Source organism: Tenebrio molitor, chromosome 3, assembly GCF_963966145.1.
Source record: "Tenebrio molitor chromosome 3, icTenMoli1.1, whole genome shotgun sequence".
NCBI lineage: Eukaryota > Metazoa > Arthropoda > Insecta > Coleoptera > Tenebrionidae > Tenebrio > Tenebrio molitor.
This window is the reverse complement of record NC_091048.1, coordinates 14,752,386-15,040,743: the sequence shown is the minus strand read 5'-3', so window position 1 is coordinate 15,040,743 and position 288,358 is coordinate 14,752,386. Positions and strand designations below refer to the sequence as shown.

Below are 288,358 nucleotides of genomic sequence, written 5' to 3'. Positions count from 1 at the left end.
ATAGCATGAAACACAAAAACCACGATTGGAGCTGTCCGCTTTACTAAATTACTAAATTTGACATGCAGGACGAGGCCGTTTCAAATCCTTAACAAACGTTTTGTCATCGTAAAATAATGAAGAGAATTTATTTCTCAGTAAAAAATCTAGAGTATCTGAATTATTATTGCTCACCACTTGTCGAACATTTGCCATTATTAACACGGAACAATAAAAATTAAAGTAACACAATTTAAACGTCAAACCGTTGAGTGCTATTGTGGTTCGAAACGAAATAAACAAAAACCCTTACTCTGCGTTAATGAGGTACGGCGCTGCCGTACCCAGAAACTGAATCGCTGTCGCCACCCAATACTTCCTAACAAATTCCTATTTTTATGCCAAAGCCAAATGCCAATCAACTTACATTTTCAGTTAAATTATATTATTTCAGTTTCATTATTTTTCTATAGATTTTTTTTTTATTTCTAAATGTAACGTTTAATTTAAGAGCAATAATTTTATTAAATATTTCTTCTTCATCGAACTTAGTGAAGAAGAAGAAAACTTAAACATAATATCAAAGCTTCTTATGGTCTGTAAATATTAAATTGATATTTAAAAGTATAAGAAAAAAATAGGAGCTAGGAGGTATTAATTATGTAGTGCTTTATTGAAAATGTTCACAAAAACCCACAGCTGTTTTCTCAATAAATACAAATTTCTATTATTTTATTAACAACTAAAAATGTTACTTTTTCATTAATAAGATCAATGAGAATTAAGTGATTCGTTAAAAAAAAACAATTCGAATCTATGAATTTAAAGACTGAAAAGCGGTGCGGTACGGCAAGCAGTACCAACTAGGGAACCGCATTGCAATAATCTCGACGTTCTGCGCATCTGGCAAGCAAGCATCGGTGCATTTAACGCAACTCTCGCTGTCGCGGATCTAGATCTGGTACTACTTTTGCCGACCCAAACCCAAACAGCGTGCAATTTCATCGGACATGCTCACGCGTATATTTATTTTAATGCGCTCACTTTTACGGGATACTGGGACCATGAATTAATGGACCTTTAAATCTCCAGTAAGGGCTAATGTCATAAAATTTGAAAAATATATGCATATTAGAGAGATATGAATGATGAAACTTGTTTAAAAAAAAAAGTATAAATGAACTGTTTTAAATTGTGTTCTTTTCAAATAAATTTCTGGGTCGGCACTGCCGTATCTGCCGCCCCTGACCAGCCGCCACTGGTATATGGGCAATGTTATCACGTTATCAAAATGCAGCTGCGGCGTCCAGAGAGTACGCAGAGCGATTTCCAGAAAGATACCATCCTGGGCCACGTCAGTTATTAATCTAGTACAGCGGAGAAATAGACAGGACCGGACTCAAAATTTTAGAAAACCATAAAAATATACAATAAATTATCTCCGTTAATAAAAACATTTTAATAAGAAAATTTAGGCTAAAATTCTTAAGAATAATGTATAGTACCTAGTGTTACAAGGAACTCCTCAACTTCGAAAACACCCTGTAGATGTATTATGACAAATCACAATACTGCCAATTAAAATGTCACATTATCATAGATAGTCCGAATTTGAAACAATCGTGAATGGTATATACGCACGAACTCATTAAATAAACTACTAGTTTCTAGACGGAGGCCGAAAAAACACTTTGTGTGCAACCGTACGCGAAATGAGCACTTCGCGTGCGTACAACAGGCCACGAAATTGAATTTCGCAGCCGTTGCCTTGACGACGGCCGTAAAAGTAAAAGTCATTTTTATATTTATTTATTATCACAATTACAACATATCTATCTGCATATTTTCGGTGTAATCTTACAAAATCTGGATTGGTTACAATTAAAGTTTGATTTTGTGTCAGGAACGGCCACTATTAGTACAGAATTTTCATCCGGTTTGAAATTTCCGCCAATTTCAAATGAGACAACCGCATGCGAAGGAGTCGATAAGAAAGATTCCCATTATCGACCTAACATCTATATAAAATATGCACATGTGAATTAGGTTAATTTTGGTTAATTTTTCACCGATCAGAAAGAGAAATATCTCGTAACATTTCTTGAATGTCATCAACAGAGATTTTGGTTTATTTGTGTCTTTGCACGGCTCCTGATATTTCCACGATTAAAATAACCTAAAAAGGAGCAGATGATACAACCTAGCATAACAGAACTTAACATTTACCTTCTACAATAAATACATTCCAATAAATAGGTAAACCAGTACAACATTATCCGACACGGTTTTCACATTCTTCTTCTTACATCAGTCTCAAAGTCACTGTAACATTTTTCATATTGCCGTTTCGAATTTTCAGGTTTCAAATGCGACACTGCACAATTTATAATATTTTTTTAACTCTGGATGAGTACATGGAACTGAAACATCGTAATTTTCTTCGAACATTTTTGCAATTTTTCTCAAAGTGAATTGTTTTATTTATGTCGTTTCCATAGCGACATGGCGACATATAGGCCGACTTTATATTTATTGACAATGAAGGAAATTTTACTTGTTCATTTTATAATTACAAATTTTCGGGTTGCACACAAAATGTTGTGTGCACCTTGGCTACGAGATCCTTTGACGATCTCGAGATTGTTAGCCTCGGCCGCAAAGCGACCTTGGGGACAATTTTTCTCTCGGTTCGTCAAAGTACGATTTCGCATCCTTGATATACAAATAACTATTCTTTCTTCCGACTAGACGTACAAATACTGGACTCTTGTCGCCCGTCGTCTGGACGATGATCAATTACAAGAACATTGAAGGTATGGTTGACATATTTTGTTGTGCCATCCATGCTATCAAGTAGTGCTATTTCAACTCTCTCATTTAGAGACCTGCAAAAGGATGTTAGTTGCTTGGTATGGGTTGAGATAGTTCTGTTGGTGGTTAATAATGACTACTATTAAATTGGTGATTCTATCGTTTTCTTTCTTTTTTTGTTTTTGCTTTGTCTCTTACTTCATCTGTGCTTTGTGTTGGTTGACCTGTAATGGAGACATCCTATTGGGCAACTTGTCCAAATAATAATACACTGCGCCGCAAAATTAACGCATAATTTAGAAAATTAATCGTATTCCTTTTTAGAAAATTTTCACTGCCCTTTGAAAACCAAAAATGTTCATTCGCATTATCTTAAAGTGTAAATCCGATACTCATTAGAAAACCACTTTTCATAATGAATCACTCAAAATTTAAATTTACAGGTTTTTTTTAAGTTTTTACACAGTGTGCGCTAATTTTGCGGCGCAGTGTAATAATAATTCAGCTTTCTCACCAGAAAAGTTACTAGCCGTTGACAAATGACATTAATGACACGAGACCGAGCGACTGGCCCCCGCTACTAACCTTAAAATAATACGCTTTTGCTCAAAATTTGTTTATTGTTGATAAATTAATTGTTATACCATATTTTCAGAGTGGACAACATGGTTGGCAACCATAACAAAACAAAACACTAGATGCGGGTCTTAGCCAAGGTTGCCAAACTAAAATCATCTTTTCATAGACGCCTAAGATGCACATTTATTATGAATGAAGTACATATACAAGGCGTGTATAATGTTCGGAATAAATTCGATAAAACTGTAAGTGCATATTCTTCAGTACTTTACTTATGTTGACAGCTTTTCATCTCTTATGACGTCATCAGTATATTTTTTTTAATGAGAAGCCCCACTTTTTTCTTCTTTTTCTGATAGGCCTTCGTACTAGCTAAACGATGAATGAAAAAAATTGATACCTTACGTAACAGTTTTTTGTGAAAATGACAAATTTTACTTCAAAAATTTAATTTAATTTTTATTGTAAAAATTTTAATTGAGCTCAAATAAAAATAAACAAACATCTAAGGTTAACAATAAAATTCAACGCAAATGTTGAAATTGCCTCCCACTAACTACAGGGTGTTTGGGGTATAAGGTAACAAACTTCTCCTGTGTAAAGAAATAGACAAAATAAAACTTTTATTCTAGTAACATTTTTTAGTATGTGTTTCTAGTAAACATTTTTACAATTTGAAGAACTACTGTGTGAGATCCACCGGATTTCTAAATTATAAAGGCGGCAGCTAAGGCATTTTCCTTTACAAAACTTTATTAACTTGGTATTAATAATTACAGATACGAACAGTGGCTCTCAAACAGTGGAAACAGAGTTTAGTATAGTAAATTCAAAAAACTCCTGGACTGTCAAAATTAAATTTTAAATAAAATGCTTATTTTGACTGTACTTGGATATAACAAATTTTCGGTAGAGTGTACCGACATCAAAATCTAGTTACAAAATATATTTAGGTTATGTGTTCATTTTTAATCATTGAACTAAAAATGTTTTGAATCCAAGGAATCATTCATTGCTTCGAACACTTGAAGTGAAATGCAGCAACTTAATGAGTTAGAGCAATTTAATAAAGTTTATAAAAAACACGCGACAAACTGAAAACAGGTAACAAATTAAACAACAACCAAAATCATCCAAAATAAACTAATCTGTTTCATTTATTATTTAACACTTGATTAACACTTATCTCTCCAAAATTTTGATTTCTGAATCACAAGAACGAACACCAATTTTTAGTTAACAATACTGGAGCGACTTTCACACAAATTTGTAATTTATTCCCGTTATTGTCACTTTTTTGTTTGTTTGTTCCTCATAATAATTTCTTATGGCCGTCTTCTCTCGCGCCAATAGAACCACCCTAGTTCGTTTTGAACTTTCCATTTTGGCCTTTTTACAAAATACACTTAAATAATTTTGCAATTTATTTGACAATGTCAATTTAAATAAATGAATAGTTTGAAAAATTAAAAAATCATAGATAACAACTGGGCAATATGAAAAAACTAGTGATTTAACCAACCTAACAACTGCAATTTTGAGTTTGACAGTCCAGATGTTTATTGAATGGACTTTACAGCATAATAAAAACGGCAAATTGAAAAAATGTCACTAAGAAAAGTTGTTCATTTAACTTAGCTGTGCATCTCAGAAAAGTTTGTTACCTTAAACACCAAACACCCTGTATACGTATATTTAGCACTCACCGACAGTTCATATACTGCGCTCAATAATGTCAGGGTTTATTTGTTCCATTTCAGAGCGAATTCTCTGCCGCAAATCTTCTAAATTGTTTGGTCAATTAAAATAAGCACATAGAAAAATATGTTTACCTTAAAAATTAAAATAAATTTTTGAAATAAAAATTGTCATTTTCTCAAAAAAATTCTTAATTAAGGTACCAATTATGTCCATTCATCGTTTAGGTATAGTCTATTTCTAAAATATATGCAGTTGTATCAGTTTATAACACGAACTACGTGTATGTAGCTATCCCCTTTCAACACATGTTAAACAAGTTAGTTGCCTCTGCTACGTGGGCTATTAAGATGGTCGCTCTATGTATCTCACTCCCAACCGTACGATTTGAGTAACATAGAAATATTGACATGCGTCGTCTGACTCGACGCGGCGTAAGTAATTCGAAATAAATGCACAACTGCGCTTGCGCATCATCCATAATAGGAGAGTCGAATGATATTTTGATCATTCACAGCGATTATTTCGATTTATTCTATTATCAAAATATATCGATTATGCCCAACACTAGAAAATACTATAATTTCTTGACAATAGCGGTAACATAAACAACTCATTATGCCTTGCTGTCAAATGTCAAATACGGACGAACGGCATGTCGACTTCTTGATTCAAACGTGACGTCACTGCATATATTTCTGAAATGAACTATAGTACGAAGTTCTATCAGAAAAAGAAGAAAAATGTTGCCGGTCATTACTAAAAAATGTTGCAAGCAACATGTTGCCAATTGTTGCCTGCAACATTTTTTTTCTACTTCCTTCTCTAAAATGTCACATTTTCCACTGAAAAATAGTGTATAAAACGTCACTTTAAAAACGATTGTTCCTTAGTCACAACTTGGTGTCCATTCGGGCGTTTTCGGGATATTAAACACGCTCGAAATTTCTTTAAACACGGCTTGAATTTTTTGGACATATTTAGATCAAGTTGGTATTTTGACGTTTATCAGTTTCGCATTCGGCGTGAAAGAAAACGTCATTGCAGTGGAATAATTCGTTGTATTTTTCAAATATGGACCTGAAGCCACCAACAGTTTGTATCCTGAGAAATATATATATATTCCTATTTGGTATGTTCATTTAGTTTGTATGTTTAAATTATCGTTTAATAAAAAAGTTGCTTGTTTCGTTTGTGTGTTCCATTTGTTAATTTGGTCGTAGAAAAAGTATACTACTCAACTCGTTTATAAACTTCTCTAGACACTTGTATATTAAACACTCGCTCCGCTACGCTTCGCTCGTGCCTAACATAAAACGCGTGTCTAAAGTGCCGTTTATAAATCTTGTTGCATAATATACTATTATTAATGACCGGCAACATTACTAAAAAATGTTGCAGGCAACATGTTGTCAATTGTTGCCTTGGTGTAAGGCCGCCTTTAAACTCTTCGCGTGTCTCCGTACTATAGTCCAATTTCTACCCTTTTGAGGTGACGTCACGTTTCCTTCCTTACTTTCTCTCTATTGGAACGACAGAAACAGAAAAAAAAAACGGCACGTTTATTTATTGTTGGTTACTTTGTGGTTATTTTATAGTCCTGTCAATTTAACAATTTTTAATTTCTTTCACTTATTACATTGATTACAAATATAACCTTTCGAAGCAATTGTCAACAAATTTAAAACATAATAGTAGTTTATTTGACGAGTTTGTGTGTAATTTGGGCTTTTTTTGGCATTAGTGGGCCAGTTTAAAACTCGAGTGAAACGAGAGTTTTAAAGGTTCACTAGTGCCAAAAAAAGCCCAAATTACACAAGAACGAGTTGAATACAACGTTTTTTTTTGTTCGACGAGCCCCTTAAAGGTTCCAAATCGGTGAAAATCTTTAAAATTATCTTGACGTTTCGTTTTGACAAGTTGTCAAATTTATCAAAATCCGTTCACACAAGAGAAAATTCTCAAATTCTAACAGTGTCGAACAAAAAACAGATATTACATCCCTATGTGTTGAGGTTCTTAACTCTACAGACGTAGCTTGCAGGATATATTTTTGTCGATGGCTTAATCCTTAATCGGAAAATAAACGACGAATTAAATTTTTTGAGTCGGTTATTGACCACAGACGAAGCAGACGTGATGCTGTGTTCAACATTCATAATACTCATTCATTATCTGACGAAAATCCTCATCTACTCCATGAACACAGTTACCAAGAACAATTTTCGATCAAGGTATGGCAGAAACCATTGGAGGTCGATTGACTGGGCCTCATATTTCACCACCGAGCTTGACTACACGACGTGATATGTGACATTTAGAAGAACTAAACTCACGTGTTACGCTCGTTTCACTCGCGTTTTAAAATGGCCCACGCGTGCCAAAAAAGGCCCAATTTACACACGAACGAGTTGAATACAACGTTTTTTTGTTCGACGAACCCCTTAAAAGCTCCAAATCGCTTAAAACCTTAAAAATTAGCTTGACGTTTCGTTTTGACAAGTTGTGACATTTTTTCAAAATCCGTTCACATAGGAGAAAATTCTCAAATTCTGACAGTGGCGAACAAAAATAGTTATTAGTAAAAATTGGACGCCGGATTTTTACTAATACTATCGGCCACGTGCGTAACACGTGAGTTTAGTTCTTCTAAATGTCACATATCACGTCGTGTAGTCAAGCTCGGTGGTGAAATGTGAGGCCCAGTCAATCGACCTCCAATGGTTTCTGCCATACATTGATTGAAAATTGTTCTTGGTAACTGTGTTCATGGAGTAGATGAGGATTTTCGTCAGATCACGAATGACTATTATGAATGTTGAACACAGCATTACGTCTGCTTCGTCTGTGGTCAATAACCGACTCAAAAAATTTAATTCGTCGTTTATTTTCCGATTAAGGATTAAGCCATCGACAAAAATATATTCTGCAAGCTACGTCTGTAGAGTTAAGAACCTGAACACATAAGGATGTAATATCTGTTTTTTGTTCGACACTGTCAGAATTTGAGAATTTTCTCCTGTGTGAACGAATTTTGATAAATTTGACAACTTGTCAAAACGAAACGTCAAGGTAATTTTAAAGATTTTCACCGATTTGGAACCTTTAAGGGGCTCGTCGAACAAAAAAACGTTGTCTTCAACTCGTTCTTGTGTAATTTGGGCTTTTTTTGGCACTCGTGAACCTTTCAAACTCTCGTTTCACTCGAGTTTTAAACTGGCCCACTCATACCAAAAAAAGCCCAAATTACACACAAACTCGTTGAATAAACTACTATTATGTGCTCACTGCGTTCGCCAGCCAAACTATCAGCATCAGAACATAAATAGTATTTATATTATATCATTAATAAAGAGTAGAAGTGTCTCTTTTTGTGATAAGCCCAGAGATTGAGGACCGAAACGCAGTTGAGGTCAGCAACTGGGCGAAGCACAAAAAGACCTTCTACTCTGAATGATATATACTATTTTATCTTCAAGCGGATCACAAAAAAATCGGACATGAACTCATTAATTTTTTTTATTACAGTTACAATTTTCAAATTTTAAGGCAACAGTAATTCCTACTTCCCTTGTAATATTATTGGTACTTACTTGAAATTTTCATAATATGTTTTAGTAAAGTCTACAACACTACTTAAATTATCCGACGTACTTTCAACAAATTTCCAGGTTAAACTTTTTCAAAATGGTGAGTGATCGCTGTTTGTAATTTTTAGTATCCTGAACTTTTACTAAGATAGCAGAACCCAAATCTTCGATATCTCCCATTGTCAAATTGGTGATTTCGTCGCATCAACAAGCCCTGTCACACCTATTATTTATGCACCTAACCTACAATAATAATTTATAATTTTTCCTCTAGGGAACTCAGAAATTTTACCTAGGTACAGTCGATGGACAAATAAAACTGGGACAAAAATGTCAATCACAAGTCAAAATTTACAAATTTGCATCGTTTAGTTACGGCTTTATCACAAATAGGTTAACTTTGATATGACATATTATATAGACACTGACAATAGTTATTTACATAATTAGTGGGATAAAAGCAATATTACAGGACTCGAGTGTGAAGATTGCAGATGACGAGGGCGTTAGCCCGAGTTCATCTATAACACACGAGTTTCCTGTAATATGCTTTAGCCCACAGACGCTCATAATTCACAATTAATTCAAAGAATGAAATTCGCATCAAAAGAAAATGATTAGTTTTTAAATTATTCCAATTTTAATATTAACACCGAAAAATGATCAAGATTTACAACTGCAGTGTCATAAATAAATACTTCATTGTTGGGAAACATCTGTTGAGAACTTTTCCAGTAATTCCTTAGTCCCTTCAAGGTACCATAAATAACCCATGTCAACTTCTATTGTGGAAGTGACCGCCCAATTTAATAATAAATCATAGCTAAATTTTCTACTTTAATATCGAATTCCATTTATTTCAAAAACCGGTGATGCTTTTTTACCAAATGTTTGAAAGGACTCTCAGTGAAAAATTATGTAAATTAATCTAGCGGTTATTGAATTAAAACGAAATATTTACTCGTTTCATTAAAAAATTTGAAATTTTTACAGAATGTTCTACAGCGTTACACAATCAGTCCTGAATTTTTTGAGAATTTTAAATCAATTAGAAGTGTGTTTTCGCTCGGGCGGTAAAACTTGAATCACCCTGTACAACATTTTATCTACGACTGCGAATTATTAATAACAAAAATCAATTTTTGGCAAAAACGTCAAATTTGACATTTACAAAAATATATTTTGATAAATGTTAAATGTCAGTTTCAATCGTTTTAATTCAAAATCAAAGCAACAAGATTGAAACAATTTGCTCAATACAGTGCGCCCAGAAATGTGGTAGCAACTTTTACACAAAGTGTCACAAAATGGCACTTTCGAAAAGCCAAATTTGTTCAATCTTGCAACATTCAATTTTTGAATTTTTTTAAAAGAATATATAAAGGAGGTTTTCCGAACAATTTTTACCCCCGTTTTGTGCACTAAAATTTGTCGAGATGTTGCTCGAAGAGTTCAGTTATTCATTGAGCATAATGGTGGTCAATTTGAACATTATCAAAAAAATTTAAATTTGAATGTTTTATGTTTGACAATTCTTGACATTTATTTATCTCAATTTAGATAGCGGCGTTGCCATGCATAAAAAAGGTCTCTGTAAAAAAGTGTCATCTTGCGGGACCAATCGAAAAACTTGCTACCACATTTCTGGGCGCTCTGTACCAGGACAACTAGCTAATTCTGTTTGTAAACAACGCGTTAATTTTTCATAATTGAGAGCCCTGGGTCGTTTACGTTTTATCGCGGCTCTCGGAAGTGAAGTGACTGCATCAATTTTGGAGGCGTCGCCAGACTTTTTACTTCACAGATATTCGCTAAATATAACAAAAATGATCAAAACGTGAATAGCAAACGATTATAACTAACAAATGTTTACTTGTTAAAACCAAACAACCATCTCGCTGCTGATTTTGACATCACATCATTCGCATCTGACAGAATAGACACGCCCAAAACAAGCGTCTCCCAAAATATCACAGTGGGGGCTGTTAAATATTGGATAATAATTTCGTTATTTCGCTTTTTAGAGGCTTTATTTTAAATGGAGGATACATTTATTATTAAATATTTCGTGTATTGATAAATTAATCGTGACAAATGCTTCAAATGACCTTACATTTGACTTGGTCGAGCCGCCTCTAGGACACTTCTACTCCTAGGACTTGAAGTACTTCTACTCCGCTCAGAAAAAAAAAATGACACTTTAACCGTCTCTATGGAGATACACAAAGGCGCGATTTTCGGCCGCTTGAAGATAAATTTCATTTATTTTTTAGTAACACGATATTGTTTCTTTTCGTCATAGATACAGATTATGAAAAACAACTCATAACATAACTCCCTTGGGATTTTTCAAATTTTTTCGCCCTCCACATTGTTTACAACCAACTCATGAGTACAAAACTATAGCAACCATATATTCACGCAACCTTCCCAAAAAAATATTTAAAAAAAAAATTAACTTTTAAGTGCAGACACTAAAAAATAAAATATTGTATGCACCACAAGAGATACTCATGTTTTTCTCCTCGGTTGACTTATAAACCTCGGGCCAAAGGCCCTCGGTGTATAACCACGTCAACCTCAGGGAAAAATCATGTTCATACCTCCCTTAATGCATAAATACCTATTTTGCTCATCATAACATAATAAACTATTACATCTACCAGCCAGTTTATATTTATATATTGGATGATTCATAATGATTGTGGATAAGTATGGCAACTATGCACGAAAATGTATGTGGCAATTGTGTGGGTAGGATAGAGTTGACATTTCTTTGACAGTTCATAGTCGCCCAATTTTGAAAATTGTCAAGTCAATGTGTAACGATATAAAAAAAATCAAATGCACGCATATAAAACGTTATACAAATGTCAACTATACCCCACCCACACAGTTGCCACATATATTTTTCGTACATAGTTGCCATACTTACCCACAATCATTTTGAATCACACAATATAAAAAAAATCAAATGCACGTTTATGAAACATCATAAATGTCAACTATATATACCCCACCTACACAGTTGTCATATAAATTCTCGTACATAGTTGCTATACTTATCCACAATCATTTTGAATCACCCAATATGTATTTAATATGTCTTAAATTATTTTTTAAATGATGCATGTTTTCACGTGAACCTTTATTTTAAATCTTGCCTATTTTATGGCTTCAACTCTAAATTCCTTTTATGTGTTGCACATTTTATAGCAAAAATTTCTGTTGTTATGTTAATATTAATTATCAGAATTGAATTAAGTCTGTGTGTTTCCTATATTTTTGACTTATTCATTTCAAATTCTTGAAAATCTGAAGGTCTTTCTTTTTTAAAATAACGTAAGTAGTGGCTCCTAAAATATATAAATATTAACTATCCCACCTCCACCCGGCGGCACGGCAATTTTGCCGGAGTACATACACTATTACGGATATTACTATCAAGTAATAGTGCAGTGCTTATCAACATACCAATGTGTTATCTAAATCCAGAATTTTTAAATTTTTAAAAAGAAATTGCGGTACTATTCCCGTTGCTGAAATTACAAGTGGTAAAATCGAAATTTTTTCTAAACACCAAAGATTTCTCATAGCAACGGACAGCTCTAAATATTTATTAATTTTTGTGTTATATGTCTGTGTTATATTATGTGAATTTGGAACAGCTATATCTAAAAGATATGCTTGCTTTTGTTGTTTATTTAAAATTATAATGTCTGGTCTGTTATGCTTAATATGAATGTCAGTTAAAATTGTTCTATCAAAATATAACTTGTAACTGTCATTTTCCAAACAACTTTCTGGTGTATAACTATAATGTGGTTGTGTATTCTTTAATAAATTGAATTTAACAGCTAAATTCATGTGTATAATTTTAGCGAATATATCGTGACGTTTTTTACATTCGCTTTGAGCCAAAACGGTGCAAGAAGAAATTATGTGTTCAATTGTTTCCCCTTCAGTTCCGCAAATCCTACATTTATCAATGATCGATTGTAAACCGCATATGTGTTTTTTATAATTTCTTGTATTTATAACACGATCTTGTATTGCAAATATAAAACCCTCCGAATATTTGATTTCTTAAGCCATGCATGAGAGGTCTGAATATTAACTTCTGGTTGTTCCAGTTCTTTAAAGTATCTCCCATGTAAAGACTTCTGTTTTATATTTGCTATAGTGTCAGGTATATTTGGCTTAACAATATCTGAAATTATATTATCACTTAAATTTAAAGGTGTGTAGCCTTTATCGGCTGAAACCAAAGCATTAAAAAAGGTGTTATCACGAGCTCTATTGAGGAAATAATTTTTTAGTGAAGCAATTTGATTTTTTAGCAGTACTTCTAGATTTGAAAAACCCCTACCACCGTTTTCGCGTGGTAAATTAAATCTTTCAATAGCAGATTTAGGATGGTGTTTACTAAATTTGGTAAAAAGAACTCTAGTTTTAATGTTTATGTTCTGTAAATTAGTTTTGGACCATTTTATGACACCGAAAGAATAGGTCAGTAATGGAACAGCATATGTATTAACTGCTTTAATTAAATTATTACCGTTTAATTTTGATTTTAAAATAGATTTAATTCTTAAATAAAATTGCTTTTCTAAATTTTCTTTTATAATTGAATGTTGAATATGATTTGATTGATTAATACCTAAATATTTATAAAATTCTCCTTTATTTAAATTTTTAATGATTTCTCCTTCTTGAGTTATATATTCTAAATGTTCGTAATGACCGCGACATATTGATTGCATTTTACACTTATCAATACCAAAACTCATTCCAATATCATTTGAGAAATTTTCAGTTATTGTTAGTAAAGATAAAATGTGATTCTTTTTTGATGCATAAAGTTTTATGTCATCCATATAAAGAAGGTGATTTAATTTGGATAGTGTTGTATTATTAAGTCTAATATTGAAACCATATCCAGTGCTATTTAATAGATTTGTTTATTTGTTATTGTTTCCAATAACATCATAAGTTCATTGGAACAGTAATGTTTACAAAAATTCTAGTAACACTGATAGAAAATAAATAGAAATATATCTTTCTAAATTTCTGTTGTCGGTTAGAAGAAATTATCATACACAGTTAAGCTTTTCAGATTGATGACGAAGCTACTTGCTCTATGAAGAAATATGTTTCCCGTGATTTCAATATAGCAGGTTGTTTACATAACGAGCATGGAAACTGCCATATTCGCATGAGTGGGGATGATGATGCATGAGGGGCTAGACGAGTGAGGAAATCACAGGTGCCCGAAAGATTCTTCCTACACGGCACTAATCTGATATAATATCGCACGCCCTAATCGTTGGATGTTGGATGTTGGATGTGTGAAATTGCCAATTTTCGCGGCTAGTTATTTTTGATATAAATAACTAGCCACGAAAATTACACTTTTCATTGCGTTTGCATTCACTGGCATACCAAATTGTTTAAACGGAACCACAACGATTAGATATACAACCCTTACTTTTAATGTTTGTTTTAAAATCGTAATTTGGCAACTCTCAAAGCGAGTATACAATGGAAAGCAATAATGTAAATTTAGTTTGAGACTGAAACATTTCGTTCTGTTTGTTTTCAATGTCGAAATCTTCGTACTCATCATGGACAAAATTTATCATTGATGCAAAAGTACAATTTATTGATATTTCTGTTAATACGGAATTGTAGGTAAAATATCATATTTATTAAATACCAAAAATATATTTAATAAAGTTGTAAACAAATCATATTTTTTTATTAATTATCTATAGTACAGGGTTATTGTTATTATAAATTATTGTAGTCCAAGTAGGCGTAAAATGTATGTATGTAAAATTTATGGTTGCCGCTCCATATAAAAAACATCAAAATGATGTGAATAAGTGAGTAAAGTAAAATCGTTATAGATGTGAATTGTCAGTGTCAAAGTTTTTAAAAATTCAGTGACTGTACCGCTAAAAAATGTAAAAAGATATTTACTGTTTTTGCTGAGACTGTATACGTATGTCAATTGCTAAAAGTGTTAAATTGTTAAAATTCACTATAAAAGGGATAAATCTTGGTTTGACGTTTGAACAACGATGTGGAGGTCATCGAACGTTGGAAAATTTCTTTCAATAAATTGTTCTAATTTACATACAACTTGTCACGTTTGACAATTCATATTTATAGCGATTTTACTTTACACACCATTCACACACAGGAGTTAAATTGGGTGCAAAACAATTCAATATTTTTAGAATTGGTTGCAAAACCACTCAAACGTTAATTTAAAAAAATAAATAAATAAAATCCTCATCATCGCCTTCTCCTAAAAAAATGACAGTGACAGCGATAGAAATTGATAGTTCACATGAAAGTGGCAAATACTTCATAACATGGGCATGGCCTGCTTCGACTACACTACAATCATTTATATAATACCTGTACTATTCAAGAAACAACGGAAGTGCGTCACCGATCATATTGGTATAATTGCGGTCACGGAATTTTGGCCTTCACTTTCATGTCAATTAAAAAAAATGGATGTAGTCCATGCTTTATTGACATCAAAAAATTTGTCAATGTCATACTTCATTCATAGTTGCGAACATGCTACCAATATTCCTATTTTAATAAAGTGCAGATAGTATCCCTGTTCCAAAATTGTGCGAAATGAGGAAGCGCGTTTTCTTGCAAGTTAGTCAGCATCAAAATGACAAGTCTTGTAATAGTAGAATGTAAGGTTACGAATAAGTAAGGGCCGCTTTACATCTCATGTCGATGGAATGACAAGTGACGGCCAAAATTCCCTGGCCGTAACTGTACGAATCCAGCAAATTCGACATACGTTTCAAAAATCTTTTCTTTCAACATAACGGTTCACCGTATGTCGTACCTTAGCAATAAATTAATGATACACTTGCGTTCTTTCGTGAATCGAACAATAGAGATTAAACCAACTTGCACTTATAACTCGTTAATGTTGAGAAATGTTCTTATTTTAAAAATATGACTCAATTTGATATTCAAATATTTTATAATTGATGAACACGACTGTCCAAATTTTAATCACAACTATTATGTCAACATATCATCAATTTTAATACAAATTCACACTGACAACGAATTAAAATTTGTGAAAAATGATTTTAAGAAGCCGGGTCGTATTAAGTATTTCATAATCTTGGTGTCATTTATAATAACCAACCTAAAAAATTTACTAATACACAAATTGAAAATATCTTGCTGGATCTGAGATAAAATATTGGGTGATTCAAAGTGATTGTGGATAAGTATGGCAACTATAGGCCGTGCCAAACCCAAATAACCACCACCTGTTGAATTAAGTTGGTGCAAACAAAATTACACTAAGTGTATAATGGCAATTTTGATATTAATAAAATGCTAGACCAATCAAATTTAAAAGTACACAACGTTGCCGGTTGATTTTCTGGGTAGAATGCAGTGTTGGTGGTTATTTGGTCTTGGCAAAGACTATATGTACGAAAAATTATATGGCAACTGTGTGAGTGGGGTAGACTTGACATTTCGATGACATTTCATAAGCGTGCATTTGATTTTTTTTATACAATTGCACGTTGACTTGACAATTTTCAAAATTGCGCGACTATGAACTGTCAAAGAAATGTCAACTCTATCCTACCCACATAGTTGCCTCATAAATTTTCTTGCGTAGATGCCATACTTATCTACAATCATTTTGAATCACCATTAGGGTGGTTACTATTGAGTAACAAAAACATTTTGTAATGTATTTACACAATGGAATAGTTATTTTCATATTTGAAGCACGAGGCGTTAGCTAAGTGATGCAAAACAAGCCAAACACCTGACAGCACACGAATATTGAAATACATTTTTCGTGTTTGTTTGGGCAAAGTCTTAATAAACATTAATTAATTGTAAATTTTGAGGTTATCTTTGACAATGTCAAGTTAGGTAGGTATATAACTGAAAAAGTTTATATATGTCGTTATCCAGGATGTCCCCAAAAAAGAAAACGACTCCATATCCATAACTCCCTTATTTATAGGGGGATTTTAACTATTTACCACCAAATTAAATGGTTGTGAATAGGCTACAAAAGAGCCTAATAAACTGTCAAAATATTTTTTTCAAATGCGAACACATACTTTTTTTAGTATTTTGAAAACAACAATGCATCACAAGGATACACTTACATAACAAAAAAAAAAAAAGCTACTATCGTCTATGCGCTCCATTTTGCGCTAAACATTGGCGGCATCTTTGCGCAATCCCTAGGTTATTATTTGTCATTTGTTTTTCCAGCAGCTTAATTTGGTTATTATTACACTGTAACGCAATGCATTTTGATAGCTTCTTGCTTGGTGCTCGGCATTTGTTTCAAAAGCTAGTGTTATTTTTTTATGCCAGGTTATACTTGTGATACATTGTTGTTTTCAGAATAACTTTAACTAAGATAGCAGGGCCCAAATCTTCGATATCACTCATTCTCAAATTGGTGAATTCATCGCATCACAAGCGCCGATCAGACATAACTCAGAAATTTTACCTTTGTAGCCAGATACTTTTCATCATGAGCATTATGTAGCAATCATACACTTTTCCGGACTTTGATGGGACTAGATCCTACATAGTTTACCACGATCTGCGTCAATTATCCTGTTATTCTCGAGGCGCGGAATGCATTTCATTTTCAACGGCATCAGTTATTCGCTAAATATAACAAAAATTATCAAAACGTGAATAGCAAACGATCACAATTTACCGCTGTTTACTTTTTAACACTGAACGGTCATCTTGCGTTATTTTTTAATTTTGACATAATGACATCTGACATATATCCACGCCGTGGACACGCCCACAACGGATCCACAACGGGGGGCTCCTGATAACGTGATAGGCCATAGGGGAAGCGGTTAAATATTGGGTAATCATTTCGTTATTTCTCTGTTTAGAGGCTTTTCTTTAATAGGCGCAATTTAATTATTACATATTTCGTGTAATTGATAATTACTGTAATAATTAATAATAAATTGTGATAAATACATTTGACTCGGTCGAGCCGCCTATGGGACACTTCTATCCGTAGGACTTGAAGTATAGTCCAATTTTTACCCTTTTGAGGTGACGTCACGATTTCCTTCCTCGCTTTCTCTCCTGAAACGACAGAAACAGAAAAAAACAAAAAAACAAACGGCAAGTTTATTTATGCTCCTGTCAGTTTGGCAATTTTAAATTTCTTTCACTTATTACATAACCTTTCGAAACAATTGTTAACAAATTTGAAACATAATAGTTATTTATGATCAACTCAAATTTGTTTCTGATTCTAGCTCAAACATACGTGAAGTTACTACATAATGACGTCATCGCAAAAGGGTTAAAATTAGACTTTATTTCTACTCCGCTCAGAAAAAAAAGACACTTTAACCATCTGTATGGAGATACCTAAACAAAGGCGCGATTTTCGATCGCTTGAATATAAATGATTTTTTTTAAATTTCATTAAAAAAAGTTGACTATTTTTCATTGATTTTAGTGTTAGAAGTATCACTTTTTTTCACTTAGTGAAAAAAAGTTATGATGTCAGCAAATTTTTTTAACTGCTTGGTTTTAATCCATGAATGAACGATATACCTACGTATTCTACAGAGAAGTGATTTATCAAAATGAAAATTGAAATAACGATTAGAACAATTAGTAACATTAAACCCACCTTTCTTTAGTCCACTAGTAATTTCAGGATCTTCATCTGAATCACTCATTTTGACTTTTGTTGAGACTGACATAAAACTGACAAATTAACTTTACAACAAGAAACATATAATGTTTCCTTAGTTACCACAACCGGCCACCGCACTTGACCAAAATGGAAGCACAAATTACAGTTAAAATAAGTTTTGATTTAAGAAATTTTAAAAATGTTTATAGACAACTCGTGTTAGCGTGATTTTTTTCATGCATGTAGATTATTTAACTCGTCTACAACTCGTTTAATAAACTTCCACACTTATGAAAAAAAGTTGCACTTCTAACACTCGTTGTCTAAATAACTATTTTTCAGTGTCGTAGGAAAAAATCACTCACTTTCCATTCTCGTTATGTAATATAACGGGTGTTTTTTTTAAATTAGGCGTCGAAGTAGGCGTTGAACTGTCGATTGTGAACGCACTATACAGTTTACGGATCACGGATCAGCTGTTTAAATCTTATGCTCTACACGAGTGGTGCGATCTCAATCGACTCTCCAACGCCAACTTCGAAGCCAAATTTAAAAAAACACCCTTTACTATTACTCACAGATTTCTTATAAACAAATGTCAAAATTCACATTTGAACGAAAGACTGGTATCATGAACGAATTAATAAAAGAGCTCGAAAATAACACCTCCCCTTTGATGAAATAGAGAATTATTTTGACAAGAAGCATAAAAGCTCTGTTACAAACAGCCCTTACAATCAACGACATCCAAAATTAGCATCAAAATGAGAGAGAGATTGGGTTCGGAACGAAATAAAGTAAATAAAGTGAAAAGGGAAACGGAAGCGAGTAAATTTTTTGTTACTTCGCCACTGCGTAAAGTCTTGTATTAATAATTACCAGGGCTCTAGTTAATGATAACAAAATCTTCTGGGAAAATTTTCGCTCGGGGAAATGAGACATAATCCGCAAACCCACCACACGTTTTCTTTTCGTTGGTCCTGTAGTGCGTAACACTTATCTTCATTACAAAGTGAGGATTTCTCCGGAGAGTTTTTACCATTTCGCTCCTGGGGCCGGTAAATTACTCCACAAATTCGCTTCCTATATATTACAGAAAGCGCAATCTCGAGTAAATGATGTATAAGTTATGAGGCCTAAATGAAACGGATGACATTGGAGACGCACCGCCACGAGTTATAAAAAAATAAAGATCTGTTGTGGCCACTGGCCTGAAGCTCGCAAGTACAAAGTATTTCATTCAAAAAACTTCTTGTGATGCTTTATTTCGTTACCAAAACTGTCAAAATACTAAAAATTAAGAACAGTACCGTAAACACTTACGAATGAGTAAGTGTTCATATACAGGGTTATTCACGAGAGGGGTACTTCTGAATGTTTATTTTGCCGCAACCAACAATACTAATGGCAGTAACTACTAAATCAAATGTGTTATTTCTTTTAAATTAGAAATTAAAGTAAGTTGGAAAGATTTATCAGAAATGTCAGATTGGCAGATAACTTGTATTTAATCAAAATTCAACAAATAAATTAACGAATTAAGTTAATGTAAAAGGTGTTCGAAGTGTCTACCATCGGCTTGTAAACGTCCGCAGCGGCGACAGAATTCTTTCCACACTATCCATAAATGAGGTGCATGTCAGTCTTTTCGTTATTGTAAAGACAAATTTTTGCAATTGACAAAGATTTTTTGCCTTAACTGACTAACACCATCGTGGATTCAGTTATAATTATTTTAAAAATTTGAAATCAAGATATTGTTGCAATGTGTATGATGGGTTGCGACAAAAAGAAATTCAGAAATACCCCTCTGGTGAATAACCCTGTAGGTAGTTATTTTTTTAAACTATACTACAGGTATCAAATTGAAAGAAATTTTCTATAAACACGTTGCTTCTAAACTTTATCAAAATGCAGAAGACAATTGCTCCATTATAATTACAATGTTGAAATCATGTGCTTAAAATTATACCTTGACGAATTTATAGTAGTTTATTTAACGAGTTCATGTGTAAATTGGGTTTTTTTTGGCACTCGTGGGCCTTTAAAAAAGCCCAATTTACACATGAACGAGTTGAAACAACGTTTTTTTGTTCGATGAGCCCCTTAAAGGCTCCAAATCGCTTAAAATCTTTAAAATTAGTTCGACGTTTAATAACGTATAACGTTCATTATTCTTTGCAATTAAAGTTCCAATAAACTAACATTTGATCAATCCATTCAAATTGTGGGCTTGTTGATACTTTAATGTCAATTTGTTCTTGGTAAATCGTATCCAGCCAATGGCTCATGCCAAAAATAAATTCCACTTTCAATTTCTGACCATTTATGATATTACCATCAATATTTTTTAATTATTTATGTACAGTCCATTTTTTAATTATACGAGTAGTCCGAATCAAGAAGTTGACATGACCTGCGTTTGCTTTTGCCATTCGACAGCTGTGCATGATGCTAAAGTCCTCGTCGAGAAATAATCAATTTTGACTTGAATTGTAAATTATTGACAGAAAATCGTCAGATAACTACCATAAATAATTCGATAAATAAAGAGGGGTTGTTAGTTTACCTGCTGTTTGCCCTTCCTTGAGTCGATACTGCACAACAAAGGGACAATAAAATTAGAGGGTATAATGGAATTATTTATGGTATTTTCTCTCCTGTTGTAATAGTATTTAACAGTAGAAGTCCGTTAGAATAGCCTTTACTACCGAGCCAGAGATTTTGCGAGACGAGCTCGCAGAGCGAGTCGAATAATACTGGCGAGGCAGTAAAGGCCCTAACGGACGTGAATTGTACAATAGTTTTTGTAATATCTCTACGATTCGTTCACAATTATCTTTTTGAAATACATTTTTTTCAACCCCATCGAAAAAACCGAATGATTAATAAGTGTGCGGAGGACGTCGTCATGTCAACCGTTGTTTGTGAAAAAAAAAAAATTGTTTCAATGTTGTTTGTCAGATTTGTTCAACACTTAACTTTCCGTTGAAAATAAACGACTGAAATACTTAAATGTTAATTTGTTAAACTATATGTTGTACACTTGCCGACTGAGCTCGTACCACCGCGCCGGACACCTAATTCCACAAAATAAATTGAAGCCAGTCCTGACCGGATTAAATCGATATACCTACACCACCCCTGTCCTTACTCTACAGAATGTGCTAACGTGACTATAGTATTCATGAATACAATTGGAAAAAAGGAAAATACTTCCGATCCACCTGCCATAACTGTGAGGATTGCGCACATTTTCCTTGTGACTTCTCGTTCTTCTAATTTGTGGAAATTGTTTCGGGCGTGCACCAGTTCCATTTCGCTATCAACAATGGTGGCGCGTTTAATATGCATCCCGCACGCCCCCTTCCGTTCAACGCGAGCGATAAATCGACCCCCCCTTTATTATTATCCTATTTCATAGAGGAATCCCAGGATTTTGATGCGTGTTTATATCAGGCCATGGAACGCCATCAACCTCTTTGTTTCAGTCACTTCACCACTGGAATGGGCGTACATGCATTCAAGTAAATAACAGATTGTTGTGTTTTAATCAAACTTTGGAGTTTCTAACAAACTGAAATTCTGTTTTTGGAGAAAATATCCATGACGAGCTGTAAATGCATTAGTATTCCATGTTTTCATTATTATTAAGACATACCGAAAGTTTGGTCTGTCTTGGATTTTTTAATTAGTTCACTGATTAGATTTTCTTCGTCTTCTTCTGGAACTCTTAATTTCTACACATTTACGGAATTAATAAGCCCGCTAAACATTTTAATATGAAGCAGGAATAACATAAATAAAAAATCAACATTGTCAATTATACAGTGCGTTCGTAAAGTTCGGAATAAATTCGATAAAATTGTAAGTATTAATTTACGAGAAAAATCCTCGAAGAGGTAAACTTTGTTTTTAAAAACTGCATGTTGTACAGAACGTTATTTATGTTGACAGCTTGTCATATCCTAATAATGACGTCATCAATAATTTTTTTAAATGACAACCCTCACTTTTTTATTTTTTTCTGGTAGACCTTCCTACTACTTAAACGACTAGTGAAAAAAATTTATACCTTACATAACAATTTTTTTGAGAAAATGACTAATTTTACTTAAAAAAATTTAATGTAAAAATTGTAACCAACCTCAAACAAAAATAAACAAACATCTAAGGTTAACAATAAAATTTAACGCAAATGTTGAAATTGCCTCCCGCCAACTATTTGGCACTTTCTGACACGTTGTGCACTGCGCTCAATAATGTCAGGGCTTATTTGTTCTATTTCAGCGCGAATTCTCTGTCGCAAATTTTCTACATTGTTTGGTCTATTAAAATCGAAAAAAAAATTTACGTTAAAAATTAAATTAAATTTTTTGAAGTAAAATTTGTCATTTTCTCAAAAAAATTGTTATGTAAGGTATCAATTTTTTTCATTGATCGTGTAGCTAGTATGAAGGCGTACCAGAAAAATAAGAAAAAAATGGGGGTTGTCATTTAAAAAAATTATTGATGACGTTATTATTAGGAGATGACAAGCTGTCAACATAAGTAAAGTACTGAACAATATGCACTTTTTAAAAACAAAGTTCACCGGTTCGAGAATTTTTCTCAGAAATTAATACTTACAGTTTTATCGAATTTATTCCGAACTTTACAAACGCACTGTATGTCTAAGTATACGTTAACATTACCTTAATTTTTAATTAAAACTGAAACACAGTTTGTGTCCTCTAACTCAGTCTTAACAAACAAAAAAACTGCTATACAAAAGCTTGCAAATTTTCATATGACTTTCAGAACTTTATAAAGATCTGATTCTATTTTTCCAAACGCTTTAGCGCTAAAGAATTTAGGTAAATAATAAAATGTTTGATAGAGCTCGTTAATTTTAAACGTGAAAATGACATGAAACATTCCTTTAACTAGGGTAGATAAATCTGTGATCTTGATTATTTGTAACTAGCAAAATTAGTTGTTTCAAACCTGTCATCAGTTATTGCTCTTATTAGCATAGCATAGGTATATTTTTCAGATTAGCTTATTAGTTTTAACACTTGGCAAAACAATGTTTTATACATTTTATAAAAAATGATTTCAAGTAAACAAAATGGATATGCAGTAATTAAGATTATATTTTAGATCGTTTTGCTCATAATTTATTTTTGTAATTTACTTTGTTTGAAACTTTTACCCAAATAAATTATAAATTTTTTTAAACGAATTTAATTTTTTATTTTTTGATAGTACCCTGCTAATCAGGATGTCAAAAAGTTTATTTATATTGAAGTTTAAGTAACATACATTTATTTTTATATTATCTAGCTGTTTTTTGCTTTTGTAGGTATGTATTGTGGGTCCATGTTTGTTAATTTTTGAAGGGTATTTCTTTAATTGTTATTTCAACAAATTCAATGGTATACTATAGTGTATTATTATAAGCGAATTTTGTCATTTGTATGCCGTTAGGTATTATTTTCGTATGTATAAATTATAATTCTAGTATACTGGCTGCCCCAAAATTCGCGGAACAACACAAAGGGGCAATGTCAACTAATTTATTTCGCCAAACAAAACTATTTTTTAAACCTAAACGAGTGGTCATAGATTTTGAAATTGCGACACCCAAGGCAGTTGGTAATATTTGGCCAAATGTTATTGTTATAGGTTGCAAGTTTCACCTTGCGCAATCCCGATTTACAAAAATGTAAACCTTAGGATTATTAAGTGAATCCCGAAATAGAGAATCAAGAATTGGTAAATTATTTTTTGGTCTTCATTATTTGAAATCTTCGGTTGTTAGCCATGTATTTGTGTTTGAATTGTTTAATATGATTTAATTTAAGTCAGGTAGCGTGGTCCAACCCGGGCATGTCCTTAATCCCCTACCCTCCGGAATAGTTTGAAAACCCAGGTAAATAACGTGGTCCAACTCCCATACGCCCGTTTTCAGAACGGTTTAGCAGAACTCATTGAAATTTGGCACAAAGTTATGAGTGTTTAAACTCTATCATTTGTGATTTTTTTCAATTTTCTAACATCGTTTATTTTGAAGATACAAGGCTAACTAAATTTTTTTAAATGGCACGAGGGGTCAATTTTGATATCTTTAAAAAGTTTATTTTTTGTGAATTCAGTGATGCAACTCATGCGTATCTTATTTTAATTGAAACTTTATAAAAAATTATAGAATTAATAAAATGTTTAAAAATGTAAAATTTAGTTAACTTTTCTTTAGCTATCGTTAGTTCTTTGCGGCCTGTATTTTGACCAAACAGGACACATTTCAATAAAAAAAAATAAACAGTTTAAACGCGAAATAAATACATAAATTTTATGCTAAAAAGATTTTCAAAATGGCGGCGTTTCAAAAATATAAAATTTGACTCCCCATGCCGTTTAATAAAATCAAGTCAGCCATTTAGGGATGTGGTAGAGTGCTGGAAAAATATTTAAAAAAATATTTTATTAAAATAAATGTTCAAAGTTTTGCCCATTTGCGTCTAAACATGCGTTGACTCTTAACGATGTTGCAGTGAACGCGCTCAAGCATTTCAGGAGTCACCGTAGAAGTAGATATTGACTTTTTTATACTATTTTTCAGTACTCGGTAACACTTCTAGATGACGCACCTTCAAGGAAAGGCGGTACTTTTAGGACAGCCTGTATGATAGAATTTAATAAACACTAACTGCCAAATTTCAACGAGCTCTGCTAAACCTGAAAATATTTAGCTGTACAATATCCATACTTTTTAGCGACACAATAATTATTAAAATATTACATTTTTAAAATTATTTTTTTCCAAAGCTGGCTTGACCCGACAATTATTTATAGATACCTGTATTATTTATTTATACAAAATTATTTTTTCAATATGAATGAAAACTATTTTAGTAATTCATAAAATACTTAGCCCATTAATATTTCTGGTTGGTTTAGTTTTAAATTAATTGGTGTATTATGTAGCTAGTTAAGTTATAGTCATTTTTTATGATGAGGATTATGTGTGTACATGTGCGTCGGTGTGTAGGTGCCTAACGATCTGCGAGACTTAAACACACCTGGGATTGTTATAACACCAATTGAATTCATCGGCGGCTCTGAGGGTAAACCTCGACGGAACCTCCTTGAATAAGATAACATCGTAATTGTTAAACAAATATAGCAAACTAAACTTTTAACTAATTAAACATTTTATACGGAACAGTAACGCTTGTGTTCGAGTAAATAAATGGCGCTCTTTTACCTTTGCCAGTAATTGTTTCATTTCTTATTTATCATTTACTTTTACCAAATGGTGTAGGTATTACGTTACCTCTTTTGTGCATTACATATGAGTTTTAACCAATTTCATAACAAGTCAAAAACATTAGAGATTAGAGAAATATACTTTACTAAAGCTAAACATCTCTTATTATAAATAAACATCATCGTGGTTGACGAATTAGTCACTAACGGCCGTATTCACCAACGCCAGTTAACGTTAACTGTAGGTTAAAATGCTTCGTTACTTTAGTTACCTATTGTTGTAAGAATGTTTTCGTATATTTTAACCTACAGTTAACTTTAACTGGCGTTGGTGAATACGGGCCTAAAAGGGACAAACTCATTAAAAATATTGTAATTATATATGTACATTTATGGCACATTATTTTGTACCGCTTTGCATGTTACTTAATATTATATGTAGGTACTTATTATATCGTAGGTATTAATAAATTTGTTGCTGTATCGTAATCACCAGATCCATATGTTAACTGACACAGCAACATTTTTTATCCTAACAGCTTTAACAAAGTATTATTATCAAATTATTTTGTTATAACAGACATGACTTTAATTCATGAATAATTTAGTTAATGATTACCTACACTAAACCTATTTATATTAAAATATTCTCTTAATTCTCAATCAATCATTCAGCTACACATTTTACACTTTATTCTATTTTAGTCAATAATCGTCTTTATGGGCCCCCAAATGAGGGCATAAGTTGGTCTTTATGGCATAGATCTGTCAAAAATCTGCCAAGCAACGGTTGGTTTAATTATTCAAACAATGGTATTAAACATTATTTTATTAAAGAAACTCCTGAATTTTATTTAATTGAAGTATCCAAGATTTCTTAGCTTCATCGCCCACGGAATTACTCTTCATACAGGGTTATTCATATAGTATCAAACAAACTTTAACCGGTTGTAGATTCCAACCCCTAGACACTCGTAAAGAGTTTATAATTATTTGACGGTATGTCAATTTATAAGTAAATTTTTAGGTTAGATTTGACCGAATAATATTTTTTGTGTGCATGAACAAATAAGTAGGTAGATACTACCTTAAGTAGATATTCATAATAATGTACATACATAACCACTTAATACTTCGTTTAGGTGTCGCGCGTGTCGACAGTAAAGCTTTCATCATCATGACGACGATATAAAAACTAAACTCTATAATTTAACATTTTTCTACTTTGGTATACTCTGTTCAGCGAGAGATTGGGAGATTTTAAATTGTAGACTTGTGACCCAACACTACAAAATGCACTAGAGTACATTAATTACAGCATACTTTCAACGCAAAAAATGTTACTGCTTGAAGGTAAATAAATGAATATTTTACGTTAGGTAGTACTTCCTTTGCGTAGAATTTAGTGATTTTTATGTCATCCAATCTCTCGCTGGACAAACTATATCATAAGTGATCTTTGTGAAACTAAAAGTAGTGTCACTAAGGAACTTTTTGTGAAACTATTTTTTTTATAAGTACATATTACCTAGGTATTGCTATAATAGCACGCTGGTCGGCGTCCGGCATCTCCAGCGAGCTCCTGTTAACAATTAAAACATTTGAAATTTGACATAAATTTCACAGAAATGCCACAATAACTCATGCCACACAAAAGTCCCTAGATTATTTTATAATTAGATTTTTAAGTTTTTATCAAGTTGATGTGACGAAAGTAGAAAAAATATTATATTATCGTTTTATAAGACGCACTGACACTTGTTCTGTTGGAGCACTGCGTTCGTCGGGCCCCAACCAACTCGTGTCACAATCAAGCGTCGTATAAAACTCTTATTTGTGGCAATTTTTTGACGATAAGTTGATCAATCGAGACCTCTGTCCTGCACTTACGCCTCTTGATTATTACCTATTTCCTCATTTAAAAACACCATTTTCAAGGAACCTGTCCACACAATTGATGATTATTTGAAAAGCAGAATTAAGGAAGAATACGAGCGAGCAACCCCTTAAACATTGTTGCGTGTTTTTGAGAACATAAAGAGGCGTCTTATGGTGTGCATAGAAGCTCAAAGCAATCATTTTCAACACTTGCTATAGAGTAATTTAATTTAAATTAAAAAATTTATAGTTATTTAATAAACTAGTTTGTTAATGAAGGCGATTAATAATCGAAACTGTTTAAAGCACGAACGAGTGTAGCGAGTGAGTGGCTTTAATAGTTGAGAATATTAATCGCCCATTAACAAAAGAGTTGAATACAACATTTTTTCGTTGACCGCACACTTTTTTTTTTGGTGACAAATTTTGAAATTAAAGCCAAATCAAAACCAATTTCATCTTTTTCCATTAAGATGAGACCTTATAAATACCTTCATTCTTTTTTTGTCCTCAGCGTAGGCCATTTTTAAATTTTTCAACACTTTCTATTCACTTTTCCACAAAGAGTGTCAGAAGACGTCAACTCCATTCACATTCAATTTCACGTAAAAATCACGGTTGCTACGGAAACCTAGTTACCTTTGAAAAATATGACATGCGAATTATAACCAAAAATGTCGGTTTTTGAAAAAGTGAATTTGTAATTGTGCAGTTATGGAGCTATAAAATAGAGAAAACGCTGCTGCACTACCTCCTGCAGTGTTGGTAAGTGCAAACAATGCATGTTCGAGGTTGTTTATACATCAAAATTTAATCAAAACGTCAAAATCGCAAAAATCGTTGATTAATGAAAAATAGTGTATTAATGAGGTCCATTAATACACTATAATTTAGACAAAAGAATTCATTAATATTGAAATTAACAAGCGGTCAACGGAAAATTAAATTTATTGTTAATTGTAGTTTATTTATTTATTTATTTATTTATTTATTTATTTATTTATTTATTGTTATTACATTACTTGCTTACACATGTTGCACGGATTTATTTGTTTTTCTTGATCTGGGTACATAACCTAAATTTAACCAGTTACGTATCGTATACGACGTATAAGACATTACGGACGGTGGGATAAAAGGATAGAACACCAATTCTCGTAGAATCGTGGGAAAAGAACCGTTCTCAAGCTTTTTCTGAAATTGTCATTTTATGACAGTTCGTTCAAAGCAATTATAGTGATAATCACATTTACGCTTCAATTGTTCAACTTACCCCATACGTTTTTAATGCTTTTGTTTTTCAAAGCCTACTTGACCAGACATTTTTTGAAACATACGGTATTTGAACAATAGGTATGTTTCAAATGTATTAAAAAATTCTATCGAAGAAATCACCAAAACTATTATATCATTTCATTGCAAAAGAATAAGCTTTTTAAGGATGCCCCATTAACCCATGTAGACTTCTATTAAAAAAAAAAGCGTACACGTATTGAGAGCTACTGTAAATGGGGATAAAATGAATTAATCGTTTCCAAGAAAACGTATTACGTAATAGCATATTCACAACAAAATTGTATATTTTAATGAAGAAAATAAATTATAAACAACGATAATACTAAACAATATCGAAATGCCTAACTCATTGTTCATTTTTAAGCCTCCAAATTAAAGAGAGGACGATAAATGCCGTGAGTGTGACAAAGAGACAAAAACAGAGACACTGCTCCCACTCGACCCAATAGTGTTTACCCCCACCACTTTTCGTCACATAAAAAGGTTGCCGATCAGAATTTCAAGACCCTCCCATAAAAAGTTTCACTTCAAAAATAAAACTCTTATCACCGCACTTTTCACCTAAAAATGACAGTGACAGCGACAAAAATTGACAGTTCACATGAAAGCGGCAAAATTTCATAACATGGGCATGGCCTGCTTCGACTACAATCATTTATAATAACCCTGTACTATGTCCATATCAAAGATCAACACTACAATTTACATCGAAATAGACGTGGTAATGCAAAGGTAGGATTATATTAAGACAATTTTTTAGCTTTTGCCAAACCAATTTCTTTTTTTTATCAGTATTATACAGGTGTCCCTAAAAAAGAAGACGAGTCCATAGCGCCCTTATTTATCGGACAATTTTAATTACCTATGCACCAAATTAAATGGTTGTGAATAGGCTACAAAAAGGCCTAATCTAATAATCGAAAAATTATCGGTTGTAATTCCACGAGAGCTCTGAAATTATCGATATTTAACACGAAAGCTCTCCTAGGTAACAACGAGTGTCACTTTGACAGTATTAATTTCTCGACACCGAAGGTGGAGGGAAATTATGTCAAAGTGACACAAGTGGTTACCTTTTGAGAACTTGAGTGTTAAAACAGATCATTTCAAGAACTAGAGTGTAATTCGGTTGATTATTCCGTGAATTAAATAGTACCATTTGACAACAGTATTTATTTTATTACTTTATGAATGAAATAATCGCTTCCTAAAATTATCGACTGTAATTACACAAGAGGTCTTTTTTGTCCGGATAAACTTGAATTTTTTTACGATAATTTGGTTGCTTGGTAAATTGACGACACAAACCATCCGATAAAAAAAAAACGAGTCCGAAGGACGAGTTTTTTTATCTGGTGGTTTGTGGAGTCAATTTACCAAAAAGAAACCAAATTAGAGTTTAAAAAATGAAATTTTATCCTGGACGAAAAAAACCTCGAGCGTAATTCGATGAGATAATTTAATGAATAATAAAAAATAATAGGTAGGTGTCTAATTATGAAAAATTGAATTGGCCATTTTGCACTTCAATTTATTACAAGCTGTGTCAATGTTTAAGATTGTTGGTTCGTTATCATAACAACAAACAATAATCAGGTTCGAAAAAATTTGCAATGGAAGTTTAAGCACATTTTATCCAGATGCAAAGTTAGGGCTAACTTTATCCGATGTCAAAGTGACAAATGCATCGCGGCTTATGGGATTTTTTATACATGAATTAAATTATCATGCCAAATACACTCGTTTTTGTTTCTTAGACAATGGTAACGGGTTTTACTGGCTTCAGAAGGTGACTGGCTCGCCTTCGGCTCTCCAGTCATATCCTTCTGTCGCCAGTAAAAACCCTTTTTACCATGCTAGTAAAGTTAAATACTATTATAGCCCTGGGCTATAATATACCCTAAAAACTAGTCCATAAGTAGGCAAAAATCGCCCAATCGGATATAATAGTATATTATGATACACGTTTATAAGGAAGCCTTTAAAGCACGCGCGACGAGTTTAAGAGCACGACGCCTAGCGGAGTGCTTTTAACGTCGCAAGTGATTTAAAGGCCCTTATAAACGTGTATCATACGCTATTTTTTATTACACCTGCACTACAATCTGAAAATTATAACAAAAAAAGTGAATTGAAATATCTTTTCCGAAGTACCTAATCTGTGTCATTAATCGTTGATATAGAAATGGTCAATTGTTGTTGTTTCGTTGCTATCATAAATTCTATATAAATGTCTATTTATCATTGTTCAAAATGTAGGTGAATTTGTTGTTACCTAAGCAACCCTTAAAGCTTTGGTGTTTTAATGGCCCTTTTTCGCACGCATTTTAGTGTCACAAACAGGGATTATGATTCAGTTATAATAAAAATTATTTTAAAGGAGTTGTAATAGTTTTCGAATACTCTACATAGGTATGTGTATTGAAAATAAAAATCTGTTGTGTGTGACTGTAAATATGGACATAGCATCATCATGAATGGTAAAGATACCTCCTAATGGCAGAGTTATTTAGCACATTTTCAACATTTTTTGCAGAAATAGATTTTTATGCCTTAAGGGAGATATGAACATGATTTTTCCCTGAGGTTGACGTGGTTATAATCCGAGGGCCTTTGGCCCGAGGAATTATAAGTCAACCGAGGGGAAAAACATGAATATCTCCCGTGGTGCATACAATATTTTATTTTTTAGTCTCTCTACTTAAAAGTTAAAACTTTCTGAAAAATATTTTACAGGGAAGATTGCGTGAATATGTGGTTACTATAGTTTCGTTCTCATTAGTTTGTTGTCAACAATGTGGAGGGCGGAAAAATTTGACAAATCCCAAGGGAGTTACGAGTTGTTTTTCATAATGTGGATCTAAGACGAAAAGAAACAATATCGTATTACCTACTAAAAAATAAAGTAAACTAGAATATTTTCTCTGAGTTCTTTGAAATCCAATTTTTCGGACGAGTTGATGAGAAAAGTATTTTATCATCCGACTGTAATTGCGAAAGACTTAGGCGCAAAATATTTACAGTTATCAAATGAGTTTGAAAAGAGAAATGTGTACAACAATCAATTCGACAGAAGCTTATTTTTAAATAACAATGAGAAGAAATGGGGTGAATCACGTCCCATTTCAGCCAGAGTTGGAAGGCCATTATTGAGGAAACGTAAGTTTTTCAAGTAACGATCAGTTAGTCGAAAAGCAATGTTTATTTAATGGAGGAAGACAATACAAGGGCGTCACGATTTAACTCAATTTCCTCACCGCTAATCTGGCCGATGAAAATTCGGTCGGATTGAATAAGTCCGGGCAAAGCCTCAGCAGTGTTTTAGGGTAATTTTCCGGAGAGCTTCGACGGAATCGAGTAGCTGTTGCGCCCTTTAATCCCCTAGTTCAATATTTTATAGCGGATGCTGTGGATTCAACCATAAATTTTCGTTTAAACTAAATCCGGGGCGCACCACAAAAAGATAAATAACTAAGAGTACGGTGCAATTGCGAGTTAGATTAGAAGCCTAATAATAATAAAAAACGTTCATATGAAAGAAAGTTTGCAAGCTTTTGAAGTGTTTTAGGGACTCGTATATCACGGCTGACCGAGGAAATTCTGAATAAAAAAAATTCACAGCATATTCATCAACGACAAACAAGGGAAATTAATCCTTAATCGCATTAAATTTTAATCAACGGTGATTTAAGGGTGCAATTTTTCGACTAATCGGTAAGTTATATCTTGAACGACTTACTTCCACCTCATTGATTCATGACAGTTCAACTTTCCTTCGATTCTGTATGTGGTGGACGAAAGTTTAAAGCAAACTTTGAGATTTATGTCATCGGTGCGTCGGGAATTATAACACTTTTTTAGAACGAAATTCATTATAAATGTTTCTGTCAGATTCGTACTTTTGGTATGACATCTGTGACATCATCGGCTGCATCGAACACAAAAATCACAACGAGAAAATTGTTTTCAACGTTGGCTGCTGGTTGAATTATTTGATCCCACCCTCCGAAAACAAAACAACTCGACGAAATACCGGATGAACAAAAAATTAGTTTTGTTGTAGATGATGCCCGCATGCTTTCTCCACAATTTCCGACCAGATAATTTATCCTTTCCATTCCCGTGTTCCATCAACCGGTCATTCCCTGAATTGCTTCATATCTAGTATCTGGTATTATTAACAACTAATTCTACTGTCACCAGCAAATATCAATTTATTTTAATCAAACTTTGTTTTAAGAAACTCACTTTACTACTTTATGGCTTAACAATGAAGTAAGAATCGAATAAAAAAATAGTATATTAAAGAACGAGTTTTATAAGGGTTGATTTGGCGCACGTGTCCCAAGTGTAGAACACGAGCAGTAGGGGGGTTTTCTATGGGACGAGTGCGCCAATGCCCTTATAAAACGAGTTTTTTTATGTTATTTTTTCGATTTTGCACTCTTGTTTTAATTTATAAATAAAAAAATTAAATTGAGTGCTTTAATAGATAGCCATAAACGACTTCAAATTGAATACAATAATAGACTATTAGAGACGCAAATTCTAAAAATTGTATTATACATCTAGGGAGAGAAATGCATAATTTTTCTCGAGGAGTATACATGATTACCGGGTATTTTACGAGTGATAATGAGCCTGGGCTGAATTGAAAATGCAACCCACAACACATTTCCAAAATTAACGTAGCTATTTTAAATATTGTATTGTTTTAAAATGAAATTATGAAATATGAATCCATGATAGTTTTGCTTCCACTAATTTTATTTGTCACAACTGACATTTACGAAAAAGTTAAAATACTACGATTAAAATGTATTCGAACGATGAGAAAACAGACATGATTCTGATTTAAAACGAATGTAATCAAAATGCCTCTTATGCAGACAATAAATATTTTCCCAAAAACTCTTCGTTTTTTCATAATTTCATTTAACTAAGCGAATATGACATTTATGTAAAAATTTATGAAACTGCACGTTTTACGTTTTTAAATCAGAAAACAAATATCCACGTTAGCTTTGTAAATGTATTGTGGGTTGCATTTTCCATTCCGTCGGGTTCATTATCACTTGTGAAATACCCTATATACGACTTTATTCACGATCACGACCCAAGTAAGATTAAAAACAAAAAAGTAATTTTTTAAAACCTACTTTGTTGACAATGTAATTTGGATGTGCTAATTTTAAATAACTGTAATAGTCGGATAAATTTTAAAAAGTCCTGAAGTACCATGAAAATTTAGTTTAATACGGAACAGATTTTTTTTTCGAAAATTACCTTTAGGAAAGTTACAATTTCGTCGTATCTGGACCATTCGATCTTTTCGCCCTTTTATTTTTTTTTATATCATTGCTTCATTTTTAAAATAATTTTCTAGGCTCACAGGTCAGATTTCAAATTTGATTTTATTACTTCGTGGAAATCAAAAGTTCAACTGTTAAAGTTGTCTGTGGAAAATATAGGACACCCTTGCATAATTGTATGACTAAAAATGACTATTTAAAAGTGTAAAACAATAGAAAATGTGTTAAACTATTCAAGCACTCTTAACACTTAAGTAATCAGATCGATGCTTTCCTAAAGTATGTAGATATGTATACAAAGTCATTTAAAAATTAAATTTATGCAATGCACAATTTGGATATGAAAAGCAAAAAAATCTGTTGCATTTAATTAAATTCATTTTGAAATTAGATCCGCTATTGTTCAGTTGTCTAATTGGAACTCCAAAAAATCAACATACATAATTCGAAACTTCATGATTATTGTAAAATGTATTAATCAAAAAACGAAATAACTAAAAATTTTCCATTATATTACCGACAATCTCTATGTTGTAACAAACATTACGTCTTCTTTATGCCACATTAATCCATCTAGATGCCTATTTACTTTTCAATAAACGTGTACGTATTTAAGCAAACTTGGTTTTCAGAGAATAATATACTTTGACTGTAATTGCCAATAAAGTTTACAAACACGTTAAATCTTTTGTAAACTGTTAAGTTTTAATTAATGGCGGCTAGATCTAAAATTCTACTGAAGTGTTGATTAAAAAGAAGTAAGATAATTAGTACATATACGAGCATAACATAAAACGACTTCTAGTAAGAAAGACCACAAAAGATTTTTGTGACGTCTAGATTGCTTCAGAGAAATTTAATAAATATGATTACTTTAGGTGTTCTTGTCAATATCTCTTTTTAACCCTTTGAATTTATGCTATGCTATAATATAGGTTTACCATATTTACTAGTAAACTAATGTATTGGTGCAGATAATCGACAGCTGCTTGTGCTCAACCTTACATGAAATGTATCACTGATGTGAGCTTAGCTGGCAAATTCTGAACCCATATATCATGTAGTGTCTGATAACATGACTGTTATACATATATCAAATCTTCAATTATGAGTTAGAGGTTAAAGGTATTTACATACAGATGCTTCTGCGGATTGAGCTGTATCATATCAGTTCATGTCGTTCTCGTATTTGTAGATGGAAGCGAGTTTTCCCTAAGGGTGCTAATATTATTTACAAACTTTGCTAGCAACTTTATGAATTGCTTCAATTTATTTTGTAATATATGACGTTGGTTGAGAAAATCACTGAAAAATATACTTGGAATTACTTTAAATTGGCTTTAATTTCAAATTTCAATTACATTTAACATTGGCAAACTAAGAAACTAAATCTGAGAGCCAGTTAAGCTAAAATAACACAAATTATAAAGAAAAACACATTAATATCATGGTTCACACGCCAAATAAAATTTAGTATTTAAATAGAATAATATAATGACAATTTAAAATCAGCAAAGTTCCACACATAATAGTATATTTCAAACCAAGGTAAGAAAGTGGTTTCTTGCAGACCGCAGGCAAAGATTATAAACCGAGTCGTAGACGAGGTTTGTAAGTGCCTAAGGTCTGCAAGGACACTTTCTTAACAAGGTTTGAATACAATTTTTTTCCCTACCGGCACAACTTTGTTGAAAAAAGTCAAAAAAGATGGTTATATTCGTGATTAAAACGAAAATTTTGAGAATTGAATAGTAGGCTGTGTTATTTGTTTAATTAACTTGTCATCGCATTTGAAGATTTGAGGTTTGTTCGAAAATTTGATATAAACAGGGTAAAGTAATCTACCTACCTAGCTTATCTGTTTATTTTCCAGATTATATGATTGACCTACCAACTTACTTCATTGAATTGGCTTTCATTTATCAATAACTTATTTCACTTTTGACACTTTTGACATTTGTATTTTGGTACAGTTTTACCATAAACATTTCATGATTAACTTTCTTACCTTAGCGAGAAAGTTGAATTTTCTCACCTCAAATGAGGTATCCACAGCCTACATTTCTAACCGGTAGGGAGAAAAATCTATTTTCGATCTATTCATTCGTGAGGTAGAATGTAAATTCGTTTCCACATAATTAGGTTTAAATGAGTAAATTAAAATTAAAAGTAAAACTATGTAATAAAATAAATAAATAAATCTTTATTTACTACAATATGAAATGTAATACTACGCAAGAGTGCAGTAAAGTGCAAGATAAACTGACAATATATTCTTTTGCCTTTGTCGTGATTTTAGATTTATTTAAGTTGTAATAGCAAGAAAGAAATATAAATTATGAGACTTTTAATAATAATTTATTTGTTCAGAAAAGTGTTTAACTGTGTCAACCCCAAAGGCTATTTATTATATTAAGGCCCGGTTTATTCACCTTCAAGTAAATTTATCTGGCCAGTAGTTGCTATAATTTAGAATCTGCTATTGGTAGATCCATGGTAATTACAGTTCAATTAAAGTTACTTGAAGGTTAATAAACCGAGCCTAAATATGGAAGTGAATTATGTGCAAAAGTGAGGCTAATGACATAATAGTACAGGGTTATTATAAATGATTGTAGTCGAAGCAGGCCATGCCCATGTTATTACATTTTTGCCGCTTTCATGTGAACTGTCAATTTTTGTCGCTGTCTGTCATTTTTTAGGTGAAAAGTGCTGTCCGTTTTTTTAATTAACGATTGAATCCAAAAATTTTAAGTTGTTTTGCAACCAATCCAAAAAATATTGAGTTGTTTTGCACCCAATTTAATTCCTGTGGGTGAACACACCGTTAAATGTGTACACACCGTACTCACTTATTCACATCATTTTGATGTTTTCTATGTGGAGCGGCAACCATAAATTTTACATTCAGTTTTTACGCCTACTTCGACTACAAACATTTATAATAACCCTGTAATTTATTTAATGAGTTTGTGTGTAAATTGGGTTTTTTTGAGTGGGCCACTTTAAAACGCGAGTGAAACGTTTTAAAGGCCCACGAGTGCCAAAAAGGCCCAAATTACACAAGAACGAGTTGAATACAACGTTTTATTGTTCGACGAGCCCCTTAAAGGCTGCAAATCGCATAAAATCTTTAAAATTGACGTTTCGTTTTGACAAGTTCACACAGGAGAAAATTCTCAAATTCTCACAGTGTCGAACAAAAAAGGAATTTGTTTTAAATTGCCGCCACAAATAAAAACTTAAAGTATTCATTGCCGTGGCTAAGAACTTTATCACAAGTGCCAATCTAGCTGAACTTTGACAATCCAGGTGGATTACGTAAATTCGCATAACTGGGTCAGCCACATACCTAATTATTACACCACATCAGTGTTGAGTGTGCTGTGTCCGATTTTTATTCTGTGTTAAATGAGGTGTTTCGCTGGCATGTGCCTCCGAGGGGTAGATGTTCTGGAAGTTATCCGGTATGGTTCAACAGGAACTACTTGATTACTCTGTTGAAAAAGAAGAAATGGAGGCGTTATAAGACAACTAGATCTGTCTACGATTTTGAAACTTTTAAATCCTTAAGGCGGTGCTTTAAGGCGGATGTTGCCGCGGTGTTCAGAGAATATGTCAGGCGAGTTAACAATGACATCAAAACAGATCCAAAGAAATTTTTGTCATTCCTAAATTCCAAAAATAACTACAGCTCTATTCCTGCTTCCATGGTTTATGACAATGCTACTATAATGGATCCCCAAATCATAGTTGATAGTTTTGCTGATCATTTCTCAAAATCTTTTACTTTGCGAAGGTCTTTGAATATGTCCTGTATAATTCCTCACTCCATTATGTCTCTCACAAGCTATCTCCCAATCAGCATGGCTTCACAAAGTGTCGGTCTACCGAGACGATCAGTCAGTATTTATCTGATGCATTAGATAACCATTTCCAAGTTGATGTAGTTTACACGGATTTCTCGAAGGCCTTCGACAGGATTGATCATGGTCTTTTGTTGATCAAATTGGAGTCATTTGGTTTTTCGGATAGTCTTGTGGAGCTAATAAGGTCTTACTTAAGCGATCGATTTATGTACGTGGGAGTGAATGGGTATGCGTCTAAGTCCTTTAAGCAGGAGTCCGGTGTTCCGCAGGGTTCGGTTTTGGGTCCGCGGTTTTTTATTCATAAACGATCTGGAGGATGATCTGGACGTACCACACCTCTTGTTTGCTGATGACATGAAGATTTACCTTACGATAGACTCGATTGATGATGCTCTTCGACTTCAGGGCTGTATTGAGGAGATCTCTAGAAGGTGTAAGTTAAATAACCTTAAGCGTAGCATAGTCACATTCACAAGGAAGACCAAGCCTCTCCTATTTGACCATAAAATCAACGGCTCCATTCTTACAAGACGTGAGCAATTAGAGATCTGGGTGTCATCTTCAACTCCAAACTATACTTCGGCGAACACATTCGGACCATTGCGGGGACTGCCTTCAGGGCACTGGGTTTTGTTTTGCGTGCTGGCAAATACACTAATATTTTTCATTTTACAACTTGTAACTTGAAATTACTAGAGATGAGATTGTGCAACATAATTTTACTACTTACAAGTTACAAGAGTACAAGACTAATATTATTATTACTAATAAAATGATTTTTGCAACGCGGCCCAGGAAGTGCATTATTATAACAGAACCGAGAAAGAGTTCGAAAATTCGTACCTTCCAAATCGTTGCACATAAATTAAAACAATTGAGCTGTTTGATTCCTGAATGTTTGCTGCATCTGTTGAGTGTTTACTCAACAAGCTGCTCAGTCGCATATGCTTACTGCGATTTTTTAAACATAACAAACTACAAATGTCAAAAACACTTTTTTTTCAAAATGGCACCCCATATTTATTATTACACTGGTCGAAAGCTTTTTTTACAAACTTTCCAACGGAGTAGGGTTTATACCGGGACTTTTTTTCAACTCTGAACATAATCCATACTTATTCCTTATGTTCAAGTTTAAAAAACACAGATCAATGCATTGTGAGTTGCTATGCAACCAGCTATACCGAACACCAGAGATTTTGAAAAAAAATTTAAAAATGGTGCGATTGATGGAATTGGTCTATCATGTGTTGCATTGGAAATGTCACGCACATTTGTAATGCTCTGATTAGCATAGAATAACTGCATTATGTGTATTTCTTCTTCAAACAACTTGACCATTTTGTTAATCTGTCAGGTACTTATTTTCGTTACCGTGGTTACGTGATTACATACATGCATTGACCTGTGTTTTTTAAAACTGAACATCGGGAATAAGTATGGGCTATGTTCAATGTTAAAAAAATGTCCCGGTATAGTGGAATGTGAAAATATAGGGTACTATCCTAAAATCACTAAATTGAGAGCAATTTTTCCGCTAAAGACAAGCTTGCCAAAAAAGCAATATGTATTAGATTTCCTTGGAACTGAGTAAAACCTCCTCTGTTGTCTTCCCTAAAAAAAGATCCAATATATCTGACATCTCTGACGTGAAACAATAGAATTAATGATTTTTCTTTGTTGCAGTCCCGAAAGGTCGAACATTAAATATTAATTACCAACAGAAATGTAAGTAAGTTTTTTCACTAGTCTTTTAGCTTCTTTATTGATTCTCATTAATACAACACCAAAATTGACACGGTCGAACGATGAAGCGCAAACTTAATCTAGAGAAAAAAAAATCAGAAATCTAATTTCAAGGCCGACAATACATGCATAACAGCGAAATATCTAATTCCAAGAATATCACTTTTGTGTAACTGAAACTTCTCACAGACGGTCGAACACAGCTAATACGAGCCTCTTTAGTTATCAAATTCGTCAAATTCGTCGACTTCGCTTTTAATTAGCTATTTTCAATTTTCCAATCATTATTTATACTCATACATTAAAATTTCATTTAAAAAGTCCATTCAAAAATCAAAAAACCACCAACGTCGCATTTTCCTCGATAATTACTATCGACAACGCTCTCTAGTGTAAAATTTGGTGAGACTTGTAATTTTGAGGTTAAATGTTTATTAAGTGTGTTAATTGTTTTTCTGGGCATGTTTAAGTAAAAATAATAAGAATCAATCAATAAATGAAACGTGCTGCTAATAAAACAATATGAACGAAATTCAAAGCAATTGAATTTTATTTTGAATCAAATAAATGTCATAATTTATAGTTACCAACATAGTACGAAAAAATATCTACCTAGGGTTTTTAAAATTTTACCAACCTAAAGCAACAGGTGGTGGTTTTATGATTTTTGAATGGACTTTATAAAGGCTGTTTTTTTAAATTTGGCGTGGAAGTAGGCTTTAGAGAGTCGATTGAGATCGCACCACTTGTGCAAAAGCGTAAGATTTTAACAGCTGATCCGTGATCCGTTACCTGTATAGTGCGTTCACAACCGACAGTTCAACGCCTACTTCGACGCCAAATTTCAAAAAACACCCGTTATACAGTGAGCGGCAAAAGTATGGAATAAATTCATTAAAAATTAAACTAAATCTTTTTCAAAAAATTCTTTGAACACGTCAATTTAAGTTTATAAAAATACATATTTTAATACAAAATAAAATTCCAAGCAGTCATTTGTTTTCGAGTTATGACGTCATCGATAGTTTTTTTTTAAAAGAAACCCCCTATTTTTTTTCTTGACTCTGATAGCCCTTTTAATTGTCTAAACACCAGTATAAACATTTTGTTACCTTACATAAGGAAATTTTTGAGAAAAAAAAAATAAAATTGAAAAAAATAAATTTTATAACGAACAAAAACAAGTCAAAAACTGTGTTAGTAAGTACTTAAAATTATGGAATTAAATGTTCGAATTGCCATCCCCCAGCTTGTTGACAAAAATCAAGTTTATGAAGAAATTCCCCCTGTTTTAGTTTCATCCCAGCACCCAATCAAAATTAAAATTTCTATACGTTGTGTTTCTGTTAAATGAGTCATTTTCGAAAACGTTTTGTAAAACAAATAACACATACGAATGAAATTGACAGTAACATTTGACTGTTTGATTTACCTACTTGATTTTTTGACTTGTTTTTGTTCGTTATAAAATTTATTTTTTCCAACTTTATTTTTTTTTCTCAAAAATTTCCTTATGTAAGATAACAAAATTTTTACACTGTCATTTAGACAATTAAAAGGGCTATCAGAATCAAGAAAAAAAATAGGGGGTTTCCATTTAAAAAAACTATCGATGACGTCATAACTCGAAAACAAATGACTGCTTGGAATTTTCTTTGGTACTATAGTACAATTTTTACCCTTTTGCGATGACATCATTATCTAATAACTTTACGTATGTTTGAGCTACGATCAGAAACAAATTTGAATTGATCATAAATAACTATAAATGTGTCAAATTTGTTGACAATTGCTTCGAAAGGTTATGTTTGTAATCAATGTAATAAGTGAAAGAAATTAAAAATTGTCAAATTTACAGGAGTATAAATTAACCTCAAAGTGACCATCAATAAATAAACGTGACTTTTTTTTTGTTTTTTGTCTGTTTCTGTCGTTTGAATAAAGAGAAAGCGAGGAAGGAAATCGTGACGTCACCTCAAAAGGGTAAAAATTGGACTATAGAACATGTATTTTTATAAACTAAAATTGACCTGTCCAAAGATTTTTTTGAAAAAAAAAAATGTTTAATTTTTAAGGAATTTATTCCATACTTTTGCCGCTCACTGTATATACTTCTCAAGTTTGTTTTTATTTGTTTATCAAACGTGTCAAAAATGTCTAAATGACAATTATATCAGCAAAGAAAATAACTTGAGTTATTTAATAAAACTCAGAACCGAATGTCTAAAGCAGTTCTGATCATCGTTATGATACTAATTGATCATTCACTTGGAAAAGAGTGTCGCCGTTAAAAGTTATAGCGGAACTTGAGGGTCCCGGTGTTGTAAACACTCAAATTCTACAAAATTCGATTTCCAGTTCAATTCCCCAGCTGTGGGCTATAACCGACTTAACCCTTCTTAACACGGATCAATCATCTCTTGCATCCTGACACGTTTACATTTTCCTATCTAGAATTCAATTTTGGCCACGACAGTTTGATCACTCACAACTTTAACCACAAATATCAATTGAAGAGGCATATGTGTAGTACATCAGCAAATGTTAATTAAAACAGTATCAATTGCGATTTTTTCAAGCTAAATCCACGTTATTTTCGAATTTTCCCGCCAACGCATCAGTTCCGATTGTAGATAATGCAATAATCTAGACCACTCGAGTTTGAAAGCATTTTTGGTATGTTACTTTCATCATTATCACGTTATCGTAATTCAACGAGGAATCAATTAAACGGTACAAAACGCACGACATGCATCATTCTGATCCGGGATCACGACTAATTGCCATAATTTACAAAAATGCGATAAAGCTGCAAGATAATTATTCTTGCTGAACGAAAGCACATAACCGACAAAAATTATTTACCCAAATTATTGATTTACATAAAAAGGAAAAAATGGAAATGGAAAGTAGATTTGGTGAATGGAATCGTTGAGGCCGAATGTAATGACGATGTTATCTGCATGTGAAAATATGGAAAGAGGGTTGGAACGTCAAATTGTAAAATTCATATTTATTTTCTGCGAAAATATAAAAATTCTTTCTTGTATCTGTTTCTGTATCCAAAACTAATTGGAACAATTCGACACCTCTGAAATCCAAATTGAGCGTACTGGTACTGATGTACGAGTATTTTTCACCACAAATTCGATCATGTTGATACAACTTGGATGCAATTGTAGAGCAGACATTTCAAACAGACAAAATTCGACATTAAAAATATTATACAAATTGGTATACCACGACTAATTATATTATCAATACAAGCTCAATTCCAGCAGGCATATTAGACTGTGATATATTTAACTCTTTTCAAAATGGTCTCCTTTGATTTTGACAGAAAGTTTCAAGAATATTTTGTCTTATTTAGTCTCTAAAGATTTTTGTAGTAAATCAAGAGTTTTATAGGAATTAGTGAAATTCTTATGAAACTATAGTTCATTTGAGTTCAGGTCTGGTGAGTATAAAGGCCAATTTCCGGGGATAATAAAGTCGCGAAAATGAGTCCGAAAACATCACAGATGGCCGCATTTCTCGAACTCCGGGAATGAAGTGCTAAAGTGCAGATGCTTTCTTCCAGCTAAGTTAAAGCACTCGGATTGAATGTGATGGAATTTCGTCTTCTGCATCACATAGTTACTTTATAAGACGGATCCTCTGTTACCCTAATCACGCGACTCCTTCAGTCCAGGGACCTTTATCCAATGTTAAGGGTGCAACTTTGCAACTAGATAAGCAATTACCTGGTCGCAGCCTTATACGTATCCCCTCATGTGGTCCTGTTAGAAATCTCTCAGACCCCTTTTTTGTAAGGTGATCAACTCTGCCATTTCCTTAAATACCCTGGTATCCTGTAATTCATTGTAGGCTCATTCTATTGTGTTCAGTCAGTTTCACCAGCGCATCAAGGTATTCTTGAACAACTCTGAATTGAGTCGTTGTATTTTCCAAAACTTTTAGTGCATTTTGACTGTCGATCAAGATGTGGATTCTCCTATTCCTCTAGTTCTTCCTCGGCACGACTCATGCACAACCGACTGCTATTATTTGAACTTGAAATATTGAAGGCTTATACAGTGTGGAAACTACTTATGGAATAAATTCAGTAATTTCAAAACTAATGACATTTGGCGAAAACGCTGAAACAGGTCAATTTTTATTTCTCATAGTGCTTATTTTAAGTTGCTTCACTTGTTCATGACGTTATCCATTTTTGAGCTATTACGTCATCACCAATTTTTTTAAATGACAACCCCCACTTTTTTGTCCTCTTTTTGATAGACCTTCTTACTACCTAAACGATGAATCAAAAAAATTGGTACCTACCTTACATGACAATTTTTTTGAGAAAATGACAAATTTTACTTCAAAAATTTAATTTAATTTTTAATGTAAAAAATTTAAATGACCTCAAACAAAAACAAACAAACATCTAAGGTTAACAATAAAATGTAACGCAAATGTTGAAATTGCCCCCCGCCAACTATTTAGCACTCACACAGGAGTGAAAACATTGTACACCGCTCTCAATAATGTTAGGGCTAATTTGTTCCATTTCAGCGCGAATTCTGTGTCGTAAATCTTCTAAATTGTTTAGTCTATTGAAAAATCCTCGATTTTAAATAACCACATAAAAAAAAATTAAATACATTAAAAATTAAATTAAAGTTTTGAAGTAAAATTTGTCATTTTCTCAAAAAAATTGTTATGTAAGTTACCAAATTTTTTAATTCATAGTTTAAGTAGTACGCAGGCCTATCAGAAAGAGAAGAAAAAAGTGGGGGTTGTCATTTAAAAAAATTGGTGATGACATCATAGCTCAAAAATGGATGACGTCATGAGCAAGTGAAGCAACTTAAAATAAGTATTACGAGAAATAAAAATTGTAATTATGTTATTAATATACAGAGTGTCCCAGAACTGGCTCCCCAGAGAAAAAAGGGAGCCTTAGGGCGAATATATTAACGCGTATTTTGAAGAAAAAAAGTCCTATCTCAAATGATAACCGAGAAAAGACATTCTGAAGTTGACCAATCAGAGTTGAGCACCATTAAGGTGGAATAATCGCAATTTTGCGTTGCCTAGGTTTCCTTTTTATCCGTAAACCTCGATAATTCTGTCCATTAGATTTGGTCCACTACATTTATTGGAATGATTGTTTACGACAGTTTGACATTTGTTATACAATTTCGCTGCGATATTTAGTTCAAGTGTATCATTTAACGTGTATTCTTCCTCCGATTCTTACTTTTGCACGATGTGGGAACAATGCACGTGAAGCAGTAAGGTTGTACCGTGAACAATTTCCGCAAAGACAAAATCATCCGGATCATAAAACAATCCTGAAATTAATCGCTCGGAGTCGAGAAACGGGTCAGATGCAGCCAGTTTGAAGAGAAGTTGGGGGTGCTCCAAGAAATGTAAGGACTGTCGAACACGAGGAAACCGTATTGAATGTCTTTGAGGAAAACGGCATGGGCACCCGGAGTATTCGAACAGTTTCTCATGAAATGGGTTTATCCACGAGTTCGGTGCAGAGAGTTCTAGCTGATAACAGGAGGTATCCGTACCACTATACACGAGTACAACATCTTCTGCCAGAGGATTATCCAATTAGGCGAGAATTTTGTCTATGGTTAATAAACCAAAGCGATGCTGACCCACACTTCTTGTCACGGATACTGTTTTCTGATGAGTTGCTATTTTGCCGGGAAGGTTGTTCCAGTTATCACAACCTTCATATCTGGGCGGAGGAAAATCCAAGAGAATTATTTCCCAGAGGTTTTCAACATAGGTTTTCTGTTAATTTGTGGACTGGGCTATTTGGCGATCGTTTGGCAAGTATACGTAAGTGTGGTGGATCCTTCCATTTGTTAAAATTCCGAATCTCCCGCTCTAGATTGGACCGTTTGAATTCCCCGCAAGATTAACGGGGGCAAGATATGCTCAGTTCATTGGCACGGAGCTACCTGATTTACTTAAAATTGTACCTCTTGCTTATTTTAGCAGAAACGTTCGTTGAGAGTTCGAATTCAGGAGGCTTTTGTTTCAGTTACTGAAGAAATGATAACTAACGCTACTACAAGAAGTTTGTTACGTAGAGCACAATTGTGCATACAAATAAATGGTGGTAATTTCTGCTCTAACATTATTACCTGTTTCAATAAATGGTTCTTTTTAGAATCGCCATTTTTATTGTTTTATTTCGAAGTTATTATCTTTTACAATTGTCAAGTCTTGATGTTGATGACAGATAAACGTCAACGAATTTTTATATCGGAAAACGTCAAAATTCCAGTTGTCCAAACATTTTATTGATTTGTGCGATATCAGAGATTTTTTGTTGTTGTTTAGTAACCGATCGGATCTTTTAGTAATACCTGAGGACGAGCTTCCGGGATTGGTGAAATTAAAAACTTTATAACTCGGTAATTTGAGCTAGCAGAAAATTTATTTTAGTCAATTTAGAGTCTCTTTTGTTGTCGGCACATGCCTGTTTTCTCTGGGGAGCCAGTTCTGGGACACCCTGTAGATTTCTCTCATCAAAATTGACCTGTTTCAGCGTTTTCGACAAATGTCATTAGTTTCGAAATTATTGAATTTATTCCATAAGTAATTTCCACTCTGTATAATTTATATACATATATAAAATTATGAAACTAACCTCTTAAAGGTTAGAAAGTGAACGATTACTCGTGTACACATCAACCGGTCAGTAATGATGAAAAAAGGAGTCAGTAATGAGTCGTAAGTGGTCAGTAATGAATCCCATAACTGACCTGTGGTGGCGCTACTGTCGCACCAATCGCGAAAATCTCTGTACATTTTTCTGGTATCATAATTCGCTTTTCTCAGGTAAGAGATTGAATGTTAATTTGTGTGCCGATTCCCGCAATTCTGGGGAGGGTACACTCTATTTCACTATGGCACATTTTGTTTGTTAAAAAATGTGAGCAAATGTCAATTTGGTTTGACTTTTGTGAACTAAAATTTAATACAGTCTCAATCGTGCGCGCCTACTAAGTTTTAATAATTTGCCGAAATAAACGATAATATCGAGTGTTCAAATGAAATCCTGGGCTGGGAAGGCGTTGGAAACCGTCAATTGTTGTGCTTTTTTAAAGTGTAGATTGACAGTTATAATTCAGTAATTAGAGCATGTTGACAGCTAACCTAAAATATATAAACAAAAAAATATTTCTGTTTTTGTTCGTTCTTTGCAATGTTGTTCACAAAAAATAGAGTAACAAACGATTCCAATTCTCGAAGCAAATGTCTAAGGACATCCTTTGCTGAAAACAAACATGTTCAATTATGTTCCGATTAAACAGATCTGATGTTCCAGTTAGGGCATTTTCAAGCACAGTGTCTGGGATTTTATTAAAGTTGTTCATCTCAATGCATATGATGGTACCCATGAAACGAAACTTTGAAATGCCAAAACTGTACCTACACCTGCACAGCGTTTCCTTTCCAGTGGTTCACCATGTAAATTGTCGCGTTTTAAAATTGGATAGTAACCCACGATGTCAGAAATTATAAACATCAAATACGCGTCTGGAGATTATTTCAGCAAGATTTTACGAATTTTGGGAAGTGGAGAACTTTTTGGTAAATTAATTACCTGGAAAAATGTTTAGATCTAAATAAAGCACAACTTGACATAAATATGAGTTTTTATTGCAGACGTTCACAATAAATGCTGAAAATGTGCACCCTCTTGTTGTAAGCATAGCGTAGCCCGCCTTCTAACTCCATTTCTGATGACATGCTCAAGAACCACTGGATCTTCATTTATTTGATCAATTTTCATCCGTATTCTGTTTTGAAGTTCTGCCAGATCATTTATGGGGGTGTTATAAATGGAATTTTTCAGAAATGGCCACAAAAAAAAATCGCAGGGTGTGAGATCACATGATCTGGGAGGCCAGTTATTGAGTGTGTTTCGACTAATAAGCCTGTCAGCGTAGAAATTGGATAAGAAGTTTATTGTAGCGCCAGTTGTATGCGCTGTTGCGCCATCTTGTTGAAAATACCCATAAATTAGTTCATCATCATGAAGTTCATTTAAAAACGGTGTTAAAATTTCAGCACGATATCTTTCTCCATTGATATTGCCTGCAAATATGTTTGAGATAATAAACATGAGTAACAAATGATTACAGTAATTTACCTTGGAAAAAATATGGGCCAATAATCCTACGTTGGCTAATAGCAGCCCAAACTCCAATTTTTTGGGGGTAATGTGGAGCTTCAGTAAAAAAATGTGGATTTTGTGAACTCCACATTCTCATGTTTTGTGAGTTTACGTAGCCTGACAAATGAAAATATGCTTCATCTGTAAAGAATGTTTTTCTAAAACATCATCAGCTATTGTGTTTAAAAACCATTGACAATAGTTTAGTCTTTGGGGCAAGTCATTTACATGTAATTCTTGGACAGCGGTGAGCCGATATGGAAATAAATGCAGATCTTCTTTTAAAATTTTTTGACAAGTTCCAACAGAAAGATCAACTTGTTGTGACAAATGCCGAATTGAAGTTGTAGGTGAATCTTCCATTATTTGTTGAACATTCCCAATTACTTCCTGAGTACGTTTCTTTACTTGGCCACTTCCTTCTTTTCGTCCAATAGTACCACTTTCTCGAAAATTATTTAAACAAAGATGGAGAGTTTGTCGAAATTGCTCATACACAATTGCAACAATCGGAAATCGTTCCTGGAACTCCTCAAAACATGCACTGACAGAATATTCCCAGTTGCCATCAACTTTTGTTCCGTTTCGAAAATAGGCTTCCACCATGAAAACTTTATGTTCTCGTAACAAAACCATTGTAAACACACCTTGGCTGGGTTTTAAAAAAACCGAAAATCAAACTATTGAAATTCTCGAAAGCACTGGGAGACCACAAAAGACGAAGTTCGAAAAACCACAAACGTATGTCAATGACATAAACAAATGTCATTCATGTCAAACGGCGGGAAATTCAGACTACACTGTTACAAACGATTTGATTTTTCCAACGCCTACTCAGCCCAGGATTTCATTTGAAGACACGATACATATTACGGAGGTTGGTTTTTATTTATTTTTTATAATTATAATGCTGTTTGTTTTATTAAATGATTGATTGTGAATAGTACATTATTTAATAGTTTAATAAGACGCTTTATTATCACATGAGTGTGACGAGCGTAGCGAGAAGTGCTTTAATGGAAAGAATGTGATAATACGTCTTATTAAACGAGTGTATAATATACTATTTTATCTTACAGGTGGAGTTTTTGAGCTACCTTAGACCATTGTGTTCGGTGACAGTCAAATTTTAATCACAAGTGAGATAAAGTACTCACTAGTGACTAAGTTTGACAGCTGTCATTTTACTTGAATGAAAGAAACTTCATTTCTTGGATTTTTTGCAATAGTTGCACCTCTCAGATAAAACGTCGTATATCACACGTGATCGAAATGCCATTATGAAACTCGTGAGAAATCGGTCAAAATTCTCACTCTTGTGAGAGTCTTAGGACAGAATAGTCCCGGACAAGTCGACTAGTACAACTTTGCCTAATACCCCGCACACATATAAACACGATTCAGCTGGTTCGCTTTAAATAACAGGCGAACCAGGTGAATCGTGTTTATGTGAGAGCGAGGGATTACGTAAAGTTGTACTGGTCGACTGTCCTGTACTATTTTGTCCTAACACTGATAATGATGCATTTCTCTCACTTCTAATGTAATATACTATTATCTACTTTGCTTTACTAATTCCTGAAATTTCAGTTGCTCAAGTTTTCATATTAGACTAGGGACTTTCGCGTGGGTTTTTCACAAAAATGTAAGGTTATATTTACAAAATTTACTTCATACTCGTTACCTTGGCGTCAAATGGCTGATGTGGCCAATATAACAAAAGCTAAAAGTTACCAAAAACAGTTTAATAATATGATTCATTATTAAACTGTTTTCGATATAATAATGAGCCCATTTGTAATGTAATTAGTAGGAGTACATACCATAGTATGTAACTAATATTTAAAAAGTAACCTTCGTTTTTTTGGACAGTTACTTTAGTTAAGAAATCATTACGTTTAATTAATGCAGCGAAAAAAATTGAATTTTAACTTAAAATATTAAATTATAGAAATTATTACACCCCTGGGGATGAATAAAACAACAAGGCTGTAAAATTCAGAAAGTGAAGACGAATTTGAAAATAATGATTAATAAATTATTATTGTTATGTAATTTAAATACATAGTTAGAAGACTCCCTGAAATGCATAAATTGAGTATGGTTTTTCAATTTTAACCATTTTAAACTATGTCGAATGGGCTTGAGTTCTTTCAAATTTTATAACAAATCCAATTGTTAATTTTGAAAGTGGCTGGCTTAACTCCATTTGTGGTAAGAAAACACATATTATTCACTTAATAATTGCTATTATTCTAATAGCAATTGTAAATTTAACTCTCTTACAAACACTTAAGCAGTGTGACACATTGGTATTCTATATGTATATGTATATTTTTAATTTTATTGAAATGCAAATTCTTAAATATCTCAATTTAAATATAAATATGGACTTGGGTCAATTCAAAATAATCGGCTCAATTAATTGCGTTGTTATCGTAAACCCAAAAAAGTTCTTAATTGTGCCCGGAACGTTGTGTACGTCGAAAAGTTGTGCGCTTCAATAATATTTGTGTAAAAAAAATTGAAATTTGTCGATGTAAAAATGGATTTAGAAAAAAGCTGACGCCTCAAAACAGCTCTGACTGTAATTGTTGCTACATTTTAATTCCAAATGAGCAAGTTCAACACCAAAATTTCGATTCGGAACGTTTTTACAGTGATTTTTGAAATTTGTCGGTGTAAAAACAGATTTAGAGAAACGTTCTCTCCTCAAAACAACGATCTCTGTAATTGTTGAACCATTTTAATCAAAAATGAGCAAATTCAACGACAAAATATTGATTCGGATCGTTTTTACAGTGATTTTTTAAATTTCATTCATGTTTCATTTAAAATCGAAAGATGTTCTATATTATCCATGTGTACACAACGATTACTTGTTGTCTCACTTTACTGAAAAATGTAGAGGCACAATCTTTTTTTACTTTATTTAAAGACACAATTAAATAAACTCCATATTTTCCGTAAAGCATGTGTTGTATTCGCACACCAATAAAACGATGACGCGACGCCAGGCGGCGCCACCCGTTGACATGCACATAGCCTATAGCGTAAGTGAACATTTTTAGTAACATTTATGTCAAGCTATCTATGAGTGGGCAGAGTTTACCATTCCTGTGTCTCGAGAACTAGTTCACCTCGAGGGCAAGCCTCTCGGTAAACTATTGTTCGATCGACAATATACTAATATGCTATTAAATATTAATCTAGGTAGTAAAGATGATTATTATCAATTTCATCTCATTAATGAATGACACTTATGGACAGTCGTTACCCTCTGGTGTATAATAAAAAAAATCCAAACCACTTTTATATTTAAAAATGTAAAACTTTACTAAAACAGAAAATAGAAAGCCCAATAAAAAATTAAAAGCTCTCCAAAGGAGTATCTGCTGCAATTCCCTCGGTCCTACATTAACAAACGTGCCGACAGGTGGTGAATCATTTCCGATTTCAAAAACCTTTCTTTGCACACAGACCTGCACTTTCAACTAGATATTTACGCTATTCTCTCCGGTCTGCAACATCGCGTGTCAAAAACATGATAGAACAAATAAAGACAATAGTACAAACACCGAGTTCCATATGGCGGTGCTCATGGCGATATTTCAAATTTGCAGCAATTAATTTATATCAATATTTACAGTTATTATCGCTAACACAAACATCATAGACACGACGCGTTTGTGGTTGCTTTTTGTGCGATTTGATAACGGAATTTCGTTGCGTCACTACGAATTAATCCACTTGTTTAAACACGAACCCATATCTTGATGGAAATAATTTTACCCTAAGCCAACTGCTGATTGTCGGTCGTCAGTCTGAAACGCAATGCCATTCATAACCATAAAAGTATATATCTGTCTACTTTTTCAGACATCCTTCTCGCAAAGAAACAAATGAGGTGGGAAAAATTGTAAAATGTTTCAACAGTAAGTGTATCAAACATAAAATTACCTTACTAAGAAAAAAATAAATGCTCCATACCACATTTTAAAGTCACTCTAAAAAAGGGAAAGTTTCAAGTAGAAAAAAAAAGACACGTGAGGTAATCGATAATGGAATAACTTGCACTGAACAAGGACCACTGTTCTACAGTTTCTTTTTTCGATAAAGAAAACTAAGACAACGTTTAGGAAGACCATTGCTAACTGAAAAAAGAACTTAAAACGAACTTGAACGACTCGTTCAACACATCAGTAAACATCAATCGAAAGCTACTTATGCAAAAGTTTCTTTCTTGAAAATATAAAAAATACATAATAAGTACGAGTAAGTACGGTGGCCGGCAAAAAAAGTTAGCCATCATTTAAATGTCAGTGTCATTAATGCATTAATTAGACATTTGGATTTTGACGTGACAGAAAAGTGATGGCTAGTTTTTATTGCCGGCCATTGTACCTACATACCTACATACTGTTTATTCAAACAATACAAAACAAGTTTAAATCAAAAGTTGAGATTTTAAAAGGCATACAACTTTAATACCATGTTGTAAATATAAATTCATTTTTAAATCTTGTACAATTTCTTGCCTCAGAGAGTCAATACCAGCCAACAGTGGTAAGTGACATACCTATGTCAAAGAAAACTTCAACAGAAAAAGATACAATGAAATAAAAATAACACCGTCACCTCATATAACGTTTTATTTCTTAAATATTTAAATAAAACACATGAAACACGTGAGATTTATACTGAAATGTCAACAGCAAAAAATCAAATGTGAAATGCAGGCATATTAACATTTGGCAATTAAGAACAAAAGCTAAATTCTAATAACATTAAACAAGAAATTTGTTTATTAATTTATCAACAAATTGATCAAATACATAGTTAATTGAAAAGAAAATTTTCCTGCTGTAGGAGCTATGATGCGAGTGCGAGAGAGATAGCACACAAAAATAATAATAATGCTGATACTAATCAAATTATCAATCAATATAACACATCAGACTTGATGCAGTGTCAGGATGTCGCAATTTGGTAATTGTCAATAAATAAAATAATTGGGTGAACATTACGTTAACAATGGTGTCATGGCAGCTTGTGTCGTGGATCGAGGTGATCGTGGTCTGCACATCTATCACAGGCTTACCTCCTGTAAAATAATAAAATGGGGTGGTGAGCAACCAATTCGCTGAGAGTGTTGTGCAAGCACAACCATCACGTATTCACAATAATGAATCAACACCATCTCAAATATGGTACTATTGCGAGCAAAAAAAGTGAAACATCAAAGTCATTATCATGACGTTTGGCGTGAACTAACCAACTAACCCTTAGACCATTTATGTGGTGCGCTTCGCTCCTATGAACTGCTCATTCCCTATGCTTACTGTGTACGGAAAACGCACCAACATCTAAAAAAAAGAGGGCAATATTTTTTTTCCTTTACGTAGGCGGAAATTGTATCTGCGCATGTACCGTGAGCGGTAACGGAAGGTAGAATATAGCCTAAGGGAGTCCGTTTCGGCTCAGGGACGCGAGGGCCGCGGGTTCTATTCCGACCGAGGGCGAAATTAAAAGAAAAAAGGGTATATTATATCTCGTGATTCGGAAGTCACGTTAAGCCATTGGTCCCGGTCGACGAAAACTGCATGGACTTGCGCAATATCGACTTCCGCCAACGTAAAGGATAGCTATATCGTTTCTCCTTTAGATGTTGGTGCGTTTTCGGTTAAACTATTAGCTTAGCAGTCCATAGGAGCGAAGCGCCCCACTTAAATGGTCTAAGTCCTAACCTCACTTTGAATTTGATGTTTCACTTTTTTTGCTCCCCACTGTACCATCATAAAGTCACCATCAACTACTATTACTCTTGGCGATTGTCAAATATTATTATCGGTATCTGAAATTCCGGTATCGGCCCAGCTCTAATTATTATCTACTCTAATTCATTATCAATTAACATTAACTAATTGAGCTCTGTCCAGGGTTAGTGGAAAGAATAGGGTTTACACAGAACCCTCTAGGACTCAGTTCTCATCTCATAAACAATTGTAATCAAACGAGGCGCCCTGATCCCTGTCAGCGACCCTCAATCAATTGTGATCAGATCACCATCGCGACGGAGTTGTACTATGGCGGACAATAAATTTAGGCCGGCATATTTCTGACATTTCAAAAAAGTCAATGCAAGCGAGCATTTATTGTCATTATGACTGATGTGTCAGTTTGTCAAACTGAAGGTTTTCAAGCTGTTTGGCGTTTCCTTCGCCTTTTTCATAACTTACAGATCATGACGCATTAGCATAACTGATTTGTAGTAGCACTTCTCTCTGGTGCACGCTTCTTTTCCTAATTTAATTTTGATTATCGCTGTCACGATGACAAGAATGACAAAAATCGAAAATGGGGTTAGTTGAACATAATGCCAGCTTCACATTTTGATGGCAACTCAATGACAGGCCGGCCTAAATGTATTGTCCGCCATAGTACAGGGTTATTCTAAATGATTGTAGTCGAAGTAGGCCATGCCCATGTTATTACATTTTTGCCGCTTTCATGTGAACTGTCAGTTTGGTCGCTGTCACTGTCATTTTTTAGGTGAAAAGTGCGGTGATGAGATTTTTATTTATTTTTGTTAAATTAACGATTGAATCCAGAAATATTGAGTTGTTTTGTACCCAATTTAACTCCCGTGTGTGAACGGTGTGTACTCTTATTCACATCAATGAGTAGGTACGAGTACTCGCCCTGCCCGATAAAAAAATGAGCAGCCCTGATCCCTGTCAGCGACTCACTCGATCTGTCACATCTAATGGCAGCTCCCCGGTCTCTGCCAATCCTGCTCATCGCAATCAATTTCATACCACTAGCAGCTCCACGGTCTCTGTTAGCGTACAGTTGCCGGAAACAAAGGAAGGGTGGACACTTGGACAGTCTAATCAATTAGCTCGACATGTCGGGGCTCAATCATATCAAAATTAGCAATCTCATCATCCTCAATGAGGAAAACAACATTATCTCAATTAATTATAACTCACGAGCAGTCCTGATCTCAGTCAGCGACTCTCAATTAATTATTAATCACGAACGGTCCTGATCTCAGTCAGCAACCCTCAATTACTGATAAGTCACGGGCAGTCCTGATCCCAGTTAGCGACCCCCAATTAATTATAAAACATTTAAAGACTCACAATACCAATTGTATTTAATTACTCTCGTGTCAAAAATAAATTACTCCCTAGGATTTAGGGATATTCGTTACTAGGTTGCCATAAATGTGGTTAGGTTGGAGGCTATGTGGTTTCTGGTGACGAACAAAAGATATCCCAAAAATGTAAGACAGCAAATTAATTGTAACAGTTGCAAATGACTAATTTCTCGCTAAGTGATAGATGATTTTTCGTTTCACAATCAATTTTGGTTACTGGCGGCATATTTATTTGGATTTAATCTCCCAATTCAAAGTAACCAACCTTAGGGTACGTTTATGTTGGAGCTGCGATGAGCGATAAAAGCGGCGATAAGAGCGAATTGCCATTTGAAAACCATGGCAGTTCGCTCTTGTCGCCGCTTTTATCGCTCATCTTAGCTCCAACATAAACGTACCCTTAAGGCGGCCTTACACCAAGGCAACAATTGGCAACATGTTGCCTGAAACATTTTTTAGTAATGACCGGCAACATTACTAAAAAATGTTGCAGGCAACATGTTGCCAATTGTTGCCTTGGTGTAAGGCCGACTTTAGGCATTCAAAATAACTTTTGAAGATTCTATTTAAATACAATATGAAAAACGTTATTTCCCTAAAAGTTCGAATTCTAGGGAGTAATTTATTTTTGACAAGAGAGTATGGCCATGGTCGTTATCAAAATCAATTATTAAAATAGGTAAACTCACCACAACACCAACAGAAACAGGTCACTCAGTGATACACTCACCACCTTACTGAATACACTTTTCCACAACAACCAACTTTTGCACAAAAATGGGTTGAAAATATAAACAGCGATCCACCTTTGTTTAAGCACAACTATTTATTTAAAACTCACGAACGCTTTCCTAACAAAGAGCTCTAATAAATATGACTCACGTAACGTGTAGAGTCTTAAAAACTATTAAAGAAAAAGGAAGCAAAAACGGAAAAATCACGGTCACATATTGTTCCGTCCTACACTGCAAAAATGTATAAATCTAAAAAATTTAAATTTTAATTAAGTAACTGTTTATTATTATATGCCGATATAAAAAAAATCAGTTACGTCAAATGAAAATTAACCTACTTTGGTCCAACGTTTATTTAAAATAAAATCATCTACAAAAATTGAGAGCAAAAGGCTTTCAATTCTTCCATAAAGTAAGAAATTAACAAGGTGTAACTATTTACCTAGTAACGGAAATAAAAAGTGGATTTTGATTAATACAGGGTTTTTCACGAGAGGGGTATTTCTGAATTTCTTTTTGCCGCAACCCATTATACACATTGCAGCAATATCTTGATTTCAAATTTTGAAAATGATTATAACTGAACCCACGACGGCTCTTAGTCCTGTCTCTTTGACGTTAAAGCAAAAAATCTTTGTCAATTTATAACGACGAAAAACTGATATGTTCCTCATTTATGGAGAGCATGGAAAGAATTCTGTCGCCGCTGCGGATGTTTACAAGCCGATGGTAGACACTTCGAACACCTTTTACATTAACTTAATTTGTTAATTTATTTGTTGAATTTTGATTAAATACAGGTTATCTGCCAATCTGACATTTCTGACAAATTTATTCAACTTAGTTCCATTTCTAATTTAATAGGTATTTAATAAACTAGTTTGTTAATGAAGGCGATTAATAATCGAAACTGTTTAAAGCACGAACGAGTGTAGCGAGTGAGTGCCTTTAATAGTTGAGATTATTAATCGCCCATTAACAAACGAGTTGATTACAATATTTTTTCGTTGACCGCAAACTTTTTTTTTGTGACAAAATTTCAAATTAAAGCCAAATCAAAACCAATTTCATCTTTTTCGATAAAGATGAGACCTTATAAAATACCATAATCCTTTTTTTGTCCTCAGGGTAGGCCATTTTTAAATTTTTCAACACTTTCTATTCACTTTTCCACAAAGAGTGTCAGAAGACATCAACTCCATTCACATTCAATTTCACGTAAAAATCACGGTTGCTAAGAAAACCTAGTTACCTTTGAAAAATATGACATGCGAATTATAACCAAAAAGGTCAGCTTTTGAAAAAGTGAATTCGTAATTGTGCAGTTATGGAGCTATAAAATATAGAAAACCCTCCTGCACTACCTGTTAAAGTGTTGGTAAGTGCAAACAATGCATGTTCGAGGTTGTTTATACATCAAAATATCATCAAAACGTCAAAATCGCAAAAATCGTTGATTAATGAAAAATAGTGTATTAATGAGGTCCATTAATACACTATATTTTAGACAAGATAATTCATTAATATTGAAATTAACAAGCGGTCAACGGAAAAAGAAATAACACCTTTGATTTAGTAGTTACTGCCATTGGTATTGTTGGTTGCGGCAAAATAAAAATTCAGAAGTAGCCCTGTCCTGAATAACCCTGTATATAGGTGAGATATAGAATGGTTTCTAAATAAATTTAGATCAAATTCGAGCGTAAGATTAAAAAAAAACACTATCTGAACTTTAACATGAAATAAAATTTGAACAAGTTTATTGAAAATGAAATTAGATATTCAAAGTACAATTTCAAATAAAGATGTATAAATGGGGAAATCAAAACATTTCTTGCTTAATCTCTAATAAATCTTTCACATGCTCTATTAAGGCGGCCTTATACCAAGGCAACAATTGGCAACAATGTAGCATACTACAGTTTGTAATAATGTGCCGATCGCACAAACCAGCTTGCTGCGACTAAGTAGCATGCGATAGACCATTTATACCAACGCAGCTAATTGCCTTCATACTTGATATTTACATTTCAAATGTCGGATACTATAATTGCAGCTGCGGCATATTTCGTTTTGCCAACAAGTAAAAAACCAAAAAAGACGAAGGTGGTGGAATAGACAATTGTTTGCACAATGAAACTTATCTCAAGAAAGTTTGTGATCTCAGTTGCAGATGACGGAGCCTTTTTTAAAAATTTGACATGAATGATTTGAACTGACTTCAATTATTTGTTAAATAAACATGATGAAATTGTGTCCTAAGGTTATTCCTGTAATCCTCTATAAACATTACTAAAAATTCAAAGCATAAATTTAAAGTCGCACGAATAATGTTGCTTACTTTTCCACATGTTGTGGATCGACGTGCTGCAGGTTGTAACAGGCAATTTTTATAGCATGGTCGCACACTACAGTGGCAACATTTGTATGTTGTATGAGACAATGTCGCATGCATGTTGCCAATTGTTGCTTTGGTGTAAGGCCGCCTTTAGATTCCAGTCTGGTGAGCGAGAGTGTCAAATTATTCTCTCAATAATATGGTGTTCAATTTTTTTGGGCAAATGGGATATCCACGGGCAAAAGACACGTTCGCATGTACCTGTCGGTCATTATTGCTTCCGTCTGCAAACAAATAAGTTTCATGCGAACATTTAAAGCGACCCCACCCCAGACAGTTATACCTACCTCCACATTCAAAAGCTACACGTGAATCCATACGATGTTCGTGATAATGCTCTCTAGGCCTTTTCCACACTAAAACTTGTCCATCAGAGTGGTGTAAATGCAATTATAGCTCATGTATAAAAAATAGGGTTTCCATTTCTACATATTCTAATTTAGGTGTTCTTCCGCCCAAGATCAACACGATGGTTAACAGTATGCACAGCACGTCTTGTATACAATCAAGGAAAAATGGATCTACACAGAACGAACCGAAGATATAAGAAATCCGAACCACAGTGATTTGAAGAGAAGTGTAATTTATGTGTGGGCAATTCATTTCAATAATCGCGAGATTTATAATAGTATACATATTATGACATAAGTCTTATAAGAAGCATTTTGAGCACACACGGGTTTAGGGCACGACGACCCTGTGAGGAGTGCCATGAAGAAGCGAGTGCTACAAAATGCCTGATAAACAAGATATCATACACCATTTTTTCTATATTGCGTCTTTTTAAATGAAAAATGGGAGTTTTAAAATCTGGGGAATTTTAGGGTGGTTGGTAACATAAATGTTACAGTGGAACATTTGAAAGTTCAATTTAAAGTTATTGTTATATCGTTTGTTTAGCGTGATTTGACGTTTGGCATTTGATGTTTTACGTTGAAAATTACCAACTATGAAAATATAAATTGTACTGGTCTATTACAGCACTCAAATTAGCTATTAACGCACCTTTTTGAGTGCTGTAATAGCTTTGTTATAAACGCAAAATAGACAAAAATACTTAAGAGTTCAAACGAAAAATTTTCATTTATCCCAAGAGGAATATAATGCTTTCTAGAACAATCTCAACATACATACTATTTATATAAAAACTAAATATATAATCGCAATTAGCGATTTTTTTATATAAAGGTGTGTGGAAAATTCAAAGAACGAAAAGTGTAAAACGGGATTAATCGATGGCCGACCTAGAAATAGAGAAGTTTCCACTGAACGAAAATCGAACTTTCACCTCATTCTCGTGTGCTTTCCCCTACAGATGTGGAATAAATTTAAAAAAAGCTAAATGTCTTATCGGCAAATTGCCAAGGAGGATTACCACTAAGCAGTCCTAACTCGCTTTATTTTTTCATTTTATCACGGCGGTCGTCGGTTCTTGATCAATAAATAGTATCAGCAACGACAATCTCAAATGTACGATGTAAATAAAAAAAAACTGAAAAAGTAAAAAGCTAAAGCGACAACAATTATTATTATCAATTGAATCAAGCGGTGCAGAAGTGCGTAGACGCACGTTCCGGAAAATAAATTCTCCATGTAGCGGCAAATGGAAATTCTGGCATTACATCAAATCTAAATAAAACAGTAGGTGGTAGTTTCGTGGATCCAGAACACGTACAAATGGCAAAGGTTTAAAACACTGGGAAATGTGAGCAGCGAGTAAATGATGACGCACCCTGATTTGACTCGATTTTAGCAAAAATGATTCTTTCTCCCTGGGTTATTCGATCGGACGCCTCGAATTGCATCAGTTCATTAAGTCCAAAAGCCAACTGGTAACATCAGCATGAATCAAAATATCAAAAAGTAAATACGTAAATCCGGGAGGCTTACCATGAATATCTCCCCCACTCATCTGAAATCATATTTATACATCCGACAAAACAAGCGACCTCATTGTGTGACGGCAAATTTTCGCGAATTTATTCGCCATTTTCTGATAGACTAAATTTAACCCAAAATCCAATCACTTATCAGATTTCGGTATTTGAATCCAATTTCTTTCAGCAAACACCGAGCTAGTTCATTCTGAAGAATTACAAACACTTTGCCTTTTCACTTGGAAGAAATTAATCTCTTTAGATAAACATTTCTTTATGGAATTACGATATCTAAATTAACATGACCTTTAACAATTGTGTATTAACAAGAATCATTTGCTTAATGCTGTATTGACGCAAATAAGTTAAATAAAATCTGATTATTTAAACTACGTTATGTTGTTATCTTTTGACTTAAATTAATTTTCCTGAATAGTCTTCATATGGAAATGTATTGCTCCTGTCATGATACTCGTACCTAACTATTTTACGTCCAAAATTTAGAGGGGAAATCATGCTATAACCGCAAATATTTTTGTAACTAGCGGACAAATTTCATGTATTCATAATTATTACAAGCAATTTTTTCCCATAACAAAGAACATCCCGCTTAACGAATTTGTTAAGTGATTTAGAAACACAATTTTAATGGTCGTTAATTTCACCTCTTCCTTTTGTCAGAAGGAAAACATCATGAATGATTTTACCAAATTTAGGTAATTTTATCAATTAATCGGCAAACTCATTAATTTTGTGTCTCTTAAACAAATTTTTATTGTTCTGACATCAGAACTGTGCCGCATACATCTTGACAGGTCACATTAAGCGAATTAAAATGTTAAACATTAATCTGTTTTGCAGTTAAAATGAACATTTGTATTTAACTCAGAAAATATTTCCAGCATTAAAAAATAGGTAGGTAATCATATAAAGTTAAAAGCTTGATTTCTCACCCGAGTTTTATTTAACATTTTTCTGATATTTTCTTTAGAATCGGTACAGAGAAAATATTAAAATACAATCACCAAAGAATTATTTTTGGCCTAAAAAGGGTAAATAATGGTCAATTTCTATGCTCTTAGTATAAAATAAAATGCTACTGGGTGTCTGGTCCTGGTGATAGGAGAATCATAAAATAACTTCATCTTACACGCTTAAGTCCACTTTTGACAAAAAATTTATATTTTAGGACTTAATATATACAAAATAATCTTATTGTTTAAAATATTGCTTCAAAATACCTGCTTAAATAAAATAATAAAAATCAATAATCACATATTATATCCCAAGTGCAAAAATTTTTATCGGAAATTCTTTGCTAATGAACGAAAACATCCATAAATGAGGTGAGAAGACCAATTATTAGCAAATAAGAGCACGAGACAAAGTCGAGGGCTTTTATTTGATAATAATTGGTCTTCTGACCGAATAATTTATGGAGTTTGTGTTCATCAGCAAAAAAATTGCCGATATTAAAATTTTGCACGAGGGGTATACGGCTGATTATTTCCTGAATAGAATGAAACGAAACGCATTATTTCCAATCCTTTTTATTCAAAATAATTAAAAAAAAAAATCAGGTACGGACATTTTTTATCAGATTATTGCACATGTGCATTTTAGAGAAATTTTATCGGGTTATTTTTTGTTTTCTTGTTTTGATTGGTCAATATTTGTCACGCAGTTGGTTGCTAAACACATGAAGGAAATAATCATGTGAAATTATTTTGACTGAGTAACTATTGTTGTTATGACTCTCTATGTGAGGAAGTTCTTTTGGGATGGTAAGACATTTATCTTACGTTTTGAAAAGCTCTTTCCGACAAAAAGGATTAGAGATAAATGTCTGAATGACAAATAATTTCCGCCTTAATCTGAAAAATAGAATTTTTGTTGAAAAGAGGTCTTATTACATACTCGTATTAAATAAGAACCGTTTTTAAAATATACCCATTATTTAAAAAATTTCACTAGTATTTCATATTAAAGGAGTTAACTAAAAATATGTAGAGTATGGCCGGCCTGAGATATGACACTTGGTGGGGGTGTGCGTAGACGGAAAACAGTCGGACGAGTCCATCTTTCGTAAAATAGAGGTGCTCAACAGATTAAAAATCAGCTAATTGTTACTGTGACCGCTATTCTCTACTGTGACCGGTTTTGATTATTTTGCCACGCCACAGGAATATTTTGTCCTCGCAGATTTCCCCCACCAAATGTCATTTCTCAGGCCGGCCTTACTCTACATAACAATTTATTCTTATTTAAATTTACCATAAAACCAATTTGTCATCAAATAAATACAACGATGTTTTATCGACTGTTCCCAAGATATTGGATAATTTTATTCCTCTGATAAGTGGGAATGAAACGTAGCATTTTATTCAGTTTGAAATCGATAAAAACGTGTCTCAATCGTTGACAACGGTAAATACGAGTACATCTGTTGACCATGTACTATAGCAACACCATTTGTTTCAACGTGTGATGAAATGAATATTGTAAAATAAAACAATTTCGTATTTTTTATCCAAAGTTACAAAATTAACTCGTCGAATTAGATACGATTTTTTTTTCTCCTGTACGTACATCAAACGTGCGTGTTCAGCCAATCAGAGTGCTTGCTTTCATCCAATCAAAAACGTTTATCGCGATAAAAACGTCCTACTACTCTGTCATCTGTCAAAAGTGATTAACATTGCATGCTACTCCTGTCAGATTCTCAAATTGTTTTTAATAATTGTGTTTTTAAGAACTGCATTATAAATAAATAATTAACGTTAAAGTTTGTATTCTGGAATTAATCTTGCCAAAAAAACACGACCTAGGTAATTTTTTATATCTGATTTCCCAATTTTCACTTAAACATTTTTATTTTACACAATTTTACTCGTTGATATTTGGGGATTTTTATTCAAAGGTTAAACCCTCGAGCTAAAATGCCCAAATTCAACGCGTAAAATTTATCTGATAAAAAAATTAGGTCTTGTTATTTTACCTTCGAAGAAACTTCACTTGCGGATCAACTACAGGTTTAAATATACATATACCACACTCTGTGAGACACCCGGTACATATACAGGCTGTCTTATAAGAAACGGCCCACGCTATAACTTTGCTATTGATAATCCAAATGAAAAAAGTTATACAGGAAACGAAATGGCTCTAAAAACACTGCAAACCTGAGTGATCATATAATTTTTATACCATTTACCATTATTCGACCTGTTTTTGTACTGTTTTCAAAACTCCACAATTATGATTTATCGAATTGTTGCCTTACTTCTGCCCCTCACTGTATAGATAAGCTAACAGTTTTTTTGGAGGTTCTTGAAAGTTTAAAATGTTCGTGTTATTTTACACATTCCGTGCGGTAAAATGACAGATAATTTGGTTAGTGTGTAAAAATCGAGATACCGTAGTGTTACAAAATGTGTAAACATGTCATTTAGAGTTGAGGAGGCCAAAAATAACTATTTACTGTTTGGTAAAAACTCCATCAAATTACTACTTTCATTTCTTTATCTACTGTTTCGACTGGATTCTGTAGGGTGTTTTACTTCGACCATGTAACAAAACAAAAAACGTATGAACTTATACGCCTCATGATTTACTTATCAATTATCTGGACAGGATCAAATAACGATAACGCTCGAGGTCACGCAGGTTACTAGAAATATCTCAGCCAGAACCAATTCCTAAAAATCACGATTGAATATCACCGTTAATGACGTTATTTTTGTGTCGATTCCATGAAAACAGGACCCTTTCCCTACAAAATTATCAATTCGAAAAATATGTCAATAATGTTATCTTCCTCTTCTCGAATTTTACAGGTATCAATCAAATTGTTATCACACAGGGACAAAATGTTTGTACACTCATAAATGTAGCATTCAAAAAACAAAGTTTGTGATAAAACTGGATTGCCGCTACCGTCTGTAATTAAAAAACTTTTATTATTTATTAACAGTTTGTTTGTGGAGAGAATATTAAAAAGATATGAGTTTTTTGGGTCAGTCATAACAAATTTGAGGACGTTTGATGCGTAAATAAATTAAGTGAGTTATATTTTACTTTTACGAACGATAATAAAAAAGAATAATTCGATATGAGAACCTTTAAGCCTAATTCTTTATCTTTTCGACGCTTCCTCTTTATGAGTCCCATTAGTTAGGTACTTCCTCTTCCTCACCACAAAGTCTGCTCAATCTGTCTTCCCTCTTATTTCGCTTCCACATCGTAATCTTACAATTAGTTCGTAATATGCCACACCAGCTTCAACCATCAACTTTTTATCCGTTTTTATACGCTCCTTTGTTATATTTTGACTTTCGAGTAGTTTGTGCAGCTTCATTGGTGATTGTTATCTCGTTTATGTCTTTTTTTCCACCTGCACGTATCGTGTCATACAAAAGTGTTATTTGCCACACGAACTTGTACTTGTCTCTGCATTTTACTTTTCATTTTATTGCCGATAAGCCTATATTATAGTCGTTTTATTATCGGAAAATGTGTTTTAGACCCTCGTAACAAAACCGCTATTCCGACTTTAAAACGACATCCGAAAAGCCAATGACCCGTTTTTTTTCAACATTCACGATTCACAGGGATAAGCGTATGTTATAGGTATTTTATTGTTAAAGAAAATATTATGTTTGCCATCCTCACCCGCAAATTTAAATCAGAATGGTGCATGATATTCAGCTAGTTTAAAATACAGTTTTTATGTGGCACGATTTTCATGACCCATAAAAAAATATGAAGAAATTCTCCTGTTACCCATTGTATCCTTTTTTCCTTTTATTTTCTGAATAATTCTGCTAGGAGAAGTAAAATAAACACAATTTCTTAGTGCTGGGACTGTTCGGCATCGCGTTTTGAAGACGTAAAATGTTCTCCTTGAAAATTTATTTGTCACAGAGCTTTATTCATGAACTTTATGTTTTATGACCGTTGTTTGAGATTTTTTATTCGACACAAATTTGATGGCAATTTTACGACAAAATAGTTTAAATAAACAGCGCTAAAACAAGTTTTGAAAGATATGTTGGTGTTTTAAGTGTGCGATTGCAAACTGTTTTACAATTATTAAAACTTGTAAAAAAAAAATCTAAAACAAGAATATACAGGCTGTTTGATAAAAAACGCCTCAACCCATAACTTTTTCATTTATTACCCGATTTCAATGAACAAAAAAAACAAAGATATGGTTTTTCATGCGCTACAAAACAGCCATAAAATATATTTTTTTGGCGTTATTTTCAATAGCTAACGATAGTCAACTTTTTTTTTTTAAATGGACACATGTAGTTTTTTAGACTCAGTCTGATAGAGGTTTTTTTTCTGAATCTAATGATGTATTGTGGTCCATAGCTAAGTGAAAAAAAAATACAATACAAACAATTTTTAATTGTGGTTCAGCTTGTTATAAAATTTTCAAGTAAGCCGTGAAAAACAATTGGAATACAAATAGCAACAAATGTCAAGTGTCAGTTTGAAAATTTTCAGGTGCAATCTTGAGGTGTTTTATTATTATTTTCTTGGAAAACATGAATTATTAAAAATAAAATTTTATTTTATTATTATTATAATTTTTCTATTAAATTTTTGTTTTTGACTAATTACGATTTTTATTATAATAATAGTCAAATGACTGCTATCCTGCATGACTGGCAATGTTGTTATTTTATACTTAAATAAAAAAAGTTTAAAAAAGCAGATGAAAATTTCTAAGTTGACGTTTAGATGACATTTACCGCACTTTGTATTCCGATTGTTTTTCACGGGACTTTTAAAAATTTCATAATAAGGTAAACCGCAAAAAAAAAAAATTTTTTTTTTCAGTTAACTATGGACCAAATGATAACTTTCAATACATCATTAGATTCAGAAAAAAAACCTTACCAGACTGACCCTAAAAAAAATACATGTGCCCATTAAAAAAAAAAAAAGTTTACTATCGTTAGCTACTGAAGATAACACCAAAAAAATATATTTTATGGCTGCTTTGTTCATTAAAATCGGGCAATAAATAAAAAAGTCATGGGTTGAGGCGTTTTTTATCAAACAGCCTGTATACAGAACGTCTAAAATGCATTTTTGTACGCCTGTTTCAGAATATAAACATTCTGACAGTGGTTTTAGATATGGAATGACTCACATTCTAGAACTGTTACAGAATATTATTCCATTACTTGTTAGAGAACAGGTACTGGTGACGACATTTATCGCTATTATTGCAAGAGTACGATTTTTATCTCACTGATTAAATTGATTCAAAACCCGAATAAATGTTAACCGTTAATCCGTCATTGATTGTCAAAATAACGTAAATACAATAAAAACTTCAATCACAATCAGTGCAAATCATTTTGTGATATCAATTTGTGTTCGCTAGAAACTGCTAGGCATTTAAATTTTGACACTTCGAATAAATGTTTCCCTTTGTAATTTCTGTAATACTGTTACACTTTCCTATAACACGCGAGGTGGTGACAGCCTAGGGTGAGAGCCATGTGACAGCTACCGACATTTTGTCTCTTTTCCGGTCGCAAGGTTTTGAGCGAATCTTTAAAATTTAGAATTAATTTATCTACAGGCGTACAGTGGCGAGCACGGAATTTCGCACACATTGGACATTTCACTGACTTAATTTTATTAAAATGAGATACTGGCGGCAGTTTCGTGACAGTTTAGGTGAAACATCAGTCATGATCACATATATCATGCGTATCCCACCTCATTATTGATTATAATGACAATAAAGCTTAGACTAAATAGTTTTTTTTTAATGACGTACAAATTGGCGTGCGAAATTCCGTGCTCCCCACTGTACGTTTGGAATGGCACTCGTGTGGAATATGCCTCATTCCAAACTCGTTACAGAATATACTATTCTAATGTTAGCCAAAGTAGGAGATTGTTTCATTTTGATAATATTTTAACGAGTGGCGTTGTGTTTGTGGGCATAATTTTTAACAATTCCTCTAATTTATCAACAATTTACATTAGTTTTGTATGAACATTTAAAATAAACGTTTATCTTTTTTTCAAATAATTTACATTTACATGACGTAAACTTGCTAATTCAAGTTACTACGTACTTTTTTCATACAAAATATAGCAAAGCCAACTTGAATGAGAATTTTTTTAGATATACATATACATATACATTGCAATTCTTTGTGGTAGTAAGTATCTGACTTCTCTATTAATTATTACAGAAGAAATTAATACACTTTTTGAAGCTTTTTTATACCTGATATCTCCTGATTTGTCACTACCCAAAAAACTGTTTCAATACCATCCAGGTTTAAGAATATTGTACTATATTTCTTTATACAGGGTCTATTAGAACTGGCGGACCGAAATAATACGGTGAAATCATCATCTTCAGGGAATAATCGGAAAAATATTTTAAAAAATCCATCCTCATTGGATTTTAAAATAAGAACGTTTTTAATTGAGCAATCGCGTGTAGATATAAAATTACCTTAAAAAAATATATTAGTAACTATCGAAACAAATTTGATTGTTGCAAAGACATAATAATTGAATATTTCTGACAATTACAAAAGTCATTAAAAACGCTTCACGTTTACTTCTTTAGAATATTTTGATATGCTTGTCTTATATGGACAGTGTGATGAGAGTGCCACAGTTGCTGCTCAGGAGTACGCAATTCGTTTTCCCAATAGGGAACATCCTAGCAGAAATACTATAACCTAAAAACGTCCGCCATTGCACAAACAATGCAGATACCCAACAATGCATATGCATCATTTGAAATGCATCCATAGTTACAAATAAAGCAGGAAAACTAATTTATAGGTAACTTAACATCAACAACAGGATTGGTCAGTTTAAATTGCTTCTTTTCTAATTACTATTTAAGATAGATTTTTTTGAACATTTTTCCTATTATTCTCAGAAGATGATGAATTCACCGTATTATTTTGGTCCGCCAGTTTTGATAGACCCTGTATTTCTTCCCAAAATTTAGATTTATATTTTCAGTTAAAATTCTCGCCATTTGATAAAACTTTATATTATTTCCTGTGCCTTCACATCTACTTTTCTGTTCTATTTTATACAGGTGTCCCCAAAAAAGAAGACGAGTCCATAACTCCGTTATTTATCGGAAGATTTTAATTATCTGTACACCAAATTAAATGGTTGTTAATAGGCTATAAAATGGCCTAATAAATTCATGTATAGCCCCAAGGGCTTCAATGGTAAACTGTCAAAACTCTCAAACTCTCAAAAGGTAACCACTTGTGTCACTTTGACATAATTTCCCTCCACCTTCGGTGTCGAGAAATTAATACTGTCAAAGTGACACTCGTTGTTACCTAGGAGAGCTTTCGTGTTAAAAATCGATCATTTCAGAGCTCTCGTGGAATTACAACCGATAATTTTCCGATTATTAGATTAGGCCTTTTTGTAGCCTATTCACAACCATTTAATTTGGTGCCTAGGTAATTAAAATTGTCCGATAAATAAGGGCGCTATGGACTCGTCTTCTTTTTTAAGGACACCTGTGTAATACTGATAAAAAAAAGAAATTGGTTTGGCAAAAGCTAAAAAATTGTCTTAATATAATCCTATATAGTATAGCCCCATGGGCTTCAAGGGTAAACTGTCAAAATATTTTTTTTCAAATGGGATTACATACGTTTTTTTAGTAATTCTGATAGATATTTTTATTCTGAAAACAACAATTTATCACAAGTATACACTTAAATAAAGTGCTTGTAACTTCCTAAGGAATTCTGACTTAAACCCTAAATAAACCGAACAAAGACCCTACTTAAAGAAATGTATTGTCATATTGTGCCTGTCAATCACTAGAGGGTCTCCGACAAATATTTTGAGTACTACCCCAGGTAATTTTTTTCTCCGAGGCCGGCTAGTGATTGGCAGGTACAATATCACAATAAATTTCTTTAAGTAGGGTCTTTGTTCGGTTTATTTATGACTTAAGCCAAAATTCCTTAGGAAGATAAAAATACTATACCAAAAATTCACAAAAAAAAAAAATGTAAAAAATCGCTACTATCGTCTATCTTCCATTTTGCGCTAAACATTGGCGGCATATCTGCGCAATCCCACATGTTATTATTTGTCATTTGTTTTTCCAGCTACCTTAATTTGGTCATTACATTGTAACGCAATGCATTTTGATAGCTTTTCGCTTTGTGCTCGTCATTTGTTTCAAAAGTTAGTTTTATTTTTTTTTTATGTGAAGTTATACTTGTGATACATTGTTGTTTTCAGAATTAAAATCTCAATCAGAATTACTAAGAAAAAATACGTAATCCCATTTGAAAAAAAATATTTTGACAGTTTAGTCTTGAAGCCCTTGGAGCTATATGTGAATTTATAAAGACATTTTGTAGCCTATTAACAACCATTTAATTTGGTGTACAGATCATTAAAATCGTCCGGTAAATAAGAGAGCTATGGACTCGTCTTTTTTTTTGAGGACACCTGTATATGATTTCGCCAATTGGACACTTTTAAACTATAATCTATGTGTATTCAAACAGGTTGTGTTATTTCTTCAAATCCAGTTTTCAAGAATGATTAATAGTAATTTATTATACAAGTTATAAGGCACCATTTTGTCGTACGTGTTTTTTAGAGCACGACGAGTGCAGCGAGGAGTGCTATAAAGCAAAAAGTGCGACAAAATGGCTTATAAAACGAGTGTAATACAATATTTTTTCGATTTTACCCCTATTTTAAATTTAAAAACATTTTCAAAATACGGGGTGATCAAGAAGGACTGTTTAAGTTGGTAACACTGGATCGTATTTTAAATCGTATAACAGGAGTAACTTCCGGTTGTTGGTGGCTCGTCGTTGTTAATGCTATACCTATATCAGATATTTGTAAAATAAACCAACAAAACATATCCAGTTGCAGTGTTATAAATAACCGAATTAAAACATTTTCTTAATTGTACTGCCAACTTAAACAGTCCTTCTTGATCACCCGGTATAATGCTAGGAAAATTATACCGTGTGATCGAAAATAAAAAAAATCTAGTGGGCCGTAATTAATACGCTTCAGTTGGCAACACGTAAAAATTTAATTCAAATGCCATCAGATGTTATTACAACAGTAACTGTCATTATTAATTATTGACTATTAAAATTTGCTATTACAATTGACAATATGTTAACTTTAGAGCAAAAAATGTTCACTGTGTAGTGTTACTTCAGAAACGGCGAATGGTCCTGTTCGACACCTTGAGTTTTTGAGGAATTTCAACAAAAGTTTCCGGACTTTCAAGGCACTTATCAACAACTGGTTCAAAAACAGGCCTGACACAATTTCCGAATTAATGCAAGTAATTACTGATAACTGCAATTTAATTGATGTCCCAACTTTGTGAAGGTCATTTGAAAACATGAAGTGAAGAATAACATTATGTTTGGAAGCTGAAGGCAGACATTTCGAATATTTACTCTAGTTCTTGTAAGATCCTCATGTATGACCTTTTAGCACAATGTTTGAGCAATAAACATAATTTTCATCCTAGAAACAATATTTGTTCGTTGAAGTCATTGATCAATTTTATCCAAAATTCGATCGTATTGCAGTCATTAACGGCGTAGCTTTTTGTCTTTTTGAGTTCAGAAAGAGACAGTAGAAAAGAGCCCCCAAAACATAACCTCTCTGTTAATAATCGGGGTCTTCACGGTCGTCACCACAGAACACAGAACGATGCTCTGTTGTTCACCGTTGAATAAATGCGGGGGAGTTTTAAATTTCATTGTTTCATTGGAGTAGGTGAGGAAATTCTTTTACAACCGACAGGGCGACAGGTCACACAAAATTCACTTCTTTATGAAAATCAAGATTTCAACGTTCTCAAAATCACAAACCTAACTTTTAAGACTGACATCTGATAATTGAAATCTTACGAATTGCCAACTAAAAGTTTTGGTCAAAGCCTACTCTAATTTATTTATTTTTTATCGCACGGTACTTGGCAAATATAAAGGATTGGTACCACTGGCAACTAGATGAACAATTCAAGTTTTGTAATCAAAGTGTCAAATAATCACTACTCACAATTAATCACTGCCAACATTAAAAATTTAAATAAAATGTTTCTGAAACCCGTATCGAAAAGAACTCCTTTTCAAAACCCGTTTGAGTGTTATAATGACTGTTAAAGGTACAAAATAGAAAAATGTAAATTCTGTTCCTTCTACTTTTTTTGCTCTTAAAATTAGACAGTACATACCCTTCTTTTCTTAATTATTTGTTTTTTTTTTAAATAATTCCATGTCTTTTTCATACAGTGCATCTCTGGATAGGTGAAACGACTCTTGTAAAAGATTTCGATATAAATTTTCATTTTTTGGGGTTTAGCCTTGCTTAGTTAAAAACTAATTTTTAACATAATCTTAGTTTTGAAAAATCAAGTATGTCTTGGAAATTTTCAAAAAACCTACATATTTTGCTGTAAAGTGCCTTTTATGTGGTAAATATGACAAATAGTTATTAAGAATCAACATCTAGACCTCTAGACAAAATTTTTTTCATTTTTTCCATTTAATTTAAGGTTTTCATTTACTTTTATTTAATTATAACTTACTAATGTTAAGCCAGTAACTTGTAGTAATAATTTAAGTCTGAATTTTTTTTACTCATAATAAGAGAACTGTTAAAAATAAAATTCTTTGATTTGTGAAATAAACATTAAAAAGATGAAAAATCATAATTGGCCAATGATTTTGAAATATGGCATAAGGGCCTAGATGTTGATTCTAAACAACTTTTCTTAATAACTTTTTGTCGTATTTGTCACATAAAAGGCACTTTACTCTACAGGAAAATAGGTTTTTTTGACAATTCCATTCACCGGTCATTTGTTAAAAATGGACCAATAAAAACACAATTTTACACATTTTTTACCATGGTTTTAAAAAATTGGACCGAATATTCCCACTCGTGGAAATTGTATCTGTAATACCACTAGTGATCCCAGCGATAATTTTTAACAAATGAATGCAGCCTTGAGAATTGGAAGCAATAAAATGGACTCACATGTCTTTTTTGTGGAATAGTCCTCCGAATACAACTCGTAGGCCAAATTACGTAGACTATTTTTTAAACTGGTTTCACTTATTCAATTGTGCTTGGTAATCTCACTCGTGCTGACGCACTCGTGGATTCATTCCCAAGCACAATTGATAATTCGTGACCATTTTGAAAAATAATCGACATAATTTGGACTACTCGTGGTATTATAAATGAAAATTTCCAAGGCATACTTGATTTTTCAAAACTAAAATTATGTTAGAAATTGGTCTTTAACCAAGTAGGGCTGAACTCCAGAAAACGAAAATTTAAATCAAGAATTTTTTATCTTTTACAAGAGTCGTTTCACCTATCCGGGGACACACTGTATAACATTTTAGTCACATAGGTATATGGTTTCCACTTTAAGGGCTACTCGGTTTAATGAATTAACTTCATTTTCATTCTTTTGCCATATCGGGTGTCAAAAAGGTCGGACACTAAAGAAGGTACAAAATTTAGGGTAATCTTGGAACATGAGAATTTTTTTTTGCTTTTGGCCATTCGTTAACGCAGAAGACCTTTTGGAAGTTACAACTAAATGATCCTGTTATTGATACGGGAATGTAATTGTTTAGAATGTGTCAACTTTCAAAGGTGCTATACACTTGGAATCCGTTTCTTCATCAGTGTTAAATATGATGAAATTCGATGTGGGGGAGTAGTTTTCAAACGCGGCAACATGTCAATTAAATTGTGACAGTTTTTAAATTGTTTTCAAAATGTGTTTTAGTGCAGATGCATTTTCGTGCCTCCGGCCAGAATTCGGTAGTTTGTAGATCTCGAAATCGTCCAGAAATACATGTGTTGCCGGCCTAGTCCGGCCTAGTCCTAGTTCGGTTGGCATGTGTTTTCAGAATTCTGTCAAGCGTCAATATCAGTTCTGTGCATGGCTCGTAAAAAACGAATGAGACAAAACAAATGTAACCATGACAACTAAGTACATACGGTAGTTTTTAGTTACTTATTGCGTTGCTGTCATTTTCATTTTCACTTCCTTAGAGTTTTCTTTTTAACTGAAAGCTGCAGAACAGTTTTTGGTATAAAATCGGGGTTCATAATTCATATTATGCTATGTTACGCTACTCAAACGCCTGTCCGTTCTTTTCGACACACCCGATATCTCAATGTTTACACTAGCGTATAATAATTCAGGGTCATTATATTATAAATGATTGGCCCATCGCAGTGGGCGTTGAAAATCCACACAAATTTTGGATGTGCCGCAGCCTCGCAACGTTAGACAAATTAGTAGACAGATTTCCACTATCGCCGGTAGTGCCACCTATTGGCGATACCAGTCTGACTCATGTTATGAGGCTTCCGGCACATTCAACTACGTCACCAACGCCTACTGCGATGGGATAATAATTTATAATGATCTTGTATAATGTCTATTCTAAGAGATTTGTTATCTTCCTCTTAGGCCCGGTTGTATAAAGCTTAGTTAACATCGTGGCAGTTAACAACGAGTCAAGTCGGAAATCCGCCCATTTGATTGGCTGATTCTAATAAAATATCCAATCAGATCGCTTGACATTATGTTAACTTTAACAACGACTTGACATCGCTTTATGCAACCGGGCCTTAGTTAGTTACTGGGATCCATCAAGGTGATTCAGCCAAAAGCTATAACAGGGCTTGAATTATGTAAACTCCTCACCACATTAAAGTGGGGACGAAAAAAAGTCCAAAATATTCAAGTAATAAATTAGAAAAACGTTTTTATTGTGATTTTTCATTGCCTGTGTAAAAACCAATTTAGAGGAAAGTTAGCGACTTAAAACCTCGATTTCTGTAATTCTTGCTTCGTTTTAATCGAAATGAGCAAGTTCGTCGACGAAATTCCGATTCGGAGCGTTTTTACTGTGATTTTTCCTATTTGCCCGTGTAAAAACCAATTTATTTTTTAGTAACACGATATTGTTTCTTTTCATTTATAGATACACATTATGAAAAACAACTCGTAACTCCCTTGGGGTATTTCAAATTTTTTTGCCCTCCACAACAAACTCATGAGAACAAAACTATAGCAACGCAGTCTTCCCTGCAAAATATGTTTAAGAAAGTTTTAACTTTTAAGTGCAGACACTAAAAAATAAAATATTGCATGCACCACGGGAGATATTCATGTTTTTCCCCTCGGTTGACAAATAAATACAATAACACATTTGTAAATTTAGAATATAATTAATTATTACTCGATTATACCAGTTACTCATATGTACGTTTGTTGCATACTTATTCAATTATTGGTTAGCATTCATTAACGTCAGTGACTTTTTTGTTTGTATTACATATTTGTCATATTTATATGCTACATTGGCTGAAAAGTTTTAAAAAATTTGCCGCCTATTATTAAACTCATTTATTATTATTTTTCATTAAACTGCCCACCTAAATTTATGAAAGAATATATTACTTTCTTAGCCTTCAGAGAATACAGACAATGAATGATTTAGAGTTTTTGTAAAATTTCTAAGAACGTTAAGTTTATTTTAAAATCAGATGCGATAAGTAAAAATATGCAATATATCTATCACAGAAACTGTCGATAAGGAGATAATATAATCACGTTTCTATCCTTGGTTTCGAGGCTGTTTTTCATTTTTTGGGATTGATGAAAATATGAAAAGTGCATTAAAGTAATTAAACTGATATTAAATTTTGCCTCAATCTGGGCAGAATGTTTACGTCAACAGATGAAGTCGAGAGCTATGTGGACCATGGATCTTGTTATGTCGAAGTAGGTACTGAATCGTCTCAGAAAAAATATCATAGAAAAACTAGAATTAAGGAAACATAATTCCTGATTCCTCCATCAAGTCAACGTGCCTGCTGGCACGTAGTTTCCTCAGCCGCTTTATCTATCTTGATCTAAGTGGATTTTTTCTTATTCCCTAAACTAAGTTTCACTTTAAGTCTTTAAAAAATAAAGACTTCAGAGTATTGCAGAAAAAATATTTTCTGAAAAATGTATGCGCGATCCAGAAGAACCTTTGTTAGCACAACTACAAAAATGATAACAGCATCGGAAGCATTTTACTGATAGAGAAAAAAAAATACTTAGGAGGAAACAATGTTAGCTAGGTAGGAGATAAGTCCGAATGATTTATAAAAAATGCTCCGAAATACTCGTATACTGAACTATACTAGAATTAAATTGACTATTTCCTTAAAAAAAAATTATCCAGTCAGATCACTACCAAATTTGAATTTCAGCCAATAACAAAGACAAATGACAATTATTGAATATTACACCGCTTGACATGTACTCGGGATATTAGGTACTGCTGAAACTATTAAATATTCAACGTAGAAAACTATTTGTAGTGTTCCTTCTTATTCCAAAACTATATCTCTATATATGTAATTGTTTTTTCTTTTCAACAACAGGAGTTCATTATATCAGTTCGATATATTATTACCTCCAAGCGTTTAACCGAACAAGCCTGGAACTCAATTTCCAAAGTTTTGCACAGAACCTACCATAAATTCAGCAGGAATATTACAAGTGTGAAATTTACGAGTCTATCAGACGTAAAGGCGAGTGAAAGAAGAAGGAACGAATTCAGCGACATCGACCAAGTAGTTTATTACAGCAAAGATTGAATGAAGTAGGTGAGAGATTCGACGAGAAGATACAAAAGGAGTATATTCTCGTAGGAAACGGAAGTGGTTGTCGCGGAAGTGGTATCTTTGGACTCCGATGACGACGATTGAACGGGAAATTAGTATGGCTCAAGGCATAATTTTAGAACAATATGGTTAAGTTATTTTCTATTCTTGGCGCTCAAAGATTTGTGTTCTCTGTGTCTGCAGTTCTCCTGTAAAAGATTCTGTAAAAATACTATGCGTAATTCATTCGCAAAACATCACTTTTATGAACAAACTTTGAAATACATACTTTTATTTCTTCATTCTTCATTCAACTGACGTAAATTCCTTATTTTCAATATATTGATAGGATTGAGTAAAAAAGAAAGTAAATGCCTACACAGAAAATCGCACGGCACAAAAATCAGCCTATGAGGGCGAGCTGTCATCTTGAATGAAAGATGCAAAAAACATGTTTTCACAAAATAACTCGATAACCGTTCATTATATGAGAAAAATGTTCAAATAAAAGTTATAAAGGATAAAATTTGGCAACTTTTTTGTATTTATAGTTTTCTTGTAAGTTTATTAGGGACTGAGATACAATCGACGAAAGATCCAATTTAACGAAATTTTTACTCCAAAAAACGTCCAACTGTATTGTTAATAAAATGATCAAATCGCCTTCCGCTCGGAATAATTAACACGTTTTGAAATGCATTCGAAAAAATTTCGGATAATAATCTACTCACTACAATTTCAAAAATATTTATGTAAAACAAATAATTATACTTCAAATAATAAGGTATGCTTATTCAGAATACCTACGGAAGAACAAGGAATATTGATAATTCCATACAAGTAAAAAATAAAAAATTAGAGGGCATATATTGGGTGATTCAAAAAGGATTGTGGATAAGTATGGCAACAATGTACGAAAATTCATGTGGCAACTGTGTGGGTAGGATAGAGCTGACATTTCCTTGACGGTTCATAGTCGCGCAATTTTGAAAATTGTCAAATCATGTGCAATGGTATAAAAAAATCAAATGCACGCTTATGAAATGTCATACAAATGTCAACTCTACCCTACACACGCAGTTGCCATATAAATGTTTGTTCATAGTTGCCATACTTCTCCACAATCATTTTGAATCACCCAATACCTTGTAACAGTTCTAAATGACCAACATCAAGCAAAAACATATTAACAGTAAATATTTGTTTAACTATTTAACAAAGCAATAAATTTCGTTTGATAAAATATTTGTGTTGTTACCAAACCAACTTCAAAATGTATGGTAATAAATTGTATAAAATTAATTGCATCCTAGGTTTGCACAATTATTTGTAGACGGATAGGGCAAGGTATCAAAGTAAAGAAATATTTGTTCGTAGATGCCGGTATATAGAAACCGGTTTGTTATTGTTACGAAGATTATGTTTAGAAAGACAGCAAAGCTCTATAGATGGTCCGTTTCCGTTCAAAATTCCCTCCAGACGAAAATTTTCGCTATGATTTTCAAGCTGACATTTACATAAAACACTTTTCGTTAGTTCGGTGGGTGATGGGGTTGTGTCAAGTGCGGCAACCTTGTACGCACACTATCTATTTCCTATACTGTCAGGTAATCAACGAGTTACTCAATATCATATTTTGCGCTTCAAGATCAGCCAGTTCAGTTGGATAGAACCGTTCGAGTCGAGCAAGTCAGTGAAATTCGGTGATCTATTTTGTGTTTGTGATGCGGTGTCGTTCAGCCGGACTGTGCTTGATACATCAATTTGATATGGAGTGCACTTAAGCTAAGGTAAATGTGTAAAGCGCGCCCAAGTTGACGATTTTAATTGGATTCGCCGTAGGCAAGAGCTTTCGATAGCTTTACGATTCGCAAAAATATTGCACCAAATAAACAAAGCTCATATAAATAACCACCAAACAAACATGCATCCACTGTACACACTCGATTTATCTATATTTAATACTTATTGAATTCGTTGTCCAAATATTTGTCCGATAGCATAAAAAGACGTCTGGTCGCGGTTGATTGGATAGAGCGTTACTTTGTTGCAAATATCTCTACGCAAATGCAATGAGGTAAATTCATTGTTATTTGATGAGCGCCGCCAATACATTGCAGTCATAAAACGAAGTTATGGACAATAACAGCAACGTTTGGCATGTGTGGTACTGGGTAATACGCTATTTTGTGTTTTAAGATATTTACGAAGATGCCTATCAGTTTTTATTTTTATCTATACTTTATTCGATACCTGTTCGCTATTCAGCTCAATCCTTATTTAAAGGAGCTTCATTGTGTCATCGTACATAAAGATAAATCTTCCAACCTTCAATTTTTCATCGTCATTTTTAAATCATTTTATCGTAAGCCGTATGTCATGCGCCGTTATAAATTAAGGCCAAAAATGTCAAGCGAGGTTACTCAGGAACACGCTAACTGAAATGCTCGTAGTTCTGTGTCAGCCAATCTGGAATTTTTCAGCCGCTTTAAGCTTTATATGTATGTAAATGTGAAGTAAAGTTCAACATTCTACAAGGGTGGTTGCATAGGACACAACTTTCCTTAAGATCTATTTGCTCGTTAAAGGCTGTTTTTTTAATATATTTTATAACAGTACATCCATGTTGTTGACGCATTTCCTACATTTTATTATTCGCAATTACATAAAGAGCAAATAGCTTCTTTAATTTTTATTGTCGACTTTAATGAAATCATTTATAAATTTAATTTATACTTATTTCCGCGTAAACATTTTTACGCGCTTTTGTAAAAATATATTTAATTTATAACTAATAAATATAATTCTTATCATTATTTCTTATATTTTACTGTGAGCTTATCTAATTAGTATTAAATTATCTATATATTAGATAAGTGTATTAAAATATACCAACATCAAACTTTAAATTCTTCTGTATCTTATAAAGGAGCTATGTTAATGAAAATTCTTAACTTAAGTTTTAGACGTGACAAATTTGGTTAGCTATTTTGAAAACATTTTTAACAGGTTTATTTTGATTTTTCTATTCTGCTGTGGTTCATTGATTACACATTCCATCATTGTCTGCCTCCATATACCACCATCAAGTTTCAATTTTATTTTATTTTTTATTTTAATTGTAATTTCTTGTTGTAAGGCTGTCGGTTTTTTCGACATATTTTAATAAAGAAAACGACCACCGTTTTCTGTTAAACAACATTTTTCAAATTAATTTCTTCTGATAATAATAATAACATAATCATCAGCACTTTTAATCCAAAATTACTTTCTTGACCATATATTCCTTGTGACAGCATTAACATTTTATACAACTTCTGCAAATTTCTTAAAAATATCTTTTCATAAATTAATTCGGTCTTAAGTTTAAGTCTCGTGATGAATTTTTCATTACTGATTTAAATTCATCAATTTTTCTACCCACATTTTGCCTTTCACGCAACTAATTATGCTGCATGTCTTACTAAACATTTTAGGATGCAAATTTCTTTTAGTTACTACATATTTCGTAAAATATTAATTAAAAATATTTTATATAACATTTCTACCCTTATAAGGATGAAGCTAAAAATAACAGCTATAATTGGTTGATATAGCGTGCGACTTACTTGAAAATTTCACAATCTTGTTCAAACCTTTATCATTATGAATATGATATTAATTAAATCAGTTTCCATGCAAAGAAAAATACGGTCCAAAATTCTCCCTTATACTTTTTATTTTATACACTTGACCTCATACACCTAATTCCATCAAAAGTGCTTTTCTCTTGCGGGGTATTTATAGGAACTAAAACCATCTAAAAAAAAAAAAGAAATTGAAAGATTAAAGTTTTCGAAGAACAAGAATAAAAAAAAACAGACAAAAAAAAAGAGCTGTACCTATTGATTAGTAAAAATACAAAGGGGTTTTGAGGTCTCCATTCATAAGAAAAATGGTTAATTTTTTATCGTGTCATTGTCAACTCAGATATTTAAAGTGCTTGGAATTAATTTGATAGTTTGATAAATATTATTCTGACATTAATGGCTTCTATTGTGGATTGTTATGATTCAAGAACTTTGAATTTTAATCAAGCGTAATAATTTGAATCGATCCCGGCCCCTGAAGTCATAAATCACAGGCGTTATTCTTGGTTTCTGGATATTTTCTCTCGTTAAACAGAAAAATAAAATTCCTTTTATGCAGATATAAATCTGTTTTTGAAACTGATTTAAATCCACCACAGTTGATGCAGAGACCTAACCAGAGGGTAAAAATAGCCAATAATCGTGTACTACAGTTTTCTTAATTTTCACTACAGAGAAGAGAACAGCACCTTAAAATTGATAATTATCTCGATAATTACTAAAGTAGATACTCATTAGTAGTTCTTTTGACACCAACATATTTTATTCTTAACTTAATCTACCTAGAGATTTTTTAAAACTTATTTCATTATAGTTATGTCCAATAAAATTGTGAAAATACCTAAGTATTCCGCAGTCCAATCTAATACATACTGCTGATCTACAAATTCAACAAAACTTGAAATGATGACGTCAAAGATATTTCCGATAATCTCAAATTCAGCAAAAATATACTTTGCATAATCCACCACTTAAAATTATTTCCGAAACTACCTACTTTTTATACAGGAACAGTGTAAACAGCTGAAAATGCTGTAGAATGTTTATTTTCAACGAATTCATTTTTATCATTGCTCACCCTATTACCAGAAAAATTCATTTGAATATCCTTTTGGTTGAGTTTGTACTTACATGAATATGTATTTGCGCTGACGATTGATGCAAACGCGTTCCCTTTGAACTATGCTAAAAATCGATTTAGCCTCAGGATCCTTTGTTTGTTAACCATATGCAGCCTTATTTCTCACTTATTTATTGGCACTATTCAGCAGGAAATGAAATGGAATTACAAAAACTATTGTGGAATAAACGGAATTACTAAACTATTTTCGCATTGATATTTTAATACTTATAATACTAACTTGTATTAATGATGGTTGATGTTGGCAACTATTTTACTAGTTATTCTGTTTTTCTGTTTTGTGTAATCTAATAATTGGCTTTTGTGGTTATGGTTGAAACGGATATTAATTAGTATTTGGACGTTTGACTGACACCCATTATCAACATCAGCAGCATTTATTTTCGATGTAGGATTACAGCAACGTATCAAAACATACGACGCACTTGTTATTTTTTTAAATGATTTAAATCCATTCAATACTATAGCAGGTGCATTTTAATCGTAAACATTTTTTATTTAGGATATAATAGAGAAATTTGATAAAAGTTGAGTGAAATAAAATAAAAACTAAAATGATCTGTCAACATTCAAATAACAAAGCACTCCAGTATAAAAATTATACAGCAGTAACTTGCAATTCACAAACCACAGTTTCAAATTGACAAACCAATAAACTTGGATGATTGCATTTTTTGTTAATTCAAAATTTTAATTTAGAGCGGCATATCGGGAGAAAGCGATTTTTGCATAGCAATGATTTTTTGTCTTTTTTTGTCCCGGCAATATACGAGTACGTGCGTCGTAGCATTGACAAACCTGTCATCCTCAAATGTGAAATAGATATTTGGACGTGGCGTTGTTTTTGTTTGTGAAATCAAGATTTATGTGAAAATAGTAGATGATTTGTCGTGTGTTATTTTCATATTCTGGACAGTATTATGTAGTGCAAATGTGTTCATGACTTGTTGTAAGTTCGGAGAAGTACAAACTTACTAAGCTTGTACTAGAACAGACGAGGCAAACCAACACCCAGTATGCCATTCTAGCATTCTACCAAGTCAGAGGTTCTGAACCAGGGGTGACGCCCCTTGGGAATTCGAGAAGAAGAAGAAATATCTGTTATTTACAAGAAGGCACAAGTAAAACAAAATCAAGGAAGTTAGAAAAAATAATTTTAGAATTGAAGGGATACATTTTAGCAACTAAAAATGTTAAGAATTATTTACATTTACTGAACGGTTACAGTTCAGAGTCTTCAAGCAAACAGAGATTTTTGACTTGACACCTGGAGAGGCGGTCTAAAAAGAACAGAGCGCGTTTTAAATGTTGAGACGACCATTCTGGATCTCCTGGAAAATAATCCAGGTATTAGAGTAAGAAGATTGGCTTTCCGTGTAAGAGTTTCCCCATTTGTTGTGTTGCGAACATTAAATGAATTCTATCTACAACACCTACAAAAAGTTCAATAAATGAACCTAAAAGATTTTCTTCTTAGAATTGGATAGATTGAAGGAGAATCACACTTAATTGAAAAACTATTGACAACAGACGAGATATGTGGTATCTTCATGATGGAGCAACTGTTTCTCATTACGCTCTTGTGGCGAGGGGGTGATTCAATCAGAACTTCCTGATCCTCGTTCTCCGGATTTTTACCAATGTGATTTTTTTTTGTAAGATTACATTAAACAATTAGTTTATGCGAGGCCTGTAAATATAATCAAAGAGCTGAGAAATCGTTTTCGAAATGTTGCCAGAAGAAATTAGAAGAAATCCAAACATGATCAGCGATCAGCAGAATCGTATTAAACTGTAAAGGACCTGGGGCGGAGCTTAGCTTGCGCGGCCTTTGACACGTCAGTAGCGTAGGGAAAATGAGAATCACTGGGAACCAAGACAGTGGCGCATCATGTAATGGGAAATTTTCACCGTAGAATAAAAAGTTTAAGCAGTTTGTGATATAACCAATAATAATGAATAGGGGATTTTTGTCAGATTTGCGGGCGAAGTCTAGCAACATTATTTTTCGGACGACCACTATGAAAAATGCGTAAATTCGCACAAATAACTATTATTGAAAGTTGGCTATTGCATGCAAATAGCGAACCCGTGTGCAATGAATCTGGTTAGCCAATCAGATACCTTCTAGCCTGTGCGCAATGAAATCATTGCACACAGTTGTAGTAACCATGGCCACCAATGTATGTTTTGTCCGCAGCTCTGTCGAATAATATTTGAAGTTTGAAGGAATACCGAATATTAGCGTGTTTTTTTTTGTGGTCGTCGGAAAAATATCGTGTATACCACGTGTTGATATACAATATACTATTATAATACTAATATAATTGTGGATAAAAGTATTACACGTAAAATCAACTTTCTATTAAATTTTATAACTCCTGATTTTTTCTAACACAAAACACACTCTGATTCGTGTTTTATAAATGCTATAACGTTAGCGATAATTTCGCGAGCTCGACTGTAAGATTTTCCCATGCTGGCAAAAAATTTGATGCGAAGCCATTTTAATCAACTGCTAAAAAAACCTACAAAATTCCAGTAGTGTTAGTTAAGTTTTCATTTCATTTTATTTACAAGTCAATTGTAATTGAAAGTGGGGTTATAAAATTAATTTTCCTATTATTTTTTTGTACTTACGAAAACACTGTAAAGTTATCTTCAGTTTTCTCGAAAAGACAGATTTGAAGTCTTGGGTGAATTTGGTATGCGTATAAAGCAAAATCATAAATAAAGTTGCACTGCATGAACGTGTAAACAAATTTCTGACAAATCTCCCCTATTTTCCGTCGAATGGACTCGACCATAAAAATTGGTTTTGCGCGCAGATCACGTGACCGTCCCTTTATACTTTATTCCTAGTCTAACAATGGTTGATCCGCCATGCTGAGACACTTGCGAGAAACGGTGGATGTTACCTTGAATATCTTTTGTAGTCTTGATGTGTTCTAAATGAATTTGTTTGCTTGACACTGTCAGAATTTGAGAATTTTCTCCTGTGTGAACGGATTTTGATAAATGTCACAACTTGTCAAAACGAAACGTCAAACTAATTTTAAAGACTTTAAGCGATTTGGAATCTTTAAGGGGCTCATCGAACAAAAAAACGTTGTATTCAACTCGTTCGTGTGTAAATTGAGCTCTTTTTGGCACCCGTGGGCCTTTAAAACGCTACTGGCCCACTCATGTCAAAAAAACCCAATTTACACACAAACTCGTTAAATAATATTTAGTTCTATATTATGCACCGAGGGAGTGAAGTGCATGATTTTTACCCGAGGTGCAGTTTGTAGCCCGAGGGTTCTACAAAGCATTGACAGTATAGTTTTCCCATTTGTAATTTGGTTTTACTACCAGCCCTGTTGTCAGGGAGTTAAATACCCTGACAATAGGCAACTACCGCCATAAATCCTAGGACTGTAAAAGAAGGTCTGTTCTCTGACCAGGTTACAATATGTTCACTATTGCCAAAACCACAACCCCAGCCCCTAATAATTACAATTGCACTGCCATAAAACCAAATTATAAATGGGAAAACTATAAAAATCATTTGCTTCCGAGCTGCATATACTATTTTTTGTACGACCTAACGATTTTAATTGAAAATGCCGAAAATTTGTATATTACGTTTAAGGTGACGTTTAAGTGTTATGTTGACAATTTTGGACCTTCCGGCTTTTTTCAATAAAAAATAGTATCTGCACCTCAGAAGTGCATGATTGCTACCGTTGGTGCTTTGTAGGACCCTCGAGCTTCGCCTTCGGGCTAGAAACTGCATCTCGAATAAAAAAAAAAATAATATGAAATAAATATGTATCATAAAAGGTAGACTTGGCTATGTTTTTTTTTGCCCAAGGGAAAAAGTTGACTAAAAGCTTATGTTGGCTATGTTTTTTTGCCCAAAGGGGAAAAAGGGCCACTTTACACCATACAATCAGGGAGTAAAGTTGCTCATTAATTATTATACTGGGCCCCTCAAAATTCGCAGAACAGCGTTTTTAAGTTAGTAATTAAAATATCAGGTAAAAATCTTTTAAAAAATCAATCTTTTTTTGTAGAAGATATGGACCCATTCGATACACTAAATGTGGCAACATTTAAAAACCAATTTCTCGTTACCAAAATGTACGTTGTTAAGTAGTCATTAAGATATGGGTTAAAAATGTTTGAAAAAAAAATCTTCTTTTTTGTAGAAGATATGGACCTATTCGTTACACTAAATGCAGCAACATTTGAAAACATTCTATGTATCCCAATAGTTCATTTTTGTTGTATCTATGGAAATGAAAGAGAAAAATCAAAGCCATGTTGCCGTACGTTATTTGAGGTAAAACGGACATAAAATTACTACTTGGAAATGCTGGAAATAATGAAGAAAATAATTGCAAACCTGATCACAATCGTTCAGAATTATTTGCCACTTGCGAATAAAAGACAAATAGGCAAAATCTGTTTTAATATTTAAAATAAACGAGATCAAATCTGCACATTTTGAGCCCCTATATCTTCAAATCTAAGAGGTATTGCATTTTTTTATTATTTTTCTCATTTTTTAACATGAGTTGACATTGCCCCATTGAATTGTTCCGCGAATTTTGGGACACGCAGTATACAGGTTGTGCAAAATAGTTAGGCACAAAAAGTGCATCTTTGTCGTCCGAATCTGGATTTTCTAGTCGAGGCGCAACCGAGACTTGAAAATAGGCAAAGACAACAGGCACTTTTTGGCCGAGGTGCACACAACGTTTTTCGTGATCGTTTAGGAAAAAATTTTGAAAAACATGAATTAATTGTAAATTTTGAGGTTATCTTTGACAGATGTCAAGTCAGGTATATAAATTGAAAATTTTATATCCCTGCATTACCAGTCACATGAACACACGGGTTGGGTTTGAGAGACCCAAAATTGAATAATTTCTTTTCCAAATTAGATAATAATTTTTATCTACGACCATTAAATAATACGTTTATTATTTACGTTACTATAAATACATTATGCTAGTCATAAATTACACCCGTGACTTATTATAAGTCACTTATGATTTATCATATTCATAAGTCACAGATCTTAAAAATTTTGTAAGCCAAGTGTTTTATGAAAAAAAGTCGTAGGTCGTAGATAAAACGTCGTATTTAACTCGCGAATAATGCCTATAATAATCCACTCTGGTGATTAAAAAACTCGCCTGCGGCTCGTATTTTAACTTTCACCCTCGTGGATTATAATAGGCATTATTAGCTCGTCAAATAATATATTATTAATTTTTAATTATTACAAATTTCAAATTAGAAATATACTTTGCAATTTTTTTATTAAAACATTGCCTTGTTGGCAAATACAGTGTTATTCACATAAGATGACGAGCCTGACCAGGTAAAAATGCAACCCAAAAGACAATTCACAAAGCAGTCTCGATCTCTATTACATTATCCGGCATTATCAGGCATTATCATAATGCACATAAAACATAGACAGCTTTTAACGTCAGCCTAATGAATGTCAAGTTCTGACAGAAAAATACATCTCTCAACAAAGTATGATTTAATAACAATAATAAGCAATTAAAATAACAAAAGTAATGGGTAAGTAGGATCATATGGGTGCTGTCATCGTTCGAAAACCTTTTCAAATACTAAATATGAACGAAAAATGCAATGACAGATATACCTTTCAAATTAGTACCTAGAATACCTACTTGGATTCCTGATTTATTTTTAAATACCAAAACACAATGAATGCTATGTAAAGTGTATTTTGGGTTGCATTTTTACCTGGTCAAGCTCGTCATCTTACGTGAATAACCCTGTATTTTTTTAATTCCAAACAAACATTTTGTAATAATTATAGTGTTAATAATTTCTTTTTATTAGATAATAAATCACACCCTTCTCTGAAGTCATCAAAAGGGATAAAAAAAAAATTGTACAGAAATTCAACAGGTTCAAAAAACACTCTAAAATTATCCACGCAATCACGACAAAACGCGATGATGTGCTATAAACATAACCTAGACTATTTGCAGGGATCCGGGCGCTGTTCCTCCGGAAGTCCGGTCAAACGAATTGCTGATTCTAGAGTGCCTACTTTTACTTTTAGGTGTAGATCACTCCCTCGTTGTAAATATTACTACAGGGTTATTCTAAATTATTGTAGTCGAAGTAGGCCATGCCCATGTTATTATGTTTTTGCCGCTTTCATGTGAACTGTCAGTTGTGTCGCTGTCACTATCATTTTTTAGGTGAAAAGTGCGGTAATGACGATTTTATTTATTTTTGTTAAATTAACGATTGAATCCAGAAATATTGAGTTGTTCTACAATCAATTTTAAAAATATTGAGTTGTTTTGCACCCAATTTAAGACATCATTTTGATGATTTTTTTTATGTGGAGCGGCAACCAAAAATTTTACATTCAGTTTTCACGCCTACTTCGACTACAATCATTTAGAATAACCCTGTATATAGAAGCCACCGTTTTGTGTTTATTATTTTATTATTGTCAACTGTCATAAATTTTCATTTTTCTCCTTTGTAAACGGCCTCTTAACTGCCCTAAAGCAAAATGAGCAGATAACGAACCGTTGTGTTGCCCTAGACAACACATTCAACGTTACATTTCTGACAGGTCTTGAAACATTTGTCAAAACTGTCAAAAGCAAATGCGAAACCATTTTTAAAAGATTTGGAAGCTTCAGGGACGTCGTTTCAAACAATAAAATTTTGTATCCAACTCGTTTCTGGGTAAATTGGGCTTTTCTAATTGCCCGAAGGACAAGATTAAAACACGAGCGTAGCGAGAGTTTTAAGGCCTCGTTGCATAAATAACTATTATTCACCATCGGTTAGTAACGTACAGATTTTCGAATCTCTTAAAGGTTGGAAAGTGAGCGATTACCCGCGTACAATTCAACCGGTCAGTAATAGTGAAAAAAGGAGTCATTAATGTGTCGTAATCGGTTAGTAATGAAACCTGTGAGAGCGCTACTGTCGCACCAATCGTAGAAATCTCTGTACGTTTTTTCGGTGTCGTAATTTACTTTTCTTAGGTAAGAGGTTGAGTGTTAGTTGGTGTGCGGATTCTCGCAATTCTGGGGAGGGTTACACTCTATTTCACTATCGTACAATTTGTTTGTTAAAAAATCTGAGCAAATGTCAATTTGGTTTGATTTTTGTGAACTGAAATTGAATAAAATCTCAATCGTGCGCGCCTACTAAGTTTTAATATTTTGTCGAAATAAACGATATTATGGAGGTTGGTTTTTATTTATTTTTTATTATTATAATGTTGCTTATTTTATTAAATGATTGATTTTGAATAAAATAGTATACAAACCTCGGTGAAAGTACCATTCCTGCGTCTCGAGAACTAGTTCACCTCGAGGGCAAACCTCTCGGTAAACTAGTGTTCTCTCGACATGAATGGAACACTTTCCACCTCGGTATGTAATATACTATTATATTTGTTGTTTAGTGCATTATTTGTTTCTTTAATTATTTAAGAAAACAAGAATAAAAAAGTTACGATCATACGGGTTGGGTCTCACAGGCCCAAATGCCCTCCTGACAAAAAACGGCTCTGGTTTTATTTTAATTAATTCGTACAGATTAAAATACACCAAAAGTTGAGAAGGCATTGATGAGCTCAATTAAATTACGAGTACTTAAAACATAAAGTCTATTTTTAATCAAAGAACCACAACGCAATTTACACCCAAAATAGAGCTGATAACATTGTACACTTTTGATATAGGGCGAAAAATCTCATCATATAAAAATTGAGGTTATTAGAGATATTAGCAGCGCAGCATGTTAATAAAGTTAATAACAACTAAGAACAACTAATTTGAGAGTTTAATAAATGTCTTACTTTGCGAGGCATTTTTAATAACACGTTCAAATTTTAAACCGAGTTTGCGTACTTTCAAGGACATAAAAAATGACAGGCGTTGGCTGGAATAGCCAATAGATATCATTAAATTACCTGAATTTAACAAAATTTTATATTTGCAAACCTAAATCAACAGGTCGTGGTTCTTTGATTAAAAAACAGACTTTGACGAAAATACAGCATCTTTTTACATGGTCTGTGACGTGTGACGTAGGGATATATTTACATAGTTATATACTACTTTTCACGTTATGTATCTCAGGAATCGAACACGAAATAGTAGTTTATTTGACGAGTTCTTGTGTAAATTGCGGGTTTTTGGCACGAGTGGGCCAGAGCTATAAATTTCTAAAAAGGTGAAACATTAAATTCTGAAGCGGATACGTTCAATTTTGATTATTTCAAAAACGGTCAACATTTCTGCTATACGAGTATCTGTGCATAATTATATTAATTTTATTAGTACTTGCGGTTTTTTACGTAGTAGAGTTTCATTGTTTTCTTTGTTTTTTTTAACGAAATATCTCGTATATTACTGAGTTTTTAATTAATTGCAATTAGAGGCTTTGAATAAAAAAAGATTCTCCGAATCAGTTGAAGAGTTTAGTAATTAAGGAATGAATAAAATATTCCTCGGAACTGTGTTTTAACTCTTTTTATGTAAGGTATCCTATTATCTTGTTGAAAAGAGAGATTATGTACACCAAGAGTATTAATAACATTAATAAGCATAATTAATGTCGTCACTGAAATTCGAAAAATTTGAAAAATAATGCTGTTAATTACAGATATCTACTTAAATGAACAGAACCTGCACAAATCCAATTATGTATAAGAAATAGGTAAATGAAATTCCATCGTTTTGTAAATTTCTCAAAAACAAAAGGATTATTCCATTATCTCTCTTTTTAAAAAATGAATGCATTCTTGTTGAATATTCAGTGAAAAAATGATATCAATTCCACGTCCCGTGTTAGAATATACTGAAATTCACGGGCGGCGGCTAATCACATCCGTTGTATTTTCATTCTACAACGGCAGATCGCCAATCGGATGCGTTTGTAAACAATAAGTCGCGCATCGCGTAGTAAGTGCTAAACGAGGCGCAATTTTAATTGTTAAATATTAAAAATCAAATTAAATACAATTTTCAAAGATTGTTTTTCTTGATATAGTCGTAGAGGAAGTACAGTCTTCAACTATTATTCACTAGGATGATTCCACCACTCGCCCGTACGGCTCGTGTTGCAATTTTCATCCTCTTAAATAATAGCCGTCATTATCCGCTCATTGTAGATTATTATTCTAAAATTTCATAATAACGTAGTTCCCTGTATCTCATAAGCTAAGATGTCAATCTTACTTCACAGCAAATTTTAAACATCCTTCTTTATATACAGGGTGTCCCAGAACTGGCTCCCCAGAGAAAACAGGCATGTGCCGACAACAAAAAAGACTCTAAATTGACTAAAATAAATTTTCTGCTAGCTCAAATTACCGAGTTACAAAGTTTTTAATTTCACCAATCCCGGAAGCTCGTCCTCAGGTATTACTAAAAAATCCGATCGGTTGCTAAACAACAACAAAAAATCTCTGATATCGCACAAATCAATAAAATGTTTGGGCAACTGGAATTTTGACGTTTTCCGATATAAAAATTCGTTGACGTTTATCTGTCATCAACATCAAGACTTGACAATTGCAAAATTCGAAATAAGAGAATAAAAATGGCGATTCTAAAAAGAACCATTTATTTAAATAGGTAACAATGTTAAAGCAGATGTTCGAAATGACCACCATTCATTTATATGCACAATTGTGCTCTACGTAACAAACTTCTTGTAGTAGCGTTAGTTATCATTTCTTCAGTAACTGAAACAAAGCCTCCTGAATTCAAACCCTCAGATCAGCCTCTGAATTTATGGGCCGTCGATAAATGATTCAGATCTGGAGACCTGGCAGGCCAATGATGCGGTCCTCCTCGACCGATCCAGCGCTGTGGATATTGGTTATCCAAAATTTCCCGAACGTTTCTGCTAAAATGTTGGAACCAGTCATTTATGCGCTAAGCAAGAGGTACAATTTCAAGTAAATCAGGTAGCTCCGTTCCAATGAACTGAGCATATCTTGCCCCCGTTAATCTTGCGGGGAATTCAAACGGTCCAATCTAGAGCCGGGGATTCGGAATTTTAACAAATGGAAGGATCCACCACGCTTATACTTGCCAAACGATCGCCCAATAGCCCCGTCCACAAATTAACAGAAAACCTATGTTGAAAACCTCTGAGAAATTATTCTCTTGGATTTTCCTCTGCCCAGATATGAAGGTTGTGATAATTGGAACAACCTTACCGGCAAAATAGCGACTCATCAGAAAACAGTATCCGTGACAAGAAGTGTGAAGCATCGTTTTGGTTTATTAACCATAGATAAAAGTCTCGCCTAATTGCATAATCCTCTGGCAGAAGATGTTGTACTCGTGTATAGTGGTATGGATGCCTCCTATTATCAGCTAGAACTCTCTGCACCGAACTCTTGAATAAACCTATTTCACGAGAAACTGTTCGAATACTCCGGATGCCGTCTTCCTCAAAGACATTCAGTACGGCTTCCTCGTGTTCGACAGTCCTTACATTTCTTGGAGCACCCCTAACTTCTTCTTCGAACTGGCTGCATCTGACCCGTTTCTCGACCCCGAGCGATTAATTTGTCTTGTTTTTTTGTCTTTGTGGAAATTGTTACGGTACAACCTTACTGCTTCACGTGCATTGTTCCCACATCGCGCAAAAGTAAGAATCATATCTACGTACTCAGAGGAAGAATACATGTTAAATGATACACTTGAATTAAATATCGCAGCGTAATTCTATAACAAATGTCAAACTGACGTAAACAATCATTCTAATAAATGTAGTGGACCAAATCAAATAGACAGAATTATAGAGGTTTACGGATAAAAAGGAAACCTAGGCAACGCAAAATTGCGATTATTCTACCTTAATGATGCTCAACTCTAATTGGTCAACTTCAGAATGTCTTTTCTCGGTTATCATTTGAGATAGGACTTTTTTTCTTCAAAATACACGTTAATATATTCGCCCTAAGGCTCCCTTTTTTCTCTGGGGAGCCAGTTCTGGGACACCCTGTATATATATACTACAATAGTAGAATACATATTAATAAAAATTGTATAATTCTCAAATTCTGCTAATTAAGACTGTGAATCAAACAGTTACTCAGAACGAAATATCTACACTTCCACATATTTGTATTTTATTCTATTTTAGTCAATAATCGTCATTATACTCCCCCAAATGAGGGCATAAATTGGCCTTTATGGCACAGATTTGTCAAAAATCTGCCAAGCAACGGTTGGTTTAATCATTCAAACAATGGTATCAAACAATATTTTATTAAAGAAAATCATACATTATACCGGGTATCAACCACCAAACCTGGCCATAGGCACATTACACATATTAAAATAATATATGAGTTGCTATGAAACATATTATTGTTTCGTCAAATTTACCCAATAATTGAGCTGTGATCATTCTTCCCTTTTCCAAATTTCAAAAGTATTTCTACTTTCTACGTTACCTACATCAAAAGTTTCCTGATGGTATTGTTTGTACGGATGATAATTATAGCTGTCAATATGACGTTACACAATAATATATTTCATAGCAACTCATATATTATTTTAATATGTGTAATGTGCCTATGACCAGGTTTGGTGGTTGATACCCGGTATAGACAGTAACCCTAATAACATCAAAATAGCTAACTAAATTTGCATGGACACAACTTTTAGTTGATTTCCTTTATAGAATACTAAATATTTGTTTGAATCTTTTAGAAATTATAAAATAGAATAAAATGTTGTATGTACCACGGGCATAATTATTGTCGATTATGGCACTCGGGAATTTAAAAGCCCTCGTTCCTCGGGTTTTAAACATTCTCTCGTGCCATAATCTCCTGATTATGCCCTTAATACATAAATAACTATTATATCAAAATTCTAGAAACGGTTATTATTATAATTATGTATTAATAACTGCAAATTTTTACTTTCATATGTGTGTTCAAAATTTTAATAAGCCGTTATCGGATTGTAACTCACTAGATTAGATAAAAAAAATCTTACTACTGTTTGTTATTTGTTAAGTAACGAAAAAACAAACAAGATCAAACTGTTTATCCGATACGGATTTATAGTGCTCGCATGGCTGGATCCTGCAGACAATTTTTAATCACAATCGGTCATCTTTGCCCTCGTGTTTGTTTTTCGATTTATCCCCGCCTGGTGTCGCTTTTCTTGTGAAATAGTGCGTTCCTTGTAAACACACATATTGCCTCTGATATTTTTATTATGTAATTTACGAGCGTCGTATAAAACCGTCCGCCATTATTATGCTTTTATTTTCAAATTTCCTTCTCCACAAATTGCCCCGTTATCTCCCATTTTATACCTCCAGCATCAAGTTGCTGATACAACCCGTGTACGGCAGTCGTGGTTCTTGTCGCTACATTAACCGCCCTCGATTAATTAGTTCAATTTTCAAATGTGGCGCCAATTGTAATTACCTACTTGCCGGTAATGCAGAATACTAATCGGTGCTTTATCCTGTAATTAAGTGTCGGTCGGCTCCACTTGGAATTAATCACAACTTAATAACGGCGATTACGGTTATTTCAACTGTTCAACTGCGTAAACGGCCAATGTGAGAAAGTAGAAAAAGAGATTATTATTACTTTTGCAGGACGAATATACACATACAAAATATCGACATTGTAACCAAACTACGTGCAGTTATTATTTAAGCTAATATGGTGCTATTATAAATACATGTAATTCCCCAGATGGCACCGCTCTGCGTATTTAAAAATATTTTTATGGGTGTTATAAAACGAAAAACTGACCGAATTGACCACACCAACTTAATGTCGAAGATTCTCGTGCCAATTTCGACCTTCTACGTCTGGAAAACGCGTCTTTGCGACACCGGGATTGCGTTTTAATATTCATAGCGATATTAACGCTTGAATAAGTCGACAGAAACCCCTTAAATCCGTTCTAAAACCGAAAAAGTATCAACTCCCGTAATATCCTTCAACCTAACGTATATTATTTTAGCACGTAACGATGAATCTGTATAGTGCTGATCCACAAATTTTGGCCGAAAAAACGAGGGTTAATTCCTACCGGGAATTGAACACGCGACTTTGCATGGTCTATCGGGGTTGAGACTTGCCACAATCCAATTAATTCAGATAATTTCTATTAAATTGGTTTTATCACCACAGTGAAATGGAATTTTGGGTGGTTAGAGAGGGTAAGTTAAACTGCAGATAACAAAACAACAAAATAGAACAAAACAAATTTGGTTTGGAAATCTTCGTACAAACTAATAAATATAAAAAAGTACACACAGTAGAAGCTCGATTATTCGGAACCTGGTACTCCATTTTATCCGCAATAAGTGTATTTCATGCGTACGTGAGGGAGAGGGTGATGAAGACAACCTATGCTGGACAATTCTCTTATATTCACAAATATAAATTAAATGTTTGCACTTTTGACAATTAATATATGAAATAAATAAAAAGAACGACAAATGATTAAATGATGATACTGTATGCAATTAAAAAAAAATCAAATTTGGGATCTTTTAATGGTACCCGTAGATTTTTTTTTTGTTAACTGAATTCGAACAATAAATAATGGAGTTGGGGGTTACGGCGTTTTATGGAAGACAGCCAGTATTTAATAGAAATCTGTTTCCCTACCCCTATACCACCGGGTGCAGCAAATTTTACTTTCAATCCCAAAATGGCGACTTCTAATTAAACAAAATTGACTAAAATCGGTGCACATAATTGTACGAGTATAATGATAAAGCACATACCTATTCTTTTTATAATTTTTCCTTAATGCACATGGCGGGAGCAGCTTTTATAATTTTGCTAGTAGAGTCTATTGCAGTATTTAATTCAGCTAACAAAACTACAAAAATGGAATTTGTTTGTTAAATAATAAACTTTTTTATATCGCCAGACAAACGAATCAAACGATGTATGACAAAATGGTTCAATTACGCAGATCATATACAGGGTGTTATGGAAGTCCACGTAATAAATTTAATCACCAGTAGAACTCTTTAAAATAAACATTTTTTTTCACTACTAGTCTTAGAAGGCGTCATTATTGAGACTTGAATCGACCCCAGAAGTAGAATTTCTCTCCCTTGGTTAATAATTTTTTATTATTAAACAGTAGTCAATAATGAACAGCCGTCACCTAGCAACGAAAGATTTTCTTTGATTTTATTGGTTAACGTAGACAGACGATTTTCAATTTTCATAGCAACCGTTAAAAAATGAGAACTCGGATCGTCGCATCGGACAAACAAATTTAATTAATAATTATTATTAGAAAGGGTTTTAACGGATCTAGTAGTGAAAAAAATAATATATACACCACGCTAGAGAAGACAATTTTAAGCCTCGCTTCTTTATTCCCCTCGAAGCTTCGCTTCTCGGGGAATAAACTACCTCGGCTTAAAAAAATCTCTTCCCTACCTTGGCGTATAATTACTATTTTCCACTACTAGTCTCAGAAGGCTTCATTATTGACTCTCGAACCGACCCCAGAAGTAGAATTTCTTTCCCAAGGTTAATAATAATTTTCATTATTAACCTAGGTGAACAATGAACAGCCGTCACCTAGCAACGAAAGATTTTCGTTGATTTCATTGGTTAATGTAGACGATTTTCATAGCAACCGTTGAAAAATGAGAACTCGGATCGTCGCATCGGACAAAATAATTTTATTAATAATTATTATCCGAAAGGGTTTTAACGTATCTAGTAGTGGAAAAAATAGTATATAAACCACGGTGAAGAAGTCCTTTATAGCCTTCGCGCCTTAGAACCCTCGGCACGCCTCGGGCTCTAATCTCGGCACTCTGGCTATAATCATGAACTTCTTCACCTTGGTATACAGGGTCTCCCAGAACTGGCGGACCAAAATAATACGGTGAATTCATCATCTTCTGGGAATAATAGGAAAAATGTTCAAAAAAATCTATCTTAAATAGTGATTAGGAAAGAAGCAATTTAAACTGACCAATGCTGTTGTTGATGTTAAGTTACCTATTAATTAGTTTTCCTGCTTTATTTGTAACTATGGATCCATTTCAAATGATGCATATGCATTGTTGGGTATCCGCATTGTTTGTGCAACGACGGACGTTTTTAGGTTATAGTATTTCTGCTAGGATGTTCCCTATTGGGAAAACGAACTGCGTACTCCTGAGGAGCAACTGTGGCACTCTCATCACACTGTCCATATAAGACAAGCATATCAAAATATTCTGAAGCGGTAAACATTACGCGTTTTTAATGACTTGTCAGAATTGTCAGAAATAATTTATTATGACATAATATTCAATTATAATGTCTTTGCAACAATCAAATTTGTTTCGATAGTTACCAATATAATTTTTTAAGGTAATTTTATAGCTACACGCGATTGGTCAATTAAAAACGTTCTTATTTTAAAATACAATGAAGATGGATTTTTTTAAATATTTTTCCTATTATTGCCAGAAGATAATGATTTCACCGTGTTATTTTGGTTCGCCAGTTCTGGGAGACCCTGTATAATATACTATTTTATTATGCCTGAATCATTATCTCTGTTTTTCACAGTAAAATGCGTGCGAAAATAATAATGAAAAATCCCCCTTAAATATTACTGGAAGTTACACAAATTGTAATTTTACATTCAATATGAATTTTAAATATGTACTTTAGCAATTCCACTTGTCCTAAAGCTGAAATTAGAAGACCTATGAAGATTTTATGAAATGGTGTGCGATGTTTCACTTTTTTGTCCTGGGAGCGTAAGTAGAGTCCGCACACTTTAAGGAGAACACGTTGAGTCATCCAAATCTGTCCGTGAAGTTTTGTCCAGTGGCGTATCACTTGCGTTCAGAAATGGGGGCATACGTTTTTATTTGAATGATTGTGATACCGCTTTTATCAATACTAACCTCGCTCAAATAAAGAAATGAAAATTATTTAGTTCTGAAAGGAACTGATTTTAATGCAATAGAAAACAACCTTGAAATTACGAAATAACGAAACGAACACTGGCAAAGCAGATCACGAATGAACGTACGCCTCTGGCGCCGCATGGCCGGTAAGCGGTTCTACCTTCCCACCCTAGAAATCGAAAAATGGACTCGACCAACGTAGTTGCGTCCGCCGCGCAACTTTATTGGTGTGTTCTCCTTAAAGTGTTGGCACTCTAGTACTTTCGGACCTAGCAACGAGAGCCTCGCATGTTTCACTTTCGGTTACAGCACTCTAATAACGTATGTCACATAAGTTTTGGGAAAAAAAAATTCTTTAAAATAAGTATAACGTAATTTATTTAAATGACCACTTTACCAACATTTTACCTTACATCTAAGTTAATTAAATCTGTACATATCTAAAATAATGACAAAGGGCCATTGTTTTCAATGGTACGCAGTTTTTGTCTAACTTGTCCCATCATGTTTTGGACGATGTTTATATCAATTTCTCTTATCTTTTGATATATTCTACGTCTTAGTTGTTCTTCATTTTGTCTTCAAGTTTCTTTTTGGCTTTCTATTTTACATTATTTGGACAATTTTCTACATTATCGGTATAAAAACCATAATTGCTTTTCATTTCTGAGTGAGAGAATGTGAAATATTTTTCGTCGTCCATTATGATCATTTTATTAATTTATTTAAATAATAATTAATAATATTATGTATAATAAAATTAAAATAATTTATTAGTATCTTGTTTACCACGGTTAATAGACTGAAAGTCATTTACAATTGTTGTTAAGCTGACGAAAATTTTCCCAAAACTTATGTGACATAAGTACGTTAGGGGTATTTACGTAAAGGGGAGAAGGAAAATGTATTCGAACGATGAGAACACAGACATGATCCTGATTTAAAGCTAATGTAATAAAAATGCCTCTGCCACTGCGCGTTTATGCTGACAATAAACAATTTTCCCAAAAACTCTTCGTTTTTTCACAATTTCATAGCTCAAAAATGAATGACGTCATGAGCAGGTGAAGCAATTTAAAATAAGTATTATGAGAAATAGAAATTGACCTATTTCAGCATTTTCAGCAAATGTCATTACTCATTAGTTTTAAAATTACTGACTTTACTCCATAAGTAATTGCCACACAGTACAGTATATCCGATAGAACCCAAGGGTTAGAAAAGCACCGTGACTATTGGATGGGGGTTCCTACACCCTCATGGAGGTTTACAGAGGACCCATACAAAAAGAAAACGGAAAAAATTCTGCAACTGAGCAAATCAAAAATCAGGGCTACAAAAGGCTGATGACAAAACTATCTGATGAAGAGGACGAAAAATAGGGAAATAGGTCTATGTTATTGGCCAGTGCTATTCTTCGTTTCATAATGCTTTCATGGAAGGTACAGAGCTGATGGAATGAATCATTCTTGTGATCCAGAATAAACTTAAGTGTCAGTTCGTTCGGCTTTGAACTACAACCTATGATAATAATTAAAAATAATTTTTAAAAAATACTATTTTTTGTTCGACCTGTCAGAATTTGAGATTTTGATCAATGTCACAACTTGTCAAAACGAAACGTCAAACTAATTTTAAAGATTTAAAGCGATTTGGAGCCTTTAGGGGTTCGTCGAACAAAAAAACGTTGTATTCAACTCGTTCGTGTGTAAATTGGGCCTTTTTTGGCACTCGTGGGCCCACTCATGCCAAAAAAAGCCCAATTTACACACGAACTCGTTAAATAAACTACTATTTGGTGTGATTCTGTTTTAAAATATTGCTATATAACAAGGTTGTAGTTGCTATGATATGAAGCTCTTGATTTTTCGTATCCCACCTTCACCCGGCGGCACGGCAATTTTGCCGGAGTACATACACTATTACGGATAATACTATCAAGTAATAATGCAGTGCTTATCAACATAATTACCGGCGTCTCGCCTCCGCATTTTGACTTTTTTGTGTTTTATGTTCTGTGTCAATGTTAAGGAATTTCCTCACGATGTGACATGAGTATAATAATATACCTTTTTGAATTTCAACCACCAATGTGTTCTCTAAGTCCAAAATTTTTAAATTTTTAAAAAGAGATTGGGGTACTATTCCTGTTGCTGAAATTAAAAAAAAATTAATATTATTATTAATTAATATTATTATTATTATAAAAAAAAAATTATTATTATTATTATTAATTAATATTATACTCCTATCCCACCTCCACCCGGCGGCACGGCAATTTTGCCGGAGTACATACACTATTACGGATAATACTATCAAGTAATAGTGCAGTGCTTATCAACATAATTACCGGCGTCTCGCCTCCGCATTTTGACTTTTTTGTGTTTTATGTTCTGTGTCAATGTTAAGGAATTTCCTCACGATGTGACATGAGTATAATAATATACCTTTTTGAATTTCAACCACCAATGTGTTCTCTAAGTCCAAAATTTTTAAATTTTTAAAAAGAGATTGGGGTACTATTCCTGTTGCTGAAATTATAAATGGTAAAATCGAAATTTTTTCTAAACACCAAAGATTTCTCATAGCAACGGAGAGTTCTAAATATTTATTAATTTTTGTATTATATGTCTGTGTTATATTGTGTGAATTTGGAACAGCTATATCTAAAAGATATGCTTGCTTTTGTTGTTTATTTAAAATAATAATATCTGGTCTGTTATGCTGAATGTGAATGTCAGTTAAAACTGTCCGATCAAAATATAATTTGTAATTGTCATTTTCTAAACAACTTTCTGGTTTATAAATGTAATGTGGTTGTGTATCCTTTAATAAATTGAATTTAACTGCTAAATTCATGTGTATAATTTTTGCGAATATATCATGACGTTTTTTATATTCGCTTTGAGCCAAAACGGTGCAAGAAGAAATGATGTGTTCAATGGTTTCCCCTTCAGTTCCGCAAATCCTACACTTATCAATGATCGATTGTAAACCGCATATGTATTTTTTATAATTTCTTGTATTTATAACACGATCTTGTATTGCAAATATAAAACCCTCAGTCTCAGGATGAATATTTGATTTTTTAAGCCATGCATGAGAAGCTTGAATATTAATTTCTGGCTGTTCTAGCTCTTTAAAATATCTCCCATGTAAAGACTTTTGTTTTATATTTGCTATAGTGTCAGGTATATTTGGCTCAACAATATCTGAAATTATATTATCACTTAAATTTAAAGGTGTGTAGCCTTTATCCGCTGAAACCAAAGCATTAAAAAAAGTGTTATCACTAGCTCTATTAAGAAAATAATTTTTTAGTGAAGCTATTATTATTATTATTATTACGCAAAATAGAAGCTGAGACCGAAGTCTATTTATACTCCATTTTTTTTAATCAATTGTCAAAGTGTTGTCATGTTGGTATAAGCCACTGGTTATTTGATAGTTATTAGATTGGCAACGTAAAATGTCAACTGTATGTCAGTCATTTTGATGTAAAGGCGTTTGCGCTATTGAAGGCGCAATTACATTTAAATAAAAATACAAAGTTAAAAGAGTTTCCGAAAACAAGGATCTAACACAACGAGAAAAATTGGCCATGATTAGATTACGTGAAGAAATGCAGACAGAAAAACCGACCATGCTAAATTGCAGTAAAGATGCACACGTCATATTCGAGGTATTTTCTTTTAATATATGGGTTCGTCACTGCGAGAAACTGATTAGAGAGGACTGGAAAAAATTGATGGAAAATCTACCAATTGAGGACATTCCTCTTCCGCAGAATCATTCGGAAGACGATTGGGGGTTAGATTCTGAAAATGAATAGGTAAATTGCTTATACAGGTGTCCCAAAAAAAAAAGACGAGTCCATAGCTCCCTTATTTATGGCAGGATTTTAATTATCTGTACACCAAATTAAATGGTTGTTAATAGGCTACAAAACGGCTTACTAAATTCACGTATAGCTCCAAGGGCTTCAAGACTAAACTGCCAAAATATTTTTTTTCAAATGGGATTACATACTTTTTTTTAGTAATTCTGATAGAGATTTTAATTCTGAAAACAACAATGTATCACAAGTATAACTTCACATAAAAAAATAACACTAACTTTTGAAACAAATGACGAGCACCAAGCGAAAAGCTATCAAAATGCTTTGCGTTACAATGTAATAACCAAATTAAGGTAGCTGGAAAAACAAATAACAAATAATAACATGTGGGATTGCGCAGATATGCCGCTAATGTTTAGCGCAAAATGGAACATAGTCGATAGTAGCGTTTTTTAAAAAAAAAATTGTGAATTTTTGGTATTCAAGTGTATACTTGTGATACATTGTTGTTTTCAGAATAAAAATCTCTATCAAAATTACTAAAAAAAAATATGTAATCCCATTTGAAAAAAAATATTTTGACAGTTTACCCTTGAAGTGCATGGGACTCTACTTGAATTTATTAGGCCATTTTGTAGCCTATTAACAACCATTTAATTTGGTGTACAGATAATTAAAATCTTCCGATAAATAACGGAGTTATGGACTCGTCTTCTTTTTTGGGGACACTCTGTATAACCCATTAAATAAATTCCCATTTTCCTGTATATGTTAAGTTGCACTTTTTAGTGTGATTATCGTCTTTATTTCTTGTCTTTTGGTATAAAATTTGGTTACACCTGAAACTTTTCTGACATTTGAAAATTACTGATATAACCTCAAACCTGATCTAGGGAGATTTTACGATAGAGGAAGGAAATGGCTTCTGACACTTGTCTTAAAATTTTGAATTTTCAGTTTAAGTCGATGGCCGCGCAAATGGATGTTTGTGTTGAATTCAAATAAATTAAGTAATTCGTCAGATTCATTGTTGGTCAATATTTTATAGGTCCATATGAGATCACCCCGTCTTCTGCGGTGTTGGAGAGTTGGCAAGTCTAACATTTGCAGTCTAGTTGCGTATGGAATCGATCTAAGTCCAGCGACTCGTTTAGTAGCCTTCTTTGAATTCTCTCAAGGGTGTCAATATCACGTTGTAAATGAGGGGACCATATCACATTCGCATATTCCAGCAGAGGACGTATATAGACTTTATATAATTTTTTGAAAGTTTCAAAATCAAGACGACGAAAAACCTTGAACATTAGATAACTAGATCTGTTCGCACGTTTTGTTATGAAACATACATGGTCGGACCACGACAAATTCTGGTTCACAATCACACCCAGATCATTATGGGACTCAACCTCTTTCACATTTTTTGGTTGGATTTGTTGGATCTATCCAAAATCAATGTTGTTCAATAACAATATTGCTAAATTTTGAAACAGAATCGTACTAATTGTCGTATCCCACCTCCACCCGGCGGCACGGCAATTTTGCTATCTATCAAGTAATAGTGCAGTGCTTATCAACATAATTACCAGCGTCTCGCCTCCGCATTTTGACTTTGTTGTGTATTATGTTCTGTGTCTATTATTTTTAATGTCATTTATTTACATATGTAATATTATTTATTATACAAGTTTTATAAGACGCTTGATTGTGACACGAGTTGGTTGGGGCACGACGAACGTAGTGAGGAGTCCTCCAACAAAACGAGTGTCACAGTGTGTCTTGTAAAACGAGTGAAATATACTATTTTTTCCTACTTTTTTTGGCATTATGTAATTTGATAATCCAACTCGAAAATTTTTAACCAATTAAATTGCAGCATTTTTCAAATCTGGACCAATCAAATTGATTTTATAGTGAAAAAACACTGATTACTGATTGATCAGTAGTAGGAGTTTTTCCCCAAAAAATGTATGTCAAAATGAAATGTCAAATTTAATTGAATTAATATTACACACGTGTAACAAACAAGGCCCTAAATATACATATGATTAGTGTTACATTCTAGAGACTTTTGTGTGGCATGAGCTATGGTGGCATTTCGTTGAAATTTATGTCAAATTTCAAATGTTTTAATTGTTAACAGGAGCTCGCTAGAGATGCAGGACGCCGGCGCCGGCCAGCGTTCAATTACAGCAACACCAACATAATACGTATAAAAAAAAAACAAAAACAGTTTCACAAAGACTCACTTATGAGACCAAAGTAGAAAATATTAGTTTATTTAACGAGTTCGTGTGTAAATTGGGCTCTTTATGGCATGCAGCGTTCGGACAGATTTAGGCGATTTAAGTAGTGGGGGACGATTTCATGAACAGTACTTGCAGGGCGTCGGGCCCAATGTATAGTTTTCCCCTTTTAATTTGGTTTTATGGCAGTGCAATTGTAATTATTACGGGCTGGGGTTGTGGTTTTGGCAATAGACGTGAAGATACTGTAGCCTGGTCAGACAACAGAGAAGGGACCTTCTTTTACAGTCCTATGATTTATGGCGGTAGTTACCCATTGTCGGGGTATTTAACTCCCTGACAACAGGGTTGGTAGTAAAACCAAATTATAAATGGGAACACTATATAATTTCACGATTTAATAATGGTTTGTCTGTTTTTTGAAGCAGTACAAGACTCGACAGATTACCTAGCGTCTTATGGTTTGATATTGTTACCCTTATTATTTATTTGATAATTTTTTTTTACTTTACAACCTTATCGAATTTTATTCAAATAAATTCGCTAAACTCTTGGGACGCCACCGGACATTGCTTCCGTCTCACGCTGAATAAAAGCGGAACAAAAACTCGGCAAAAACCATACAGTCGACCTGTTCAGCAATAAACACCATCGCAAGTCGGATTAACTAGCATTATTCCGTGCGCTGATTGTATTTATAATATGAAACCACATCAATTGTGAGCGATTAGTACTTGAGCTACTTGGTTAGCGTTTTTGCATGCAATTATATTAGGAACTGATTCTCCGCTTCCTATCTAACGCCTATTTGAATCCGATCTCTGGGCATAAGTGGGCCACAAGTGCCATAAAGAGCTCAATTTACACACGAACGAGTTGAATACAACGTTTTTTTGTTCGACAAGTCCCCAAAGGCTCCAAATCGCTTAAAATCTTTAAAGTTAGCTTGAAGTTTCGTTTTAACAAGTTGTGACATTTATCCAAATTCGTTCACACAGGAGATAATTCTCAAATTCTGACAGTGTCGAACAAAAAAATAAAAATAAATACAGGGTGTTTTCGAAGTTGAGGTGTTCCTTTTAACCTGTGTTCTAAAGAGTTTTAGCCAAAGTCACCTTAGTAAAATGTGTACGGCAATGAAGATACAATAAGTTAATTTTTTTGAAATTTTTGAAATCGGTCCTGCTCAAATTTGCGCTGATTTGTTAGAAATTAGAATTGACAAAAAAAAAATCAAATGAGCATGGACGTTAATCAAAAATACTGTCAGAGTTGTCATCTAATTAGTCGGAATGGCTTTATCATTACGAAAATAATGAGCTCACAGATATGTTGCTAATGCATGGGCAATGTTATCACGATTTCCAGAAAGACACCATCCTGGGCCACGTCAGTTATTAATCTAGGACAGCGGAGAAATAGACAGGACCGGTCTCAAAATTTTAGAAAACAATAAAAATATACAATCAATTATCTACCTTAATACAAACATTTTACTAAGAAGATTTAGGCTAAAATTCATAAGAATAATGTATAGTAGGTATCTCGTGTTACAAGGAACTCCTCAACTTCGAAAACACCCTGTATAAAGTCAGTGGGTTCCCTAGTATTGTTCCTATTTATGATCAAGAAAATTTGAGGATCGGATTAGTCTTGAAAAATGAAACTTAATTTATGAATCAATTCATCGAGCGATCAAATTAATTTGTAATCGAGTCATCCACGGATTTGAATCCGTATGTCTTTTGCGATTGATATGTCGAGATCTAACCTGTGTTTCAAGCTGTGTTTATTGGAGTGTCGTGTTCAAGTAACGACATACGATTTCGGATTCATGGATAACTCGATTACAGATTAATTTGACCGCTCTTTACATACACACGCGGTCACCCAAAAGTGCACGATAGCTGGCGCAAGGTTCTCAATTTTTCCCTAGATTAAAACGGGACCTGTCCAGTGGCGTTTGTGATGAAAGCATTTTTTCAATGACAAATGTATACTTTGTTTAAAAAAGTCAAGATTCTAAAGTTAGTCTTCAAGAAATATAATACCTATGTAACATTATTTAATGTGAAAAAAAAATAGTGCACTTTTGGGTGGCCGCGTGTGTACCTGTTTAAAAATAGGTCAGCTAGTAGGAGTTTAGTTAAACAATTTCGTCTTGGTTAATTGAAAATCTAATTTTTTGATGCTTAATAATTAATAATTATCATGGGTGAGTGATTTTCAAATATGTTTGATTACCAGACATATCTTTTACTAAAACGTCGAACATCCTGCAACTGCAACGTCTACGACGAAAACAGCTTCGACTTCGTCGTGCACGGAAATGAAAACTAACGCTACCGGAAGGAAATGAAATAGGAGAAGTGAAATGGCAAGATAAAGATAATGAAACTGAAAGATCTCGAGGGTATTGATTTATTTTGAATTCGCCATAAGTGACCGTGTTTTTGGCAACGTGTTAAATTACGATATGGTCAATTTCAACGATCGATAGACTAATCAAAAGTTGTTGTCAACTTAGACAATAGTTTAAAATTAATATTGACAACTTGACATCTCAAAATATCCCTTCTGGATCAAACTAAACCAATCGTCTATGATTATCCGGATTAATTAACGGCCGGAACTCATCTCCAAGTCGCCGAACGGAAATGACGTTTAACCGTCTTGCGTCTATTACGAAATCGATTTATCAAATGAAGTGTAGTGGTGGAAAAATTAAAAGTGATGACTGCGGTTGACGCAGTTCACTGATCAGGTAAATAATTCATGTTGCCAAGTAACGTCGCCTGCTTTATTATAGCAAATTCTCAACACCGAAAAAATCGAAAAAAACTTGTTTGTCGAACATTTTGTTGTTGTACGACGAAATGAGCTATCGTAATTCTCTGCCGTGCCACCAGTTGACATTTTATTAGTTCCAAGATACGCCCGAAGTTCGGTTGAATTTTTTCCCATTCCTCTACGGTTCCACAATTTTTAATAAAAAAAAAGAAAAACAGCCCTCCTGTATTGGAACAAGTTTTAATCGTATTCCGTGGGCCGCAGGAAACGAACCTAATGAATTTACTTCCGTACAGGTTCTGTTTAGAAGCTCGACCTAACTGAATTAGAACCTACAATATTAACTTCGGTTCTTTTTTTACTTTTTATTAAGTTGATGTACAACACTGTCACACAGCCCAAATAATTATATTTGCCGACTCGTGAGCGCTATGCTCAATTATATTATGAGGCAAATAACACAGCATATTATGATCAAGAAAACTCACAGTGGCATCTAATTCGATCGTCAGAATTCACCGCTGAGTTTACCCCACTTAGTTTACGTCACGAATGAATTTATTGTTAAAGGGAAAAACAAATAAAATTAATATGTATTAATCCATTATTACCTATTTATGTATATTTATCTAATCCCGTGGGATAAATGATACTTATCCCACTAATTTTAAGTTGAATAAGAACTTCATTACCTCACGCATTTTCATTACCGCACTCAGTGGGATAAATGAGTTTCATTACCTCACTCAGTGGGATAAGTAAATTCTTATCCCACTGAGTGCGGTAATGAAACTCATTTATTTCACTGGCGAAAATCAATAGATAAGATTTACTTTTTTAATTTGGGGCGGTCTTAGATAAAATTATGTACATAACACATGGGCTAAAGGGCTAAAGCATATTACAGGAAACTCGTGTGATTACAGATGAACTCGGGCTAACGCCCTCGCCATCTGCAATCTTCACATTCGAGTCCTGTAATATTGCTTTTATCCCACTAATTATGTAAATAACTATTATACTGTAATATGTACTAATAACTCTGTGACGTGAGGGGACTACATACCTTTAGATTTTCTAAGTAACATAGAGCTTAAATAGAATTCTCTGTTTATTTCATTATTATTAATATACAGGGTTGCGATTACGTCTGGAACCGGCTCCGTCCTGCGAAAATGCTAGAATCCTGAAATTTTAAACAGACTTAGGACTTTTCAAATGTTTTAAAATATTTTTTTATCCATAAGTTTTCAAGGTACAAAGTCAAATTGATTTTTTTTAATGAGAACATGGGTTAAATGGAGCATCTTTAAAAAGCTTATTTTTTTAGAATTAAATGTTCTAATTAATTATGTTATTAATATAATGATCTAATAGGTTTGGTGGTTTCTTCGATAGAATCTTAGAAACAAAATTTTAATAAATTTGAAACATACCTTTTGTTCAAATATTAATTGAAACATTTTATTAAATTTTCGTTGCTTCGTTTAATTCTGTCATTTTAGTCTCATTGAAAGCATTTATTGTAAGGTGTGTGAAAGGGTATCAAACTTTAAGAGCACAAAACTTAGAAAACAATTACTGTATAACTAATTGAATGATAAAATTTCAAATATCAAACTTATGTGCCCAACTAGGTACTCCACTTATTTACAAAATTTAGACGTTCTCTACTGCCATAGGTTTGGTTTTCTCTAAATTTTAACGGATTTTAAATGCTGCTTCATTTACGTATTTTCATTTTATTTTAATTAAGCATTCTTGGGTTGAGCGTGTCGAGATCGAAAGTGAAGAAAGTGGCGACGAAAAGATGGTTTTCAAGAAACCAAAAAAACGTAAACGAGGGCGTCCGAAAAAAACAACGCAAAACAACACCGATACTGAATTATCGCAAATGGATACTACTCAAGGTATGAGTCAAGAAAATATTTTAACACCACACCCGTTAAGTAATACAACTAATAATTCCACACAAAGTAACATAAAACAAATTAATTTTTCCGCAAAAATGAAAGAAATTAGATCGGTACAAAACTTATAACCATTTATTCTACATCACCGCTACCACTGATAGTAGCACGAAAATGTCTGATATCTGGGACAAAAAGCATCCCAACTCCACAGATGTCATCATAAAAACTAAAAAATGGTTTATGCTCAAATCAGACACCAGCAAAAGTGTATTAGTTTATACATTAAAAACCGTTATTTCGGAAAAGAAAATTATTATTATTAACTACGCTGAAACAACGCCTTATACCACCGCTCCAAGAAGTCAACCGGCAGATAGCAATTATAGCTACAGTAGAACACGAAATAGACGAAACTCAAATAAGTGATTATCACTTATAAACGTAATTAGCCCTCGTGTTCCACTCGGGCTAATTAATACGTTTTAGAAATGCATTCGAAAAAATTTCCGGAAATAATCAATGCACTAGGGAATATTCGGTAAGAAAATCGCAACGACACGGACATTATGCTTCTTAAATTATAAATTTTTAAATCGTACCACACTCATTAAAGACCAATAGAAAAATCAGTTCACGAGCCATAACCAAGACAACAACAAAATAAATGATTTTGATTGGCTGAAAAAAATTCCACTTATAAATCACAGTTAGGTTGGTCTACCTACAAAAAATTTCCAAGAAATTTTTTTGTTGCCATGGTTATGGCTCGTGAACTAATTTTTCTATTGGTCATTAATGAGTGTCGTACGATTTTCTTAATAAATGCAACATATGTAGTACATCGCTACTGTAAAAGAATAGTGTCAAAGCAAACTAATAAACCCACCAAATTGATACGAATCATAACGGGATGCGTAAATTCTTATCAAAAACTGCTCAGCCAAGGACTCTTTTACAAAAACCTACATACACTACTCAGTATACCCAGCTCTGCCGCCAGCGCCTGCTCCGCAACCATGCAGTAGTTGCGAACAATTTACACACAAAAGTGAAGACTGCAAAACACCCATAAAGTGCAATAAGTGTGGGGGTAACCACGACACCAGTCGATGTAGTAGTGAACTTCCACCAAAGTGCAGCGCTTGCAATGAAGAAGGGTATTCAGCATGGTCATTCAAATGTCCACAAAGACCCACTCAACCGATTGCAAGAATACCCAATAACCCCATAAGATCAATTAACAAAAAACCCGGGACTTGGACGACAGTATTACCCTGAACTCTAAAATACAGTGTGGAATAAAATGATTTACATCTAGTTAGCTTTGCATTACCCTTGTAAAAATGATGATATGATATGATATGAATGTAAAGTTGAGATTGAAATTAAAAAGGAGTTAACAAAACAAGTCACAGTTAGTGTTGAAAGTGGGCACCAACGTTTGTTAATTCAATTTACTAAATTGTAACAATTGTCAATTCGATTGATGACATTCATTGACAGAACTAATAGTTCGGCACTTCGAAAAAAAAAGTAGAGCGGTACTGGGAAATTTACATGAGCAAAAATTCCAAAGGTAACTAGATGTAAATCATTTTATTCCACACTGTACATTCTCCACGACATGATCATCAACACCTACATCGCAAAATTAAACAATCCAAAAAACACTGACAGACAAGAACTCGTAACAAAACTGCGGAAGAAGTTTAAAACTGAATACAATATAGACACCACCGCTGTATTTTCTGGAAACAGACTGTATATTTTGATGTTTGACTTGGAGTTACCACATTCAACTTCTCCTACATAGCCAACACAGGGTTCTGGTAGTCAAATTCATGTCGACGTCGACGCTTAATCTACTCTGTTGCAACATAAATTCATATCCCAGAAAACTCCCTCTGATAAACAACTTTACGGAAAACAACAACATCAACTGCCGGCTTTTCGTTGAATCAAAAACAAAAGAACAAACGAACACCAAATATAGAAACTGGTCAATAATACAGAGAAATAGTACCACATTAAACAAGAACATCAGAGGAGGGAGCCTAGTTCAACTGCATCCTGAAATACAATTGGGCAAAGAAAATCAACCTCACATCAATAATCCATTGAACGAAACAACGCATTTTACTGTTCCCTTTAATAATAGCAAGTACACATCTTCCTACTAGCTATACATACACACAACATCATTAATTTGAAGAAAATATCTTTATTAAAGCAAATCTCTATCACCATCCACTAATCATTGGCGACTTCAATCTAAATAGACAAAAGAAGAAACAACTAAAAAGATTCTTAGACAATTCTAACTGTATTAAACATGACACGCCGCCGACATTTATCATGGAAAATAACCCAAACTGAACGCCAGACCTTTTGCTGTACAGAGAAAACATATCCAGAAATATTGTAGATGTCCAACTAACTGGGGACCTGTGCTCTGATCAGTTAGCCATCATCGTCAAAATGGACCTACAAGCACCTCCACTTTCCCAAGAAGAACAAGTCATAGTCAACATAAAAAAGATATAATGTCAACAAAGTCAACGAAGAACTCCTGAAAAAAAAAGAATCGATGGTTGTATCAGCCCATAAACCCCGAACAAATTCACGAGTTTCTAGAAAAAGTTGCACAGCTCGTCAAGAAGCATTCACCAAAACAAAAACTAGCTTTCTACAAAAACTAACTGTATCGAGACTTTCAGCAAAATGAGGAACCAAACCTAAAAAGGAAGTTTAATAAGCTGAACAAAGACATTCAAATATTAATAGGGCAATACCGAAGTTCCAAGTGGTGTGAGGCATGCTCTGACATAAACAAAAAGCAAGGCAAGAACTACTGGGATACAATAAAAAAAAAACTGTCCGAATACAAAAAGAGCAGTTCAATTCCAGCAATTGTTGACAATGGCACTCTCTACAAGACCGACGAGGAAAAAACACACATCTTTAAAAAATATGTTGAAGAAGCATTCAAAGAGGACCAAAATGCTGACTACGACTCGAGGAATTTTCAAAGTGTGAACGAGTTGTATGATGACTTTTTCACCGTAAATAACATACCAAACGTTGGGACGACAGTTACAGAAGAAGAATACTACGCAAATTTGAACAAAGGAAAAAACACGTCACCTGGCTTTGATCTAATCTCACGTAGTATCCTCCGACGTTTACACGAGGATGTTCATAAATACATTCTAAAAATGTACAATTATTGTATAGAAAATTGCTACTTTTCGTCAGAGTGGAAAAGAGGTTCCATAATATTGATCGCAAAACCTAATCTTGATCACCAAAAGACAGCAAGCTATCGTCCTACGCAGAAGTTGGACATAGAATTCCCACATATCAATTCGACTTTAAAGAAGATCACTCCAACATCCATCCTCTTATTACCTTAACAAACAACGTACAAGTAAACAAACTGATGGGGAAAAAATCTGCCGCACTATTTATGAACATAAATAAAGCATTTGACAGCATTTGACATAAGGATTTACTGTACAAAATGAATAAGTTGAACGTTCCAGAATATATCACCCATATCATAAAAAAACTACCTTGAAAATAGAACTTTGGTCATAAAAATAAATTCTGGCAACTCCTGAAGAATTTGCTCCAGAACAAGGTGTGCCACAAGGATCTCCGTTAGCTCCTCTTCTATATAACATCTACTGTTACGACATCTACAGTGAACATGAAGACGACTTCAGCATCGAGCGGTATATCCTACTGTTTGCCGACGATACCACTAGAGTAACGCATGAAAGAACTTTAAAAGCAATACTAGAAGAATACGAGACGAACAATCAAATGGTTTCACCGGTGGAGGTTAAAGCCCAACCCAACGAAATCGAAGTTAATAATCTTCAACGATCGAAGTTTGTGGTACAACATTAGCCCCTGTACACACCGTCAACAGCATTTCAGAGGTTTGACGTACAAAAACCAAGGAACAAGCCAACGTACAGCCGCCCACATATACAAAACGCTGTGCCGTCCGATTAATGAATATGGTTATTTATTGTTCCGCAACGTAAGTAACTCCACAAAAAAGAAAATAGAAATGGCGGAAACATGTCTGAGGGCCTGATTTCAAGTTGACTTGCGACGGTCGCACTTGTTGTCATGGTGACGTCGCAAGAGAGAAAGATGACGCATATTGGTAATTCATGTGTAGGACAAAGATAGCTACACGTTTGCGCTGCATCACCTATTTGCGACCATGACTTAAAATCGGGCCCTGAGACGAATTCCAAACTGCGACATCCCCGAAACTCCCTATTTAATTCATCGAACGCTTTGCTCTACCAGTACACATCTATAAAACCGATAATACAAAGATGGGACAAGCTCGCTCAAAAGTTCAGCTCTAAACCGTCAAATTTAGAAATTTTAACACCGATTACAGTAAATTTTCCCGAAGACTGCCCAAGGAAACAACAGCATCCTACAACCAATAGCTTAGTAAATGCATTATAGAAACACATTTGAAGTGACAGGCTGAAGGACCTCGATCGATGGCCTTTGACATGTATTCTACTTGTAGTTATGTCAATAAATACTGTTTTAATTTTTTTCTAAGATTCTGTCAAACAAATCAGTAAACCTGTTTATATCATTTAATTCTAAAAAAATAATCTTTTTAATGATGCGCCATCTAACCCATGTTCCCATTAAAAAAAAACAAGTTGGCTTTGTATTTTGAAAACATATTTTTTTTTTTAATTTGATAAGTAGCTTTTAATGAGTTGCATTTAAAATTTCAGAATTCTAGCGTAAACCATTTTAGCAGGACAGAGCCGGTTCCATACATAATCGTAACCCTGTATGTAACTGTATAAAAGGGCACGGCATCGAGGCCGGGTGTTATTTTATCATTACAGATATTTCTATTAAGTAATGATAATTCTTTTCAAAGCATTATTTGTATTATAATGTTTTCCATTACTCCCACGTTTTACATGATGTCTACGTCGGAGTTTGTTCATCCAACGTTAAGGATTACAAATCAAATGGTAATGAAGCTCTGAAGTTACAACAGAATATGGTTTCCGTCGGCAGTTGTTATTATTATGCAATAATTTTTATAAAATCATGCTTTACACCGGGTGCCTCAAAATTCGCAAAACAGCTTAGCACTACATTGTTAAGTAGTCATTAAAATATTAGGTAAAAATGTTTAAAAAAATCAATCTTCTTTTTTGTAGAAGATATGGACCTATTTGTTACACTAAATGTGGCAACATTCTACGTATCCCAATAGTCTACAAATATTTCATTTTTGTTGTATCCATGGAAATGAGAGGGAAAAATCAAAGCCATGTTGCCGTACGTTATTTGATGTAAAACGGACATAAAATTACTATGTACTTGGAAATGCTGGAAGTAAGTAATGAAGAAAATAATTGCAAACCTGATCACAATTGTTCAGAATTATTATACTTACCTCTGGCTAGTAAAAGACAAATAGTCAAAATCTTTTTTAATACTTAAAATAAACATAAACAAAATCAAAGCTGTGCCTTTTGAGCCCCCATATCTTCAAATCTATAGAATTTTTAAATTATTTTTCTCGTCATTTTCTAACATGAGTTGACTTTGCCTCATTGAGTTGTTCCGCGAATTTTGGGGCACCCGGTGCAAATCTTACCAGAAAAGTTGGAAAGTCTGATATTCAAGAAAATTCCTAGACAATGTTATTAATTACTAGCTTTTACCCGCGGCTTCGCCCGCAAATTTCAGAATGTTTTAAAATTATGTTTCTACTTTCATGTATTGTGATAAACGCAGTAATTTCAATATGAAGTGCGAATTCTCTATTATAAATCTTCTAAACTGTTTGGTCTATTAAAGTAAACCATGTATTTTAAATAACCACATAGAAAAAAAAATAAGTACATTATAGCTATTAAGACAACAAGTGTTTTGTAGACGATTTAAAAATCGAGATCGTAGTTTAAATCAGAGCGACCGCAGGAAGCGAGGATTTAATAGATCGAGATTTTTAAACTATAAAACACGCGTTGTCTTCAAGATTTTTTCTAACACTAACATCTTATCAGAAATTTTAATACATTCAGAAATTATTCGAGGCGCGTCACAATACACAAAATGCGGAGGTTGCCGTGGGTACTATGGTAATAATATCAACAAATTTGGAAAAAAACAATTTTCATCGTTGAAATGTGCCAAAACGTTCCAGAAGAAATAAGAAAAAGGGGCAATTTGTTACCAATGAAGTCTAAAAGTGCATACGAAAAGGTGTATGTTTCGTTTCAAGGCCGGAGGTAACGGAAGATGTCATTTTGGCTTTTCTTGATATGGAGTAAGTGTGTAGAACTTCATTAAAAGTTAATTCACACTACGGCAAGAATCATTTGAAGAAAATGTAAAGATTGCCAGTTTTCGATGGCCGGGCACTTGCATTGGATGAAACATCAGAAGTTAAAGATGTTAGGAACAAGAGCACGAAGCTAATGTGACAGTTCCAATTCAATAATTGTACTTTTCACTTTTGTGATAATTATTGTAAAAATGATGAATCAAATGTTACTTGAATAATATGTGTGAGCGTATTTTATGACTCTATAAGATACGTTGCTATTGACGACATGTCTTATAGAGAAAAGCGTATTTTATGGGAAACATAAGGTGTGAGCTCAAATGCACCATGGAAACAGTATAAGATATTAGTGTTAGAAAAAAAATTAAATTAAATTTTTGAAATAAAATTTGTTATTTTCTCAAAAAAATTGTTATGTAAGGTACTAATTTTTTTCATTCATCGTTTAGGTAGTAGGAAGGTCTATCAGAAAGAGAAGAAAAAAGTGGGGGTTGTCATTTAAAAACATTGGTGATGACGTCATAGCTCAAAAATGGATGACGTCATGAACAACTGAAGTAACTTAAAATAAGCATTATTAAAAACAAAAATTGACCTGTTTCAGCGTTTTCCGCAAATATCATTAGTTTTGAAATTACTGAATTTATTCCATAAGTAATTTCCACACTGTATGATATAGCTGTCCCCAAACCACCAAACCAAAATTTGAGACAAAAATCTTAATAAAATATGCGAGACAATCGTTTTCAGTCAGGACGCTATAGGTTCCTTGTGCGAGACTAGTTGAGGTTTATTAAATTTATAGGTAAGCGCTGGAAAAAAAAATACGTCACCATAGTCGTACGGAATTTACTCTCGTGTCAAAAATAAATTACTCCCTAGAACTCTAACTTTTAGGGATATAACGTTTTTCATGTTGTGTGTAACTAGAGTTTTCAAAAGTTATTTTGAATGCCTAAGGTTTGTTACTTTGAATTGAGAAATTAAATCCAAATAAATATGCCGCCAGTAACCAAAATTGATTGTGAAACGAAAAATCATCTATCACTTAGCGCGAAATTAGTCATTTGCAACTGTTACAATTAATTTGCTGCCTTACATTTTTGGGATATCTTTTGTTTTGTCACCAGAAACCACATATCCTCCAACCTAACCAAATTTATGGCAACCTAGTAACGAATATCCCTAAATTCTAGGGAGTAATTTATTTTTGACACGAGAGTACTAATATCTGTCAAGTGGCTGTCAGTCACTTTCTCATTTTTGGCAAAAGAATATTGCGAATTGATAAATTTATTTATTGTGAATATGAACGTGAGTCAATGAAGGTTTTTTACTTCTCAATCCTCAAGAACAGGTCCGATTTTGATGATTTTTTTCTTCAATGTTTGTTTTTAATTGAAATTAGAAACATTTTGGGGGGGGGGCACATAGATATTTCTATTGTTTAAACAATAATTTAGCTATTTATGGAAAAAATTCAGTTTTTCACGATATTTATTCCAAAGGAAATATTTTAAATTGAAAATGTAGTATAAAAAATAGTTAAGTTAAAATTTCTAGTAAAAATTCAATTTTTACAACATAAAAATGCGGTACAATGAGAATCGAGAAGAACGGTTGGCTTCAAAAAAACGGGAACTGTCAGAAAAAGTTCTGTCAGGTTTTATTAAATTTTTATAGTTTGAAACGGCCTTTTCGAATTTAGGTTAAGAAACTGCACTTATGTGTCAGAAATGTCAGTTATGCAAATACAGTACAAATACTGTCATACAGACACAAATTGACATAAATTGATAAATTAAATTTCCAATTCACATCAGGTCAAATTTCATTTTCCGTTTTTTTTTGAAGCCAACTGTACATACCCGTTATGTTTTTATATTATTTACATATAAGTATATAGGCTTTGCCATTTCTATTGAAACACCACCTGTTGATTATCAGTTTGGCAACGCGACAAAGATGTTTAGTAATTTTTTTTTACTATTAGATATTGCCAATTGATTTTTATATTAAATTTTGTATACCTATAATAGGTATTATGTTTAGAATGCACGATGAGTCGACGACATAAATAATTGCTAAATATGTAGTTAGATAATTGATTTATATGACATACTCATTTTGACAGTGACTTGCTTTGACGTTTCAGGAACTAGAAAATGTAAAAATTTCAAATTTCTCACTAAAAGCCGTTTTACAATCAACCGGATCTGTTACAAATGTTTCAATAGAAATGGCAGAGCCTATAGTTTTGTCACTATTATCTGTACAATGGCGGCCAAAAAATTTTAGCGGTCACTTTCTGTCAGTTCGCAAAAAAAAATTGTAATCCATACTTTACTGTCATTATGATTATTGATTACCTTCTTGATTATGATTGGATTTTTTGGGTGGTAAATTTCAAAACTCGAAATTATTTTGTCATTTTCTACTAGACAGAATGTTTACCTCAGGTTATCTACAGGGTGTCCCAAAAATGGCGTACAAACTACTTACTCCCTTATCGAGGATGTTTAAATGCACATGAAAAAAATAGGGAAAAAATGTTTCCGACAAAAAAATCAATTATTTTTATTATTATTATTAACGGTAATACAATATAAACAAAGATATATTCGTACATCCTTACCTTGCAACCTTACCGTAGTGGATTTAAAAGCAGTTTTTCAATTTCCAAAGCTTCTAAATTCTCTATTGTGCAGGATTAGATATTGGTAGTGAGTGATCTTGTACTTTGTGATAATATGTACGATTAGACGTAGCTGTCATGACAATTTCATACATATATTTCAAAATAACTGGCCTGTTAAATGCCACTTTCAAAGACCCCCAAATCAGCAAATAAGTCCAATAAAATTTTTTTAACATTTTTCTGCCGTTTACGGTGTCGGTAATCTCTTCTCACCGGAGTGCACCGTTAGTACGCCATTTTTGGGACAGCCTGTACAGGGTGCCCATTTTATCTCTTCCCGCCTTACGGTTTAGCAATAGGCAACATATAATACATTGCACAGATATCTTGGTGGAAATTGTTTATTTTTTAAAATAAGAAACATAGTTAGCCAAAGTGAAACATTTAATATGCCACAAGGTGACATAACGCATAACCTAATAGTTTAAACTATATGCCGTTCACGATTATTTTAAACACGCAGGAGGCCGCGATATTTTTTTGTTAGATTGGCGTCAGGTTCTGTCATATGACGTTTCGTTTTTAAATGTTCGCATTGTTGTCAATTCCGTCATTAATTTAGTTAATAAGAATTTACCCAGAACTGCCCTACAAATATGTATGTTTCATTTCAATTACAATTTTACGATTATTGTTCCTAATGCGTTCAATTATTTAAAAAATGTAACAACTTGGGAGCAGTGTTCGGTTTTTAAGTAAATAGTTTTTAACCCACACACAAGACCTAGCTTTTTCTTATTGCTGAACATTATCCTACATCTCTTATAATAACATTTAACAATTCTTAACGCTAGAAAACACTGGTCTTGTGGTACAAAACTTTTGTCAAGTCGAAATTCCACAGATCTGGTTTGATCCGCGGATAAATCCGTCGTTACTTGCGCATTATAAGCAATTTTTCATGTGGCAGATTAATTTTGCAAGTTTTTTTAAGTACATACTTTTATTTTGTGATAGTAGGCGAAAACTGTTTTAGTGCCTGCAGATAAAATCGACATACTTATATGGGGCTGTTATAAGCGAAAGATCAACCTGTGTGTGTATGGCCAGCTATTAGGCATTCACGATCTTTTTGGGACTGAGTTGGCGAGTTGTGAAAGGCAATGTAGTATAACATAGTTGTTACATTCTTGATGTGTCCTTACATTAACCATAATTCTAATCGGTCATCTTGACGGCCCAGTGCGAAAAATGCGAAAAGCGTGTGAGCTATTTGCGTGCTTGCAATGTAAATGTCCGAATAGAAGAATTTTCATTTTGGTTGTTTTACACTAGGAATATGTATTAGATAAGCAACGCAGTGACATATGACGGAAAACAATGTGAATACCAAATTTTTAAGGGTCCTTTGAGATGATACACTCTATCCCAGATCGTCTCATATCTAAATTTTGCACAACGTGTCTTACTATGGTAAAGTAAACATTTACATCATAGTCACGCAATGTTGACATTCCTACTTAAAGTTATGTTCACCTGTTGGCAAGAAATCTGTTAACGTTAAGTATCCACCACTCCTTGCTGTTCACACCCCGAAATAACCCACCCCACAAATTATGTTTTGTAGTTTTTAAAATTAAAAGATACTCTGACCCGGTTTCGGAGTTCCCAACGCATTTTAGTCGTGTAGATACGAAGTCTCACAATTTACTGTACTTACAAATGAAAATATATTTTTTAATTACCTGAATTTGCAATTAATGCCCGGTTTCTAAAACGGCCCAAAAAATAAAAGTCCCGTTAAATCAAGTGTTGTTATGGAAACGCTAGAAAGTTACCAATCACATTATATGATTTTTGTATTTATCGGAGAGTTAACTAACTGGCCCAATAATAGTATATTATGATACACGTTTAAAAGGAATCCTTTAAAGCACGCGCACACGCAAGTGCTTTAAAGCCCCTTATAAACGTGTATCGTACGCTACTTTTTATTATACCTGCACTACAATCTGAAAATTATAACAAAAAAAGTAAATTGAAATACCTTTTCCGAACTAATCTGTGTCATTAATCGTTGATATAGAAATGGTCAATTGTTGTTGTTTCGTTGCTATCATAAATTGTGTACAAATGTCTATTTATCATTGTTCAAAATGTAGGTGAATTTGTTGTTACCTAAGCAACCCTTAAAGCTTTAGTGTTTTAAAGGCCCTTTTTTGCACGCATTTTAGTGTCAAAAACAGGAATTATGGATCAGGTATAATACAAAATTGTTTTCAGAAACCGTGTTTAATCGGCTTTAGACCGACTATATTTTTTAATGCTCGAAGGACCTTTTTGTTTCATTAATACACTGATTGATTTTAACAATTTTATTTGTGAACTGTATTGTTAGAGTGCGTTTCAACGAGAGGTACACGTCTATAAACTTGCGCAGAAATCTGTTTCGGTCTACGGTGGTGTGGCTTACCTAGACAGTAGCGGCGTTAGTTTGTACTTTCCAGGGAATTTTCTAATTTCATTTCAACAGCTGATTTTTCGCCATTTTGTCGCAAATCACAGCTAGGTTATTGTTCTTCACCGTCTTCTCTTTTATGTCATACAACTTGATTTCTAATCCCGGTTGTGAAAATCTGATATTTCCTGTGTTGTGAAAGTAAAAACAAAAATAAAACTGGACTACGCCAATGCACTCGGTTTTGGGTCGCCCTTCCCCTACATCTGGCGCATCTCGGTAGCCACGCCTGTGTACCTCTCGTTGAAATGCACTCTACACGGAGTTGAGGGTGGTCAGGTAGCTGACGCGACTGCCTCTGAGATGTCTGTTAGATCTCACTTGCAACAAGAACTCTACAAGAACTCCCTTACATAATCTACACTTTCACTTATATACACTCACCGGCATAAAATTCGATCCATCTAATATTTTTATCAAATCTTTTTTTTTATGAGAACATCATATCAAATGTACGTTGTATATTTGATATATCAAGTGTAAACAGTGCTAAGCTACGTTTTCATTGAAGACAAGCAAAAAAATGTTATATTCCAAGTCTGAATGAATTTTAACAGTTTTTGAGGATTTTCTACATATTGTTCTTTCGTATTTTTTTCCATTCTTTGTGCAGCACTGTTCGCGACTGTGTTGATAACAAGTAAATTAGTATTCGTAAAACTAAAATATGGGTTTAACTCCATCCGATACTGCCAGAGCTATTGCTTTAATTCAAGATGGACGGTCCTAGTATTATGTGGCTCGCGTTCTTGGTGTTTCAAGATGTAGTATCCAAAGAGCTGTTAAACGATTTCCAGAAGCCAAATGCTATACCAGAAGAGTTGGGTCAGGAAGAAAAAGGTCTACAACTGCCCGGGATGATCACTTTCTTACTTTAACAATCCTGAGAAACAGGGACACTACTGCAGTTAGAGCACGGAACGAACTGCAGGAAGTACGGGGTGTTGCAGTAAGTGAATGAACCGTAAGAAGAAGGTTAGAGGAACACGGTTTAAGTGCAAGAACACTCGCACATTGCCTACTGTTGACCAGGGAACATCGAGTATCGAGGCTTCTCATTGCTCACGAACACCGAAACTGGGGAATTGCAGAATGGGGGCGAATTCTTTTCACTGACGAGTCAAGATTTTGCCTCAGATCTCCAGATGGCCGTCAAAGAATATGGCGTAGAACTTGCGAAAGGGTTGCTCAGTGCAATTTTGTGCCAGGGATCAGTTTTGATAGTGGTTCAATTATGGTATGGGGTGGCATTAGTATGGAAGCTCGCACCGAATTAGTGGTGGTAAATGGAGGGGCAATGACAGCAAACAGGTACATTAGGGACATTCTGGAACCACATGTTGTGCCCTTTGCCCCATTTATTGGTAATGACTCCATTCTAATGCACGATAATGCCCGTCCACACATTGCTCAAATCGTAAATGAGTACTTGGACACAGTTGAAATCCATCATATGATTTGGCCTGCAAGAAGTCCCGATCTTAATCCAATCGAACATGTTTGGGACATGGTCGGAAGACGAGTTAAAGTCCGAACTCCTGCTCCTGCAAACTTGAGAGACCTAAGTGCAGCAGTCATTCAAGAATGGCAAGAAATAGACCAAGCTGTCATTCAGGACCTTTTTGAAGGAATGCCAAGACGAATGGAAATTGTAACCCAACCTAGAGGAGGCAATATACCATAATCAGTTTTTAGTTTATTACATCTCGTGTTAAATTTTTAAGAGGTTTTATATTATTTTCGTTATTAGAGAAATATAATGTGAGTTTTGGTTTAATTACGTTAAAATTGATTTACAATCCTTCTAAACTCATCAATTAACCAAAAATAAAATATGGTAAATAAAATAAAACTTAATTAAAAATTTAATTCAAATAATACACATGGATCGAATTTTGTGCCGGTGAGTGTAGCTACCCTTAGTACCTGCCTTCGGACGGGTGGCGAGACGCCCGAGAAGTGTTCGGTTTGTACCGGACAAACCGGACTTTAAAGTTTTAAAGAAAGTGTTGCTTGATCGTGGTATACATTATATTTTACAAATTTTGTACTTTACTTTTTATTTTTAATTAAATATGTATAGGGGGTGTTTTTGAAATGCTCATACAAACACAAACCCGACAATCAGTGACAATAGATAGAGGAAGAATACAATTTTATAACAAAATTCTTTTCGTTTTCGAGATTAAAATAACTATACAGGTATATGCATTCACGAATAATAATGGGTCTAACATCGTCCCCATGCAACTAAATACACATATTTCTCAAACGAGTAGACAGACTGCGTCCACTGATAGAATGCAGTTTTTTAAATATCCTTAGATAACGAAATCCCCAAACCATAACATTGAAATATTAACGAAGTATCATAGATTGTGTTGGTAATATCTTGAAACATTCGCGCCACTGATTCTCACCACGCGAAAAATAAATTATATATATGACATTCCAAATTTGAAACTGTCAGTGCTGTCAAGTGGTTTAAGCATTTAGATTTGCGATTTTTCATCTTCAGAGCTTTGGTTAGCGTTTCTCTGGTTTTAAAAATTATTAATTTTGATCGTATTGCTGTTTTGATCCTAGGTTTTGATCTGTTCCGTTGCGATTTTTTGTTGATTTTTTTGAATTTGTGAAGTGAGTGCGTGCCTCAAGAATCTAGCATAACACTTTAAGTGACATTACAAACATCGAAAATGATATACCAGGTGATTCAGTTTGGTATTCGCGGCCCTACATCTTTTTTGTTTTAAGAAAAAAGTATAGCAAACCATATATATTTGTAAATCGCTTGTGAAACTACAATAGATGATGTTGTCAAATCTTCTCTACGATGACATATGTCAAAGTTAAGATAGTCAACTTTTTTTTTAAATAGTACGCTATACATTTCTTAGCCTATTCTTGTAAATCTTTTTTTTCTACATTTGAATGTGTCAAAAAAAGTTGACACTTAGTCAGAAAAAAATCGGGAAAAATAATAAAAAATAATGTAATTTATTCGAAAGCGTTATTTTCTAAAAAGAGCTAGTAAGCCAAACATTTGTAAATTCGCATTATGTTGGTTCCCTGCAAGTCACTATTTACAAGACAACCACGTAGCCAAAAAATAAAATGATTTGACCTTGTTTGTTTTCAAGCCTCGGGTGCGCCTCGGCCAGAAAACTGAGACTCGGACGAAGTACCAAATCCATACTGAATTTACTATGCTAAATTCGCGTTATGTTGGTTCCCTGCATCTCACTATTTTAAGAATTACATAGCCAAAAAATAAAATTATTTGACAGTGAAATACCCGATCCATCCTGAATTTACTTTATTCGAATATTAGAATTTACACTTATTCGAATTTTACATAGTCACCTATTCAAATATTCGAATAATTCGAATACAATTCCCAAGACTCATCATGTCATTCATGCACTATCAAAATTCAACTAGGTACATATTTTCATCGTGTATGCATTCAAAGCGGTATAGTCAGGAAGAAGTTAGGTTTCGAAGTCAGATGTTATATCATAGTTATTTATTTAAATGTAGGTTATAACTTAGCTATTTATTTAAATATAGGTACTTTAATAATTGACGCTATTAATGTTAAAATTCAATTGTCTCCATGGCTAACTAGCTCTTTTTAGAAAATAACACTTTCGAATAAATTAAATCATATTTTTTTTTTTCTCGATTTTTTCCTATTGCAAGTGTCAACTTTTTTAACACATTCAAATGTATAAAAAAAAGCTTTACAAGAATAGACTAAGAAATGTATAATGTACTATTTAAAAAAAAAAGTTGACTGTCTTAACTTTGACATGTGTCATCGTAGAGAAGATTTGATAACGTCATCTATTGTAGTTTCATAAGCGATTTACAAATATATATGGTTTGCTATACTTCTTTCTTAAAATAAAAAAGATATAGGGGCGCGAATACCAATCTGAATCACACGGTATAATTTTTGTTCATGCATTAAATATTAAATATTAATCTCTTGTTTGTGTTTAGCCATTTCCGAAAAAAGCTGTATAGTCTTTACCAAAACCAAATAACCACCAACACTCAGGGTTGGCAAAAAACATGGTTTTTTTATTTAAAACAAAACATACAGTTTTTTTTTATTTTAAACAATTTTTTTGTTTAAAACATGTTTTAAACTTGGTTTAAAAAAAACATGCTTTAAACAATTTTAAACACGAATAAAACAGCATTAAACCGGTTGAAATCTTTATTATGTTGCTGTACTTTTACGCTCGACCACTGGGCATGCGCACTGCGCAGTTGTATTGAATGCAAACTGCGAAATTACCGAAATTTAGATTTCTTATTATTTTCTCGTGTTATCCTCTAGTGGTATAATAGTAGTTTATTTAACGAGTTCGTGTGTAAATTGGGGTTTTTTTGGCACTCGTGGACCTCTCATATCAAAAAAGAACCAATTTATATTGGAAATGTGAATAATCTGAATAAATGAATAAATAAACGTGACTAAAAAAAGTTGAATTCTTGTATTTTTTTTGTTTTAAAACACATGGATTAAAAAACATGTTTAAAACAGTTTTAAACAAACGTGTGTTTTTTATACAACATGTTTAAAACACTGTTTTAAACTGAAGATTAAAACATAATGTTTTAAACATGCCAACCCTGCCAACACTGCATTCTACCCAAAAAAATCAACCGGCAACGTTGTGCACTTAGATTTGATTGGTCTAGCATTCTAGTAATATCAAAATTGCCCTTACACACTTGGTGGAGTTTTGTTTTCACCAACTTAATTCAACAGGTGGTGGTTATTTGGTTTTGGCACGGCGTATATAGAGGTGTCCCAAAATTGGCGTACAAACTACTTACAACCTTATCCAGGATGTTTAAATGTACATGAAAAAAATATGCAAAAAACGGTTCCGACAAAAAAATCAATTATTTTTATTATCTATTATTATTAACGGTAGTCACAGTTTGACACTAGCGTTAAAAAAATGTTTGAAACTATTTTTTTAAATGCCACGACATCTCACTCCGATTCAGACCCCTAGGGCTATTCCAAAGCAAGAAGAAAATTGGTCGTTGGCTGCTGTGGCGAAGGAATTACATTGCAGTAAGTCTTGCATCTTCCTGCTGCACGAACGCCAATGAACAAAGCCTAATTTAATCTAACGAAAAATACGGAAATTTTCGCAAGATATCGTTCACTTTTGGATGGCCGCGATTGTACATAGATAAGTATTAAAATACTATACAAAATAGAAAAAAAAATACATCCGCTATACATAATATCAATAATTATCAATAATGTACACTCTCAACATACGCTTAAAATTTGACAAATCATTACATGCCTTGATGTCTATTGGTAACTGATTAAATAACATAAGTCCCTGATGGTATAGACCATTGCACTTAGGATTAAATTTACAGAATTGTAAATCAAAATCTTCACAGTTTCTTAAATTGTATTGTTGCCGTTCCTTTACATAATTAATTTTGTCATGCAAATAGAAATAACGTGGTGTTTTCTTTATACTAATTTTGAACACAGTTATAAGGGTATTAAAGATAAGTGTTTGCTTCACAGATAAAAATTTCAAAATCTTGAGCATTAGATTAATCGGTGTATATCTACTGCAACATAGAATATTGCGCATTGCCCTATTTTGCACTATTTGTATTTCATGTACTTTATACAGGGTGTCCCAAAAAAAAAAGACGAGTCCATAGCTCCCTTATTTATCGGAGGATTTTAATTATCTGTACACCAAATTAAATGGTTGTTAATAGGCTACAAAACGGCTCAATAAATTCACGTTCACGTTCAAGGGCTTCAAAACTTAACTGTCAAAATATTTTTTTTCAAATGGGATTACATACTTTTTTTTAGTAATTCTGATAGAGATTTTAATTCTGAAAGCAACAATGTGTCACAAGTGTAACTTCACATAAAAAAAATAACACTAACTTTTGAAACAAATGACGAACACCAAGCGAGAAGCTATCAAAATGCATTGCATTACAATGTAATAACCAAATTAAGGTAGTTGGAGAAACAAATGACAAATAATGACATGTGGGATTGCGCAGATATGCCGCCAATGTTTAGCGCAAAATGGAACATAGACGATAGTAGCGTTTTTTTTACATTTTTTTTGTGAATGTTTGGTATTTAAGTGTATACTTGTGATACATTGTTGTTTTCAGAATAAAAATCTCTATCAGAATTATTAAAAAAATATATATAATCCCATTTGAAAAAAAATATTTTGACAGTTTACCCTTGAAGCCCATGGGGTTATACTTGAATTTATTAGGCCATTTTGTAGCCTATTAACAACCATTTAATTTGGTGTACAGATAATTAAAATCTTCCGATAAATAACGGAGTTATGGACTCGTCTTCTTTTTTGGGGACACTCTGTATGTCGGTAACATAAATAATACTGATGAACAGTAATTCAAATGTGGTGAAACAATTGTTGTATATAATAGGCGTCTGGTATACATGTTCAAATTTTTACCAATTCTACTTAATAGATAAACTTTTTGTGACATTTTATTTAAAACATATTGTGTATGACTATGGAACGATAATTTATTATCGAATATAACACCTAAATACTTAATCTCATTAACCCGCTCTAAGACAATTTTATTTATTTGTACTCTCATGCCTATGTTATTGATTTCAGACTGGGAATATCTGTTTTGAAATATAATATACTTAGACTTGTTTACATTGACACTAAGGCTATTGCTACATAGATAATGATAGATACTCATTAAGTCTTCATTAATTTCTGTTATGATGTTTTCAATATTTTTCCCAGACTTGTACAGCATAGTGTCATCAGCAAACATACTAATGTTACAATATTTGACATGCTTAACAATATCATTAACATACAGATTAAACAATAATGGCCCTAAGACTGTACTCTGAGGTACCCCGTATTCAACCAATATATCATCAGATAGTATGTCACCATATTTAACTTTTTGTTGTCTGTTCGATAAGTACGACTTAAACCATTCTAAGACTGTTGAACAGACTGTTCCTGTTATGTTGTGTTGACATTGAAGCTTCTCTATTAAGATCTGGCGATCTATTGTTTCGAACGCTCTTTTTAAGTCCAAAAATACTGCTACCACAATGTTTTTATTTTCTATTTCACTAAACCATTTATCACAAATACTAATTATGGCTGTTTCATAAGAATGGTCATTTCGAAAACCCGATTGTTCACTAGCGATTAAATTGTTTACATTGCAATGAAGTGTAATCTGTTTTTTACCACTATTTCCAATAGCTTTTCATATACTGGCACTGTATTTATCGGTCTAAATTCTTCACATTTCTTAGTCTTTGAAACTGTTTGAACCGGGATGATTACAGATGTTTTCCATTTTTCGGTGAACTTTCCATATGTTAAGGAACAGTTGATTAAGGGCCAGTTTACAGAAGCGAAATTAAGTTAATCGTAATCAAATGTGAGATTAACTGAACACGTGATCAGATTGAACCAATCGAAGTTTCGGATTCATGGGTTAATCGCGCATTAAAATTTAATTCGAATTAAATATTTAATTCTCTTTCTTTAAACTGGCCCTAAGTCTATAAATCTATCTGCAATTACTTCTGCACTATCCTTGAGTATCAATGTTGTAATACCACTTTCACCTCCTCTGTATTTTTCATTATTGCAAGCGCACTTTTAAGATCCCTCATAGGTATCTATTAATATAAATGTGTTCATTTCACTAATTTCGTGATTGTTATTCAGTACTGCAGTGGGTTTACATTTCAAGATGTCGACAATATTCTATTATGCTGTCTATGAAGTAAATATTAAATTTCTCACTAATTTTTGTTGGATCCTCGTATGTGGTACCTTCAAAGCTTGCTTCGGAAGGCTGATCAGTATTTCCTGGGAGAAGGATTTTCAGTTTTTTCCACAACTCCTTCGGCTGATCCTTTCGATTTTCAACAAGATTTTGATAGTAGATATTTTTAGCTTGCCGTACCATCGTAACTACATTGTTTCTCATCGTTCTATAGTCATTCCAAGATTCTTCTGATTTACTTAATATGGCTAACTTGTACAAATTATGTCTTTGTTTCATCGCGTTTTGAATATCTAAGTTGAACCATGCTTTGTGACAATGTTTTTCATTTATAGTATATTTTCTACAACGACATAACATATTTAAGCTCTCCTCCAAGGACTTCGTTAGTTCATTTGCCATGACATTAATGTCACTGATGGAATTATTCCACATATATTGTGTGTTCAATATTTCCTGAAATATTTCTTTGTTATAACTTTTGTAGTCTCTTTTCATTTTATGTTCTTTTGTAAAATGTTTATTTCCTTCTTCTGTGTTAATTTTTATTTTGATTATCAAATGATCGCTAATGCGAGGGGTCAATTTTATGATTTTTGAAAAGAGATTTTTTTTCTGAATTAACCGATGTATCACATGTAATAACTAGTTTACATAATAAACCTAAACAATTTTTTTTTTAATTTAATTCAAAAATAAATAAACGTACAACCGTTTATTAAACTCCCGCACTGTCAGTGTAAAATTTTTGACTTTTTTTTAGAGTGTACCTGTACCTAGCACTTCATCTTCCATTTCTTTTTCATCTTCATGGATAAAATATAGTTTAATTCGGCTTTTGAATGAATTAGGTTCTGTAACTTCATACCCATGTCCCACATTTGCTTGTATTGCATTCCTAACTTCGTCAGTGTTCTTTTCTGTGGTACAATTTAAGAGGACCGCTCCTTTCTTAGTTGTTTTTCCCATTGAAAGACCCACACCAAGTTGTACCGGATTGATTTTATTTCTAATTTCCCTACGCACTTGATTTCCGTTGTTGTTTGCACCTTTTACTTCTTCTTTTGGATTTATCATTAACACATTTGTTTTGGTCACGTTCGCGTAGGTTAAGTTGTCATTGCCGAAAATATTTTGTACATTTTTTAGCAAGGCCACTTCTTCACGCAGTTTTTTATTCTCTGCCATTCTGCTAATACCGTTTGCAAAAGTGACTTAATTTCCATACAATGTAAACAAAGATATATTCGTACATTATTACCTTGCAATGTTACCGTAGTGGATTTAATAGTTACTTACACTATTAGTGGGATAAAAGCAATATTACAGGATTCGAGTGTGAAGATTGCAGATGACGAGGGCGTTAGCCCGAGTTCATTTGTAATCACACGAGTTTCCTGTAATATGCTTTAGCCCACATGTTATGTACAAAATTTTATCTAAGACCGCCCCGAATTAAAAAAAAAATGTAAATCTTATTTATTTCCGCCAGTTTCATTACACCACTCAGTGGAATAATAACTTACTTATCCCACTGAATGGGGTAATGAAGCTCACTTATCCCACTGAGTGGAGTAATGACAATTTTTAGTTGTCATTACATGACATCTATCAAACATAAAATGTATTCGAATGACGAAAAAGTTGATCTTTTGCTAATTTACGATGAATGTAGAAAAAACGCATATGCAGTAGTTCGATTATTTATGCGGAGCCATATCCTGGCAGAAGAGTACCGGCTGATACTACTTTCCGAAGTTGAAATAAAAATAACTTAAAAAAATACTTTAATTTAGATGTCAACTTCATGTCAAATTAAAAAAAAAAACAGAACAAACTATGTTTTTTTAATAAATATAAATGATCAATGAAGTTCATGACAATGTATAACTGTCAGAAGTAGAATTTCTCTCCTAGTGGTTAATAATTTTTCATTATTAAGCCATGGTTAATAATGAACAACCGTCACCTAGCAACGAAAGATTGTCGCTTATTTCATTGGTTAACGTAGACGATTTTTCATAGCAACCGTTTGGACAACTCGGATCCGTCTCATCCGACAAAATAATTTTGTTAATATATAGAATATAGCCTAAGGGAGTCCGTTTCAGCTCAGGGACGCGAGGGTCGCGGGTTCGATTCCGACCCAGGGCGAAATTAAAAAATTAAAAAAAAAGGCTATATTCTGTCTCGTGATTCGGAAGTCACGTTAAGCCATTGGTCCCGGTCTATTGAGTTGGTCGTCATGCCTCTCATAGATTTGTAAACCAGTCCTAGACTGTGTAACAAATTTTTTAATTATCAAAAAAGGTTTTAACGTATCTAGTAGTGAAAAAAATAGTATATAAACCACGGTAGAGATGTCCCTCATAGCCTTCGCGCCTCGGGATGTAATCTTGGCGCTCTAGCTATAATCATGAACTTCTCCACCTTGGTGTATAATATACTATTTGAGTTGTGCCACTATTGCAGTCCACGAACGATATAGTGTAATACATATTGTCAGAATTAGGTATAATTTTAGGTAAAAAAGAAAATGTACATAATTAAAATACAATAATTGCTTATGTGTCCTTTAATATTAATTATTTACAATTACTTAAACAATGAAAGAGATACCGATAGATAAAATTATCTACACACATGTCTAAGAAAATAAAATTCTAAAGTCTAACAAGTGCCATATGGCTGATAAAAATCTTATCATTTTATTTTGGTAGTTTCAACTTATCGCAAATCACCGCAAATACCACAAATTATTTTTAAAACTTCAATGTCGGTGAATAGAAAAGTATCATTCTTTATCTCTACTTTGTCGACACCGAATTCTGTTTTTCTATTGGCTATTTTTAAGTGTCGTGCGATTTTCCTAATTATTATCATTATTTTCGCATGTCTCATTCACTTTCTTTTTTTTAATCCAATTTAAACTAACATTTTCAATGTTTTTATTCAACTGTGTAATGTATCTACCATTTTCATGCCAAAATGAACATTGTATTATAAATTGCATCAATTAAACTGAACGTCTTGCGGTTTTAGTTTCGACGGTCGTACCATAGTGGCCAAGTAATTTATTCTCTCTAATTTAAGTGTTTGAGTTGGGACAAAGATGACAACAAACTTTCCCTTTGCACACATGCCTACGCCATATGGGTTGGCCCGGGTTCTTTCGGGATAATTAAATTAATTGTCTTCCTGATTGTGGGGCGCAGTAGAGTAAATGACGATAAATTGGAAGAAAAACGTTCGCAGAAGTAATGATAGTTCTAATTGAATAAAGAGAAATGTAACTGAGTTCATTAGACAAAGAGGTTTTTCTATTAAGTTAATTTATTTTTAAATACATAATTATATCGTCGAGCAAACTATCGAAGACATTTGTAAAAATCGTATGAAATATGAAGTTATGGACAATATAATCAAATTTGTTATCTGAAATCAATAGATCATCAATACATTAATAGATAAAACGTAAAACATAAGTGGAACTTTGAATCTGACGTGAATTTATCAGAATAGATAGAATAGGTATAGAATAGACAAGTTTGTCTTTTGCGGTAAAGTTGCTCCCAATTTAGTGATTTTAGAATAGCACCTTGGATTTTCACATTGGACGTTACAAACCATACTACACCGTTGGAAAACTTGTCAAAAAAGCTTTCGACCAGTGCAATAATAATTACGGGATGCCATTTGAAAAAAAATGAGTTTTTGACATTTTTAGTTTGTTGCGTTTAAAAAATCGCAGTAGACATTTGCGACTGAACAGGTTGTTGAGTAAACACTCAACAGATGCGTCAAACATTTAGGAATTAAACAGCGTCAATCATTTTAACTTATGTGCAACGATTTGGAAGGTACCAATTTTCGAACGGACCCCTGCAATTCGAAATTCTGGTAAAACAAGCGCCACAAATCAAAAACGATGCCAGATAAGTAAAAACGACCTTTATAGATTTGATTCATAATTTAATATAGAATCCAAAAATTAAATCAAACTTGGTAGGTTCCATTTAAAAAACCATCTCTATGTACAGGGTGATTCATATACAGGCTGTTTGATGAAAAACGCCTCAACCCATAACTTTTTTATTTATTACCCGATTTCAATGAACAAAAAAATCAAAGATATGGTGTTTCAAGCGCTACAAAACAGCTATAAAATATATTTTTTTTGCGTTATCGTCAATAGCTAACGATAGTCAACTTTTTTTTTAAATGGACACTTTTTTTATGTAAGTATAAAATAACAACGTTGTCAGTCATGCAGGATAGCAGTCATTTGACTATTATTTTATGTTCCAGTGTAATAAAATAATTAGTAATTAGTAATTAGTCAAAAACAAAAATTTAATAGAAAAAATAATAATAATAATTATTATTATTCATGTTTTCCAAGAAAATAATAATAAAACTCTTCAAGATTGCACCTGAAATTTTTCAAACTCACACTTGACATTTGTTGCTATTTGTATTAATTGTTTTTCACGGCACACTCGAAAATTTCATAATAAGCTGAACACAATTACAAATTGTTTTATTTTTTTTTCAGTCAGCTATGGACCAAACGATAACTTTTAATACATCATTAGATTCAGAAAAAAATACTTTACTAGACTAAGCCTAAAGAACTACATGTGTCCATTAAAAAAAAAAAGTTGACTATCGTTAGCTATTGAAAATAATGCCAAAAAACAAATATTTTATGGCTGCTTCGTAGCGCATGAAAAATCATATCTTTGTTTTTTTTGTTCATTGAAATCGGATAATAAATAAAAAAGTTATGGGTTGAGGCGTTTTTTATCAAACAGCCTGTATGTAGTCTCATAAATATTTTTATCTACGATCGCGTAAAAAGTAGGCACTTTTTGCACTAAAAATCGTTGTCAAAGTTGACGTTTAGAGAAACTGACAGAATCGTTCTCTAACAGTTTTAGAGCACGATTTCTAGCTTTTATGGCACAGAACTGTCAAAATACAACAATCGAATTTGTTGGAAACATTGTTTAGAAGTAGGTTGCTAAACGACTTTGGTTATTCATGAAATATTGAACCAATGATAATTATTTTATACAAATTTATGTTGAAACCGGTGTGATGATCTCACGATCGTAGATAAAATGTTGTAAGACATACATACAAAGTTCCTTTGTTGCACTCACATCTTTTAAAATACTCCCTCGTACCTCGGTCGTATTTTAAACCCGTTCGTACAATAAAGGATAACTTTTTACACTTATATCTTAAATAACTATAACCAGCGGCAGATTCCGGTCTCAAAAGGTTCGTGACAATAAAATTTTGAGTCATACGTCAAAAATTGGCAAAAATTACCACATCGGTTTTTTCACTATTAGTAAATGCCATTCTTCGCTTAATTATTCGACTTTACGTCCAATGTATACCAAATGTCATGAATGTCATAATAGAAGCAAACAATTGTTGCTATAGAGAAAATGTTGGTACAGGGTAATTATAAATGATTGTCCCATCGCAGTTGGCGTTGAAAACCCACACAAATTTTGGATGTGCCGCAGCCTCGCAAGGTTAGCCAAACTAGTAAACTTGATTTCCACTACCGCCAGGAGCGCCACCTATCGGCGATATTAGTCTCACTCATTTTACAAGGCTTGCGGCACATTAAACCCTGTCACCAACGCCAACTACGGTGGGACAATAATTTATAATGACCCTGTATTATAAAGTTCGCTTTAGTTTCATTTTGACAACAATGCCTGACAGTTTGTTTCAACGTAAAATATTTTCTTTATCTGCAGTTCTTAAAAGATGGTAATACACTCTTCAACATGCTTTATCTTCAAGAATTTTAACCTTTGAAACTAGACATTTTTGTAAGAGTGTCTAGGGGTTAACCACGAGTTAAAGTTTCTATGATACTATATGAATCATCCTGTATATACCGCAATATTTTACGAATGTGCAGTAGAAGCGTAGCTATCATCTAGAAAAAAGGAAAATTGATAATGTTTGTCCAGCGAGAGATTGGTTGACATAAAAACCACTAAATTCTCCGCAGTACAGTTAATTTCGAAATTATAGAGTACACCTAATTTTCTACAGTGTGAAATACACTTACATTTATTGTCAATGATCAATGTCAATTTTGACAAACAAAATGCCTAATCTAACCGAAAACGTGAAAGTGGTCATTCTTTCCAAATTAGAAGAAGGGTGGTCGATCTGAAAGGTATAGTTTTCCCATTTATAATTTGGTTTTACTACCAGCCCTGTTGTCAGGGAGTTAAATACCCCGACAATAGGCAACTACCGCCATAAATCCTAGGACTGTAAAAGAAGGTCTGTTGTCTGACCAGGTTACAATATGTTCACTATTGCCAAAACCACAACCCCAGCCCCTAATAATTGCACTGCCATAAAACCAAATTATAAATGGGAAAACTATACCCAGTATTATAACATCGCGAAGAGCACCGTGCAGAGATTAAAACAGACAATATTATGGTGTTCTAAAATATAAACTTACCTAACCTACATAAAAAATATGACGGTCAAATTTCAAAAAGGCATTTTTACGTGGGGAAAAAACTGTAATAAATCGACTTCTTGATTTTTGAGGTGTACTCGATAATTTTGAAATTAACTGTACCTTGGGCACGTAAAATTTGAAATATGTATATCCTTCAAGCAGTAACATCTTTGCCCTGAAATTATGCTCTAAATTAATGTATTCTAGTGCATTTTGTAGTGTTGGGTTAATTTAATACAATTTAAAATCTCCCAATCTCTGGCTGGACAAAGTATACCTTTAATAACAAACAAGTTATGGAGCTTTTTCGCAACTCTGGGACACCCTGTATGTCTCGATTGGTAGTTCTTGTCATTCACGATAGTAATACCACGTAAATTATTTTCTATATTTTTTCATGCCCTGAAAATAAAAAATAGAAATTAAAATGACAAATGAAATACATATGTATATGTTACGGCCTAAACACGAAGTTGTCAATCATGGCCGGCCAATATTAGTATTGACCAAGCTCTTGGGCGCATATTCAAAATAATCGTAAATGATACATATTTTGAGTTTGGGCCGGCCAATATTAATAATGGCTACTTAGGTCTGGCCAAAATTGAAATAAAACGAAGTAGAGGATAATTAAACCCCATGAATCTAATTACTATAGTAATATTGTAAAACAAAGGTTACCTTTCTAAGCCAATAGAATGTCTACTGTACTATTAAACTTTACTTTCATAGTTTCCATTTTATCATCACTTGTAGAGGTCTTGGATTTTCTCATGGGCTATGAGTCATGTCTGCGCAAACGACGAATATCGGTCTCAAATGGGCCGTACAAACTGACTGGAAAACATCGTCATTCGTTATGTTTGTTTCATCTCTCTCTCGTTTACTCGCTCGTCTACTCGTATTTGTATGTAGTATTTGAATTTGAAAGTAGTCGACGTTTTCAGTCTTCATTTACAGATTTTTCACTGGTTTATCGTTCCGCCTTCGCGCAAATATTTCCAAGGTCCATGAGAGAATCCAAGACCTTTAACTGCTTTAACTCAAAAAGTACACGAAGTGCACGATGCAGACACAATTCGACTCTTTATAGAAATGGCCGAATCACGTGTGTCCTTACGCATAATGGCCGGGCTAAACTCGAAATACTACAGGCGGTACATTTTTGTCGGGTTTAGGCAAACTAGAATTGGCCGATTCGGATAATGGCCGGCCAATACTGATAATGACCTATTTCGAGCTTGGGCCTTAACAGATATACTGAGTGCCCCAAAATTCGCGGAATAACTTAGCAGTACGTTGTTAAGTAGTCATTAAAATATCAGGTAAAAATGTTTAAAAAAATCAATCTTCGTTTTTGTCGAAGATATGGACCTATTCGATTTTTATGAAATTTAAAATGCAGGTATTTTAGACCGTGAAGGTTCAATTAGTAATAATAAAATTACCTCAAGTTAAAAAATGTAATTTTAATACATGTTTCCTTTAGCGAAAATTATGCGCGATTATTATTAGATTGTTAAACATTAAAAAATAGGGGTCTACACAAACAATTAAGTAAGTCACTTGTCTGATTCAACGAAAAGATTAGATTTTGTCGTTAAAAATTTAATGTATTTAATGTATTTGAGCAGTTACCTTTTGAAACAATTGCTGATTAATTGCCAAGCAACATTTTGTACACCTTTAAAGTCTGTCAAAATTGGGCGCGCTTTATTATAAACGTCAAATTGGGAAAATTTGTTGAAAATATTCTAAAAATAGACTACAGCGGCAGAAATTTCAATATTGTTGAAAAAGGAAAAAAAATTGCCTGTGGAGAGTGTCGTAAGAGCTTCAATGACACAGTTCGTTTTCTTGTGGAACACTATTCAAATGTAGGCTTTACAAAATTTAAGGTTCAGAGAGTCGTCAATTTATTTGAAGACACAGGAAGCGTACGTGAACTAAATTACCTTGCTAAAATATCCCGATCGTGTTTTAGTCCTTTATGGAAGAATTAAAGCATCCAGTATAATAAATTACGTCCAAATATTGTCTTTAACTTTGTAAGTGTTTGTAAGGTTAGCAAGATAAACGTCAAATATGTCACCTGCTCTTCTGCGAAAAGGGATGACCAAAATTCTGCAAAACTGCGCGTTTGTTTCATACGTGTCTACGTTTTTGCATCTGCAGCCACGTTTAATACAGTTTTTTTCTTTTTTCTTGCAAACCAGACGTCTTTCAAGGACGAGTTTCTCCTTGCAGTATATTTTATTGACGATCAATTTTTTGATGTAAATCTTCAGTAATTTAACATTTTAAAAAGGCAAAAAAATTACATTTTTAAGACTTGTGTTATTGCATTAATAAGAATTTATTCTTCACCGTCTAAAATATCTGCAAATATCGGCAAAAATTGTTTCCTTTTGCAACAATATTGAATTTTCTGCCATTGTAGCCTATTTTTAGAGTATTTTCAATAAATTTGCACAATTTGACGTTTCTAATAAAGCACGCTCACTTTTGACAGATTTTAAGAGGTGTACAAAATGTTGCTTGGCAACTTTTCATCAATTGTTTCAAAAGGTAACTGCTCAAATACCTTCAAAATTTAGATTAAATTTTTAACAACAAAATCTAATCTTTTCATTGAATTAGAGGAGTGATTTAGTTAATTGTTTATGTAGACACTTATTTTTAATGTTTAACAATCTAATAATCTAATAATAATTGTGCTTAATTTTTAATAAAGGAAACGTGTGTTAAAATTAGATTTTTTAACTTGAGGTAAATTTATTATTACAAATTGAACCTTCACCGTCTAAAATATCTGCATTTTAAATTTCATAAAAATCGGTTGGCAAATAACCAAGATATTAGTCTCGAAAGTCTTAGCTGAGACACCCTGTATATGGTTGACATGTGACAATCAAAGTGTGTCTATGTTCTTATGGGTATTCGCGGTAAAAAGATGTGTTCACAAGAGAAAAGTTACTAAATTTAGTAATTCTAGTTCGTCGTTACAAAAATGAATTTACTAAATGTTCTTATGAGTGACAGTAATAGGTAGGTATATTTCAAATTTTAATTGCAAACGTCAATCATAATGACATTAAAGGTTAAACTACAAGCAATTTTTGTGAAAGGACAGGAAATGGGTGGACGAAATTTTTGGGTCGGAGTAGTGTAAACTGAATGACATATTTTAAGTTAATATAAATCAGTACAGACTGAGTCTGTTGGCAATCAAATAATTGAATTGGTATTGGTGTTTTTTATCTCGCAATTGGCACTGACCGGATTTTTTAACTTGAGCTTGAGACATTATACAGGTCATTACTCATCATAAATTATTGTCCCATCGCAGTTGGCGTTGAAAACTCACACAAATTTGGGATGTGCCGCTAGCTTCGCAACGTTAGACAAACTAGTAGACAAATTTACACTACCGCCAGCAGCGCTACCTATCGGCGATGCTAGTCTCACTCATGTTATAGAGCATGCGGCACATTCAACTACGTCACCAACGCCTACTGCGATAAGACAATCATTTATAATGAGGGTTATTCTAAATGATTGTAGTCGAAGTAGGCCATGCCCATGTTATTACATTTTTGCCGCTTTCATGTGAACTGTCAGTTTTGTCGCTGTCACTGTCATTTTTTAGGTGAAAAGTGCGGTGATGAGATTTTTATTTGTGTACCTACTCATTTATTCACATCATGTTGATGTTTTTTATGCAGAACGGCAACCATAAATTTTATTCAGTTTTCACGGCTACTTCGACTACAATCATTTAGAATAACGCTGTAGTATATTATGCAACAAGTTTTATAAACGACACTTTAGACACGAGTTTTATGTTTAATAAACGAGTGTCTAGAGAAGTTTATAAAACGGGTTGCATACTATATTTTTTCTACGACCAAATAAACAAATAAAACAAGTAACTTTTTTATTAAACGTTAATTTAAACATACAAACTAAATGAACATACCAAATAGGAGTATATAATGTATGTTTCACTTCGGTAACTGTAAGTTAATGGTCAAATTGGATATACATATTTTGACAATTGTCAAAGGATATATATTTATCCAAGTTTTGAGTGTCAAGTTGTCAAGAACGCAAGCAAATAAGTTACCCCATATCTTTGTTTTTTCGACGTCTATGAGTAGGGAAAATTTGTCACTTCATTAGCAATACACTCCACAATAAAGCCGTAGGTGCAAGCACACTGCTTTGTAAATGTTTCTATGGAAATGTTCGAAAGGAGTAATGTCACGTTTGTGACTGACGGGCATTTGATTATTATTGTTGCTAAACTAGAGAATAATAAATTAATCACCTTCAGCAACGAACTAGCAATTTTGACCAAATTTTCAATCATTTATATCTCGGAAACGAAAAAACTTCTATAAGAATTTTTTTGTCTATGACTTCTTCTCATCACCATCAATTATGTACATACCCTGTATTTGATGTTTTGAAACTATTTTCTTTAGTCCTTGTATTTGTACATGTAAAAAAAAAATATTGACTAAAATTTTTGTTACAGAAATGACTAAGAATGTCCAACGAGTCGGTTAGCATCAAAGATTCCCGCCCGCCTAACAATTCAAGTGTCGAAGAATCGACCACGCACATCCAGAAGTTGGCGTTGGCCGGCCTCCTCAGTGTGGTCATCGTGGTGGTCATCATTGGCAACACTCTCGTTATACTAGCTGTGATAACAACAAAGAGATTACGTACAGTGACAAATTGCTTCGTCATGTCACTTGCAATAGCCGACTGGTTAGTCGGCGTCTTCGTAATGCCCCCGGCCGTGGCCAACACTTTGATGGGTAAACAAATCGCTATGGTCAGTTAATTATTCTGCTAATCGGGTCTCCCAACAGGTGCTTGGGAACTCGGCTGGATCCTGTGCGATATTTGGGTGTCGCTCGACATTCTACTCTGTACCGCTTCGATCTTGAGTCTTTGTGCCATAAGCGTAGACAGATATTTAGCAGTGACTCAGCCATTAAGCTACTCGAGGAAGCGGCGATCTAAAAGACTGGCTTTCAGCATGATCCTAGTGGTCTGGTTAAGCTCTGCACTCATCACTTGCCCTCCAATGTTCGGATGGTAAGTGTGAAATTTTTACATAGTTGTTCTCCATTTCACTGGAAAAGTTCTACTATTTTATAAAAAAGCTGTACGTAATAAGTGGAACTCCGGCACATAAAGCTTGCAGTTGTATGGGAGGTTTTCAGTGTAATCCTTATTTCTCTATTGTTCAACATACAACAACCAGAAGCACTCCAACTTGTGCAAGTCTAATACGAGGATTTTCCTTCCTGCTTTATAAAATTTATTTTACAATGTCAAGTGCCACCCGTAGATTTGACATTTACGCATAAAAGAAAGACTCAAAGGTTTTCAAATAACTAAAATGAATAAACATAACACCTTTTTATCTGAAGAATTGCTGCAAATCTGTTCATTTTTTTTCAGCGAATTGAATTGATAGGTACTTCATTAGACGTTAAAAATGTTATGTAGAGTCCAATTTTTACCATTTTGTGATCTAGTAACTTTACTTATGTTTGAGCTAGGATCAGAAACAATTTTGAATTGATTATAAATAACTATTAGGTTTCAAATTTGTTGAAAATTGCTTCGAAAGGTTATGCTTGTAATCAATGTAATAAGTGAAAGAAATTAAAAATTATCAAATTGACAGGAGCATAAAATAACCACAAAGTAACCAACAATAAATAAACGTGCCGTTTTTTTTTTGTTTTTTCCCTTTCTGTCGTTTCAATAGAGAGAAAGCGAGGAAGGAAATCGTGACGTCACCTCAAAAGGGTAAAAACTGGACTATACAGGTGATTCAGAAATAAGTTTGGAAAAAAAATGTGGAGTATCCTTGACACTAAATAATTCTGCGTAAATGACTTTTGGAGGTGATTTTAAAAGGATGGAAATTACCCCATATCCTTATATTTTCGACGCTTATGAATAGGGAAAATTTGTCCGAATTTGTTCACTTCACTATCAACCATTGTTACATCAACTCCACAATAAAGTCCTAGGTGCAAACACACTGCTTTGTAAATGTTTCTATGGAAATGATTGAAAGGAGTAATGTCATAGGTACTTAAATATTAAAGTTTGTGACTGACGGGCACCTTTTTTTTACTTTTGATTATTGTTGTTGCTACACTACCAGGATAGTCAAGTAATTAGGTACTTTTAATTCAGCAGCGTACTAGCAATTTTGACCACATTTTCAATCATTTGTATCTCGAAAACGAAAAAACTTTTATAAGGATTTTTTTGTTTGTTTTGTTCGACACTATCAGAATTTGAGAATTTTCTCCTGTGTGAACGGATTTTGATAAATGTCACAACTTGTCAAAACGAAACGTCAAGCTAATTTTAAAGAGTTTAAGCGATTTGGAGCCTTTAAGGGGCTCGTCGAACAAAAAAACGTATTCAACTCGTTCGTGTGTAAATTGGGCTCTTTATGGCATGAGTGGGCCAGTTTAAAACGCGAGTGAAACGAGCGTTCTAAAGGCACACGAGTGCCATAAAGAGCACAATTTACACACGAACTCGTTAAATAAACTATTATCGTCTATGACTACTTCTCATCATCACCAATTACCGGCTTTGCCTTCGGGTTACAAACTGCAACTCAAGTAAAAAACAAATTAATTCGAAATAAATATTATAAAATATAAATCATAAAAGATTGATTTGGCTATGGTTTTTTGCCCAACGGGAAAAAAGATGACTAAAAGCTTCAGTTCGCTATGGTTGTTTGCCCAAGGGGAAAAAAGACCCGTTTTACTCCATACAATCAGGGAGTAAAGGTGCTCATTATACAGGGTTATTCACGAGAGGGATACTCCTGAATTTCTTTTTCCTGCAACCTATTATACATACTCCAACAATACAGGGTGGTCCCGATATAACCTGCCAAAAAAATTCTGGGTCATTAGAAGGATCTAACAAGTCCAAAAAACCCCATTTTGTTAGGTCCAAAATAATGGGGATAAATTAACCCCTATCCACACCCATTCGACGCTGGTGGCCACAAAAATACGTACCTACTCAGGAATTAATTGTTGGTGTTTGTAAGTATGACAGTATCTAAGCAACATAGGTACCTGAATCGTTTATGACAAATCTCAAATCTGACAAACTAAATCAAATTAATGACATTTATTGAAAACGCTGTACCTACACTGTGTGCGTTAATTCACCAGCTTATTTAGGTACAAAAGCTGATTTTGTAGACTGAGATGAATGAGTAATAAATAAAGTGGTGTTCCTCAATGTGTAAATAAATGTAGAGGTAGTGTGTGCAAAATTGTGGAAGAACTGTGTAACAAGAGTATCGTCTTAATTGTGGTTAAATAATCAAAATAATGTATTGAATAAATTTATTTACACTTTACATATTCGTACTTTCAACTCTAACTGAGAATATCTACTAACTAATGAAAGGTAAACTAGACTAGAACAATTATTTTATAATAAAAGTTCTGTGTGCCTACCGTTGGCATTTAAGCACATTTGAGTACGCTGGTATACTTCGTCCAGCGAGAGATTGTGAGATTTTAAATTCTATTAAGTTAACCCAACACTACAAAATGCGCTAGAATATAAATTAGATCATAATTTCAGGGCAAAAATGTTACTGCTTGAAGAACATATTTCAAATTTTACGTGCGCTAGATACTACTCTCTCTACGTAGAATTTAGGGATCTTCATGTCAATCAATCTCTCGCTGGACAGACTATACCAATTTTAATAAACAGAATTCAGCATTTCTGGGTTTTTACGAATCTGGTTCGCGGCGTCTGTTACGCGTTTCTGGAGTTGGCCTCCTGTATTTATTTCAACTTCGTATACCAAATCTTTCGTGTGGTCCCAAAAATTAAAATCCAGAGGGGTTAAATGGAGGATCGGGGACGCCATCGTATTGGAATCAGTCAGAACCAACCTCACATAAATGGGGATGTAGCTCCACAAAAGTACAACGGGACGGAAGGACTCCTTCAGGAAAACGCTCGCCGTATGGTCGCCTTGCCGGTCTTGAATTACCACGTGTTTCGCCATAGAGTAAATGCAAATCGGCGTATTCTTGTTTTGTGAATTTCATAACCTTTTGAAGGATTCGAAAATTTAAAATTAAACTTGACAAATGTCATAGGTGTTGCAGGTACCGTTGCTAAAGAAATTGCAGCCAAGTAACCAGAATTACCTTTTTAAAACCGATTAACTCATTAGCGTACAGCAAATTTTGACCAAATTTTCAATTATTTTTATCTCGAAAACGAAAAGACTTTTATTAGAAACTTTTTTTGTGTGTGAGTTCTACTCATCGTCACCTATTACTGGATTTCTTTTGGCAGGTTATATCGGGACCACCTGTATTTTGATTTCAAATTTTGAAATAGCTATTTGTGCAATAAGTTAGGAAAAGTGATTTTTTCCCGTACGAGATGCGGGATTTTTAATCGAGACGAAGTCGAGATTAAAAACGCGTCCAGTTTTTACGTTACGCATCCCAGGAAACGACCAAAATTGAACTTTTAGTGTTGAAATATTATTTCCGCCCTTAGTAGGAAATTTTTCACTTTTCCTAACTCAAATTAGTATTACAATGTTGAAGTTTTCCAAACTCTAGTAGAAAAATAATTATAACTGAATCCACGATGGCTCTTACTCCTGGCTCTTTGACGTCAAAGCAAAAAATCTTTGTCAATTCGAAACATTTGTTTTTACAAGAACAACGAAAAGACTGACATGATCCGCATTTATGGAGTGTGGAAAGAATTCTGTCGCCGTTTGGGATGTTTACAAGCCGATGGTAAACGCCTCGAACAACGTTTACATTGACTTAACTTGTTAATTTATTTGTCGAATTTTGGTTAAATACAGGTTATCTGCCAATCTGACATTTCTAACAAATCTATCCAACTTACTTTGATTTATAATTTAAAAGAAATAACACATTGATTTAGTTAGTAGTCACTGTCATTGTATTGCTGGATGCGGCAAAATAAAAATGCAGAAATACCCTCTCGTGAATAACCCTGTACACAGGTCGTGCAAAAATTCATTTTTGTAATGACGAACTAGGTGGAACTTTTTTTTTGTTAGATTTTTTTACAAAATAAATAAAAATTGGACAGTTGGCAAAGATTTAAATTGTCATATTTCATATTATTGTTGCTGCCACTTGTGTTGCTTCGTCTACTTGCTCTACTCCGTTTTGGAAATTCATTAATTGTGGCAGTGCCACGGAGTAGAGCAAGCAGACGAAGCAACACATTTTAAAGACTTTTGACAAAATAAAAGAAATTACTCATGGAGATAATGGAAACGTAATGAAAAAGTACAAAATTGTAGAAGCAAATGACGTGACCCATAACCTAACTTTTTTTAAACACAAATTCGTGGTAAAAAGGTGTGTTCACGAGACAAATTAGTAAAGTCCGTTTTTTTTATAATCAATTGTCCAAGTGTTGTCAGGTTGGCAGAAAATTCGAAACAGTAAATGTTTTAAATCACGTTTGGAACATTGACTTTTGAAATTGTTACCGATTGTGCGATTGTCACATTTGACAATTTAAATTTAAATTAAATACATATAATACATTCATTTTTGTTTTAGACCAGAGTAGGCTATTTTAATTTTTTTAAATGTTGGTATCGGGGCTATATCAAAATAACAAAATCAAAATTGTTCGAACTGCCAGTGTCAAATTTGACATTATTATTAAGTATTAAGGTAAATTAGTTTTAAATTTGTGCAATATTTACATTTATCACTAAATACCTACACACATTATTGAGTCCTCGAAACTATGTAGTTAATTGGAAAATGATAATGCTTGGCTACATGGTCATGAATTTTGACATACAACCATACAACTCGCCAAATTTCCATAGCCTACTCTGGTCTAAAACAAAAGTGAATGCACTGTATCTCACACTCATAAACATATGCAATATAACCTCAATTATGATCTAGAGGAAATCTAGGGTGAAATTGAGATAGAACTGGACCAAATGTCAATGATTTTTAATACACAGTTTGGTCTTTTTCTGTATTTTGACACTGACAATTGATTATTAAAAAAAACGGACTATAAATTTAGTAACTTTAGTTCGTCATTACAAAAATGAAACTATAACTAAATGAAAAAACTATACCGTATGTCCCCGGACTTTGATTTTACGCAAAAACTTCAGAGGAATAACATTTTTTGCTTCATTTGAAACCCCGATTTCCGTTATTATAATCTCAGTAGTTATTGATATACTGCATACTTAAATTAACATTTTCTGTTAAAATTTGGACTTAGAATTAATTTTTATGTTATACATTTTATTATTATTATTATTATTATTGGTAACGGCTAACAGGCTAGACGCCCAATTAGAAGCCCTGCCAAAAAAAAACGATACAAAAAACACAATCACAACATTCACAACACAACAACCATTACACAGAGAGCATCCCAACACTCAAGCTACAACTACCGAGCACTGGTCTGAGTAGGATCGTCCTGGTTCACGAGGAGATGGAGAAGAATCTTTTGATTTGCGATATGGTACAACAAAAAATATCTATGTGGGCCTCGACACTCTGGTAATTGCGCATTCGGGTGACAGGTGACTTGAGCCCGATGTTGCCGCTGACTGAAGTAGAAAGCACTCCTTGCCCTAGAACCCGAGCGGACAACCCTCAAACTGATCCGCTCTAGAACGAGAGGACAGAGGGCAGCCCTCTGAACAATTTGAACAAAAAGATCACCGAATGCTCCATGCGTCTATCAAGCAGAGACTGCAGACCAGCCTCACCTAGCAGAAGACTTTGCGGACACCCACGAGGCAGATATGCACCATTCAACGTGAAGACTGCATTCTTCAGGAATCTGCGCTATACTCGCCCCAGAAGAGAAGAGTTGAACATCATATATCGGCGACCATACAAGGGAAGCATACTCGAGGCGGGATCTCACATAGGTGATGTACAGAACCTTCAAGGTCGCGACATCAGAGAATTCCCTGCCAGCACACAAAACAAAAGCCAGTGCCCTGAAGGCAGTTCCCGTAATGGTTCGAATGTGCTCGCCGAAGGATAGTTTGGAGTCGAAGATGACACCCAGATCTCTAATTGACTCACCTCTTGATAAAATGGAGCCGTTGACTTATTGTCAAATAGGAGAGGCTTGGTCTTCCTTGTAAATGTGACTATGCTACACTTAAGATGGGTGAGAACAAGGTTATTTAACTTGCACCTTCTAGAGACTTCTTCAATACACCCCTGAAGTCGAAGAGCATCATCAACCGAGTCTATCATAAGGTAAATCTTCATGTCATCAGCAAACAAGAGGTGCGGTACGTCCAGATCATCTACCAGATCGTTTATGAAGATATTAAAAAACAGCGGACCCAAAACCGAACCCTGCGGAACACCGGACTCCTCCTTAAAAGATTTAGATTCATACCCATTCACTCTCACGTACATAAATCTATCGCTTAAATAAGACCTTATTAGCTCCACAAGACTGTCCGAAAAACCGAATGACTCCAATTTGATCAACAAAAAACCATGATCGATCCTGTCGAAGCCCTTCAAGAAATCGGTGTAAACTAGGTACATCAACTTGGATATATCTAGTGCATCAGATAAATACTGAGTGACCGACGCGACGCTTAGTGAAGCCATGCTGATTGTAAAATAGCTTGTGGAGTGAGAAATTACACAGGACATACTCAAAGACCTTCGCAAAGTTACTAATCAAAGCAATAGGTCTATAGTTGGTAATCTCCGTTCTGTCATCCTTTTTGTGGATGGAGCGCACTGCCGAAGTCTTCCATCTCGTAGGGTAACAACTAGTTTTTAGTATTAAGTTGAATATAAAACACAAAGGGTCGGCGAAGACTGCCGCACAATTCCTTATCACAAGGCCCGGTACCTCATCAGGTCCACTAGTCATATTAGTGCTTATTCACAATGGACATAAGCTTGACATAAGGCATAAGAAATTCATGATACATGCAGTGGATATACTATTAATTTTTACGTAACTTATGAGAAGTGACCTCAGTGAACATTATTGTTGTGTACAAAAAGGCATGAAGAATCATGTTCGAGTGATATGGACACATAAATTATTTTCCAATTGGCCAAATTTACAAATTATTCTTAGGTATCTCTTATGTATTTCTTATGTCTTATGTGCATTGTGAATAAGCACTTAGGTTTAAGACATTTTATGGCTTTAAGTACATCATTTTATTACAATTGGCCTCGTTTTTTGACAAACAACTTATTACTTTTTTTCAAAATGTTGTCTTTAGAACAAATAATTTATTTAATCCAATGTGGGACCGGTTTTCGTCACATAATTACAAAACTTAATGAAAAATTTCCCAACACTTATGGGTGTTCAGAAGCTTAAACTTCGAAGTAGAGTTGAATTATGTGAAGAAAACGGCGGAGAGTTAATAGAATAATTTTATATTCAACTAGCTGACCCGACAGACGTTGTCTTGTCCAAATTTCAATACCTAAATTTTTTTGTGAATTTGTGAAAAGCTATTGGAAATGTGCAAAGTAAAAATGAGGAATTTTACATGGGAGATGAATTCTATCGGCAGTATTCCAAACTGCTGAAATGCTGGAAATGTGTGATGTGCCTGGAATTGGGAGTTGGAACCATGCGGTTTTGTCTATGAACTGTCAAAGAAATGTCATCTCTATTTTACCCACACAGTTGCCACATTAATTTTCGTACATAGTTGCCAGATTTATCCACAATTATTTAGAATCACCCAATATTTACATTTCGATTTCGATTGCAAAGATCGATGTTCAAGTAAACAATCCGACTGGTTTGATTCCCAATTTCACAATCAGCTGTCAAATGATATTTGTGCATCTAGACAAATAAATTGGAATAGAAATAAAACAACTATATGTACAATGAGGGACATGGAATCCTGGACAGTCTGTTATTGTCATTTCAAAAATGTAAATGCACCTTTATCGTCATTATAATTGATATTTTCAAAAAAACTGTCAACTTGGTTATGAGTAGCTAAGGTATGGTTTAGAAATTTTGACAACTGAATGACACATCGGCCCAGTTTTCCGTGTCCCCAATAGTACTACATTTGTTGGACAGATCGCGAAACAACACAAAAGTAAAAGCAAATGTAATTTTATTTTACTTTGCTGGATTGCGTTTTTCCAGATTTTTCTCCAAATCTTCCAGATTTTTTTTTCAATTGAAAACAAAAAAAAGCATCAACCAAATATGTAGCTCCAATTGTCAGTTATGATCGAGAGGGCATACAAAAATTATAATTTTTGAAATTTGTCCGAATTTTCCGACTTTCCTTTGTAATTGTCCCGAATTTTTTTTTTCCGAAAACTTATCCAAAACCCTAACAAACAAAACCAAAAAAGAATTACGCATAGTCATCGTTCGAATCCTGAGTTATGGTCTTGAGTTCATACAAAAAAGCACTTTCAGTTTTCCCCGAATTTTTTTAATTTAGTTTTTCCAGATTTTTCTCCAAATCTTCCAGATTTTTTTTCTATTGAAAACATTCAATTGAGTTATTTCCATCTCGGGGCATATCGAACAAAAAAAAAAAGAATAAATGAAATATGTATGTCGTTCTTATCGTCAGTTACGATCGAGAATGCATACAAATATTATAATTTTTGCAGTTTGCCCGAGTTTTTCAAATTTCCTTCGTAGTAATTGTCGCGATTTTTTTTCCTGAAAACTTTTTCACGACTTTAACGAACAAAACAAAAAAACAATTATGCATATCCATCACTAAAAAGCACTTTCAGTTTTTCCCGAATTTTCCAATTTTCCCCGCAACTTTTCCAGTTTTTCTTTACATAAAAACCTCATACGGATTATTATGAACATTAAAAAAAAAATTAGCAAAATCGTTCCAGCCGTTCCCATAAAAAAAGCACTTTCAGTTTTTCCCGAATTTTCCAATTTTCCGGGCAACTTTTCCAATTTTGCTTTGCATAAAAACCTCATACGGATTATTACGAACATTAAAAAAAAAAATAGTCAAATCGTTCCAGCCGTTCCCACAGAAAAAAGCACTTTCAGTTGTTCCCGAATTTTTTTCCGGGCAACTTTTCCGATTTTTTTTTTCTTTTTAAACCACCCCTGAATTAAAGCGAACAAAAGAAAAAAATAAATATTCAAATCGGTCAAGCCGTTTTTGAGTTTTAGCGAGACTAACGAACGGCGATTCATTTTTATATACAGGATCTATCAGAAATGGCGACCCAAAATAATACGGTGAAATCGTCATCTTCTGGGAATAATAGGAAAAATATTTAAAAAAATCCATCCTCATTGGATTTTAAAATAAGAACGTTTTTAATTGACCTTAAAAAATTATACGCTGCGATCAATTAAAAAATAAATCGAGTCGGCGTGTTACCTATGGCAACCCATGCTATAGCATAGGCTCCAAAGCAAACTCGATTTATTTTTTAAATGATCGCTCGGTATTAGTAACTATCGAAACAATAATGCTTACTTCTTCAAAATATTTTGATATGCTTGTCTTATATGGACAGTGTGATGACACTGATAAGAGTGCCACAGTTGCTGCTCAGAAGTACGCAGTCCGTTTTCCCAATAGGGAACATCCCAGCAGAAATACAGGGTGAGCAACAATAACTGATTCAGTTGGCAAAAAATAATTTTACATAAAATTTTCAAGACTGTGAATTGTACCTATTTCGGTTTGTTTTATTGACGTTATTGACAGCTGGTATACATTTCAAATTTAAAAGTCTTGGTTTTTGTAATTTTTTATTAATAAAATGGTTTTCTCGTTGGAACATGACATAAAAGTCACCAAAAATCACCAGAATGTATTGCCAACTCAATCAGTACTTGTTGCTCACACGGTACTATAACCTAAAAACGTCTGTCATTGCACAAACAATGCGGATACCCAACAATGCATAATGCAACATTTGAAATGCATCCATAGTTACAAATAAAGCAGGAAAACTAATTTATAGGTAACTTAACATCAACAACAGGATTGGTCAGTTTAAATTGCCTCTTTCCTAATCACTATTTAAGATAGATTTTTTTGAACATTTTTCCTATTATTCCCAGAAGATGATGAATTCACCGTATTATTTTGGTCCGCCAGTTCAGAGACCCTGTATATAGATATAGATTTTATATTTTTTATTAATTAAAACCTCGTTCTATTTCATTTGACTTTTAAAACTTCTTGAATGTTTTGTCGGTAAATCTGACATTCATATTTCCAAAATTGACACAACAATCAAAGGTTATAAATACATAAAGGTCATTTTAGAATGTATGCCACCACGATGACACTATCTAGCGTCCAAAATTTATTGATTGGTACCGTATGTACAACATCAGTTATTCACTAAATGTAACAAAAATTATCAAAACGTGAATAGCAAACGGTTACAACTTACAGCTGTTTACTTTTTAACACTGAACGGTCATCTTGCGTTATTTTTTGATTTTGACATCATGACATCTGACATCTAGGTATATTCACGCCGTGGACACGCCCACGCGGCTCGTAATAGACCATAGGAGAAGCGGTTAAATACTGGGTAACAATTTCGTTATTTCGCTTTTTTAGTGGCTTTTCTTTAATTTAATAGGAATAATTTAATTGTGACATATTTCGTGTAATTGATAAATAAATCGTAACGAATAAGTACTTCAAATGACCTTAGATTTGACTCGGTCGAGCCGCCTATGGGACTTGAAGTACTTCTACTCCGCTCAAAAAAAAAACCCTTTAACACTGTGCTTTAACCGTCTCTATGGATGTACACGATGGCGCTATTTTCGACCGCTTGAAGATAAAAACATTTTTTTTAACTAACAGTTTTGCACTGAAAATCCATCTAATACGGCACAACGAAAAAAGTATCATTTTAGAGAGCTCAGGAGTGCATTTTTTTTGTTCGTCAGATTAAGAGACAAGGGCCAGTTTACAGAAGCGAAATTAAGTTAATCGTAATCAAATGCGAGATTAACTGAACACGTGATCAGATTGAACCAATCGAAATTTCGGATTCATGAGTGAATCTCGCATTAAAATTTAATTCGAATTAAATATTTGATTCTCTTTCTATAAACTGGCCCTTAATGTATAATTTGCAATTTTCAAATCCCCATCAAATCGCTGAAGGTAAATATCTTATTTGTAAGAGAGTAGAATATTTTTGTTTTATTCCATCAAATGTACTTAATAGCATACTACAGAGATATAATTATAATGCATGGAGCATTCGGTGAGCTTTTTGTTCAAATTGTTCAGAGGGCTGCAGGAATGTCCTCTCGTTCTGGAGCGGATCAGTTTGAGGGTTAGCCGCTCGGGTTCTAGGGTAAGGAGTGTTTTCTACATCGGTCAGCGCCACACGGACATCGGGCTCAGGTCATCTGTATTACTCGAATGCTGTGCAATTATCAGAGTGTCGAAATCCACATCGATGTGTTTTGTTGCAGTATATTCTGTACGAGTATATCGCAAATAAGGGAATGCTTCTCCAGCTCTTTGTGAACCAGGATGATCCTGCTCAAGCTCAAACGCGTACTCGGTGGTTGTAGTTTGGGTGTTGGGATGCTCTGTGTACAGAGCGCCCAGAAATGTGGTAGCAAGTTTTTCGATTGGTCCCGCAAGATGACACTTTTTTACAGAGACCTTTTTTATGCATGGCAACGCCGCTATCTAAATTGAGATAAATAAATGTCAAGAATTGTCAAACGTAAAACATTCAAATTTAAATTTTATGGAAAATGTTAAAATTGACCACCATTATGCTCAATGCATAACTGAACCATTCGAGCAACATCTCCACAAATCGGGGGTAAAAATTGTTCGGAAAACCTTCTTAACATATTCTTTTGAGAAAATTCAAAAATTGAATGTTGCAGGATTGAACAAATTTGGCTTTCGAAAGTGCCATCTTGTGACACTTTGTGTAAAAGTTGCTACCACATTTCTGGGATTCTGGGCGCTCTGTATAATGGTTGTTGTGTTGTGATTGTGTTTTGTGTATCATTTTCTTTTTGGCACAGCTTGTAATTGAGCGTCTAGCCTGTTCGCCGTCAATAATAAACCTGAACCCTCCACCACCCGGCGGCACAGCAATTTTGCCGGAGTACATACACTATTACGGATATTACTATCAAGTAATAGTGCAGTGCTTATCAACATAATTACCGGCGTCTCGCCTCCGCATTTTGACTTTGTTGTGTATTATGTTCTGTGTCAATGTTAAGGAATTTCCTCACGATATGACATGAGTATCATAATATACCTTTTTGAATTTCAACTACCAATGTGTTCCCTAAATCCAGAATTTTTAAAAAGAGATTGCGGTACTATTCCCGTTGCTGAAATTATTAGTGGTAAAATAGAATTTTTTTCTAAACTCCAAAGATTTCTCATAGCAACGGAGAGCTCTAAATATTTATTAATTTTTGTGTTATATGTCTGTGTTATATTATGTGAATTTGGAACAGCTATATCTAAAAGATATGCTTGCTTTTGTTGTTTATTTAAAACTAGCTGACCCGGCGAACTTCGTACCGCCTCAGAGTCAATAAATGTTGTGTTAACTTATTAGCTGAATTGAATGAAGTTTTTTTATTAAGATAAAATGAATAATCAAAATGAATTGAAATTTAATGATTTAATGCTTACACATAACGGGTGTTTTTTAAAATTTGGCGTCGAAGTAGGCGTTGAAGTGTCGATTGTGAACGCACTATACAGGTTACGGATCGCGGATCAGCTGTTTCAATCTTACGCTTTTACATGAGTGGTGCGATCTCAATCGACTCTCCAACGCCTACTTCGACGCCAAATTTAAAAAAACACCCTTTATTTAAATTTAATGCTAAGCACTACGCCCTCTGACGGAGATTATTGATATTCACGTCACGTGATGTGCAAATGTGATTAACGATATAGTACCTTAATTAACTCCCATAAATTTACGATAATTCATTGATGAGTACTGAAAAATTAAGTTTTTTCGGTAAATTCATTTGCAAGAAGTCAGAGTATAATGAGTAGTAGAGCAAATTGCTGTCTCCCGAGTTGTAACTATGCAGTGAATTTTTTATCAATGAACCATAGGGATTGACATGGTGTAAACTTTATTTCATGTCCGAAAAATAATTTTGAAATTAGCAATAGAAACACCATTGACGCGAAATAAAGTTTATACTTTATACCATGTAAATCTCTATGATTCATTGATAAAAAAAAATCACTGTATAAAAATAATCCGGAATTAACAATCACCATAAACGGATTGAATATTTTAATGAGTTTGGTTGGGATGCAGTCAACATCTGACGGGAAGAAAATGTGGAAAATTAAATTAAAAATTGGAAAGAGAATTACTAAGCATATGCGTGTTTGTTGGAAACATTTTGTAGATGAAGATTTTGTTCCACTGGTTTGTTGGTTTGATGGTTTCGACACACTGTTCATTTGTTTTTGTTTGATAGTTTCGAGGTTAGGTATGCCGCACAGCAATAAATGTTCAACCCTAAAACAGCTTCCCCCGCGAAGTAGCATTACTTGGGGTAGCATTTAAATAATTACAGACAGTTGACGTACTTAAATGCATTATTAGTTAGATACAGGTGCGATACACTGAATAAGTGAATAAGCCCATTTCTAGCGTTAGCCAGGACATAGCAGCGGGTATGTTCCTGCACGGATGTTGGCCTTGTAGGGTCCTTTGATGGTTGATATGAACGCGAGATTTCAAAAAAAAAACACAAACAAAATTGCAAGGGGACAAATCCGGCGAGCGGGCTCTCTACTACAAATTGCCCCTTATTGAGGTGAGACTCCAGTTCTTCGTCTTGTCGCACTCCCGGTTTGTCTGAAATCATGGTTTGAACGTAGTGACCCATGTAACAATTGATTTCTGGTTCGGGACACGACCCAACATTGAAGCAATTTCGGAAGGGTTGCGATCACAAAAAATCAGTTTGAAAAGTAGACCTCGACGACAAACGCAGGCTTTCCACTCTTCCAACGCATGATGGCAGCTGACAGGGATAGGGAACAAATCTTGAAAACCACGGCTTCCGAATGAGACCACTCCCGTCCCATTACGACCCCTACAGTCTGAATAGCGCGCATTTCAAAAAAGGAAGTTATGTTGTCGCACCCTGTACAATGCAAAAGTACGTGTTGTTGATCACCATTGATCACACTTGGTGTTAAAACTCAGCTGACGTTAAATCTCAATTAAGTTCAAATTGTCGATGCGCGCACAATGACAGATTGTGACAGATGACATAACCTTTCAAAATGAATTTTCTTCATAATTTTTTTTCGTTAGTTATTCGATGTTTTAATAGTTATTCTGCTAATCGGGGAGGAGACAAATCCAACAATATAAAGATCATAAAAATCTGTCCAGCCGTTCTTGAATTATAAATGGCGTAACTAACCCGACTTTGTTTTATATATACAGTGCCTTTTTTTTAACGCTGGCCATAGGGATTTACATGACAAAAACTTTGGATCGTGTTAATAAGCTTTTTAGCAGGAATTTTTAAGTCAAATTTTGCAGAATATTAGATTAATATTTTATACATCAATTTAAGTTTATTTTATACTAAAGAATAAAATAATTACGGAATTAATTAAAAAAAACTACTTTTAATTTATTACATTATTTCTTGCCCAGAAGGTTTTATAATTGTTAGACAGTTACAAAATTTTTATGATCGTCTTGGTTAGTTTAGTGTCTTACAGCCTATGGAAGACAGTTTGAACAATTTATGAAATGAAAATTCAAAAATAATTAAATTACATAGTTTAAAATTGTTGAAGTAGAATTTTATTTATTTTGATGTAATTATAATGTCCTATGTTTTATGTTTATGAAATAAAATTGCCCATTTTTCAAAATCTCTCCCATTCAATCATTTCTTTATTTGAAAAGGTGTCCATTGAAAATTATTACTGTTTGACGCTTGTTGAGTTTACATTAGGTACGTCAGCCTACTTGGCAAGCCACGTAGTAAATTTAATAAACTTATTTTTGCTCTAACTCCGTGATTATTTTGTTTTGTGCGATGGGCCGAACTGAAATTGATTTATAAAATACTAATCTAATATCCTACCAAATTTCACTTAAAAATTCGTACTAAAAAGCTCATTAACACACCCTAAACTTTTTAGCATGTAAATCCCTATGGCCAGCGTTAAAAAAAAGGCACTGTATAGATAATAATGTCTGGTCTGTTATGCTTAATATGAATGTCAATTAAAATTGTTCGATCAAAATATAATTTATAATTATCATTTTCCAAACAACTTTCTGGTGTATAACTATAATGTGATTGTGTATTCTTTAATAAATTGAATTTAACAGCTAAATTCATGTGTATAATTTTAGCGAATATATCATGACGTTTCTTATATTCGCTTTGAGCCAAAACGGTGCAAGAAGAAATTATGTGTTCAATTGTTTCCCCTTCAGTTCCGCAAATCCTACATTTATCAATTATCGATTGCAAACCGCATATGTGTTTTTTATAATTTCTTGTATTTATAACACGATCTTGTATTGGAAATATAAAACCCTCCGTCTCAGGGTGAATATTTTAATAATAGTTATTATTATTATCACATATTTATTAATATCATAATACTACAGGTCACTATCACTATAAATGATTGTAGTCCAAATTGGCGTAAAAGCTGAATGTAAAATTTATGGTTGCCGATCCATATAAAAAATGATGAATAAGCGAATACACACAGTTCACACACAGGAGTTAAGTTGGTTGCAAAACAACTCAATATTCTTAGATTCAATCATTAATTTAGAAAGAAATAAATCCATACCCTAGAACAGAACTGAGTCACAAAACATAAATTTTACAGAAGAGCCGTGTAATGATCTGAATATATTACTTTCCGCCAAATATTCGAACCCGCGCAAACTGAAACAAACTGATATTTGTGCCATTTAAAGCGGTTTTATTTTATCGTTATTTAACTTTGCGCTTTTTTCTCTTTTATTTGATCATTGTTTAATGTTGCGCTTTGTGTTGTTTTATTTTATCATTGTTTAATGTTGCACTTTGTTTTGTTGAATTTTATCATCGTTTAATGTTACGCTTTGTTCTATTGAATTAAACTTGGGTTTTCTTTGTGTTGTTGCTAAGCATCGCTAGATTTCGGATGAGTTAAAGTTAAAATGTTGTAAGTGCGACACTATGGGAGTTAGGTGACATTCAGGAAGTCGTGGGGTTATCTAGTACATTTCTGTGGAGGCCACGGTTAATTAGGGCCGTTAGCGGAGGCGGACCTAAGCCCTGCTCGATGCGGCTCTGGAATGTTGACGCGAAGCTCCGTCGCGGTTCTAGGGACCTCGTGATTTGTCAGTAAACGGTTGGTTGGGGAAGGCGGACCTAAGCCTTGCTCGATGCGGCTCTGGAATGCTCATCGTACAGCCCCGAACGCTTCTGTCACTCTTTCTAGAACTAGAAACGTCGCTGATCTCAAGCCGATTCAGATTATTCTTCTGAGTCCGCTCGCGGGCGAGATTTTGTTACTTCCAGCTCTAAGCTCCTGTCGGCGTACCTTGACCGCGTAGTTACTTGGAATTGTCATAACTAATTGTAAAATATGAGTAATACCTGGGATACGGTTTTGGAGAGGGTTTTTATCCGTCCCTGTCTGTGATAACTGCATTATAAATTTGTTACTTGTGTTTTTTTTTGCAACCTTTAACTTGTCATTTTTGTTGTCATTTACCCGTTCTGTTTATGACCTCAGCTAGTTAATTTTCTTTACTTTCTTATACTTGGCCCCCATTAATTTTGGTTTCATTTCATTTGTTCGCCGAAAATCAACGTTATCACAGGCATTTTTCAATAAAAGGTATTTTACGTCCCTCACATGTGTATTTTATTTTGCGGCACTCTTCCCTCTTGGCACTTGAACCCTCATCGTTTGCATTCCGAACCTATTCCGCCAAAAGAAAATCACAACGTAGGGCCCTCTCCGCTTCGATGACGATCACGACCACATTTGCAACATAAATAACGAATACGATAATCGCTGGCAATGCTAAACAAAAAAATGGCGGGTTGAGTGCCGTTAGAAAATGTTAGCGAAAGAAAAACAAAATGGACGCACGCGATTCGGACGACGGCTGCTAATTTTCGAAATTAACGGATTGCCTGAAAAATGAACCTCCCGGGAGAAACTTAGGGTTAACGCTTAAAATTTACAAATGGGCGCTTCTGGAAAGAAACAGCATGCAACAAAATGTCCTGGTCCCAAAAAGAAAACAACAGACGTGGGATAAATTACCCGGGGTGGATTAAAACGTCGGATCCCTCACGGGACACAAAATATCTACTCGGGATGGTAGTGTAATTGATTCAGATTTAACTTACAAATTTTGAAATATGGATCGCTCTTCGCACAGTGTGTTCGTTTCGAAAAACCAAAAAGAATTGAACCTACGCGCGCGAGCGCCTCTTCACCCCCGCTCTATTTCCGCTCTTCCCAGGATTGCCAACCCCATCCCTTAGTTCCTAGCCTAGCCGCTAGTACCTTCACATTTGGCGTGCTATTGTGGCGGTACCCAAAGCGAAAAAATCGTTACGGTTGCCTTTTATGTAAACGTCAAATCCTGTCGGTACTTTATTAATCGACTGGCTTTGGCGGTACCGGGAATTTAAACTTAAATTTTAAACTAGGTCACTACAGCCGAAATAAAATGTTTTTTTTTTTTAGTTTTTTGTTAACGGTTTTGCTCCAAGAGCGGTGCGCACTTAATACTGTTCATAGAATGCTATTTTAGGCATATTTAATCCTAAGATCGCTTAAGCTACAGTGGCAGATTGAGCGTAAAATTTGAAACAAACCGAAAAATGAAACTTTTGGATTTAATAGAGTTTTGCTCTAAGGCACGGAAATAAAATTCTCATAACCGCACTTTTCACCTAAAAAATGACACTAAAAAAAAGACAGTTCACAGTGAGGCGGCAAAAATTTCATAACATGGGCATGGCTTGCTTCGAGTACAGTCATTTATAATGACTGTATAATGTTAATTTTATAGATACGACGCTGTGTAGTTTTAATTTTACCTCCTAGCAGGCGTTGAATAGTCGATCGTGTAAAACGTCAGATTCAAACAGCTGATCCGTGATCCGTAACCAGTATAGTGCGTTCACAATCGACACTTCAACGCCTACTACGAGGTGAAATTTAAAAAAACACACGAAATTATAATCTATTCCATCTTTAAAAAAACGATAGGTTGCCATGCTTTAATTTTGTTAAATTGGCAGTACTGAGGAAAGTAGTAGTTATATTTCATTTCATTTTGGTTGTAAATCTTTTGTAACTAAATTTGAAGTGCTATGTTGCAAGATGATTCTAAAACAAAAAGTAAATAAAGTTATCAATAAATGTCATTTTGACGTTTTTCCAATTTATTTTAAATTAGACAACACAAAATAATAATTTAAAGGGTTTATTATAAGTACATAATGCCGAAAGTTGTGTTTGTCGAGACAAAACGTAATGTGTGGAAGGGCTAGACACATTTTAAACGAGATAGGCCCGATCTAAGTAATGATGCGATTATTATTAACAGATTGATGGATACCTTCAAAGTGAGAACAATGAATTTGTATTCGATGAAATCCTGAACTGTATAATTATTTTTATAGGTGGAAAGATCTGTTATATATTGCATAATTACAAAAAAGGGTCTGGAGGATACTAGAACTACAAAAAGAGGAAAATCAGAAAAGTAGAACCATTTTTTAAAAGAGATCTGAACGAAATTATTGGTAGGCTAAACATTAGAAGATGATTGGGAATCTACTGATAAAGATAATTCTGAAGATACAATAATGGAGGAGGTTAAAGTGTAGATGTCTTTTAAAAAAAGTGATTCCATTTTGAAGAACTCATCCGTTTTCTGCTTGTTAAACTAAAGCAAGCGTTCTTGAAACTAATTCAACGACTAAAGCCTCCACCAGATGTTTACATTTTGATTTGTCTTTTTTTTCAATTGCTATTTTTAATAAAAAAATGCTGGGTTCTCTATTAATTTCTTGTAAATACAGTTTCAATCGATTCGCAAAAAAGCGGGACATAAGTATGGCAACACTGTGCCTTCAAAATTCCTAACCAAACTTTTATTCAGATATACAGGATGAAATCTGTCAGATTGTCATGGCCAAGCATCGTTTTTTTAAAGTTGGAATACATTATATGTATCAATACAAAAACATAAAAATGTTTTTTGAGAAAAATAGTTTGCGTTATTAGTGTTATTTTATTACACTACAGTAGCTTTTTCTGCAGCCTACGTAAGCATACATATAGGTACTATTAGGAGCAAAAAAAATCGGACATCACTGTCTTGACTTTTAATGTGAAATGAGTGAAATGACCATTATCTGTTGCTAACCGGCTAACCTTACTTTGAATTGATTGACGTTGATATTAAGTATTGTAGATAGGGTGCAAGAATGAGTATAAGTACCGGGTGATTTTAAATGATTGTGACTTTTTTTCTTAATTTGGGAACATTTTTCATAAATTATTTTGGCAAACTTGATAAAGTGCGTCTATCCATATTTTAAAACGACCTTTTGCTTCCTTTAGTGGTTTATTGCCCGCTAACAAAGATTGTCGTAAAAGTGGTGAGTAACCGATCCTCAATAATCCGCAGGTACCATCGAGAGTTTTTGTTACAGGGTAGATAAATAATCCCCTAGTAATGAGACCATCATAAACGACCCAAAATGTTAACTAGTGTTTAAAAAGTCGTTTCAAAATATCGATAGACGCACTTTACCTTAATCAACACATTGGCGTGCGAACGTCATTTTGACATTTTATGTATTAATAAATTGTGTCAAATAGGCGAGGATGCCTATGTTTATGTCAACTATCAAGTACTATCACATTAAAAAGCAGAATAACCAACAATAATATTACCAACCTATGAAAAAAAGTCACATTCATTTAAAATCACCCGGTATAAGGCATTCACGATCTTTTTGGAACCGAGTTGGCTATGACCATCTAGTGATTTTATTGGCAGTATCTCGGTGATAACTAAATTCCCTAAAGGAAACTGACACTTTTTGTGTTAGGTTAGGTTGTTTTCAGTTTAGGGTTATATTTTCTGAATAGGTACATTGTTGCCGGATCTCTTAAATCTGGTTTGTCTTTTTTAAATTAAATTGTTTCGGTCCCAAAAAGATCGCGAATGCCTAATAAGCACGTAGTGAATATTTATTTAATGCAAAGTCCAAATCAAAATTTACCTTTATCAAAAGAAAAGGGCACTTGGAAAAGGAAAATAGGAGTATAAAATAAATTTTTAAACGGTCAGAAATTTGATGTCCCACTTTTTATACTCCCAATAGTACATATACAGGGTGATTTTGAAAGTTGTGCAGATATTTTAATCACGAGCTACTGGCTTCATGTAGAACTCGGAAAAAATATTTAAAAAATTCTGTCAAAAAATAAAATGACATTTATTTTTTAAGCTACAATTTTTTTTAATTGCTTTTAGTTTTCTACGTTGACAAACAATCTCGTAGGCAAAATTTCGGCACATTTTAAAAATACACCCTGTATGTCATGTTTTATAAAATGTACGCCAATACGAAGTAACCTATAGGAAATATGCTTTAAAACAAGGAAACCGCTACCGCATTGGTGTACGTTTTATAAAATATGATATACAGGGTGTATTTTTAAAATGTGCCGAAATTTTACCTACGACGTTGTTTGACAACGTAGAAGATTAACAGCAATTAAAAAAAATTGTAGCTCAAAAAATAAATGTCATTTTATTTTTTAACACAGAATTTTTTAAACATTTTTTCCGAGTTCTACATGAAGCCAGTAGCTCGTCATTAAAATATCTGCCCAACTTTCAAAATCACCCTGTACAGGTACAATAGGTACAGTCGCGAGCAATAAATTTTGGTCGTCAAAGTCAGTCTTTGAGGCAATCGAAAATGCTCCATTGTAAAACGGTCGTATATATCATAACCTATCATCATGTTGTAGGTATGACATTAATTGTCATTTTTTTCTCATTTTTTTGAGACTTTGTTGACATGGGCATAATTAGGCAGGGAATTGTTTTAAATTTGTGACAATCTAACCAAATTTTCAAATGACTTTGACGACCAAAATTTATTGCTCGCGACAGTACTTAATGAAACTTGTTCGAACATATTTCTTAATAGTTATTTAATAAACTAGTTTGTTAATGAAGGCGATTAATAATCGAAACTGTTTAAAGCACGAACGAGTGTAGCGAGTGAGTGGCTTTAATAGTTGAGATTATGAATCGCCCATTAACAAAAGAGTTGATTACAAAATTTTTTCGTTGACCGCAAACTTTTTTTTTTGGTGACAAATTTTGAAATTAAAGCCAAATCAAAACCAATTTCATCTTTTTCTATAAAGATGAGACCTTATAAATACCTTCTTCTTTTGTTGTCCTCAGGGTAGGCCATTTTTAAATTTTTCAACACTTTCTATTCACTTTTCCACAAAGAGTGTCAGAAGACGTCAACTCCATTCACATTCAATTTCACGTAAAAATCACGATTGCTACGGAAACCTAGTTACCTTTGAAAAATATGACATGCGTATTATAACCAAAAATGTCGGTTTTTGCAAAAGTGAATTTGTAATTGTGCAGTTATGGAGCTATAAAATATAGAAAACCCTGCTGCACTACCTGCTGCAGTGTTGGTAAGTGCAAACAATGCATGTTCGAGGTTGTTTATACATCAAAATTTTATCAAAACGTCAAAATCGCAAAAATCGTTGATTAATGAAAAATAGTGTATTAATGAGGTCCATTAATACACTATAATTTAGACAAAAGAATTCATTAATATTGAAATTAACAAGCGGTCAACGGAAAATATATTTTTTATTAACATGAGGGTCATCATTTATCCTCGTTGACATAGAAGACGTTGTACGAGGATCTAACAAAAGTATCAGGCTTGTTTCTATATAACAATTTAACAAACAATCTGCATGCACGAGGCCCTGGACGTTCCAGAACTGTTATAATTTATGACATCAGGATTCGGATGGATTTCTTTAAAGATTTATTGATGTCAATGAAAATTCCGTTCTATGTTTTCACTTATAATTACACGAGAGCTTTTTTTTTGTCGAAGTAAACTTGACATTTCAATGAGAATTTTGTTGCCTGGCAATATAACGAAAAAAACTGCCTCTGAAAAAAAAAAATTTCTGGCAGTTTTTTGAGTTCAATTACCAGATAACAAAACTCGAATTATAAATGTCAAGTTTACTTCAACCCAAAAAAAAGCTTGAGTGTAATTCGGTAAGACAATTTAATGAATACGTAAATCACTATGATGCAGACCTACTAGAATCAGACGCTTTCAAAAGTTAGGTTCCGTTTTGTCGCTGGAAAAGTTAGGGCAAACTTTTTTCGCTGTCATAGTGACAAAAACACCGCTGCTTATGGAATTTTTAGTGTATGAATTAAATTGTCTGCAGAAAAAGTTGTGCCGACTGTTTTTTGAGAGAAAGTATTTTCATAAATTAACTTCGAAAATATGGGATGCTGCAGATTAAAAAACTCGTATCAGATTAGAATAATATGCAGTATCCACCTCACGAAAGTTGAGATTAATGTAACAATGTTATGTTTATTTTATTATGAACACGCTAACCATTAAACAGAGAAAAATCTAGAAAAGAAAAAAATGACAAAAATATGGCGAAGGTTTGCATGATCTATTTATTTCTGCCGCCAGTGTACTTTACAAACATTAGTAGCAGCAAAATTGTAGATAAGAGTTAAAGTGGAAACACTGTCTGTTTTATAGCTTCTATTAGTTGACTAATATCGCTTTTTTGTACCGCACAAATTTAACCCCAAATAAGCAAAAATGAAACAAGATTATTAATCTTTTTAATTGGAATATGGTTACATTATACAATTTCAATTATTCTCCTTAATTACATTTTTCTGAAAAAAAAAATCCATTAACAAAACAAACATAAACATTGGTTGTTTTTTCTGGTTTTTAAAGAATAATACAGCTTATGAAAATAACATTTTATGATTAAAAAGCTCCTAAAATCTTTTCATCTTTTTATGTTTTTATAATATAAAAATCTTTCAAAATTCAAGTACGAAAACAAAAGACAAATTTCAGTACGTCTATGTTTACTTGCGTAATATTTTTTTCTATTTTGCACCTTTAACACAGTCAAAAGTAGTGTAACACTCAAAAGGAGTTCTTTTCGATACTGGTTTCAGGAACATTTACTTAAATTTTTAATGTTGGTAGCGACTCACAGTGAGTAGTTGCTACTGCACTTCACGACACTTTAAATTCAAAACTTGCAATTGTTCATCTAGGTAGTTACCAGAAAAAATATTGTATTACACTCGTTTTATAAACCATTTTGTTGCACTTGTTTGCTTTAAAAAAAACGCGTGCGACAAAATGGTGCCTTATAAAACTCGTATAATAAATTACTATTAGCGAGCGTATTTGTCTAACAAAATTTTATAATGAAAAATAATGTCCATAAAATACAGAAGTATTGTAAGCTTTTCCCAGCTAAAATATAATTGGCAATTTAAAAGACAATATACATTTCCAGCATAAAAACAGAAATTTTATGCCGCCTACTTCTTAGTAGAAACAAAAATGTGAAATAACTGCTCACATTGAATTGATTTTTATGATATCAGGCGAGTGTTAATTATATAGCAATGAAATAATTCTGCCAAATTCGTTATTTAGAAATGAAATGATAATAATAACTAAGACGTTCAACGTAAAAAAAAATCTTAAATTGAAGTGTGAAGAATGGTGTAAAAAGGACGAAATAAAAAAGTAGACTCGTGATTTCCCCATTTATGTTATTATTTTCGGTAATCCGAACGTTTTCCGTCCTCGTTTGTGTAAATCTGAGAAAACACTATTGCTGTTTTTATGTGTCCTTTTTATAATAAAAAAATCCACTTTATTACAACCGCATCAAAAATATAATAAAATAAAAGGTAAAAATAAAGTATTTCTTTCAAGACAACACCCTCGCTTGGAAGTACTTTTACTACGTCATAAATTCTAATAATAAGTAGAGAGCGAACCACTTCAGTATCAAAACAATACTGAAGCTGAGATTTTATAACCCCTCTAATCCTCCTAAAAGCATTTCAACAGGGAAAGACTGCTTATTGTTCGACTGAATAAACATAATTAATGAATATCCAATTTATAGATGTTTTCTGTTTTATTTTCAGGTACGAACCTGGAAGACACAATGAAAAGAACTGCAGATACAATAAGAATACGGGTTACGTGATTTTTTCAGCCATGGGTTCTTTTTTTATACCAATGATGGTCATGCTTTACGTTTATGTGAGGATATCCTGCGTTGTAGCGCAAAGACACGACCAACTCGCACACATCGACACCCATTCTAGGGTAAGTAAAACTATAAAAGTCCTAACGAGTTTGTACAGTTGGGGAATTAAAATTTCGGGCACTATTGTCAATGTCATGATATAAACTCTAAAACAACCTTTACGTTAATAACCTTATTTTTTACTCTTGTCATGTTTTTGTCTTTTTGGCATTCAAAAATTGTCATTTGTGGCATAATAACGGGTAGGCAACATATCAAAGCGATGATTTAATTACACTCAGTGCAACTAACTGAAATCTCAAAATTCAAAATTGATTGGGTGACTGACACAGAAAAGTTTAATTTTTGAATGTCAGTCATGATGACAGTAGAAGGTGCTTTACAAAGATTTTGTTGAAGTGACAGAAAAATAGTGCCCGAAATTTTAATTCCGCAACTGTACAGACCTGTCAACCGATACGTACATTTGAGCAATTTAAACCATCTGCAACAATAACAGGGACATAACGAACAAAAGATGAGCCTCAAGTAAATTTTTTTCTTGCTTCAGTATTCACGAATATAATGGTCTGATAAAAGCGCAAAGATTATTTTACATCCCTAGATACGTCATAAACTTGAAGATTTATTGCCGTTTTTATTATACACTATTTTTAATATCTGGCGTGGGTGGTTTTACTGGCTTACTATGGTAGTGTACTTATCATTTCCTTTTACTTTTAGAAAATACTTTTCGTTTCTGCCAATTTAAGTTTTAATTATTGTAGACTAAATGATCATTTCATTTTTCGACTGTAGCATTTTGTGTTAAGTTGCAAGCATTTCATGTGTAATTTTAGAGAAAACGTTCCCAATTTGAAACGCGTACGTGTCTATTAAGTACATCTACGGAATGAAATTTCCAGCTACACCCCTGAAGCCGTACAAGTTGTAAAACTTCAAATTGTAAACGTTAAATATATTTATGAAAGCCATTGGCCAGATCTCGAACATATGATGTTGTTATCGTGGTCTGCGAACAGGATTTTATTAAATTGTGGATAATATTACCACGGAAATGTCTTTTACGATGCTTCTATAGCGACCAGGATTGGACCACAGGTCACTGCAACAATGTAACCCTCTTAATACTCAGTATAAACTTATTTCATCCACAAAGCAACGAATCATCTGGAAAATGTAATTATCTGTTTTATATTTAATGTCACACAATATTATTTTTTCCAGAAAAGTCAGAAACTCGTCATCAGCGTTAAAGAAGAGTCAGACATCGATAGAGTATCGTCAGAATGTGATGATCCGAATGTGCGATGTACCAGGTACTTTCGCCAAATAAGTGGTGCATGGTAAATGTTCTTTAGTTTATTTTCAGTACACTTTAGCCTAGATTAGATTATATGATCACAGGAATTTCTGAATGAGATTATAATTAATTTATCAATAAATAACGGAATGACTGTCGAGTTAAAACAAAAACAAAAAGAAACACCTATTTGATTTACCGTCACACTTTTAAAACAAAATAGAAAACCAAAACTTTTTGTGTCTTTTGATGCAGTAAAAAAAGGTTCGACATTTACCCAACAAGATTACAAAAATATTAATAATTATAATTATTATTATTATTATTAGACAGTTACAAGTTATATTTTGATAGAACAATTTTAACTGACATTCATATTAAGCATAACAGACCAGACATTATAATTTTAAATAAACAACAAAAGCAAGCATATCTTTTAGATATAGCTGTTCCAAATTCACATAATATAACACAGACATATAACACAAAAATTAATAAATATTTAGAGCTGTCCGTTGCTATGAGAAATCTTTGGTGTTTAGAAAAAATTTCGATTTTACCACTTGTAATTTCAGCAACGGGAATAGCACCGCAATCTCTTTATAAAAATTTAAAAATTCTGGATTTAGATAACACATTGGTAGTTGAAATTCAAAAAGGTATATTATTATACTCATGTCACATCGTGAGGAAGTTCCTTAACATTGACACAGAACATAATACACAACAAAGTCAAAATGCGGAGGCGAGACGCCGGTAATTATGTTGATAAGCACTGCACTATTACTTGATAGTAATATCCGTAATAGTGTATGTACTCCGGCAAAATTGCCGTGCCGCCGGGTGGAGGTGGGATAGTGTTATTAATATAGAGTACTATTGCGATCATTACATTTTGGACATCATTTTTCTGTCATATAAAAAAAATACTCATGCTTTATTCAAATTGTCACACGTGAATGATGAAATTGCTGTTAAATGAATTTATAATTTGTCAATATGAACGAGACAAAATATTAAGTTTATAGTTTTTATTTATTTATTTTCTATTTTTTATTAATTAAACCTCGTTCTAGTCCATTTGTCTGATTTTTAAAACTTCTTGAATGTTTTGTCGGTAAATCTGACACATTTTCAAAACTGACACAACAATCAAAATTAAGGTTATTATAGTTACATATTTATCTACGATCGTGTAGAAAGTAGGCACTTTTTGCACTAAAAATCGTTGTCAAAGTTGACGTTTAGTGAACTGACGGAATCGTGCTATAAAACTTTTAGTACACGCTTTTACAGAATGTCAGAATACAACACAATTTGTTGGAAACATTGTTTAGAAGTAGGTTGCTAAACGACGTGGTTCTCAAACGACTTTGGTTATTCATAAAATATTGAATCAATAATAATTATTTTATACAAATTTATGTTGAAAACTGTGCGATGATCTCAGGATCGTAGATTAAATGTTCTAAGACATACGTGTAAAAAGTTTTTTTGTTACACTCACATCCTTTAAAATACTATGCCAGCGAATAAATTTCGGACATCAAATTTGCTGTCATTTTGAAAAATGAAATGTAGTCTAGGCTTTATTGTCATAATTTCTGGTATATTAAAATTATTTTCTCAATACGTCAAAGTAACGTCAGATTGAGTGAATTTGAAAATGAATTTAACAAATCTAGAGTAATATATCTCATCCAGATGAGAGATATTACTGGTAGATCATGCAGGCAGGTTCAAGAAATGTTAGGTATAGGTACCAAAAAGCACTATTCACTGTGTCAAAGTGACAACTGTGAAAAATAGGGTTATTAATATTTAAAGAGTGTTTTACATCTAATGACAATGACATGAAACTGATGTCCGAAATTTATTTGCTGGCATAGTACCTCGGTCGTATTTTAAACCCATTAAATAACTATAAGCTCGTTTTAGAAGGTATGACAGCACGATGACACTAGGGCCCAAAATTTATTGATCGCGACCGCATATTTTCAGTTGAGGATCCTACAAAACAAGTTTCAGGATTTGACCTACCCAGGATAGTACATATTCGTAAAAGGAATTTTTGGACATCTGTTGATGGCACCTTTGAAAGTTGACACGTAGTATAATTGTGTTCCCACATCAATAACAGGATTATTTTTCTAACAGGTAGTTTAGTTGTAACTTCCAAAAGCCCTTGCGCGTTAACGGAAAGTCAAAAGTAACAGAAAAATTCTTCATATTCGATGATTACCCTAAATTTTGTACCTTCTTTGGTGTCCGTCCTTTTTGACACACCTGATATATTCGTAATGCAGTTAAAATGGAAAGGAGTAAAAGTTTAAACTAAGAATCAAACAGGATTGGCCGCTAAACTCAACTCTTTTTTACAGTTCATAAGTGAATTAAATAAAAAGTAGAGAAAAACGGTATTTAAAGAAGATAAAAAAAGATGTTAGGCGACGTTTGAAATAAAATTTCAAAAAATAAATAAAACCTATAAGCACCTGAATTAGGTACAACAAAAGAATTGGAAAAGGAATATACATACACAAAAAGTTAGTTGAAAACAGAGTAGAAAGAGGAAGAAAGAATAAACAAAAAACGAGCATTATTAATTGAAAATATCTATGAACATTTGCGTATCAAGAATATGAAAACGCTGAACATTCTACCTGCAAATGAAAACATTCAATACGAAAGGAAAAGATAGGATCAATTAGAAAATCAGATAAACATTACGATTAACAGAAAATGAATAAACAAAATAGTTATTTAATAAACTAGTTTGTTAATGAAGGCGATTAATAATCGAAACTGTTTAAAGCACGAACGAGTGTAGCGAGTGAGTGCCTTTAATAGTTGAAATTATTAATCGCTCATTAACAAATGAGTTGATTACAAAAATTTTTCGTTGACCGCAAACTTTCTTTTTTTGTGACAAAATTTCAAATTAAACCCAAATCAAAACCAATTTCATCTTCATCTTCAGGGTAGGCCATTAAGAAAACCTAATTAGCTTTGAAAAATATGACATGCGAATTAGGTATAACCAAAAAGGTCGGCTTTTGAAAAAGTGAATTCGTAATTGTGCAGTTATAGAGCTATAATAGTATATTATGATGCGAGTCTTATAAGAAGCATTTTATCGCACGCACGGTTTTAGGCCACGACGAGCTTGCGAGGAGTGCCCTAAAGGAGTAAGTGCGATAAAATGCCTTATAAACGGGATGTCATACAGTATTTTTTCTACTTTGCCACTTTTTCAATGAAGGATTCCACCCAAGGTCACGTCTGCGGTCTGCCGCGACACCACAGTATCCGTCAAAATTAAAAAATTAAATTTCACTATTTTTAGTATTATTATTATATCACGCCTTTTCCTATTACGATACGCAAAACAGTATCGTAATAGCATCAGTACGAACGCAAAGTAGAATAGTTATTTGGATCACAAGTCCAGAAAATGATATTTTGCGAGTGTGAGTGATATTGCGTAGCCGAGGCGGTTTAGCCGAGGCGAAGCAACACGAGCACTCGCAAGACATTTTCTGGACGTGTAATCCACAAAATTTTTCATGCCGACGAATTTAAATCATTTTTAAAAAGTAAAAAATTTGTTTCACAAGTGGAATCGAACCCTCGCGTCCCTGCGCCGAAACGGAGTCCGTTCAATGCTGCCTGCCCATTCTCTCGCAAGGTCACTTTTGTAAGTACTAGGCCGGGAATTTTACGTTCCCGGCGGATTTTGAATCATGCAAAACCGTCGATAACGGCCGGCGGCATGAAAAAAATATAGAAAACCCTGCTGCAGTGTTGGTAAGTGCAAACAATGCAGGTTCGAGGTTGTTTATACATCAAAATATCATCAAAACGTCAAAATCGTAAAAATCGTTGATTAATGAAAAATAGTGTATTAATGAGGTCCATTAATACACTATATTTTAGACAAAATAATTCATTAATATTGAAATTAACAAGCGGTCAACGGGAAAGTATATTAGATAAATATGAAAGAAAAAATATGAAAAACAATTATGAATATTTTTTTAATACTTATGTATTATGGAATAAGTATCAAAAGAGACTGTAAATTAAAACAGCCTACGAGGAAATGAATTGTTTTATTTTGCATGTCTAGATACATTGCATGTCTAACTGTTAGATTTTTTGGAACATATTTTTTAAGGGTGTGATGTTATTTCTAATTAATGATAACTCCGACAACTTGAATCTAATAAAAACTCATAATTCAAAAATTCCTTTGATAGCACAACCTGAAATAGAAGAATATAATAATATGTAGTTATTCAGTAATTTCTTTACCAAGGTCGAGATCCAACATATTATTTCTTTTTCGAATTGAGTCAAGATTAGGAGCACTTTCTGATTTTTGTTGGAATATAATTATTTTATTAATTCCAGTGGTCAGTCGGCGGAACCCCTCAACCAAGCCACCAATCACGACCAACGAAAATCCCTCGGTACCCGTTCTCTCAGATCAACGTTGAATTACCCCTTCAATCACGAGCCTCTGACGGCTCAGCGATCCGCCAGCCTCTACAGACCGCAGTCGTTCACTCCACAACGGTCTAGGCCGGAATCCCTCAACTTCGACGCGTCGATTTTGAATTTCGAACCGGCGACGCGCGTCTTCTCTTTCCGAAGAGAAACGAAAACTGCACAGACGCTTAGCATCGTGATGGGTGGATTTATAGCTTGCTGGCTCCCGTTCTTTATTTTTTACCTTCTTACTCCCTTCATACCCAGCAATCAAGTGAATTCCTTAATCATGTCATATCTGACGTGGCTGGGCTGGTTCAACTCCGCTATAAACCCCTTCATTTACGCGTTTTACAGTCCAGATTTTAGGATAGCGTTCTGGAGGTTGACCGTTAAACACTTTTCCAAGTCGAGGAGGGCCGACTTCGCTTTCCAGCACAAGTGAGGTCGGGCTGTGCGCACCACGTCGCAGCAAACGTTCTATTCTAGTCACTGTATTTTGTAACTGTTATTTATAATACCTTTGTAATTTATTCGTTACCGTTACTATTTCCATGAAAGTGAAGCGATTCATACATAAGTTTTGCTTTCTTAATAACGTGGAGAGGGACCATAGATTATATTGTGATTACGATAAAATCGTCAAGCTCTGACGCCGCTATAAATCGACGACAATTTATATTAAGTTTTATAATACAGTCGTAAAAGTAATAATATTGCCACTATTTGACCATTAGTTAAGTAATTCCCTTTCATAGCAAGCCTCTTTGTTTGTGTGATGCAATTACCATCTCCAAATGCTCCTCAGTAATATTTAGAATTAAAATAATTTTTAAAGATCAGTACAATAACCCGAAATAAAATCCTACTTTATTTCAAATTTTAACAGTTTTGTTCATTACAAATTGAATATTTGTCTACGACACACCAACGCTAATCAATACTTTTTGCTCGTAACAGCACACAAATCAATTCACACGATTTTAAATTAATGTTTCAAAGATAAAAAGCGCAAAACTAAGCTAATATCAAATACTGTAACCGTCAATTAATACATTTTTTTGGTGGTTGACAAAAAGTTGTGAACCGATATAGCAAAAAAGTGCTACTACAAGTTGTCAATTGTTAATTGAACGGTATTATAATAGTACATATTTAACATTACTAAACTTCGTCCAGCGAGAGATTGGGCGATTTTAAATTGTAGGCTTGTAACCCAACACTACAAAATGGACTAGAATACATTAATTAGAGCATAATTTCAGGGCAAAAATGTTGCTGCTTGAAGCATATATTTCAAATTTTACGTGCGCCAGGTACTACTTTCTCTACGTAGAATTCAGTGATTTTTATGTCAACCAATCTCTCGCTGGACAAACTATAGCATGATAAAAGGGTTTTTACTGGCGACAGAAGGATACGAGTATGACTGGAGAGCCGAAGGCGAGCCAGTCACCTTCTAGAGCCAGTAAAACCCGTTACCTTACGTGTATTGTTGAATATTTTACTTGTTCTTCACTTGTAAATAGTTATACAAACTATTAAAAATTCCAACATTTGAAAAAAAATCGTATGAGCTTTACACGTATTGCTTTGGAAACGTACGACACTCATATGAGCACGGGTGTAAAATTTCACTGGCTAGCCAGTAAAAATTGTACATGCTAGCCAGTTAAGCGACATTCTCAAGGCGAATACAGTGACTTGTAAAACTAACGTTTACAAGTGCGGAACAAATAAAAATCTTACCTACTGATTTTCAGTTGTAATACGATGAGTAGTCAATGTTATGCCGATTATTTTTGTGGTGATGTTACGAATGTCAACGGTGTTGGGATATGAATTTGAGGAGTGCGCGACACGAGTCGAATTCGAAGGCGCCGTATTTTTCATAATAGTTTGATAGGGTTTGTAATAATTCTGAACTGTACCATGTGTCAAAGTATGACGTTGATACCGTGAGATCATTTAAAGTTATAATTAAAGTAGGCTATGACTTTTAAATTAGATTGGCAACACTGTTGAGGTTTAGGGTTCTCATGTTCAATTCTTTTTAACTTAAAATAATACACTTTTATTGACAATCATAGAAAATGTTCAAAGTCGGCTTGGATACAACTGTTAACTCGCCGTTTCATATTTTATGTATATTGAATTTTGAAGCGTCACTTTGGCAATTCAAATCAAATTATTAACAGTGTTGCGTTGCCAATCTATTTTAAAAGTCATATCCTACTTTAGTTATAATTTTAAATGATCTCACGGTAGAAGATCTAAAACACTCATTATTTTCTATAATAAAACTAGGTAACCCTATCTTGATGTTGAAGCGCGCTACAGCTTTAGAATGTTTGGCGTCTCTTACTGTCTGGGCTAGTATACTATTGGGAGCATAGAAAGTAGGACATAAAATTTCTGTCAGTTTTGAAAAATTCGATGTAGTTCAAGCTTTATTGTCATTTTGCCTTTGATTATTGTCATAGAAATTTGACACTGTATTCTAGCTGACAGTTCAAAAATTTATTTTATACTTCTACTTTCCTTTTCCAAATGCTCTCTTTTTTGATAAAGGTAGATTTTGATTGGGACTTTGCATTAAATAAATATTCGCTACGTGCTTACTTACACTCATTCCCTACAACCTACAATACTTAATGACAACGTCAATCAATTCAAACTTGGGTTAGAAACGGATAAGGGTCATTTCACATTAAAAGTGAAGACAGTGACGTTAATGTCCCACTTTTTTTGCTCCCAATAGTACCTATATTGAGAAGAGTAGGGCAAATAGTGAGATCGAATTTCATTGGTGGCTCACTTTCACCACAGCCTATTTAAATTATTTTTTCTATTTTGCACCTATAACAGTCAGTATAACACTCAAACGGGTTTCGAAAAGGAGCTCTTTTCGATACGCGTTTCAGGAACATTTACTCAAATTTTTAATGTTGGCAGTGACTCATAGTGAGTTGTTGTTACGTGATCACTGCACTTCACGACACTTTAAATTCAAAACTTACAATTGTTCGTCTATTTACCAGCGTTACCAACCCTTATATTTGCCAAATATAATTTTCCTAGCATTATGTTTTGAACTTTTTTTTAATTTAAGGGGCAAAATAGAAAAAATATTGTATTATACTTGTTTTATAAGCCATTTTGTCGCACTTGTTTGCTTTATAACGCGTGCGACAAAATGGTGTCTTATAAAACTCATATAATAACAGTTATTTATGCAACAAGTGAGTAAAGTAATACTTTTTTTACGAGAAGCGTTTTTATTTCATAGTTTGATTTTTACTTGAAATCATAGGCGTTCTAAAATGTCAGTTTGACACTAGCGTTAAAAAAATTTTTGAAACGTAGTTTGAAACTATTTTTTTTAAATGCCACGACATCTCACTCCGATTCAGACCCCTAGGGCTATTCCAAAGCTAGAAGAAAATTGGTCGTTGACTGCTGTGGCGAAGGAATTACATTGCAGTAAGACTTGCATCTTCCTGCTGCACGCACGCCAATGAACAAAGCCTAATTTAATCTAACGAAAAATACGTAAATTTTCGCAAGCTGTCGTTCACTTTTGGATGGCCGCGATTGTACGTTAGTCTGGGCCCTCTAACAGCGACCTCATTTTCACAGAATAAAATATACCTACATGTTAATGTTATGTTGTCAACATAATTTAAGCTTAAAGTAAATATAAAAATGCATAAAAAACTGCGTTAACAAAAAAAAATAGCTGTTTTCAGATACAAACAAATCAAGCCTTCCATTACAGCCAGACTCCATGCGTAATGTTATTGTCAAGTTAGATGGAAATTTGAACAGCTGATTGAATTATTTTTTACTTAATTGATGCTGTTTTATCAAATGTAGAATGTAAATCGTTTCCAAATACTAAGTATTAAATACAAAATTTGTTGTAAGTACCTACCTATCTAAGTACAGTTCGAGACACGGAATTTCGGGCATCACTGTCAATATATTATCAAAAAATGTAAAATAGGCTTTACATTATTAACATCAATGACTGACATGCGACTGACGTGGACAGAAAATAAATTTCAAAATTTCACTTTTGAATGTCACGTTGACAATAAAGAGTGATTTACATCGCAATTTTTTGAAATGACAGAAAAATTATGCTCGAAATTCCGTGTCCCGAACTGTACATATATTTTTCTTTTTACTTTAAACTTAATTTTCTCTAAATCTGTCAATGTTAATGTCATACTTTGCTAAATTGGCCTGTTTATTAGATATACCTTTTATATCTTTTTATTTCATACTGTCCGGTAGGTGTTCGATTGCATCATCAATTTGAGTCCGGTAGGTGAGTTATAACAGTATCAGAGCCGGAAAGTGTCACTAAGCAACACCTACCGGACTGTTTTATTTTTATCCATCAAATCTGACACTGAAAATTGAAAAAGTCAAAAAATATTCAATCTAAAAAAACAATAGCAACGGTCATTGCCACAGGAAAAAGGTGATGCTATTTTCACAGAATAATGTGATTTTTTAATTTTTGAAATAAAATTATGATGCACAAGAGACTTCCAGTATGAAATAAAATACATTACGATATACATCCGGTAGTATGTACTTGTAACAGGTACTCGTTTAGACATTCTTAACTCGGCTCCTAACGTCGCCTCGTCCATAATGTCTAACTCGTACTGTTACAAGTAACCTACCGGACTTATAACGTAAATTACTATTAACGTGTTCTCAAGGACAACTGAAAGTGACTTAACCGGCTGCTATATACGAGTACAGTTAATAATTCAAACGTAAAATAAAATCACTGATTACTGCTCAAATTAGTACATTTCGTCTACTATTCGATCAATAACAAATAACAAACTTCATATAGATGTTAACTACCTGTATATTTACAACTGAAATGGATTGACTGCAGTTCCTTAAAATCATAGTAACTGATATGAGAATGATACATTCCCACGAATGAATGATGTTCTTGGACTCATTTTGACAAGAAAAAGATTGCGTTGCAGTGAATTAATGTAGGTACGCGGCTGATTTGCAAAAAAAATCTTTCATAAAAAAACTGCCAACCTTCGGCATTTTCGTAATAAATGCCTGAATAAATATACGACTTCCTGACGCGACCACTTAAAGCAAGTTGTGTACAATTATCCCTCTCCACGTTATACGAAGAACGTTTAGTACAAATTTTTAATGGATAAGATATTAATATTTTTTGTACATAGGTAGTCGATATATTTTTTTTTTACATCTACAACGGTTATTTTGTAGACTCATGCAGCTTAACTGTTTCATGTAAATAATTGAAAATAAACCACGGTTTTGTATCTATTTTTATATTTCATTGTAACAGTGGCTTAATAACAATCTATACTGACGTTCAGGTTGAATGACAAGGGTTTGAGCGATCGTTCACTCCAGAAGTAAGTAATTACATTAAGCACAAATCAATGTACAATTTTCTCTATAGTATAAAGCATAGATAAATGTTTGTAAAAATAAAATTTTTAAATAATAGAGAAATGTAAATACCGACATTCCTTACTTAATCTTCCGTTTTCTCCTCGTCTTTTTGGGTTCACCACCATGTTTATCGCCATCGTCGTCATCCCCATTCCATTCTTTTTTTAACTCATGCAACATGTTTGGTGTCAAAATTCCTTGTGCTAGAAGTCTTTCAGTTAATCTACCTCTACCTATCAAAGACTTTGGTTCTGTAAAGGAGAAATAAAAACTGTTATGTATATCCGAGTATTTGTATAAACCAATAAATACCTCTTAAATATGACTGTTTTTGTCTGTTCAACGCAAACTCATCCTCGTCTGCAGCTCTAGCTCCCGAACTTACTCCAGTTTCTGAATTGCGTAGCAACCTAGTTAATTGAACCACACCCTGTTGGATGATCACGTCCAATTCCTTTTGCATATCCCGCACTAAATCCGGCTCAGTAAATAGATCCATAAAACGATAACTCAACCACAAGTACAAATCCAAAACATCGAAGACTGCCTCGAGGTGTACCAAATCGATTATGGTTTTCGGGGGCTGCAGAGGCCACCCGATATTACGACAAAGCCAATCAAACGTAATTGCCTCGTTTTTACTATACTGCCTAGTAAACTTAAGGAACATGGTGCAAACAAACGGCATCTTTTTGCTAATCGGGGCACAACAGAAAACGTAACGAGCGCGTAAAGGTAGCGGAACGTGTTGAATCATGTCGGCTAAAAACTTGAAATCTTCGACGTTACACATAAAATATAATGAATCGTCAACTGTTGAAAGATTCACAAAAATATCCATCAAATTGCTAAGGGTCGAATTAGGCAAGTGGTAAGCGTACAGTTCTATTTGTTCGGCGGTTGGGTGTAGACCGGCTTGAGTTATGGGTTCGGGCAGTGAATCTAAAAGGGTTTTCAATGTTTTCAAATCTTCTGGTTTAAACGTGGTCACATAACCCTGCTCCCATTGAGTTCCATATCTAAAAAAACTGTGTACCGACCATTCGATTTACGATTTGATAGCAAACCTTCCTGCCCTTCCGGCTATTTGTAAAGCTGCCGATACAGAAATCGTATCCATTTCTTTTTCGCCTTTTTCGTTTATCATTGGCTTGATAAGTGAGTAAAAAATAATTCGTCTAATACTCCTGCAAGTACCATTAGTTAAGGATTTTTTGAGTGCAAGTTTAGAGTATTTACAAATTCAAACCCATGCCTATCGCGTCCGTGGCAACTAAAATTTTACAGCTATTGTCAGGGTCGTTAAATTTAGCAGCCTGGGCTAGTTTTGTCCCAGGGGGAAGGCCTCCATAAATCACAGCTACTTCTTTGCCTGTAGCTTCAATTCCGCGAGATACAGAATAGATGTCATTTTTACTAAAGCAAACAATGCAATCACCAGGCATAACATTGTCTAAGCTACCTTTAAGAAAACTCAATATTTTCTTATTTTTATCAAAATGTTATTCCAAGTCTTTACCTAAGGCAGAGTCCTCAACGTGCAGCTGAGTCAGTCTTTTGTAGTGTCTAACTTCAATATCTTCATTTGTAGTGAGGCAAAGCTGACTCATTAAGTCTATAGCACCAGCCTCTCCACACAAATGTATTTCTTCTGCCATAAGTCCTAGAAATGCTCGAGTCCAAGCCCAACCTCTCTGGGGGTCTTTTACCATTTGAATCTCGTCAATAACCGCAACTTCGTCTAAAACGATTTTAATTTCTATCATTACGTTAAACATTAATGAATTAAAAAATAAGAGAGGTTCAGTGTAATTTGTAATTACATGGAGTGTTAACAGAAGTCATTTCAACAGTGCAAGAAACATGTGATGAAATATTTCCACTAGGATCTGCATATTTTCTTTCTTCTCCAGTTACTAAATCACAGGGGGTTCCCTGAATAATAGATATTTTGTAATAGCCAGTTTGGTAATTTATGTGACTTACTCTACTGTTAGTCTTATTAAAAACTTCAGCTGCCAGTAGTTTTAAAGGGCCACAATATACTCCTGACTTAGCTGTAATAAAGCTTTCTAGAGCATGGAAAGTTTTCCCTGAATTTGTTGGACCAGCATGAAAAATAATTTTTCTGTTGAGAGCCCTTGCTTCAGGATACCAGTTAGCTGGAGTTCTCAGATCTGATATTTTTTTCAAATCGTCCATGCACTCCAAATGAGGAAACATTTGTTTGGCGTGTCGTAAAAAATATGGGAAGATATCGGTAACATTTCCGGCTCCTTGCAATATATCACTTATCACAACATGGAGGTCAACTGGTAAGTTTTCAGCTTCTAAACAATAACGCCTGAAACTGACATATGCTTGATGTTGGAGATAATCTGAAAAAAAGAGTTGAATTTTGGAATTTTACATATGTAATCATTTACATACTGTCGAGTCCATTTTCAGAAAGCAACAATTTAATTTCCTTCTTTTGGTAAAACTTGTTAAGAACTTTAAGTAAGTCTGATTTATTTAAAGATCCTGTCAGTTCGGCTCCTACATTGATATCGTCTGGATTTGGTTTTACAGTCACTGGGATAAATAAAGATGATATAGAGCTATCGCTCTTTTTAAATCTTCTTTGTAATAATTTATAATTAGTTTTAGACAAAAAGCCTTGTCTTTTTAATGACAAATTATGTACGGCAATAGACAATGCTCGTATGTGCCTTCCGTTTTGTAACATGTTGAACAAAAAGTAAGGTTACTTTACTTATTTCTGAAAAGGTTATGTTATTGTCAAAGAGTTTAGGGGAACCAGAACATGGTGGTTGGTGGAATATACAAACAATTCATGTGGATGACTTACAGATTCATTAAAATTCGTCACTAAATAGCACCGTTGTGTTGTTCCTATTTTTATTTATATAATTGTTAATACCCTTGTAATGTCCTTTATTTGGTGACACAAAAGACGTTCCCCGAAAAACCGTTGTTACAAATTACTTGGAAAAAAATATTGTCGTTTTCAACGACATGTGTGCTGTCAGTTATCAGTTTCATTTTTAATAGTTATGTTGCTGTTGCAGCAGATTGTGCACACAAATTCATAACCAGTATTCAGAGTATAAGCAGAGAATACAGCATAAGCAAATCCTAGTTAAACAAATGTCAAACAACAAATTGAGCTTATGGTCACAGTATAACCAGTAGCGAGTAGCGACACGAAATGACAGGTCCATAAGAAAAGCATTGGGTCGTTATGAACACGTCTAAATGACGGTTTGGGCTACTGTGGTTTGGGTAGTAAAGTCCTTGAAAATGGTTTGAATTCCTTTGAAATTTGTGGTGGTAGCCCTGAATCACTATGAATTCTCTGATTAATAAATGTAAATTCCACTAAAACTTTCTGTTTTCTGAAATATGACTGAATTTGTATGTAAAGTCGCCTTGGGCTAAATGACCCAGGCCATTCCATACTTGTGCGCAAGTCCTATAATTTTGCGCGTTATTTAAATTTGACGTTCACGGACTTAGAAAATATCGCAAATTTATTGTTTAAAAATTAGAACAACACTTGCGTATCTAATAAGAAACAATACAATAAAAGACCTTTTTTATGTAGTAAACTCATTTATACAGGATGTCCCATAACTCGCGCGTCAGCTGTTAACTGTGAATTTTAATATTTAGTCCAACAAGGATTTTACAACAACAAACGTGAAAAGTAGGTATATTAGTTTTGAAATGAAAACGATTTTAAGATAACCAATCACACACGCCTTCCTGAAGGTAACTCTACTAAATGTATGCGTTTCCGAGGAAACGATTTTAGATGTTGCTGCTAAAAAAACTGTGATGAAATGTTTGAACAACGAGTTTTATAAGGGTTGATTTGGCGCACGAATGCCAGGTCTAGAAAACGACCTGTAGGCGAGTTTTTTATGTTATTTTTTAGATTTTTTTTTAATTTTTAAATAAAAAAATTAAATTGTCAAATTCTAGGGAATTTTGTATTATGTAAATGGTAATTCAAGGTAACGGATGCAACTACATCTGCAACATATGTTAAAAAGTAGAGTTTGAACATTAATATTGGAAGTTTTTTGGTGTAAATGACAATAATACACTGAAATATTGATAAAAATTTTCTTAGACATCCATTAAACTACGAGTGCTTTAATAGATAGCCATAAACGATTCCAAATTGAATACAATAATAGACCTATTAAAAGATTCTAAAAACATAGTTATATGTTCTACTCATCTACTGTTCTTTGTCTTACACGCAGCACGCAGTACAGCATGTAACAACAAAGCACCCAAGTTACTAACGCATGCGTATTGGTAAGGATCGTCCTGGGTTATTTAGCCTCTCGTAATCTATCAGAGTACGGAGTATACCTATATTTTTTATTGAAAAAAAAAAACCGGGCGGTTAAAAAAATAAAATGTTGTCCATTAAACTTAAAATAAAATTTCTCGTTTGCTAAATGCCCTTGGCCGTTATATTCGGAAATATAAAATCTCAAATTGTTGAATGATCGAACTCTACTTACTTGCTGCGACGTACAGTTGCGGCCAAATAAAACTGGGCAGCAATTTTTTCTATTGTAAATCGGAATTAAATATTAAATCACCTGAAAAATCATCTCCTAGGAGATAACATAAAAAACTATTTTTCAAATTGACATCATCCGTCACTGTTATGTCACAGTATACCTTCTAAGAAGCAGTCTCACTCGACGTCGACACTTTGATGTTTTCTGAAACCGTTGTGCTTTCGCGCAAGTTACTGCGCAATGAATTTGACAGGCGTTTTACATGAAATTAAACGTTACGGACAGGAATTTAAATCGGGGGTATTGGATCTCTTATGCGCAGTAACTAGCGCGGACTTACAACTGAATACAAAGATTTTGCGGAGTGCGACTACTGCTTAGAAGGTATACTGTGGTTATGTTGTGACACAGGTACGGGTATCTGGTTACCAGAGAAACTTTCATTTTAAAAGCCTGAATTACCAAAATTTATAAAGATGACATAAAATGTCAATTTAGTGGTCGCTTTTATTTGGCCGCAACTGTACAATTGAAAGTGGCTGCCTCAATAAAATTGCAATTTTTTCGAATGTTTGCTTTTGAAACTTATTTATTGTCATCGCAAATGCAGCTATAATTGGGAATTGACTTCTTTGAAAATTAAATGGAAAAATAGTACCTGAATATGTTAAATTTATACGTGGAATCAAAATGCTCTTATTGCGTTCGGTTCCAGTTAAAACTTCGCAATCAATAGCATTGCGATGCATAAACTTGATGCGATTCTTGTTCCATTGGCTAATGCTTCCTTTGTATTTGAGTTTCTGATCGGTAAAACGTGCAATTAACTTTCAATACTAACTTAAGTGGTGGCAAACCACTAATAGTCAAAGAATTTTGTATTTCACTCCGAAGAGTTTTTTTTCATGAATAATCTGAATAAACTCCCTCTTGGAGTGGATTTCACTGCGAGGGGATTGAATCAATTACAAATCATCCACTCCGCATTCACTTCAAATTCACTCCGCATTCACTCGGCTAATTTTTTACAGTGTATTAACGTAAACAATGAATGTTTTGATATTTGTAACACACAGGTGTCACTGAAAAAGAAGATGTCTCCATAACTCCTTTATTTATCGGGGGATTTTAATTATTTATGCACCAAATTAAATGGCCTCTAAATAGGCTACAAAAAGCCGTAATAAATTCACATATAGGTCCATGGGCTTCAGGGCTAAACTGTCAAAATATTTTTTTTCAAATGCGAACACATAATTTTTTGAACACTTCTGATAGAGATTTTTATTCTAAAAAGAATAGTGTATCACAAGTGCACACTTACCTACCCAAAATACAAAAAAAAGTTAAAAAATGCTACTATCGTCGATGCTTAAACTGCGCTCTGTACGTGCAATCCTGAATATTTGTCATTTGTTTTTCCAACTAACTTAATTTGGTTAATTTATTACATTGTAACGCAATGAATTTTGATAGCTTCTCGCTTGGTGCTCGTCATTTGTTTCAAAATGAAGTCTTATTTTTTTTTACTTTTTTTTTTCTTATATGAGGTTACACATGTCATACACTGTTGTTTTCAGAATAAAAATATCTCTCAGAATTACTAAAAAAAAGTATGTGTCCGTATTTGAAAAAAATATTTTGACAGTTTAACCTTGATACCTTGAAGCACTTTGGGTTTTACGTAAAGTTAGTACGCCATTTTGTAGCTTATTCACAACCATTTAATTTGGTGTATAGATAATTAAAATCCTTCGATAAATGGGGAGCTATGAATTTGTCTCTTTTTTTAGAGACGTCCTGTATATTATACATACATTTTATCTTTCTGCACTTCTTCTCCACATAAACTTTAACTATGCCAAATCTCACACTCCTCCGTGCTCGCGATTTGCTTAAGTAATCTCTCAATTCAAAGTAACCAACCATTCAAAATTACTTTTGAAAATTCTAGTTACACACAACATGAAAAACGTTATTTTTCTAATTTTGACATATAAAGTGACACTTTTCAAAATTAATTGACGTTTGGAAACGTCACACTTTTCGTAACTGGTTACGAAAAGTAAAATCTTTCCTAACTGGTTAGGAAAAATTTATTTTCTAATAAATTTTTCCTAACCAGTTAGTCATATTTTTTGTTTTTAAGCAAAATAACCGTGCCTACTTACCTACTTGATATTTTAACACAATAATAATTTATTATTCATTACTTCGTTTAACGTTTGAAGAAACATTTCTTTTGTCAAAATTAGAAAAAATCTTGTATGTAACACGTCAGGAAATGCAATTTTGTGTAACTCGTGTGATTTTGCGGGATCTCGCTGCGCTCGTCCCGCAAATATTCCACTCGTTACACAAAATAACGCATTTCCTAACTGGTTACATAAATAGCTATTCCCTAAAAGTTTGAATTCTAGGGAGTAGCGGTTCATTTTTGCACGCATTTTGCGTTAAAAAAAGTGCCGTAGCGTCATTTTTTAACGCAATTATAAAATTTTTCATTCATAATTATTATACATCCTCTCATCATCTCATTCATCATCAATCACAGTAATGAAATGACAAAACCACGACCTGCTGTATTATAACCGGTCTGTTCAAAAGTGTAATTTGAGTGATCCCCGCAGAGCGCTAGTGTACGGGCGCTTTTTGGGGATATTATTCATCTTAAGTTTTTGTCACCGAGAGTTTTTCTCGTTCAAATGACATTCGAATTTTAAATAAAAAATAAAAAAATACAGCTGTATTCGGTATTGTTTTAGGAAGAAAATATGAACTTTCTGTACTCAATCTTAACTCTAAAATCATGTCTAAACATATATATTTTTCCGCATTTTTATTCTTTAGAAGCGCTCGTACTGTGGCGCCCTCATCGGCGAAAATTGGCTCTTTCTCGGAAACATTTTCGCAATGCTTTTTTAATGAAATGAACAGGCCGGTTATTATATTGTATTCTCAATTTGGTTGTAGGTCGTAAAATTTTATTGCATATTATGAGCGATTAACGGGCACAATGGTTGGTTTTGAAAAGGTTGGGAAGTGGCGCGTGCCGTTTGCCGTACAATGCAAATATACAAAATGTACAATACAACCCTGCTTAAAATATTACCTGCTAGTGGTAAACTAGGATTTATAAGCCCCGCAAGATCTTTAACTTAAAGTACCATAAAATTTTACGATCTACAACCAAATTGAAAACACAGTACAGCAGGTCGTGGACAAAACTTTTAAAATTTAAAGGGAAGTTTGATGGTAGAAAATAAACACATGTAGGTGGCGCCACAGTAAAATCCATTAAATTTAAAAATAAATCCTGCGTCGAAAGTGAAGTATTGATTTATTTCATCTGTGTACAAATTCCAATGAATTTCTGAATAATATGCTATTCTTTTGCATACTTATACTGCCCTTGAGTGTAGCTTTAGCTAAACACGAAAATGTGTTAATGACAGAGGTGTTTGAAATAGTGGTGAATCCTCCCATGTTCAATTGGACTTACGAAGGCAAACCAGACCAGTTTGTTTATCAACCATCTCTTTTAAATGCACCAGACTTACCGTCATGGATAAATTACGTCTTTAGTCAAGTTCATCACTGCGGTTACTTATTTGGTGTACCTCCCAATCATAACAATGCAAGAGTACAATTGGAAATAATTGCTCTCAACCGTAAAACGTATGAAACCAGACATGAACACGTCAACATACATGTCTCGGAAAAACTGAACCCTGCCAAGTATGAGGTGCACATGAAAATTGATAACTTAAATGTTGACAATATGTTTGAAGTTGATAAAATGGAAAGTTTAAAAGATATTTATAGGAAAGTACTGTGGAAGGATAGTCAGAATGATCTCTATGTTACTTTTCTTTCATCTGCCATTAAGTTGGGTGCTAGAAAGCCACTAAATCCCAAAGAAGGAGAGGGGTATGTTGGGTGAAATATGTTAATTTTGCATTACTTAGTAATTTCATTATTAGAGTTGTATTACGATTGGGAAGCCAAGCACCTTTTTCACCTGAACTTACTGAGTTGCAAGAAGAAGTGAGACCACTCTGGAAGGCATCTTATCCTTGTCCTAGAGACTTTAAAAGAACTAAAGTAGAAAGATTATTTCGAAACTCAGGATTTCATATGGACTGGTGTTCATTTAGATTGGTATGTACACAGAATCAGTTAAGACTTCTTTTTAACTAGGACCCAGTTTGCTAATTATATTAAGTGGGTATGTTGTTTTAGATAGAAGACAATAACTCAGCCTTGCATCACTCAGGAACTAATGAAAAACTTTTAACTTCTGTTGAAAATGATTATGAAGATAGATGGGAAACAGTTTTGAAGAGTGAAGTGCCTCAAAGGAGTTATCTGCATGAATTTCTTTTTACTATTTTGGTGCCAATGTTTGTCATGATTTTTCTGGCTCTGGTCCTCTCTATAATACTCTGCTTCCACCACGAAGGGATGTAAGTGAATTTTTTTTCTAGCATGCTTGGTTCAAATCATATTTTAAATTAATTACAGAAGTGATCCAGTGAGCGAGGTTTTTTTCTATAATTTATATCACATTTGTATCGATTATTACAGGTAACTGTTTGAGAAGTGCTTTCATAATGATTGAGTGACATGTTGACTACTAATATTGTTTTCATCATTCCAAATTTACTTTTGTAATAATTTCTCTGTTAGAATTGTGTAGGTACATTTTTTTTTATTTTTTTGTGTTTTATTGACAGATCTAAACGGATGGAGGATGCCCCTCAAACGGAGATCAACCAATACGCCACAATCCACAGGGCTACTCAATCTTTGAGGAGTCTTTCAAACAATCGCGAAATGACGTTGTCACCTGATCCTGCTTTATTGCCAAGAAGTCACACCAATAGCCCTACGTCAACAATAAATCGCGGTGTACACTGCAGACCTAACCCACCACCATACATACGACCCAAATTCAAACCTGATTTGTGACAGGAAAATCAAAAGACTTGGTACTGTTAAAGTCGCCACTCTGGGCACCACGTGAGTAGGCGCTTATGGGCATTATAGAAATACAATTTTAGAAGATTTTGTCAGTTTGCGCTACCAACCGATGCAAATATGTTACTGGATAACTGCCTATATTTTACTGGTCATAGTAGAGGTCCGTGTTTAGATTTAGATTAATACAAGCAATAAATGTAATCATCAACAAATCTTTAATGAGGAAGTCTAACAGTCACACAATATAAATAGAATTCTATTGCTATTTCGAAAAGAATACTGTTTAGTTAAAAAAATAGAATAAGTACTTATAAGGGGATCATTTTTTCACCCTTCTCTACTGGGATCACAATAACAATCGGCAATGTCTTCTTCGGAATCTAAAGCGTTTTGTCTCGACAGGTGTCCCGAACTTTGTGAATTTTTACCGCTATGTAGACTGACATTACTGCAAGAGCTTATTATTCCAGAAATAGAAGTAGATTCAGACATGGTTCTGGTTAAGGGGGCATGTTTCGGCGATAAGCTGTTACCTCCGCTGCCGCTACCTATATTGCTTAAGTATATATTGTCATGAAATGAAAGAACCGGACTAACGTCAGTCGTGTCAGTTAGATTCTGTTCGCTTCTGGTTTGTCTGTGTTTCACTTCAGGTGAAACGTTTTTCTGTAAAATAGGTGACAATGGAAAACTCTCACTATTAGAATTTGAGGATTTTATATCAGAACTCTGTCCAGATTTGGATGGTGTCGAAACTTCAGATACCAGAGGAGTACTTTCGTTGTCACTGGCATTTTCATTCAATTCCGGGCTGGAATGCAAAAGCTTCTCCTTAAGTCTCTGTAGTTTCTCAAAGTTCTTATCGGTCTTTTTCTTTTGACCATCAATAGACTTCGATCGGTTCCTCATCAACGGCCTTGTTTGTTTAGATTCGTTTTTCAGCAACTGCAACGAATTTGGTCTCTGCGTTATATTGAATTCTTGAAGCAGTGGGGTTTTAGTGGTTTCGTCTTGATTAAAGATCACACTTATGTGAGCGGGGTCTCCGGATTCAGTTTTAATAACAACGTGACGGCCTTTCTTTGAAACGTCTTCTGTCTGATGAATCGTTGGTTTTAAATTAGATAACTTGATTCCGTTCGAAAGCCTTCGTTCTGTAACTGCAAATACAAGCCGTCATAATAACGAAAGTCTACCCCTTTGCGGTTATTTTTCGATGCTAGAAGTCGGTGCGCCTACAATTTTAACTCATTATCTTACCGGGTGATGGTAGCTGGGAACTACATCTCGAACTGTGCTCACTGAGGCTCTCTGAATTGCCTCCGACTGAAATACTGACAGGTTGCCAATGCATGTGAGCTATTGGTGAGGATTGCAACAAAACAAACTCAGTCTCACCTACGCCACTTGAACTGTTTGTACGAGATCGGTAGCCTCGCAGGTAATCTAAACAAAACAAGCAACTAAGCACGAATGAAGTACGTCACAAAAGCTTGCAAGTATTAAGTATGCATAAGCTAACTAATCACGCGTTCGCCCAAAAAATATGTACAAGAGAGTCACCCACAAAATAAAAGGAAGCTTTCAGATGCAACGTATACACAGCTATTGAATTCACAAACTACACAACATAACATATGTACAAACAAATTCAAATAAAAACACACACATGCATAGTGTTCAAAATACTTTATTGTTGTATTTGATCATATAAGAACTACAAAACGAAATAAATAGTGCTAGAGGTAGATACAAAAAAAGATAGTGGATACAAGTGAGCGTAACATGCAATCGTGAATTCAATAACTGTATATATAAGAGAAATATAATCCAAAATGCCAAGACTAGAATAAAAATAAAATATAAAAAGGACTTGAGTGTATGTACTTAATGTGCCCCTTAAAAATAATACTGTTAATTTTATTGCTTTATAATTTAATCTCGTTTAACACCGACCCCCTCACTGCTCATTTTTCTAGCGGGAGCCTCACTAATAGAATGTCTCTTTTTATTTTTCGCCACACCACTATCATAACCGTGCCTTGTTACGCTCTCGTCATAGCTGACTTTCTTAATTCTTTCTGTGCTCCGTTTACGTGTAACAAGAGATTCACCTTGATTCGAGTCTGGACTAGGAGGAATGATTGAAGTTTGTGGCACATCCGGTTCTATTGTTATTTTAGTCTCCTTCTCTTCTGTTTCTTCGAGAACATCTTCGCAAGCTTCTTCATTCAAAGTTTGCAAAGCTCCACAAATCATTTGTTCTTCAAGTGTCACCTAAAAATCTTATTCGTTAGCAACAAGTAAAAGTAAGACAAAAGAATAGCGACACTCACCTGATACTACAATACGTAAGCAATTACATAAATAGTTTAGCCACAAACAACTAGTACATTTGAAAGTCGCGGTACCACTAACTAGTGGTCAAATGTACCTACCTGCTTTTCTATGACGCTCTGTTTCCGTTGGTTCACTTCTTTATTGTCTTTCTCTGGTTGGCTACTCTTAGTAACGCTCCCTTAAACAGTACACCTGTATGATACAACTGTACAATAATAATGTGGCAAAACTTACCTTTGCGCTCTGCTTTTGATGGCCGCGCACTTGAGGATTCATCGTGCCTAAAGACGGCACTAACTTCATGTTCACGCAGTGAAATCAACATAACTTTAAACATCTCCCAGTCCCCAAACGACATACTTAACAACTAAAATCAGTGTATTTAGTTTTATGTTAAGTGTAATGATTCGACACTCAACCTTTTTTAGTTCATCTAAATCACAGTGAAGTAGGACCTTCCCCGTAATATTGTGCTCTTTAATCATTTTGTTGTACTCTGGTAACGCTGCAGAATTGATATCTTCGATTTTATACAATAATTTACAAACTCCGTCGACGCTAAGTGATGATAGGCGTTTTTCAAATACTTCAGGCTGCAATTATTGTTTTGATAATATTCTCATCTTGAGAATTTGGAAATAACTTACAGCAAGTGTGGTCACTGGTGCCATTGGTACTATTTGTGGATTAGTAACTTGTACTGGTTCGTTCCAGCTAGGCCATCCAACGAGTCCAGATGGTTGTTGATAAAGTGTCGGTTTAGACGACGGGCGATTTCTGCGAATTAAACCGGGTCGTGGTGATGTCCACTCTGCATTATTTGGATTGGACCATGGCATTGTCGGAATCAGCGATAAGTTCCGTGGTGTGGTCATTAACAAACCGTCATCATCCAAACTTTGAGTTTCTTCTGTAAATGTGAAATGAAACATGTATAAATAAGCGAATGAAATATAAATTCGAGCAACTTAAGCTCCAAATCAGAAATTTTGGAAGCGATCGAGAATAATGTGCAAAGGAAAATCCTTATTTGATAATTTGATTGTAATTAAAAGTATAAATTTTGTTTTTCTTTTTATATATCACGAAGGTAATACTTTTGGTTGAAAAACCACTGTTCTTTATTCCCAGTCTTAAAAATAGGTTTGTGCTCTCGAGTAAAAATCATTGTTTAAATAAATTTCACGAAAATGTGAAAATTGACAGGTGACAGTTTAAGTTATGCCTCATGTTTGCAGAAATTTTGCTTTTTTGTATCGTATTGTATAGTCGTACCTTTTATCACTTTCTTCAAATATGGGTCCAAGTTAATCGTGAACGGTAAAAATATTTTTAAATCACTGACTAATAAACTTGAGCGGTGGAAAGTTAAAAATATATCAAATTTCTTCTCATCCCTGTCGAGTTCTAGAAGAGGTTCCGTATCTTTCACAGTTGGAATATGTGGTCGGATTCTAAAGGTAGCATAGTTATCCTTTCGTTAAATAATTACAACGACTTACTTATCAAAAATTGACTTAAGTGAAGTATTGTCATCAAGCGAGTCCTCGTACAGTTCATAGTGATATATGATCCATGAAGTGCGAAATGGCCACTGTTCAGTAATATTAATCCAAGAAGCCAAACGGTACCAATTGAAGTCGATTTGGAACGCTTTCAATAACCTACCAGTAATGTACACAACATTCATCAGTCTTCTCATTGATCGGGGATTTACATCGCTGAAATAATCATCGGTAAGCAGCATTTTAGTCAAGTCTTGGGCTCCTCCGATCTTATTCAGATTTGATCCTATAGAACTCGCCACCGAATCGGACAGTTTGAGTTTACGAGAGTTTTTCCTGCCTGGTGGTTTTAGTTTTTCTTGGCTGGACATCACGGCGCTTTCACTGGACAGTCGGCGACTCGACGACTGAAATTGTTCCACTGTTTTTCAAACGTACACATAAAATATACACTTACTGATCGTGCTAAGAAATTACTGAGACTTTCTTCATTTTCTGTCCAAGCACTGGCAGCTTTTCTATGCACTTGCGAAGTTTGTTGAGCTAATTTAACCTTCCGCAAACCCGAATTTTGCAAATAGAAAGGTAAATGAACCATGTTGCTTAAATAATTGTGACCTCCAATATTGCTTTCGCTGAATAAACGTCTTGTATTCATCTCAACGGCCTGCAATCATGCAGATAAGAACAAAAGTTATCAAACCTCACCACAAATTCAGAATTTAATGTTATAACACAACAACTAAACAACATTTATGGGGGATTTAGGTAAAGAAAAAACAATAACCGAACCCTTTTTAGTAAACTGACCTGCTCCCAAGCCACCTGTTTGAATACAAATAGAAGCGTTAAGAATTAAAATTTGCAAAAAAATTAGGTTGCTGGTTTCAATATTTACCTTTGCAATGACGTGAGGATCTATTGCTAATATCACAATGAAGGGGCTGTTGGCGTCGGAGAATAACATATGAACTGTGTCCAAAATGAGAAGGACTTTGTCTTGTTCGCAGCTGTCTAAACCGTCAACCACGATCACCAGACGAGTTTGTTGGGAGCTGAGGCTGTCCAGACACTTGACCATATCTTTCATTAGGTTCACCTACAAATCAATTCAACTCTGAATGTTACACTAATAGAAGTGTTTAATTACCTCCTGTCGAAGAGCCTGTAGAAATCCTTCCGATTTGAGAGTTTCGAGCTTGGCAATAGTTCGTTGAAGGTGACGTCGTTGCGAGAAAAGAACTGCTTTAACCAGTTTACTCCAAGTGTACAAGTTGGCTACAGTAGCTACACCTAACAGAAGCGCATCAGTGATGAGAATGATTCTAAGTGTGAAACGGACCATTTCGTATGATCTGAAATTGATTGGGTTTATATTTTTTGATGATTAGAACAGAAATTCAAAGTTTCTCGATATTTACTGGCTATCAGATGAATTGACGTGGACCAGGTAAACAGTCAAGGCACAAGTTCCTACTAATATGCAAAGAAAAAGTATTTCGAAAACTATAACGTAAGGGAGACAGCAAAGCTTCCTTAATTTCCATGTTGAAGATGACTTAACTACAAAGAAGACCGTTATAAATCCGTTTTTCAACGAAAAACTAAGCTTACCTGGTTTAGGTTTAAAAGCTCTATACAACCTAGTTGCCAAAGCTCCGTAATCATTTTCGATGGCATCATACAAAGATCCAAGCATTTGCACCACAGAATTTTCCCCTCCCGCAGTACTACTTACTCTAGTTTGATCGGTAAAATAAAATCTAAACACGGCATTATTAACAAAATATATATCGCAATTTTACAAGGTTTCACCTGATAGGATGGGCGGAAACACCATCGTAAGCGGGTGCTCCTGGTGGATGGCAGAATAAAACTTGCAAGACCAGTTTGATGTTATTCAATTTTCTTGTTAATTTAACATTAAAGTTGTAGGGCCAATCCCAATCGTATCGTTTATTAGCAAACCAGACTAGAGCCAGAAAAATGTATGAAACCAGCATGAAGGCAACGGCTACAGATAAGCCAATAATCCAGTTTTGTACCGACAAGCCTACAGCAGTTCCCACAATTAACGATAAATGCAACAAAACCAAAAACATTAGGCTAGTGAATTGGAAGACGGGATCGACCCATTCCCGGGCGAAATTCTTCATTTCTTCCCGCAACTTATTAAGGAGGAACGATTTACCACTACCCCATTTTGCGTAGAGCCCCACCGTAATAGGCATGGACAAGGATGGCTCACTCAATATGTCGGCAAGAGCACTACTGTATAAATCGTAACCCAACATATTTTCATTATCTTCATTGGTGTTGAGACGTCCTGAAATAGTTCGATTAGTTGTGAAACCTTGGTAGTTTTTGGCCACCTACTGGCACCGAAAATTTGTCCCAATATTGTTTTTTGGTGATTAATATCTATGTTGTAAGGGGTTTCCCCTGCTCGATTTGGCCTATAAAGCAACTGACTGTGTTTGGGATTGCGCAAGAGAATCTCCACGATGCCCTTGGAACGAGCTCGCATAGCAATATGCAAAGCAGTGTCTCCTTTTTTATCGGCCGCTGACACTTTAGATTTCTTATCAAGCAATAATTGGACAATTTCGGCGTTACGCGATCGCACAGCTTTTAGAAGTGGAGTGTCTCCGTCTTTGGTGGCCATTTCCAAGTCTGGATTTGCGCTCAGTAGAAGTTTGGCTACAGCGACGTTACCCTTCTCCACGGCCATGTAAATTGCCGTTTTTTGATCTTTTCCTGCTATATCCACATCTGCATATTTTTTAAGTAAAGATTCGACAACAGAACGATGTCCGCCTTTGACAGCATGTATCAAATTGGTATCACCGAATCTGTCCTGAAATACAAGACGTTAGCCTGAAAAGGAACAATAAAAAATGACATACTTGGACGTTAATATAAGCACCGGCAGCCATCAGAGCCGTCACAATCTCATTGTTTCCTTCCTTACAAGCTATAGTGAGTGCACTGCAGCCATCTTTGTCCAACGCGTTCACGTTGGGTTTGTGCTCCAACAGCAGGCTTACTACTTCCACATGATTGCCTTGGGTGGCCATCAGTAGGGCCGTCCACGAATACATTCCAGCAGTATCAACATTAGCACCAGCTTTTAGCAACATGGCCACTATTTCAGCGTAGCCTTTACGACACGCCCACACTAGGGCTGTAGTACCGTACTTGTCCCCTACGTTGACTTTAGCTCCATGACTGATCAAGGTTTCAGTTATTTGAGTATAACCACGTCCCGCTGCCCACAGCAGGGATGAAATATGGTAATTCCCGTGGGCGTTGACTTCTGCACCTTTATCCAAAAGAAGCATCACAACGTCGGTACGACCCTTATAAGTGGCCCACATCAATGAAGTCCAGTTGCCCATGTCTCGGTGTTCGATGTCAGCGCTGTGTTCGAGAAGCTGAAGGACGATATCGGCGTGTCCTTCTTTCGATGCGCACAAAAGAGCCGTCCAAGAGTCGCTGTCTTCGACATTGGGGTCGGCGCCGTGAGTTAAAAGCTCACGAACGAAAGCAGATCGGCCTTTGGTGGCCGCCAGCATGAGTGCCGTCGTTCCATTTTCGTCTCGGTCATCTACTTGAACTTGCTTGCTTTCCAAAAGGTTCTTCAATCCCGATAGGTTGTCGTCGTTGATGTATCCTGATAGGGTGCGGAAACATAGAGACACCATCGACTCGCTGCGGTGCAGCGTCTGTTGAAAATAAAATTATTTATAAAAGAAGACCACCTTCCTTGTTAAAATGTTAGACTAACGAAAAACGGCGAAGTTAGCAGCATCAGCCGAACAACAAACCTTGCTGTTAAACCAGAACTTTTGTCACGGTTGGGTCAACTAGCTACGAAAATAATTCGCATTTAGGCTACTTTAATAGCTGTATTATGTTTTAATTTTAGCCTGAATAAACACAATAAAATACGAGCTGTTACATTCGAGGCCATTCCGCGTTAGTTTTGTAAGTTTACTGCATGCAATTAATTATTCTTCAACTAACGTTGTGCGAATGCCGTCTGATCGCCAAGCCGAACGTGAATTTTCTCGGTTGATCACCTTCTGGTGTGGTCAAGGTGAATGTCGGTAAATGCAATTGACTAAGAGAACCCCTCCAATTCGTTTCCGGAATGTGGAGGTTCAGGAAAGACGGTCTTCGTCGACCGGAATCGACAGCGGGATGAGGACCAGCGATACTGTGACGCTGCTTGGGCGCACCGGAAGCACCTTGCATCGCGACAGCTAGTGAAGAAAATTTATCAACTTTACGACCCCAAGTACCACACGAGCACAACAAATCGAACATAACACGCAATTACTAATGTTTTTATTAAAGTTATGTAAAAATGTTAATAGATAAATCATTATTGCGATTGAAATAAACTTCCTTAAAAGTACATTACTCACGTAAATACAATACCCAAACTTATAAGTCGCCATGTTTTACAAAGAATCAAATTCAAATTTTAAAAATCAACTATTCTTCCACGAAATAAATTCCAAACTGACGTAATAAAACCACATGAAACTTCGCAATCTTGAAATGTTCACCTTATTTTCCCTAATAAATAAAATTTATGATTGCATTTTACTGGTCTACACATAAAAATGAACGTTTAACGAAACACAGTTTAGGCACAGTAGAATTCAAACCAGTTTTTTTATATTGCCGTTAAACTGTAATAATAATAATATCTAATAAACAAATGTCTATCTTTATCAAGATAGAATGAACACAATTAACACAAAAATCAACACGTGAACATAACAAATAAAAAAACATTTATTCTAAGATAAAAAAAATTACGGTGGCCTACATATCGCTACGTATTGCAATTCGATAAAGTTAGTAGAGATTTAAGCCAAAATATTCTTCGTTATTACAGATTCAAATAATCACAGAACCAGTGGCGGCTCGTGACACTTTGACAAGGGAGGGCTCTGTCATTTTTAACGTTTCTTGCGAATTGTCAGATACTGATGGTAGGTCATTTCGAAAGTATCTGATTGCTTTTTCGAAGCCATCTATGGCAATTTGAATCTTGAATGCATCGGCTTGAATTACTTGCAACTGGCTGAATAAAATACTAACATGAGGCCATTATGTTAGAGAAAAAGCTTAACTGAAACAAAAAAGTACTATCCTCAAACCAATTAGGAAATCCTGAACTCAATGTAACTGTTTCCGTACTTTTCGGAATGCTTATTTTCATGTTTTCTAAACATTGAAAAATTTCCTCTTTGTAGTTAAAAACTGTTTGCACCATTCGAGATTGGAACTTCCATCTCGTTTGGGAAGGTCTGGGTACCTAGTCTCTTATCGCACGCTTGCTATAGAGCTCCTCTTCTATCTGGATAATGGCAGTAAAATGCTGCGAAACCATTTAAATTTGCAAAAAAATTCTCACGCTAGATACAGGTGCGGCAACATAACTTCATTTTTTCAAAACGCAATAAAACTCATTTTATCCATCAGTGTTTTTTTTTAATTTTTTTTCTACTTCCTTCTCTAAAGTGTCACATTTTGCACTGATAAATAGTGTATAAAACGTTACTTTAAAAACGATTGTTCATTAGTCACAACTTGATGTCCATTCGGGCGTTTCTTTAAACACGGCTTGAATTTTTTGGACATAAATATGTATTTAGCCCTAGAATCTTGCCCTAGATCAAGTTGGTAGATATATTGACGTTTATCAGTTTCGCATCCGGCGTAAAAGAAAACGTTATTGCAGTGCAATAATTCGTTGTATTTTTCAAATATGGACCTGAAGCCACCAACAATTTGTAGCCTGAGAAATATATATACTCCTATTTGGTATGTTCATTTAGTTTGTATGTTTAAATTAACGTTTAATAAAAAAGTTGCTTGTTTCGTTTGTGTTCCATTTGTTAATTTGGTCGTAGAAAAAGTATAGTTTTCAACTCATTTATAAACTTCCGATTTTTCATCTTTAGAGCTTTGTTTGCATTTCTCTGGTTTTAAAAGTTATTAGTTTTGATCGTGTTGCTGTTTTGATCTGTTCCGTTGCGATTTTTTGTAGATTTTTTTGAATTTGTGAAGTGAGTGCGTGTCTCAAAAATCTAGCATAATGAACACCCATGAACATGATACAGAGGTAATTTTTGTTCATGCATTAAATATTAAATAATGTCTTGTTTGTGTTTAGCCATTTCCGAAAAAAGCTGGATATTTTAATTTCAGTAGCCAGCTTTTTTCGGAAATTCGAAAAATGTATTGTGAGTTGCACTTTCAATTCCATCGGGGACATTATCACTCGTGAAATACCCTGTATTAACAAAACCTAATATATTACTCCTACCATACTGAAGTTTTCTTTCGTCTTTCCTGCGTGCAAACATGCAGAATAATAATAAAACATCACGTGTAAATCTGCTTTTTCCATTTTTTTTTAATTTCGCGCCGGATCTATTTGTTGTAGCGTAGAGTGAACATTTTTAGTAACATTTATGTCAAGCAATCTATGAGTGGACAGAGTATACTACCGACTAATGTATATTTTTTTCTGGTAGGCGGTTTCGCGCGCCATTTACAAAATCCTGCTACGAAATGCAACCTCCCTATTGGTTAGTGGAACAGAGAAAATCAAAGACTTATACTAGAAACATTTTTTGTATTTAACTTCTATTCAGCGTCAGCAAATACCGATTTTTTTTGACATGCATATCGAGGACACCTGTATATAACCGTAAGCGTGATTAAATTTAAAAGATACGGCAGAACTACTTGGATACATCATACTGTACCTACTCAATTGTTTCTCTTTTTGAAAATTCGAGTTTATCTGTATTTCAGTACAATCCGATTCATTGTATTCAGTAATGAATCGCAGTTAGATATAGCCGATAAAAGATACTTGGACTTAACACTGTTATTGTGCGGACACAGATTGTAACAGATAATTTCTATTATTTTGTTAATATTTAGAAACATTCTTCCGCCTAAAAACGCTGTTACCCTGATTCGTATTGCTACAATACAAATAAATCTGAGGCATAACAATACTCACTCACTAAAAATTAATTTTTTGTTCGACACTGTCAGAATTTGAGAATTTTCTCATATGTGAACGGATTTTGATAAATGCCACAACTTGTCAAAACGAAACGTTAAGCTAATTTTAAAGATTTTAAGCGATTTGGAGCCTTTAAGGGACTCGTCGAACAAAAAAACGTTGTATGCAACTCGTTCGTGTGTAAATAGGGCCTTTTTTGGCACTCATGGGCCTTTAAAACTCTCGTTTCACTCGCGTTTTAAAATGGCCCACTCGTGCCAAAAAAGGCCCAATTTACACACAAACTTGTCAAATAAACGACAAATACTTCAATTAAAATACTTATATGGCGTGAAATGGGGTTAGATATTTTAAAATTTACTTACATAAACATAATGCTGAAATCCCCGTCTTTTCATGACGTGACACAAGCAATTACTTAAAAACCAAACTCAGGATCACTAATGTTAAGCATACCCTCAGAAATCGAGAGTGTATTGTGAAATAGATAAAATCTGACTGATATTTTGTTAATAAGCATGTTCGTATTTAACATACAAATTACCAACATTATTTTCGATTTATGATAAAATCATGTACAGGTACGTTATCAATTCCTGATTTGATTGTAAGAAAAATAAGCAATATAATACAACAAGATGGCATTATGGCATTTCATGGTACTTGAATGATAATATAACCGCTAAAGCACAATAACAAATAGATAAAGAAACAAGAACGAGAAACGTATTTCTCTGATATTGCTTGAGATTAATTCTCCTAAATAGGATTTGTCACTCATATTCGAAATCAGTTGTCACGTCATTAATTTACCGCCAAACGTACTTTTCCTTTTTCATGGGCCAGTTTATCGAAAGAGAATTAAATATTTAATTTGAATTAAATTTTAATGCGCGGTTAACCCATGAATCCGAATCACGATCCGATCACGTGTTCAGTTTGATTACGATTAACTTTATTTCGCTTCTGTAAACTGGCCCTTAGAGTAATGTTTTAACAAGAATATAAATCCAAGTAACAAAAGCAGACTTCATTGTCTTACCATGTCACCATTCCCCAATGACATTTTGATGCAGTGTATAAGTTAAAGACTTTATTGCCTGTACTATAATAATTATTTAAAGTTTTTCAGTCAGCCTTAAAGAAAAGACTTGTATAGTATATCTAAAACTATAACATTTTATGCAAGAGCTCGATAATTAGATATGACATTTACGACCCAGCTGGGGCTCGATGCCTAATCCCCCAGCTGCTAGCTCTTGACCCTATCGGGGTTAAAACAAAAATCCCACGCCTTAACTTAAGTCCATAAAATGTTCGACAATAAATTATATAAAAACTAATAATTAACCACAGTAAATAAATTCTAAACATTAACAAAAAGGGTCCTTTTGGCTCGGCTGATGCCTCCATCCGACGATATTGGTGGAAATGCTCACATATATTAAAGAACGAGTTTTATAAACCGTACCTGTAGAGGAGTTTTCTATGGGACGAGTGCGCCAATGCCCCTATTAAACGAGTTTTTTATGTTCTTTTTTAGAATTTGCACCCTTGTTCTAATTTTTAAATAAAAAAATTCAATTTTTCAACTCGTTTATAAACTTCTCTAGACACTCGTTTATTAAACACTCGTCTCTAAAGTGCCGTTTATAAATCTTGTTGCATAATATACTATAATGTTGAAGGCAACTTTGAAGGTGCAAATCCACGATGAGATACTTTCATGCAATTTTGGTCTCATGGTACAAAAATTTCACGAACAACTAAATTTCATTGTGGAAACACTCGTGAGAGACATGAAACACTGAAACATATAGCACAAGATATTGTCTCCTGCAAGTTGTTCGTGAAACTTTTGTATCATGAGACCAAAATTGCATGAAAATATCTCATCGTGGATTTGCACCTTTAAAGTACGTATTTCAAAATATGGTAGGCTAACTGCTTATCTGAAGAGCAAAGAAGAGAATGTACAAACCGAACGTTCTCGAAAAAGAACATATCGAACGATTTTATAATGGGGCACCAGATGAAGAATATTTGATAATGAAGGTATCAGTTTTGATTTTTAAGCGTGATTGGGTATTTATTTTAGATTGGACCAGTAGTAAGCGTTGTCCGGGCTTACCGGTGTAACGAAATGACAAATCAGAACATTGAGAATGTAGAAAATAGAAGGTCATATCTGTATGTTTCTATACTAAGTGCGAAGATAAATTATTAGGCAATTTCACAATTATGGAAGAATGATTCTTCCGTAACGTAATATTTCCCATCACAGATTCTTTTTACGATATACAGGCTGTCTTAAAAAAATACGGCCCACGATATAACTTTGCTAAAATTGATGACCCAAATGAAAAAAATTATACAGGAAACGAAATGGCTCTAAAAACATTACAAATCTGAGTGAGCAGATAATTTTTATACCATCTACCCATTTATGGGTAATGGCTAATTTTAAAGGTTTTAAGCGATTTGGAGCCTTTAAGGGGCTCGTCGAACAAAAAAACGTTGTATTCAACTCGTTCGTGTGTAAATTGGGCCTTTTTTGGCACTCGTGGGCCTTTAAAACGCTCGTTTCACTCGCGTTTTAAAATGGCCCACGCGTGCCAAAAAAGGCCCAATCTACACACAAACTCGTCAAATAAACTACTATTTCGATTACATGTTTTCGATGAACGATCATTATTAGATGTAAAATTTCTCGATATTATTCTACTTCGACAAATATTTTTTCGATAAAATGTTTTCGATTGTACAATTTTCGGTTGTAATTCCACGAGAGCTCTGAAATGATCAACACGAAAGCTCTCCTAGGTAACAGCGAGATTCTGTTATGGCACTTGCTAACCGTATATCCCACAACGTTTTTCGCACAATCGCTTATACGAAAAAAAAAATGGTTTCGAATGAATTTTTTTGACAGGAATTTTGAAGACATTAATGTCATTAATGATAATGAAATGACTTACCTCAGTAGGTATCTGTGTCGTTATTTACTTACAGCATTAGAGTTGTTAAGTTCAACTTTCAGATTGTGTCAACAACAATTGTAAGTAGCTATAACAACACGATTGTGCGAAAATTTTATTTATATAATTATAATTCATAAAAATCATTGAATAATGGAGGTCGGTTAACTTGATTTTTGATGACAATAGTTTATTTATGGAGTTCGTGTGTAAAGTGGGCTCTTTATGGCATGACTGGAAACTAAAAGTGAGCAGTATATTGCTGTTGCTGGAATTCAGCCGACAATTTTTCGTAAAAACTACTTGAGAGGAATTGCTCACAATTTTAAACTGCAGGGTAATATGTAATTAATTCTAAATTTTAATTTCATGTTTGATTAATAACTTTTTATCTGCTCCGACCACTTAAATTAACCAATGAGAATCAAAGCAAGATTTAATCTGTATAATTTTTCATCACATTTGCTACGTAAAAAAGTTTGGGTTAGTATTTTGCTGTCAAGTCCACAATTATTGTTTTAGGTTTTGAAAAATAAAATGTCATTAAGACAATTCGAATGTCAGAATTTTTTTCTGTGTAAATCAGATCGTCTTAACAATCTATTTGATTGGTAACTAAGAAAATGTAATGGGCGAGGCAGATAAATGTTACGTTGTCCTTAGTATACAGTGAGCGGCAAAAGTATGGAATAAATTCCTTAAAAATTAAACATTTTTTTCAAAAAAATCTTTGGACAGGTCAATTTTAGTTTATAAAAATACATGTTTTAGTACCGAAGAAAATTCCAAGCAGTTATTTGTTTTCTGGTGATGACGTCTTTGATACTTTTTTTAAATAGACACTCCCTATTTTTTTTCTTGATTCTGATAGCCCTTTTAATTGTCTAAATGACAGTATAAAAATTTTGTTATCTTACATAAGGAAATTTTTGAGAAAAAAAAAATAAAGTTGGAAAAAATAAATTTTATAACGAACAAAAACAAGTCAGAAAATCAAGTAGGTAAATCAAACAGTCAAATGTTACTGTAAATTTCATTCGTATGCGTTATTTGTTTTACAAAACGTTTTCGAAAATGACTCATTTAACAAAAACACAAAGTATAGAAATTTTAATTTTGATTGGGTGCTGGGATAAAACTAAAACAGGGGGAATTTCTTCATAAACTTGCTTATTGTCAACAAGCTGGGGGATGGCAATTCAAACATTTAATTCCATAATTTTAAGTACTTACTACCACAGTTTTTGACTTGTTTTTGTTCGTTATAAAATTATTTATTTTTTCCAACTTTATTTTTTTTTGTCAAAAATTTCCTTATGTAAGGTAACAAAATTTTTATACTGACGTTTAGACAATTAAAAGGGCTATCATAATCAAGAAAAAAAATAGGGGGTTTTCATTTAAAAAAAATATCGATGACGTCATAACTCGAAAACAAATGATTGCTTGGAATTTTATTTTGTATTAAAATATGTATTTTTATAAACTAAAATTGACCTGTCCAAAGATTTTTTTGAAAAAAATTTTGTTTAATTTTTAAGAAATTTATTCCATACTTTTGCCGCTCACTGTAGACTATATCATTCATTACCTTATAAATAAAACAATAAGAATCTTTGGTTTTCTTTAATTACATACCATGTATAACAGCGCTTATTTTAGTAACCAGGGCGATTTCGAATATACGAAACTTTGTACAGGGTGTATTATGAAAAATCGTTGATGCTGTAACTTCCTTATTTTTCATACGATTTTAATAAATGATGTGTCAAACAAAATCGTTTTAAATGGGCTACAATTTGAATTGATCCAGTATTTGTTCTTGAGTTCTGTTTTTGACAGATGATAAGTCAACTTTTTTTTTTCAAATTGCATTACTAACTTCTTTTGCTGTTTTATAGAAATTTTTATTTTGAATATGAAAATGTAAACAACCATGCTCATGCATAGAAACAAAAAGAAATGAAAAAATAATGTAATTTTTTTTTAATCAAGCAGTGACAAAACAATAATAAAAGTGCATTCTAATTTTGCAAAGTGACCAAGAGAGCTATGGACATTCAAGACAATGTCTATTTGACTCCGCCCGACAACAGAGATGATTTTTAGTAAGAAGAATTGTAGCAGTATGTGAACAAATACCACTATACAGTGTGGAAACTACTTATGGAATAAATTCAGTAATTTCAAAACTAATGACATTTGTCGATAACGCTGAAACAGGGCAATTTTTATTTATGATAATGCTTATTTTAAGTAGCTTCACTTGTTCATGACGTCATCCATTTATGGGCTACGACGTCACACTCATTTTTTTTTAAATGACAACTCCCACTTTTTTCTTCTTTTTCTGATAGACCTTTATACTAGCTAAACGATGAATGAAAAAAATTGGTGCTTTACATAACAATTTTTTTGAGAAAATGAGAAATTTTACTTCACAAAATTCAATTTAATTTTTAACGTAAAAATTCTTTTGTATTGGTTTATTTAAAATAGAAGATTTATTTTAATAGACCAAACAATTTAGAAGATTTACGCTAGAGAATTTGCGCTGAAATGAAACAAATCAGCCGTGACATTATTGAGCGCAGTGTACAAAGTGTTGGTGAGTGCCAAATAGCGGGGGACAATTTCAACATTCGCGTTACATTTTATTGTTAACCTTAGATCTTTGTTTGCTTTTGTTTAAGGTCAATTAAAATTTTTACATTAAAATTTAAATTAAAGTTTTGAAGTAAAATTTGTCATTTTCTCAAAAAAATTGTTATGTAAGGTACCAATGTTTTTCATTCATCGTTTAGGTAGTAGGAAAATCTATCGGAAACAAGAGAAAAAGTGAGGGTTGTCATTTAAAAAAATTGGTGATGACGTCATAACTCAAAAATGGATGATGTTATGAACAAGTGAAGTAACTTAAAATAAGCATTGTGAGAAATAAAACTTGACCTGTTTCAGCAATTTCGACAATTATCATTAGTTTTGAAACTACTGAATTTATTCCATAAGTAGTTTCCACACCGTATACCAATTTTATTAAACGCCGCAATGGGCGTCAGTGGAAGGTGTCGAATGTGCCTTAGAGAGAATGGAGGTAATTTCGAACATTTGCTATAGTAAAGTTATGGTTACTTGATTTTTGGAAATTCTACTTTTTTTATTAAAAACAAATTTTTGATTTTTTATTTTAATACTTCTGTATTGAGAAGAGAAACATCTATCAGAATAAAGATAAAAAAATATACTGTGCAACTTAAAAAAACAAAGTTAGCTGCGGTCTGCCAAAAAATATAATGTCAAAAAAGAATCATAGCATGTCGGGCTATAGTGTTTCTAAAACAATTTTGTTTGACGTATCATTTATTAAAATCGGTTAAAAAATAAGGAAGTTATAGCACCAAAGATTTTTCATAATACACCCGTTATATTCGAATATACAAACCTTTGTATTTTCGCTCGCCGCCTTAACTTACAAATTTTTTTGCGCTAGCCGTCACATCAAATCGCTCTGATACTGAATGCGCCCAACCGGTTTCGGGGACCTGTTTATTAATTTTTTTATTCATGATATAGTTAGTCTACCTGTGTACAACTCGAGGATGGAAAATTCTCGACGTATTACCTGAAACACCACTCGATCTACGATCTCGTGGTGTTTCCGGGCAACACATCTCGTATAATCGAGAATTTTCCGTCCTCTTGTAGAATAAATGATAACAGGGTTCATTACCCACGACCCGTTGAATAATAGTTATAATTTCAAGACTCACGGCGATCAACAATTATTTAGATCAAAGAAGCCCTTGAAATTTTGGACGTACATACAGTGTGTCCCCGGATAGGTGAAACGACTCTTGTAAACGATAAAAAATTCTCGATTTAAATTTTCATTTTCTGGGGTTCAGCCCTGCTTTGTTAAAGACTAATTTCTAACATAATTTTAGTTTTGAAAAATCAAGTATGCCTTGGAAATTAAAAAAAAAACATTTTCCTGTGCCTTTTAATAAGAGAACTGTTCAAAATAAAATTCTTTGATTTGTGAAATAAACATTAAAAAAATGAAAAATCATAGTTGGCCGATGATTTTGAAATTATGTCTAGGGGCCTAGATGTTGATTCTGAACAACTTTTCTAAATAACTTTTTGTCGTATTTACTACCTAAAAAGCACTTTATTCTACAGAAAAAATAGGTTTTTTGAAAATTTCCAAGGCATACTTGACTTTTCAAAACTAAAATTATGTTAAAAATTAGTCTTTAACCAAGCAGGGCTGAACCCCAAAAAATGAAAATTTAAATCGAATTTTTTTTATCTTTTACAAGTCCTTTCACCTGTTCGGGGACACGCTGTATGTCCCGTACGTCCAATTTTCTTGCAAGCATTTTTGGTTGCATATACTGCTTGACCAGAATAGCTCTAGAAGAAACGAGCGAGTCTCTGTAAGACAAGGATATGGCTACGGTTGTGGGTACGGTACACTCAATAAAGCAAATCTGCTCAAAACAGCTCGAACATGCTGTTCACTTTGAAGCTTGAAGCGCTGATTTTCGCCCGTTCGTACACGATCTAAACACTTCCAGCACAGTATAGAGCAGGGATGAGCAACCTTTTTTTACAACGGGCCAGCTTCAAATTTAAAAATGTTGTGCGGGCCGCATTTAAGAAACATGATAATGATGAACTTAAATTATATCTTTATTAACAAAATAAATCTAGTATAAAAATTATCGAAATAAAATACTCAATGAGAAATTTGGCATTGCTTCTTGGTCATCAATTGGTCTATACTATTTGCAGATATAGACGACAGAGCAACTCGCACGCAGCTTTCTAACCGTACATCATTTAATCTCGATCGATGATCCCTTTTAATTATTTTCATTGCGGAAAACAATTGTTCGCAAACATAGGTACTTCCAAAAAGTGTCACTATTTGCTTTGCATAATCGTGGGGATTTTTCTAAACTTATGTATTTTTGGTAGAAATTATGTGTCAACATTTTGAAATTTATTTCTTAAATCCGTGTCGTTTTGTAAATCTATTAATTCCATTTGTAACTCATCCGGAACTGTTTCCACGTCTATATTAAATGGGGAAGAAAAAATGTTAAAACTAATTCCGTTATTAATTTTTGTAAATGCTGGGCATATTTTCACGTTTCTGAAGGGTTTTCTTTTTTTAGGTGTGCAAAATGTGACATGTTGTTTGACAACAGATGTTTGTTCCAAATTTTAAGTTTGCTTTCAAAAGCATTAATTTTATCAAACATGTTTAAGTCATTCAAATGCTGAGTTATATCGACGAGAAAGGCAAAATCACACATCCATTCTTTATCTTCGAAATGGGGAAATCGATATTCTTTCATTTCCACAAACAATTGAATATCATTTTTTAAGTTATATACTCTTTTTAACATAGCATCTCTACTCAACCAACGCACTTCAATTGTTGTAAATTACATCACCATATTCACTTCCCAAATCTTTTAAAAACTCATTAAATTGGCGGTGATTTAACGCTCGAGATTTGAGAAAATTAATAAGTTTTATTACAGGCGTAGTGACATTAGGCATATTTAAAATTTTTGCGCAAAGATTCTGTTAATGAATTATGCAATGGTTAACAAAAGTTTCAAAAGTCAAAATGTAAAATCTTTAAAGGGCCGCATGAGAAAGTGTGGCGGGCCGCGGGTTGCTCATCCCTGGTATATAGCTATAAGAATCAGTAGTTTCACTCGGCGGCGGCACCTTTTATCTTTCTGTCATCAAATTGCACTGCGCAACTCACCCACGAGTTGCCAGTGGCGTAGTCAATTCCAAATCATATAGATAGATGTGAGAGTTAAAACTAGGCCGGAAATAAAAATGACATTAGAGGATTCAAATATTATTTAATATTTTATGAAGGGAATCAGTGGGAATACATAAATTAAACAATTTTTATATACAGATGAGTCCTAAAAAACGCCGCAAGCCATATCTCCGTTATTTATGCCTCAATTTAAATAAAACAAAAACTGGAATAAACCACTTTAAAAACTCTATAAGCAAAACATAGACTTTTTTTCAAAAAGACATTAAAGGTCAGATGATAGTCAACATAATTTTTTCAAATAGCTTGGTATATTTTTTATTCATATTTTGAAAGAGATTCTTTTTCTGAATCCAACGATATGCCGCATGTCAGAATGCGCTTAATACTAACCGAGAAATAAATAAATAAAATAGCAAATAGCAGCGGTCTTCCCACTGCGCAGTCACCTGCGAGTTCGTCAGCTGATTCGAGATCTGCGACCATTTGAACCCGCGAGTGAAACTACTGATTCTTATAGCTCTATCTATACTGTGCTTCCAGACCCAACAAATAAGTGGGCTCCGCTAGTGGGAGGGATTTCAGTCTACTGCGTCACCCGCCAAGCTGTTTTGGTCGACCTGTACCTGTTTCAATTTGAAATTTTTGCCGAACCTCGGCCAAACAGGCAGCAGCGATCTATGTTCATTCTTCATTATTGAAAACACCATTACGAAAGTAAGATTCAATAATGAATCTTTTACATTCTGAAGTAAATACCATTTTTGCGTTAAAATTTTATTAATAATGACAGTTGTTTGACGTTTATTGGCTGAATTAGCAAAGATACGAAAAATCTCACACTATCAAAGTCATAGCCGCCCCTTATCTACTCCTAAGTAATTGTTGATCGCACGGTATATGAAGTCCAATCGCAAATTTTAGTGAAATGGTATCAAGTATGCAAAGTAATAATTGTAAAACCTCAGTTTGTCTTATAATGAAACTTATTTATCAATTGCTCTTCATTCATCCGTGTAATTCATCATTACCCGCTCGTCGAATAATACGAGTATATTATGGCGGACAAAAAAATGTTAGCAGTCAATTTCGGTTATTTAAAAAAAAAATTGTAAACCATACTTTATTGTCATTATGATTACTGTCTTGATTATAATTGGTATTTTTTGGGTGGTAAATTTCAAAACTCGAAATTATTTTGTCATTTTCTACTACACAGACGTTTACCTCAGGTTATCTATGTACGACTGCTCTAATTTTGTTCATTCGTGTCGGATTTTTGGAATATCAGAGCTTTAAATAGTTTAAATTGATTGTCAGAAGTCGAAAGTGGGGTTACGGTTCCCAAAGGTTTATTTACGCTTTACATGAATCTCAAGATAGTGACGGCTAAACTTTTTTGGCCGCCATAGTACAATTACATAGTTATTTCTTTGAATAAAATAATTAATAAGCAATACATATTTTGAATTTGTCGTTGCGCCGAATCGTCATACGCTGAATTGTCGGGCGCCGATTTGTCGTGGAACCGCTCCAAATCGCTTTAAATCTTTAAAATTAGCTTGACGTTTCGTTTTGCCAAGTTGTGACATTTATCAAAATCCGTTCACATAGGAGAAAATTCTCAAATTCTGACAGTGTCGAATACAAAATAGTTATTTATTACGGGCGCGCTGGGTTTTGTGGGCCGAGTGACGAAGTAATGAGTCTCCATAAGTCAGTAAGCCCAGTAAAGATTAATTGCTAAGCGAGTTGCATACAAACTTTTATTTCTACATTGTTTTTTAATCAAAATCATAGGTAGGTACGTCTAAAATGGGCCCTTTATCACAGGTGAAATAAATAAAATAATAATATGTATATTATTTAAAGAGCACCTAATGTACGACAAAGTTCGGATGATTAGAAGGTAAAGTCAAATATATATGACAATGGCGGAGTCAAAAATAAAAAAAACATGTTTCTTTTGTTTACGCTATACAGGATGTTAGGGGAATGTTCTGAAGATGAAGATAGTTTTCTTTATTCTATTAGACGTTCTACAACAAAAGTAGATGACCTCGAAGTAGAATTTCTTTCATCAGATGAAGAAAATTTAGTTTTGGTTAAGTTTTTATTAAAAAAAATCATTTTGTTTATAAATAAAATGTATGTAAAATTATGTTTACTAATGTACGCAAAGTAAATGTTTTTGTTCCTAAACAGACAATTGTATGATACGACACTGTCAGCGGTAAATTGGAGAGTGCGCATGCTAAGCTCCGCCTTGTCATACTTTCAACACTTGCCTACGACTCATGTGTAATAAAACTAAACAACTTCAAAACTATTATTAAATACATTAGATAGGCAACCAATATCACAATACAATCACAAACACGCAGAATGACAGGTGAGAGTTTTATACGTAATCCACAAAAATCCGATGTATTTTATTAACGGCATTATGTAGTATATTTAAATACATAACAAATTAACTATTTAGAAGTCGTAGATAAAGTACTTCGTTTCATTTGTAAGAAAAAGACCAACTTATTATTTTATTATTTATTAAAAACAACTACATATGTACTTTTTTTAATAGTGGTGCAATAGTAGTTTATTTAACGAGTTCGTGTGTAAATTGGGCTTTTTGGCATGAGTGGGCCAGTTTAAAACGCGAGTCAAACGACAAATTTCAACAGGGACTCAATTTAAAGACCCACGAGTTTTTGTTCGACGAGCGCCTTAACGGGTCCAAATCCCTTAAAATCTTTAAAATTAGCTTAACGTTTCATGTTGACAAGTTGTGACATTTATCAAAATCCGTTCACACAGGAGAAAATTCTCAAATTCTGACAGTGTCGAACAAAACAATTTTTTTTTTTTAATTACAAATAAAGGTTTTTGGAACATTTATTCCAGTTTTGTTTTATAAAACTTAACAAAACGCAATTCTAACGGAAAAGCCACATACCTACACAAGTACAAAATCACGAATTTCGTTTTATCAGTCTTCATTTGACAATATTATGAAATGGTTTCTCTTCCATAAAATAAAAAAAATACGCTTGTCATTTGTCTTTACAAAAACTAACAGAAAATCACTATTAAAACTACTATCTAAAATGTTAAAATGCTATATGGATGGAAAGAGAGTAACAACAAAAAAATTTCCCGAGTTTTAAAAACGGCATTTCTCCCACCAATCCAAGATCGACCATTGAAAATTAAACATCGCCCTTGTGTAAATTTCTATTTCTTAATTTTCTGAAGTTCGTTACAATCGGTGTTAGCAATGTTACATATTTTGTAATTGATTAGAGTGGTTGTTGCATTATTTAATGATGAAATGAAATGAATATTATTAAAACCTTTGTGAATTTTTCTAAACTTTCCTTTGAAAAAATTAATGTTTTTTAAGACTTTGTCTAAACGAAGACAAAACACGTTGTTCAATACACGTGCGCTGTCACTTTTCAGGTATTCGACCTGTTTTGCATTACTCGGCTAACGCCTCGTGCTTCAAATTTCGACCTTATACCTACCTGAAAAGTGACCTGACAGAGTACTTATATCGAAAAAAGCTAATTCCGGAAAAAAATTCTGAAAGAACCTTCGATATCATCTACGTCAGAGGTGAATTTAAATTAATTATTATTGACGAGTTGACGACAGATTTTTATTGACTTACTTAAAAATAGTCTAAAAGATGCTTTTAAGAAAATTATTGTTACAATCCCTAAAACAACAAGCAGCACCTGAACCAAGCTTTTCCATATTAAACAGAGACAAAACATTCTTGGGCAATTCAATGACTCTTGACAGCTCTTGCAATTTTATCTGCTGAATGTGAATTCGTTAAAATATTTCAAAATTTCATTTCATTTTCATGACTTACGACATAATGTTCCAATATCTTAACAATAAGATCTATTAGGGGATCTTTATTGTCACAGCAGTGGGTTCTTTACAACTCTATTCGTAAAATCGAACAAATTCACCTAAGCAGGTCAGTTTTACAGGGTTGTCATTGTTAAAGAAGATTTACAAGACCACAAGCCAAAGACAACCAATAAAAGCAATTTTTCCATTAAAATCGATTTCATTCAAAAACTATGAAAGATTTTCGAAACGGATTGCAGATATTGATTTTATACGCCATTAGCCACATTCTGATGCAAAAATTTAAACATGATTTTTTTTTTAAGTTTTTTATAAATATCTTCCCATAAAAACAACTAGGAACGCAACAGACAAAACCAAATTAAACGACCTTACACAACAATTAAAGTGTGAAATTATAAACTTGAAACACTCCCCAATCAAGTGTTACCTAAGAGAACTGACAAATGAAAGAAGTACAGACTACTCACTATGGAGAGTTACCAGGAACCTGAAGAAACCAACAACATACAGGGTTATTCACGAGAGGGGTACTTCTGATTTTTTATTTTGCCGCAACCAACAATACCAATGGCAGTAACTACTAAATCAAATGTTATTTCTTTTAAATTAGAAATCAAAGTAAGTTGGATAGATTTGTCAGAAATGTCAGATTGGCAGATAACCTGTATTTAATCAAAATTCAACAAATAAATTAACAAATTAATTTAATGTCAAAGGTAATCGAAGTGTTTACCATCGGCTTGTAAACATCCGCAACGGCGACAGAATTCTTTCCACACTCTCCATAAATGAGGAGCATGTCAGTCTTTTCGTCGTTATTGTAAAAACAAATTTTTCGAATTGACAAAGATTTTTTGCTTTAACGTCAAAGAGACAGGACTAAGAGCCATCGTGGATTCAGTTATAATTATTTTCAAAATTTGAAATCAAGATATTGTTGCAATGTGTATAATGGGTTGCGGCAAAAAGAAATTCAGAAATACCCCTCTCGTGAATAACCCTGTATATACCGCCATTAAGAAAAACGGATGGTGATTTGGCAAAAAGCGCTAAAGAAAAAGCGGAGACTTTTGCTAATTATCTAGAGCAAACATTCCAACACTATACAGCTCAAAATAATTCCATGAGCCAGGAAGAATATAATAACTAGACTTAGGCGAAAAATAGTGAGCGCGTCAAGAATACCTCCCACCATCACGATCCAGTGCACCGCGCTCGTATTATAAATGATCCACGGTTCACGCTCGCAGCGAAAAGATAGCGGTGCGACGCTGTAGCGGACTGGTGGGGAGCGCCAACTATTTTCCGCCTAACCTTAATAATAACCAAGACGATGAAAAAATTCCCCTAGTTACTTCAAAGGAAATCGCCAACGAGATTAAAGTAAATCTTAATCCAAAGAAAGCCCCGGGGTATGACCTTATTACAGGTGAATTAGTAAAAAACCTGCCCAAAAAAGCAATAGTAATGTTGACATACCTGTTCAATGCAGTAATCAGGTTGCAACATATGCCTAGCCGTTGGAAAGTGGCAGAGATGATAATGCTACATTAACTAAAGTCCATTCAAAAATCAAAAAACCACCAACGTCGCATTTTCCTCGATAATTACTATCGGCAACGTTGTCTAGTGTAAAATTTGGTGAGACTTGTAATTTTGAGGTTAAATGTTTATTAAGTGTCTTGTTTTTCTGGACATGTTTAAGTAAAAATAATAAGAATCAATAAATAAATGAAACATGCTGCTAATATGAACGAAATTCAAAGCAATTGAATTTTATTTTGAATCAAATAAATGTCATAATTTATAGTTACCAACATAGTATGAAAAAATATCTACCTAGGATTTTTTAAATTTTACCAACCTAAAGCAACAGGTGGTGGTTTTTTGATTTTTGAATAGACTTTAGGAAAACCAGCTAACGAAGTTAAATCATACAGGCCTATATCGTTTTTGCCAATTATCTCCAAACTCTAAGAAACTGCTCTTAAAAAGACTGAAACCGATAATTGAAAATAAAAACTTAATACCGAGCCATCAATTCGGATTCAGGCAGCAACATAATACAATCGACCAGGTACATCGTATAACAAACGTAACAGAAGAAGCTTTAGAGCAGTGACGGCTCGTTAGGGGCGGCCGAGTCGGCCGGGCCGTACCACACATAATTACGAATTTTATTTTCATACTTTCTGATAAAAAATGTTTACGTTATTTTTCTTCAAACACAAATAACAACTTAAATTACAATTTACATTTCTGTCTCGTACCTAATTACATTGTACTGTGTACCGTATGTGCTGTAAATACACATATTATGTAGTATAAATACCTAAACGCATCCAGGATAGTTTTGAAAAAAAAAAGTGTGTGTAAATAAAAATCCACTTAATAAACGCAAAATTCTACTAAACATAAATTATGATGTCTGTTCGCCTTCATCGTTTTTTTTTAATTGCCTCAGTAAAGACCAATTTAAATTAGATATTGAAGTTAAAGTTATTTTTTCACCATTACAAAAATTAAATGCATACGAATATTTACAAAACTACGACAATAATTGACAAAGCCGTTCCTAGGCTCCTGCGGCAAGTGTTTATTAAATAGGTAATAAATACATTCGGCCAAGGAAGGGGAAGGGTCGGCCAGTGACGTATTTGCCGAGAGCACACAGACTAATCTTTGCACTGCGATTTTGAAACGATGAATACGTCCAGCTGTCTCGTCTCACCAATCTTAAGTTATGTTGCTGTAACTTGTAACGGATAGCTTAGCTCGTTTCACACAACCCCGGCAAAAGTTAATTTGGCCGACAGCTGTTGCAGCGCTGTGGCGCTGCTAAACTGAGTTTGCTAAGGTAACGACAACGGTTGCGCCAATATTTCCATCTCACTTAATTTGGAGTCTATGCAAGTTAATCGACACGATACAAACATCCCGTAAAACAATGAGTTGTCGCTACCTTATTTATCATCGAGAACCTTAGAGTTTGCGTTTGCGTAGTTTAATTCCTTAATTTCAAATTCACGTCTGCTCCTAACCGTTTAACGTATCGTCTTTTGTTTCTGTTTTGTGTGTTTAATCTGTTATTAATTATTATAGTATTATTTAAATTGTGAGTGTAAGTGGTAAGTAGGTAAACACACCGACAATGGCAAATGTAAAAGATACCAATGCCGATTTGATTAACTATTTATTGGTAAATAAATTTCATACATTGTCTTATGATGACAAAATATTTGTGAAGAAATTGCCAGTTCCATAACCCTCAATGGTTGATTTAATACAATCGAAAAGTGGTCATAATCGCGCGTTTTCTAAAACTCTGTACCAGAAAAATATATGGTTAACGGGCAGCCAAGTGCACTTGCACTTGTTAGTTTTACTATGTAACATTTTTTTAATTATGAACCTACATTTGTCACGCGGATGCCTATCAAAAAGTTAAATTGACTAATTAGAGCTTTACCGATCTACCCATGTTCGGCCGACCCATATTCGCGAAACACGAGCCGTCACTGCTTTAGAGGGAAGGGAAATCTGCTCGGCAGTATTCCTGGACGTTGCCTTCGATAAGGTCTGGCATCAAGGACTGATGAGTAAATTGAACAAGATCTTGCCAAAGCAATATGTGCACCTGCTGGAGTCATGCGTCACTGGAAGGATATTTCGGGTAAAACAAGAAGATGAATACTCTCATTTCAAAGATATAAAGGCCGGAGTGCCCCAAGGCAGCGTTCTAGGCCCAGTGCTTTATCTACTGTATACGCATGATATACCAAAAGGAAACAACATCACCATGGCCACCTTTGCAGATGACACGGCGATATTAGCAGTTGGTCGAGAAATTAGCAGTAGCACTAGAAGATTGCAAAGTGCAAATAACCGAATGGACTCGTGTCTGGCGAATCAAACTGAATGAAGCAAAATCTATACATATAACTTTTACAAATAAAAGAATAGAGGGCCAGCATAATGTTAACATGAAGCGCATCGTAATATCCTACGCTAATACGGCGAAATATCTTGGAATGACTCTGGACACAAAGTTGAAGTGGAAAGAGCATGTGAAAAAGAAAAAGACAGAACTCGCCCTAAAATATAAGAAAACGTACTGATTGATAGGTAGAAGTTCCCAATTGTCTATATATAACAAAGTCTTGTTTATTATCATTATGACTGATGTGTCAGTTTGTCAAACTGAAGGTTTTCAAGCTGTTTGGCGTTTCCTTCGCCCTTTTCGTAACTTACAGATCATGACGCACTAGCATAACCGATTTGTAGTAGCACTACTCTCTGGTGCACGCTTCTTTTCCCAATTTTAATTTTGATTATCGCTGTCACGATGACAAGAATGACAAAAATCGAAAATGGGGTTAGTTGAATATAATGCCAGCTTCACATTTTGATGTCAAGCCAATGACAGGCCGGCCTAAATTTATTGTCGGCCATAGTACTATTGCGGGCAAAAAAATTGGGACATCAATGTCATTGTCTTGACTTTTAATGTGAAATAACCCTTATCTGATTCTAACCCTACTTTGAATTGATTGACGTTGTCATTAAGTATTGTAGGTTGCAGGGACTGATTGTAAGTAAGCACGTAGTGAATATTTATTTAATGCAAGGTCCCAATCAAAATCTACTTTTATCAAAAGAAGAGGGCATTTGGAAAAGGAAAATAGGAGTATAAAATAAATTTTTAAACTGTCAGCTAGAATAGTGTCAAAAAAATGACAATAAAGCTTGAACTACATCGAATTTTTCAAAACTGACAGAAATTTGATGTCCTACTTTTTTTGCCCGCAATAGTACATAGCTCCTTTTTATTTTTATACGTTTCATCAAAAAATTCCACCCGATTCCTTTTGTTGCTGGTAAAACTTTTTAATCGATTATTAAGGGCCGGTTGCACCAACGCCAGTTAAAGTTAACTGTAGGTTAAAATGCTTCGTTACCTTAGTTACCTATTGTTATAACAATGTTTTCGTATATTTTAATCTGTAGTTAAATTTAACTCACGTTGGTGCAACCGGCCCTTAAACATTTAAACAAGTTGCACGTCACAGGGTGGTATTTTTCGAAATAAAATTGACCTGTACGAGCGATTTTCCTAAACACATTATACAGGGTGAGCAACAATTTTACATAAAATTTTCAAGACTGAATTTGTTTTATTGACAATATTGACACCTGGTATACATTTCAAATTTAAACGTCTTGGTTTTTGTAATCTTTTATTAATAAAATGGTTTTCTCCTTGGAACATGACATAAAAGTCACCAAAAATTACCAGAATTTATTGCCAACTCAATCAGTACTTGTTGCTCACACGGTATAATGCTATTATGAATTTTGTTCCAAACTTTATGTTCACTGTATTTTGATTTGATACGAGTAGTAGAAATAATAATTCAAGTCGATCCGTCGCACACAAAAAACGTTACACCCATAAAAAATGTTAAAAGTGAGTTTTCAGTAAATATGTCTTCGTATTTATTGGTCCCATGACCAAAAAAGTTAGTATCAAATTACAGAGTGACTTTGAAGGTTGTGCAGATATTTTAACCTGTGATAGAACCCCACAAAAGGTAGCGATTGAGCCAATGATGCCTTATAACGGGTGACTATTAAAATTTTCACTTAGGGTTGGCTATGGATCATTCTTTGTTTTCCGTTGCACCTTAGACACTGACAAGTTTGACATTTCAATAAATCTTTTTTCTCTTAATTTGGTTATGTTTCAATTGTACTGACTGACATTTGTCGTTCGTTCTTGCGTGTGTCTAAAGTAACAGAAAAAATAAAAACTCGTTCAAAGCCAACTCCAAGTGAAAATTTTAATAGTCACCCGTTACAAATCTTGATATTTTTCGAGAGAAAGGGGCTCAAAATGTTTCCAAAAAAGTTTGGGAGCCAGTAAATTAACGAGAAGATCGCATTTTAGTTGAAGAAGAAGGTATTCTTCTTGAAATCCGAGGGTGTCACTTCTAGGAGTCATTTTAATTAACGTGTGGGTTGGGATTGTTAAAAATCATCTACTAGATCCCTAAGTTTTACCTCCGCCTCATTACGTTCAAAATGCCGCTCAGGAAATTCGTGAAAATAGAGGTATTCTGAATCGAGTTTGGCTTCCTTGGACACGTCGTACTGAAGCTTGCATTGTAAACAATAGCAGGCATTTTGAGTAACTTCTTTGATGTTTCATTTTATATTTTTACTCACAATTACAGTCCTTTCACTTTGTTGTTTTAAGCCTTTTTTGGGTCAGTGTTTACTTTAGCTTCCGGTCGCGTTCGACACTGGGATAGGCTCCAACGTTTTCTACGGCGTCTTCTGATCATCCCCCTTACCTTCAAATGTTGTGCAAATGATTTTCCTTCACCTTTCGTTATACTAGACATTGACGCGACCTTGAAACACAACAAGAGAGAAAAACAAGGGCATTTGCACAAGGTTTGAGTGGTGGGAAACGATGTAGGAGGAGAGGTCGCGTCAAAGTCGCCCTAAGGGTGTCTGGCCAGAAAAAACACGAAAATCCGACCGGGAGCCAAAGTAAACAATTACCCTTTTTTGTTTTCTGAATAAGTTGCAGGCACTATTTTATCATCACTTTACAAATTTTATCCAAAATTCACGATGAAACTCAAAAAGCTGTAACGACAGGCTGTAACGATAAAAACCAAACATAACCTCGAACCTCGAATGCTGACATTTTAGGTTGGTCGTACGTTAAAACAGCCCGCCAAATTTGAAATTTTTCAGCGTTTCCCAAACAAATTGATTCCTTTGATTCTCTTGTAAACCATTAACATTTGTTGGATTATACAGGGTCATTATAAATTACTGTCCCATTGCAGTTGGCGTTGAAAACCCACATAAATTTGGGATGTGCCGCCAGCTTCGCAACGTTAGACAAACTAGTAGACAAACTTACACTACCGCCAGCAGCGCTACCTATCGGCGATGCTAGACTAGACTCATGTTATAAAGCTTGCGGCACATTCAACTACGTCACCAACGCATACTGCGATGAGACAATCATTTATAATGACCCCGTATGTATTGCCTTCTTTTAACACGTACTATAGAGCATTCATTTTAAATGTTGGGTTTTGTAATAAAACTTGCCGGCTTTGACACTTGTCCGAAACTCAGTGAATCTAAAACTGTGTTCAATATATTCGGATCCAAAATTAAAGAATGGTGGGATCGAGATCAACTTTTAGAAGACCAAGTGGAACCATTAATATTTGTTGCCAATACTGATGAATCATCTAGTGAATTTGATTCAGATGACGATTAATTTTTTATTTGTTTACGTATTTTGTTATTTATTTCTTACTTACTTTAAAATATACATGTAATGGATACTTTTTCTTTATTTAGTAATCTTATTTGCCAAATACATTATTTTAAATCAACAATGTCTTTACATTTTTTTGGTCACTGATCACAAAATGTGTTTTAATTTTTTTTTACTTGTGGATATTTTAACGTCTCTTTCTTTTGCTCGTCGATAAGATGTGAAAGTACGACGTGGTACCAGTTTTATATGAACAGACGGATTCCTACTTTACGGTACCGATACAATGAAAATTTGCCGCTTTTGTAATTTATGGTGTTTTGAGTTTACAATTTTACCCAACATTTAAAATGAATGCCCTATACTTCAGGTTAAAATATTTCCACAACCTTCAAAATCAGACTCTATTAGGGAGTTATTACAGTTAGTTGCAAAAAAAAACCGAAACTGTGAGAATAAAATTGACACATTTCTACAATTTTTTGATAGTGTGAAACCCTCTTACGAGAAGTAGGTTAGAATTAACGTCAAAATTATTTGATAGTTATTGTCAAGTAGACAATTAATTAAATTAACAAATGGACAAAATCAAATTTACATTAGAAACATTTTCGTTTCCCGTTTTTTTTGCAACCAACTGTACCCTGTTTATGCTAAAATAAAGATAATGCTAAACTTAGGTAAAACCCGGTAAATTCTTTATCGCACTAAAATCATAACGGAACACGATATTTCTAACAAAATAACGTATGAATGCAGCGAACTTATTAAAATATGATGAAGAAGTTGCAATTACATGCGGTGTCATTTTTTGATGTTTTAAAAATAAAATTATGGTGCAGAACAGACTTCCAGTATGAAAGAATACAACGTGATCAAGAATGACTGAATCTGTTGGTAACAATGAAAATTTGAATGATTTTGGTATCACTGTAATCTAAACGCATTTCCGGTTGTCAGCTTTGATAGAGTTGACAGGCGAATTTGACGTTTACCATCAAAGGGTCATTTTGGTAATAGCATAAACATACTTGACATAACCTAATTTTTTTTAATGTCGTGTTAAGTTAAAACATTCGGTCAGTGCCAATTACATTACAGAAAAACACCAATATTTTTCAATTGTTTCATCGCCAACAGACTCAGTCATTGTTGATCACGCTGTAGTATATTAAAACATGACTTTTATAAAACTTAATATTAAGACACGAGTCAGCTTTGCAGCACGACTGCTGCAGTCAGGAGTGCCTGTAAATGACGAGTGCTCTTAAGTTTTATAATAGTATATTAAAGAACGAGTTTTATAAGGGTTGATTTGGCGCACGAGTTCCAGGTGTAGAAAACGACCCGTAGGGGAGTTTGGTATGGAACGAGTGCGCCAATGCCCTTATAAAACAAGTTTTTTATGTTATTTTTTACAATTTGCACCCTTGTTTTAATTTTTTAATAAAAAAATTAAATTTTCAAATTCGCAAGCGCCTCTAACATGACCTAACGACCACTACTAAGTAAGTAGCCGGGACCGATAAATTCTCTGTATAGCCATGAATAATTAAAATCTCGAAAAAATATTTTGCGTAAGGTCATTAAGGAGCCACAGAAGTAAATGCAAACTGGACATACTTAAAGAGGAATACTTTTTTGAATTTCTAATTCAAATATTTTTTACAGCAAATTCTTGAAAATGATAATGTAACAAACTGGGGTTTTTGTAGTAAAATAAGATCTATGATTATTGCATTTATTTTAAACAGATTAGATACAAAGGGCATCAATAGGTAAATCATATCATTAATCATTGTACCTTGATACATTTTTAATCAATAAATTACCTAATTTCAAAAAACTTATAATTTTGTGTCTTTTTAATGTTTCAAATATGTTTTTGTTATTGCTACATTGTTTTTTAAATAATTTAGAAAAATTTTAGAAAAATATTATACATGGCTGAACCGACTAAAAAACTAAATACGAGTATTAGATTTGACAAAAAAAAATCACAGGCAATTGACAATTGCTGCTAAAATCTAGTAAGTACCGAAATTGTTCTAATTAGATCAAAATGTAGTTGTATTTATTAAGCCATTTCAATTGATTTTATTGATCGTCGTCATGCAATTTGTAATAAAGATTCCAGAGCTCGTAGCAGATTTTATCATTCACTCTGTATATCACTTATAAACGCTGTTTTAAAATAAATATGTATAATGGAGCCTATCGATTTTGAAACATCTAGTTAGGGGAATTGTAAAAAAATAGTGTAGAATAATTCCTATACGTCTATAAATAAGCATTGAGATGTCAACTTGTGATTTTGTGAATAATAAGTGACACAATACGGAAATCATGTATATTAGTGTCATTCATTTATCAGTTTACAAAACATTTTCATTATCACTTTAAAAAAGCAACAAAAACTAAATAAAAAAATAAATTTAATCAATACCTGAACCGGAAAAAGCCTGCCTGCTTTAAACATTTTTCCTAAGCACCACTTCTCTTCATTTGTTCGAACGTAATAAAGAAATGCCAAGAATCTCTAATCGCTACTTAATATAATTCTACTGTGTACAAAGCGGCAACATTCTAATTTAGAAAGAACAACAAGTTAACAATAGCAGCTGCACTAATAAATTGAAGGCGGTCACAGATTAAACAATTTTATAAGTTTAAACTAAAACAAAAATACACGTTGTTAATGAACAGATAACATTATTTGCAAATTGTTTAAATATTGAAACCGGAATCCTTTCATCCCCTCGAAGACAGATCGTTTCATCACATTAATCTGCCGATTAATCCAGATTACCTGTTGTTCTAGCTGCATTCTGGCTCTGAGAAACTCATAGTACGGGAACACCGAGCCGTACCTGCGAGGGGGCGACACTAAAAGGGGCAACTTTTCGACGCTTTTCGACATGTCGCGTGGTCGCTAACCTCCGATTTTTTTACGTTTCATGTCTGGTTGTATGAACGCGTGTATTACACTGGATTAATGGTTTCGTTTTGCTTGTTTATCGAGACATATCAGCGTCTTATCAATCATTGGAGTCATTCAGATTCGAAGAAGCTGGTTCAAGGTTCTGACGCAATTGTTTACCTCTGTAGTTCTGTGGCTGCCATCCGAACTCCACTTGCCCTTCAGATCTCTGAAAACGTTCGGAATGGGGCTGTAGCTGATGCTGTGAGCGCGGGAGGCCACTCTTCGATGGGACATCTTTGTCCCAGGATGACACTAAACCGGACACTATGGAAACAGCGTGCGACTAGCATTAACACTCGACGTCTAATTATTATGATTTATTTTGAGCGCAAAGTCGTATTAATTATCGGTATTTAAGCACGTGTCTTCGAACAACATTTCAATTCTTTCATTTATAATTTTTTTAACTTTAGAAACATGAATTGAGACTTCCACACTGACAGATAAGACTAATGCCTTGCTAGGAAAGGTAATTTAACGCGATAAGGATTCGCTCAATTTACTGTGTTCAAATAACAGATAAAGGGTTTAATTAGTTCAATGCAACAATAATAAAAGAAATAAACATATAGTGTAAATACAGATATTGGTGCAAAATGGCGGAGTGCTTTTGCAATTACGTTTAGAATATTAACGATAATAATATTAAAAGTAAGCACTTAGATATTGATTTTTTTTATCAACATTATCAATTGGGTACATTCGACGCAACTTATGATTTACACCTGAACACGTTTATGATGAGTGATAAGTTGAAAGCGACAGGGAGTGGTGTCAAAAATGGTGAGTTCTAATTTATTTGTTTCTGTTTATACGACTGTCTATTCCTAGTGTTTATATAAAAAATTTGCTTTTCATTTTGTAATAGTGTCAGAAAGAATAAAAAGTGCGCACAAAGTGAATCAATTACAACTTAACATTATCTACTGTGGACGAATTAAATAGTATATTAAAAGACAAGTTTCATAAGACCAGTCTCGAAGCACGAATTCAAGATTAAAAAACGAGTGGCGTAGCCACGAGTTATTTTAAAGAATGAGTGCTTCATGGTCTTGTGAAACGAGTTTTTTTATACTGTTTTTTGTAATTTGCCCTTTTGAAGCCGTTTTTAAACAAAAATGTTTACTTTCCTCGATTTAGGGATTTTCGTGGCGGTTGGTAATGTCTTAATTTTAAAAGTGAAAATTTGATCAAGTCTTCAAAGTCGCCTTTTGTTTTATCCAAATTCTGTCACAAAACACGAATATGAAAGATAATCTTTCATGTACGCCCGCTGAAATACGTGAAATTCCCAGAAATACGGTCGCGAATTTGTTGCTTGATAAATCCTCATAAATAATTCTTTGCACATTTTGTAATTTAAATTTTCGTAAAACGTAAGGACATCCCAATTGATGACGTCGCGTTCGTTAATATGTCTATTAGAGAATCAAAATGGAAGCAAATTACAAAAAATAAATTTTTAATAAAAGAGTAAAGTGTGTTTAATTTTATGCGCAAGTAACATATCTTTATCTACCTTTAATTCTTTTTAATTTGAGTGAAGCTTATCTTTGTACATAAAACGATAATTATAAATTACCGTATTCGCTGACGACTGCTTGCATTTTTCTAAATTTAAACCCTACACAATTATTGATTTAACAATCTTGAAAGTACTAACTAGCAATAATTTAAGATACGTAATTCTGAGAGTAATCCTGAACCGGCCTACTCTCTACATTTATATAATTCTAACAAAAATACAGGTGATCAAGAAGGACTGTTTGAGTTGGCAATACATTTAAGAACATTTTTTTATTCAGCAACACTGCAACCGGATATGTTTTGTTGGTTTATTTGACAGATATCTGACGTAACATAACAACGACAAAATGGTAGATTATGAGAGTAAAAATTAAGGATACAAAAATTAAACTTGAAATACAGAACAATTATCTAAAAATTAACTAAAGGAAATGATCGATGTGCTCCCCCCATTTTGCTCTAACTCTTCTTTTTAGGCTCTCGAACAGATTCACCAGCATGTTTAATTTAATTTGAAAGGTCAAATATTTGTCAATGATGCGGCTGTCAGTACGAGTATCAAGCCGTCAACAACCGCAAGTTACTCCATTTAAATATAAAATTCAGTATTACTAACTCAAACAGTCCTTCTTGATCACCCCGTAATTCACTTTTAGTACTTTTAGTTAAGATGGTTACTCTTAACTAAAAGTACTAAAAGTGAACTACGGGTGATCAAGAAGTACTGTTTGTTGGTGTAAAATTACGTAATATAACAATGCATTTTCTACTCACCACGACCTGAAGGAAAAACGAGAAAAAACCTTCTATAATGAACGGTGGCAATATGTATTCGGAAATGTTTTTATTGTATGTATCGGGCCTTCAAATAAATATATATTTAGAGTAGGCGTAGACGACATTCTAATTCTGTTAACAGCGTAAAGTAATTTTTGTAGGTAACCAATTATTCTCCGGAGTTACACAGGTTACATAGTAAGCTTTTTCCCAATTGCATATTGTCATATTCCGTGGAGGGGGAATAGGGAGAATGCACTACAAAAATTAAAAATATTTTCTAACCTAATTTTATTTCGTTAAAATATCAGACGTTTCTTGTGTCATTTTCTACGCCCGAAAAATGTTGCAAACAATTGAATTTCCATAGGTTGCTCTAAATATAAATTTATTTGTAGGCCCGTTACTATCCATTTTTTACTTTAACGTTGGCGCAAAAATTTGAAATTTCAAATTTGAAGTTAAGTATAATAAATTCGCTTTCTTTCATTCAAAGTATGACTTACACGAAATGGCTGAACAAGAAGAAGATATGAAGCGTAAAAGAATTCTGTTAACGGCCAGAGAGAAGCAGGATATTGTTAATCATTGTTTGGAAAGAAGAGAATTAACTCCATTAACATAACCAAACTTTCCTTGTTGGCGTTTTTATAACTAGATTTTTCATGCCGCTGGCCGTTATCGACGGTTTCGCACGATTCAAAATCGGCCGGAAACGTTAAATTGCCGGCCTAGTACTTACAAAAGTGACCTTGGATAAAAATTCGCTAGAGAATGGGCAGGCAGCATTGATTCTTAAATGTCAACAAAATTTGACATAGAAGTTACTTTGGTTGAATTAATAATAATTTTTTACTTTTTAAAAATGATTTAAATTTGTCGGCATGCAAATTTTTGTGGATTACACGTCCAGAAAATGTTTTGCGAGTGCTCGGGTTGCTCGCCGCGGCTAGGCGCCTTGGCTACGCAAGACCACTCACACTCGCAAAATATCATTTTCTGGACTAGTGATCAGTAGCGGCTCGTGACTCGTTGACGAGGGAGGGCTCTGTCACATGTACAGTTACGGCCACGTCAGTTATTTTACTGTCAATTCGAAAAAACTTGTGTAGCCTAAACTTTATTATCACTATGACTGACATTCAAAATGTTTGTGACAGATATTCTGTCACGCACAATAAAAATCAAAATGCCACATGACATCCATGTCAAAAATTCCAATGTGGGGTGTGTATACAGTGAGTTTTTTTTTAAGACTGGCCATAGGGTTTTACATGCTAATTTTTCAACCCCCTGTTAACTTTTGTTCCGATGAGAATATTCAAAACCATTTTTGGAATAAAGTTGGAAGATTTTTTAAACTATCGGATATATTACAATTCAATATCCCAAACTGTCGAAAAAGTTGTGAAAAAAATATTTTTAGAGCGCCGAAATAATAGAACGTCGAGCGGCCGTCAGAGTAGCGCCATTGTCGGCTCAACCAGCACCTGACGATCTCTACTTTTGGACGCTTTCGCCGCGTTAAAAAATATTTTTTTTCACAACTTTTTCGACATTTTGGGATATTGAATTGTAATCTGTCCGATAGTTTAAAAAATCTTCCAACTTTGTTCCAAAAATGGTTTGAATATTTTCATCGGAACAAAAGTTAACAGGGGGGTTGAAAAATTAGCATGGCCCTATGGCCAGTCTTAAAAAAAACTCACTGTATACGAGTAAGTACCGCAATATTTTCCGAATGTGCAGTAGGAATGTATCTTTAATAACAAACAAGTTATGGAGCTTTTTCGCAACTCTGGGACACCTGTATGTATCTATAATAGTACAGGTTATTCACGAGAGACTTGCAATGAAAATTTCGTTATATGCAACCCAAAGATATCGGGTGTTTTTTTAAATTTCACCTCATAGTAGGCGTTGAAGACTCGGTTGTGAACGCACTATACAGGTTACGGATCACGCATCAGCTGTTTAAATCTTACATTTTACACGAGTGGTGCGTTCACAATTGCCTCTTCAACGCCTACTTCGATATGAATTTAAAAAAACACCCGATACAAGAAACTCCTAGAACTTGATATTTTGTTTAATTCGAAATAAGTTAGCAATCCAAGTAGCTTGACGAATAAGGTTAATCATGACACTTTCTCTTTATTGAGGTTATGAGCAAAAGTTAATATAAATGTGAAAACAGACAGGACAGACAATAAGGGGCAGCAATCGTTGATTTAAGTTTACTTTTTATAAATTTATGAAGCTAGAAACAACTGGAAATTGTAATTTCGGTTGTATATAACGATATTTTCATCGGAAGTCTCTCGTGACTAACCCTGTATATGTATTATGCACCGAGAGAGTGAAGTGCATGATTTTTACCCGAGGCGCAGTTTTTTCAATTAAAATTGTTGGGTCGTGAAAAAAACAACGAAAAAAGGTTTATTCGGAATCGTATTGTAATATGCACATTCCTAACTTTATATTATTATAGTTCATTTTTTAATGTTGTAGAAAAAGTCAGACAGCCCAATATACACTTTCAACAGTTCACTAGATTCCTGTTTCAATTTTGTAAATTACTTCAATTCACGATGCCATATGCCACAATAAATGCATTAATATCAGTTCGTGTCACTGTCAATTAGGTATTAATTTAAGGGCTAGTTTAGTCAAGGGTTTTTATAAAGTGATTATCGATGGGATGCACAGAACAAATTATGTTCAACGAAAAAGTAAATCGCCCTTATTCGTATTCCAAAAAAACATGATTTTGAACATTTACAAACATGTCTGTGATGAACATGCGGAACTTAAAGTTGTATCTCCAACTTTAAACTAAAAAAGAGCAGATGTGGGGATGTGCGTATTGAAGTGACTGTGGAGAGTCTGGTTGATTTTTTAAATCTATAATATGTCTGAGTTATCGTTAATTATTGTTTCTATTTACTAACTTACTGTTTTTTTATTCATTAATTCTAGATTAAACACATTAAACACGTTTTCTCATTTTAATTAAAATTTATTATCAAATGTCCAAACCTTGTCAGACTGACGGAGGTTTTGACAAACAGAATTTTTAGCGGCATCGTGGATCCTTAGCAATTATAAATTAATCTAATGTATCTAGGCAGCATTGATAACTGTATATTGGGCTGCCGGACTTTTTCTACAGCATTAAAAAATGAACTAAAGCAAGACGGTCTCTATTTTAACAGGCCAGGACACTGGCTGTGTTGCCAAATTTCATAGCATTCTGAGTTTCAAAAATATTGGCACTTCCATACAAAGGCGGTTCATTCAAAAATCATTTTGACAAGACAATAAATTGTGCAATTAATTTCAGTAATTGAAAAAATAAACATGCCACATAAATGTTGCGTACCCAATTGCAAGTCAAATTATGCTTCAAGCAAGTCTTCCTACATTAGCGTTCTCAAATTTCCATCGAACAAGAATGCAACAATGGATGCGGATTTTGGAACTAGAAAACTGGCGCGTGAGGTCTTTGTTGCTCGTTCCATTAGGTCTAAAATCCCTTTCAAATTATAAACCTGTATTGGTGGTAGGGTCCATACACCCGAGTGGGTAGCTTTTGCAGTTCTTATTTATTTTTCACAATTCATACTGCACCTTTATTAGTCTTTAATGGGTCTGTGTGTATGACTTTAGAAAAAAATCTTGTCCTGAGCTGTACAGTGTACAGGTCGCACGCATTGGAATTTGCACTGGAGCTAATGCAATCACGGTGAACTAAAAGGACTTTTATCTTCATTATGAATAGGATACTTGTTCAGAATACAGGACTCTATGAAATTTTACTGATAATAGATATCTTATAAAACACGATACACAAAATTACCTTGACTTGGACCTAATATATTTTGACTGAAGTAAAATTGCAATACGAGAATTAGAAAAATCTTTCAGTGATGATTGACTGACAGCTGACAATGACAAAATAGTGAGTGACAGTGAGTGATCACAAAACTTCAAAACTAGTAACTTTTTTTAAAGGTTGGCGAAGCAACGTTGCCAGACGTTAGTGGGCCATTCCACAGACCACTTTCTGAAGTCAGTGTCACGGCCTGTTAAAATAGAGACCGCCTTGACTAAAGTCCATTCAAAAATCAAAAAACCACCAACGTCGCATTTTCCTCGATAATTACTATCGGCAACCCTGTCTAGTGTAAAATTTGGTGAGACTTGTAATTTTGAGGTTAAATGTTCATTAAGTGTCTTGTTTTTCTGGGCATGTTTAAGTAAAAATAATAAGAATCAATAAATAAATGAAACGTGCTGCTAATAAAACAATACAACGAAATTCAAAGCAATTGAATTTTATTTTGAATCAAATAAATGTCATAATTTATAGTCGCCAACATAGTACGAAAAAATACCTACCTAGGGTTTTTTAAATTTTACCAACCTAAAGCAACAGGTGGTGGTTTTTTTATTTTTGAATGGACTTTACATAAGGTTTTTCCAGTGGCGTACTTACTGAAAGTCGAAAAACAATAGAAATGAAACTGTATCAAATTAATTGTTTATTTGCTAAAAATGTAATGATTCCGAATTAAATAGTATACAAAACTCGGTGGGAATGTGTTTTATTCCTGTCTCGAGCATTAGTTTACCTCGGCTACGCCTTGGTAAACTATCTTAGCTCTCGACAAGAATGAAGCACTTCCGACCTCGGTATGTAATCTACTATTACCAAAAGCTTGAGTTGGCTATGTTTTTTTTGCCCAAGGGGAAAAAAGAGCCACTTCACTCCATACAACCAGGGAGTAAAGTTGCTCATTGTCATTATATAGAGGTCGTGTAAAAAAAATTAAACATTTGATACTCAATGCGTGAATAAAACTTCCTGGCACGTTCTTAGACAATATTTTCTTAATAAAAATGTCAAAAATAAAAGTGTGAAACATGTATACTTAACATTATGTATAAAAAATGTGAACTTTATTAAAAAAAAAAGACGCAACACTTGATAACAGATAGTCATTATTAGGTACAGTATAAAATTTGACCTTGACTTACGTGTTAATCTGAGTTAAATTATTCTATATGTATAATTACTGTTTTTATTTTCGTATAAATGTAAAAAATATTTCTCTTAAAACAACCCAACTAAACATATTTGATTTTATCTTGTAAGTGTCATAATAAAACGTCAATGTTTAAATGAGATCTTTTCGGTTTACTACTTCACTCATTTTCACATGGATCAAAGAAACTTATCACTTTCTAAATTTGTTTGGTATGAGCCATAATAGCATTATTAGCATTAGAATAAATAATAAATATGGTTCAAAAGTGACGGAAACGGTATCTCTTGAACTCTGATCTTTGCATGTTATATTTATGTTGATGACGTATTCCAAGTTGCTCTGTTTCCTTGCGAGAAGATATGATTACTACAGTCAAATGTCTTTTTCAATATTAAACTTAAATATATTAGAATCCAGAATAAGTGGCATCGCGGTAGGCGTTGGAAATTCAAATTTACGTTGGCAGCAAGACCCTTGCTAATAATACCCTAGTTTTAATGCTGTTGGTAACCTTCGCTTTTAATTTGGCATTGATATTATCAATGGAATCGTTTTGTGTTTATTTTCTTGTTATAATATTTGGAATTTGCTTCTTTCATTTATGAAAAGTGTATTATTTTTCTGGGGCAAAAATAAATTACTCCCTAGGATTTAGGGATATTCGTTACTAGGTTGCCATAAATTTGGTCAGGTTGGAGGCTATGTGGTTTTTGGTGACAAACAAAAGATATCCCAAAAATGTAAGGCAGCAAGTTAATTGTAACAGTTGCAAATGACTAATTTCTCTCTAAGTGATAGATGATTTTTCGTTTCACAATCAATTTTAGTTACTGGCGGCATATTTATTTGGATTTAATCTCTCAATTCAAAGTAACCAACCTTAGGCATTCAAAATTACTTTTGAAAATTCTAGTTACACACAACATAAAAAACGTTATTTCCCTAAAGGTTCGAATTTTAGGGAGTAATTTATTTTTGACACGAGAGTAACCTCAGAATAAAGTAATGACGGTTTCAATGTTTGCAAAAATTTTTGACATAACATAAAGCTCGCTTTAGAGAATCAACACCTACCGCGATGCCACTTATTCTGAATTATATTATAATCTATTTCAAAATCAAAAATCCACCAACACTGCATTCTACCTCGAAAATACAACCGACAACGTCGCCAACTTTTGTTTTTAGTGTTTGCAAGTGCCAAAAAAAAATGTGGTTATGAAAGGAAACTGTTGACAGTTGTTTAGGTCTTAATTCATCGTGTTTTTTTATTCTCATTTTATTATATCACTCGAAAGTTATGATACGGTAGTTACCACCTTTTTGTACATAATAATTATTTTGTGTTACGTAAATAAACTCAACAGTTCAATGTCAAATTTTGGCGGGAGGTTGGGCCAACCCAAAAGATTAAACTTATTCTAGGGATTTCTTTTTTTCTGCCAACATAATTCAACAGGTGGTGGATTTTTGATTTTGAAACAGATTATACAGGGTTATTCTAAATGATTGTAGTCGAAGTAGGCGTGAAAACTGAATGTAAAATTTATGGTTGCCGCTCCACATAAAAAACATCAAAATGATGTGAATAAGTGAGTACACACCGTTCACACACGGGAGTTAAATTGGGTGCAAAACAACTCAATATTTCTGGATTCAATTCTTAATTTAATAAAAATAAATAAAAAAGTCATCACCGCACGTTTCATCTAAAAAATGACAGTGACAGCCACAAAACTGACAGTTCACATGAAAGCGGCAAAAATGTAATAACATGGGCGTGGCCTACTTCGACTAAAATCATTTAGAATAACCCTGTATATGTAGGTACTCCACATATTGAAAATAGATTGAAGGTAACAATTGAATAATTGGTTGCCTATCGTATTCTAAAGATGTTAAAACAAAATTAATAACATTGTTATTGTCAGCAGCGTACAACTTACAAAAACAGTTATTCATAAAGAATCTGTTCTAACCTGAATCACATCCTCGATATATTTTATCATCTCCACTTAATTCACTAATATCACCATTCAACCTTTACTGTACCGATCTCTGTTTCATACTGCACTACTTGTATCCTATAGAACACCCACTAACCCCGTTTATATCAAGTAAAAATATGCTGCAAATTAAGAGGTGACTAATAGCACTTAAAATATGTGCAAACACTGGAAGTATAGTAATGGAAGCAATAAAATTAACGTAATTGGTTCTTTTACAATTTAATTGACGTTAAATAAAGTGCTAAATACGGTTTCTACATAAAAATATTTCATTAAATTGTGATAATTGGATAAAAGAAACAGAAATAATCACGAAGTTTGAGGTTATGTTGACTCACCTATTTCAGACGCTTTAATTGACTTCTTGGGAAAAAATCGCTTGTGACGATGGTTTTTCTTAATGTTCAATTTTACATGATTGACCTTTTAACAGTTTTACAACAATAAACATGTCAAATCGACGAGTGCACTCATGACAGGTACAACGTCTTAAACAGCTGATCCCCAAACGTCATCGTGCTTCGTGTAGTGGGGCACAAAACAAAACCTACATCATACTGTAAGTGTAATCATACAGAATGGCGCATTAAAATATTTATACAGTGGCCAGAAATACGGTTACCTCATTATAAACTTAAAAAAACAGCTAAGCTAAGGTGCATGGCTTTGTAATAAAGAGCGATCAAATTAATTTGTAATCGAGTCATCCATGGATTTGAATCCGTATGTCTTTTCGATTGACATGCCCAGATTTAACCTGTGTTTTAAGCTGTTTTTTGTTCAAGTAACGACATACGATTTCGGATTCATGGATAACTCGATTACCTACAAATTAATTTGATCGCTCGATATTTACAGCGCCATTTAAATTTTTTATTATTACAAAATCATTTTGTAGTTAGATATGGAGTATCAAAAAAGATACCTAAAACCCCCAAATCAATTTTTTGGTTGTGTTAATTCTCATAGCATTATATAAAATTGTTTGTTAGTCTCTTCTTGGAATAATCTGATGATGAATACATACTTAAGCATATTTAAACTTTTCAATAGAAATGTCGCTGACTCAGACTGCAGAGATTTTATGGTCATTTTACGCCCTTCGTCCGTCGTTATCTCGCTTCGTCGGGATGTCAAAAGGTCCGAAAACATGCAATTAACCTAATGTACCGGTTCTTAACAGTTGGCGCCGGCGTTAGTCGAGCACTATCATATTTCCTCTTACAAACAAGCAAATTGTACGTCACCGCCGAAGGTCTAGACAAGGACAATACCGCCCTTAGAGACCGGAATTCCTTCCTGATGTGTAATAAATGAAAACTGTTAGGTTAATACTTGTTTGTCTCGTTTAGCCAAGAATCTGATTGTATCTTTTTGAAAAATTTGGAATTATGTACCTACCTACTTTGTTTAGTTTGCGTATATGTATTACATATCTACGCTTGTTAATGTGTTGATTGTACCTAAATGTTAAATGAAATAAAAAAAGGTAAATAACTTTTTAAAATTTGTATTTTGTCTTAAGAAATTTGTACCAAAAATGTATCTTTTTACACAGCTATAATACTCATATTTTATTGCACTTAATAATAAAAATCTCAATCTCTCTCTCAATTGTGTTACATTATTTAAAAATATGTACAACTTTGTAACTGTAACTTTCAAGCCTCTACCGTGCCTATTTTCCTAATATACTACATTTTTTCAAATCACAGTTTACGAATTCAAAATTGCATCGATCGAAAATCCTGTCGATTTCTTTTTTTCCTGTTTGGAAGATTGTTGAAACTGGAAGTATAAAGAGTCACTTCGTTTCTCTTTCCGGTGAGAAAAGTAGTATAGAGGGTAAAAGTACCCATAAGCCCGTAAATTTGAATTTTCTCCACCAACAATGTTCCGTTGATACTGTCCAACATCAAGTGTCATCGGGATCGCAGGTGATAGGCTAGCACCACTGTCAACATCCGGTGATGATGGTGGGGTACTACCACGACTAAGTGAGCCGGAATATTCATAATATGGATGGTAGATTCTACGATCAAGCATAGTCGAAATCATAGGTGATGGATTTGTCGTATGATTCATTTCATGTCGTCGAGGTGGTAAGAATTCCCTGTCAGTTTCACTCCTGGGTAGACCCGGGTGTCTGTAATATCCAAGTCTAGCATCAGGTCTTGCGGGTGTAAACGTATACGGACCACCACTCATTTCTATCTGCGGAAATGTCAGCTGCGTACTAGTGGACATTTTATGGTATCTATAATATGGATAATCATTTCCAGTAGCGGGACCTGTTGTTCTCTTGCACCTCCATTCGTCATATTTGGATAACATTGAATGATCTTCACGATCACAAGATATCGTCGTCGGAAAAACTTCCGAATCGGTGGTGTTTACGTTGCTGTCTAACTCCGGCTGTGGCGACGACAATGGCACACTTCTCTTACTGTCTGGCGTATCTGATCGATCGTCATCACATTCTCGCTTATCACCACATTTTTCATTTTTAAGAAACCCTTTTGCATAGGGATTGTTTTGAATTTTTAAACGCACAATATTTTTATTCTGTAAAAAAAAATTCAAAAATCAATAGTTGCTCAATGTTTTCTGGACTGGGGTCCGCAAATTGTTAAAAAAAAACTAACCTGATAAGCTGTAACTCCAAAAAATTCTGTTTCAGGAAATAAAAACTTCCTCATGGGAACAACACCAAGAGCTTGTGGGTCTGTCGTTTTCGCTATCAAGAGTCTAGGTTGATACAAATGCATCGACGACAGAACTATCTGATCCGCAGGTGGATTGCATGATGTGTTAGTTACTTTAAGTTTCTCAAATGTGATGTCTTTGGACATCCAATGAGAGCCTTTCGCTGGCGATTCTGGATGCAAATAAAGCCGCTTTGCACTTTGCGTTTCTTCAGGCCCAGCAGGAGTCCAACCCACAGACGGGGAGTACTTAAAGCGATACGGCGCCACAAGAATGATTTCCAAATAGACGCAATAGTCTTGCATGGGATCGAGGTCGTAGGTTTTGTACGCTGGGACGGGAAATAATCTCCTGAAAAAATAAAACGGCACCCATTAGATTATGCAAAGCGAGCAACTCCGCATTTAACACCCGACTGGAGGGTTAAAGACGCCGCCCAAAGTGTGTTACCGAGAACTGAAAAGATGAGACACACATTGACCACCCCGACATAAGCTTTTGTCAAAGCACCGACAATGCACGCGTCTTTACTTTTTGTTGGGGATTGTACAGAAGTGCCGCTTTTAATGAAAACTTTGTCGCATTTTCCCGGAAATCGTTCCTTAAATCACTATAATCAAGAATCAATTCTGCGTTTCCGGAAACGTGCCATCTGACCGATCCCTGCGGATTATAATTAAGAAAACAAAGAGGCGGAGGCCGCATCTGTTTGGTGGGCCGATTTAAGGACCGCTTATTTGAAAGTTCGGACCCTGTTAAGTATTGTGGCGCCTTCACCATCAGACAAACAAGACTGTCATCACAATACAATTTACGAAGAATTAACGGAAAGATGTTTAAACACGCGAGAGCTACCACATGTTGAGTGCGAAATATCAACGCAACATAAACATTTGACAATTTGGGCCCTAAACAAAATAATAACTTCCCGTTCTGACCTAAAATAATAAAATTGAGTAAACAGCTCTCGGGGATCGTAAATATTTAAATTTCAGGCATTTGGTCGTGAGGGTGTAAACTCAAGTACCTGCACCAAGCTTAAATTGTTTTATAGCAGTCACAATTAGCCACTTGAGTTTAAATGGGGAGTGCGGTTTTCAGGCCAAAAGTTAACTGCAGAGGTGTAACAAACAAAATTACTGAACAGTTTTTAATGCATAAAACAATTATCTCGTGCAATAAATAATATTCTTTACTTTTATAATTTTCGTAAGTTATGAAATTTTCAATAAGAAAGGTGCTAAAAAACCCAGGATCATAATGTTGTTACACAAATTTTAAAAATCTTAAAGATTTTAATCAAAAGTTTTTCAAAAATGTGATTCGTTTAAAGAATCTTCAAAAATAGTTAAACTAACCCCCAATTATGAAATCAGCCTAAAGTTACTTTAACATTAAAGTTTACCATTTACCATAGAAACATATTGTTGAAACAATCTGGCCCTCAGGGCCAGTTTCATAATAAACTTAAAGTCGACTTCATCTTAAATTGACTTTAATGGATTGTTTCAACAATATGTTTCTATGGTAAATGGTAAACTTTAATGTTAAAGTAACTTTAGGCTGATTATGAAATTGGGGGTTAATCTGTTAAAATTATGAAATGACACTTCTACAATAACGAATATTACTTTTACTCGAAAACGATAAAAAGTTGAAGACTATGTATTCTATTTTTCTTTTTTATTTCGTGTCCAAAAATTTACTCAAACTGCCAATATTACTTATTTATTATACCTGAATCATAATCTCTGCTTTTGACACTAAAATACGTACAAAATCGGCCCTTTAAAGCACTAAAGCTTTAAAGTGGCTTAGGTAACAACAAATTTACCTACATTTTGAACAATGATAAATACACATTTATACACTATTTATAATAAATATACATCGCAACGAAACAACAACAATTGACCATTTCTATATCAACGATTAATGATTACGTACTTCGGAAAAGGTATATGAATTTACTTTTTTTGTTATAATTTTCAGATTGTAGTTCAGGTATAATAAAAAGTAGCATATGATACACGTATGTAAGGGACTTTAAAACACTTGCGACATTAAAAGCACTCCGCTACGCGTCGTGCTCTTATAAACTCGCCACGCGTGCTTTAAAAACTTGCTTATAAACCTAATAATCATAATATACTATTATTTAATACACGCATAATTTCTATAGCAAGTGTTTTCTGTTCGATCATAGCAGCAATGACAAGAGTCAATAAATAAATTTGGCTCTGACTCCTCGGTACTGTCGCAATGATTCGTTACTAGTTTTAAATGAAGTAAAATATAATGCAAAAATTTACCTTCCACTTTTGGTGATGATCATCTCCGTCTGACTTTTATGGAAATTTCTCCAAAGATCTTTATTTAGCAGCTCTACAGCACAGTCACTGATTGGAGAAATACCTTTATTAAAATTACAAAAAAAAATGTAAATGATTTTAAAACAACCTGATGATTTTATTACCATTACAATTTAAACTATCCATTTCGGGCACTCGTATGTCGATTATAAACAACAAAAATTATTGATAGTCACAAGTAGAACACAGAAATAAAGCAAAAATAAGATTGGTCTTCAAAATGCACGTTCACAGAGGTGATGAATCTAACTTGTCACAATTGTTGCACTCACTAACAGTGATTGAAAATTTATGTCATGTATCCCTTAAGTAGGCAAAATTTGGCCTGAAAGAGGGCGGGCCATTATGGAAGAGGTGGCAACAGTAGGACCTATGGTACTACGTACCATAAAAGTGGGGTGAATATGATAACAAACAAAAGCTGAACATATCCCTATTTTTCGAAGAAATTTTAATCTACGCGTTTTTTATTTACATTTTTTGTCGTTTTTACCAAAATATGTCACTAAGAAATGTTTTTTTCTAACATTATTTTCTTATTTCAAAGCTTACACATTTTAGAAATACCTTGACTTATAAATAATAACAATAAAAAACTACATATTTCCAGAATGATGTGGTAAAATGTACATGTTTCTATAGGTAGGTACATCAAGAACTGGTACTGCTCTATTTTTATTAAAAATTCTTTGAACCTTTCCATATACTAATTTTCTAAAATTCTTAATTTTTCTTCCAATTATATGTATTATTATTCCAGATACAATTAAGTAGTTAGTTTTCTATTAAAACATAAAATACGAAAAAATTTTCAAAATATAATTTGCTATACGGAAAATATGTACATACTTGACTTACGTTTAGTAGAGAAATATATATGTACCTACAAGAAAATAATAAGGTCCGGTATGTATAGTAAAATCTTTAAGAAAAATACTACAAACACTAACTTTTTTTTGTCATGTTAGTACATATATTATGATACAAGTTTATAAGGAAGCCTTTAAAGCAGGCGGGACAAGTTTAAGGGCACGACGCGTAGCGGAGTGCTTTTAACGTCGCAAGTGTTTTAAAGGCCCTTATACACGCTTATTTTTTATTATACCTGCACTACAATCTGAAAATTATAACATAAAAAGTAAATCGAAATACCTTTTCCGAAGTAATCTGTGTCATTAATCGTTAATATAGAAATGGTCAATTGTTGTTGTTTCGCTGCCGTGTAGGTATACTTGGATAAATTGTGTAGGTATAAATGTGTATTTATCATTGTTTAAAATGTAGGTGAATTTGTTGTTACCTAAGCAACCTTTAAAGCTTTAGTGTTATAAAGGCCCTTTTTCGCACGCATTTTAGTGTCAAAAACAGGGATTATGATTCAGGTATAATAAAATAGTATATTAAAAGACAAGTTTCATAAGACCAGTCTTGAAGCACGAATTCAAGATTAAAAAACGAGTGGCGTAGCCACGAGTTATTTTAAAGAATGAGTGCTTCAAGGTCTTATGAAACGAGTTATGTCCAATATTTTTTGTAATTTGCCCTTTTTAAGCCGTTTTTAAACAAAAATGTTTACTTTCCTCGATTTAGGGATTTTTGTGGCGGTTGGTAATGTCTTAATTTTAAAAGTGAAAATTTGATCTTCAAAGTCGCCTTTTGTTTTATCCAAATTCTGTCGCAAAACACGAATATGGAAGATAATCTTTCATGTACGCCCGCTGAAATACGTTACATTGCCAAAAGTACGGTCGCGAATTTGTTGCCTGTTAAATCCTGATAAATAATACTTTGCACATTTTGTAATTTAAACTGACACGCATGACGGATCAAGCTATGCCAACCTAAAAATTTTCGTAAAATGTTCCGTGAAATAATGGCTATAAGGACATCCCAGATGATGACGTCGCGTTCGTTAATATGTCTATTAGAGAATCAAATTGGAGGCAAATTACAAAAAATGACTTTTTTGTTCATTTATTTTTTAATCAAGTTTAAGGATAAGTAGTGTATCTACTACTAAATTTTGTCATAAAATTTTGAGTACCCTCTTCGGTGTTGTGAATTTTTAATCTTTTTGGAACAATTCGTAGCTTGCAAATGGGCTCTAGTACAAAACAACATTAAAATAGGAAAAACAAGAAGGTGACAATACAAAAAGTCGGATCTTAAGAAGGGATAACACTAAAGAAAATTGAGAAAAATATTTGTTGTTTACTTTCTTAAACAGTCAGGGACATAAAAACATAACAACCAAAATGATACAAAACATCTTGAAAGCTATTGCTTTCGTTATTATCGTTATTATTACAAAGGATACTAACAACAATAAAATATTGTAATTTTTATGCAGGGAAATATGATTGTAACAAGTTGCAAGAATATCTTCCATTTATGAGAGCTGTAATTCCAAATAAAAATTATAATATTTTTTATAATTATATAATTATAATATTGTATTGATAACATAATTACATAACATTTTTGATTTACAATGCAAAAATTTCTGATAATAATGCGGAATCTGGAAAAGTGCCCCAAATGCTTGCAGCGTTTCCACGTTGAATAGCAAGGGAAATCCTCTCGAAAAGGAATTTCTTTGATTTTGAATCGCCTGATTCCGCAACAAGTCGGTTTCCGATGACATTAATGAAATCGATAGCTTCTTCGCACCAAGAAATAATATGAAATTAGCAGTCAGAATTCAAAATAAATAAAAAATTGGGTAATACAGCTCGAACAAGCAAAGTTAAATTTTTAAGAAGTAAAATTAATTAACTTGTAAAATTTTACAAAATCGTTTTTTTTTTATGGAAAATTAGTCCTACATATTTTCAAATTAAGAAAAAATTGTTGAACATAAATTGTCAAATATAAAATTAAAATAAAATTGAAAAATCCTTAAAATTGAACGGTACATAAGGATAAAAACTTAATTACTCTAGACAGAATTATTACTTGGATCTAAATCCAACAGAAATTCGAAATTTCTTAACAGAAAACAAGCAATCTAATTTTCTAACTGATTTTTATACTTATCTCATTTTAACACTGATGAGTCATTATGTTTACGAATTTTGCTTACTACATAGTAAAGTACTTTTCGTATACTAACAAATAAATGACAATAGTAGGTATATTATGATACAAGTTTATAAGGAAACCTTTAAAGTTTAAAGCACGCGCGACGAGTCGCAAGTGCTTTAAAGGCCCTTACAAACGTGTATCATACGCTATTTTTTATTATACATACCTGCACTACAATCTGAAAATTATTACAAAAAAAGTAAATTGAAATACCTTTTCCGAAGTCATCTGTGTCACTAATCGTTGATATAGAAATGATCAATTGTTATTGTTTCGTTGCCATGTATATTTATTATAAATTATATATAAATATGTATTTATCATTGTTCAAAATGTACTGTCGCGAGCAAAAAAATCTGGTCGTGAATGTCATTTCAAAATTTGGTTAGATTGTCACAAATTAAAAAATTTTCCCTACCTGATTATGCCCATGTCAACAAAGTGTCAAAAAAATGAGAAAAAAAATGACAATTAATGTCATACAACATGATGATAGGTTATGATATTTACGACTGTTTTACAATAGAGCATTTTCCATTGTGCCAAAGCTTGATTTTGACGACCAGTTTTTTTTGCTCGCGACAGTAGGTGAATTTGTTGTTATCTAAGCAACCCTTAAAGCTTTAGTGTTTTAAAGGCCCTTTTTCGCACGCATTTTAGTGTTAAAAACAGGAATTATGATTCAGGTATAATAAAAAATAATTTAAAAAATAAGAAAACTGTAATACCTTATATTTAAACAATAATCTTCATGAATTTATATTTTTAAAAAGTTATACTTTTACAATATACAAGGTGTCACAAAATTGGCGTACAAACTACTTACTACTTTATCGAGGATGCTTAAATGTACATGAAAAAAATATCGAAAAAATGTTTCCGTCAAAAAAATTAATTATTTTTATTATTATTATTAACGGTAATACCTATAGTTGAATTTTTTTAATAAACAATTGTCAAAACGTTGTCTTGTTGGTATGAGCCAAACTGTGATTTTCATGATAATACGATTGGTCACATTGAGTGTCAACATTTTTTTATGTAACTGAGCCTGCGCCCTAACGAGCAAGAGTTTATTTCAAATTCGAAAAGGTTTCTCCTGATTTCTCATTAAATTTGTTTTGAAAATGAATTCACGGAAGAAAGGTACGGGAAGTGAAGTGAACATAACCTTAACCATGATTTGGTGTCAAATTGTTATACAGCTGGTCCATATGTCCAAATTTTAGGGTGGTACAGTATGGTTTTTTACTTCATTTTGACACTGACAATTGTTTATTAAAAAAATTTCACTATACAATGTAAACAAAGATATATTCGTACATGATTACCTTGCAATGTTATCGTAGTGGATTTAAAATATTTTTTCGATTTCCAAAGCTTCTAAATTCTCTATTATGCAGGATTAAATATTGGTAGTGAGTGATCTTGTACTTTGTGATAATATGTACGATTAGAGGTAGCTGTCATGACAATTTCATACATATATTTCAAAATAATGCAAAAAATCAGCAAATAAGTCCAATAGAATTTTTTTAACATTTTTCTGACGTTTGCGGTAATCTCTTCTACACCGTAGTGCACCGTTAGTACGCCATTTTTGGGACACCTGTATAGGGAATTTTTCCATTTTTGAATTTTTTATATCTACAGTTTAAAATTTGTAATGAAATGTGTTAGAAATATATACCGGGTGTAGAATTGGTTTACGAGACATAGGATTTTACATGTAAAAATAAAGAGTTTCAATTATTGGCTCCCCTAACATTTTTATGTCAAAATAGTTAAAATGAAAGTTAGAGAGAATTAAAATAACTGTCTAATTTCAATTTTAGTTTTATTCTAACATCTTGTGGTACTGAAAGAAAGGCAAGAAAAGAGTTAACACAAAAATACTAAAAAGTACTACTAGGCATGAAATTTTCTTTCTTTCTTTAAATGGTATTATGGAGGATCTTCTTTAAGAAATTTCCAAGCAACATTTGCTTCAGGTTTCCCAGACCGACCAATTTCAGCCATAGAAACAATTCGAAGAATTGGAACATTTAATGGAAGATACCTTTTCATTCATCCTGTAGTCCTGTACAAGTTCATTTGAAGGGCAGATCAAAAGAAAATTAAATAATAGTGAAACCACCCGACAAATAATTTTAGAAGTCAAATTTCATTGCTAGTACTGCTTTTTAGTATTTTTGTCTTAACTCCTTTCTTGCATTTCTTTCAGTACCACAAGATGTTAGAAAAAAACAAAGAGTGGAATTAGACAGTACTTTTAATTCTCTCTAACTTTCATTTTAACCATTTTGCCATAAAATTATTAGGGGAGCCAATAATTGGATCTCCTTATTTTTACATGTAAAATCCTATGTCTCGTAAAGCAATTCTACACCCGGTATACAGGGTGTCTCAGCTAAGATTTTCGAGCCTGATAACTCGGTTATTTTCCAAAGGATTTTTGTGAAATTTAAAATGCAGATATTTTAGGCGGTGAAGAATAAAATCCCATTAATGCAATTATCCAAGTCTTAAAAACGTAATTTTAAATGCCTAAAAAATTGATCGTCAATAAAAAATGCTGTAGGGAGAAACTCGTCCTGGAAAGACATCTGGTTTGCAAGAAAAAAGCAAAAAAAACTGTGTTAAACGTGGCTGCAAATGCAAAAACGTAGACGCGTATGAAACAAACGCGCGCCATCGCCGAATTTTGGTCACCCCTTTTCGCACAAACGCAGGTGACATATTTGACGTTTATCTTGCTAACCTTACAAACATTTACAAAGTTAAAGACAACATTTGGACGTAATTTATTATACTGGATGCTTTAATTCTTCCATAAAGGACTAAAACACGATCGGGATATTTTAGCAAGGTAATTTAGTTCACGTACCTACGTTTCCTGTGTCTTCAAATAAATTGACGACTCTCTTAACCTTACATTTTGTAAAGCCTACATTTGGATAGTGTTCCACAAGAAAACGAACTGTGTCATTGAAGTTCTTACGACACTCTCCATAGGCAAAAATTGTTTCCCTTTTCAACAATATTGAAATTTCTGCCGCTGTAGTCTATTTTTAGAGTATTTTCAATTAATTTACACAATTTGACGTTTCTAATAAACTGCGCCCAATTTTGACAGATTTTAAAGGGTGTACAAAATGTTGTTTGGCAATCTTTCATCAATTGTTTCAAAAGGTAACTGCTCAAATACCTTCAAATTTTACATTAAATTTTTAACAACAAAATCTAATCTTTTCGTTGAATCAGACGAGTGATTGAGTTAATTGTTTGTGTATACCCCTATTTTTTAATGTTTAACAATCTAATAATAATCGCGCCTAATTTTCAATAAAGGAAGCATGTGTATATGCACAGTAAATGTAATGTTTCAAGTACCCCTATTCATTTTTGCTTAGTTTATTAAGAAGAACTTCTCTACCGGCAAGAATGGATACCTAACTATTTCATAATACATACAGGGTGACTGACGAAAAACCTTTGACGCTGTATCTTACTTATTCTTTATCCGATTTGAATAAATGACACATCAAATGAAATAGTTCGAAAAGCACTTTTTTATTACCCTATTCTATATTTTTTTCGACATCTATGTTTTGACAGACGATAGCCAACTTTTTTTTTTTCAAATTACACTCTATATATTTTTTTATTCGTTCTTATAAACAATCTTCTTCTAAATATTCGTGCATTAAAAGAAAAAACAAAAAATGTATTTTAATTGAAAAAAATTGTAAATCAAAAATCAAGTAATCAAATTTGTAAACAATACAAAATCTATTCTAGTTGCTCAAAATTTCCTCAATGCTGTTGCAGACACTGTCGATACCTTCTAGAAATACCTACCTTTGCATTCAGTAAAAAATTTCGGGGCTTTTCCTTACATACTCGCACTATCCATTTTCTTAACTCTTTTTGGGTACCTGGTGGGGTCAAATAAACATTGTCTCGAAAGTTTCGAATGAAGATAAAGAAATCTAATGGATTCAAATCTGGGGATGTAGCGGACCATCGAATAGCTCCATGAGCACCCATTCCCCGTTCACCAAAATGATTTAAATGATTTTAAAATACAAAATTCATGCGTGCATTACGTGAATTGGCGTCGTCCTGATGAAACACGGCTCTATTCAACACTGCTAATGGTATCTCATCCAGAATGTTGCTTATTTCGTTTGATAATAAATAATACGATATTTTGTTTGATCGAGACTGCTATCAATAAAAAAGGAACCCACTAGTCCATTCTATCTCCAAAAAAGCCACACCACACGTTAACACTAAATCGTCTTTGGAAATTTTCTTCCACAGCAACATAAAAAATAATAATAACTGTTTTGACAAATGAATATTCAGAGCTTACTTAGTCATTTCGAGCATGTAGAACAAACTTCTCTCTTGTTTATTTTGGTCACTTGATTTTTAAATTTTGTACATTTACTCTTTAATTTCTCGACTTTTGTTTAATGAATGGGTATAGTTCTTTACATTTGTATATTCAGAAGACAAATATCTATAATACTGAAGAGAAAAAAATGTACAGTGCTATTTGAAAAAAAGAAGCTGATGTTCATCTGTCAAAAACGAGACGCAAGAATTTTTTTTAATTAAGTTGGTATTGAAGTGTTTTCAAAATTATTTCATTTGACGTGTCATTTACACAAATCTGATAAAAAATAAACAAGATATAGTCCAATTTTTACCCTTTTGCGATGACGTCATTATCTAGTAACTTTAAGTATGTTTGAGCTAGGATCAGAAACAAATTTGAATTGATCAGAAATAACTATAAATGTGTAAAATTTGTTGACAATTGCTTCGAAAGGTTATGTTTGTAGTCAATGTAATAAGTGAAAGAAATTGAAAATTGTCAAATTGACAGGAGCATAAAATAACCTCAAAGTGGCCATCAATAAATAAACGTGCCTTTTTTTTTTGTTTTTTTCTGTTTCTGTCGTTTCAATAAAGAGAAAGCGAGGAAGGAAATCGTGACGTCACCTCAAAAGGGTAAAAATTGGACTATACAGCATCAAAGGTTTTTCGTCAGTCACCCTGTATAATAATATGTAATATTAATTTCATAATAACCTGCTTATGGACAGGAAGTTTATTTTTTATGTAACTTATTTATTTATACAATTTAATAGTTATTTATGGTATAAGTGGGTTATTTAAGATATTACCCACGAGAGGTATTTGTAACCTACGAGGGCTTGCCCGAGTAGGTTATTACCTCGAGTGGGTAGTACTTAATAACCCACGTATGCCATACAACGTTTTATCCAATATTCCACAATTTTTAGATAATGACATTATTGATGAAATTCTGCTCCCGATGGGTTATGAACGTTAATAACCCACGGTGCTAATGGCAACGTGGGTTATGTATGTTATAACCCACGGTGCAAATGGCAACGTGGGTTAAAACAACAGACTAGTTATAGCCCAGTTTACTCAATTAAAACTAACTAGTAAAACACGATATTACTATTGAATGTTGGATAAAATCAATTAATCATAATTTGCGTTTTAAAAATCATATTAACATGTAAAAAATTACATACTCGGGAAATAAAACCGTCTGCAGATGTTTATAGATGAGTATTTTAAACGTTGTAAAGGTAATTTTTAGTTAAAACTACAGACCAAAACAGAACATACCTAGTAGAAAATAAAGTAACACCATTGTTGATTTTGTTATGACGAATATTTTATCTTGGTCACTCTTAATGCAGTTGTTTTCTTACTAATTCGTCATAATGTAAATATCATTACAAGCAAAACCTCTCCTTATAATCAGTTTCCACCTTATTGTTCTCTTACTGTATTTTGATCTTGTGGTACTCTCACAGTACTAAGTGACACATTTTTCATGTTATGTATTCAAAATTGTCAGTCCAATCACAAAATTAGCAAAAGAATGAGTCATTATAGAGACGATCGTATTTAATGTTCCCCAGAGTACCTACACATTTTAAAAACATAAATTCCATGGTATGTTATATGTGGGTCCCTAGCATCTGTACTGCAGTACCGTGTGAGCAACAATTATTACTGTTTGAGTTGGCAATAAATTCTGGTAACTTTTGGTGACTTTTACGTTATGTTCCAAAGAGAAAACCATTTTTTTAAATAAACGATTACAAAAACCAAGACGTTTAAATTTGAAATGTATCAATAAGGTCAATAAAACAAACCAAAATAGGTACAATTCACAGTCTTGAAAATTTCGTGTAAAATTTGTTATTGTTGCTCACCTGGTAGTATAAGTAGGTACAGTTCTGATCCCGAAGTAATAGTTACAAGTTATCATTGGTTATTTTATCATTTTTTAATATAAAATCATTATATATATTTAATTTTCTTATATTAACTTAGTGAAATCTGAAATATTTTGAACAGTTTTGTTACTTTGATTTTTTTTTATTACTTACTGCAAGCAATACATTGTTGTAATGACAACAAAATTCTTTTTTAGTAATCCATTTCATTTTACGATGTTACGTACAGAATATTTTTAATATTCTTAAGTTACATGTTTCAATTTCGTATTTCGTTTTTGCACCTATAATATAACAATAATTATAAGTAATTGTTATTTAAAATGCATTAAAATTTAAACGCAAATGCCTGTTTATTTATAGGAATCTACTTGATGATGTCTGTGAAAATTAGCGACGGGTAAGATTGTGAGACACTTATCCGTAATGATAATTTTATGGTGCTAATAGAATATAAATGGAAATATCAGTAATTTGTGGAAGATTATCGAGATGTTTTCACTTTTGCGGGTTGAATATATGGAAGTCTTGTCTTGAAACTTGTCATTCATGGGATGTTTATTATTTACAATAACATCCAAATGCTTCCTGTTTGGGTTTTAACAAATATTAGCAAAATATTTTAGCAATTAGAATACCGTGTACACAACAAGTTTATCAGTGTACGAAGATATTCTCCAGAGATAACTCGAACAATGTAAATCGTTTTCGACCACCATAAACTGGCGTCTGCCTTCCATTATGATTTATCTCATCTAGCTCCTTTATTGACTCTGTTTTCGAAACAAGCCGTCGAAATAAACACGGCAATTAGCGTGTTTTTTTTTTCTAGTTTGAGGGTGGTAATCTGGTCTCGCACTGGCGCCGCTTTGCACTACTTGTATCACTCAATGGGCCATTTTTTGTTAAAAACCTACGCATATCTCGGTACGTAGCTTTATATTGAAATTTTTAGACATGTTTTAGAAAAAAATATATATTTTCAGTTTTGTAATTTCTTTTGCATTCTGTTAATACTCTATTTTTTAGATTCATTAAGTGCATATAATTAATAAATATAACTGCTAGCTCCAATTCTATAATAAAAGTGATTTTCTGTTTGGTCCTTGTCAAAAAGAACATTAAGCGGAAGTGTGTCGATCAGATATCTAGCACCACTGCTTGCATCGTTAACTTGCTTGTAACCTTAACTGCACTATCTATTGAAGAATGGAAAACTTTCACGTGGTAATTGCTGTTCGTTGCAAATCCCGGTGGCGACAAGAACTTATAAAGGGGTTTTTAGGCGAGACATAAGGTGGGGTGGCCTCTTGCAGGCGCCTTGTCACCCGGCGCTTTTTAACACTTCGGTCTAGAAGTCAAGTGGTTGGTTTGGCAGACGACTAGAAGTTACCGGAAATGTCATCGATACCGGTAAAATATTTATGGTGCTATTGTAAAACGGGTACCTGTCGTTTAAAGCTCAATTTTAATACAAACTTTTATTGGGTGCGATAGCGTGAGCAGAAACCTGTTATATAGCCCTGCACCTTGACCATTTTTAATAAAATTATGAACGCACGTCCATATTCAAAAAAATTGGGAATGAAAAAAATTGTAGTGTGTTATTATAGGGAATAATGGGCGACAACAATAAAGAATAGTAATTCTGCTCTAGATTATTTTTTGCAATACGTTCCTCTTCAGTTTGAACAGCATCTATGTGTGAAATCTGTAATTTTTTAACATCAATTTTTAGCGAAATGAATCAGTAAAAAAAAACTTGTTATAAGTAGCATTCAAGACTTGAAAGCTAATTCTAAGTCAACTGGAAAAAAAGGCCTGATAATCTAGAAGACTTGTGTTAAGTCACCGAAACTATGAAGACGTAAAGATCAGTCAAATTTGCCCACTACTTTCGATTTTTTAATGTTTCTTCGTTGTGCAGGTATCTTAACCATCAACCCCTCATTTTTTAATCCTCTGCCACCCCAATCACGTTCAGGTGCTGTCTAAGCACAGAAAGTGTGTTACTTAGAAATTTGCTTAAAAAAAATTGTGAGACCGAAGGTCGGGCGATTTTGTCCGTTGACAATTTTAGAAACAAATTGCTGCACAGAATACAATACAGTTGACTTGACAGGAATGACAGGGAGATTTGAAGCAGTTTACCTTACACAGCGTGGCGAAGATGTGAGATTTTAATTTTGTAGACTTACGATTACGAGTATATGTGTACACAGCGGCGGATTATCCATAAGGTTACATAAGTTGCAATTTAGAGACACCAATGCAAAAACAGGTGCTGCCGAAGGTGGCCAATATCCAACCCAGAAATCAAAAATATGAAAAATTATTTTATAAAATAAAGTACAAATTTATCAAATATCACGTTTAGTACGGTTGGCTTCAAAAAAAAACGGGAACCGTCAGAAAAAGTTCTGTCAGATTTTATTAAATTTCTATAGTTTGAAACGACCTTTTAGAATTTAGGTTACAAAACTGCACATATGTCTCAGAAATACTACTGTTAAACAGACACAAATTGACATAAATTGACAAATTCAATTTCCAATTCACACTAGGTCAAATTTCATTTCCCGATTTTTTTGAAGCCAAGTGTATGTTTTCAAGCTCTGTTCTATGGCGTGATCAAGAATGACTGAATCTGTTGGTAACAATGAAATTTGGCAAATTTGAAATTTACCATCAAAGGTTTATTTTTGTAATAGCATAAATATTACCAACATAACCAAAATAGTATATTATGATACAAGTTTATAAGGAAACACGCGCGACGCGTAGCGAAGTGCTTTTAACGTCGCAAGTGCTTTAAAGGCCCTTCTAAACGTGTATCATACGCTATTTTTTTTATAATACTTGCAGGCACTACAATCTGAAAATTATAACGAAAAAAAGTAAATCGAAATACCTTTTCCGAAGTAGGAATCTGTGTCATTAATCGTTGATATAGAAATGGTCAATTGTTGTTGTTTTGTTGCCATGTATATTTGTTATAAATTGTGTATAAATGTGTATTGTATCATTGTTCAAAATGTACTCGTAGATGAATTTGTTGTTACCTAAGCAACCTTTAAAACTTTAGTATTTTAAAGGCCCTTTTTCGCACGCATTTTAGTGTCAAAAACAGGGATTATGATCAGGTATAATAAAAATGTTTTTATTTTTTAGTAACACGATATTGTTTTTTTTTCGGCATAGATACACATTAAGAAAAACAACTCATAACTCCCTTGGGATATTTCAAATTCTTTCGCCCTCCACATTGTTTACAACAAACTCATGAGAACCAAACTATAGCAACCATATATTCACGCAATCTGCCCTGCTAAATATTTTCCCTCGGCTGACTTATGAACCTTGGACCAAAGGCCCTCGGTTTGTAACCACGTCAACCTCAGGGAAAAATCATTATCATATCTTCCTTAATGCATAAATACCTATTAATGTCGTGTCAAGTTAAAACAACCGGTCAGTGTCAATTACGAGACAAAAAACACCAATATTTTTCGAATGTTTCATTGCCAACAAACTCAGGGGGTCATTCACGAAACTCGGTAAGATTCGGTAAGACACGCTGTGTTATGTCTCATATACCGAGAGATTTTTTTTAACTCTGAACATATTCCTTATGTTCAGTTTTAAAAAGCACAGATCAATGCATTGACAGTATTTACTATGCAATCAATTTATACTCGACGCATCCGTGGTTGTTAAATGTTAAAGTAATGTTAAAAATTGTTCGGATTGATGGAATTGGTCTATCGGAGTAAGTGACTGAAAAACGTGACGCTCTGATTGACATGGCATTATGTGTAATTCAATTTATTTTATCACAATAATAATTCAGACAACTTGTCATTTTTTTAATTGTCAAGTATTAACCGTTCACGATTGTTTTAAACACGCAGCAGGCCAAGATATTTTTTTTTGTTAGTCCTGTCATATAACGTTTTTTTATTAAATATTCGTCTTGTTGTCAATTCCGTAACTAATTTAGGGGGTCATTCACGAAACTCAGCAAGGCTCGATAAGACATTGCAAATTCAAAACCATGACAATTGATATTGTTGAAGCATTGTAGGTATTTGCCGTTTCCTGGGCACACTGTATTATCCCCGAACATAGGGAATATGTTCAGCTATAATATAATTAATGGTATCATTATTATCGATGATATTATGAGTGAAATTGGGCTGGAGATTTCACGAGTCCGAAGGAGGCGTGAAATGTCCTGCTTCAATTTCACGAATTTAATATCATCATACCACGTGTTACATTCGATGAGACAATACAGGGTCTATCAGAACTGGCGGACCAAAATAATACGGTGAAATTTTAAAATAAGAACGTTTTTAATTGACCAATCGCGTTTAGATATAAAATTACTTTAAAAAATTGTATTAGTAACTATCGAAACAAATTTGATTGTTGCAAAGACATAATAATTGAATATTATGTCATAATAAATTATTTCTAACTATTCAATTCACCTGTTATTTTTCAAATATTAACCAATAAAATAGCAGAAATTTACTTTCGTACCCTAGCAACAGAAAATTCCAGCGAATATTCCACTAGTGAAAATATAACTGACTATTCCACTAGTGGTCGAGGTGAATATTTTAAACAAACCTTGATTATTATTTTTATTAAGGAAATTATTACTTTCTTACGAAGTTAACTGAACAATGAAATCATGTGTAACGCAGATTTGCGACCTAGCTTTGAAAATTTTTATTTTAATCATTGATTTGGTTCATTGAATAGTCTGTTGAATACAACTCGTAGTCAAAGATAGTAGAATATTTTTCCGATGGTATCACTCATGGTCATTACGCTTTTGAACATCATTCGTGCTACGCACTCATGGTGTTCATAAAGCGAATGACCATTCGTGATACCACCACAAAAATATTCGACAATCTTTGACTACTCGTGGTATTATAACTGACAATTTCAAAAGTCATTAAAAACGCTTAATGTTTACTTCTTCAGAATATTTTGATATGCTTGTCTTATATGGACAGTGTGATGAATGCGCCACAGTTGCTGCTCAGGAGTACGCAGTTCGTTTTCCCAATAAGGAACATCCTAGCAGAAATACTATAACCTGAAAAATACTATAACCTAAAAACGTCCGTCATTGCACAAACAATGCAGATACCCAACAATGCATTATGCACCATTTGAAATGCATCCATAGTTACAAATAAAGCAGGAAAACTAATTTATAGGTAACTTAACATCAACAACAGGATTGGTCAGTTTAAATTGCTTCTTTCCTAATTACTATTTAAGGTAGATTTTTTATGAACATTTTTCCTATTATTCCCAGAAGATGATGAATTCACCGTATAATTTTGGTCCGCCAGTTCTGATAGACCCTGTATAATGAATGAAATACAAAATTATTCATTTATTTGTCAAACTGACAAATTTATTTCAATCAAAAATCGTAACGACGAAAGTAAATAAGATCATATTTTTTTTTTGTTTTTTATTATCGCTGTGATAGCCATGCAACTAAGGACTTTACGCGTTTTCATTGGATCATTCATGATCACGTGATACATGAATTATATTGTCAGTTATAAAATCCCCCGGTAGGTAGATATGTATGTTTCACCAGTCATAATATTTTTGGTGTTTATTTCATCGGCAGTCGCCGCCGTTAGCTTTTATTACTCGGTATATTCTTGATAATGATACTATTGGGGACAAATTACTTTGGTCGTCAAAGTCATTTGAGTGACATAAAGTTGTAAATCAAGCATTAGGATGGTTAACCTTATCTTTTACTGTCAACCATTGTCACTGACTGTCACTGTCAGACTCGTCATTGCAAAATATTAAATATCGAAAAATGAGCCACTGAATGAGAAATTCCAAGGAGGAAAACTTTAAAAGGTTTCCACAAGGCAATTTGGTTCATGGACATCCCTCAGAAGCGAGGGAGACAATTCTAAATTTTTGAACGGTGGAAGGTGGCATATTTTTGACAAGAGAAAAGTCAGTAATTCGAAATTGTCATCGATGTTGACTTGACGTTAATGCTTGGTTTACATAATTTCTTTTTGAAGTGACGGATAAATGATGACCAAAGTATTTTGTCTCCAATGGTACAGTAACTGAATGCTTTAATAGTATATTATATACCAAGGTAGAGAAGTTCATGATTATAGCCAGAGCACCAAAATTAGAGCCCGAGGCGCGCCGAGGGTTGTAAGGCGCGACGGCTATAAGGGACTTCTCCACCGTGGTTTATATAGTATTTTTTTCACTACTAGGTACGTTTCAAACCCTTTCTGATAATAATTATTAATCAAATTATTTTGTCGGATGCGACGGGTCCGACTTGTCATTTCTTGACAGTTGGTATGGAAATCGTCTACGTTAACCAATGAAAGAGACGACAATCTTTCGTTGCTAGGTGACGGTTGTTCCATTATTCACCACTGGTTAATAATAAAAAATTATTTACCTGTCACTGGGCCAACGTAGAAAAACGAAACTTCTCAGTGTTCTATGACAACCGATAACGCTAGACTTTATTACTAGTAGTGAAAATAGTAGTTTATTTAACGAGTTCGTGTGTAATTTGAGCTTTTTTTGGCATGAGTGGGCCAGTTTAAAACTCGAGTGAAACGAGAGTTTTAAAGGTCCACGAGTGTCAAAAAAGCCCAAATTACACAAGAACGAGTTGAATACAACGTTTTTTTTGTTCGACGAGCCCCTCAAAGGCTCCAAATCGCTGAAAATCTTTAAAATTAGCTTGACGTTTGACAAGTTGTCAAATTCGTCAAAATCCGTTCACACAGGAGAAAATTCTCAAATTCTGACAGTGTCGAACAAAAAAAACATTTTATTATAAATGTGGGCGATTGATATTCAATCTAGGTCTGCAATTTTATACTCGTAGATCCCAGAAAAGCTATTCTCAGAAATCAAAAATTATATCAACGGCCATTTAGGTACAATGTCAGCAACAAGTCTGGTCGATACTCTAGTTTGCAAGCACCAATTTTGAATACAAGTCAACAAGTTTTCTAAATTCGTTATCGTTTCATGTTCTGCTCTTCGCCTCAAACTAAATGACTGTCCAGGAGTCATTGTAAATGTTAACTCAAAAATGTGGACTTATGGAATACACTTTTTTTTAACATGGCTAGATAAAGAACGACACAGGCTTGTGGACAAATGAGCAAATGACATATGTATTGGGAAAAGCATATTACCTACGTGACGATGTCTAATTTTGGCGGGACGTTGGGCAAACCCAAAAAAATTAAATTTATTCTAGGGATTTCTTCTACTGAGTGTAAAATACGCGTATCTATAAGATGTGTGAAAACATGGCTAACTTAAAATTTGGTTCCAGAAAAATTAAAATCATGATAATAGTTATTAGTATCACTAGGTCAGAAAGGGCACGTTTGCGAGTGCGAGTAAATTTGCGGATCGAGGCGGTAGCCGAGGCTTACAAATGCGAGAATGTATATTTGACTCAAGTTGCAAAAAACGACTTTGCCTTTGCAACAGCATTTTTATGGCATTAGTCATTTGAAATTATGTACTTTAAAACTGTACTTATATGGAAAATATTCGATCCAAATTATGATTTTCTGGTCTCTTTGTGCCTTTATCTGGTTCAAACACATTGAAAAAATGCTGTTGCAAATGACAAGTGGTTTTTTGCAACTTGAGTCAACTATACTCGCAAAACCGTTTCTGGACGTGTGATACACAATAGTTATTTGGATCACAAGTCCAGAAAATGATATTTTGCGAGTGTGAGTGATATTGCGTAGCCGAGGCGGTTTAGCCGAGACGAAGCAACACGAGCACTCGCAAAACATTTTCTGGACGTGTAATCCACAAAATTTTTCATGCCGACAAATTTAAATCATTTTTAAAAAGTAAAAAATTTGTTTCGCAGGTGGAATCGAACCCGCGACCCACGCGTCCCTGCGCTGAAACGGAGTCCGTACAATGCTGCCTGCCCTTTCTCTAGTCAAGGTCACTTTTATAAGTACTAGGCCGGGAATTTTACGTTCCCGGCGGATTTTGAATCATGCAAAACCGTCGATAACGGCCGGCGGCATGAAAAAATTTTTGCGTCGACTTCTGCAGATATTTGTTAAATAAAAGTTAACGCACTTGTTTTAATAATTGGCATTAGGGACTTTTTTGTGTTGGCAACACTGAAATATTTAAATTTAAAATTCAACATCGCTCTTGTTTCCTGACATTTATTAAATTTAATTAATTTGTTTTTTTTGGACATTTGCTGAAACATTTGGTATAATAAATACACCAGATCATAGTCAAGAGGTCGCTCAAAACAGTCAAAACGTAATTTTAATTAATTAATTTTGGTAAATATTTAAATAATAGCTTCTTTGTAGTTTGTACGTTATTGTAAATTTAAACAGCCATGCACAGAACTGATATTGACGCTTGACAGAATTCTGAAAACACATGCCAACCGAAACCGATGACAATTCAAAATCCCTACTTTTGCCGGACTAGGCCGACAACACACGAGAGGCTAAATGACCCAGGCCATTCCATACTTGTGCGCAAGTCCTATAATTTTGCGCGTTATTTAAATTTGACGTTCACGGACTTGAAAATATCGCAAATTTATTGTTTAAAAATTAGAACAACACTTGCGTATCTAATAAGAAACAATACGATAAAAGACCTTCTTTATGTAGTAAACTCATTTATAAGAACTCGCACGTCAGCTGTTAACTGTGAATTTTAATATTTAATCCAACAAGGATTCTACAACAACACCCGTGAAAAGTATATTAGTTTTAAAATGAAAACGATTTTAAGATAACCAATCACACAGGCCTGCCTGAAGGCGTATGCGTTTCATAGGAAACGATTTTAGATGTTGCTGCTAAAAAAACTGTGATGAAATTTTTGGACAACGAGTTTTATAAGGGTTGATTTGGCGCACGAATCCCAGGTCTAGAAAACGACCCGTAGGCGAGTTTTTTATGTTAGTTTTTAGATTTTTTTTAATTTTTAAATAAAAAAATCAAATTTTCAAATTCTAGGGAATTTTATATTATGTAATTGGTAATTCAAGGTAACGGATGCAACTACATCTACAACATATGTTAAAAAGTAGAGTTTGAAGATTAATATTGGAAGTTTTTTGATGTAAATGACAATAATACACTGAAAAATTTTCTTAGAGATCTATTAAACTACGAGTGCTTTAATAGATAGCCATAAACGACTCCAAATTGAATACAATAATAGACCTATTAAAAGATTCTAAAAGCATAATTATATCTTTAGTTTGTGTTCTACTCATCTACTGTTCTTTGCCTTACGTACAGCACGCGGTACAGTACCATGCGGTACATGTAACAACAAAGCACCCGAGGACCCGAGTTACTAACGCATGCGTATTGGTAAGGATCGTCCTGGGTTATTTAGCCTCTCGTGACAACACATGTGTTTCTAGACAATTTCGAGATCTACCCTCTACGAGCCTACGAGATCTACAAACTAGAACTAGGTACAGAATTCCGGCCGAGGGCACGAAAACTGAATAAACGAATATTTAACATGATTTTTTATAGATATTTGTCATAATTTAAGCGAATTCATATGAAATCAAGCAGGCAATTTATACCTTTAAAAACGAACTTTCTTTGAGAAATTAACCTAACAAAGAACTGCTACTGAAACTAACTAAAGATTTAAATAAATACATACTTCCTTTCATTTGGAAGATTCTATTTTTAATAATTTATTATTACCTACTTACCGTCACGAGCAGCGGTTTTCGACATTTTTGTTACTTACAAGCTCGCTTGAGAATTTGATCTATCTCTGTGGTCCCACATCATTATACAGGGTAACAGGGTTAGTCACGAGAGACTTCCGATGAAAATTTCGTTATATCCAACTAAAACTACAATTTCCAATGGTTTATAGCTTCCTAAATTTATAAATAGTAATACTTAAATCAACGATTGCTGGTCCTTATTGTCTGTCATGTCAGTCTTCACATTTATATTAACTTTTGCTCATAACCTCAATAAAGAGAAAGTGTCATGATTAATCTTATTCGCCAAGATATACTTGGATTGCTAACTTATTTCGAATTAAACAAAATATCAAGTTCTAGGGGTTTCTTGTATTTTGGGTTGCATATAACGAAATTTTCTTCGAAAGTCTCTCATGAATAACCCTGTAATTATTTTAATATTTATAAGAAATATGTACTTCATGAACTGCACTTTTTATTTTATAATACACTCACCGGCAAAATTAGCGGGACACACAGAAAAATAATATTTTTGTTAGGTTTTTTGGATCACCGTTGAGTTTGACATTGTTTTCAAATCAAGTCTCCTTATTTCTAATATTTGACACCAAATTGAGAGCTGTCAACTGTTCATGACGAAGTCATAGCGTCCTTTGAATATTTGTTAAGAATTTCAGTATCTCAGTAATTTCGAAAAAGTTGGTCATGGGTACCCCATCAAAGGTCAATTCATTTGATCTGTTGAACTTTATAAGAAGACCAACACGATATGAGAGATTTAGCCCCGACAGATGTTGCTAGGGTTGTGGCGTTGATTGAAAGTGGTCAAACGTATCGCGCAGTGGCTTGAGACTTCGGAGCATCAAAATCAACCATTAATCGCTACGATAATAATTAATGATTTGAGATATAGAGCGACTGGTTCGTATGACAGAAGGTGAAGGCAGGGCAGAAAACGGTCAACCACAGTCAGGGATGATCGTTTCATAGTGTTGCAGACTCTGAGGAACAGACGTGAAACACCAGCACAGACCAGAAATGCTTTAGAAGAAGTCCGGGGAGTGCAGATAAGTGAACGAACAGTGAGAAGAAGGCTCAAGCAAGTTGAACTGAGGTGATACATACCAACAAAAGCTCCAAAACTTGAGGTACGTCATCGAGTAGCACGACTAGCTTTTGGAATTTGAGAATTGAAATACTGACCAATTGAGTCAAGTTTTGTCCACCGACGAAAGCCGTTTTTATGTACTAAGCACAATGGACGAGAGGGAAAAAATATGGCGACGTCGAGAACAATATTCCCAATGTAAATTCACTCCAAAAGTCGCTTTTGGTGGAGGCTCAATTATGGTCTGGGGCGGAATATGTTTGGGAGCGTGCACAGAATTAGTAATCATTGACAGGAGCACTGGGAATGCTGATCGGTACATAACAAACATTTACAAGATCATGTAGTACCTTTTGCTCTCCATATTGAGAATAATTTCATTTTAATGCAGGACAATGCCCGCCCGCACATCGCTCGCTGCGTAACAAATTTTTAACCGAAACAGATAACGAAGATGGACTGGCCTGCTAGGTCTCCAGACATGAATCCTATAGAACATGTCTGGGACATGTTGGGCAAAAGGGTTAATACCAGAATTCCTGCGCCCCAAACTACACAAGCGCTGCAAACCATGTTATTGGAAGAATGGGACAATTTGCCTCAAGAATTGATTGACAATAGCATCAGGACCATGCCAAGGCGAATTATTGCATTAATACGAGCTCGTGGAGGAAACACATGCTATTAAAATTAAATGTCTTTGTCGTAGTTACACAAAAAAATAACAAAAAAGGAAAAAAATGTTTAAACACCTTTTTTTTATTTCTCGTACATATTTTCATTTTTTGTAAAATTTGCAAATATTTTTTTCTTGAAAAAAGAATCAAATTTTTTTGCGTATCCTGCTAATTTTGCTGGTGAGTGTACAGTCGCGAGCAATAAATTTTGGTCGTCAAGGTCATTCTTTGACGCAATCGAAAATGCTCCATTGTAAAACAGTCGTAAATATCATAACCTATCATCATGTTGTATGACATTACTTGTCATTTTTTTCTCATTTTTTGACACTGTGACATGGGCATAATCAGGCAGGGAAATTTTTTAAATCTCTGACAATCTAACGAAATTTTGAAATGACATTGACGACCAAAATTTATTGCTCGCGACAGTACAGGTATCTAATTTTGTATAAAACAATTGTAAGTATGTAAGTCTATTGAAAAAATTTAATTGTTAATATAATTTCTTTTGAAAACAAGGATTTTTGGGCACTAGAACGTCATTTATCCCCTGAGAATGTTATGTTTTTTCTTCTAGAAAAGACTTATAGTCGATGAAGCTAAAGCAAATTTTATATAACTTTCCTAATCCAAGAAAATGTTTGGTTGTAATGAAGTAATGAGACATTTAAATACACTGTTTAAAACGCAGGTGTAATATGTGTTGCCTAAATGCCAGCGATTAATTCTGATTAATACATAATACAGTTCGATGTGATTAACTATCTATAGCTGGAACGTTATGGCTGTGTTATGGATGTGGATTGGGGACTTGTCGTTAAGTTGGCACTACCAGCAAAAGTAACTAAACGCGCCAATAAGGTTATTGGAATTTATGACAGATCTCACTAATGTACAGTTCAATCATAAGTTTTAAGCAACCTTGAGTTTGACAATCCATATCCAAAACATTTCGATTATATATTGGGTGATTCAAAATGATTGTGGCCAAGTATGACAACTATGTACGAAAATTTATGTGGCAACTGTGTGGGTAGGGTAGAGTTGATATTTCTTTGACAGTTCATAGTCGCGCAATTTTGAAAACTGTCAAATCAATATGTAATGATCACGGCCTCCTAGATTCATAAGAGACTCGTCTCTTATAACCATGGCCTCCTAGATCAAAAGAGACAAAGCGTCTCTTACCCGGCCCGTCGCATTCGCAAAATGTCTGTTTTTTGGATTTGACATAAAGGGGTTGTACTGTAGATCCATCTATTAAATTATTATGGAACATACATTTTACAAATGCAACCAACATTACACTAAATTTTGAAACCATTTGAGTCTCTGATCTACTTTGTTCATGTCAAGCCATTTGCCAATGTGGTTGTCAATTTGAAATATATATTAATAGCACAACAAAATGCCGCAAATTAAAAAATGTTGCGTTATTGACTGTAGTTCTTCCGGATTAACAAAAAAAACTTCGTTTCACTGTTTTCCCGCGAATTTAGAACTGAATTTACAATGGAAAGAAGCTTTAATCAATCATTTTTTTTTTAGTAAAACGCCCATTTCGTTTTGTTTTTCAACAGATGTTGAATGTTTTACTGAAAGTTCTGTCGTCTGTGGTGAACATTTTTCAAGAGATAGCTTTCTGACCACAACCAAACGGCGCATGTTAATTCCTGGAGCAATACCTTCCATATTCAAAGTATATTTAATATATTATTAGATATAATCTTACCATCTTGTAATAACATTTTTAGCACATCAATTATGAAGTTGATGATTTTTCTAACAATTTAACTTATTATGAAAATTTAGACGAGGAATATCAAAATTTTTGTGATGTGGGTACTCAAACTAACACGACGTCTTCGGAAATAAAAGATCTCTATTACACAATAGTAATTAACGTTATAAGTCCGGGAACTCATAGTTTACAGTATGAGTGAGACGTTTAAGGACGAGGCGACGAAGGAGCCGAGTCTTGAAACTCGAAACGAATACTGTAAAAAGAGTTCACGGACGAATGTCGTTATGTATTTTATTTCATCCTGCCTCAAATTTCGTTTGAAAGAAACATTGAAATTAATTTCAAAATAATTTAACAAATGCTCCAAATCTAGTCACATTTTTGGAACATGATTAGCAACGGCTGTTTGGCAATTGTTTATTTTGTTGAAATAATTTGGTGCGTCAAAATGACTTCTAAAGCAAATCCTCCAGAAATTGTAAGAAAATCTGCAGAAGCCTGTGCTGAATTAATACCTAGCAAGAGTAGCAAGTCTGGTGAAAGGTATCAAAAACAATGCAGCCATTTTTGTAAATGGAAATCAGAAAATAATGTGAAGAAAATTACCTACGGAAGAGGTTATGCTGGCTGGCCTATTTTTTAGATTTGGTTTAAATGGTTGTATTATTTTATTTGTGAACTAACGTTTTTAGTCTGAGAAAGTAAGTGCATCATCTTCTTTGTGGCCGAAATAGTTAAATTGTTAATTTGTATTTAGATCTAGTTTTGAATAAAACATTTCTTAAACCTGAATAATTGTTATTGCGATTTGTACGATTGTTACTTTTGTGTTTCCAATAGCAACACTTAACCGGCGTCCGGCCGTTTTTTGCGTTTTCCCGGATTCAAACTGATGACGTAAAGTATTGAAATTTGACACAGGATGAAATAAAGCATTGTTTGGCACAAAAATGCAAACGTTTACAAATTCGGTGCAATCGCTTGAAAGAAGAGCTCAAAATGGCAATGTACTATGCAACAAATTATAACAGATGCCAACAACATGAATCCGCGGGCAATATTAATATTAGATCAACTTAAAAACTATAATAAAAAAAATCCAAGATGGTCAGAAATGACCATTCGTCAGTGCATTGCATGGCGATTTTGTTCTCCAAAGGGTTATGAGTTTCCCAGGAATTCACTATTTAAACTACCTTGCAAAACAACATTGAAAAAATATTTTGGCATTGGAAATGAAGACTTAATTCGGAATCGTCTTATATGCGAAATTAAAAATTTGAATGCCCCGGAAAAAGTGTGTTCTTTGGTAGTGGATGATATGGCAATCAGGGAATCCGTTTATTATTCAAAAGCAGAACATCGTATATTTGGATTAGAGACAGTCACTAATAAATCATCTAACAAAATTGGAACTAAACCGGTTACTGCCAATCAACTTCTTTGTTATGTAGTTCATGGACTTTCAACAAAGTACGTTATACCAGCAAGTTATTACTTCCACAGGCAACTAAATAGTAAAGAGTTGTATAAATTAACATTAGATGTTTTAAAATTACTAGCTGATTGTGGATTTAAAGTTATTAGAATCGTGGGAGATAACCATAAAAATCACGTTGCCCTGTTCAAGCATTTTGGAAATGGAATGCTTCAAAATGTTATTGCTCATCCTTATAATCCTGGACTTAAATTCTTTATGAGTTTCGATTATTGTCATGCACTTAAAAATGGTAGAAATTTATTTTTGGATCATGATATGGCTTCATCAGATGGAATTATTACAGCAAATTATCTGAAAGAACTATTAGGAATTCAAGAAAAGTTAATAATTAAACCAGTTCGATATTTAACGAAAAAACATATTTATCCATCTAATTTAGAAAAAATGAAAGTACGTTTAGCAGTTCAAATTTTTTCACCGCCAGTTACTGCGGCTCTACGATATATTGGTCATCATGATGGAGAAGAATTCGCTTATTTCAAGGGTTGTTCTGCAACGGTGAAATATATGGAAAATATGTATAAGTTTTTTCAAATCCATGATGTTAGCAATAAAACACAACACATTCATCAAAGGGATGTTAATACTGCTCCATATACTAACATTGAAGATGTACGTCTTCTTTGGTTAAATGAAGAATTCCCACATTATATAAATGATGTTCAGTCCACTTCAGCTGAAGCAAGTATACAAGGCTTAACAAAAGAAACTGCTGAAGCGTTAATTTTTACTGCGAAGAGCACGTATCTATGTATCAAATATTTAATTAGTGACCTAATTTTTTTTTATGTTTTAACAAGAAATTTCAGTTCCGACGCTGTAGAATCAATATTTTCTAACGTTCGACTCCGCGGTGGTTCAAATGACCTCACAGATTGTAAGGCAGCTGAACATGCACTTCGACAGATTTTGAAAAGCGGTTTGATAAAAAGCGTAAACAACAGCAACATAATATCTAACACTGAATACATTAGTAATGCAAAACTGGCAATACCTCGAAATTCAAATGACACTGAAATTGTTATTACTTTGAACGAAATTGTTATTGAAAAACTTGAAAAATTATCTGTATTGTAGTGCCCCGATTCAAAATTCCATTTCACGGCTACCAAGTAGGCCTTGGTTTGTTTACCAAAAATGGAATCCAGTAGGCCATGGTCAAGAAGTGACTGAAGGGATGGTGGGAAAAAAAAGCGCGCTCTTCTTTCCACTCTCACCGGAGGCAAGACGTGTTTTGTGCGTGCAGAGTGTTTTGTTTAAAAATCTCGTGTTTTTTTGCTAATTCCCACTGCCATCCGCTGTTGAATTAAACGCTTTTCATTCGCGAATTAACAGACGGAGTGTTTTCCCGTGAGATTTTGTGCAAATCAGTGATATTGACGCTGTCCCATTTTGGCGCCACTTTTTCCCTTTGTCTCACGCGTTACACTAATCTTTGTTCGAGCCAGGACTGTGTTTTGTTGTTACAGGTATGTTTTGCAGGTAGAACAGTATTGTAAATATTAAATTCTGACATGCTAAATTCACAAATTTGTTAAAATCATAATTTGTTCGTATCGGAAGAAAAGTTTGTGTCATGTAATTGGGAAAGCAGTTTAGAGCGACATCAGCGTTCGTTTCGTCACGGGCTGTAATAAATGTTCCGCACTTCGATAGGCATTGATTGATAATTGGGACTATATAGATCACTGCACGTTGTAGTTTCGTTCGCTCAGCGTAATTTCCTTTCCTTTTGTCCTCGTCCCCTCCGAACCTACGCGTGAGATTCACGTACACACATGGAAGTTGTGTGCCTCTTCCCCTCCGAACATACGCGTGAGATTCACGTACACACATGGAAGTTGTGTGCCTCGTCCCCTCCGAACCTACGCGTGAGATTCACGTCCACACATGGAAGTTGTGTGTCCCGTCATCTCCCTTCCGACCGGCATGCGGATGTAGAAATAGGGCGTGGAGGTGTCGCATGCGTTAGAGGTTGTAGGTAGTAATGTTCACACATGTACTCTGTAGTTGTTGTATCTCCATCTAAACGGCTCGTGACGAAATCGCGCGTCCCCGTATCTCAACTGTACCGAAATGAAATATTTTATTGGAATTCGTGTTTAAGAAAAATTTGTTATGAAGTTTGAAAAGATTCCGCCTTTGGGATACCGTTTATGGGGGTTTTATCGGTCCCGTTTTGCAATAACCGCGTTTTATAATTTGTTTATTTTTGTGTTTTGTCGGGAAAAATTCGTTCATTCACCTTAATTCAAAAATCCACTTTGTCGGTTCGTTTGGCGTATGCGAGTGCAACGTGAGATTTGGCATTGTGTTTAATTTCTTGTTTGTCTTTATTTCTTTAAAAATTCACCGTTTGCTATTTCGATTTTGGTAAATTATGTATTTTGTGTTGCATCGTTTAATGCTGTTTATTTGTGTATACCTTATATTTTGTTTTGTTGCCATCTTGCGTTGCTCGCTTCAAAAATTCAAAGTCATTGCGGATCAAATAATTAAATGAAATAAAAGTTTGGCGGCCCTCACATGTGTGTTTTATTTGCGGCACTCTTCCAACTGGAACCCTCATCGTTTGCATTCCGAACCTTTTCTTTTTTTTTCCGCCAAAAGAAAGACACAACGTAGGGCTCCTCCGATTCGATGACGATCACGACCACATTTGTTACCGTTTGCGCAGGTTCAAATATTTGGCGGAAAAAGTAATGTCTTCAAATCATTACAGTATTTGTACATGATGGTTTTGAAATTAATAGTTTTAAAATGGAATCGGCAGCTACAGCTTTTTTATGTGGTTATCTTATAATGAAAGTTGCAGAATCTGTGAACAATTGTGAATTGTGCTTATCAACGTTACGGAACACCTCTCCTGAAAAAACGAGCCCTTTGCTAGAATTAATTTATAATCAAGACCGAGGAAAATTGAACTATCCCAACGAAAGATTTGTAGGCCTAATAGAATTTGTGGTGGATATTATGATAGAAATCCTTCCCAGTCTTCCAAAAGAAAATGTTGATTTTATTTTAAAAAACGTTTTGAGTTCATATTTGCTTCATAATCCTGTATTTCAATGTAGTGTTCATTATGGTATAGTTTGCGATACAATAATGAAAAAATTAATTCCCCCTGTATTGATAAATTTTTGTAATTTACACACTCAAAATATTAAAAAAAAATCTATCAATACTAAAAAAAGAAAACTGTTAAAATTAAATTGATTGTTAATTAATGGTATTTTATTTTAAAGGCTGTAAGCAGATTTTTTTTTGTTTTATAAAAAGTAATGAATATTTAATTCATATTTTATTCAAATTTCGTCTTTGAATGTAGTGACTTTTCCAGTTTTTCTAATATGTAGGTATTATCAAATGGATAAATTAATTTTGATCAAATCATATTAATCATTACCGCGAGTTTCAAATATGGAAGCAAGAATTAATAACAAACAAAAAAAAAATCAGATACCATATTGATGTCAGGTGTATTGTGTACAGAAATATCCGAACAATATGAGATTATTTTTTTATTAGGTACACTGTTTTTCTTTTAGTTTTCCTCTTTTGTCAATTGCCTATCTCTATTAAATATCAAAATGAAATAGTTTTGAGAAATAGTGAAATACAATTGACAAAAGAGGAAAACCAAAGGAAAAACACTGTACATTTTGTTGTTCTATTGCTGTTTTGTAATAATAAAAAAATCTTTACATTCTAAACAATTGTTGACAAAAAATACAATTTTAGGTTTCTTAAGATACCTTTTTTCTTTGACACTGTCAGAATTTAAGAATTTTCTCCGGTGTGAACGGATTTTGATAAATGTCACAACTAATTTTAAAGATTTTAGGCGATTTGGAGCCTTTAAGGGGCTCGTCGAACAAAAAAACGTTGTATTCAACTCATTCGTGTCTAAATTGGGCCTTTTTTGGCACTCGTGGGCCTTTAAAACGCTTGTTTGACTCGCGTTTGGCCCACTCGTGCCAAAAAAAAAAAACAATTTACACACGAACTCATTAAATAAACTACTATTAAACACATGAGGTGTTTTCAAGAGGTAACCCTGCAAAAATATTTTTCTACTAGAGTTTGGAAAACTTCAACATTGTAATACTAATTTGAGTTAGGAAAAGTGAAAAATTTCCTACTATGGGCGGAAATAATATTTCAACACTAAAAGTTCAATTTTGGTCGTCTCCTGGGATACGTAACGTAAAAACTGGTATTTAATTGAGACAAAAGCTTAAACGCCTTCACAATTTTTCATTAATAAATTGTTTCTCTATGGTAACGAAAGCAGAACAATTTTGATTTCGCTTTTTAATTTAGAAATAATTAATAGTATATTAAAAATATCCAAATTTTATGTATTTTCCAAACTCCAGTAGAAAAAATCATGTGTGCAATTCGTAGGAAAAGTGTTTTTTCCGTACTCGACGCGTTTTTAATCTCGACTTCGTCTCGATTAAAAATTCCGCATCTCGTAAGGAAAAAAATCACTTTTCCTAACTTATTGCACAAATAGCTATTCTAATATTTAACCGATTTGCAATAAGGACGAGAACAGGCCGCTCTAATACTATTTCACAGTTAATACCAGCGGCAAAATCTATAAAATTAATATTTTACATAATTAAATATTTATCTGTACCATTCAATCACAAAAACCCTTAATACCAAAAACGATCGAAGGTTCTATTGTTAAAACATAACCAATTCCTCCAAACGAACATCATTTTTGTAAAGCACAAAATAAAATGTTGAAATACTATTCAGCTGTTAGTTAGTTAAACTTGACAGTCTCACAATAACGTCCAACGGAAGGCGGAACGGAATTCCTGTCCTTTCCCCCTCTTTCAGTTCCGCTGAAAATATTGATTACGTTGGAAGCGACCTCCTATCCCACAAGTCTCTTAATTTATTCCGTCGGCAGGAGCAAATAGCAAAACTCGACGGAATTCGGTCGAATTCGTAAAAATCCGTCTTTTTCGTCGGTCTTCTGAAGCTAAATTCTTTGCTTGATCAGTTTAATCTTAGTAATTCATCAGCAAATATGTCGCTGCTAAGTATGGAAAAACTGATTACAGAAGTAGAAAAACAACCGTGCGTGTGGAATGTACACCATACGAGTTATAGTGATAAGCAAATGAAGATGAGAGCATGGCAGAAAATTTGCAGAGTATTTTACCCGCAGACAGAAGAATATTCCGCCGACGAGACGAATAAAAGTAAGTGAACGCGCGCACTTATTTCAATCATTACAAGAAAATTTTTAGTTGCGTTTATTCAAAAGAAGTGGAAGTCGGTGAGGGACTATTACACAAAACAGAAAAAAGAGATACAAAATAATGTGGACACCTTAGCAGGAATCAAACGGAAAAAGTATGTTTATTTTGATATGCTTCAGTTTCTAGAAACCAAAACCGAAAGAAAGAGGGTTAGGTAGGTCCCAATTGTCTTAGTTACGCTTGAAAAGTAATAGATTTGTGGTGCTAGATATGAAAACGAAGAAAGCACGTCCCCGGGAAGAGAAGACCCGTCTTTAGAAGAAAGCGTAGATGTACCGGAAGATCCTTTAATAAAAACCGAAGACATAGATGATTATCTTACCGACAGTAGCCCTGATCATGGACTCGATCTCTCTCTTCAGCGATCAGTCATTGAGAAAAAACCAGAAATCGATGAAGACGAGATGTTTCTGTTGTCCCTCCTGCCATCAATCAGAAAACTCACCCCCTTGCAGAAGATGGATTTTAAATTAGAAGTGATGGGTTCTCTCCGAAGAATACAGTTTTCGAATTCTGTTCATTAATTCTCCATCTAGTTGTTTCTGGACAAACTAACTTTACAAAAATGTCATCGAAAAAAAATCTTATCACAATCCGCAATTTCCGTGGAATTGAACAAGTTTCGTCTGAAAGTAATGAACAGAAATGGGCGAAACTCGAAACAGAAATAATTGCAATCTTCAGTTCGTCTCGTTACGAAAATTCACTCGAAGAACTGTACCGAATAGCTGAAGATTTGTACACGCAAAAGTACTCTCCCTTGCTGTATAACCTACAAGTGCTCATAGAGAGTTATTTGAACGAAAAACTCGAATTAATCGCCTCTGATGGACCCAACATTTTAGAGATTATCGAAAATTTCTGGAAAGAATTTTGTCGTCATATCAAGACAATCAAGAATATTTTTCTATACTACGACCGCTCTCCCAAGTTTTTCAAATATAATACGGTACAAAGTATTAGTTTGGGACTATTTTCCGGCATCATTATTCTTAATCCTGTCGTGAAGAAGAGGATAATTGAAGAAATGCTAGCGGAGATTGAAATGGAACGTTCCGAGGTATCCACACAGTACAGAGCTCTACTAAAATCAATTACAGACATGTTCAATGCTTTACAAATTTACGAAGAAATTTTTGTGAAGGAATTTTTGAAATCTTCTCAAGTGTTTTACCAAGACGAAGGGATGCGGATCATCACGCTCATGGACGTCCCTCAATACTTGTCCCACGTTAATCACCGCATTATGCAGGAGCAAGAAAGAATCAGAAAGTACTTGAACAAAAGTACAGAAAGTCAGTTGCTTGATATAGTATATAAAGAACTAATCGAAAATCACATTACGGAAATTTTAAACAAAGGATTTGATGAATTAATCGATAAAAGCATGTACGAAGAGCTAGTATTAATTTATAAACTGTTCCAGAAAATCTCGAACGGTACAAAATATCTAATAAATTACTTTAAGGAATACATCATTAAGAAAGGTACAGCAATTACTGATATCAAAAATGAGAAAAATATGATTCAAGATTTGTTGGATTTCAAAGATGATCTTGATAAAATCATTGTGCAGTCTTTTGACAATAAAAAAGAATTCCACGAGTGCGTCCGAGTGGCTTTTAAGAATTTCATTAACAGTTGTCATGCCAAAAGCGCACAACTTTTGGCAAAGTATCTGGACATTAAGTTACGCGGAAAAGATATCAGCGACGAAGACTTGGAAATTATCCTAACGAAAGTGATCAAGTTGTTCAAGCATGTTCAGGGTAAGGACATTTTTGAAGCTTTCTACAAGAAACTTCTTGCAAAAAGACTGCTTCTGGGCAAATCGGCGAATCAAGATGCAGAGAACAGCATGATCTCGAAACTTCGAGAGGAGTGTGGCAGTGCTTTTACATCAAACATTGAAGGAATGTTTCAAGATATCAACTTGAGCAAAACTATAAATAATTCGTTCAAGCAGAAATTAAAAAACCAAGAAACTTGTAATGGTTTGTCTTCAGATTTTTCTGTTAACGTCTTAACGAGTAGCTATTGGCCTAATTATCCAAATTATGATATCAACTTACCTTTCGAGTTGGTCGCATATCAGCAAAATTTTCAAAAATTTTATCTGAGCAACCACAGTGGGAGGAAACTGTTGTGGCAACCCAGCCTAAGTCACTGTTTAATAAAAGGAAATTTCGAGTGTGGTTGCAAGGAACTACAAGTATCACTCTTTCAAAGTATTGTCCTTTTGTTGTTCAACACTTCGACAGAAATTGGTTTTAAAGAAATACAAGAGTCGACGAATCTAGAAAAAATTGAACTGAAACGAACGCTAGTGTCGCTGATTTGTGGAAAAGCAAGAATTTTACTGAAATCGCCGAAAAATCGAGAAATAGAAGACGAGGACGTGTTTGTCTTCAATAACAAATTCACAGACAAGCTCTTTAGAGTGAAGATCAATCAAATCCAGTTACAAGACTCGCCTGAAGATGAAAAAGAAACTGAAAAAAATGTATTGGTGGACAGACAGTTTCAGATTGACGCCGCAATTGTGCGAATTATGAAGAACAAAAAAAGTATCAAGCACTACATGTTGGTACGGGAACTGTACAAGATTTTGGACATTCCAGTTAACCAAACCGATTTGAAAAAGAGGATCGAATTATTGATCGAACGGGAGTACATGGAGAGGGACAAAGATAACAAATCAAATTATATTTATATTGCTTAGTTAATAAATTGTCTCACTTTTTGAAATGTTTTTTGTTTGGTGCGCCTCTTTAGTTCTGAGCTTGCGCTCCCTCTCCCTATCTGGTCAATATTTTACAAACAACTCAGTGCAAAGATAGGGAGGACAAGGGTCGTGTAAAGATAAAATGTGGTCGAGAGCACTGAACAAAAGCGTAAATTTATGTGAGTCGTATCTATAGAGTAACAATTCTTTTTATTGACTTATGATATTTAAGGTAAATTTCGAGCTGTGTCATCTTTTGTTAAAGGCGAACCTGAAGGCCCTGTAGTTAAAACTGAAATTCCGGGACCCAAATCAAAAAAATTGCTTTCAGAATTGAGGTCACTGCAGGTTATTTTGAAAAGATTTGTACGTTAAACATTTTTGTATTATTATTTGAAATGTTTTCAGCACGCTGAAACCGTTCAGTTGTTTAGCAATTATGATAAATCAATCGGCAATTATTTGGTGGACGCTGATGACAACGTCCTTTTGGATACCTACACTCAAATTTCTTCCGTACCATTAGGATATAATCATCCCGAACTGTTAAAAGTGTTCAATGATCAACACAATCTGGTGGGTTTGTTGTGATGTGAAAAAAATTCCTTACACTTGTTTCCAGAAATGTCTAATTAACAGACCTGCACTTGGAGTATTTCCCGGAGATGATTGGCCAAAAAGGCTGCGCAATGTACTTAACGAGGTGAGGATTTTAGTGCTTGTCTAAATTTTTGAACACTGATATTTTCAAGTTAATTTTAGATTTCACCAGGTTTGCCTAACTTAACGACTATGATGTGCGGATCATGTGCTAATGAGAATGCATTTAAAAATGTTTTTATGGCGTATCAGGGTAAAAAAAGAGGTGAAAATGTAGATTTCACTGAAGAGGAAAAGACTTCTTGCATTATAAATCAGCCCCCAGGGGCACCAAAACTGTCAATTTTGTCTTTCCTGAATGGGTTTCATGGACGCACTTTGGGATCCCTATCCACGACTCACTCAAAATACATGCACAAGATGGATATACCGTCTTTTGATTGGCCAATAGCACACTTTCCTCAATACAAATATCCTTTAGATGAGAATCAACATGCGAATGATGAAGAAGACAAAAAATGTTTAGCAGAAGTCGAAGCATTGATTGAGGAATATAAGTCGAAGGAAATTCCCGTAGCTGGGATCATTGTGGAGCCGATACAATCCGAAGGTGGTGACAATGAAGCTTCTCCACGATTCTTTCAGCAGTTACAAAAAATTGCCAAGAAGCACGGTGCATACCTTATTATAGATGAAGTACAAACGGGGGGAGGTGGAACGGGGAAGTTTTGGTGTCACGAACATTTTCATTTAGAAACACCACCAGACATCGTTACGTTCAGTAAAAAAATGCAACTAGGGGGCTATTTTCACAGTTTAGAAATGACGTAAGACTTGTTTTTATGGTTTTACTTTGAATCATGTTCCAATATCAAATTTACAGACCTAAACAACCCTCTCGTGTGTTTAACACTTGGATGGGCGATCCAGGAAAGCTAATTCTTTTGGAAACCATTATCAAAACTATCAAAGAGCAGAAACTTTTACAAAACGTAGAAAAGACCGGAAAGAAATTAAAAACTGGACTTCTAGATATAGAAAAAGAATTTTCCCATTTAGTAAATTCTGTTAGGGGACGAGGGACCTTCTTGGCAATCAATGCGGCAGATGGAAAATTGAGGGACGACATTTTAAAAAAATTAAAAGCCAAAGGTAAAGGTATGATCTTAAGTAGATTTTTAATTTATGATTAATTGTTTTTTAGGAATCCAGTCTGGTGGTTGTGGCAATCAAACCCTCCGTTTAAGACCTGCTTTGATTTTTCAAGAACATCATGCTAATATATTTTTGGATACATTTAGACAAGTTTTGAAAGAGTCTTGTTAATTTTGTTTTAAATATTTTTGTCGCAGTCTTCCAACAAACGTCTTCCAAATGTTTTGTTGTTTTAGTTTTTTAGTTTGCAATAAAGTAATAAATGTATAACTTTACATTTATTTTTGCGAAGTAAATTTTCTTAATGGATTAAATGTTTTGTAATTATTTTCAGCTAACTTACTAACCTTCATTGCTACATACCTACTGTTACGTTATAAATTACTCTCCCGAAACCGGACAACCCTGTTACCGGAAACGAATCCGGACTGTCTATGGGTATAACGAACAGATCGTGGGCTTCGAGTCGGTTTAGTGGGAACCACGAGTATCGTCGACTGAGGCTGAGATGAGAACTGTCCCGAGTACGGGAAATGACACACAGAAATTCGTGGAAGAAAGGTGTTATTCACAAGCTTGGTTTATGCAATGTACAATCACAATTCAGTGAATTTGAAGAAAATGTAACCGAACTTAAAATAATTTTGACCTACTACAATCCAACAAAATATTACGTGACAATCCTGATTCGGACCTGGACAAGATGCGAACAATTCTTCTGAATTTCCTGGGTTCCCCACCGGGTCGCGCGATTCAAGTCTTCCACCTCGTTGGCGGTATTTGAACATTTATTTAAAATTGAATATTTAAATTGTGAAAATAAGGGCCGAAGGAAGGCCAACCCTTTCTTCGAGAGCTACCTATACAGTTACACCGCCCTCCGATAAGGGGTAGGATGTAGAACTCTTCCTCCTTTCCTTCAGCAAGTTTTTTATTCAATTGTTAAACAAGTGGAGTCGTCGTTGAAATTTATCAACCGCGAAATTACTTTACCCAGTGAAGAACCGTTACAAGAAATTACGATTGCTCGCCGATAATTCAAAGCCGGAATATGTAGGTATAAGCCATTCACGATTATTTCAAATTCGGACTATCTATGAAAATCTGACATTTTAGCTGGCAGTATTGTGATTTGTCTTAATAAATCTATTTTAGGTTATAATTCAACCGAACACTGCTCCCAAGTTGTTACAAGAAGACCATTACTCCATTAACATAACCAAACTTTTCTTGTTGAAGTTTTTATAACTAGATTTTGTGTACAGGCAACTGAAAAGGTATCTCACCATAGATACACTACACTCCAAAAAAAAAATCAAAAATTTGACACTGACAGTGCGGGAGTTTAATAAACGGAGTGACTACGTCCACTGATAGAATGCATTTTTTAAAAATATCCTTAGATAACAAAATCTCATCTTTCGTTGCTAGATGACGGCTGTTCATTATTAACCACTGGTTAATAATGAAAAGTTCTTAACTAGTAGGTAGGAGAGAAATTCTACTTCTGGGTTCAGTTCGAGAGTCAATAATGACGCCTTCTAAAACTAGTAGTGAAAAAAAGTTATTAGTTTTGATCGTGTTGCTGTTTTGATCTGTTCCGTTGCAATTTTTTGTTGATTTTTTTAAATTTGTGAAGTGCCTCAAGAATCTAATTACAAACATCGAAAATGATACAGAGGTAATTTTTGTTCATGCATTAAATAGGAGTACATATTAAATCATCTCTTGCTTGTGTTTAGCCATTTCCGAAAAAAGCTGGATATTTTAATTTCAGTAGCCAGCTTTTTTCGGAAATTCGAAAATGTATTGTGGGTTGCATTTTTTATTCCGTCAGGCACATTATCACTCGTGATATACCCTGTATTAATAAAACCTAATATATACTCCTACTGTACTGAAGTTTTCTTTCGTCTTTCCTAAATGCAAACATGCAGAATAATAATAAAACATCACGTGTAACCTGCTCTTTCCATTTTTTAAAATTTCCCGCCGGATCTATTTGTTGTAGCGTAGAGTGAACATTTTTTTTTATAACATTTATGTCAAGCAATCTATGAATGGACAGAGTTACCTGGAATTTTGTTAAGAGTTTGACAAACTGACATATCACCATATCAGTCATATTGACAATAATTGGTTGCTTGCATTGACTTTTTTGAAATGTCAGAAATTATGAATGATACAGTTTACAATAAGAACAACGGTGGCGAGTTTCTCCCTAAGCAAGGGCATCGATTGACGGTCATTAGATATGAAATAAATGTGGAGGGCACGGCCTAAATAAAAGGAAGGTGTCACCACTGCTCCGGACTTGGTTGGCGGGTAACTCCGGGACCTTCCGGTGAGCCAGGAGACGATCTTGACTGGCAGGGACCTGACGTGGACTTGATCCGCTGAGCGTTCGATCCGGAGATCCGTCGCTATCCGCTTGGCGATTGGGGCGGTGGTACCTGGATAAATCGTCTCCAATTACCCGCTTGGACTCCACCATGTCACCAAGTCAGCCCTGCTAAAATCACTGGTTCGATGACCTGTTCACTCTCCTGAGGCACTACCTACACTACAGATCCGCCGTGAACTTCCCCTTCTGACTTTCATTCATTCATTCAACTTCATTTATTTCCTTACTTTTTGTATTACATCTCAATTTATACTTAAGACTATGTCAAGTTACAGTGGGACGCTGCTGGGGGTTATGATTTGAATATAATACAATATGAACACAGTCAAATGGAAAATAAAAACACAGCAGAATACAAAGGAAGTTATGTGATTATAAAGGTTACAATAAACTCATATACTAGGTGGCGCAGAGGAGGCAGGGGGACGGAGATGGTGTCTTGTGCGTCCTTGGGGGTCCTGTGGCTGGATGGTTCTGTTCTGGGTTGGTCGTTATGGCTTCTGGGTCCTGTTGTTCCTGGTATCTGGAATAGAGAGAGAAGTGCAGAAAAAAGAACAGAGAAGGGGTTAGTTGGGCTTACAGAAGTAGATGTCCTGGGTCCCGGAAATCCTGGCGTCGTCGACGGTTACCGCATGGTCAAGGGTGTCTGGAGGTCGTCCGGTAGAGCTGTTGGGGGCTGTTTGAGCTTGCGCGTGGGAATTTTCGGGATTCTGTTGAGGAGGCGGCCGTCACGTGTCGGGAATTTGAACAAAGTGGAAAGGGTTTGGATGGCGATGGCGTTGTTGGTGTTTAGAGTACGGGTCACGTAGCTCTGCAATTGTTTGAGGCGTTGTTATTTGATGGAGGTTGTCGGAGGGGAACGTGTCGGGGAGTCGAAAGATCCTGCGGAGCATTCTTCTATCGCAGACGGAGATTTGATGGAGGCGAGCAGGGTATAGGGTGGCGTAGATGGGGGTACGGTATTCAATGATGCGACGGATGAAGGATTTGTAGGTGTGGTAATGGGTACAAGAGGTTGGCTCGGTTGACGTTCTGGTTGAGGGTGCAATTTTTGGAAAAGGTGACGCCGAGGTAACGAATGTGTTAGAGTTTAGGGATGGCCTGGGTGTCGAGCAGGAGTTGGGGGGGCTTGGTGGCGGGACCTGGAATTGTTGGCTCCGGAGTAGGACATGAAGATGGGCTGGGATTTGAGCGGGTTCGGCTTGATTCTCCAGGCATTTGTTCAGGTGGTGATGTCGTCCAGGTGATCCTGCCGGCCATCACGGGGTTTTTCTGGCTTGTCGACACGGCGGTGTCGTCGGCGAACAGTCTGATCTTCGTCCGGGATTTATTAGGATGTTTATAAGTTTCTGCATCAGCCCTTCGCCAAACCCAGTCGAAGGCCCTCTTTATGTCCAGGAAGACGACGAGAGTGTACTCCTTCAGACTGACATGTCGGGTGGTGTCCGTGTAAAACTCGAGGATGGGGTTGATGGTGCAGAGTTCAGATCGGAATCCGAATTGCTCCGGTGGGAGGAGTTGGTTAATCTCCAGGAAATTTTTTAGGCGGGTGGAGAAGATTTTCTCAAAAACTTTCCCTGCAATGTTCAGGAGAGAGATGGAGCGGTATGAAAGGGGATTGGTTGGGTCTTTTCCCGGCTTTGGGATCATGACAGGCCAGGGGGAAATGGTGGGCGCGCATGCACTTATTGAAGATAGCTGTCAGGGCAAGAATGGCAGTCCGAGGAGAGTTTTTGAATATGGGGGCTCTAAGTTCGTCGGTCCCCGGAGCCTTTTTGTTTTTCAACAGCTTGATATAGGCTTCTACCTCGTCCGGAAGAACCTCGACAACGAGAGAGTCGTCTTCCGGAAGGGAGCGGAGAAGATAGTTGGGGGGGAGGGGTTGCGGCGAAAATAGTTGACGCTACTTAACACTTGCGTGAAAAAAGCGTCGTCGAAATGGGGGTCGTTGGAAACTTGGTGGATTTGTTCAAGGGTTCCGGCGAAACAATTCGCTTTTTCCAGGGGAAAAGTTTATGATGGCGTTGTTCCGAACGAGGTGGTGGACAGGGGTGGTTTTCTGTCCTGTCAGAGTTTGGAATTGAGTCCAGAACTTCTTCCCGTTACGGTAGTCGAGGAGTCGACAGGAGTCGATCCATTGCTCCTCACGGAAGCGGTTCAGGTCCCTTCTAACTTACCTCTTTGGCGCTGGTTCCCACGATTTATACCTTCCGCCCCCTCTCTGCGCGGATTTTTCTGCGGAAGTCGGTGTACTTTCTTGTCGCGATGGGTTCTAGAACGTTCGAGTGTTATCGCGAAGATTTACAAGCGCGGCGATTTAAATCGTAACACTACCTATTCGGATCAAGTAAGTGTTCGGTAAGAAAAGAAAATCACAAATACTCATACCTAAGTGATATTAATAAACTGTCACATTTTGTCAATGACATTTTCTTTGCATATTGTAATCGTATTTTAAAAATATCAAGAAAAATGATGTGGTCAAGGATTATAAAGAATAGTATAACACTAGGTAAGTGTGTTATGTTTTGTAGAATTGACATGACCACCTAGAGTTAAGGTCAAACCCGCATTGCATCTTCCCTTGTACCGGGCGAACCTGAATGTCCTGATATTAAAACTGACCTACCAGGACCTGAATCCAAAAAGCTACGCAAAGAACTCGGTGCTATGCAGGTTTGTTTTGAAGCACTTGCGTTTTAGTCTCTAAAATTTGTTCAGGAGACGGGTTCAGTGGAAGTGTTCGGCGACTATGATAAATCTATCGGAAATTATTTCGTGGATGCTGACGGCAATATTTTCTTGGACGCTTTCTGTCAAATATCATGTGTTTCAGTAGGATACAATCATCCTGAACTGCTAAAAGTGTTCAACGACGAACACAACATGGTAAGCGCTCTCGCAAATGAAAAAAATTTCCTAACCAACATAATATTTTCAGAAATGTATGATTAACAGACCCGCCCTTGCAGTATTTCCTGGAATTACTTGGCCAAAAAGAATCCAGAATCTTTTATCTCAAGTATCCCTTGGTTTGTTTTGTTCAAAATTTATGTCAGTCTCCATTGCAGATTTCTCCATGTTTGCCCAACATGACCCTTATGATGTGCGGAACATGCTCTAACGAAAATGCTTTTAAAAACATTTTTATAGCGTATCAACGGAAAAAACGTGGCGAAAATGTAGATTTCTCTGAAGAGGAAAAGAAAACTTGCGTCTTAAATAAGCCTCCTGGGTCGCCCAATCTTTCAATTTTATCTTTCTTAAACGCATTTCATGGACGTACCATGGCTTCTTTAGCTACGACTCATTCAAAGTATATTCAAAAAATAGATCTCCCATCTCTGAATTGGCCCATTGCTCATTTTCCCATGTACAAGTACCCGTTAGAGGAGAACAAACGTGAAAACGATGAAGAAGATCAAAAATGCTTAGCAGAAGTTGAAGATCTGATTGAACAATATGACAAATGTGGTGTCCCAGTTGCTGGAATTATTGTAGAACCCATACAAAGTGAAGGCGGTAACAACGAAGCGTCACCACACTTCTTTCAAGAGTTGCAAAAAACTGCCAAGAGACACGGCGCATATTTATTGTTAGATGAAGTACAAACCGGGGGAGGGGGAACCGGTAGATTTTGGTGCCACGAATATTTTGATTTGGAAACACCACCGGATTTGGTAACTTTCAGTAAAAAAATGCAACTAGGCGGGTACTTTCATACGTTGGAGCTGACGTAAGTGTGATATACGATTTGATTTTTACAATAAATAATATTTACAGACCGAAACTACCCTCTCGTGTATTTAACACGTGGATGGGTGATCCCGGAAAAGTTATTCTTTTAGAAAATATTATTAGAATTATCGGCGAACAAAACCTTCTAGAAGTCGTACAAAATACTGGAAAGAAATTAAAATGTAATCTTCATGACTTTGAAAAAGAATTTTGCCATTTAATCGACTCCGTTAGAGGACCTGGAACATTTTTGGCGTTCAACGCAAAGAGTGTTAAAATAAGGGATCAAATAATAAGAAATATGAAATGCAAAGGTTTTTTTCTGTAACTGATTCATTGTCTTCACTAAGTGAACGTTTGTTTCAGGTGTGATGTGCGGTGGATGTGGTATACAGGGAGTTCGTTTGAGACCAGCTTTAATTTTTCAAGAACACCATGCTGATATATTTTTAGCTAAACTGAGAGAAGTTTTGATGGAATTGTAGTAATTTTTGTTAATACTGTGTAGTACTCGTACTTGTCAATTGAAAAATAAATCAAACGTAAATTGTTTATTTCATACTGTCCGGTAGATGCTCGATTGCATCATCAATTTGAGTCCGGTAGGTGATTTATAACAGTATCAGAGCCGGAAAGCATGACCAACTTCATTAAACTATGTTATGGCCATTCCAATTCATTAAAATGCGCTTCGTATGAAGTATGCATGACCAACTTCATTCATATCCGCTTCGCTTCTATATGGCCGTCTCAATTTTGAATTTTACATGCAATCAAATGTTCCCGTTTGATGGACATCTACTAGCGACCTCCACTCAACAAACAACCAAACTACAAATTATGAATTTGACATTAACATCAAGGTCAATGACCTCATTTTTATGTTATTACTGTTATTAGCCCATTTAACGAAAACACGAAGACGAAAATGTTTGGTTTAATTTAACTACCTAGATGACAACACTAACAAAACACATTTTTAAAGGTAAGAGCAAAATTTATAACCATTTATAACTTCAACACTTTTCGGCTCAGTGCTTTACTGTTTAAGCTCAGAGTCTTCAAAGAATCCGTTTTTTCTACACAAATATTATTGAGGACTGGTTTCACAGCCGTTTTAATAATAATCTTGCAGACTGCAGCTTTGTGTTGTGAACAGGAAAACACAGAATTTTGAAAGAGGTGATCATATAGCAAGTCATGCAACTGAAGACATGGTTTCTCATACTGTAAAAATGGTAACAGTTTTTGTGCTATATTTGCAATTCTTTGAATAATGCCCACAAATGCATTATTGGGATATATCAATCGACCCCGATCTTGAAGGGCTATTAATCTTAATAATGGTCCTGGTATGGTGGTAGATAAGAGTGGAACAAGACATTCATCACAGTGAAATTGATCTTCTAACTTCTTATGTATCCTGAGAGAAATGCTACTGATTCAGAAAAAATATTACTTGCAGGTGTAATATTTTGGCTGAGACTGTGTATGCTGGTTCTAACATCAATAAGCAATATTAGTTCTTCAATATTTGTAGTCACACATTCTCCGTAAGTTTTAGAAGGAATCTTTGCTTGACTAATGAAATTAATGTTTTGAGCAGTATTTGCTGATGAAGATGCTTTTACAATTCCACAATGAAGAATTTGTTTAATAGTTCAAGCTTAGTCTTCAAAGAATCCATTTATTCTACACAAATATTACTAAGGACTGCTTTCGCAGCCATTTTAATAATAACATTGCATACTGCAGCTTTATGGTCTGCACAGGAAAACTCTGAATTTTGAAGGAGGTGATCATACAGCAAGTCATGCAAATGAATACATGGTTTCTCATATTGTAGAAATGGTACCTAACAGTTTTTGTACTATATTTGCAATTCTCAATAATGCCTACAAATGAATCACTGGGGTACAGCAATTGACTCCGATTTTGAAGGGCTATTAATCTTAACAAAGATCCTAATATGGTGGTGGATAAAAGTGACATAAAAGATCACTTTGACAAATATGTATTGTATATGTATTGTTTTGCAGGGAAGAAGCAGGTTCATTTTCATCTAGGGACGGTCAGGATATGAATTCGTACAAACAACAACAGGGTTCTAAAATAACTAAAGAAAACATTTTGCATGTTGTACATTTGAGATCTGAATTCCTACAAATATGAATGGGACAGCATCTTTAGTGAGTGTCACTTTTTTTGAAGATGATCTGTAATTTTGTTGAGATTTATAATACCATTTAATAAATTACCTTCTATAAGAAATTTTATTATTCAAAAAATACTACAAAATCTTTTAAGAGACTAACAATTTGTTTCTCTGATCGGGATCGCTTGGAAATTGGAAAAAAGGTTTCAAATTTGCACAAATAAAACACTTTCTGCCCATTTTGTTAAAAAAATAACTTAACAGTCCCGAATTTATTTAAACTTTAGAATGAATAAGTTGTCAACTTGACGGAAGATGGCGACACATGATGCACGTTTCATGGACTACTTTGCAGGAACAAATTTTTGCTAAATTGAGACGGCCATATAGAAGCGAAGCGAATATGAATGAAGTTGGTCATGGAAGTATGTTATGGATAGTCATAGAGAAAATAAAATACTATAGAATGAAAAGTCCCTAATAAATTTTTGGAAAATCGTTTAGCGCACCCTCACCACACCACAAGAGGGCGCAAATGTTTTAAAAAGTCAAAACTTTAAAATCAAAGTAATCTCAATAATCTAAAAATCAGTCAAAGCAGTGTCAATCTTTATGTCACTATCTTGTAATTCAAAATGAGGCTGTCTCACGTTCACATATAATGTAGTACCGCTGCTAATATTGCTAAATTTGTTGTTGAGAGAATGAAGCAAAATTTATATAGAAAACAATCAACAAATTGAAAGAAAAATAATACTTCAAGACCAAGAGATTACACCATTATTTGATACACCTCATCTTATTAAAGGAATTAGAAATTATAGGATAACAAAAGATTTGGTTTGGGAAGTAAACGAAGAAATTTTAAGTGTGAAATTGGACCATATAGTGAAGGTTTATCTTTATGATTCAGCGTGGGGCGAATTAAGAGCCCTCCACAAAATTACGGACATGCAGATAAGATCCAAAAGATGTCCTATGCAACTCAAGTTTTGAATCGTCATAATCATGATTAATTAAACTATCACGCTATTAGTTAACTGTGGTAATTTCTAATAACAATTGTTGTTAATAATCTAATATATATTTTAACTAACAGGTAGAACAAACCTAAATGATGAAGACTTGGAAACTGCAAAAACAATAACTTTTTTGACAAACTCTTTGATTATAATCTGGAGCGAGGGACATTTCGCCCACGTTGCGAGAAACCTCTTGCTTGTGGAGTTTACAAAAATCCGGGGCACACAAAATTTTGGCAGGAAGCAGTCCTACACTTACGCAATATGTACTTACTTTGGAAAAATTTTTGGATTAAAAAAAAGCACTTCCTTCCATAAAAAAATTGAATGAAAATATTGGAAGGATTTTTGGATGTATACTAAAATTTAGCAGAAAGTGGCAAGTGTGAGTTTTTTAGAGTTTGTAAAAAATGTTAATAAGATTCATGATATTTTCAAAATTATATTCAGTAACATAATTTCGGCCGATAATATTAAAAGCAAAATTTTAACGGTAATTCAAACATAAGTACCTAATGTTAATTTTTCGTTCACTTAAAAATAAAATTGAAGATGAAATTATTGGTAAAATAATTCATTTAACCACATTTACATTAAGGGGTAAAATTTAATTTTAAGTGGTAGGATACGAGAACGGTAACATTTAGGAATAATATTTATAAAAATTAAGCAGAACTGTATCAAAAACGGTTGAAAATAAAATATCAAAAGTATTGCTGGCGTTTTAATTTGTTGTAAAAATTTGCGATGATAAAAAAAATCAAAGGAAAGGTAAACTCATCCAGTAGGCTGTGATTTTGCACCCTCACCAGGATAAGAGATGGCGGTAAACGCTTTGTGCCCAAAAAATGTATAGGGAGTTTGCGTTCTATATGTTCTTATTTTGTCTATGTGGATAGTGATGAAGTGGTGCCATCTGTTTGTTAGACATGAAGGTAAAATTGCCGTCAAATTTGAAATTTTGTCAATCAAAAAACTCTGAAAATGCATTATTTGTGGCAATTCTGAAAAACCTTTATTTGAATTTCCCAGCGACAGTGGAGTTAGAGCTAAATGGTTTGAAGTTCTTCGGGAAATTTGTGGTATTAGAAAAGAAATTCGTTGACATAGTTTAATGAAGTTGGTCATGTGATGGAAATGAAGTGGCGATATCTAGTGAAATTTAGAATAACCACACATTTAAAAAGTTAAATGTCAGGTTATGTTATATGCCATTTCATTGTCAAAAACTGTCAGTTTATACTTTTATGACGACGAAAACGTATAAACTGACAGTTTTTGACAATGAAATGGCATATAACATAACCTGATATTTAACTTTTTAAATGTGTGGTTATTCTAAATTTCACTAGATATCGCCACTTCATCTCCATCATCATAGACAACACAGTAAACTTATAGAACGCAAACTCCCATAGTTTTTTGCATGACCAACTTCATTAAACTATGTTATGGCCATCCCAAATGTCGAAAAAAAGTAAACCAAATGACAAGTCGATGATGGAGATGAAGTGGCGATATCTAGTGAAATTTAGAATAACCACACATTTAAAAAGTTAAATACCAGGTTATGTTATATGCCATTTCATTGTCAAAAACTGTCAGTTTATACGTTTTCGTCGTCATAAAAGTATAAACTGACAGTTTTTGACAATGAAATGGCATATAACATAACCTGATATTTAACTTTTTAAATGTGGTTATTCTAAATTTCACTAGATATCGCCACTTCATCTCGATCACATGACCAACTTCATTAAACTATGTTAACGAATTTCTTTTCTAGTACCACAAATTTCCCGAAGAACCTCAAACCGTTCAGCTCTAACTCCACTGTCGCTGGGAAATTGAAATCAAGGTTTTTCAGAATTGCCACAAATAATGCATTTAATGAGCATTTTCAGAGTTTTTTGATTGACAAAATTTCAAATTTGACGGCAATTTTACCTTGATGTCTAACAAACAGATGGCACCACTTCATCACTATCCATAACCTACTTCATACCAAGCGCATTTTAATGGGATTGGAATGGCCATAACATAGTTTAATGAAGTTGGTCATGGTTTTTTGTGCCCCGACGCCATCTACTGGCTTGTGGTAGGTGCAAAATAAGACACAGCCAGCTGGATATCCTGGCTTTTTTATTTATTTTAATTTAAAGTAATTTATTTATTAAACTAAAAGACAACATTTATTTCGAAGTTATTATTTTCAATCTTTTTCGATACATTTCCATTACATTTTTATAAATTTTGGTTTGGTCTTTCTTTTCCTCAATTGCGGCAAACAGAAATTTATCGCATCCTTGCCTTGCATTGCTTTGCTCTTTATTTTGACATCGAATTTTGCATGAAGTTTTATACGTTTTCGGTACATTGCAACCCGAATTTTGGATCGACATTCTGCCTTTTTATAATTTTGAATATGCTCAGCTTTTCTTATTTTCTTTTTGAGACTTTCACATCATAAGAATTTATATCTTCATCGTCATTACTATATAAAACAGGAGTTACACAATTATAGTGTCTTCAGTAGAAAGGTCGTAGATCAGTAGATCGGATGAAAATTCTATAAAAAGTACTTTTCAGTTAAAATATAATTATCAATATTTTTTTGCTATTACTGGAAGTAAATCTGGACTGGAAAAGGAGGGAAGTTGTATCTTGTATCGAGGGTACGGCCACATTCGTTCGTGTCGAAGTCTTTGCTGGAAAAATGAAGTCCATACACAGTGTAGCTGTTATACCAACACTTTCATAGGCTCCAAAGTATATAACTGCTTGTTACCCGTCTTTTTAATACATTCCATAAAACGCCCAGGATATTTAATTGGATTTGGAAATTTATGGCGAGTTCCACATGGTTTATGATACCTTTGCACGGTGCAAAGTCTCACAATAGTAAATTTATTACTTATGACTTGATATGTCAAAATATAATTTTTTAAATTTTGGCACAAGTTTCCGCGATTTTTATTTTTATAAAACGGCAGCGTCCCCTGACGACTTGTGGTGAGTGCGTTTTCAAAAAAACGAGGAAAATGCATAGGAGTTTGCGTTCTATAGGTTTACTGTGTTGTCTATGATCATCATAGACAAAATAAGAACATATAGAACGCAAACTCCCTATACATTTTTTGGGCACAAAGCGTTTACCGCCATCTCTTATCCTGGTGAGGGTGCAAAATCACAGCCTACTGGATGAGTTTACCTCTCCTTTGATTTTTTTTATCATCGCAAATTTTCACAACAAATTAAAACGCCAGCAATACTTTCGATATTTTATTTTCGACCGTTTTTGATACAGTTCTGCTTCATTTTTATAAATTAGGTAACATTAGGTACTTATGTTTGAATTACCGTTAAAATTTTGCTTTTAATATTATCGGCCGAAATTATGTTACTGAATATAATTTTGAAAATATCATGAATCATTAATATTTTTTACAAACTTTAAAAAACTCACACTTGCCACTTTCTGCTAAATTTTAGTACCCAAAAATCCTTCCAATGTTTTTTTAATCCAAAAATTTTTCCAAAGTAGGTACATATTGCGTAAGTGTAGGACTGTTTCTCGCAACGTGGGCGAAATGTCCCTCCCTCCAGATTATTATCAAAGAGTTTGTCAAAAAAGTTATTGTTTTTGTAGTTCCCAAATCTTCATCATTTAGGTTTGTTCTACCTGTTAGTTAAAATATATATTAGATTATTAACAACAATTGTTATTAGAAATTACCACAGATAACTAATAGCGTGATAGTTGAATTAATCATGATTATGACGATTCAAAACTTGAGTTGCATAGGACATTTTTTGGATCTTATCTGCATGTCCGTAATTTTGTGGAGGGCTCTTAATTCGCCCCACGCTGAATCATAAAGATAAACCTTCACTATATAGTCCAATTTCACACTTAAAATTTCTTCGTTTACTTTCCAAACCAAATCTTTTGTTATCCTATAATTTCTAATTCCTTTAATAAGATGAGGTGTATCAAATAATGGTGTAATCTCTTGGTTGAAGTATTATTTTTCTTTTAATTTGTTGATTGTTTTCTATACAAATTTTGCTTGATTCTCTCAACAACAAATTTAGCAATCTTAGCAGCGGTACTACATTATATGTGAACGTGAGACAGCCTCATTTTGAATTACAAGATAGTGACATAAAGATTGACACTGCTTTGACTGATTTTTAGATTATTGAGATTACTTTGATTTTAAAGTTTTGACTTTTTAAAACATTTGCGCCCTCTTGCGGTGTGGTGAGGGTGCGCTAAACAATTTTCCAAAAATTTATTAGGGACTTTTCATTCTATAGTATTTTATTTTCTCTATGTCCATCATCATAGATCATCATCATTCCATCATCGACTTGTCATTTGGTTTTAGTATTTTACAGTAGAAGTCCGTTAGGATAGCCTTTACTGCCAAGCCAGAGATTTTGTGAGACGAGCTCGCAGAGCGAGTCGAATAATACTGGCGAGGCTGTAAAGGCCCTAACGGACGTGTATTGTACAATAGTTTTTGTAATATCTCTACGATTCGTTCACAATTATCTCTTTGAAATACATTTTTTTCAACGCCATCGAAAAAACCGAATGATTAATAAGTGTGCGGAGGACGTCGTCATGTCGACCGTTGTTTGTGAAAAAAAATTGTTTCAATGTTGTTTGTCAGATTTGTTCAACGCTTAACTTTCCGTTGAAAATAAGTGAATGAAATCAATAAAAAATCGCAATCAAGATATTCCCGATGTCCTGAAGTCAGGTCATCGTTATTGCCTGCAAAATCGCGCTTGTGTTAGTGAAGCATCATCTTCGATCTTGTCTCCATTTGCTGCTGTTTGTCAGATTTGTTCAACACTTAACTTTCCGTTGAAAATAAACGACTGAAATCAATAAAAAATCGGGATCAAGATATTCCCGATGTCCGGATGGCCGCAAAGCAAGTGAGGTCATCGTTATTCCCTGCAAAATCGCGCTTGTGCCGGTGTTAAAATTCTGAAGCATCATCTTCGATCTCGTCTACATCAGTTAGTGGCATACGGATTTCGATTAATTCAAGGTGTGTCCCATAAGATTAAACATTAATTATTGTACCAATTGTAAAAAAGTTGAAAAATAAAGTTTAGATCTACGTTGCTATAGTTATTTAATCATTCATAACGGCCGCTCCCGCTCATAACGGACACCCTTAACGGACTCCGGCCGTTATGGGGTTGTTTACATGGTGACAAACAGTCCGGAAAGCCACCATTAACAACTAGATATTACAAAAACTTTTTTTCGACATTTGGGATGGCCATAACATAGTTTAATGAAGTTGGTCATGCGGAAAGTGTCACTTAGCAACACCTATCGGACTGTTTTCCTTTTATACATCAAATCTGACATTGAAAAGTGAAAAAGTCAAAAAATATTCGATCTAGAAAAACAATAGCAACGGCCGTTGCCACAGGAAAAAAGGTGATGCTATTTTCACAATATAATGTGATTTTTTAATTTTTGAAATAAAATGATGATGCACAAGAGACTTCCAGTATGAAATAAAATACATTACGATATACATCCGGTAGTACTTGTAACAGGTACTCGTTTAGACATTCTAGACTCGGCTCCTAACGTCGCCTCGTCCATAATGTCTAACTCGTACTGTTACAAGTAACCTACCGGACTTATAACGTAAATTACTAATAATTTGTCTGACCTTTAGGAGTGCGAGTCCGGGACTCATCTTTCTCCGATCTGAATAGCAGGCGCCTACACATTGATTGGTAGGGCTGATCAACAGACTTGTCAAGTATCGGGTTACCGTACCCCCTAGCTGATCGGCCTCCAGTTGCGAATCCAGCAGGTCGGGAGTACGGTGGGGAAAAATTTTGAGAAATACAAAAAAAAAAACGCGCGCGAGTGGGGGGGTGCGGCTGTGGACCGACTTTAGACGTCGACGGAATGCTCCCGCTTGTGCGTTACAACGAGGTCAAAAAACCACAAGTAAAAAACCCCTCGTCGGAGCCGAAGAAGAAATGGGGGAACGCTCGAGAAAATCGATATAGAAGAAACTATAAAAATTAACCCGGTTTGAAATACGCATTACCTGGTCCTCTGGAACTGGAGTCGGCTCTGGCATGGAATCTGGAACATACTCGGAAATGATTGGTTATTAATTGTTACAGAGCTGCGCTTGTCCGCGGAGATCTGCAGAAAAAACATCGGAAAAACTTCGCGAGTGACAGGAAGTGGTGATGTCACTTCAGTCCTGTCGGAGGAGCACACATTTTGGCCGCGGATAGCGGTATGCTACATTTTCGTCGTAGTTGACGGCTTCGCGCACGAGGGGGTTTGGGTGGTTAGCCGCATTCTCAAAGAATTTCCCTGCAACATCTTGCCGGAACTCCCTGATGGTGGGAAGATTTGCTTCCCGATGGAGTTGAGCGTTTCTGACGAACCACGGCGCGTTGAAGGCGGCCCGGAGGAATTTGTTCTGTACGACTTGCAGTTTCTGGAGTTGCGTGTGAGCCACGTTACCCCAGACCGCGACGCTGTACATCATTGCCGGTCTGATTATCGTTCGGTAGATCGTTATTTTGTTCTTTGTGGACAGCTTGCTTCGCCGGCAAACCAGCGAATTAAGCTTTCCACGAACAGCCTGGGCGCGAGTTTTCGCGTGCTCGACTTGAGCGTTGAATCGGAGGTGATTGTCGAATTTGATTCCGAGATATTTGACCTCGGTTTTCCACGGGATGACGCGGTTGAACATGACAATTCGGCCGGCCGGGCGGTGAAGCCGCCGGGTGAACAGTATCGCACTGCTCTTTTCTGGATTTACGTCGATTCGCCATAGGCGGAACCACGCTTCCAGACTTTCAACAGCGTTTTGGAGCCGTTGCGTCGCGAGTTCGGGAGACCCCGAGCGCGTGAGGATTGCAGTGTCGTCTGCATACAACGCGAGTTTTGTTCCGTCGGGTTTGGGGATGTCGGCAGTGAAAATTGCGTACAGGGTCGGCGAGAGCACCGAACCTTGTGGGACGCCTGCTTCGATTGCGCGTTCCGTCGAGAGTGCGTGTCCGATTTTCGCGTGAAAAACGCGGTTTTGGAGGAACGAATTGATGAGTTTGACCATCGCCAGCGGCAGGCCTGCCGTGTGGAGCTTATAAACAAGTCCATCGTGCCAGACGGTGTCGAAGGCTTTGGCCACGTCGAGAAAGATCGCGCCGGTTGATTTGTTTTGATTCATACCGTGAGATATGAATTCGGTGACATGAATTAATTGGTCCGCGGTGGAGTGTTTGGGGCGGAACCCGAATTGCTCGTCAGGGATCGCGGCGTTGTCGTTAGCCACTCTGACCAGCCGGGTCAGAATAACCTTTTCGACGATTTTACCGACGTTCGAGAGAAGACTGATGGGGCGATAATTTTGCGGAAATTTCGGATCTTTCCCGGGCTTGGGGATAAAAATCACGTTTGCTCTTTTCCATCGGGACGGAAAATGGCAGAGTCGCAGGCTGGCGTTGATAATTGCGGTCAAAGCGACGACAACTTTGTCCGGCAGTAATTTCAACGCGGTGTTGGGGATGTGGTCTGGTCCGGGTGCTTTTTTCACCTTTAGTGATCCGATGATTTCGCGGACCTCTTCCGGTGAGGTGGGTGTAATGGGGGTGTCGTTCGGTTCCGAAAGAATTTCGAAAATTTCGTGCTCGACTTCCTCGATGTGATCGAGGTCGGCGTCGGCGATGTTCGGTCTGCACTGCAGTTCCAAACTGTCAGCGAACGTTTCCGCTTTTTCGTCATCCGAGGAAACGAGTCCGCGCGTACCGTGAATCGGTGGTAGCGGCTTTTTGCTTGAACGGAGCGCTTTCGTCATTCTCCAGATCGAGTTGTCCTCCGCGGTGAGGGATTTGAGTTTTCTTTCCCACCGATCACTGCGGTGATCGATGAGCGCGAATTTAACTTCGTTGCCGAGGCGGTTTGCTTCCGTCCTGTCAGCGGCGCTGCCAGTTCGATAGGCTTGGCGCCTGGCGAGATTTTTTGCGCGAATTAAATCGACGATCCATTGCGGCAAATTTTCTTTTTTCTGCGGCTCGACGCGAGTTCGAGTTGAGTCGGACATGGCGGTTTTGATTTTGTCCTCGAAAGCGCCGGCTGCACTCTCGAGGTCTGCGACCGATTCGATGCGGGGAACCGGACCGAAATCTGTTTCGAGGATTTCCGCGTAGCGCGGCCAATTCGTGATTTGAACGGTTGCGTTTCTGTTCGCGTCGTTTGCTTCGTCACCGATGTGCATCAGCACGGGCAAATGGTCGGAGTCTAGTGCCTGAGAGGCATGTAGACGAGTTTGAAATGGCACGTTTTTTAACAGCGCGATATCGAGCGTGTCGGCGTGAAAGTCGCGAGCGTCGTAATATGTTGGCTCCGGGGGAGCCTCAATTAGGATGTCGATGTTGTCCGCGTGTTCGATTAAAATTCGACCGTTGCGATTCGCTCTTCGACTGCCCCAGGCCTCGTGTTTGGCGTTGAAATCGCCCGCGGCGATGACCGAGGTGCCGGAATCTAAAATTTCGTTGATGTCGTTTTCCCGGAGCAAAAGTCGCGGGGGGTGGTAACACGAAATGATCGTCAATGGACCGTTCGCGGTCGCGATTGTCACGGCGGTGGCCTCCAGGTTCTGGAGAACGGGAAGCGCGATCTGATGGTGGCGAATTCCACGTCGGACGTAAATTGCTGTTCCTCCTCCAGGACCGCGAGTGCGGTCGCTGCGATAAAGATCGAAGCCCCGAATGTTGGGGTCTGGGGTGCCGGGTTGCAGTTTGGTCTCGCTGACCAGCAACGCGTCGAGATCGTGATCGTCTGCGAAGACTTCCAGCTCGTTGCGGGAGCTTCGCAGACCGCGAGCATTATGGAATGCGATCTGCAGCGACCTAACACTTGACTGTTGTACTGTCATTAACAGTCGAGAAGAATTTTCGGGATGATTGCGAGCACGTTTTGGAGGATCTCCTCCTTCGTGTTCGATGTCTGAATTGCTTTCAGGATTTCGGTCAGGGCTTTACCGATCGCGGGGGGCTGCTTGGGGGTGGCCTGCGGGGGGGCTGGGGGCGCGGTCTTTTTTGACGAGGCTGCGTCCGCGAAGCTTTTCGACGCGTTGTCGTTGGTCGCGGTTTTGGTCGCGGGGGCGGTTTTTGGGGCTGAGGGCCTGACGGGGGCTGCGGGGGTGGCGGATTGTTTCGCGGGGGCCGCGGCGGGTTTCTGTTGCGGTTTGGGTGCCGCTGATCCTGAAGATTTTTTGGCCTGGGGGCCCCTGGGGAACCTGGGGCATCCCCGGTAGCTCGCGGTGTGGGCGCCGCCGCAATTCGCGCATTTTGCCGCGTCGTCATTTGTTTTTTCGCACCAGTGAGTATCGTGACTTTCACCGCATTTCACGCACTTCGGAAGTGCGTGACAGTGTCGCTGTGAATGGTGGAACCGTTGACAGCGGTGGCATTGGCTTGGGGCCCCCTTTTTGTGGGGCCGCTCGACCGTGACCGACAGGTGGCACACGGCTTTGAGTTCGAAAATCGCGCCCTTGTCCTTGGGGACCTCGACGAGGACCAGGGGCAGAGGTTTTTTCGACCTGGAGGAGGTCATTCTGGTCACCTTGATCGGTGCCAGGCCCTGTTCCTCCAGGTCAGCTCGCACGTCGTCAATGGCGATCTCGCACGGAACCGTCCGCAAGACGGCTCTGAGAGTTTTTTGCTCGGGGAGAGCGAACGAGTGGTACGGCACTTTCCTCTCCTCGAGTAGGCGAGTCAGTGCTCGGAAGTCGTCGACGGTGACGGTGTTCACGCGGATACCGTCGATGCATGTCTTCGCTTTTGAGAATTTGATTTGGCGCGTCGTCATCGCGCTCGAGACTGACGCCCATTTTGCCGCGTCGCGGATGATGATTGGCGGGATTTTGCTCTCCGCCGGAGGTTTGTTTTGCGCCACTTGTTTGGCGGGCGCGGGCCGATTGGGCTTGGCCTGAGGGGCCTGGGTGTTGGATTTTTTCGCCTTCTTTGGGACCTCCGCTGATGGAGGCCTGTGGCTGGGACCAGGTTCAACAGCCTGGTCCTCTAGGGACGCAACAGAGGGGCGGCGCTTTCGAGGTTTCCTACCTTTCACTTCCTGGAAAGGCTCCTCCATGTCCTGGTCTGCCGGGGGCTGGGTGGCTTCGAGGGGGGCTGAGGGTTGTACGATGACAACCTTCGGGGTCGCTGACATGGACACCAGGTCCTCGTTGCTCTCCTCGAGCTGTACGAGGCGGGCGTCGTTGAAAGCGCGGAGCTCGTCGACATCCTCCTTGAGGGCGCGGAGTTCCTTGACCTCCCGCGTGAGCGCCGCGATTTGGGCACTCATGTGGGTCAGGACATCTTCGAGGGTGGGTTGGGTGGCGGGGGCCATCGTGGTCATCGTGGTCGAAGCGTTGGAAAATTCCGAGCACTTCACGCACTCAAGTTTGTGGTGCAAAAGCACGGGGTCTTTGAGGTGAATTGACGAAAACGCCGATGAACGGCACTTCCGCCAATGAGGTCCTCGCTGCAGTGAATTATGTGGCCGAATGGCCGGGCTCGAGCGCAGCACTGCACATATATACGCAAACCGTGCGGACCAAGTACTGAACACCGGTCTCGGCACAGGAACGCTGCACAGCACAACTAACACCAAACAATCGCCTTGACGATCACTCAGAACACTCGACGAATCACGTCCGTCACTCACGAAAGCAAGATCAGAACTGCAGTAAATTACTATTATAGTATTGCCGTTACAACTTTTTATCTGCTCCGCCCACTAAAATTGACCAATCAGAATCAAAGCCAGATTCAATCTGTAAAACTTTTCATCACATTTGCGACGTAAAAAAGTTAAGGTTAGAATTTTGCTGTCAAGTCCACAATTATTGTTTTAGGTTCTAAAAAATAAAATGTCATTAAGACAATTCGAATGTCAGAAATTTTTACTGTGTAAATCAGATCGTCTTAACAACCTATTTGATTGGTAACTAAGAAAATGAAATGGTCGGGGCAGATAAAATGTTACGTTGTCCTTAGTATAGTTTCAAATTGTTTTTTTGTTCTACACTGTCAGAACTTGAGAATTTTCTCCTGTGTGAACCGATTTTGATTAATGTCACAAGTCAAAACAAAACGTCAAGTTCAAGTTAGGTAATTTTAAAGATTTTAAGCGATTTGGAGCCTTTAAGGTGCCCGTCGAACAAAAAAACGTTCTATTCAATTCGTTCGTGTGTAAATTGGGCTTTTTTTGGCATGAGTGGGCCAGTATGACCTGCTGTATTATAAGTTATAACCATGGCAACTGTATCGATATACAGTGAGCGGCAAAAGTATGGAATAAATTTCTTAAAAATTAAACAAATTTCTTTTCAAAAAAATCCTTGGACAGGTCAATTTTAGTTTATAAAGATACATATTTTAGTACCAAAGAAAATTCCAAGCAGTCATTTGTTTTCGAGTTATGACGTCATTGATAGTTTTTGTAAACGAAAACCCCTATTTTTTTTTCTTGATTCTGATAGCTCTTTTAATTGTCTAAATGACAGTGTAAAAATTTTGTTATCTTACTAAGGAAATTTTTGAGAAAAAAAATAATAAAGTTGGAAAAAATAAATTTTATAACAAACAAAAACAAGTCAAAAACTGTGTTAGTAAGTACAGTCGTTGACCAAAATAAAATAGGACAAAGTAAATTTCAATTGTGTAATTCGATATTTTTGCGAAATCCATCTCTTAGGAAACAAAAGTGTCAAAAATAAAAAAACAATTCTGATAAGTGTCATCATTCGACAATATTTCAAAAACTCACAATCATTCAATTGAACATAGTGACAGTGACGAGATGACAAGTGAAAAAACACAACCTAAATTTTTGTAAATCAATTGTCAAGTCAAATCAAGTTGTATTCTGAGACACATACGCCTTAGTTACACTACACAAATCTTTGAATTGTGAAACCGTCTAAGGTAACACTTTGTCCTATTTTATTTTGGTCAACGACTGTACTTAAAAATATGGAATTAAATGTTTGAATTACCATCCCCCAGCTTGTTGACAATAAGCAAGTTTATGAAGAAATTCCCAGTGTTTTAGTTTTATCTCAGCACCCAATCAAAATTAAAATTTCTATACGTTGTGTTTCTGTTAAATGAGTCATTTTCGAAAACGTTTTGTAAAACAAATAACACATACGAATGAAATTGACAGTAACATTTGACTGTTTGATTTACCTACTTGATTTTTTGACTTGTTTTTGTTCGTTATAAAATTTATTTTTTCCAACTTTATTTTTTTTTTCTCAAAAATTTTCTTATGTAAGATAACAAAATTTTTATACTGTCATTTAGACAATTAAAAGGGCTATCAGAATCAAGAAAAAAAATAGGGGGTTTCTATTTAAAAAAAAGTATCGATGACGTCATCACTCGAAAACAAATGACTGCTTGGAATTTTTTTTGGTACTAAAACATGTATTTTTATAAACTAAAATTGACCTGTCCAAAGATTTTTTTGAAAAAAATTTTGTTTAATTTTTAAGGAATTTATTCCATACTTTTGCCGCTCACTGTAAAACACTGTAATACACTAGAACTAACTTAGAACTAGCTTTTCCCAGTCAACGGATTGGAAGAAGAGGTAAAATTTAATGGCCGGCAAGATCTCCGGATCTTACTCCCCTTAACTTTTTTATGGGGATATCTTAAGAATAAGGTCTAATGTAACAAAACCGAACAATATTCATTGATTCATATTGATTTCTGAGTTTTTTTTTTTGTTGTATTACAGCTTAATTATTTTGTGTTGAAGGTTGTGGATTTAGAACCATTCAACGATACTTGGCGGAAGAAAAGAAGTGTGCCCAATTAAAGGCACCGAAGAAACCTGACAGGAAATGTATGATTCAATTGGATGAACATCAAAAATATCTCATTCGAAAAACAGTGCACTCATTTCTTTGACGCAATCGAAAATGTTCCATTGTAAAACAGTCGTAAATACCATAACCTATCATCATGTTGTATGACATTGTCATTTTTTTCTCATTTTTTTGACACTTTGTTGACATGGACATAATCAGACAGGGAAAATGTTTAAATCTGTGACAATCTAACCAAATTTTGAAATGACATTGACGACCAAAATTTATTGCTCGCGACAGTACATGGTTATTATAAATGATTGTAGTCGAAGCAGGCCATGTTCATGTTATGAAATTTTTGCC

General features: G+C 34.3%; 7 protein-coding genes, 4 long non-coding RNA genes and 2 pseudogenes across 26 annotated transcripts; 8 read left to right on the top strand and 5 right to left on the bottom strand.

The window, feature by feature from the left end:
* The first annotated feature begins 46,374 nt into the window (after window positions 1-46,374).
* Window positions 46,375-47,881, top strand: LOC138126528 (uncharacterized). Its single transcript, XR_011157866.1, has 2 exons — window positions 46,375-47,332; window positions 47,408-47,881. It is a non-coding gene; the product is annotated as an uncharacterized lncRNA (long non-coding RNA).
* LOC138126527 (uncharacterized) lies at window positions 47,380-48,871 on the bottom strand. The gene is made up of 2 exons (XR_011157865.1): window positions 47,895-48,871; window positions 47,380-47,839 (listed from the first exon to the last, which is right to left on the bottom strand). It is a non-coding gene; the product is annotated as an uncharacterized lncRNA (long non-coding RNA).
* Window positions 48,872-77,437: 28,566 nt separating this feature from the next.
* On the top strand, window positions 77,438-172,432 carry LOC138125998 (probable G-protein coupled receptor No18; annotated as a pseudogene).
* A 1,396-nt stretch (window positions 172,433-173,828) lies between these two features.
* Window positions 173,829-177,267, bottom strand: Suv3 (Suv3 helicase). Of its 2 annotated transcripts, XM_069041625.1 has the most exons (9): window positions 176,823-177,267; window positions 176,402-176,732; window positions 175,958-176,349; window positions 175,795-175,906; window positions 175,491-175,712; window positions 175,211-175,433; window positions 175,039-175,158; window positions 174,284-174,990; window positions 173,829-174,222 (listed from the first exon to the last, which is right to left on the bottom strand). In XM_069041625.1, the coding sequence occupies exons 2-9, from the start codon at window positions 176,697-176,699 to the stop codon at window positions 174,050-174,052; spliced, it is 2,247 nt and encodes a 748-aa protein (XP_068897726.1). In that variant the 5' UTR covers window positions 176,700-176,732; window positions 176,823-177,267; the 3' UTR covers window positions 173,829-174,049. The 2 variants fall into 2 exon arrangements, with proteins under 2 accessions (XP_068897726.1, XP_068897727.1); XM_069041626.1 differs by lacking the exon at window positions 176,823-177,267 and having other exon boundaries at window positions 176,398-176,561.
* Window positions 177,268-181,743: 4,476 nt separating this feature from the next.
* On the top strand, window positions 181,744-183,812 carry Scgalpha (sarcoglycan alpha). 2 transcript variants are annotated; one of them, XM_069041604.1, is made up of 5 exons: window positions 181,744-182,445; window positions 182,499-182,676; window positions 182,758-182,981; window positions 183,040-183,102; window positions 183,252-183,812. In XM_069041604.1, the coding sequence occupies exons 1-5, from the start codon at window positions 181,898-181,900 to the stop codon at window positions 183,484-183,486; spliced, it is 1,248 nt and encodes a 415-aa protein (XP_068897705.1). In that variant the 5' UTR covers window positions 181,744-181,897; the 3' UTR covers window positions 183,487-183,812. The 2 variants fall into 2 exon arrangements, with proteins under 2 accessions (XP_068897705.1, XP_068897706.1); XM_069041605.1 differs by lacking the exon at window positions 183,040-183,102 and having other exon boundaries at window positions 181,752-182,445.
* Arms (Ankyrin repeat-rich membrane spanning) lies at window positions 183,691-227,222 on the bottom strand. 10 transcript variants are annotated; one of them, XM_069041588.1, is made up of 19 exons: window positions 227,073-227,222; window positions 191,370-191,608; window positions 190,250-191,068; window positions 189,720-190,200; window positions 189,159-189,669; window positions 188,958-189,106; window positions 188,765-188,906; window positions 188,494-188,698; window positions 188,242-188,442; window positions 187,801-188,010; window positions 187,341-187,750; window positions 187,114-187,292; window positions 186,486-186,748; window positions 186,258-186,431; window positions 186,073-186,205; window positions 185,937-186,016; window positions 185,613-185,775; window positions 184,759-184,944; window positions 183,691-184,658 (listed from the first exon to the last, which is right to left on the bottom strand). In XM_069041588.1, the coding sequence occupies exons 2-19, from the start codon at window positions 191,598-191,600 to the stop codon at window positions 183,826-183,828; spliced, it is 5,370 nt and encodes a 1,789-aa protein (XP_068897689.1). In that variant the 5' UTR covers window positions 191,601-191,608; window positions 227,073-227,222; the 3' UTR covers window positions 183,691-183,825. The 10 variants fall into 10 exon arrangements, with proteins under 10 accessions (XP_068897689.1, XP_068897693.1, XP_068897699.1 ...); XM_069041592.1 differs by lacking the exon at window positions 184,759-184,944; XM_069041598.1 differs by lacking the exon at window positions 191,370-191,608 and having other exon boundaries at window positions 227,073-227,213.
* On the top strand, window positions 217,880-266,097 carry LOC138125983 (4-aminobutyrate aminotransferase, mitochondrial-like). 2 transcript variants are annotated; one of them, XM_069041602.1, is made up of 7 exons: window positions 217,880-218,153; window positions 264,294-264,376; window positions 264,437-264,604; window positions 264,651-264,731; window positions 264,791-265,455; window positions 265,512-265,780; window positions 265,833-266,097. In XM_069041602.1, exons 1-7 carry the CDS (start codon window positions 218,108-218,110, stop codon window positions 265,952-265,954), a joined length of 1,434 nt encoding a protein of 477 aa, XP_068897703.1. In that variant the 5' UTR covers window positions 217,880-218,107; the 3' UTR covers window positions 265,955-266,097. The 2 variants fall into 2 exon arrangements, with proteins under 2 accessions (XP_068897703.1, XP_068897700.1); XM_069041599.1 differs by lacking the exon at window positions 217,880-218,153 and adding an exon at window positions 264,066-264,207 and having other exon boundaries at window positions 264,261-264,376.
* Window positions 228,229-232,413, bottom strand: LOC138125984 (T-box-containing protein TBX6L-like). The gene is made up of 4 exons (XM_069041603.1): window positions 231,917-232,413; window positions 231,753-231,855; window positions 229,380-229,791; window positions 228,229-229,299 (listed from the first exon to the last, which is right to left on the bottom strand). Exons 1-4 carry the CDS (start codon window positions 231,936-231,938, stop codon window positions 228,451-228,453), a joined length of 1,386 nt encoding a protein of 461 aa, XP_068897704.1. The 5' UTR covers window positions 231,939-232,413; the 3' UTR covers window positions 228,229-228,450.
* LOC138125986 (uncharacterized) lies at window positions 260,575-261,827 on the top strand. Its single transcript, XM_069041606.1, has 3 exons — window positions 260,575-261,243; window positions 261,292-261,457; window positions 261,512-261,827. The coding sequence occupies exons 1-3, from the start codon at window positions 261,069-261,071 to the stop codon at window positions 261,825-261,827; spliced, it is 657 nt and encodes a 218-aa protein (XP_068897707.1). The 5' UTR covers window positions 260,575-261,068.
* On the top strand, window positions 261,735-264,051 carry LOC138125982 (cullin-4A pseudogene; annotated as a pseudogene).
* Window positions 266,098-270,594: 4,497 nt separating the features above from the next.
* On the top strand, window positions 270,595-272,472 carry LOC138126051 (4-aminobutyrate aminotransferase, mitochondrial-like). The gene is made up of 7 exons (XM_069041733.1): window positions 270,595-270,699; window positions 270,748-270,863; window positions 270,909-271,076; window positions 271,129-271,209; window positions 271,259-271,923; window positions 271,971-272,239; window positions 272,292-272,472. Exons 1-7 carry the CDS (start codon window positions 270,660-270,662, stop codon window positions 272,408-272,410), a joined length of 1,458 nt encoding a protein of 485 aa, XP_068897834.1. The 5' UTR covers window positions 270,595-270,659; the 3' UTR covers window positions 272,411-272,472.
* A 149-nt stretch (window positions 272,473-272,621) lies between these two features.
* Window positions 272,622-275,194, top strand: LOC138126052 (uncharacterized). Of its 4 annotated transcripts, XR_011157586.1 has the most exons (3): window positions 272,626-272,910; window positions 273,061-275,125; window positions 275,180-275,194. It is a non-coding gene; the product is annotated as an uncharacterized lncRNA (long non-coding RNA). The 4 variants fall into 4 exon arrangements; XR_011157585.1 differs by lacking the exon at window positions 275,180-275,194 and having other exon boundaries at window positions 272,622-272,910; window positions 273,061-274,196; XR_011157588.1 differs by lacking the exon at window positions 275,180-275,194 and having other exon boundaries at window positions 272,622-272,910; window positions 272,977-274,196.
* Window positions 275,195-277,293: 2,099 nt separating this feature from the next.
* On the bottom strand, window positions 277,294-278,094 carry LOC138126460 (uncharacterized). Its single transcript, XR_011157833.1, has 2 exons — window positions 277,727-278,094; window positions 277,294-277,671 (listed from the first exon to the last, which is right to left on the bottom strand). It is a non-coding gene; the product is annotated as an uncharacterized lncRNA (long non-coding RNA).
* Between the last annotated feature and the right edge of the window lie 10,264 nt (window positions 278,095-288,358).

Coding starts and splice junctions, on each gene's coding strand:
- Scgalpha (XM_069041604.1), top strand. CDS start 181,898: ATGCTATTCTTTTGCATACTTATACTGCCCTTGAGTGTAGCTTTAGCT. Junction 182,677..182,757: donor ACTGGTGTTCATTTAGATTG/GTATGTACACAG, acceptor ATGTTGTTTTAG/ATAGAAGACAATAACTCAGC. Junction 183,103..183,251: donor ATTTGTATCGATTATTACAG/GTAACTGTTTGA, acceptor TTTTATTGACAG/ATCTAAACGGATGGAGGATG.
- LOC138126051 (XM_069041733.1), top strand. CDS start 270,660: ATGATGTGGTCAAGGATTATAAAGAATAGTATAACACTAG. Junction 270,700..270,747: donor AAAGAATAGTATAACACTAG/GTAAGTGTGTTA, acceptor CCTAGAGTTAAG/GTCAAACCCGCATTGCATCT. Junction 271,924..271,970: donor TTTCATACGTTGGAGCTGAC/GTAAGTGTGATA, acceptor TAATATTTACAG/ACCGAAACTACCCTCTCGTG.
- LOC138125984 (XM_069041603.1), bottom strand. CDS start 231,938: ATGGATAGTTTAAATTGTAATG. Junction 231,856..231,916: donor GGATAGTTTAAATTGTAATG/GTAATAAAATCA, acceptor ATTTTAATAAAG/GTATTTCTCCAATCAGTGAC. Junction 229,300..229,379: donor TTGGAGTTACAGCTTATCAG/GTTAGTTTTTTT, acceptor TTTTTTTTACAG/AATAAAAATATTGTGCGTTT.
- LOC138125986 (XM_069041606.1), top strand. CDS start 261,069: ATGTCGCTGCTAAGTATGGAAAAACTGATTACAGAAGTAGAAAAACAA. Junction 261,244..261,291: donor CGCCGACGAGACGAATAAAA/GTAAGTGAACGC, acceptor GAAAATTTTTAG/TTGCGTTTATTCAAAAGAAG. Junction 261,458..261,511: donor ACCGAAAGAAAGAGGGTTAG/GTAGGTCCCAAT, acceptor TTGTGGTGCTAG/ATATGAAAACGAAGAAAGCA.
- Suv3 (XM_069041625.1), bottom strand. CDS start 176,699: ATGTTACAAAACGGAAGGCACATACGAGCATTGTCTATTGCCGTACAT. Junction 176,350..176,401: donor TTCTGAAAATGGACTCGACA/GTATGTAAATGA, acceptor TCTTTTTTTCAG/ATTATCTCCAACATCAAGCA. Junction 175,713..175,794: donor GACTTCTGTTAACACTCCAT/GTAATTACAAAT, acceptor AAATCGTTTTAG/ACGAAGTTGCGGTTATTGAC.
- LOC138125983 (XM_069041599.1), top strand. CDS start 264,171: ATGTGGTCGAGAGCACTGAACAAAAGCGTAAATTTAT. Junction 264,208..264,260: donor GAACAAAAGCGTAAATTTAT/GTGAGTCGTATC, acceptor ATGATATTTAAG/GTAAATTTCGAGCTGTGTCA. Junction 264,732..264,790: donor TGCGCAATGTACTTAACGAG/GTGAGGATTTTA, acceptor AGTTAATTTTAG/ATTTCACCAGGTTTGCCTAA.
- Arms (XM_069041588.1), bottom strand. CDS start 191,600: ATGCAAGGTGCTTCCGGTGCGCCCAAGCAGCGTCACAGTATCGCTGGT. Junction 188,699..188,764: donor GTCAATTCATCTGATAGCCA/GTAAATATCGAG, acceptor AATCAATTTCAG/ATCATACGAAATGGTCCGTT. Junction 186,432..186,485: donor CACCAGTGACCACACTTGCT/GTAAGTTATTTC, acceptor CAATAATTGCAG/CCTGAAGTATTTGAAAAACG.